We start from the raw sequence: 288,358 nt of genomic DNA, 5'->3' as shown, positions 1-288,358 counted from the left end.
TGGGGGAACTAGCGTTGGACATGACGGACTGAGAAGGGGTTGGTGAGGGTGTTGATGGCCTAGATTCAGTGTTTCCTCTCGAAAATATTGTGATTTCCTAACTGCTTTGGCCTAGCGACGACACCTCAACATTTCTTGATGGTGGTGTGCTTAGCGGTGGCCTTACAGTGGGGGAAGCGATGGAGCGTTGCCGGCTAACTTCAGTCGGAGCAGGTGCACATGTGCTACCTGAGCTTTTGTAGTCCGCCCACGCTTGCAAGTGCATGTTGGTTAAATGTCTAAGCATGCAACTGGTATTCAAATTTCGTAGATTTTTCCCTCTGCTAAAGGTCCTTCGGCACTTCTTACAGATAACCTTTGCGCCATCAGTAGGATTTTGTTCAAAAAGTGCCACACTGCACTCTTCCTACTATGGTACAAATTTTCAGGGCATGCACGCTGTGCTAATTTGACCGTTTGGCCAAGCTGTCCTGCAACTCTTTTAGTTTTCTTACCAAGCTTTTTGACAGCTACGGGCCTGCCGGATAACCGTTGCTGTGATGACGATGCCTGCTGCGGATCCTTCTCCTGTTCTGACCTATTGTCACCGGCACCCTCTTCCCCCAATGGATGCCAATCCGGGGCAAAAACTGGGTCATCCATGACCTCTTCTTCAATGTCATCTGCACCTTCCTCTGTACCTTCCTGTGTGTCACCATGTAAGGTGGTATAGTATGCCGGAAGGGGCACCTGAGTTTTATCAGGGTCTGATTCGGGCTCAGTAGACTGCGAGGGTAATGTATTGCTGTGGGTGAATGTACCAGCAGAATCATCTAGCAGTGGCTGTGCATCAGTGCACTCCATGTCAGATTCATCTTGGACTGGGGAATTCAGGATTTGACTTGATAACCCAGGAATGGTATGTGAAAAGAGCTCCATGGAGTAATCTGAAGTGTGTGCTGCAGCATCCTTCACTTTTGGTGTGGGTGAAGGACACAAGGAAAGGTGTTGTTCCTGACCAGAAGCCTGCACTGACGACTCTGTGCTTGCAACTTTTGTAAATTCAGAAGAGGAGGCAATAGAGCTGGAGGCTGTTTCTGCAATGTAAGCCAAAACCTGTTCCTGATGCTCTGGCTTTAAAAGCGGTTTACATACTCCCAGAAAAGGGAACCTTAAAGGCCTTCTTGTGCCAGACGATGATGCAGGCTCAACACCTCCTGCCTTAGCTGCTATTGTGCTTTTGCCAGAACCAGCCGGTGCACCACCACCACCATCAGTACCAGCTGCACCCCCCCGCCCACGTCCGTGGCCTCTTCCACCATACTTCCTCATGTTTAGGAAAATGTACTAAAAATACCAGCAGAGAAATGGTACTGTATGAGGAGCATACAGCTGTGTAAGGTGTATATAAAAAGTGAAATCTCCTAATATATTTTGTGAGTCACATGCGCTCACCCAGTATGTTTTTCACCGTAGTCCAACAAGCAGATATACGGTACTGTATCAGAAGTGTACAGCTGTATACGTTGTTGGTGAAACTGTCAATCTCTGTATATGTATTTACGGAGTGTCACACACACACATACGCTGACTCTGTATAGATGTGACCGTAATAAGAACAGCAGATATACAATACTGTTTGAGAATCAGACAGCTCAATACGGTGTATGGAAAAGTGGAAATGTCTGTATATGTATTTACGGAGTGTCACACACACACGCTGACTCTGTGTAGATGTGACCATAACAAAAACACCAGATATCCGATACTGCTTGAGAATTGGGCAGCTCAATATGGTGTATGGAGAAATGGAAATGTCCGTATATGTATTTACAGAGTCGCGCACACACACACACTGACTCTGCGTAGATGTGACAGTAATATGAACAGCAGATATACAATACTGTTTGAGAATCGGACACCTCTATATGGTGTATGTATGGAAAAATGTTAATCTCCGTGTATTTTTTTACGGAGTCACACACATATAGCATGTATTTGTCCGTGATACCAGCCGGTACACGGTAGTGTGTGAGGAGCGTACACCTCTATATGGTGTGTACAAAAATTTACGCTCAGTAACTACTGTGCAGAAAAAAGGAATAAAAGTATTTTTGCTTTGAAAAAAGCAGTCTGCACAGCAGTGTGCACACAGCAGTGCAACTATCAGGTTGTTAAGGCTGGCGGAACACACCAAATAATAAAGATGGTAATAATGTGCATTCGCAGCCCGGGGTCCACCGTGCAGGGGTGGTAACCTGCTGCTCAGTAATGGCGGATACTATATGGTGGTATACTATAAGAAACACATGTGTGTTATCGCCACCCGGTGTGTACCAGGGCGGACTCTGTTGCTTCACAGAGTCGCACTACCGCTGAACATAAACGCCGGAGCCTGTTAGTGCTCACAGAGCTCGGCTCAAAGAGCGCACAGTGTACGGCCACAGAACGCTACCCCAAGGACACGGGGTTAGAGTCCCTCTAGACCCACTGAGTGCGCGGCGTCGCTGCTACGAGCGCCGCTAAAAACGCTGGCAGTGGAGTGTGGAGCACGTGCACTGAGGCGTGCTGGATCACTGGTGAGGACCAATGTCTGACTCAAACCCCGAGTTACCTACACCTAAGCCTGGGCGCTAGCAGGCTAGGCTGCACAACACATGCTTACCAAGGGTAGGGGTTTCATAATGAGTCAGTCACCAGATACATTCATACGTGCATACATCTCTCATGCCTTATAGTCTGTAAATACAGTCTATCCTAGCGCATGGGCGAGTGGCCATGCGAACCTTTTATAGCCACGGGCGTCAGGGACCTTCCTGGCTTCTCGGATGGGCCAATCCGAACACGAGCAGGACCTGAACACGTGACTCTCGATCTCCAATGGGAGATCACTCCACGGGCATGCTCAGTGGCCCGACATGAGGACTTAGTCCCTGGAGAATCTCGCTGCTGAGCAGCCTGCATTTTCATAGCTGTGCCAGAGGTGGCAGCAGCAAGCAAACCCATGGACTTGGCCTGGGCAGAGCACCGGGACCGACGAATCTGCTGAGCAGGCTTGACTGCGGCTGAAGAAGAATGGGAGACCGCTGGGTGCAAGGCTCTGGATTCCTGCTGTGCAGGAACCTGACACCTAACACAGGTAGCCTTATAAGGCAGCCTAATAACCACCAGTGCTGCTGCACACAAAAGTGTGAAAAAATGAATGCTTGGTAACTGTGCAGAGAAAAGGAATAAAAGTATTTTTGCTTTTAAAAAAAGCAGTTTGCACAGCAGTGTGCAAACAGCAATGCAGCTATCAGGGAGCCTTATAAGGCAGCCTAATAACCACCAGAGCTGCTGCACACAAATATATCCTCCCCTGTCACTGCACACTGTACTGTTGTGTTGTACAGTGAAAATCGCTATCAGCAGAAGCACTCTCCCTATTGAGAACAAGCACTAAGATCGGCAGAAGTAAGATTGCGGTCAGCGGTCACGACCTTTTACAGCCCCTGTGACCCCACACAAAGCCAGCCAATCACTTGAATGCCCTTCTCTAAGATGATGGGGGCCACTGCCTATGTAATCGCATTGCCCACAGTGTGCGTCCTTGCTGATTGACAGAAATGTTGAAGTCCAAGAGCGGAGCATATTCAAACACATATTGTATTAAACACAATTTGTTAGCCCTTTACTAAATGATGGACCCATCTCTGAGTTCACATAGAATTAAATATATCCAAAAGAAACATATGAACACACATTAGCAAAAAAACAACAATCTTTATTCAATAGAAAAAAGACATACATCACAGAACTTTAAAAGGTGGGAAACCCAAATAAGGACACCCCCCCACATACCTGCTAATAAGAGGTTGCACAGGCTAAAGGAACCCCACTAATTGCTTTACAACAACAAATTGTGATAACAAACAGACATCCAGACTCCAAAATACAGTATCAGTAAAATCGCCGGTCACATGTAAACAATACCATGTGCAAGATCAACTTTACCTCCTGTGGGTGGTGATATCAGCCCCTACGCATGTTTCGGCATTCAGCCTTCTTCCGGGGGTCCTTGCTGATTGGCTGAGAAAAGGCGCTGGAAGCATTGTGGGAAACGCGACTTTGGCGCTCAAGTCGGCGACCTCATAGCCGGCCTCATGCTATGGTTGGGTTTCGATCGGCGAAACCTGACTTTAGCCAAAGTCGGTGAATTCTGAATTTGGCCGACTCGTTTCGCTCAACTCTACTGGTGATATAATATTTTCTCATCAAACCCCCTTTTATGAATATAATGGCATTAAAACATAGAAAAATCAATGATAAAAGTTTCCAATTTATAGTCTTGTGATAAAAACCTCAGCTTTTCATATATTTTATGTGAAAAAGCTATAATTCCAGCATGTAAGTGAATGTCACTGGCACCCAAGCAACAGCTGCCACCATCCAAAACAACTTCTGCAGCTTCCAGACAATGGTTTACGGATTTACAATAACCTTCGACTTAGTCTCCCGGTTGTTCTTGTGCAGTTAGCCTGTCACTTTCAACAAGAAAATCACAAACTTGTATCTTGGGGATAACTCACTTGTTAAAACTTCTAAAACAGATTTGTCCTCTGTAAAAATTGACATCAATTAGAAGACCCCATGTCATCTGAGTGCAGTCAGATGTTTTCTATGCACCCATAGACTTGAATGGGTGAGTGTTGCCAAATTTGTGCAGCAGCTCGCAGCATGATGGAATTTTTTTTCTCATGCCGAATCGGAAGACGCTGATCAGCTCTGCCCATAGAATAATACTGGATTGAGTGCTCTCCAACAAAACACCGCATAGCACTTATCCGAGTTATACGCTTGTGTGAGCGAGCCTTAACGGTGATTCCCATGACTATAGAAACAGCTTAACTGCAGTTTTAGTCACAACCCATGGACAAGCGTGATGCTGCTTTTGGAAGAAGGCATCCATGTTTTTTCTTACTTCTGTTATCTTCATCTTAGACTTGTCATCTTGACATCACAGGCTTCAGTTGAGTTACAGCCAAAGTTCCTACTTCATTCGCCCTTAGGCAAATGCCTTCATTAGACTGACTTGTACAGAAATTAGGCATCTTTGTTTGTTAAGTAAGACTTCCATAATGCAACATCTAGAACTCTGATATCTTCAAGAGAAACATCACCCTCTGATCTACCGCGATATATTAAATTATATTAAATTGCTCTTCTAAAGGTCAAGTGCACACTACATATCTATTTACTAAAAGATCATTTGACTTGCAGCTACCTCTCCTAACTTGTCATACACAGGAGAGCATGGCTCACCCGAATTCTCCTGTCTTCTCTATCAGAGAGCCGCTACCATCCTCAGACATTGATCTACCACCCTTCTGATCAAAGAATATCAATAGCCATCAGACTGTTGACCGATTCCACTGATATCACCTTTAGCCTAATGTGTTTAGTGACCAAAAAGGCTAGTTTCACGCATCCTGGCTTTACAATCCTGTCATGGTTTGGTTTGGTGATTTGATCTGGTGACTTGTTTCTGCGTGGTTGGTTCCTCTGTCTACTGAGCTATTGCCCTGTTCCTCCCTGCCCAAATGCTGATGGTTTCTATAGTTTTTGTTTTCCATTGTTGGTTGCTCCTCTCCAGGTGTTTTCCATTTTCCTATTTTGGTCTGTCCCATTGCATTCTGGGTGGGGTTTTATAAGTCCACTCTTCTCTGCACTTCCTTGCTGGCTATTTCTCTTGGTGGATGTGTGTTCAGGAGTTCCAGTCCTCAGCTAAAGGGTTTGCCTTGTTTGGTAAACTCCAGTTGTATTCCTGCAGTGAGTCTGTTTGCTCTCCTTCCCTCACCATTTCCTTTTCTACTGTTAAGTTTCTGAAAAATTACTTGTTCCTTTTATTTTGGTTCTCCTCAGTTTACCCTCACTACCCAATATGAACATGTTTTAGTTTCTCATCATGGGTTTTCATATTTTACTTCACACTTTCCTCTTCCCTTGTTTGCAATGTGCTGTGGCCTCCCCTCTGGTTCCCCTCTGGTTCCTCAAGAGGTACGAGAAACCCCTCAACGACTTTTAGGGAGTTAGGTTTGAGGTAGTGTTTTTAGTTGTGTGGATAGGGCCTTTCTAGTATGTACAGGGAACAGTTGGGTGTAGGTGCAGCATCTTGTTGTGGTTGAACTTCCCTTTTTCTGTTACCAGTGTGTGTTCATAAAACATCCAAGAGAAGCAGAACAAATTTTCAATCGTCATCCTAGTTGCATCCCACCTGCTTCCATTCTTTTCTCTTCCTTTTTTTCATTGAAGAGATGTGTTCACTTTCAAGCCAATAAAAAACCCTTCTGTATTTTTATTCAGGTTTACCATTAAGCAACGGATCTGCGAGACATGGATGCAAAATGGAAGCAAATTTGAAGCTTTATGATTTCTATCAACGTCTCATGGATCTCTGAGGAATTGCCGAGTCTGATCTGCAAATCGGATGACATTAGGACATGCTCAGAGTCTCAAGTGTGAATGCATCCATTCTACTCTATGGGACCAAGCGCTCTCTGAGAAAAAATTAGAGTACTCAGATGTGTCACGCAGATGTGTGTATGTGGCCTTAGTGAAAGCAATATAAGTAGTAATGGAAACAAAGGCTTCATCATGGCAGGTGGTGGACTCTGGCTAAAAAATGATGTTAGGGTTCTCTTTACCAGTAAGTTTCAGATTTTGTATGATGTATTAATGGAATTATCTTGGAAAAAAAAACAACTTATCACTTATTATACAGCAGACCCTGTATATGTATTTGGCTTCCATTGTGAACCCAATCAACAGTACAGCTAGTAATAGAGCTACAATAAAAAAAAGTATATAGACATAACTCGCAGATCATAAGATCATCAGCATACAGAGAGGACATTCTTCACGGCTTTACAACCAAATTGACTCATTTGCACGGGGTCAGGTATAGCCAAAGGATTTGCTATTGATGTTAAAAATGGAAAAACTCTAAAATAATGGGGCCTTCATAAGAATAATTCTTCCCCGGCCTCAGCCTCAAAATGTAATTAAAGGGAACCTATCACCTCTTTTTGATGCTATAAGATGCAGCCATCGCCTTTCAGGGCTTACCTACACCATTCTATAATGCTGTAGATAAGCCCCCGGTCCGACCAGCAAGATAAGAAAAATAAGTTTTATTATACTCACCCCGGAGAGGGTCCTGTGCGGTCCAGTCTGATGGGTGTCGCAGGTCCGGGTCTGGCGTCTCCCATCTTCATGCGATGTCGTCCCCCTGCTTTCTTTGTGTACTGCAGTGCTTATTTTTCTTATCTTGCAGGTCGGACCGGGGCTTATCTACAGCATTATAGAATGCTGTAGATAAGCCCTGAATGGCAGTGGCTGCATCTTATAGCGACAAAAAGAGGTGACAGGTTCCCTTTAAGTATGGGTCTCTCATAATTTTCTGATCATGTGCAGAGGAGTGCAGGGCCTAAAGGTTCCCAAACACCTACAGTGGGGAAAATAAACATAACTTAATTTTTATTACAGAAACCTTTGTTTGCAATCACAGAAGTCAGCCGTTTCCTGTAGTTCTTTACCAAGTCTGCACGCACCGCAGCAGGGATTTTGGCCCATTCCTCCATACAGATCTTCTTCAGATCTTTCCGGATTTTGGGCTGTCGCTGGGCAACATTGAGGTTCAGCTAACACCAAAGATTTTCTATTGGGTTCAGATGTGGAGACTGGCTAGGCCACTCCAGGACCTTGAAATGCTTCATGCTGAGCCACTCCTTAGTTGCCCTGGCTGTGTTTTTTGGGACATTGTCATTTTGGAAGACCCAGCCATGACCCATCTTCAATGCTCGTACTGAGGTAAGGAGGTTGTTGGCCAAAATCTCCTGATTTGTAAGAGGAAGAACAAGATTGGGTATACCTCTCTCCCACCGGTTCTGGAACTTCCGGGACTGTCACCAATGTTGCAGGGGTCAAGACTTTCAGACAAGGACCGACCCTTCCATATGACTATGGTAGGCAGAGCCGTGCTAAAAAGCGCTGTGCATGGGAAAAGGGGGGAGTCCAGGCGGGAAAGCTAAGCGGGCAGTCGGGCGCAGTGTCAGCTGTGAAATCAGAGCATCCATTGAGCGCAGGCTGACTTGACAGATCCCCTGTGTATCGGTCCATTGTGGGTGGACGACAGACTGCCAGCTCCCCGCTTTCCTCCAAGTCTGGAGATGACTCACATTGGCAACCAGAGACTGTAATGTGCGTGCAGCGCAGTGAGAAGCAGCTGACTTGGCCAGAGCTCCTTAGCCAGGTACCTGCATACACCGCGGAGCAAAGTCTCATTCTGGTGGTCCCTCTTACTGGACTGAGCACAGCGTGTGGCGTTCGTGAGTGTGGGAACGGCCCACAACCTTCAAGGACTCTTCACCCTCTCCATGGACTGCAACTCCATCCTCTACAGACACCTCTGAAATGTCACATGCTGCTGTTGTCAGTGCCACGGTTGGAGAACCGAGACGCTGCAATCAAGAAGACTACAGACTGATAAGTTTGTCCTTTTCCTTTCTATCGAACTCTCGTTCGTTCCTTCTCTTCCCGGTCCAAACTCCCAGTCCTGCCCTTCCTCCTAACATACCCCCGTGTCATGCCACTCCCTGCACGGAGTATACTTGTTGTTAATAAAACCCTGTTAACTCTTGATCTGCCTCCTGTCCGTGACGACATCCCACGTTCCTGCGATTATCTACAGATACATGACCCCATCCATCTTCCCTACACTATGGTGCAGTTGTCCGGTCCCATTTGCAAAAAAGAACCCCCAAAGTATGATGTCTCCCCCACCATGCTTCACGGTGTTTTTGGGGTTGTACTCATCATTCTTCTTCCTCCAAACACGGCGAATGGAGTTGATAAGAAAAAAGTTCCATTTTAGTGTCATCTGACTCTCCCATGCCTTTTCCGGATCATCCAGATGGTCATTGGCGAACTGTAAATGGACCTGCACATGTCCTTGTGATGCTAGTCACTTCTCGCGGCCAAGCCGTGAGTCAGAATTGTCAGGGAGTCCAAGGTCAGAAGCCAGGAGAGTACGCCATAAACAGAAGGTAGAGACAAAGCATTGTCAGGTAACGTTCTGAGGTCAAAATAACAGGAGGATAACGGATCACAGCCGAAGGGGTTGAACAGTTGAATGGTCCAATGTCAGGCAGCAACAGATCAAGCATACAGAACTCAAGGCACAGGGAGCACAAACCTTACTTGTTAAATGTACATCTGGCAGAGGTCTGGGAGAAGCAGCAGAGTTACGTAGCTTAGCAATCAGCCAGGTTAGTGAATACTTGGAGACAGCCGATGCCTCCCAGTCACAGATTGGATAGTTGAGCTGTCAATCAACACACTGACAGGTCAACACGCCCCTGTAACAGACTGGATGGCCAAGCTGTCAAAGTACTGACAGCTTCAGCATGCATCTGTACCAGACTGGATGGTTAAGCTGTCAATCAAAGTACTGACAGCTTCAGCACGCCCCTGTACCGGAATGGACAGCCGAGCTGTTAGTAACTGCATCCTAGACACACTGAGGGGCAGAATCGTGGCAGTTCTGGTGTGAGCAGGGGGACCTTGCGTGGCCTGCAGGATTTTAATCCACGACAGTGTAGTGTATTACTAACAGTAATGTTTTAGACTATGGTCCCAGCTCTCTTCAGGTGATTGACCAAGTCCTCCTATGTAGTTCTGGGCTGATCCCTGACCTTTCTCAGAATCATCCTCACGAGGTGAGATTTTGCATGGAGCCTCAGGCTGATGAAGATTGTGTCACGATTTCTCTGCTTCTGAGTGAACTCTATGCTGTATTATTGAAACTAGGTCATGCTGAGTTGTCAGTGCGTTTTGAATGATAGTTCGGCTATCCAATCTTGTGATGAGCTTGCTGAGCTGTCGACACTTTGATTGATAGCTCGGCTGTCCAATTTGTGACTGGGAGGTGCGGGACTTCCTCCATGTGTTCTGTGTCTTGGAGATTGCCCAACCTATTTAACTGAGCTGTCTGCCCCTTGTCCTTGCCAGACATTGTTTGTGCTTCCTGGTGAGAGTTTACCTGATTCTGTTGCCTGGCCCTTGGGCTATGTTCTGACCATCCCTTTGTCTTGTCCTATTTGCTTTGATCCGCTATCTCCTGGTATTTTGAAGCTGGACCGTGATCTCACTTATGCCTTTGACTTTTACCTTGGTTATCTATGTGCTCCCTTGGTATTGACATTGGAACATCTGACTTTTCTTTCTCATGACCAGCCTGTAAGTAGTGATTAGCGTCACATTACATCTGGCCATATACTTTTTTTTCTCACCAATGGATCCAGTTTTTGCACACTGTGACCAGGTGATGAATCTGACTCAGATGACTCAGGATCTGGCCAAGCAACACGAGAGGCTAAAGTAATCACAGTCCCAGTTACAGGGTTAGTTTCGTACTCTGGGTGCCTTCTAAAGCTCTCCGTTGTAGAGAGTAGCCATGAGTTCAGATATCCAGTTGACTACCTCCGAACCAGTTGTGGCACTTCCTGACAGATTTTCAGGTGAGCGGAATCAGTTTAGTGTATTCAGGAAAAGCTGTAAATTATTTTTTTACTTAATTATGACCCAAGCCTTCTGGGGATAAATTCCAGCAGGTGGGTAAAATCTTGTCCCTATTGTGTAAGGGTCATCAGACTTGGCCATCCTCTTTGTCACCACTAGCCCCAAAACAGTCTTCTTTTTTCATGCGTTAGGGATAATTTATGATGAACCTTACTAGATCCAGATCGCATAGGCTAAGATCATGAACCTGACACAGGGGGGGCTGCACCGCTGAGGATTATAGTTCAGAGTTCCGGCAATTGTCCTGGAATAGACGATGCCATACAGAAACTTGGTGATGGCTTGTAGGAGGTTCATAAGACCAGGGCCACCATCAGGGCATTACTGCCCTGACTGGCTTATGGGGCCCGGTGGGCAGAGGGGGCCCGCATCAGGCTCCGTCTCATCTGCTCACCAGGCCCCTACCGGCATGCTAAATCAGGCCTGTAGCGGCGCTGAGGCAGCTGAATGCTATTGACATGCGGGCCCGTCGACCCGCATGTCAATAGTTAACAGCCGCCAGCCAATCGGAGGCTGGCAGCTGATGTCAGCCGCAGCATGCCTGTCGCCGGCATCTGACATCACGTTCAGTCTCCGGCGAGTGCGCGCTTCAGCAGCGTTGAGGGAGCGTGAGCATCGCCGCTGGAGCATGGCCAGGTAAGGAAGAACTTTTTTTTAATTTTTTTTTTATTGAAAGCGGCGATCCGGGGGGCCCGGGGCAGATTGCTGGATATGATGGGGCAGAATGCTGGACATGATGGGGGCAGAATACTGGACATGATGGGGGCAGAATACTGGACATGATGGGGGCAGAATACTGGACATGATGGGGGCAGAATGCTGGACATGATGGGGGCAGAATGCTGGACATGATGGGGGCAGAATGCTGGACATGATGGGGGCAGAATGCTGGACATGATGGGGGCAGAATGCTGGACATGATGGGGGCAGAATGCTGGACATGATGGGGCAGAATGCTGGACATGATGGGGCAGAGTGCTGGACATGATGGGGCAGAATGCTGGACATGATGGGGCAGAATGCTGGACATGATGAGGGCAGATTGCTGGACATGATGGGGCAGATTGCTGGACATGATGGGGGCAGATTGCTGGACATGATGGGGGCAGATTGCTGAACATGATGGGGGCAGATTGCTGAACATGATGGGGGCAGATTACTGGACTTGATGGGGGCATATTGCTGGACATGATGGGAGCAGAATGCTGGACATGATGGGGGCAGATTTCTGGAAATGATGGGGGCAGATTTCTGGACATGATGGGGGCAGATTGCTGGACATGATGGGGGCACAATGCTGGACATGATGGGGGCACAATGCTGGACATGATGGGGGCACAATGCTGGACATGATGGGGGCACATTGCTGGACATGATGGGGGCACATTGCTGGACATGATGGGGCAGATTGCTGGACATGATGGGGGCAGATTGCTGGACATGGTGGGGGCAGAATGCTGGACATGGTGGGGGCAGAATGCTGGACATGATGGGGGCAGAATGCAAGACATGATGGGGCAGAATGTGACAGTGAGACACAGGAGGGGGCAGAATGGACACGGGGCAGAATGTGACAGTGAGACACAGGAGGTGGCAGAATGTGAGGCACTGGGGCAGAATGTGGCAGTAAGACACAGGAGGGGTCAGAATGTGGCAGTAAGACACAGGAAGGGTGCAGGATCATGGGGCAGGATGGATATGATGGAGACAGATGGGTAGATCATATGGGGCACAATGGATACTCATGAGGGCGGGATGGGAGAACATATGGCTGAAGCCAGGAATGAGACACACGGGAGCCAGGATGGGGAATATTATTACCATAGGGGCTAAGTAAGGGATATTATTACTGCAGTGATGTCTTTATTTTATTTTTTGAGTATACTGTGTTATGAATGAGTCACCGAAAGAGGAAAAAACAAAAATACAAGCTAAGTCCAGAAAACCGGAGAGGTTGGTAGCTATCGGATTGCAGACCCCTGATCCTATCAGAGGGGGCCCGCATCAGGCTCCATCTCATCTGCTCACCGGGCCCCTACCGGCATGCTAAATCGGGCCCGTAGCGGCGCTGAGGCAGCTGAACGCTATTGACATGCGGGCCCGTCGACCCGCACGTCAATAGTTAACAGCCGCCAGCCAATCGGAGGCTGGCAGCTGATGTCAGCCGCAGCATGCCCGTCGCCGGCATCTGACATCACGTTCAGTCTCCGGCGAGTGCGCGCTTCAGCAGCGTTGAGGGAGCGCGAGCATCGCCGCTGGTGCACAGCCAGGTAAGGAAGAACTTTTTTTAAAATTTTTTTTAATTGAAAGCGGCGATCCGGGGGGCCCGGGGCAGATTGCTGTACATGATGGGGGCAGAATACTGGACATGATGGGGGCAGAATGCTGGACATGATGGGGGCAGAATGCTGGACATGATGGGGGCAGAATGCTGGACATGATGGGGGCAGAATGCTGGACATGATGGGGGCAGATTGCTGGACATGATGGGGGCAGATTGCTGAACATGATGGGGGCAGATTGCTGGACATGATGGGGGCAGATTGCTGGACATGATGGGGGCAGATTACTGGACATGATGGGGGCAGAATGCTGGACATGATGGGGGCAGAATGCTGGACATGATGGGGGCAGAATGCTGGACATGATGGGGGCAGAATGCTGGACATGATGGGGGCAGAATGCTGGACATGATGGGGGCAGAATGCTGGACATGATGGGGCAGAATGCTGGACATGATGGGGCAGAGTGCTGGACATGATGGGGCAGAATGCTGGACATGATGGGGCAGAATGCTGGACATGATGAGGGCAGATTGCTGGACATGATGGGGCAGATTGCTGGACATGATGGGGGCAGATTGCTGGACATGATGGGGGCAGATTGCTGAACATGATGGGGGCAGATTGCTGAACATGATGGGGGCAGATTACTGGACTTGATGGGGGCATATTGCTGGACATGATGGGAGCAGAATGCTGGACATGATGGGGGCAGATTTCTGGAAATGATGGGGGCAGATTTCTGGACATGATGGGGGCAGATTGCTGGACATGATGGGGGCACAATGCTGGACATGATGGGGGCACAATGCTGGACATGATGGGGGCACAATGCTGGACATGATGGGGGCACATTGCTGGACATGATGGGGGCACATTGCTGGACATGATGGGGCAGATTGCTGGACATGATGGGGGCAGATTGCTGGACATGGTGGGGGCAGAATGCTGGACATGGTGGGGGCAGAATGCTGGACATGATGGGGGCAGAATGCAAGACATGATGGGGCAGAATGTGACAGTGAGACACAGGAGGGGGCAGAATGGACACGGGGCAGAATGTGACAGTGAGACACAGGAGGTGGCAGAATGTGAGGCACTGGGGCAGAATGTGGCAGTAAGACACAGGAGGGGTCAGAATGTGGCAGTAAGACACAGGAAGGGTGCAGGATCATGGGGCAGGATGGATATGATGGAGACAGATGGGTAGATCATATGGGGCACAATGGATACTCATGAGGGCGGGATGGGAGAACATATGGCTGAAGCCAGGAATGAGACACACGGGAGCCAGGATGGGGAATATTATTACCATAGGGGCTAAGTAAGGGATATTATTACTGCAGTGATGTCTTTATTTTATTTTTTGAGTATACTGTGTTATGAATGAGTCACCGAAAGAGGAAAAAACAAAAATACAAGCTAAGTCCAGAAAACCGGAGAGGTTGGTAGCTATCGGATTGCAGACCCCTGATCCTATCAGAGGGGGCCCGCATCAGGCTCCATCTCATCTGCTCACCGGGCCCCTACCGGCATGCTAAATCGGGCCCGTAGCGGCGCTGAGGCAGCTGAACGCTATTGACATGCGGGCCCGTCGACCCGCACGTCAATAGTTAACAGCCGCCAGCCAATCGGAGGCTGGCAGCTGATGTCAGCCGCAGCATGCCCGTCGCCGGCATCTGACATCACGTTCAGTCTCCGGCGAGTGCGCGCTTCAGCAGCGTTGAGGGAGCGCGAGCATCGCCGCTGGTGCACAGCCAGGTAAGGAAGAACTTTTTTTAAAATTTTTTTTAATTGAAAGCGGCGATCCGGGGGGCCCGGGGCAGATTGCTGTACATGATGGGGGCAGAATACTGGACATGATGGGGGCAGAATGCTGGACATGATGGGGGCAGAATGCTGGACATGATGGGGGCAGAATGCTGGACATGATGGGGGCAGAATGCTGGACATGATGGGGGCAGATTGCTGGACATGATGGGGGCAGATTGCTGAACATGATGGGGGCAGATTGCTGGACATGATGGGGGCAGATTGCTGGACATGATGGGGGCAGATTACTGGACTCATGATGGGAGCAGAATGCTGGACATGATGGGGGCAGATTTCTGGAAATGATGGGGGCAGATTTCTGGACATGATGGGGGCAGATTGCTGGACATGATGGGGGCAGATTGCTGGACATGATGGGGGCACAATGCTGGACATGATGGGGGCACAATGCTGGACATGATGGGGGCACAATGCTGGACATGATGGGGGCACAATGCTGGACATGATGGGGGCACATTGCTGGTCATGATGGGGGCACATTGCTGGACATGATGGGGCAGATTGCTGGACATGATGGGGGCAGATTGCTGGACATGGTGGGGGCAGATTGCTAGACATGATGGGGGCAGAATGCTGGACATGATGGGGGCAGAATGCAAGACATGATGGGGCAGAATGTGACAGTGAGACACAGGAGGGGGCAGAATGGACACGGGGCAGAATGTGACAGTGAGACACAGGAGGTGGCAGAATGTGAGGCACTGGGGCAGAATGTGGCAGTAAGACACAGGAGGGGGCAGAATGTGGCAGTAAGACACAGGAAGGGTGCAGGATCATGGGGCAGGATGGATATGATGGAAACAGATGGGTAGATCATATGGGGCACAATGGATACTCATGAGGGCGGGATGGGAGAACATATGGCAGAAGCCAGGAATGAGACACACGGGAGCCAGGATGGGGAATATTATTACCATAGGGGCTAAGTAAGGGATATTATTACTGCAGTGATGTCTTTATTTTATTTTTTGAGTATACTGTGTTATGAATGAGTCACCGAAGGAGGAAAAAACAAAAATACAAGCTAAGTCCAGAAAACCGGAGAGGTTGGTAGCTATCGGATTGCAGACCCCTGATCCTATCCACAACAACTACCAGTAGCCGTGGGGGGTTCCTACGATGCCCTAGACCCCTCGATCACAGCCGGAGAACTAAATAGGCCTAAAGAAAGAAAGGGGAAATCTAAACTGCCCCAGAGCAGACCCCAAAGCAAAAGGCAGCCCCCAACATATAATGACGGTGAAGCAAGATGAAAACACTAACACAGATAGAAAGATAGGTTGAGCAAACGATGGGGCCCAAGCTAACTAAAAAGGACAGGATAGAAAAGCTGCTGTCTGCAATCTGTAAAAAACCCTACCAAAAAATGTCCCAACCGTCTGATAGGAAAAACAGGCCCTGAAGTCGCTAGGACTTCAAAAAGACTATATCAGCACTCAGGTAAATTCTGAAGACAGAGCAAAGAGACAAACTGATCAGAGACAAAAATGGAACTCAGCACACCCCAGACCGGGAATGGCTGAACTCCAAAAAACAAGGTAAACAAAACCAAAACTAATAAGTTCAAAAGCAGAGCAAAAACTTATCTTTGGGAAGCAGGAATCAGACTGGTCTCCAAGAATCCAGCAGAGAAATCACCAGCGACTCAGAAGGGCGTCGGCTGCCTTATATCCAGTCAGAAGTTCCTGTTACCCAGTTATCATCTACAAGATCAGGTGTTTGGTAATCAGCCTCACTACCTTCCTTCACCAGTAGAGGGAGTTCATCAGACATCGACGGTGAAGGGGAAAATGAACTCACAACAGTACCTCCCCCTTGAGGAGGGGTCACCGAACCCTCATCCATTTGAAAAAAACGGATCCGCAATTTTCTTTTGAGGATCCGTTTTTTTCCCCATTGACTTCCATTATTGGCGGATTGTGACGGATTGCCGTCCGTTGCATCCATTTTTTTTGCGGATCCGCCAAAAGTTCCTGTGCGTCACCATCCTCAAAGATTTCAAAACAGAGCTTGCAACGTTTTTTTCTGTGGCGGATCCTCCAGACACTCATTTAACCCGAAATTCTTTCTGGGTGCCGGACAAAAAAATTCTCTCTCTCTCTCTCTCCTTTTCCAGGCTGCGATTCCTTTAAAATTCTTAATTTGTCGGATCCGTCAAAAAAACGGACGGGTGCCATCCGTTGTCATCAGTACTAAAACGGATCCTCCATCCGTCCTTTTGGCGGATCTTGACTGATGCAAAAAACTGAAGTGTGAAAGAGGCCTTACCTGTACACAGACACTGCATACTAAGTACAGATCTCCTGTGTATAATGGCACTTATGGTGATGGTATTGTCTTTTTATTACCGATCAGCATTGTAGTGTTAAGTCACCATGTGGTGGTAATATGTGGTCTGGACATGGTGTTGTGGTATTTGTCCCTTGTATATGCTATTATTTGGTCACTTTGTGGTGGTAATATATGGTCTGGTCATGGTGTGGTGGTATGTGTTCTTTGTATGTGATATTATTCAGTCACTATGGTAGTAATATGTGGTCTGGTCATGGTGCGGTGGTATTCGTTCCTTGTATGTGATATTATTCGGTCACTATGGTAGTAATATGTGGTCTGGTCATGGTGCGATGGTATTTGTCCCTTGTATGTTATATTATTGGACATTTAAAAATTGAAAAATAAATAAAAATATACTGTACCTAAATTGTATTGCATATTTTAACAAATATTTAATAGGTTACAGTAGAGTAGGACTCGGCTAAAAGAGTCTACAGTGTTGTGATGGCGGCTTAGAAAATCTTTTGTCCAAAGCAAAAGCTGCTGGCTATATGTGTGATCTGGTGATGGGAACTGTTAGGCTATGTGCGCGAAAACGCTTAAAAATCGTGTACAGAACGCACCCCATGCATTCCTATGGCATTCCGCACATGCTTTGCTAATGCTGCACTTTTTTCCACGGCGGAATCGCATCGTGGAAAAAATCGCAGCATGCTCATTCTTTTGTGCGGAATCGCAAAGAATTGCCGCGATTCCGCACCCATAGGAATGCATGAGAATCGCTTACTTCCCGCATGTGGCTATGCCCACCATGCGGGAAGTTAAGCGTCTCATGTGCGGTTGGTACCCACGGTGTGGAGGAGAGGAGACTGTCCTCCAGGCCCTGGGTACCATACCCCTGTAAAAAAAGAATAAAAAATAAAAAATCGGGGTATATTTACCTTCCGATGTCCCGCGCTGCCATCCCGGCCTAAGCGTTCCCAGTAATACCTTGCGGCAAGGCCCTGTAATGACGTAGTCTCGCGTGACTCTAGCGGTCTCGCGAGATCGCTATAGCAACGCGAGACTACGTCATCACAGGTCTCGCAAGGCATTACTGGGAACGCTGAGGCCCGGGAATGCAACGTGGGACGCCGGAAGGTAAATATACCCCGATTTTTTATTTTTTTTTAGCATTTTAACATCCTATCTTTTACTATTGATGCCGCATAGGCGGCCTCAATAGTAAAAACCTGGTCACACTTGTCAAACACTATGTTTGACGAGTGTGACCAACCTGTCAATCACTTTCCAAGCGATGCTTCAAATCGCTTGGAAAGTGCTTGAATATCACACGCGAAAATCGCGGCAAAATCGCAGAAAAAACCACGCGATTTCTGGGAAGGAGTCCGGTTTTTAGTAAGCGTTTTAAAACGCTACGTGGGCCCACAGCCTCAGGCTATGTGCCCACGTAGCGATTCTGAAGCAGAATAAACCTGAGCAGAATCACACACCCTGCTCCCAGGAAAACGCATGCGGTTTTTGACCTGCTTTTGTAAGCGTTTGTCAAGCGTTTTTGCATGCGTTTTCCTAAGCGTTTTTACCCATATAATTGATGGTATGTGGAATCGCATGTGATTCCGCAAAATTAATGAACATGCTGCGTTTTTAATCGCAGCGGTTAAAAACGCATCACTGGCACAACATGTGCGTTTTACATTAAAAATCAATTGGATGTTTTTCTTAAGCGTTTCTGCAGCAGAATCGCTTGTCAAAAAGCACTGCAGAAACACTTAAAAAACGCTACATGGGCACACAGCCATAATGTGTTATTTGTGAGAAGTGGAGTTTTTCCAAGAGAGCGGTGGGACTGTGGACAGTTTGAGGAGTGGAGGCGGGGCTGGGGTGGAGCCTGGGCGGAGTCTAAAGGGGGCCCTGAAAATTTTGCCAGTATGGGGCCCCGAAATTCCTAGTGGCAGCCCTGCATAAGACTATTGGGGTGTCTCAGTGTCACCAGAAACGGAAGGCCAATAGGAAACATTCAGTGGTCCCATATTATAGGTGGATGATAAGGTATGGATGTCTTCCAAAATTATTAAATTGAAAGTGCCTCAGCGAAGTTGGGTCCTAAGTTTACTGGTCCATATGAGATTTTGGAGGTAGTCAACCTAGTGGCTTTCAGATTAAAACTCCCTCCATCTTTTGACATTCCAAATGTACTCCATAAATTACTGCTGAAAGAGTTTGTCCCTAAGGTTTTGTCTCCTTCATCTCCACCTCCTTCAATTTCTGCCAATGATAGTTTGGAGTTTGAAATGCAAAAGATTGTTGAAAGTCAAAGTCCATAATTCCTTCCAGTACCTCATTCATTGGAGAGGTTAAGAACCGAATGAGAGAGCCTGGGTCTCTGCTTGAGCTGTAAACGGCAATCGCCTGGTCAGGGCCTTTCATCGTAGGTTTCCTGGGAAACCTGGGGGTCTAGTGGTGCCCCCTAGAAGACAGGTACTGTCACAATTTCTCTACTCAGTGAAAAATTGCTAAACTTTTCTATGGAAACTAGGTCATGCTGAGTTGTCAGTGTGTTTTGATTGACAGTTCAGCTGTCCAATATGTGACGGGGAGGAGCAGGACTTTCTCCAGGTGTTCTGGAGATTTTATCTAGACATCCTTGTGGTTAGTTCACAAAACTACAAGTGAGATTTTAATTATTGCACTATATCACTTTTTCCCTAGGGTAGCTTTTTTATTAACATTTGATTACAAGTTATGTTTTAATACTTTCTCTTTGCTGGTATCCGTTCTGGAGATTGCCCAAGACATTTAACTGAGCTGTCTGCCCCTGATTCCTTCCAGACTTAAGCCCCTGTCACACACAGCGAGATCGCTGCTGAGTCACAAGTTTTGTGACGCAACAGCGATCTCACCAGCGATCTCGCTGTGTGTGACAGATATCAGCAACCGGCCCCCCCGCCCTGGACATTTTTTTGATCGTTGGTCTCCCGCTGGTCAGCATGCATCGCTGCGTGTGGGAGGCGGGAGACCAGCGATCAGCAAGCTGGAATCCAAGGTAAACCGCGGGCTTCAAAGCGCCGCGCGGTGCTTAGAAACCCGCTGTGTACCTTAGATACCAGTGCGCTGGTGCAGGGAGCTGGTAACCAAGGTAAACAGCGAGTTTCTAAGCGCCGCGCACCAGCACGCTGGTATCTAAGGTACACTGTGGGTAACTAAGCGAAGTGCGCGCTTGTAACCCGCGTTGTCGCTGTCCTGATCGAGGCTGAGATCTGCCTGTTTGGCAGCTCACCAGCGATCATGCAGCGACACACCAGCGATCCTGACAAGGTCATATCGTTGTCGGGATCGCTGGTGCGTCGCTATGTGTGACGGGGGCCTTAGTTTGTGCTTACTGGTAAATGTTTCCCTGATTGTGTTTTGAGTTCTGATGTTCTGATGACTGACTCTTGGATCATGTTCTTGTGGGGAGGTGACCTGACGGACGGACTTGTCAGCAAGAAGAAGGGATGGTTTGTGCACTGAAGGCGTATGTTTGTAAATACACTAGGAAAACAGCTGGGAAAAGTGTAGATTGAGTACAGTATCTTGGGTTGACCACAAGATGGCAGGGGAGAGTGTGAGTTCGGGACTTGACAGCAGCTTTTGGCTAGCGAAACCGTTGGTCATGGGGGGTGGAGTTATAGGGAATCGGGAAACTTATAAATAGGACTGGAGGGTTCCAGAAAGTTCCAGTCCCGGGAGGAGCTCTGAGGAGAGGAGTCAGTGAAGGAGTACGTGCTGTGAGGGGAGCTCAACTAGGGGACTGAGGAGAAAGGAAGACAGGGGGTGGCCCCGACATGAAGAACTGCAGAACAGACGAGGCCCCGGGGGAAACATACCAAATTGACGATGACCTCTGACCAGTAAAGTGCTGTTGGTGAACAGGCCTAAGGCGGCCACAGTGACCGAGCTGTGAGGAACGTTACTACGCTAAAAGTACGGTGTATGTACCCGGGCCTGGAAACGGAAGGCCATGGAAGAATTGCGGTGTACTGCTGAGATCGTCAGGCAGACGGCTAAATAAACTTGGACCTGTTGTACCCGAAATCTGCCTCCATCTTGTGTCTGTGACGTCTGTGCGCGGTAAATGAGGGACCACCCCCCAGTCTGACCCACCCTACTACATTCTGATGATCCTTTTGTCTTGCCCTCTTTGCTTTGATCTGCTATCTCCTGGTATTTTGACCTGGACTGCGACCTTAGTTACGTCTTTGTCTTTTCCCTTGGTTATCTACAAGCTGTCTTGGTATTGACCCCGGAACGTCTGACTTCTCTGCCTTCTGGCCTGTCCGTGAGTAGTGACTAGCATCACAGATTGATTTGACAGTCATCCAGTGTTTCTTCTGCTTTCTAATAATTATGCCAACAGTTGTTGCGTTCTTACCAAGCTGCTTGCCTATTTTCCTGTAGCCCATTCCAGACTTAATAACAATAATAATAAATTTTATTTCTATAGCACCGACATATTCCGCAGCACTTTACATTTCAGAGGGGATTTGTACAGACAATAGACATTACAGCATAACAGTAATCACATAGATTATAACAAATACCAAGAGGAATGAGGGCCCTGCTTGCAAGCTTACAGTCTATGAGACTTGTGCAGGTGTACAATTTTGTCCATGGTGTACTTAGACAGCTCTTTGGTCTTTGTCATGGTGGAGAGGTTTGAGTGTGATTGATTGTTATAGTGTGTGGGGACAGGTTTCTTTTATACAGGTAACGAGTTCAAACAGGTGCAATTAATACAGGTAATGAGTGCAGAGTAGGAGGGCTTCTTAGGCCTCTTTCACACATCAGTTTTTTGCCGTCAGGCGCGATCCGGCTTTTTTTTGTAAAACCGGATCCGGCAAAATGCAATGCCGGATCCAGTTTTTCCCCATTGACTTGCATTAGCGCCGGATCGCGCCGGATGGCATTGCGTTTCATCCGTTTTTTGCCGGATCCGGCTACTTGTCTCATTCCGGCGTCTGGAAAAAACGGCTACTGTAACGTTTTTTGTCTCCGGCAAAAAAGCCGGAAGCGCCGGATCCGGCGCTTCCAGCTTTTTGCTACAATGAAAGTCTATGGGCGCCGGAATGCGCCGGATCCAGAAAAAGACGGATCCAGCCTCCGGATCCGTTTTTTTAAGTCTGCGCATGCTCAGATCCAATTGGCCAGCCCCCAGAAACAGATATAACCTGCTAGATAGATCCAGCAAAAAAACAGGATCCGTTTCTACAGTTCTCCAAAATTTATGCCGGATCCGTTTTTTCTAAAAATAGCCGGATCCTGCCTGACGGCAAAAAACTGATGTGTGAAAGTAGCCTTAAAGAAAAACTAAGGTTAGTGAAAACCATAATTCTTGCTACTTGGTAGGTGATCAAATACTTATTTCATGCAATAAAATGCATTATTTAATAATCATACAATGTGATTTTCTGTTTATTATTTTCAGATTCTGTGTCTCACAGTTGGTGTGTACCTACGATAAAAATTACAGACCTCTCCATTCTTTGTAGGTGGAGAAACTTGCAAAATCGTCATTGTAGCAAATACTTTTTTTCCCCTCTCTAAGATAGTGGTAGGACAAACAAGACGGCTATCTCTCTCGACAGAGGGCTGTGCAAAGGCTTGTTTTTTGTGCGGCAAACAGATATTTATATTGGCGCCATTTTCAGCTACTTACGACTTTTTAATCGTTTTTATTGCATTTTTTGGGAAGGTGCAGTACAAAAAAACAGCAATTCTGGTGTTTCAATTTAAAAAATAAAAAGTTTCTGCAGGCAGGTGCCGGCCGAGACACCTGCGCTGCAGCTTAATCGCATGGTTACTGTGCACTTAATCCCTTTTGCTGACTTAATTGAGCCAGGAAAAAAAGTCAATTTCAAAATGGCACCCTCTGGGCTTGCGCAATAACAGATATCGGTTTGTATTGAGATCCGATAGCTGTTCTTGCGCGTGCGCCAGCAGTACCCTCTTGCTAGAGAAGAAAAAAAGTCCTCCTCCAAGATGGCGCAGCCCGCACCTGCGCAATTAGCAGCTATCGCCGATGTCTGAGAGATGCTACTATGCAGGCGCAGGTGGCGCCATCTTGGAGGAGAGCATATTTTTTCTTCTACAGCAAGATGGCGACGGCGGAGCCTGCGCAACAGCATCTATCGGATCTCTATATAAGCCGAAAGCTACTCCAGCGTAGGCCCCCCCGGCGCCATTTAGACTTTTTTTTGTTTGCTCAATTAAATCAGCAAAAGTTATTAAGTGCACAGTAACCATGCGATTATGCTGCAGCACAGGTGCCATGGCCGCCACCTGCCTGCAGAAGCGTGTTTTTTTTAAATTTAGTATGTGATGGTATTCATTATGCAAACTAGGGGGCAGGTCAGTGAGGGAACAGTGACCTGTCAACAGTTTGCATTATGAATACCTAATCAGAGCTCCACATGCTGATCCAGCCAACCCCGCCTTAGGGCCCGAGCATATCATAAGGCCTGTTTCACACTTCCGTTTTTGTGTCCGCCAAACGGATCCGTTTCCGTTTTTTTGACGGAAACTGATGCAAACGGATCCGTTTTTAAAAAACGGATCCGTTTTTTTGACGGATCCGCGGTAACCGTAATGGAAGTCTATGGGACAAAAAAAACGGATCCTGCAAAAAATGGCGGATCCGTTTTTTTACGGAAAACAACGGATTTTGACGGATTTGAAAAAACGGAAGTGTGAAACAGGCCTAACTGCAAGCTAAAAATAAAGATTAAAGGGAATCTGTCACCCTATTTTTCGCCTATCAGCTGCAGCCACCGCCATTAGGGGCTTATCTACAACATTCTGTAATGCTGTAGATAAGCCCCCAATGCACCCTGAAAGAGAAGAAAAATAAGTTATATTATACTCACCGGGGTGCGGTCCGGGTCCGGAGGGAGTCGCGGTCCATCTTGCAGCGATGACGTCCTCTTCATTCTTGCCCATCGCGGATCCGGCGCAGGCGCACTGCTCTGCCCTGTTGAGGCAGACATGATTACTGCAGTGCGCAGGTGCCGGAAGAGGTCCAGCGCCTGCGCACTGCAGTAATCTGCTCTGCCCTCAACAGGGCAGAGCAGTGCGCTGGAGCAGCGACGGGCAAGGATGTAGTAATGAAGAGGACGTCATCGCTGCAAGATGGGAGGCGCCGGATCGGACCACGACTCCCTCCGGACCTGAACTTGACCCGGACCGCTCCCTTTAAGAAACAGCCCAAAGACGGCTTTCATCAACCAAGGTATCATTTTATTCTGCATAACAGTGCCGACCTGACAGTGTCTATAGGTTACTATGCACAATCCTGCTGACAGGTTCCCTTTAATAAAAAAAATTTAAACACCAGAATTGCTGTTTTTTTTGTACCGCACCTTCCCAAAAAATGCAATTAAAAGCGATTAAAATGTCATAAGTAGCTGAAAATTGCACCAGTAAAAACATCTGCTTGCCATGCAAAAACAGCCCTTGTACAGCTCCATGGAAGGAAAAATAAAGCTGACAATATGGAGACACAAACCATTTTTGTTTTGTTTTCAAGGTTCACCACTTTTTGTTTTCACCACTAAAATATTAAAGAAATTTATACGCATTTGATAACGACGCACTCGTACTGACCTGACTCCACCGCACTTGGATGTTTTTCCATTTTTCAGTACATTGTATAATAAACTGTATGTTGTCATTAAAAACTACAACTTGTCCCACAAGAAACAAGCCCTCGCTGTGGATGCATGCAACTTATTTTACTTAGTGGGTGCAGAAATGGTGCAGAAAATCTGCAACATTAAAAACTCACTGAAAGCTCATTGTGGGAATGTTGCCTTATTTGTTTTCACCCGACAACCCCTATAAGCTACGGTCATACCATCAGTTTTTGGTCAGTGGTTTATATCAGTATCTGTAAGCCAAGACCAGGACTGGAACAATCAGAGGAAAAGTATAATAGAAACACGTCACCGCTTCTGTATTTATCACCCCCTCCTGGTTTTGGCTTACAAATACTGATGGAAAATACTGAGCAAATACTCAACATGTGAACATGGCCTTAAGTCTGTGCTCGGATAATGATGAAAACACTGGAGTTGTAGCTGCTCCTCTATTTCCAAGGCACAAGGAAATCCCAGTGATATCAGCAGGCTCTCCAGAGTCTCTCTGCACAATTGGATCAGGTGTCCCCACCACTAGTGTTAGAACACGTGTTAACATGCCCTGGCGTTACCTGAGGCTATGTGCACACGCTGCGGATTGATCTGCGGATTTTTCCGCGCGGATTTGATAAAATCCGCAGGTAAATCCGCTGGACAAAAGTCCTGCGGTTTATCTGCGGATTAGCCAGCGGTTTTGCCCTGCGGTTTCACACCTCATAAGGATAAGGTGTGAAACTGCTGCGGATACCGCACAAACAATTGACATGCTGCGAATTGTAATCCGTGGCAAAACCGCGCGGAAAAATCCGCAGCATCTGCACAGCGGTTTTTGTTTTGCATAGGCTAACATGGTACTGTACACCGCTGCAGGGCCAAATCCGCTGCGGATCCGCAGCAGAATCCGCAACATGTGCACATAGCCGAGATGCTAGTGATATGGGTTCTTGTGTTTGCACATTATATAAGGGAAACTTATTTTTGGTACCAATATATAAATATACATCTAATATACATATAAAAGATATATAATCGTCTTATCATGTCTGTCTGTCTGTAACCGAAATCCCGGGGCGCTGATTCGTCCAATCAGCGACAGGCACAGCTGTTTGTAACGGTAAGCTGCGCCTGCAGCTGATTGGTCGCGGCCACTAGGCCGCGACCAATCAGCGGAAGGTCCAGTCGGGCGCATCGCTCAATAGGGTGCAGTGCATCTGTAAAAAATAGAATTAAAATAAACAAGGTTATATCCACCTTCCAATGGCCTGCGATCTCAGACCGGAGATGACGTCACTCTCGCGAGAGCGCGACGTCATCAGCGGTGTACGTCACTCTTGCGAGAGCGTGACGTCATCAGCTGTGTTTTGTGCAAGGCATTACTGGGACCGAGAGGCCGGGCGCGTGCAATGGAGATCGCGGGCCGTCGGTAGGTGAGTATAACCTTTTTTTATTTTACCAGAAACCATGCATACCAGGAAAGGGGGGTGAGGGTGACCATACATACCAGCAATGGGGGGGAGAGGACCATGCATACCAGCAATGGGGGGTGAGGGTGACCATGCATACCAGGATAGGGGGGGTGAGGGTGACCAACCATGCATACCAGCAAAGGGGGGTGAGGGTGACCATGCATACCAGGATTGGGGGGTGAGGGCACCATGCATACCAGGATAGGGGGGTGAGGGTGACCATGCATATCAGGATTGGGGGGTGAGGGTGACCATGCATACCATGATTGGGGGGTGAGGGTGACCATGCATACCAGGATTGGGGGGTGAGGGGACCATGAATACCAGGATGGGGGGGAGGGTGACCATGCATACCAGAATTGGGGGGTGAGGGTGACCATACATACCAGGATTGGGGGGTGAGGGTGACCATGCATACCAGGATTGGGGGGTGAGGTTACTATGCATACCAGGATAGGGGGGAGGGTGACTGTGCATACCAGGATTGGGGGGTGAGGGTGACCATGCATACCAGGATTGGGGGGTGAGGGGACTATGCATACCAGGATAGGGGGGAGGGTGACCATGCATATCAGGATTGGGGGGTGAGGGTGACCATGCATACCAAGATTGGGGGGTGAGGGTGACCATGCATACCAGGATTGGGGGGTGAGGGGACCATGAATACCAGGATGGGGGGGAGGGTGACCATGCATACCAGGATTGGGGGGTGAGGGTGACCATGCATACCAGGATTGGGGGGTGAGGGTGACCATGCATACCAGGATTGGGGGGTGAGGTTACTATGCATACCAGGATAGGGGGGAGGGTGACTGTGCATACCAGGATTGGGGGGTGAGGGTGACCATGCATACCAGGATTGGGGGGTGAGGGGACTATGCATACCAGGATAGGGGGGAGGGTGACCATGCATACCAGGATTGGGGGGTGAGGGTGACCATGCATACCAGGATTGGGGGGTGAGAGGACCATGCAAACCAGGAAAGAGGGGTGAGAGTGACAATGCATACCAGGATTGGGGTGTGAGGGGACCATGCATACCAGGATAGGGGGGTGAGGGTGACCATGCATACCAGGATAGGGAGGATGAGGGTGACCATGCATACCAGGATAGGGGGGTGAGGGTGACCATGTATACCAGGATAGGGTGGTGAGGGTGACCATGTATACCAGGAAAGAAAGGTGAGGGGACCATGCATACGAGGAAAGGGGGGTGACGGGACCATGCATACCAGGAAAGGGTGATGAGGGAACCATGCTTACCAGGAAAGAGGGGTGAGAGGACCATGCATACCAGGATTGGGGGGTGAGAGAACCATGCATTCCAGGATTGGATGGTGAGGGGACCATGCTTACCAGGATTGGGGGGTGAGGGGACCATGCATATCAGGATTGGGGGGGTGAGGGGACCATGCATACCAGGATAGGGGGGAAGGGTACCATGCATATCAGGATTGGGGGGTAAGAGGACCATGCATATCAGGATTGGGAGGTGCATTATTCCATTATTATTAAAACTTCATAAATAAACTACATGCATATTCTAGAATACCCGATGCGTTAGAATCGGGCCACCATCTAGTTTATTAAATTCTGGAAAAATATATTCGAAATATAGAATACCTCGACCGCCTAGAAAAAGGGCACAGCAAAATACACATGTAAAAGTATGGGGTGCCTCATATGCTAGCCATTTGCTGAAAATGTGCCATTCCAAACAATTTGGGCAATTTGTCCAATTTTTGGCATTTTAAGGTTGCATCGACAAATATAAATCATCCCTAACATGCATCTTTTCAAGTTCCTTTTCTCCTCTTGAACCTTTACACTTTTGAAATGGTGACTTTAGCCAAATTCCAGATGGATAATAAAGGTTGGAGAAGTATAAATATTCACATTTGTCGCCTTCTTCATAAACCCCTGTCAGGAAAATATGAGTCATTTCCAAATATCCTAGGTACACATCCTAAGCTGCCAGTTGCCCTTCCCCCATTGATTTGTGAAAGACCAAGCTCACAAGCGATCCCCCTCGCAGCTGCTGCCCCATGTGTCTGCCTCTGTGAAATTTTAACCACTCCCCCCTCCCTTCAGCAGATGGTCACTTTTACTACTCTGGCCAGTTAAGTGCAGATTTTCTTTTCCCTCCAAAACTTTCTTTGTCTATTCCAGGTCGAATTTAATAATTCCCGTTAAACCTAGCAACAGGAAGAGTAGATTGGTCTCAAAAGAATGGTCACATCACAGGGGAAAATGTAATGCCCCTATCATCGCCCTGTGAGCCCCCAGCCAAAGATATGGAAGATAGGAGTTTTTAATAATTTTTCTAAAGGGTGTACATCCTCTAACACAGCCCACCAAGTGAGGTTAGCAAGGGAGGAGTCCCTAGGCTTAGGGGTAAAGCATAAAACTGAAACGCTCAATTGGGGAGGTGTCAGATGCCCGGAGAGCCAGCTAAACAACATGCTGTGCTGATGAGCCATTTTTACTTGGGAAAGCTCTCCTCTCCTCCCCTTTATTGACACGTCATACCTGTGACAGAAATAGAGTAAGTTTCTTATTTTAATCCCTTCTATTTTCTAAATGTCTGTACATACTGTATTTTGCCTCATTTTGTAATATCTTTTGTATTTTTGGAAACACTGCCTATATTTTCTGGAGTAAACTTATAAATTTATTACTTTCATTCTCCTTGCTCTATGACCGAACCGACATGTACTCCGCACCTAATCAAGCTAACTGTGAGTTGGTTCCTAACTCGATATAGGCTTTAGTATCAAACAAGGAACTGGTGGCAGCATAGCATCCTGATGGTATTGAGGAACCCTGGCAGTGACGGATCGAAGGTTTATGTGTGTATTCCCTGCCTGGGACTGGTGATATACTTAACGCCCTCACTGCAGAGTGCTTGATAGCCAGTACGCGACAAGGCAGCCTTTTTGGTGACTACTTATGCTGGGTGCAGTGCCCTGACTGACCAGAGGATAAGGGGGGTGCCAGAAAGCTTCAAGTTCCTATTTGGAACAGAAAGTGGAAACAAAAGTTGTTGGGTTATATCCATGACACCCCCTCTATAACGGATGCTGTATGATTAAGTCAAAGGCTAGCCAATTTTTGTTGATAGTTGTTTAGGACACCCATTGAGTTGTCATTTTCTTCCTCATTTTTCAGCCCACACGTAGCCAAGCCCCATCACATCCAGTTACCCTGCTCCTCATTGTACATTTGGACACTGTGGCCCTGTCTAATGATGGAGCACCTGGGAAGCACAAAAAAACCCATGGGAAAGCACTGTTTTCGGTAGACGTTGATCTCACCTTGGAAATTTGCTAACTCTTTGTGGAAGTATGGGATGTCCCCCTAGAAACAATATGGTATATATGGAGGCACCACATGGAAGTACATGCAATGCTTACGAGTAAAGATGAGCAATTTTATTTGTTTGCCCTAGTTCTGTGTCGAATCAGATCCTCCGAAGCAGGCGTTCTTCATAACTGTTCTTAGCATTCTTATTCCTACACTTCTGAGGCTTACTAGGCACCGCCATGTCATAATGTAGCGTTGCGATGCACATCAAGGCCATTGCATTAGGCCTAGTGATCTCATGCAGTGTCATGACTAGTAGAAATCAAAAGTACTCAGTACCGAGGATGCTGGGCACAGAAGTGACGACCAGCTGCCACAGTGGATCAGAATGGACACTGGACTATTTCAGCACAATGTCAGTGACGTAACAGCAGTGACGCTGGCAGCAATAGTTCAGAGATACAGACAGAGGTTTAGGGAATGGAGGGGTAATGTTAACTCACCCAGAGGCATGATGGGCCGTGGGTTAGTCGCCCGGGACAAGCGCAGTTAGCCGGTGTGGGAGGAATGGCCCCCGTCGAGTGTCCGGCCCAGCAACTACTACGCCGAAAGACCACCAACCCAAATGGCGAGGGACGTCTGGACAGCAGCTAAGTTGACTTTTCAATTAAGGACCCGTAGTCGGCCAAACCACGGCCCTATAGTGACAGGCTATTGCCGGAAGTAGTCGTGTTCTACTCATTGGTGTTAGCTTGTCTAGAGCCCCTGTGAGGGCAACACGTGTTACCCCTTTTTGTTTTCAAGCCGTGACTGAGGAAAGTTCCCCCAGTCTTATAAAAGTTATTTTAGAAAGCACCAGATTGTCTCGCGACTCGTCACTGCATCCTGCGTACCTGCAAATACCACACCAGAGCCAAGGAGGAGAGAGACGCTGTGGAGTGTAGCACGCCGGCAGGACCTGCAGCATGTGACTGTGCGTCAGCAAGGGGGCGGAGCTACCGCAAGGCGCCACTGGGAGCCGGCAGCAGTGCAAGTATGCGGCGTGGGTATGAGAAAGAAATACCAGGTCAGACTAGGCAAAGGGTCATACATGGAAACAGTGGCGCAGTACAGAGGGAATAATCAAATAATAGTCAGGACGTAGCCAATAAGTTAGAAAACCGAGCCGAGCAAACAACAGTACAAGGACAGCAGACAGAAAACCTCAACAGGAATGGAGCCAGATCAAAACCAGACAGACACACGATAATTCAGGCACCAAGCACAAGCACAACAGGGTCAGACACACTCAGCCAAGGGTCAGAGTATAAACGACAAAGGATGGCCTCAAAATGAGGCTATAAGAAGCCTCCCAGGACCCAAAAAGAGGCCATCCGAGTTAACCCTAAAATTCCCTAACCCGAGAACCCAGAGAACCATGACACACAACTCTGATTGCATCTTTCTTCTTATGACTTCATAATACAAAACTGAGGAGATTAAGTTTGAACATGGATGTCATTATTGTGTGTGCAGTCACACCTGGGACCTGGAGCACAAAAGGTCCTTTCAGCCTATATTAGAAGACTAGGGATGAGTGGACCCGTGTAAGTTTGGATTCGTAAGGTTCAGCTACACTTTACTCCAAAGTTCTGTTCAAGTACCAGAACTTGACTCGAACTTGACCTTGAACCCTATATAAATCAATGGGAACTCGACCTTTGGTGCTGTGAGATATGACCTAGTAAGGGCTAAAGAAATGAAAAAGTATGCAAAATATGGGTAAGAACAGGATAATTGCCCTGCAAACAAATGTGGATAGGGAAATTACTTAAGATATCATAGATTTTAAACATAAAAAACAATAATCTTGAACCAGGAGGTGAAAGTCTAAATGGAGGAGCGGAGCAGTATCTTGCCTGTGTAGTTTACTGTACTGGTTAATAAAAAAAATTTAAAAAAAAGACGAGTGGTCCCCTTTATTTTTAATAAACACCTAAGGGAAAGCAGACAGCTGTGAGCTGGTCTTATTATGCTGGGAAAGGGCAAATATCCATTGAGGTTCCCAGCCCAAAAGGGCAAATATCCATTGAGGTTCCCAGCCCACAGCTGTCTGCTTTGCTGGTTATTAAAAATGGGGGGGGGGGCAAAAAAATGATGTGTGGTCACTCCAATTTTTAATAATCTGCTAAGACAAAGCAAACTGCTAAGAGCCGATATTAATAGGCTGACAAGGTCCTTGTATATTGCCTCCATCCCAGCCTCGAGAACGAGACTCCATATATCATTCTCGGTTATTTCCCATTGTTAATGACCCTACAGATCCCAATGATTGTGAGACATGACCACAAGTAACCTATGAAAAGTCGTTCTCAGAAGAACGCTCCATAAGTTGTAGGAGAGAATCGCTGGACGTTGTGGGAACCACAATGGATTACGTCAGAGCAGCAAGGATTATTTTTTAATAATAAATGGGTAAACCAGGGAATGTGTGGTGGAATTTTTATTCAAATAAACATTTTTTTCCTGTGTGTGTGCATATTTGGCGCCCCTGAGGCTTCAGTCGCCACAGAGGTACTGCACCTTCTCCTAAGGTGTAGTGCCCCACCATCCAGGTAAGGTGGGAACTCCTGACCACACTCCACACCTGCATTCCACACACAGGATAGTTCAGTGGGGCCACCTAACAGCTTCAGGCTGGGGGTTAGCGGAGCACCCCTCGTGGAACCCTGCTTCGTAACACGAGATGTGCTGGGAGGCGGGTGGAGAGAGATGATACAAAAGAGTGGGAAGAGTGAGAGTTAGTTGGTTAGTTGGAGAGAGGGAGAGAAGAGAGAAGATGGGTGTCTGAAGGACGTGCTGCAGCAGGTCCCAGTGATCTGGGCTGCTGGCACGAGAAAGACAGAGAAAGAGACTGATAAGATTGATAACCTAACCTTCCATAATAGAGATAGAACAGATCGGAATGAAGGAGAATAGAAGGACAGTGGGAAGCTGGTTGAAGAAAGATAGAGAACCCTTTCAGTCCAGAGCGCAAAGGCCGGGGCCCTTGTCCCCGAGGTTGATTGGATCTTTATGTCCGGCAACAGACACCGGAGGAGTAGGGAGCCACTAACGCCTTGCTCCCCTCATAGACTTGGGACACAACAGCACTTGGATAGAGAGCCGGGACGCATAGAGGAGTCCCCGAAGCAGGCTACAGCTGTCTGTCATACAAGTAGAGACTAGTAACACCTAGAGAGAGGCATTCCAGGGTAACTAAGTACTGGAGTGCTTCGCACCTAAAGGCGCATTGTAGGAGTCGTTCAGTGAAGGTACATATTGGCGGAGTGTGGAAGGGAGAATCCTATCCTGCCTGGAGGTTGGCTGGAGCCCTGACCTGGAGAACACAGTACGGAGGCAGGCGTGTGTGTGAACTGCAAACAGTGAGTAAAGCTTTGGAACCGCATACTCTGGTGTCCTCCAGTTATTTCAGCACCGCTACATCTGGGTAACAACCTCTATACCATTCTGCACTTCTCCTCATCCATTGCACCTACACTGCCCTGGGACTACAGCTCCACCTGTGGGGAGCTACACCATCTTTGCTGCACCACACCATCAGTCCCAGCGGATCTGCATGCAGCGTTGGCTCAACATCTTACTTGCCAAATACCTCGGGTGGCATCACAAACTATCCATATAACCAGCCAAGGGGAAGTAGACAGCTATGAGCTGGTCTTGCTATGCTGGGAAAGGGCCAATATCCATGGAGCTTCCCAGCCTATTAATATCAGCCCCAGCTTTGCCTTTTTGGTAATTAAAAATAAGGGACCCCCAAAAAATGTTGTAGGGTCACCCCTATATTTAATAACGAGCTAAAGCAAAGCCGACAGCTGTGGGCTGATATTAATAAGCTGGGAAGGTCCATGGATATTGACCCCTTCCCAGCATAATAAGACCAGCCCTCAGCTGCCCCAGAAATGGAGCATCCGTTAGATGGCATCAAGCCCAGAGGATAGTAATGGAGAGGAATTACAACATCACCGCCATTGATATTGGGCGCCCAGGGCCACGGACCAGGTCACTGCTGCTGTGACACGCATCCCCCTGACACCGGCCCAGTACCGAGTACCCCGCTGCCCTGGGTGAGACGGGGCGACCCACATGTGTCTTTTATTTTTAAATACGGGTTAGCAATGGGGTTGTCTTACAGATTCCTCTCCATTACTATCCTCTGGCCTTGATGCCATCTAATGGATACTCCATTTCTGGGGCAGCTGAGGGCTGGTCTTATTATGCTGGGAAGGGGTCAATATCCATGGACCTTCCCAGCCTATTAATACCAGCCCACAGCTGTCGGCTTTGCTTTAGCTCGTTATTAAATATAGGGGTGACCCTACAACATTTTTTGGGGGTCCCTTATTTTTAATTACCAATAAAGGCAAAGCTGGGGCTAGTATAAATAGGCTGGGAAGCTCCATGGATATTGGCCCTTTCCCAGCATAGTAAGACCAGCTCATAGCTGTCTACTTCCCCTTGGCTGGTTATTAAAAATATGGGGGACCCCACATAGTTTTTTTTAATTATTTATTTATTTTACACTGTCCCTACGCTAATCAGAGCACAATGGTGGCACCACCCATGATCTGGCGATTATACAGGCCGGGTCATGTATTGCGCCAGCCCATCAATACTTGGCATGGCTGTGATGGCTTCGGAAGTGCCCAAAGCCTGAAAGCTTGTTGTATTGTGCAGTTCAACCTTTCAATAAACTTTATTTTGCACCTGGCCCAAACAGTAAAACAGACTTCCAGGAAAAAGCCTGTGTTCGGGGTTCAGTACCGGACACTAGGTGTCCGGTACGAACCCTGAAATTTACAGTTCGAGTTTGCTCATTCATAGCGAAGACAAATACCATTAATGTTGGAGATATTGCACTGGTCCCCAAAGCTTCATTGTATGCCATTGGGTTTGAGGCTTAAAAGTTAAATTATCTCTATAAATAAAAAATCCTTAAAGGGGCCTGACAGGGGTTAGAGTGATTGTTGGGGTCACAGTAGTGGAGCCCTCATCTATTCTGATAATTGTGAAATGGTGGAATACCTCTTTAACCTTGCACCAGTACATGTGTAATGAGGAACATATAATTATAATTAACAAGGAGTAATTGAGTGGAAGGAATTGGGGCACTCCTATTTCTTCCATGTGACTGGACACCTTGGCGATGAAAAGCCAACTAATTACACCAACATACACGGAAGTGAAAATAGAAAAGATAAAAGGCATTTGCTGCTGTAGTAACAGGAACCACGGCCTACAGGCTGTTTGTAGACAAGGAATAGAAGACTTCCCCCTATGTCTCTCTCTGTTTGTTCAACCCTTCTGTCCTTATCCTAACAAGTCATTTATGTCACATCCCTCCTGCATCCATTCTTATAGGCATTATACCAGGTAATGGCAGAAACACACCAAAGGCTGTCATTTACTTGCCAGCAATCTCTCTAGAGAAATGAGCGGGGAAGACTACGGTGGGATCGTGAGCTGACAATTCTTACACCCGTTTAGTCCTAGATCTGCTTAGTTTTCTCTACCTTTTTCATTAATCCAGTTGATGACCTGCAATTTAAATGGCACTCAAATACAAATTACAAAAGCAGTAAGCCCTGATCCTTTCATGTGATAGTTGGTGCCCATTATGTTCTATGGAGAACTGAAACTATCGTTACAGGAGAACTTGCAGGTGAAGGTTTGTCAGCTCCTCGCTCGTCCATAGATTCTTACAAGCACCAACTGTCATCTTCTATCTTAGCAATACGACAGATTTTACCCATAAATTGAGAATGAATGAGCAGTCCAGGGAAAAAAAGAAGCTGATTACTCTGATATGATCTATTACAAAGTTTCTTATTTTGATGCGAACTATAGATTTTTTAATTAAAAATAAACACAACTCTTAATCTTTAAGCCACCCAGGTTCATCTAAAACGGGATGGGAAGCCCAATTTTAGGACTTTTAGGACTATTACATGTGCTACTCCAATGGGATCATTTCAAGAAAGTCTTGACAGTCCCAATCAGTGTCGGACCAGAGTATTATGGGCCCACCAGTGAAATTGCCTATTATTCATCTACAGCTCTGGAAAAAATTAAGAGACCACCACACACTAACTCACCTCTTCCTCTCTCTGACCACAACTTTCTCACATTCTCATCCCTCTCCACTCCATGCAGCGTCGGACTGGAACACCTTGGGCCCACCAGAGAAAATCATTCTTGGGGCCCACTATGTAGCTGAATAGATAAAAAATACCAGACCACCAATTGTGCGGTAAAACACACTAATATCCGGGTATAATATAAGGTTGTACATGTCTTAATTATGTAGCAGGAGTTGGGGTAGCCCACTCATAGAATATAAAGCAGCCCCCTCATAGAATATAATGTAGACCCCTCATAGAATATAATGCAGCCATCTCATAGAATATAATGCAGCCATCTCATAGAATATAATACTGCCCCCCTCATAGGGTATGTTAGGGTATAATGCACCCCCTCATAGGGTATAATACTGCCCCCCTCATAGGGTATAATGATAGGGTATAATGCACCCCCTCATAGGGTATAATACTGCCCCCCTCATAGGGTATAATACTGCCCCCCTCATAGGGTATAATGATAGGGTATAATGCACCCCCTCATAGGGTATAATACTGCCCCCCTCATAGGGTATAATACTGCCCCCCTCATAGGGTATAATGATAGGGTATAATGCACCCCCTCATAGGGTATAATGCACCCCCTCATAGGGTATAATACTGCCCCCCTCATAGGGTATAATACTGCCCCCCTCATAGGGTATAATACTGCCCCCCTCATAGGGTATAATGATAGGGTATAATGCACCCCCTCATAGGGTATAATGCACCCCCTCATAGGGTATAATACTGCCCCCTCATAGGGTATAATACTGCCCCCCTCATAGGGTATAATGATAGGGTATAATGCACCCCCTCATAGGGTATAATACTGCCCCCCTCATAGGGTATAATACTGCCCCCCTCATAGGGTATAATGATAGGGTATAATGCACCCCCTCATAGGGTATAATGCACCCCCTCATAGGGTATAATGCACCCCCTCATAGGGTATAATACTGCCCCCCTCATAGGGTATAATACTGCCCCCCTCATAGGGAATAATGCACCCCCTCATAGGGTATAATGCACCCCCTCATAGGGTATAATACTGCCCCCCTCATAGGGTATAATACTGCCCCCCTCATAGGGTATAATACTGCCCCCCTCATAGGGTATAATGATAGGGTATAATGCACCCCCTCATAGGGTATAATACTGCCCCCCTCATAGGGTATAATACTGCCCCCCTCATAGGGTATAATGATAGGGTATAATGCACCCCCTCATAGGGTATAATGCACCCCCTCATAGGGTATAATGCACCCCCTCATAGGGTATAATACTGCCCCCCTCATAGGGTATAATACTGCCCCCCTCATAGGGAATAATGCACCCCCTCATAGGGTATAATGCACCCCCTCATAGGGTATAATACTGCCCCCCTCATAAGGTATAATACTGCCCCCCTCATAGGGTATAATACTGCCCCCCTCATAGGGTATAATGATAGGGTATAATGCACCCCCTCATAGGGTATAATACTGCCCCCCTCATAGGGTATAATACTGCCCCCCTCATAGGGTATAATGATAGGGTATAATGCACCCCCTCATAGGGTATAATGCACCCCCTCATAGGGTATAATGCACCCCCTCATAGGGTATAATACTGCCCCCCTCATAGGGTATAATACTGCCCCCCTCATAGGGAATAATGCACCCCCTCATAGGGTATAATGCACCCCCTCATAGGGTATAATGCACCCCCTCATAGGGTATAATACTGCCCCCCTCATAGGGTATAATAATGCCCCCCTCATAGGGAATAATGCACCCCCTCATAGGGTATAATGCTGCCCCCTCATAGGGTATAATACTGCCCCCCTCATAGGGTATAATACTGCCCCCCTCATAGGGAATAATGCACCCCGTCATAGGGAATAATGCTGCCCTCCTCATAGGGTATAATGCTGCCTCCTCATAGGGTATAATGCTGCCTCCTCATAGGGTATAATGTTGCCCCCTCATAGGGTATAATACTGCCCCCCTCATAGGGAATAATGCACCCCCTCATAGGGTATAATGCTATATAGATATATAGAGTTAGATAGATATAGATAGAAAGACAGATGTAGAAATAGATAGATATAGAGATAGATAGTAGATAATGGATAGAAAGTAGATAATGGATAGATATAGATAGAAAGATTCATAGAGATAGATAGAGATAGATATAAAGATAGATATAGAAAGAAATATAGATAGATAGATCGATAGGTAGATAGATATAGAGATAGATAGAAAATAGATAATGGATAGATAGATAGATAGATAGATAGATAGATAGATAGATAGATAGCTATAGATAGAAAGATATAGAGATATATAGATAGAGATAGATAATAGATAGAGATAGATAATAGACAGAGATATACAGATATAACAATAATAATAATAATAATAATAATAATATAGACATATATAGATAGATATAGAGATAAATATATATAGATAGATGGCTATAAATAAAAATAGATATAGATATATATATATAGATAGATAGATATAGAGATAATAGATATAGAGATAGATATAGAGACAGATAGATATAGAAAGATAGATATAGAGATATATATAGAGATAATAGCTAGATATAGAGATATGTATAGAGATAGATAGATATAGAGTTAGAAAGATAGATATAGAGATAGATAGAGATAGCTAGATAGATAGATGGATAGATAGATATAGATAATAGAGATAATAGATATAATAGATAGATACAGAGATAGATATAGAGATAGATGGATAGATCAATAGATAGATAGATAAAGAGAGAGAGATAGAGATAGATAATGAGATATAGTGATAGATATAGAGATATGGTGTTAGATAGAAAGATAGATATAGAGATAGATAGATATAGAGATAGATATGGATATAGAGATAGATATGGATATAGAGATAACAGATAGATATAGAGATAGATAGATATAGAGATAATATATAGATAGATAGATATAGAGATAATATATAGATAGCTATAGAGAGAGAGATGTAGAGATATATATAGAGAGAAACAGATATAGAGATAGATATAGAGATAGATAGGTAGATAGATATAGAGATAATAGATATAGAGATAGATGTAGAGATAGAAAGATAGATATAGAGATAGAGCGATAGATAGATAGAGATAGATATAGATAATAGATAGAGATAAATAGATAGATAGATAGATAGATTGAGAAAGATAGATATAGAGATAGAAAGATAGATAGATATACAGAGAGATAGATATAGAGATAGAGATAAATAGATAGATATAGAGAGAGATATAGAGAGAAATAGATATAGATATAGAGATAATAGATATATATAGAGATAGATAGATATAGATATAGAGAGAGATAGATACAGAGAAAAGATATAGAGATAAATAGAGAAAGATAGATAGATATATAGATATAGAGATAGAAAGATAGATATAGAGATAGATAGATATACAGAGAGATATATATAGAGATAGATAGATATAGATAGATAGCTATAGAGAGAGATATAGAGATAGATATAGAGAGAAATAGATATAGATATAGAGATAGATATATAGATATAGATATAGAGATAGATATAGAGATAGATATAGAGATAGAGCGATAGATAGCGAGAGAAATAGATATAGAGATAGATGCAGAGAAAAGATATAGAGATAGATAACGGATAGATAAATAGATAGATAGGTATAGAGATAGATAGATATAGATATTAGATAGAGATATATATAGATAAAGATAGATAGATAGATATAGATGGTAGCTAGATAGATAATATAGAGATAATAGATATAGAGATAATAGATATAGAGATAGATAGAGTAAGATAGATAGATATAGAGATAGACAGATAGACATAATAGATAGATATAGAGATATATATAGAAAGATATAGAGATAGATAGATAGATAGATAGATGTAGAGATAGAAAGATAGATATAAAGATAGAGCGATAGATAGAGATAGATATAGAAATAGATAGATATAGATAATAGATAGAGATAGATATAGAGATAGATATAGATAATAGATAGAGATAGAAAGATAGATAGATATAAGAGAGATAGAGAGAGAGATATATAGAGATATAGAGATAGATAGATAGAGAGAGAGACAGATAGAGAGAGCGAGAGAGATATTAAAAAAAAAACAAAACACAATACTCACCTCTCCTCCTCGCTCCCACGCTGATCCCGGCTTCAGTGTCAGGAGCTGCCCCCTCTGCCAGACACACAGCGGGTGCGCGATGTAGTGACGTCATCGCGCACTGGCTGTGAGCCAGGAGCAGAGAGGACTGAGGGCGGCGCCGGCCCTGATTTACAGCTGTAGTCTGCAGAGCAGCTTACTGGGCTGGGGGCGGGGCCTCTGGGGGTGGAGTCCTGAAATGATATTCACTGCTTCGCAGTGAATATTCATTTCTCTTTAGCAGCGGGGACAGGGGCTCCTGCCTCCTGACACCCGCTGCTGCTCCGCTGGCAGGGGCCCCCATAGCAGCTGCATGGTGTGCGACACACCACTGGCTGGGGGCCCCTGGAGCAGCGGGGGCCCTAGGCAACTGCTGGCCCTGTATGCCAGCAGGTGCCAGGGCCCACCAGATGCCAGGGCCCACCGGAGAATCCACCGGTTCTCCGGTGGGCCAGTCCGACGCTGACTCCATGTCTACAATCCCCACCCCACAAACTTTCACACCCTCGCAGAAATCTTAAACACCTTGACCTACACTCATTCTCTGAATCCCTCCTCCCTCTCACAGATATAAGTTCCTTACACAATGCGGATGACACTGCTGCTCTATATAACACCACAATAGCTGTAGCTTTGGAAGCTGCTGCCCCACTTACACATACCAAAGCTCGCAAAATCAACAGACAGCCCTGGCACACCAGCCTGACCAAAGAACTGAGGCGAGCTTCCAGGGCTGCTGAGCGCAGATGGAAAAGATCCCACTCCACCGAGCACTTCATCGCATTCAAACAGTCCCTCACTACTTTCAAGACCTCACTCGCCACAGCTAAACAAACCTACTTCTCATCTCTCATATCCTCCCTGTCTCACAACCCTAAACAGTTATTCAACACCTTCAATTCTCTCCTCCGTCCCCCAGCACCTCCTCCCTCCCCACTCATCTCAGCTGAAGACTTTGCCTCATTTTCAAGCAGAAGATTGATAACATCAGAGACAGTTTTGGTCAACAACCCCCAGAGCCTCTCCTCCCGACTTCCCAGCCCTCCACCTCCAAAACCAACTTCTCCACCATTACAGAAGATCGACTCTCCACTCTACTCTCAATATCACATCTCACCACTTGTGCACTTGACCCGATCCCTTCCCACTTCATCCCAAACCTCACCACAGTCTTCATCCCAACCCTAACCCATCTCTTCAACCTATCACTAACAACTGGTGTTTCCCCCTCAAGCTTTAAACATACCTCCATCACACCTATCCTCAAAAATCCCTCTCTTGACCCATCCTCTGTATCTAGCTATCGCCCTATATCACTTCTCCCCTATGCCTCCAAGCTACTGGAACAACACGTCTACCTTGAACTGTCCTCCCATCTCTCTTCTTGCTCCCTCTTCGACCGCTTACAATCTGGCTTCCGGTCACACCACTCCACTGAAACTGCCCTTACTAAGGTCACCAATGACCTCTTAACCACCAAAAGCAAGCGACACTACTTTGTCCTCCTCCTCCTGGACCTGTCGGCTGCCTTTGACACAGTGGACCATTCCCTATTATTACAGACCCTCTCATCCCTTGGCATCACAGACTTGGCCCTATCCTGGATCTCATCATACCTAACAGACCGGACATTCAGCGTCTCCCACTCACACACCACCTCCTTACCTCGCCGCCTATCTGTCGGAGTCCCACAAGGTTCAGTCCTAGGACCCCTGCTCTTCTCCATTTTCACCTTTGGCCTGGGACGGCTCATAGAATCTCATGGATTTCAGTATCATCTCTATGCTGATGACACACAGATCTACATCTCTGGGCCAGATATCACCTCCCTACTAACCAGAATCCCTCAATGTCTGTCCACTATTTCATCCTTCTTCTCTGCTAGATTTCTGAAACTTAACATGGACAAAACAGAATTCATCATCTTTCCCCCATCTCACGTGACCCCCCCAACAAACCTATCCATTACAGTAAATGGCTGCCCACTCTCCCCAGTCCCACAAGCTCGCTGCCTCGGGGTAATCCTTGACGCTGATCTCTCCTTCAAACCACATATCCAAGCCCTTTCCACTTCCTGCCGACTTCAACTCAAAAATATTTCACGAATCCGTTCATTCCTCAACCAAAAATCTGCAAAAACCCTAGTCCATGCCCTCATAATCTCTCGCCTTGACTACTGCAACCTCCTGCTCTGTGGCCTCCGATCGAACACTCTCGCACCCCTCCAATCTATTCTAAACTCTGCTGCCCGACTAATCCACCTGTCCCCCCGCTATTCCCCAGCTTCTCCCCTCTGTCAATCCCTTCACTGGCTCCCCATTGCCCAGAGACTCCAGTACAAAACCCTAACCATGACATGCAAAGCAATCCACAACCTGTCTCCTCCATACATCTATGACCTCGTCTCCCGGTACTTTCCTGCACGCAACCTCCGATCCTCACAAGATCTCCTTCTCTACTCCCCTCTTATCTCCTCTTCCCACAATCGCATACAAGATTTCTCTCGCGCATCACCCCTACTCTGGAACTCTCTACCACAACATATCAGACTCTCACCTACCATCGAAACCTTCAAAAAGAGCCTGAAGACCCACCTCTTCCGACAAGCCTATAACTTGCAGTAACCACTGATCGACCAAACCGCTGCATGACCAGCTCTACCCTCGCCTACTGTATTTTCACCCATCCCTTGTAGATTGTGAGCCTTCGCGGGCAGGGTCCTCTCTCCTCCTGTACCAGTTATGACTTGTATTGTTTAACATTATTGTACTTGTTTTTATGTATACCCCTCCTTACATGTGAAGTGCCATGGAATAAATGGCGCTATAACAATAAATAATAATAATAATAATAATAACATCAGAACCCTGTCATGGGCAGCCCATTCTCCAGACCTGAACCCCATTGAAAACCTCTGGAATGTGATCAAGAGGAAGATGGATAGTCACAAGCAATCAAACAAAGAAGAACTGCTTAAATATTTGTGCCAGAAGCAATGTGAAAGACTGGTGGAAAGCATGCCAAGACGCATGAAAGGTGTGATTAAAAATCATGGTTATTCCACAAAATATTGATTTCAGAACTCTTCCTGAGTTAAAACATTAGTATTGTTGTTTCTATATGATTATGAACTTGGTTTCTTTGCGTTATTTGAGGTTTGAAAGCAGGTTTTTTTTTATTTTGACCATTTTCTCTGTCAGAAAAAAAAAACAACAAAATTTAGTGCTTTGGAATTCGGAGACATGTTGTCAGTAGTTTATAGAATAAAAGAACAATTTACATTTTACTCAAAAATATACCTATAAAGAGAAAAATCAGACAAACTGAACATCTGAAAGTGGTCTCCTAATTTTTGCCAGAGCTGTATATGCATTATTACCTGAACCTTGTTCACAAATTTACCTATGCTTCTACAAAATAATAAACTGGGTAGCTTGTTACATAAATGATGAAATCCTACTCTTTTGTTGACATGTAGCATTAAGTGTACTGTGCCAAAAACAGCTTATGTAGAAATTTGAGGGGGCCCGCCGGGGAATTCATCTGTTCACCTGTGAGCCAGTCCGACCTGTAATTACGGGAAATTTCGGGACTTTTGGCATTTATGTATCCGATTGGGATGTGGGGTGTTCTTAAAGGGTTAGTCCTATTATACGAAAATATCACCTATCCACAGGATAAGTGATACCTTGCGGATTGTAGGGTTTGAACGCTGGGACTCTGAGAACGTGGCTCTGAAATGCTCCATGTTTGCTATCACCCCGCTCATTGTCTCTGGGCAGCTGGAGATAGCCAAGTTCATTCTGACGTTGTGGAGCCATGCTGTATCTCTGGTTTGATAGAAAGGCACAAATCTGCAAAATCATAAAAGGAACTATCACAATCAATATTTTGCTAATGTTGTTCCCTAGCAGTATTGCTAATAGATGAGGATACGGTGCCTCACAATTGCTATATGGTGGTGTGCAAAATGACTACATAATATACTACCAGCCAGGCTCCGCATGCAAAGCCATGTGCTCTAACCTGACGTAACATCAGGGAGTCACTTGTAGACTTCTGTAAATTGATGCGCCACAGCCTATTGATAATTCCCCCTAGAGCTGAATGAATCCTTCATACAACATATGTTGTGGGCAAATTATAGGTTTCAGGAACATACAGTATATGCTCATGCACTTCCCCCAACCAGACCTTATGGCCCTGTTTTTTTCATAGGTTACCCAAGACATCATTCATTATCCATATGCAGCAAGTATCACCTATACATAAGGCAAAGCTGGGAGATACAATTGAGTATTTCCACTTTAGGGCCATGATAGACCCTTAGCAAGTTCCTGAGCATCGAATATTCAGAAACTAATTCAGTAAGATGATTGCCAGAGCAAGACTGACGCTGTTGGACGTTTCTAACAATATCATTCAGTTCGGTAGAGTTTAATCAGCTATAAATGGTGGCGTTTAAAGTTTAAATATTTTTAGGATAGATCAGGTCCTACACCCGGCACCCCCAATGATCAGCTGTTTTTAAAAAATGTGATGGTAAAAACACTTTCATGAATTGGGGGCCGTAGACTTCCAGTTTTTAAATGACCAAGGGAGCTAATTTTTGAAGCCATCAGTCAATATCCAAGCTTCCCGGGTTAATGCTCCTAGACCTGTGGATCTAAAGAAGATCAGTGCTCTGTTAAGGAATTACTGTCTTGCTATGTACTGTACAAATTTGGCCTTATATTGGATCGAGTCATCTCATCAGCTGCCACCCCGGCCTCTGCCTTTCTATGGTTGCCGACCTCTCTGCTTGTCGACACCCTTGTTCCATGTGACTACTCTTTTTGACAGTCAGACTTGTGCCCAAATATTCAAGGACTTGTCCTAATGGAAAATGTCTTAGAGGTAGTGACCTGGTGATTCTCTTCTTAAAAGTCAAGATCCAGTAGAACCACAACCTGCCTCGACAAATGGACTATAAGACAAGTTGCTATTCAGAATCCGTATTAGATAAATAACACAATGTTTCCAAAATTAGTCACTTTTTATATTAATTTTGTCTATAAGAAATTGTTAACATACTGTTTTTAGGTGAAAATGCGCTTGGCGTACTTGCAGTTGGTTGCAACGCACGATTTGGCACCTCGAGTGACAGCTTGTCTCAGAGAAACCAATAGTAAATTAGCAACTGCATATAAAATACCATCTCCTCCAATCTATTATTAATCTGAACTTGTCACCAAAGGTGGCACTCATACATGACTGTCACCTGATCAGGGACTATACATCTAAGTATATAGCTTCAGGCAAGGGCTGCATGGTGAGTCGATGTTTCTCCAACAATGTGACATCATGCTGAGGCTTTGTGCCGTTCTGTTGACCTAATCACATGGGTGCATTGCATTTCATAAATGTCTATGAGCTAACTTCAGTATGATACTCTAATTTTGACATGAGTGAGGAACGAGCTTTAAAGGGAACCTGTCACCTGTTTTGGCTGCTATAAGATGCGGCCACCGCCTTTCAGGGTTTATCTACAGCATTCTATAATGCTGTAGATAAGCCCCCGGTCTGACCTAAAAGATAACAAAAATTTTATTGTACTCACCGCGGGGGGCGGTCCGAAGTGGTCCGGTCCGATGGGTGTCACAGGTCCTGGTCCGGGGCCTCTCTCCTTCTTGCTTTTTTGCTCCCGGCATCTCACTTCTGCGCAGGCGTACTTCTCTGCCCTGTTGAGGGCAGAGCAAAGGACTGCAGTGCGCAGGCACCGGGAAAGGTCAGAGAGACCCAGTGTCTGTACACTGCAGTACTTTGCACTGCCCTCAACAGGGCAGAGAAGTACTCCTGCGCAGAAGTGTGATGCTGGGAGCGATGAAGCCAGCAGGAGCATGGCATTGCAAGAAGATGGGAGGCGCCGGACCCGGACCAGCAACACCTATCAGACCGGACTGCATCGGACCGCCTCACTGGGTGAGTATAATAAAACATATTTTTCTTATCTTGCACTTCGGACCGAGGGCTTATCTACAGCATTATAGAATGCTATAGATAAGCCCTGAAAGGCAGTGGCCACATCTTAAAGCGGCCAAAACAGGTGACAGGTGCACTTTGAAATATAAAGTAAGCCTTGTTTTTATTTTTCACCTGGTGAGATGGATCCTTGTAACTCCCGAGATGGATCCTCTGATGTATTCAAAGGGAATTCGCAGTTATATTCCGCGCTGCCGCTGGGCAAATTCCAGGAGATTGTTGTAGAATTGCAGTGGTTTTATTCAACGCGTTTCACGGGTCTCATGCCCCCTTCATCAGGAAATATTGTGGTATTTCCTGATGAGGGGGGATTGAGACCCCTGAAACGCGTTGAATAAAACCCACTGCAATTCTACAACAATCTCCTGGAATTTGTCCCAGCGGCAGAGTGGAATATAACTACCAATTCCCTTTGAATACATCATTTCTTCTGGTCATGGAAGACTTGTGGATCTGCAGCAGCCGCTACCTACATGCTCCTATCTCACCCTAACCAGGTGAGCAAATTTTATGATATACTCTATCCATTGTAACGTGGATAAGACCCTATTGCGCTTTTTGTCTCCCCCCCTTTTTTTTTTGCAAGAGATGGATTCTCGTAACTCCTGGTCCGGATGAGTAGATGAAATGCACCACAGAGAGATGACAATGTCGAAGGTCAGGTTTCAGCAACGGAGGATACCAGAGACTCCAATAGGGGTTTGGCATCAAGAGCGGGAAAATAGCTTCGGACAGAAGTGTTACATCTCAAAAAGCAGCAAATTTACCAGACATTGTTCAAAATTTTGGTCAACTTGGAGCAAATAACGAGAATGTAGCAGCAAATTAACTCCTCTCCTTATAAATGTAACTGGGCAAAATGTGATCACACAAAGTAGTAACCTGCCATCCATAATTAACCGATTGCACCAGTCAAAAGGGTTGGAAGTGGTCGTTCGGGACGACCATTATCTGGCTCTGCGCACATGTACGCTGAAGGACTGGGATGGGGGTACCTTTCTTGCGCCGGGTCAGAACTGTTGGATCTGTCTCCACTGTTGTCCTGGGGAAAGCTTAAGGAACAGGACCGACCTTTGGACTCAGTAGTGGGGGCGTGGTTAGCTCAGGCAGAAAAGAGCGTGCGCAAAAGTGATCAGACTTGGCAGGAACAGACAGCGAGCGGCAAGGAGAAGTTGAATCCAGCACCTGGACGTAGCCTGACCGGATAAGTTATCCTTTAGAAACAATTACACCTGATTACCGGTGTTGCTCCATTCACCTTATTTCCTTGTTGTTTTCCCTCATTACTGTAATAACTCTACAAAACTGCTTAACTCCCTGCTTGGAGTATACCCCTGTTCAAGTTAATACGTTAACCCTTGATCTTTCTCTCGTCTTTCACTGCATCCAGCAACCTGCTCACACTTGGCGTAGTCGGCAGGATGCAGTCTTCCAGCATGCAGGAGGCAGATCAAGCGGTGGGGGGTGCTCCGAGGACCAGCATATCCTTGGGAGCAATGCTAAGTAACCTTCCGAAATTCACCGGAAGCAACACTCTGTTCTGGGACTGGACTGAGCGGGTCAGGAGTATGTTGAGAATGCACCCCATGACCCCGGCATTAGAGGCAGAGGTTGCTGTGATGGCTTTAGACGGGGAGGTGAGGAGTTACATCTTGCACCAGCCCCTCCATGAACGAGATACTTTTGATAAGGTGTTGCAAATACATGGAGGAGATGCACGGTGACCCTACTGACGGAGGAGAACAGCGCATGCGCCTATTTAGTCATGTACAAAGGGAGGGGGAGACCATGGCCCAGTACATGAACACATTACAAGAGATCCATACTGTATTTGTTAAAGGGAATCTGTCACCTTTTTTTGGCTTTGCAGCTGCTGGCATAGACATCGGGGGCTTATCTACAGCATTCTGTAATGCTGTAGATAAGCCTCCGATGTAACCTGAAAGAGAAGAAAAACACGTTATATTATACTCACGGAGGTGGGCGGTCTGGTCCGATGGGTGTCACCGTCCCGTCCGGCGCCTCCCTTCTTCATGCGATGACGTCCTCTTCTCCCGTCCTGTAATGGCTCCGGCGCAGGCGCACTGCTCTGCCCTGTTGAGGGCAGAGCAGAGTCCTGCAGTGCGCAGGCGTCGGGAGAGGTCTGGCGCCTGCGCACTGCAGAATTCTGCTCTGCCCTCAACAGGGCAGAGCAAAGTGCCTGCGCCGGAGCCATTTCAGGACGGGAGAAGAGGACGTCATCGCATGAAGAAGGGAGGCGCCGGACCGGACCATGACACCCATCGGACCGGACCGCCCACCTCCATGAGTATAATATAACGTGTTTTTCTTCTCTTTCAGGTTACATCAGAGGCTTATCTACAGCATTACAGAATGCTGTAGATAAGCCCCCGATGTCTATGCCGGCAGCTAATAGGGGAAAAAAAGGGTGACAGATTCCCTTTAAGCATGACGGCATAGGTGTAGGGGGCCCTCTGATATAGTACTGCGAGATCAGTTAGTGGCAGGCTTGAGAGACACGATGTTGAAACAGGCCTTGCAGGAGCTTCTACGGGTAAATCCACGCATGACCTTTCTAGAAGTTGGGGCTGAGGCGTGTGTATGTGAGTAAGAGCAGGGGGTGAGAGTCCCGGCAGGGAAGGTCCGGAGTGGGGAGGTATCTCTTGCACTGGCAGCCGAACCGAGTTGGGTGAGAGAGCTACCAAAAGGACTTCAAGACAACCGGGAAGAAATATCCATCTCCAGGACAAAATCTTCGGTACCACCACACCCCACTGAAGGTAGAACTGGACCAGAGCCGTGGCGTGAAATGAGACCTACTCGCAGAGAAGCTCAATCCACCTGTTACAACTGTACAGAACCTGGACACTTGGCCCGAGGATGTGTCCGGCGGGGCTGATCTCTTCAACGTCGTCCGTTAAACTAGGGGACTCTGTGACTGGGGGACGCCTCCAGGAGCCTGAACAGTCAAGAAAGAGAGCAAAAGGTTCCACAAGCTTAGCATCCTTGTATCCTCTTGTATGGGCCGAAATGAACGGACGGGCCGTTCGCCGCTTAGCTGACACCGGCTCCCAAGTAACCACGATACTGGAGTCATATTTCAGAAGACATTTCTCTGAGACAATGGGGTCCAGTGATCAAGTTGACAGCTGCAAAACAGTTGCCCTTCCCAGTCGCAGGGGTGGTTTGGATGCAAATTACCGTATGTGGTAAAAACGTGAGTAGAAAAGGAGTCGTGTTAACCGTGGGGGACCCTGGCACTGGCCCCACTGTGACTTTAGGGATGAACATGCTAAAAGAACTTGGAAATCTTCTAATCAGTGAGTCGTCAGATGTGTTCTTGAAGCAGTGGAGCCCTCACACTCCCCAAAGGAGGGTGTTTCAACAGAATCCAGGTGGTGCTTGCCTAAGAAACTTTGAGCGACGGAAAAACCTTAGGGAAAGTGGTAGTCCCAGCTGCAGCCAACCTTGTCTTGTCACCAGGTCAAACGGTGCTTACTCTGCCCATCCGAGCCTGTACTCCCCTGGAAGGGGTTGAAGTTCAAATATAGCCAACTTATATGGAGCAGCTACCTCCAGGGCTCCTTGTTGCATGGGTGCTGGCCACTGTCCACAACAGTAATGTACTAGTGCAGTGTGTCAATCTCGGAGAGGACAATATCATGCTTCCACCTTAAAACAAAGTAGCACAGATCTTTGGCATGCCTGAAGAGCTGATACCACTGAAGGCTGTCCAGTTGACAGTTAAACAGAGAGATCCTTGGACAGTGGCCGTGAATGTGACTTCTGAACCCAAACCCCAACACCTACAGGAAGGACGCCGAATTCTAGAACAGATGTGGGCCGAACTAACGTAGCTCTCGCCGCAACAAGTGCTACAGGTGGAAGCTCTGTTCGGGCGATTCCAGGACGTTTTTACCCTTCATGATGAAAATTTTGGGTGCACCACGGCAATCACCCATGAAATTTCGACTGGTAATGCTGCATCTATCCGTGAACGCTACCGTCAGATCCCATGACAAATGTATCAAGAAGTGAAGGGAATGTTAACACAAATGTTACAGAGTGGAGTAATTAGAGAAAGCCAAAGCCCATGGGCAGCCCCCATAGTACTTGTGCGGAAAAAGGACGGGACTCTGCGTTTCTGCGTGGACTATCGGAAGTTGAACGCCTGTACCGTGCAGGATTCGTATCCCCTACCCCGAATCGAGGAATCATTGTCCACTCTGGGAAATGCGAGGAAAAGTGAAATACTTCACGTTGTTGGATTTGGCCAGCGGATATTGGCAAGTCCCCATGTCCGAGCAAAACCGAGCAAAGACAGCCTTCATATTGCCTATGGGGTTGTTTGAATTTAACCAGATGCCGTTTGGCCTGGCCAATGCCCCTGGGACCTTCCAACGATTGATGTAAAGATGTCTGGGAGACTTAAACTTCGAAGCCACTCTCATCTATCTGGACCACATTGTTGTTTATGCAGCCACTTTTGAGGAACATCTGCAGAGACTGGAACAATTATTGAGTCGTCTACAGAAATATGGCTTGAAGGTGAAGCCTCTGAAGTGCCATCTTTTTCGCACCCAAATTGAATACTTGGGACATGTCGTGTCCACAGAAGGGGTGAGACTGTCATAGGGAAAAATCGCAGCAGTAAAGGATTGGCCCACCCCGAAGACTGTAAAAGATGTTTCGGCTTTCCTGGGGCTCACAGGATACTACCTGCAATTTGTGAAGAATTTCACCCACATTGTCAACCCTTTAGTGGAATTGCTGAAAGGAGTACCATCAGGTGCAAAGAACTGGACCATTTCGTGGGGAGGCCGTCAAGAGCAGGCGTTTCAAGCTTTGAAGATGGCATTAACCAAGGCATCTGTACTAGCGTTTGCAGATTTCTCCAAACCGTTTATTCTCCACACCACTGGAAGTCTACATGGGCTAGGAGCGGTGCTGTCCCAAATACAGGATGGAAGACAGGGAGTGATCGCCTTGCAAGCCGGTCTCTCCACGACTCTGACCAGGCCATCTGTAGGGATTTCATCCAGGTTTATGGCTGTCCAAAGAGAATTCACTCTGATCAAGGTGCCTGTTTCCAGGGGCGAGTGATGGAAGAACTGCATCACCTGTATCAGATCGAGAAATCTCAGACAACGCCTTACCACCCTCAAGGGAATGGGGCCTGTGAATGGTTCAATCGGACCTTGATCCAGATGCTCAGGATGTTAGAGGAAGACAGGAAAGTGCACTGGCCTGAATTTGTGGCTTAGCTAGTTTGGGTGTACAATAACCAAGTACATCGCACCACTGGATACACGCCCTACACCTTGCTATTTGGCCAACCGGGACGAGAGATCACTGAGCTAGAGTTGGATCCAGAGGAGGACTACCCATGGATGGAGAACATTGTCACCGTTTGCAAACGCTCCATCAGTTAGTGCAGACCAAGTTTTGGGAACTCGAAAACGCAGAGACAGTTCCTCTACGAGGGACAACTCTCAAGGTCGGAGATCAGGTGTAAGTCCAAGACAAACATCCTCGAGTCAAAGTGGAGTATCAGTGGAAATGTACCCCATTGTGATGAGGTCAGCTTACGCTGAGTCAACTTTTTCTTTAGAGTGGACCCTCTGGGTCGTAGCACCCACCCACCTAGGGCGAGCTGACCTTGTGAGGAACCACCCCCTATACAGGGAGTGTCAGGGGCAAGACCAAGGGGGTGATCCACCACGACTGCTGGCACCAGGCTGCCCACTCAGGTAGACACTAGGTTCGAGTGTCTGATGACCAGGATGAGCAGGAAGCAAGACAAGACAAGACGTAAGTTCAAGGTATCTTCATTAAGACAACTTCAGGAAAACATTCAGTGCAAAAACGTGATAACAAGCAAACACGGCAAGGTGCGTGCATGGCACGCCAAGTTCCATGGCATTGTATGTGCCAGGTGGCACGCCTGGGTACAGGTAAGGGCTTAATGGCATCAACCTCCGGACAGCAGGCAACGATCAACGGGGTCATCAGGTTCCGGAGCTCTGATAGCGATCGGCAGGATCCGGGCATCCGACAGGCAAACCAGGGTTCAAAGCAAGGTGCAAGGCAAGGTGCGTGTGTAGGGGACACGCCAGGGTTCAAAGTTCAACAAACAAGACAGGGTGCGTGTGTAGAGACACGCCAAGGCACAAGGTACAAGGCAGAGTCCTGCGTGTGTAGAGAGACACGCCAGGGTCAGGGTTCAAGACAGAGTCCTGTGCATGCAGAGGGCACACCAGGGTCAGGGTTCAAGGCAGAGTCCTGCGCGTGCTTTTACAGAAGCACGGGGAGGTATGCCACGGGGCAGGCGAGGGCCTGCGCATGCTAAGAGAAGCACGGAGATCACAGTGCAGAGACAGCGTAGGTGCAAGGAAGCACAAAGAGCACGGCTGGGCACTGGCTAGCTGGACGGGCTGCCGCACAAACAGGCGGGTAAGACTCCAGCGAACCCGGCTGGGGCATAGCAGGCGAAACAGCTGTCACTGACCGACGAGCACGGCTGAGGCACAAGCAGGCGGGCACGGCTAGGGCGGGCACGGCTGAGGCACAAGCAGAAGGCTAGGAAGGCCAGGCGCATGCAAAGGGCACATGAAGAAACAAGGCAAGGCAAAGCAAGGAACAAGGCAAGGCTATGCGAGAAACAAGGCAAGCCAGGATACGGAACATGGAGCAGAACATAGGCAGAAACACAGAGCCAGGTCAGAGCGAGAACAGAGCTAGCAGCGGAGCGTAGGCCGAAGCCCAGAGCTGGGTCAAGGAAGAACCTTGAGACTAGACATCATGGATATGTGCAAGAGAGCACCATAGGGCAGACTACGGAAAACCAGACAGAGGCAAAAAACATGAGAAGTACTACAAGGCTCAGAATAGCAAAGACTAGACATGGCGAAACAGGCTATGGCAGAGAACAGCGGAAGTACTACAAGGCAAAGCAAGGCAAGGACAAACATGGCACGAGAGACAACACAAGACATGGCAGACATGGAGACAAGAGGCAGAGTACAAGCACAGAGCGTGTGCAGAAACGCACTACAGAGCAGAGTGCAGGGGCACAGAATACAGGGAGTGACCAAGCAGACCAAGCAGCCATGCAGGGAAGCAACACGATACTCAGGCCCCGACCATAGGAAGGGGCAGTCTGATATAGCACCATAGCACCTGCACTTCCAGGTGAGGATCAGGGAAGGACTTCCGGTTCAGATCCTCCAGGATCATAGAGAGCGTTGCTAGATCAGACTGGGCTGAACCATAGAGAAGGTCACATGATCAGGGGTTCCAGGAATACATAGAGGATTGCAGAACCAGAGAGTGCTGGAAGATAGGAAAGGTCACATGATCAGGGGTTCCAGGAATACAGAGGATTGCAGAATCAGAGCAGAGACGGATGGTTACCTAACAACGGCGTGCAGCCATGAGCACACCGCTCCAGGGGTCATGCGGCATAACAGACATGGCGGGCATGACAGGCATAATGGACATGACAAGCATAACGGACATGGCGGGCATGACACCCATATTGGGTAAAGCAAAGGATCAGCTCTGAAGGTCCCGTCTATGAAGTTCAACTTGAAGATGAAAAAGACGCTCCCACTCGGGTGGTCCATCGGAATATGTTACGTTCTTGCCTCTGAAAGGACCCTAATCAAACAGAAGAAACACAAAGTGCACCTGAAGTACTTATTTCTGCAGCTGTTGCTCTGATGGAGAAGAATTCCTTGACTCGCCCCATGCTAGCCCAGAAGAGGAAAAGATTCTTGAAGCTCCGGAGATGGCTGTTCCACTGGATCTGGATGCATCTCCATCCTCGCCCATTCCACCTTACTCTACTACTCAACCTGACTCTACTACTCACCCTGACTCTACTTCACAATCTGACTTACGCCACACCAAATGGACAACAGCTGGAAGACCCCCCAACAGATACAATCAAGACCAATTTATTTGGTAGAGAATCATGCAGGAAATGGAGGAAATGGAAGTATGTCAATGGTTGCTACAAGAACTCTCGCCTGTGGAATGGCGAGCAAAAGGAGAGTGGGAGAGTAAGCAGAAGGACTGGGCTGGGGGTACCTTTCTTGTGCCGGGTCCGGAACTGTCGGTGCTGTCTTCTCTGTTGTCCGGGGGAAAGCTTAAGGAACTGGACCCACCTTTGGAGTCAGTAGTGGGGGCGTGGTTAGTTCAGGCAGAGCGTAGCATGCGCAAATGCGATCAGACTTGTCAGGAACAGACAGCGCAGCAGGGAGAAGTTTGTGCTTCATTCCTGCAGCACCACAGAAGCACAGGCCCGCGCCTGGGATTCTTCTCGGCTGCCCACAGAGACTGTGGACACAGACTTGGAGTGCCTCCGCTGGCTCTCACAAACCTGGATGCCGAACACTGTGGGCCTGCTTGTGTCATGCTCGTACCGCTTCAGAGAGACCGGGTACGTGACTGTGAACTGTGCCCTGACTCCCAGGTCCATATCTGCGGAGCCATAGCGGGCTTGAACTATATTGCGGCCCACACTTTACCCACAACCCTCGGATTAAGAACCCTGCGTAGGGTATTAAAGACGAATTATCGCCGTCAAGACTCCACTGGGTCCTCACTTACCCCAGGACTCCACCGGAACAAGCCTTCGCTGACTGCTGTTGGCGTCACCCCTCCACATCGTTGAATCCAGCACCTGGACATCGCCTGACAAGATAAGTTATCCTTTAGAAACTCGTTTACACCTGATCACCGGTGTTGCTCCATTCACCTTATTTCCTTGTTGTTTTCCCCCATTACTGTAATAACCCTGCAAAACTGCTTAACTCCCTGCATGGAGTATATCCCTGTTCAAGTAAATACATTAACCCTTGATCTGTTTCCCGTCTATCACTGCATCCCACAACCTGCTCACACACACAGCAGTAATATATGTCCGTAGAAGAGCCATATTTTTAGCTTCAAAGAAGGGATTCAATTTCTTTCTGGAATATTAGGATCTTGCAGGAACTGTTTTGGGAAAAGCTTTTAGAATCTTCCAGGTTGTGCACATTTTATTAAATGGCACATACCAGAATCAAATAACACATCACATTTAGTGATGAGTGAACGTACTGGGATAAGGTGTTATCACATGCTCGTGTGCTGAATGTCTTCAATGTGCTCAAAAAAATGTTCGAGTCCTTGCGGCTGCATGTCTCTCAGCTGTTCGACAGTCGCAATACATGCAGGGATTAGCAGCCTGTTAGGCAATCCCTGAATGCGTTGTGGCTGTCAAATAGCCATGAGACATGCATCTGCGGGGACGCGAACATATTTTTCGAGCACGCCAAAGTCACTCGGTTAGCACCCGATCATGTGATAACACCATATCCAAGGACGTTCATTCATCACTAATCCCTTTCCATTGGCCATAACACAGAAGCTGCTCGTACTTACCCTCATCCCCAAGTTATCTTTCGATTAGCCTACCTGACTCAGCACCACCACGATGACGTCGCACCAAGCTGGCCAATTAAAAGAAGAATCGGGGATGTTGGCAGGTACAAACTGCTTCTCCCGCTCCCCCACTGTGATCACAGACCACTGTTGTAGCCGATGGCATGGAACGCAAGAATAAATTTGCACCAACTTTCGAGTTTTCAGCGGGCCACTACTGAAATGTCTTATTTTACTTTTTTTTAACTTATTTATGTGTTTGTTTATTTAGTTATTGTTTTTATGTTTCTTCTTTCAAGAGTTGTAAAAATAAATCAACCTATGATAGCCGAACAGTAAAACATGATGCAGCTATGGATTACCAGCCCCAAGTGTGATACCTGCTGGGGTAGTACAAGAAAAGGATTTGTTGACTGTTTTTACATCCCTATGTGGTTGTGGAAAGCAAAACAATCCAACACACACATAAAAAAAATGAACAGTCCAATCACTAAGTGTCTATTCCAGTACTTTCGGGTTGGCCAGGTATATTGGTCTGCTTTTGTTGGATGGTGACTTCCAACTGGTTTATCGGGCAGAGATATCAGAAAGGTGAATAGAGAGGTGGTAGATCTGTTTCCCATCAGGATCAATGATTGTGAATCATTTTCCTTCTTTGGATTGTAGGTTGTAGGTTTTCCAACAGCTTAAAAAAGAAAAACAAACTAAAGCTATGTTCACACGCAGCATTTTTTTTGGCAAAAAAAGTCGCATTTTACAGTGTAACCACAAGCTATGAGATGTCAAAAGTCTCATGTACACAGTTGTTTTTTTCCTGCCTGAATTTGAGCACTGCATTGTCTTTTAAATCTGCTGTACGTCAATTCTATCAACATTTTTGCAATTTTTTGTGAGAAAATGCCAAAAGAAGCAGAAAACAGGTTTGCTGAATCTTTTTTTATGCATTTTTGGTGAATAAAACTAACTTTATTAAACATGTACTGAAGACAAATCCCACATGTAATCCGCACCAAAAAATGCCGCAAAATTGCACCAAAAACTGCTGCAAAAGTGCACCAAAGTCTATGCTTTTAATGCAGCATTTTTACTGCTAAGAGACCATATTTTGGCTGCAGAATAAAATGCTGCCAGAACAATATGTGTGAACTTAGCCCAATACTACATCATGGGCACCACAGGCTCAGCATTGCTCCAAAAGTAGTGAGAAGTCTAATTAATCATAGTTAACTAGCTTTTCATTACAGCATACAGTCTGGTACTGTTGGAATATGTTTGGTGCAACAACTCCATTCCTGTACATGAGTGTTTAGTTGCTAGATTTGTATGCTGTTTACAAAGTTAGAACAAAATAAAACTCCCAGAGGCTCACACAGGGAGAGCATGTGACTGTATTTTCCTGTGTCTGTGTATGAGAGAAGCAGCCAGCTGTAGATGCTGCACAGATAGAGACACACAATTGATTTATTCCTGATCTATTAAGCTTATCATATATTATTCCTGAATAAAGAAGCTCTCTTGTCACATGCTTGGAGAGTATTGTGAATAATCCTCTGCCAACAAGCATTGAAGCGCTCCATTCCCATTTTACCATGCACTTTAATGAGCAGGTTCAGCGAAGCCTGCACAATACTCCCTATGGAAATAACACTTATCTTGCTGGTAAATTGGCCAGGAAAAGCAAATGTATTCAGCTTACATCCTCCCCTCCTCTAATTGTGGTGAACACCAGAGTGAGGAGCATTGCACCGAAACACCATAAAGTCACCAACAGTAGTCTAATCCTTGGCAATATTATTGTTAGTACACTCTATATCTGCTTTCATTGTGATGATGCATGAGCCCTTATAATCATATTAAATTAACCATACTTGCTTTTTCCTACCGTGTTTTTTTCAGCGTCACATTCTGTTGCTCATGTTGTCTCCCTGGTGGCGCTAGCAGTGTGCACATTAGTAACTGGATGCTACAGAGTGTATTGTCTTTCCATGATCCCCTTTTGCCACTGTAACCATCCACATTCATAAAAGAGTCTTTTTTTTAATGATTTGACATTAGCAAAAAAAAATTACAATTTTTTCATGATGTCCATAACGGAGATACCACACAATTGCAGAATAACATGAAAGAAAACCGTCAAAAGAACTGTAGGAGGAAGCTAAAAGATAGCAAAAAAACTGTTACAAAGCAAAGAGCGGCTCTCACTCAGGCGACTCTGGACATTCCATATTCATATTTTATATAGTTATTTACTTAGATGGATTGAAAACTAATTTCCCCTATTGATATGTTTGGTCCTTGGGACTGAATACAAAAATGTGTCGCGCAGCTGATGATTTGAAAGGTTACACTTCAGAATTCTGAGTGATCGTATGTAATTGATTGATGGCGCCATACATGTGGCTTATCATCATTTTGGAAAATTTTAAAGCAAAGAATATTAAAATGGTCATTTCTGACAACTGTTGTCTGGAAAGTCTGCAAGTTTAGAGTTGTTTTGTTGGTAAGATATAGTAAGATAATTCCTTAAATAATAAAAATTAACTGTACTTTTTTGTTTTAATTAATAATCAACCTTTGCAAAGTTCTACATTTTTATGATATACTTTATTACCTTTATTTCCCTTCCTTCTCTCCCTGGTGCAGTGCTGTTTCTCATTTCCAGTTCACGCTCTTTTAGAAGCTGCTTTCAACTGCGGCTCAGCAAGAATCCATCCTCTATTTGCAGGTAGAGTATGGGATTTTCCCTGTCTCGTTCACTCCTATAAAATTCATATGGGTAAAGTCTCTAAAACAGATTGCTAGCAAATAAAGTATAGATTCTTGATGTCCATCAGTTGAAAGCAGAGACTGAGCTGAAAGGTATTTTTCTATATTCTAATTAGGAATTCATTTAACAGAAGGTTGTGAAACATTTTCTGGATTTGGAAAACATCAGTTGTAGTGTTTTAAAAAAACCCATCAATTTGAGCTTTTTTCACCCTACCCGGGTCCAGCACCAGCTGCTGCTCCCAATGTATATTATTGACCGCAGTGCTAATCAGTGAGCCCAGTGGAACAAGATGATGGCACAAGTTGCTCAGAGCACTGAACTCACTGATTGTTTGAAACGCTGTCAATTTTGAGACACAATGCCGGGCCTGGGGAGGGTGAGTAAAGCAGAGTTTGATTTTTCAAACAAAATGCAGCTGGGAAACAGGTATTTTCTGAAACTAGAAAACCCCTTGAACACAAAGTGAATTTTTCACCAACTTGGCCAATACAAATTATTGACCATTGTTAACATATAAGAACCATTTGGAAATGTTTTTCCGTGGACATGCAAATCGCTACATAGTTTTTGTACCATGTGATATAGGTCTGGCAAGAAATAATTCTTTTTGTTCTTGCCAGAACGGAGGATATATGTTGGTCCTCATATAAACAGCCTCTAATACAATATGTCGTTATTGAGATACCTTGTATCAGTGGTGAGAATATGAATAAATTTGCGAATGCTTATCAGCCCAAGTGGAGAAAGTGAGACGGTCTGGTACAGAAGTGCAGGGGTTAACACGTCTGACAAGACTCTCATTGCTCATAAACCTTATCCCACCCATGTACATGTCTCTAGGGAGTATGGAGGGGGAAGGGGGTTAAGCAGTTGATCAAATCCCTCAACAGACAGAATGGTAAGATAACAGGTGACTGTGGCTCTTTGGGACACACCTTTGTTTCACTAGGCCCATAATTATGGCACAGGCCTAATAAAAAAAAGCCATGTAATTTTCCTTCCCCCATATGTTGTGTTTCCATCCACTTCCTTACCAACATGCTGTTATGTTTGGTCAGTTAGCCGTAGATTGGTGAATGGACTCAGAGGCTAAAGAGAATGGAGCACATGTCTGAAAAATTGGAACTCATTTTACTGGATCTCAAAAAGGTAGATATGGATGAGAAGATGTCTGCCTAAAAAATGGATAAGGACTACCATGAGATGCAGAAAGAGCATGAAAAGAAGAAAAATGGTGGATACCACTGGTTGCAAATTCGGGCTACTCTCCCGCGATGAGCTTGTGGTGAGTTTTTGATGTTGCAGATTTTCTGCACCATTAAGGTAAATAGGTTATTTGCAGTTTTTTTCAAAATACGCAGCTTAAGAAACTCACCAAAAATGTATCGTGGGAACATAGCTTTATAGTCTAGGACCGCTTCCCAACTACCATAGCTGTGAAATAAAACACTTGTATTTACCAGATTAGACCCTTTTTAGTTCTGCACCAATGGCCAAATAATCAGTCCACCATCAAGAACATGGATATGTGGCGCTTCTACTCCACATTACCCTAATATACAGGCCATGGCCATTTCTTTTTACAATGAGGACATAATATAAATACAGTTTATTGGGATCGTTTTAAAAAAGAGTCCTGTAAAAACGACATCTATAGAGGCTTCCATGTTTGCAATTTATCAACTTCATTGGGGGGGGGTAATGCACCCGGTTGCTGAGCTCTGATCATCCCATGATAGTAAGCATCCAGGGGCATAACTACAATAGGTGCGAGGGTTGCAGTCACATCTGAGTCCTGAAACTTTTGGGGGCCCAAAAGATCCCTTTTGCCCCATATGAGGTAATCAGTACTATTAGCAATCCATGACAGTTGGGGGCCCAACTGGAGATTTTGCAATGGGGCCCCCGCACTGCAGGTTACAGCACTGTTAGTGTCTATTTCCACAGAGTGCAAAAAATGTACAGTGTTATTGATACTGCAAACTCTACATGTATGTCTTTTTTTGTAGGTACTCCTGCTTTCACTGCAGTAACCTGTGTGCCTCCTCAGCGCTGCCCGTCATCACATTGCTTGATGAGTTTTTCACCTGCGCAGAAGATTCCTGAATGCAGCGCCCACAGGAGGGAGGAAAAGGTACTTAATGTGGAGGGAGTGCAGGGCACAGGAGCGGGATTCCGGGGTAGTAATTGGCATTGATGGGAGGGGGGGTAGCACACCCCAGAGCCTGGAAGAAATCATTAACATAAAGACAGAATATAACATTTCTCAGCAACAAGACCGTTAATATGAGGCATACAGGTAGGAATAGTGTAACATTTCTATCACCTATATGCCCATATTACTAGATCATATACGTCCCGGGGGCGACAGATTCCCTTTAAGTCTCATCGTAACCTTCTTTTTTGCAAGCTAAACATTCCCAGATCCTTTAAACATTCCTCGTAGGACCTACTTTGCAGTCTGCTCACCTTCCTGATAGCTCATGGTGTGCCTGCAGCCTTAAGGGGCCTCTGCTAACTGTTCCCGATGTCCTGTCCACTTGTGCTCTCCAGCACCTCTGCTACCTGTTCCCGGTCTCCTGTCCATCTTTGTTGACCAGGACCTCTGCTACCTGTTCCCAGTCTCCTGTCCACCTGTGGTCTCCAGGACTTCTGTTACCTGTTCCTGGTCCCCTGTATGCCTGCAATCACCAGGACCTCTGCTACCAGTTCCTGGTCTCCTGTCTGCCTACAGTCTCCAGTATCTCTGCTATAATAATAATAAAATAATAATACATTTTATTTCTATAGCGCCAACATATTCCGCAGCACTTTACATTTCAGAGGAGACTTGTACAGACGATAGACATTACAGCATAACAATAATCACATAGATCATAACAGATACCAAGAGGAATGAGGGCCCTGCTCGTAAGCTTACAATCTATGAGGGAAAAAGGGGAGACACGAAAGGTGGGTGGTAACAGTTGCCCTGATTGTATGGACCAGCCATAATGTTAAGTGTGTAACAGTACAAACACAGAGGGCTAATGGATGCATAAAGCATGTGGGAACATGATGCAGGGAACCTGGTTATGGTAAAACTTTTGGCTGTGCCACACAGGGATAGATTAGGTTAATGTGTTGAGGTGGAAGGCCAGTCTGAATAAATGAGTTTTAAGGGCACGCTTAAAATTGTGGGGATTGGGGACTAATCGTATTGACCTGGGAAGTACATTCCAAAGAATTGGCGCGGCACGTGTAAAGTCTTGGAGACGGGAGTGGGAGGTTCTGACTATTGAGGATGCTAACCTCAGGTCATCAGCAGAACGGAGGGCGCGTGTAGGGTGGTATATTGAAACAAGGGAGGAGATGTAGGGTGGTGCTGAGCCATGGAGGGCTTTGTGGGTGAGGGTAATAAGTTTATACTGAATTCTGGAGTGGATGGGTAGCCAGTGTTATGACTGGCACAAGGTAGAGGCATCGGTGTAACGATTGGTGAGGAATATGATCCTGGCTGCAGCATTCATGACAGATTGGAGAGGGGAGAGTTTGGTAAGAGGGAGACCGATTAGAAGAGAGTTACAATAGTCGAGACGAGAATGAATAAGAGAAACAGTAAGAGTTTTTGCAGAGTCAAAAGTAAGAAAAGGTTGAATTCTAGAAATATTTTTGAGGTGCAGATGACAAGAGCGAGCCAGTGATCGTATGTGGGGGACAAAGGAAAGCTCAGAATCAAGTATGACCCCAAGACAGCGGGCCTGTTGCTGGGGAGTAATAGTGGAACCACACACAGAAATGGCAATGTCGGGTATAAGTACATTAGTAGAGGGAGGAAACACCAGGAATTCAGTCTTTGACAGGTTCAGTTTCAGATATAGTGAGGACATGATATTAGACACAGCGTTTAGACAATCGCCGGTGTTTTCTAGAAAGGCTGGCGTGATGTCAGGAGAAGAAGCGTATAATTTGGTGTCATCAGCATAGAGATGGTACTGGAAACCAAATCTACTGATTGTTTGACCAATAGGGGCAGTGTACAAGGAGAAGAGGAGGGGGCCTAGAACCGATCCTTGAGGGACCCCAACAGTAAGGGGAAGGTGAGAGGAGGAGGAACCGGCAAAAGATACAGTAAAGGAGCGGTTGGAGAGATAGGAGGAGAACCATGAGAGAACGGTGTCCTTGAGGCCAATGGAACGGAGCATAGTGAGGAGGACCTGATGATCCACAGTGTCGAATGCTGCAGAGAGATCCAAGAGAATTAGCATGGAGTAATGACCATTTGATTTAGCTGTTAGCAGATCATTAGACTTTAGTGAGGGCAGTTTCAGTGGAGTGTAAAGATCGGAAACCGGATTGGAGAGGGTCGAGAACAGAGTTTTCTGAGAGATCTGCTACCTGTTTACTGCTTGCTTCACCTACTTACTGCACCGACGCCCACCTGGATCTTGGTCTTGGAGGACCAACTGACCAGGTGATCCCAAAAATATGTTTTCTGACTAAAAAAAAGATGGGCATTGGCATGCAATATTGGGGATGTAGTTCTTCATTTTTACAAAGCCGAAGTCCAAAAATAAATAGGTAAGCGATCCAAATCTTATAATAAGGCCTGCACAATCAATAGCACCGTCGTGCTTGTGCTACAGTGGAAAAAGTAATACGGTATGTTTTCATTGTGGAACTAATTATTGCCCTATGGGTTCAGCATTGACCTTATTATGAGATTGCTACTATGTTAAGGTTGGGTTTACATGCTTCAATTTGGGAATCATATGATGAATTTTCATTGCTTTTATCTATAATTGCTGCATGTAAATAACCATACAAAATCATTTTCAATTCACCATAGTTGTTGCCATCGTGAAAGAGTTTTCCAAGAAAACTCCTGACCCATCTATCATTAAGCTAATTTTCAGAATGAAGGGGCCAGCAATCTCCACCAAGTTTCTTGTCTCTAATTTGGTTTATGCAGGCTCATTCATACAGGGGACTACAGTTTAGTCCTATTAAAATGAATGAGATTGAGCTGCAAGTACAATCATATATGTGCATGATTGAAAAGAGAATACAGTGCTTTTATCAGTCCTGCAAAACATATTTTATTGATGCTGGCACCATTATGGTCATCACCAGTTGTAAGCAGAAGACTTTACTATTCCGTCAGTCTATAAAGACTGGTCTTCAGAATGCAATTAAGGTCACCAAAGAATCACTTGCAACATATCAAAAAACTGGATCTTTGCAGCATGCAAAATGGTAAAAATATCAATATTGCTATGACATTCGGGCTAAACCGTAATGATAGAGCTAAAGTAAGCTGCAAAATTAAAATTCAAGCACACATAGAGGTAGTCACACCACAGCCAATAATAAATGTGTTTTCTGAACCTCGTTGGCTCGAGGACTGCTTTGAGTGATGTAACGTGAATTCACACATTGCATACGGTTCAGGACACATACTGGCTAAGATAAATGAGTGTGTAAGGTAGATAATATTCAGAGCTTACCATTGGGATTGAGAAAACTCCCATTTTCACAACTAAAGTTTTTGTTTTGAATTTCTAAAATCTTTAAAGGGTTTGTCCGGGACATTTACATTGATGGCCTATCTATAGGGATGAGTCAGACGTCCGTATAATTCAGATGGGAATCGCAAAGCAATGCTCAGACTGTCCGTCATCTCTCGTGACCCAATCATGACAGCATGTATTTCTACGCAACTGACACGGGTCGGGAGAGTCAACGACCAGTACGAGCATTGCATTGCGATCCCCCTCCAAGTTATACAGATGTCTGACTCTTACCTTTAGATAAGTCATCAATATAAGATTGGTGGGGGTGCAAAACTCAGTACCCCCACCCATTAACTGTTCCCGATGCTGATGACAGAAGTGCTCTACTGCAGTCAGGGCCGGACTGGCCATCTGGCAAATCTGGCAAATGCCAGAAGGGCCTGACTGGTCGTGGGCTGCCTTGTCTGCTACATTGTTAACAGAATCAGTGTTCTCAAGACATCCATACCGTTAAGAGTTTTGACGGAGCACAAAGTCGCTGACTCCCTTACCCCAGCAGGCCATGGGTATCATTAGAAATATTGGTCTTGTAGTAAATCTTGATTTCCTCCATCCAGGGTAATTTTAGTAATATATCCAACGGTGCTTGGGGACAGTGACAGCATGGGCCTGTGTGATTTCAAATGCCAGGGCTGTACCTGGTTGCAGTGCTGCACAGTACAGCTCCGTCAACTGCATAGTGGCCGCAGCTAGGTACTGCACCTCTGCCACCTATTCCAATCAATAGGATGTAGCTGTGCAGTACCTGGCTGTGGCAACTAAACTATTGATAGGGCTGTGCTATGCAAATTTGCCGGCACCGGGTTCTGGGTGTTGCACCCTTACCGATCAGATATTGATGACCTATCCTAAAGAAAGGCCATAAGAATAAAAGTCCCCTTTAATTCTGGCTCAATTAAGAGTAATTTTTTTAATCATTTTTTATATTTATTTATCTAAAATAGTAAAGATTTATGAATATTAAAGGCCATAATATTGTGATTACTTCTCCCACCATCCCCATTGCCAAACTTGTATGTATAGTTACAGAGGTTTGAGAAAGACACTGATCGATCAAGTTGGACCCTCTTTGACAGTCTTCGGTCAAGTAGGATGTATATTTTATGTGCAGTACTTAATCTATTTTTTAGGTGCATTTAATGACCTGATAACTTTTGATCTATAGGCTTAGAAAAGCATGGTTAATTTTCTCCACAGACAGTGCTCCTCTTGTCCATGGGTGGTATTACAGCTCATTCCTCTTTATTTAATTCCATACCCAGCCAATGAACCAAAGTGGCGCTATTCACTTATAACATTATTACTCCTTTAATAAAATTGAAGGAAGACAATGTGATTTTCTTGCACAATTTCTCATCTAATCGCCTCATTCAGCAATGTAGCCATGTTATACATGCAGCTATGGCATACATTTACTACTTGATTTACATATTTTACATATTTTTTTTGCTATCCTGATATTAATAGGCAGAAAAAGAAGAACAATGGAACTTTGTGTCCTAGAAGAAGGTTCGCCTTTGTAGCTGAAGGGTTAATCTGGCCTGTACTCATTTTCCTTCCTGAGGGATTTATGATAGGAGAATAACCGGGGCGTGTTCACTAGTCAAACCAGATACTGCAGGGCACATTGTAAATACTGTTTGCTTTTATGATGGTTTTTTTTTGGTCACTGCTCATAGTTAACGTTAATGATAACAAGGTCGTAGGAGCTCAAAAAATACAAAAATGTAACACTTGGATGAGGTTCTGCTATGTAGAGTTGCCCCTTACTTCCTGTTCCATTCACCAAATTAACATTGTCGTTCATACGCCCTCTAATCTGAAAATTCACGCTGGATAACAATTACATTGCATGGTTTTCTGGGGTCAAATACCCCCCGCTAATTCTTATATTTAATATTATGAAGGTAATATTTATCCCATAGGAATCCTAAATATAAAGATGGCTGTAAAAATATCCCAAGGTGTTATAAGACTTTGTCTGGAACCAAGCATCGGACAATTCTGCAATATCATTCTGTTGATTTTGTAAATTTAGGAGTAACTAATCTCTTGGGTTGGATTTAATTTATGGCCTTGTAGGGGTATTCTCAAGTTTAGAAGTCATCTTTTATTCACTGAATAGGAGATATATTCCCAATTGCTGGGGTCTGACAAATGGGGCACCCCCCAATCCCAAGATCCCCATGTGAATGAAGCAGTGGTCGATCATGTGCACATCTGGAGACTAGCTGAGCATATATTAAGAGCACACTTTGAGTTTGGAAACGGTTGGATATCTCCGAGGGTTCCATAGAGATTGAATGGAGTGGAGGTGTGCATCATGGATCTTCACTTTATCTTTAGAGCCCTAGTTGTGAAGATCAGTGGGGACCCTAGCAGTTGGATATCCAGCGATTGGATGCGCACATTATCGACCTCTACTTCATTCACACGGAGATCTTCAAAACCTCAGTTATATAAGTTATAGGTGGTCGATTATGTGTACATCTGAAGACCAGCTGAGCACCACGTTTGGTTATCTCCTGAGGTCCCATAAAGAATGAATGGAGTTGAGGTGTGCATGGATGACCACCACTTATTCTTCAGAGCCCTAGTTCTGAAGATCAGGGGGAACCCTAGCAATTTGACCTCCAGTGATTGGATGTGTGCATTATCGACCTCCACTTCATTCACACAGAGATATTCAAAACCTAAATTATAAATGGTCAATCATGTGCACATTCGAAGACCAACTGAGTGCTGCTTTTGGCCATCTCTGGCCTTCCCATAGAGAATGAATGGAGCAGATGTGCATACCACATCATTCACACAGAGATTTTCAGAGCCCCAGTTATATAAGTTATAAGTGGTTGATCATCTGCACATCTGAAGACCAGCCAAGTGCCATACTTAACTATCTCCAGCGGTCCCACAAAGAATGAATGGAGTGGAGGTGTGCATGAATGACCATAACTTTATGTTCAGAGCATCAGTTCTCATTAGTTCTCAAGATCAGTGTGGACCCCAGCATTCAGACCTACAGAGATCAGGAAGTTAACCCCTAGTTTCAAACTTGAAAATACCCCTTTAAATTTGAAGTCAAGATATTAAAATGGATTGCTCATATCATGGAGTTTACATTTTATACAAAATACTGATATTAATAATGATAACTGGAAAATTTAGTTCTGGAAACAATTTTTGTTGTAAAATGGTGAACAACCCCTACAATTAAAATGGGCTTCAAAAATTGATAGCTATTGGGCTCCTCCACTGCATGTGAGGCTAGGGTCAAATTATCGTATATTCTCTCATCTGAGAGAATCAGGCCAATTATGATAACAACACTCTGATCAGAGTTTAATCAGAGTGTGACCACAATGTGATCCGATTTTCTTGGATGAGGAGAAGATAGAAAAAAAAATTCTCCATCTTCTCTATTTCGTCAGTATGTGAATATTGGACAGCACTTTGATATCATCTTCTCCATTCCGTCAGTCAGTGAATATTGGACAGCACTTTGATATCATTCGAGTGCAGTCCGATGTTTTCCACGCACTCTTTGACTTGCATGGCCAAGTGATATCCGAATATTGGATGTAAATCGTGCATGCTGCATTTTTTTTCCTTGGACAGACTCGTATAAAAAACATCATTCACCACTTCACAATGAGAACAATATGTGGTGAAGGCCCTGTAGTAGGAAGTTGAATGGAAGTTAAGCAGAATATGAATTATTTTTTGTGTTTTCAATTAGGCTGAGGTTTATTTTTAATATTTGTAAAACCCCCTTTAAGTATTTTGTGAACCACACAATGGGCATAATATTGCCTACTGAAACAAAAAATTCAAACTTTTGTTCTCAAGTTAATCGAAATTCAATTTGCAAAAATGAACTGGAGTTCCAAAAAGACATCTTTAGTTAGACCTTAACTTCAAAACGTCCATTTTTCTAATTTTTTTTTTTTACAAAACAAGAAAAACAGCTCAAAAGTCATCTGAGATGATCTGAAACTCCGAACACACTAATTAGATCCAATACGGAAATAGCAAAAGTTGGATTAAAATTTAATGTCAACTGGGCATTAAAAACCTTCCTCCCTTGGATTCAGTAATGCAGCCTAGGTCATCTACCATTAGTAATTAGATAAGATATAATGGCCCCGATCAGTCAGATGTCAGTTTGTTGATATTAGTCGAGTGAGTTAAGGTGGATGCAAACCACCGGTGTTTGCCCTACCCCACTCCACTCATGGAGACACCTGTCTATGCCACCTGTTTGTCTACATTCCCATGTATCACACAGCATATATTAAGAGCAAACTTTGAGCTTGGAAACGGTTGGATATCTCATTGAGCCTGATTTGGCAGGTTTTTTTTTTCCTGTCACCTACACTTTGCTTTCTTCTTGACGTAGCCAGTGGAAAAGGTGTGGGGGCTGGAATGCCAGTAACGGAGAGGTGGGGTTGAAGGGACGAATGGGCGGGAGGTAATTCTCACGAAATATCTTCTGTAATACGCAAGTCAGCTCTATGTTGGCCTATCCCATTTGAGAAAGACACACCTGTTGAGACTTTGAACACAGAGATTGGTTTGTTGGAAAGAATGCACCTGTATTGGGAGGGGTGAGGACCTACATGTAAGCCAAGCCCTTAGCCTCCTCATTCTCTTCTTGTTTCTCAGCTTAAACAAGCAGCATTGCTCCAGGGCTCTCAAGAAGAACATCTTTCACCACTTGAAGACTTTTTAAGACGTCCTTAATTGTCCTTTGTTATATTTTCCATTTTAGTTGAATGTTTTTGGTTTTTTCTTTTCTTTTTTTTTTAGCTTTTTTATATCTTTTTTTTCCATGTGTCACCTGGTAGAAAAAGACGGTAGACATTACCGATCAAGACATCTGATGGATGCAACTGGACAAAGAGGACAGAGACCCCTTTGTTGTGTTTGTTCTCTTTTTTTATTGCTCCGGCCTCGATGGTTTCTGGTCCTGAAGAACAAGGCTCATCTTCCTTGGTGAAGTAACGTTACTACAAATTTGTTTTCTGATGTCAAGATGTTATCATTGTGTGCCATAGTGAGGACTGTGCCCGGTGTCCCGTCCTAAAAGGGGAAAAAAGTAGAACTGAATGTCCTCTATTTTTGGGGTTTAAAGGTTTCTTTTTAGATGGTTTGCCAGAATTGCTGTTTTTTTTTCTTTTTTCAATATCAGGTTTCATTTTGTTCTGTAATGCGTAGAGTAAAGAATATGAATTCAAACTCTTTAGCCCTCAACCAGCCCAACCAGTTAGGGCAGGTACTCACACGCAGCCGCAAGGCATTCAGCATTGGGTACAAAGACAGAGCAGACGTTACATGAGATTTATAGTGGGGGGAAGTGAGAGGATTCTGGCTCTAGAAATGCACACGTATGAATGTGAGAGGCCAGAAAAAAAACATACCGAAAAAAAGAAATATTTACCATATCTTCTTTCTAGATCTTCATCCATCAAGGTTTAGATTAGATTAGATTTAGGATTAGAACAGCATGAATTTAACAGGAAAAAAAAAAAATCACTTTTTTTTTTCCTGAGGATTAAGCATGTACTAATATGGCCGCGATGCTCATGAAGAGATAACTATTGTTCCCAACTAGTCGTGCATTAGATCTTGAGTTTCATTGTAAGTCACTGACACTGTGTCTATCCAGCTTTTTATCAGTTGTCCCATCTCTTCCTTTAATAACATTCTTACAAATCGTCTCAAGCTGAGACTGGAGTTTGACCCCTGTTGGTAGCATGGACCTGCTCTTACCTACAGGTGTCACAATATAAAGTAGTCAACTGGTTCAAAACTAAACAATCCAAGTAATTTTTAATGTTTTAGGCCTGGAGATAGTATTCGATAGAGTCTGGTGGGTAGTGTTCTTTGATTTATTGGTGTTGTTGAGATGGTAGATAAAGGAAATTTTCATGGCCTTACTAGTGAGTACTATGGGTTTATTATAATTTGATTATTCTTTTTATTGTGTTCCTTCGCATAGATTTGTGGCATTAAGAAATATTCTCAAACTTTTGGATTTCTAAAGTTAAGGTAGATTGTGAGATATTCAACCGTCAAATCTACTGTCAATATAGTAGAAGGTGCTAAAGTAGCATTTTATTACTATGCCTTCACGTTAGATTTTTTCATGGCATTATACACATATATAGTAGTGACGCCTATTTGCTATGACCACCAAAGTCTGGTTTACTTATGGGTTGGCCCCTTTGATTAAACTGAACTAATATACAGAAAATTTAAGGGAAAAATGGATCAAAAATTGGATCTAATTTTCTCGAAGAGTTGGTCTTTTGCAAGCTTCCATATATATAGATATACTATATATATTTATTACCGATTATTTATGCATCCTATATATTATAACAAATATACAATAATTAATGTTTTTACTGAATTACTGTTGTCCTATACAACTACATTTCCAGTTCATATGGTTAAAAGTGTTTGCAACGTCATTGATAACGCTCATTCATTCATAAAGAGATATGAAAAGTCACATTATTTCTTCAAAATGGCTTCTCATCTCTTCCTTTCAACTTGCCTCCCTCATCGTTGCGAAAGCTCTTGTGTTTGGTATGATCCTCAGCTCTGATATAAGATGGACATTAACGTGAGACGTCTTAAGTTATTCTATACGACGTGCTACATTTTTCCTTAAAGGATATAGTCCCCTTTACTGGTTCCCGCCATAATGTGGCAGGAAATGGTTAACCCCTTGGAAGCAAGTCAAGTCTTAATTTTTTTTTACAAAATTGTTGTTGGATAGTCATCATTGTGGGTAAGATGTTAGAATTTTTGCTATTGATGGGATTCAGGTTGCAATTTTTTTTGTTTAGAATAAAGGTGAGAGGTATAAAATGTGAGCCAGGGCTTTCAGATCTTGGCGGTTGTGGCCAGACTCTGCATGTCTTATCTGTTCGAGCAGTAGATAAAGGTATAGGTTTACAGGGCTTTGTTGAACACACAGTCTCTTTACTATTGATTAAGATTTGACACTAGGGGTTAACCAGCAGGTTAGTTTTTTCGCACTGGAGTCGCATTCCTATCCCAGGTAAGAGCTACCTTAAGCAAGGTATGAAAGTTTTTACAGGCCTTTTATTTGATACATGATACTATGCAAAAGGCCAGGACATAGCAGCTTGGAAATAACATGGGTAAAGAATTAGCAGGAGAAGAAGGAGGGGGGAGAAGTTGGGCGGGAGAAGAGCGGCGGGCGGGGAGGACATAGGTAAACCAGGTAAAGGAAGATAATTACTGGCTTCAGAGGTGGAGCTGGCTTAGTTCAGTTTCTTGTTTTGTTCTACGCTTTCTGCATTTTCTGTCGCTTTGCCCAAGGCCTGGTCACTGCTAATAACGGTGATGATTAACTAAGTGGTAACTGTAACCTGGGAGACCACGAGGTGGGTTTTAGATTTCAAGAGGACCCGAAGCTTGAATGAAGCCGAGCTCCAAGCACCTGTGGAAGCGTGAGATTTTCAACTCTTTCTACTAATTCTTCTTCCTGTGCTTTCATCGTATTTGGTCATGAATTCCAGGCACATTTTTTTGTCTCCTACTTGAGTTCCTTCCTCTTTACCTACCTCCCTTTTTTTTTCCTTTGCTCTCTGTTCCGGTTGTTTGCAAGGAAGCCATTCTTCTTCTTCTTGGCTGGTAGGCTGTGAGATATGTCTACGTGTATATTGTAACAAGACGCCTTCTTTCTTTCCTTTGGCCTGATGCATTGTGAACTTACGGCTGTAGTGGTTGAGTTACACATGGAGGATTAAGTAGTTAAAGATGGTCATAGTTTTCCAGCAGGTTGCATATGTGGTTTTGTGCGGTGGAGCAGAGAGGAAATGCAGAAGAGAGCAACGTATTAACAATAAGACGTCTGCCATATTTGTCACCTGGAAATAAGGCCTCATTGTTTAGCTGGGAGAGTCCTATGTCAGCTCTGTATGGAGAGCTAAAACATGTCATGTCACCAGGTGATCTATTTGTAGAGGTCAACAACGCTGCTTGCTTTGTGTAGTTTAGAAGGGAATGATCCTCACTCCATTATTACTATTTATATGCAATGCTCAAGAAATTCTTAATTTTTGGATATATTTTTGCTATCCCTTACAGCATAGGACAATTTTATGGATTCATGTTTGTATAATAGTTAATGATAGAACAAAAAGGGCTAAAATATGGGAGAATGGATCCGAAACAACCCATATTAAAATCGGACTTTGAAGTCATAGCAGGTGGTGCTTAATGTGCGTATTGATGGCTGTCTGGCACACCCAGAGATGGTCGTATACTTATTTTTCTTACTGTTCCTTTCCAATGGTTATAACTAGAATCCAAGCATAAGGGATAGGTCAAGGATTGAGCAGAATAGTCCCGTGGCTTATCAATGTTCAATGTTTATCAATCGATGAATTAATAATTAAAATATTTTATTGTTATCCAGTTTACTATCATTGGGCCAGGGCTTGCATATATAGTAATATATATATATATATATATATATAGTAATATATATATATATATATACATAATATATTATATATATATATATATTACTATATAATATATATATACTATATATATATAGTATATATTACATATATAATATGCGTATGCACAATGGGATCAAAACAATTTTTTTCATGCATATACATTTATAGCTATAATATATATATATTCACACACACGTGTGTGTGCATGTGAATATACTGTGTATATGTATATATACTAATAATAATAATCTTTATTTAGCGCTAACATATTCCGCAGCGCTTTACAGTTTGCACACATTATCATCGCTGTCCCCAATGGGGCTCACAATCTAAATTTCCTATCTTTGTCTTTGGAATGTGGGAGGAAACCGGAGTGCCCGGCGGAAACCCACGCAAACATGGGGAGAACATACAAACTCCTTGCAGATGTTGTCCTTGGTGGGATTTGAACCCAGGACCCCAGTACTGCAAGGCTGCTGCGCTAACCACTGAGCCACTCATATATGTATGAAAAAATAGTAATCAGTAAGAACTGATGTTAACCTGGCATCACCTATATATAAATATATACACATATCAATCTATATTTACTTTATATACCGTACATGTATATATACATGTACGTTGTATATATACATGCATCATATACAGTATATACACATGTGTAAATATATACTTTTGATCCCATGATATAAAGCAGGCAAACACCCTTATTTACAAAATAGTGCACCACCAGTTATAGATAGGTAAGGTTAGGTTAACATCTTATTGATTCTTGTTTGCTGTTACAGCTTTTCCAGCTTTGCACAATGTAATAGTAACATAATGGAGATTTTTGCAACCTGCAATGTCTTGTCATACTAAAAGTGCAAAAAAAAAGTTGAATGAAAATTTTCTACTAATCAATCTACCGTAATTAGAAATATATAATACTAATACCTTAATGAACATCATACTGGAGCAGAATGGCTTCCCTCAGTTATGTCAACAACGACTCAAGTCGTGGGAACATGACTCTTCTGGGCCTCAGTGCAAAATTTCCAACATGGCCCCAACTATCACAGGCCTTTAATAGTATTGGTCTTCTATATGGGATAAAGGGACCTGTTGGACCTCTTCTTGGTTCCAGGACCCTGGTGCAACTGTAGTTATGCCCATGTATATAAGGTTTTACTACATGTGTTAAAAAAATTTTGCCAGATAAGTCTTTACCCTCTTAAATTATTTTTGTAGTGCAAGTAACATTTGTTTCCAGCTTGTAAATTAGAATTAGAGGCCCATTTTAATTAGAAAAATATTAAAAAAATGGTTGGATTCAGGGCCCTGATGCTGGAAGCCAACAAGTCACCTCTTTACCCATCATATTTGAATAAAGGACTGAACTGAATCTTTGCCCCAAACTCAAGAAAGGTGTAGTTTTTGTCTAATACATGTGGCCTAAAAAATAACCACAGGACACATTGCATATTCCTAGGGGATCCTGGGTGTGATGTCATCAACTGGCCCATCCCATTCGATGTCAAATGTCACCATTACTTGGGCCATGATGTATATCCTGCATGGCACAATGCCAGTGACCAATCAGATAACAGCTATTTTTTGTCTACACCCTATTGGAAAAGTACTTTTACATATTCCTAGAATTTTTAATTTTTTTTAGTTTTTAGAATTTTTACTTCTCCTTCATAAAGGGTCACACTGGAGATGAGTTTTATTAGAAATTGTCATCCATTGCTATCATTTCTATGGGGTTACATAATATGACATTTGAAGCCTTCTAACGGGAAAAAAGACACCATGAGCGGTTTGATACAACACAAGTCGTTGACATTGCGCAAATAAATGGCCGTCCAACTTTTCTAATTCAATCACTAGTGTCCTGTTTGGCCTTCCCCTTCGCCATGACATCCTAGTCGGTCCTTGATAGTTGCTTAGCTTCTCTGTCCATTAAGCTCTGGTACCACTCATGTTAAGCTCGATGTAATACGAAGATGATTGAGATAATGTAAAATACATTACTCACCTCTTTTCTGCCTCTCAGTACGAGCTGCTGGATTTTTACCGCAGCTTCCCAGCACCAGCACATTTTATTCGTTTGAATCTGTTTTCTTGCTCTATCACGATAGCTGACTTGTTCCAACCTTCCCGCCTGTAAATGTACCATGCAGCATACTGACTCACAAAATCCAACTCGCTATTTTTTTTTTTCGTGTGGGTGTTCTGAAGCAGCTGCAAATCCACATTCTCCGGATTTGAACCTGGAGGCCATTTTGCAGTTTCTTCTTTTGCTTTTCTCTCCACAAGACAAAATGGTTACATTGATGGTGGAAACAATGCCTGTCCACGTCCACATCCACATTCACAAAAAAATGAAAAACCTGATTTGACAATTATACATATGTATTTTAAAAATGAAAGTCGACCAACTATGCTCATTATATGCCAATCACGGCGAAAAATGTGGTCTCTTTCGGAAATTATTCTATTACTTTAGGACGTCTGCAGTTCTTTTTTTTGGTGTAATGCCAAAGATTTTACAGGTAAATTTGTGATTTTAAAAAAAACTCCATTAGGAAGGAATGACCGTGTAAATTGTGGATGAGGTAACAAGACTGAACAAGTAGCTGCCAAATACCTGAGGGTTAACTACAACCCCCTTTAAAATTCTTTTAAATTCTTCTCAAGTTGTCCAGTTAAACTTGGTATTTCTATGAATGTTTACACGGCTGGTAACCTTATTACGATGTTGACCTCTTCTTCTTTCTTCCGTCACATCATTACCTCTTCATGAGATTTCCAGAAAACAGGAACCTTAAATTTCCTCTCTTCGTACGGTAAGTGAGAGGTAAAGTGACCCCATCTTCTTAATTTCTCTTCCTTTATCTTACTGTCGTCTTGTTCTTCATGCCCACTTCATTCAGATGCTTCCCCCGCCCCCGCATATTATGTGACACTATTGCCATCTTACTGGGCAGCATTGGATGTTATCTCTGTTTCTAATACTGCCTGGTAATGATGATTATGGTGTCCCACACACAACGTGAGTTAAGAGTTGCCAAAGGGTATGAAATATATGCAATTTTCGTTTTTTGGTACTGATTAGATTTAACCTTTGCCCAATCATAAGTGGCAATTTACATCCGCCTATTCAAAAAATGTTTAGAAAATCAGGATTCAAATAAATTTATTGTCAACATCTTTCAATTTTTTTACCTTAATTTTTTTTAGATTAAAATGATTATTTTCACGAGCAATAAACATTTCTTAACATACATTGGATGAGTAGGCCCAATTTTTTGAGGATTGGAGCTGTCTACCAATGTTGGAGATGTTGACCAATTTTAGTTGTGACTCACCTCTGGTGGAAATAATTTGTAGAAGGTGAAAAACTTTATTTAACCGAGACACCAGTCACTGCTTCCTTCCAATTTTATATCTTCTTCCAATGTCACTAGCAGAGATAAACCACCTCAATAATTAGGTTGGTCTATTTTGAATAATCTGTATTAGTTCTGCACATTTCCTGATGTAGTTTCTTCGACTTTTAGATATGTTTGACTTTAGGTGATCGTTGACCTCCCCTGGTGTTTCCCTAGTGATGAATACCAATGTGGTCCTCTATGGACATCTTACTAGACAGTGCTGGATTTATTTTACTTTTTCTAACACTGTCTGGTAACGATGTTTAAAGAGTGAACCAATATACTACGTGCACCAAAAGACCCATGGGTGAGCCTTTGGAGATGTGAAGGACAGTATGAGGTATGAGCTTACATCAAAAATTTTATTCCAAATGTTTTTATTTTTGCTGTTGTCAAGTCAATTGAGAGCACGCTATCATAATTTCATGGTGTAAAAACCCTAATGGCAATATTGTGTAGGCATCCACTAGATGCAAAGGTCAATGAGTCGACGACTAAACTCTAACCGTTGGATCATTGCTTAGTGACATTACAAAAGATCAAATTGATGATAACTGTCTTCTTATGGTTTTATGCAACCTTACACTTTTTATGCAAGTCATAGACTTTATAATTAATGGCATGATTCAAGCAGCATATAGTCATGGCTGATCCCTTGCTTTGGAGTCCATTTCCATGGGTATACTTTTCCAAGAAAGAAAAATGATTATTCTTGATGAATACATTGGAATTGCCTGAATGTGACCATGAGAAGTTTTAGATACAGTTTGAAAAGTTCTCCCCTATGGAAATGGCAAACCCAAGATTACACCATAACCTTTGCTCCTCTTGGCTTAAGGGTAAAAATCCAGAGAACAACTTTAATTGTAACCTTAGAAAAAACTATTTTGTCTTAAGCCAACAAAGTGACATTGTTCTTCTGTCACCTGCTGTTTGCCCAGCTTACGTTACACTTAGGACATGCAATGGAAAAAAAATATCAGAGAGATCCTGGAAAACAGACCAAGTCCTAGCAATGGCTACTCTGCCTAAAGTTTATTCTTATCTGCTCAGATGTAGTGAAGATCTGTACATTGCCATATGTTGACACAACTTGTTGAAGATAAGAGGTCGATGAAATGTCGGAACTTTTTTGTCCATAGTATATCCCCTATTACGATCAGTTGATAAGAATGTAGGCAAAGGATTTGGTAAAGGTAAGCATTACATTTTCCCAGAGACAGAGTCATTATTTTTCCCTACACTTATAGTATTTTCAATATATTTATCAGACATATTTCAATAGTTCACCTATTGGGTGCAGCAATCCGAAAAGTCAATATTCACCTCAAACGAACCTTGCAATATGATTTAGGATAAAAAGCCAAACTAAACTAACCATTTGCAGACACCTTTAGGGGTGTTTGACCATCATTTTTAAAAAGCCAAAGGTCTGATTTTGTTGTTTGAGAAGCCTTTGAAAAGGGTCTATTGGGAAACATTTCTCCTTATGGAGGGTGCCAAATCAGCATAAGGAAACTTATAGGCCATGCAGTGTTTCTCTGGGAATTTCAATATACAAATAGTTCTTGAGAGAGGAAGAGAACTATAACTCTATTCCTACCTATTGGAAAGAGTTCTAGTCCTCTTCCTCTCTGGAGACAATTCCTGGAGGAGCATTCTATGGCCTACAAGTATCCTTACAGACTTGACACTCTCAAGGAAAAATGTACCCCCTTAGGGTCCCGTTACACTAAACTACGCACCAGCGATCCCGATAATGATATGACCTGGTCAGGATCGCTGGTGGGCTGTCAAACAGGCAGACTCACCAGCGATCAGGACCAGCTTAGTTACCCGCTGTTTACCTTGGATACCAGCTCCCAGCGTGAGCACGCTGGTATCCAGGATAAACAGCGGGTAACTAAGTGACGTGCACGCTTAGTTACCCGCTATGTACCCTGGATACCAGCTCCTAGCGTCTGCTTACAGTGCTGGGAGCTCGCTGATCTTTGGTCTCCCACTGCCACACGCATGCTGGCCAGCGGGAGACCAACGATCATAAAATGGCCCCGGACATTCCTGCACGATCAGCGATACCGGTGGGGGGGGGCGGTCGCTGATGCGTGCCACACACAGCGAGACCGCTGATGCGTCACAAAATCGATGACGCATCAGCGATCTCGCTAGCGATCTCACTTAGTGTGAAGTACCCCTTAGACCCAACATCGATTAATTAAAGAATTGCTCTGGCACCACTCACTTCTGCATCAGGAGATTAGCGGCACTGATGACATCACAACAGATATCTGCCAGGGTGTGTGCTTGACACCTGACAGGCATCTGTCAAGGGGAAATCATCAGTGCAGGTCCCCTCATAATGTTGTAAGTGGTGCCAAAGCAACCCTCATCAACAGTGGTCATGCCACTGGTCTAGAAAAATCATATTTGTAGTGATGTTAGTCAGTGGACGATATAAATGCATCCCTGTAGGCCATAGGTATGTATGAGGTTGGCAACATCTCCTGTGCAACTTCATTGGCATTCACAAGTCTTTAAACACCTCTATTAACCTTATCATGTTACTTGACATGGAAAAAGGATATTACAAGCCATTTATACAACCCACTTTGAGCTCTCCAGGGAGAATGTTCTCTGGGCAGATATTTCCGATGAATGGTTATCCATGTATCGAGTCCACCATGAATATCGACAAGGTTTATGTTAATGAAATGAATCTTAACATATCCATATCTGTGCATAACTGCTAAAATCAAATATGTGCAAAATGCCAGTCTTATTGTAGGAAGTGCGCCCAATTTATCAAGAGGCTCATGCCACCTAATGAAATAGGTGTATCTTTCAACTTGCAAATGCTTCCCCCAGAAATCTTACTGCAGTCAGAAACTGGAGTATATTTCTAGTATAATTTCCAAAAGTTGTCACGCCTCCCCCACACCTTGTCGCTCCCCATCTCCGCCTACTTTGGAGAAGTTTTTTGAGACTAGAGTTAAATTGCCAAAAAATCGCAACTTTGAAGTGTGCAAAAAATTTACATAATCTCAAGGCGTTTTATGCCATAATTCATAAATACCTTGATGAATTGAGCTCTTAAAGTGTTACTATTTAGTGGGAGACAGAAAGTTGCAATAATTGACCTATATATGAAGAAATATCATGTTCTTCTGAAGATATCACTTAAGATTCAGATTTTAAAATATTTTATGACTCATGGAGACATTTCAACATTTGGAAAGTGACCACTGATAATATCAGGCATTACACTGCCAGAGGCCAAGATAGATGACTTGAACTGCAGCTACAGTAATTTGTTCTTCAAGCTGATGGTCACGTCAGGTGTTTCAGAACAAGCAGCATAATCTGCATGTTTATGACCTGATGATCACTTCTGCAACTTGATAAGACAAATGATTGATGGTCATGTAGATAAATATATATTTTAAAAATTATTTTTTTATCTCATTTTGTTCAAACTTTTTATAAATTGAATTCTCTAAAAATATTATCATTAACATTCTGGTGATCCTTGGCTAAGAAGCCATGCTCAGTTCTGTAAAAGGATAATGTAGATACTTACGAGAATTTAATATATCTTCATAAATTGAAATTTCAAGAATTAAAATGAAGCTTCCTAAAAACTTTTAAGAAACCTAAAAAAAATGTTTACATTAAGGATCAATACAGTCTGAATTTTTTTCCTGCTGGAAATTGTTCACTTTGATGTTTCTGATCTATCAGAAGTGGGATCTACTTTTTTTTTTTGTAAAATTTCCACGTAAAATTTCCACAATGAAAGAAATATTTAAACTTTTTGGGGGGGCGAATTAAATAAAGGAATTTGATAATTGAGGATTTCTTTCTTTATATAAGGGGTCTTGAAAAATAAGAGCTGAGGTTTAAAATATGTTAAATATTAGCTGTGTTGGGTCTGGATTTGTCCTTTATTTTCCACCCCCACAAAAAAGAAAAAAAGTGATGCCTTCCTTTATTTACTAAGAGGGATGAAACTGATTAGCTTGGTCCAGGAATAAAGCCGGCTTTTGTTAAGCATTTATTTATCCAAGCCTAACGTAGATACACTGATCTGACATACAATGCGGCCCAGGAGAGGGCAGGACCTGGCAAATGGCAGGCTCGGTACACAACTTCACATCTAGTATTGTTTCTTCATCTCATTCCACTGGGAAAAGTATCCTCAACTTGTTCCCTTCAAGCTCATAAGTTCTTCCTACATCGTTGTTCTGATTATTCTTCCTTGGTCTTCTTTTAGAAAGAACTATGCAAGTTGACTTAAGTCTTCTGAACCTTACAACTGAAACCTAGACCAAAAATATTTTTCTATCTATATTCTCCAAAAGTTGACCCAAAGTCTTCGATCCTAAGACAATTCTAAAGTCTATGCTTCAACTTCTAACCTGTAAAAAGGTTTCCAAAGTGAAATGTGTGTAGCCTTGAGCTACTGATGCAGATGCCTACACTATGTTGGTGTTACATGTTTTCTATGAAAAAAATAAGAAAAAAAAATCAAGGAAATTTTTCTGGACAAACTCATGAAATGCAATCAAGATGACAACAACAGAAACAAAAATGTCTTGTGTGCTAACAAAACTGTGAACTTTGCATGCGACGTCCTACGAGATGAGCATAATTGTTGGTCGTTGTGTTTCCTAATTTGCTTGTAATTGTCGATAAGTGTTTAATAGACTAAATTTTATTTTCCTGAGCGGTCTGTATCCAGAACAATTGCCTGTTGACCGATGTCTTACCAGACAAGGTTAGATCTACGTATCCTTGTCTAATACTGTCTGGTAATGCCGTTGGTCACAGTTGGCCAAGTCTACAGCTTGAATCCTTCTCTTATTCTACCCAATCCGTTCTTTGCTTGTTTTGTAGCCTTCTAGGCTTGGAGGACATACAGTGGAGTGATGGTAAGTTGAAAAATTACAATTCTAAACTAAAGTCCAAGGAAGGAGATCAAAGTCCGTCTTATCTCAGTGGTCATAAAGACGCAATAAGCTGAAGATATACAATGGCCATGTATCAGGATACTTGATGAATCATATCTGTGTATTTAATGTGCCGAGGTCATACAATTATGATGAACAGACCTAGAAGAAATAAGTTTACAACTGAGTGCATATGTTTCATAGAAGTACAATACATTATTGCCAATAAATATAGATTCATGTGTATTACTTATAGATTAATAAAAAAATAAATAAAATTTATTCACGTGTTCCTGGCTCATTTTTTGCTCATTTATTATGACCCGCACATTCAAAAAGGGTCATCAACTTTCATCTTTTAGTAAGTGGACCCCAAGTGTTCTAAAATAAACAGGTACTGACAAACGGCAGACATCACCACTGCAGCCAGTGACTGAGCTCAGCAGCTGTGCTGAGATAGCTGGCACGAGCTGCCAAGCTTAGTGATTGACTGCACCCACCACAGTTACGCTCTTGCACATATTTAAAGATTATTTTCCCTGCAACATGCATAAGAAGAATCAAAAGTAAGGCTAAGTTTAAGTTCATGCCAGGCATTTTTGCTGTGTTTTTTTGTAATTTTTTATGCTAATTTTCGGCCGCATTTTACATTACCAACAAAGCCTATGAGATTTCAGAAATCTCATGTACACACACTGGTTTTTTTTTTATCATCAGTATTTTATGCTTTGCATTTTTTTTTGGACATAGAGCAGGTCACATCTTTCAGCGTGTTTTTCCGTGTTTTTCACCCATTGACTTGAATGGGTGGTGAAAAAACGCTGAAAAATGCACCAAAAACGCAAGTATCAAGTTTTGCTGTGTTTTTTTTTGTGCCAAAACCTTATTCTATGGAATAGCACTTTTTTCAACATTTATCTTTATTGGCATGAACAAGAGACAAATCTAGCATGCTAAAAGCACCGCCATCCCCCCACGCACACACACACCAAAAACGCAAGAAAAAACAAGGAAAACGTGCTTTTTTCCAGCAGCTTCTTTCCTGGAAATAGATCAGGTTTTGCTGCAAAAAAAAAGCTGAAAAAGAGCCCAAAACCTCACTGTCTCCTGGTACTCGCTGTTCCTCATAGGATGGAGCTTTGGTAAAGGAACCTGATGGTTTTCTCCTTGATGATGTATTAGGTACCTTGCATAGTTATTACAGAGACATAGGTAAAACAACTTGTTATCTGAGGGTACTATGTGGCGCACCATGGTTTTCTGTGTGGCCCTCAACTTCTAGGACAAAGGAATGTATGTATGTATCCTGACGGCTCCGAAAAACATATCCTGATTGTTCAGAAATCCTGTTGATTCATGCAAGACAGATTGCCATCTTCTCTTCTCCGGAGTGCAAGAGAACTGGGCCCCATTTTCTACAGAGACCCTAGGGCACACCCACCGCTAAAGTATGTACACCATGAAGAAAACTGATGCCACTCGGCCGAAGATCACTCTGTACCACTGCTACATCGCAGCATAATGCAAGTGAATGGGCTAGCAAGTCTTAAAAAGATAGACCAGATTGGATTTTTTTTATAGCGGGTTGCAATGTGACCTCATTCAGTTGCATTATGTTGTGATATAGCCTTGGCATAGAGTGATCTGTGGCCATACTTGCTACCAAAATGGCTGTGTAGCCTCAACCTTATACTGCCACACAAGTCTTCGATATTATGACAACCTGCTCCATGAATCACATGTATATAGGTCCAAGGGAGATGAGGACAGCTACACTTGGTTTATCGGCCCTATACACATTAGATGACTGTCGGCTGAATAATGCTTCGGCTCGATCATTCGGCCATCAGCCATCTCGGCTGACTCTCCAATAAACAGGCCGACACTAGTCTAAAGTGTATAGGGGCTTATCAGTTGAGTCTAGTCATTTTTAAAGGGGACTTCCACTACTATAATATTGAGGACCTATCCTGAAGGCTGGTTTCACACTTGCGTTTTTTTTTGCGGGATTTTAGCGCTAAAAAACGCATGCGATTTTTTTTCCTATACTTTGCATGGGATGCGCTTATGTGTGCATACTCATGCGTTTGTATGCGTTTTTCCGCGCATGCGTTTTTTTGCGGTATGCGCTCGGGCGCACAAAATGCATCCTGTTGCATTTTTTGAGCGTCCGACTTGCCTCAAAAAAACGCATGCGCACGCAATGCGTTTTTTTACAGCAAGACACCCATTATAAGTCTATGGGTGCGCATTGGCATGCTTATGTATGCATTTTTTTGCGCATGCGTTTTTTTTTTACCATTAGTTGGACAATGGAATTTAGGGGTTTGGGTTAGAGTTAGGGTTAGTTAAGGGGGTTTAGGGCTAGGGTTAGCTAGGGTTTAGGGTTAGGGTCAGGGTTAGGGTTAGGGTCAGGGTCAGGGTCAGGGTCAGGGTCAGGGTTAGGGTCAGGGTCAGGGTTAGGGTTAGTAAAGTCATGGTTTGGGTTAGTGTGAGGGGCCACCTAATGTTGGAAAAAACGCAAACGCGGTAAAAACGCACTAAAAACGCATACAAACGCTGCGTTTTTTTCATGCATGCTCATAAAAATGCTTGAAAAAAACGCAGCATTTGTATGCGTTTGTATGCGTTTTTTCAATGCGTTTTTTGCGGGAAAAACGCGCTGGAAAAAAAAGCAAGTGTGAAATTAGCCTAAGATAGTGGGTGGAGGTCCATCACCTGGTACACCCACAGATCACCTCTTTTCAACTGTCTCACCAATGTGATTTGAACATTGTATGGAGTAGAATAGTACAGCCCCTTATACTGTTCAGTGGCTTTTGCCATTATTCAAATAATAGGAGCTGATCTGTAGTACCCCACATCGGTCACTAAACAGTGTGAGGTCCTGTGGTGTTCCGCTCCATATGTCTACATCTGGCCACTACTAGAACCTGTACCTGTTGATCAGCGGGGTCTTAGGTGCCATACTCCTTCTGATCTGACATTGATGACCCATTCTAAGGACAGTTCATCAATAATATAGTAGTGAGCATCCCCTAAGTGTTACTTAGCTTTGAAGATAAATGCCATATTAAAGTCTACGGTAGGCTGGAAAATGTGGCGCCCTGTATGCAAATTTGTCCTACTCTTTATTTAGATAATTTTCCTCTAATTTACATATCGGGAGGGTTTTTTTCCTTTACCCGAATGATTTTACAAAACTAAATGACCCTTTCTGAACTTGTGATCAGATGCGATTTTTGATGTTTTAAGGGATTAAAAAATAATAATGCAATAATATGCTTAAAAAAAAGTAACTAATCAGTTGTGCCAGATTCCATGATTATTATTGGTCCTCTCCCAACCTGGATTTGGCTGCTCCTCTTACAGAAGTGTGGTCAGTGCTGTGCGTGAAGAGGGTTACCTGATTGGCTCATTTGAATAGTTAAGCCAGCCCTCTTTATTTGTCTCTGCTTATATTGGTCATGACAGAGAAAGGGGCTGGCTTATCTATGTAAATGAGCAACCAGCCAGCCCCTTACAAGTGTTCAAACAGAAAATGCTCTGCCATGCCCAGAACCAGGAATAAAACTATAGAACATGGGACCAGAGCAGATACCAGAAAATCAGGGCACCTGGCATAAATGAAGTATATTAGTAATTTATATACCTTAGTCTTTTGAACACATTTATGCATAATTTACTTTTTAACTGGACAACCCCTATTTACCCAATACTGAAATGTCCACCTCTAAAGTTTCTGCTATTTGTCTTTTTTCCAAAGACGACCTGTAATTTTTCCTAAAATATCTATTAAAATAAATAATTTTATTCCTCTAAATAAATATTAATTCTGGAGCTTCTGTTCTAACCATCTTGTCTTCTTATATCCTCTGTGTATTCCTCCTGGCAATTCCATTTATATCCATGTGGAAAGACCTGACATAATCTGGCCCTGTCCAATCAGTGCTTCAAGTGTGTAAGAATGCACCCATAAATTGCCATGTCACACATTTTCAGGAGGAACAGCAGAAGAGTGGAATTATACTTAAAGGGATTTTCCCATCTACAAAATCCAATCCCAATATGTACTAGGTGTAATAATAATAATATTAGCAAATACCTCCAATTATAAATGTAGTATAGTTCTTCTGATTAGCCATGTTGCTTTCCCCATGTGCAGGACATTGCAATACCTTAGGGATCCATGGTTAGGGACACTCACCTAGTTAGTTAGCTGTTAGTGGCTGTAACCATGGATATCTAAGCTACTGCAATGTCCTGCACATGAGACAAGAGACATAGCTAATCAGAAGAACTATTTACATTTCTAATTGGAGATATTTGCTCATATTATTATCATTACAGCTAGTACATATTGAGATAGGATCTTGGAGATGAGAATGCCCCTTTAAGTTCTAAAAAAAAAAAAGAATTGTTATTTTATGCTTTTTATACTGCACATTTAACAAAAAATAAAAAAAAATCTAAAAATATTTAATTATTTAGTTTGATCTAATGATTCAGTCTAACTTTTTTTTTTGGGGGGGAGCAATTTACATTAATTAGAAGAAATCCTAATTGACAATAGAGTCCTTGTGTACCACAGAGATGTGTAATGTAACTGCGACTCCGCCACAGCCGTAATCACTTTATATTACAACACCGCAATTGTCTTTAGTGTGGATCATTCACTCGATGGGAGCTGAAAGAGCTGCTGTGTTTCATCCCTGCTCAGATCCATCTACAAATGAACACCGAGCACATTCTTCCAGTCTAGCCTCCAGTCTATTATACTTTGCTTTGCCCGAAATGCACGATGAAATGAAACAATGTGTGCATTGACTCTAAACGCTGCCTTCTTTGCCCGAATTAAAAAAAAAAATAATTAATAATGTTACAGCTAGATATAACAAACTACACGTTACTTGGCTTCTTCTAATTGTACCATCTGCCTATGAAGGGTTAAGCCAAAGGGAAACCTACAAGGGTAAATGAGCTTTGCCATTATGCATGGCTTCCTCACATTCAAAGTGGACTTCCACACAATTGAGCAGATGACATTTCAACAAGCTACCTGGAAGGTCATGGTAAGTGCAGACTGTCTGTCCATAGGAGCTACATCTGTATCAGAATTGTCCTCCTCCCCCATTATCTTAGCCAGGAAAAAAAAAGGCCTAAAATTTGTACATAGCCAGTGTGGAATGTAGAGTACTGTGGACCCTCCAAAGAGAAAAATTTGAAGATCCACCCTTGAAGTTTACCAAAGATGAGTATATCTAACAATATTTGCAGTGTATTCTTTGCTGCACAAACTGGACATAATATCAATAAAGACCCCCAAACACAATTGATAGACAATTAATGAGTTGGCCAACAACTATCTCTCCTGAGTCTGTAAAACACAGGAATGCTAGACTCGGACGAGCGTTCCTCTGTTCTCTATGAAAGAGCCATTTCCAGATTCCTCTTATTTCCTGGAGATAAAATTATCAGCTGCCGGATCCTTCTCGTCCCCAGTATCATCTGTCAAGATCTAATAAAGCCAACCATGCACATTAGATGATAGTCAGCTGATTTTGGAAGGGCCAGTCAAACATCAGATGGGACCTCTTAACTACCATAACAGATGACGTCAGGGAGAAGTATCCAGCAGATGGAACTTCAAAGCCCAATCTTTTGGTTTTCAGGTGAGAGGTGTATGGCAGTGACTTTCTCCATTAATTTAATTGAAGACGTATATGTGGCGCCCCTGAAGGTTCAGTCACCACAGAGGTACTGCGTCTCCTCCTGAGGTGTGGTACCCCACTATCCAGGTAAGGTGGAGACACCTGACCACACTCCAACACTTGCATCCCACACGCACACCAGTAGTGTGTAGCAGAGCAACCTTTGTGGCTCCCTGCTTGAAACACGAAGAGTGCTGGGCGGTGGGTGGAGCTTAGACTGCACATGAGAGCGGGAGAATATTAGGAAAAGGTCAGTCTGTGAGAGAAAATCCCCTGAGAGGGATGGAGTGAAGGAAGTGCTGCAGCAGACTCCTGTGACCTGGAGCTGCTGGCACAGGAAAGAGCCATAGAAAGCCTGATTCTTCAGAAGGAAGATAGTTTAGTACGGAACGTAAGGAGAAGAAGAGAACTAAGGACTAGGGTCAGAGCAGAGCCCTTCCTCAAGTGTGAAGCGCATGGTCGAGGTCCGGTTCCCGAGGTTGTATGGATACTGATGTTCCTACAGCAGAAACCGGAGGAATAGAAGTCATCATCACTTTATTCCCATCTAAGACTTGGGGGCAAAACAGCAACGTGGGTGAGCCGGGATATGATAGTAAGAAGTCCCCAAAGCAGGCTACAGCTGTCTGCCGTACAAGTAGAGTTGTAAGTAACATCAAGAAGGAGGAACTTGAGTTTAATACGCAGCAACAAGTACTTCAGATTAGGCGCTAGTGTGGAGACGTTCAGAGAAGGCACATGTTGGAGGAGTGCTGGAAAGGTGTACTTTACCTTGCCTGGGAGTTGGCTGAACTCCTGACCTGGAGGACACGGCACCGAAGCGGGCATCTGTGTGCACCAGACTGTGAGTAAAGCCTTGGAACTACATGGCTTTGTGTCCTCCAATTATTCTTGCACCTTACACCAGGCTCTGCTACATCTACTTCTTTACACCATCTCTCCACTTGCCAACCTCATCTACTTTGCCCTGGGACTACAGCTCCACCTGTGGGGGGCTTCAACATCATTGCTGCACCACATCATCTGTCCCAGAGAAGCAATCCTGCAGCGCTGGTCAAACTGACCAGAAACCACAGGTGGCGTCACGAATAGTGTTGAGCGATACCATCCGATACTGAGAAATATCGGATCGGATTGGATCGGACCGATACCCAAAAAGTATCGGGTATCGCTGATTCCGATACCGGAAGTCCCATGCAAGTCTATGGGACAGAAATATCGGAAGTAAAAAAAACCCTTTCTTTCCTTGTACATCCAGTTCGGGAGGGGGAAGAGTGTGGGCGGTGCGTGGGCGGACACTGTGCGTGTCTGTGTGTGCGGGAGGGGTCTGTACGGGCCTCTCGGGGGTCTACACGGGCCTCTTGGGGGTCGGTGCGGGCCTGCCAGGGCCTGTACGGGCCTCTCGGGGGTCTGTGCGGGCCTGCCGGGGGTCTATGCGGGCCTGCCGGGGCCTGTACGGGTCTCTCGTGTGTCTATGCGGGCCAGCCGGGGGTCTGTGCGGGCCTGCCGGGGGTTGTGTGTGTGTGCAGGCATCGTCCGATGGGACTACAAGTCCCATCGGGCGATGCCTGCTACAATGACAGTGATTGACACATTAGCCAATGATGGGACAGTAGTAGTCCCATCATCCGGCTAATGTGCTGAATGCAAAAAACAAAACAAAAAAAAAAAAACATACATACTACATAATACATACATACTACATATATATTACATTCATACAACATACATACATACTACATACATACTTCATATATACTACATTCATACAACATACATACATACATATTACATATATACTGCATTGATACAACATACATACATACTAAATACTACATACATACTACATATATACAACATTCATACAACATACATACATACTACATATATACTACATTCATACAACATACATACTACATACATACTTCATATATACTACATTCATACAACATACATACAACATACATACAACATACATACAACATACATACATACATACTACATTCATACAACATACATACATACTACATATATACAACATTCATACAACATACATACATACTACATATATACTACATTCATACAACATACATACATACTACATACATACTTCATATATACTACATTCATACAACATACATTCATACAACATTCATACAACATACATACATACTACATTCATACAACATACATACATACTACATACTACATACATACTATATATATATATATATACTACATTCATACAACTTACATACATACTACATATATGCTACATTCATAGAATCATAGAATCATAGAATCGTAGAGTTGGAAGGGACCTCCTGGGCCATCTGGTCCAACCCCCTGCTCAAAGCAGGATTCGCTAAATCATCCCAGTCAGATGTCTGTCCAGCCTCTGTTTGAAGACTTCCATTGAAGGAGAACTCACCACTTCTCATGGCAGCCTGTTCCACTCATTGATCACTCTAACTGTCAAAAAGTTTTTTCTAATATCTAATCTGTGTCTCCTCCCATTCAGTTTCATCCCATTGCTTCTAGTCTTTCCTTGTGCAAATGAGACTAAAGTTGTTCCTTCTACAATGTGACAGCCCTTTAGATATTTGTAGACAGCTATTAAGTCTCCTCTCAGTCTTCTCTTTTGCAAACTAAACATTCCCAAATCCTGCAACCTTTCCTCATAAGACAGGGTTTGCAGACCGGTCACCATTCTGGTCGCTCTTTTCTGAACTTGCTCCAGTTTGTTGATGTCTTTTTTAAAATGTGGTGCCCAAAACTGGACACAATATTCCAGATGAGGTCTGACCAAAGAGGAGTAGAGGGAAATAATGACTTCACGTGATCTAGACTGTATGCTTCTGTTAATACATCCTAGAATTGCATTTGCCTTTTTTGCTGCTGCATCACACTGTTGACTCATATTCAGTCTGTGATCTATTAGTATACCCAAGTCTTTTTCACATGTGCTGTCACTTAACCCTATTCCTCCCATTCTATATATGCTTTTTTCATTTTTATTGCCCAGATGTAGTACTTTGCATTTCTCCCTGTTAAAAACCATTGTGTTAGTTGCTGCCCACTTCTCCAGTTTATTTACATCTTTTTGAATCCTCTCTCTCTCTTCTCTAGTATTAGCTATCCCTCCTAGCTTTGTGTCATCAGCAAATTTAATCAGTTTACCCTCAATTCCTTCATCTAAATCGTTGATAAAGATGTTGAACAATACAGGGCCCAGGACAGAGCCCTGTGGTACCCCACTTGAGACATTCTTCCAACTGGATGTGCAGCCATTTACGACCACTCTTTGGGTCCGATCACTAAGCCAGTTATGAATCCACCTAACAGTTGCCTTGTCCATTCCATACTTAGTCATTTTTTCAATAAGGATTGTATGAGAGACTTTGTCAAATGCTTTGCTGAAGTCAAGATATACTATATCTACAGCATTTCCTTGATCCACCCAATCAGTGATACCGTCATAGAAGGAAATTAAGTTAGTCTGACATGACTTATTAGTTACAAACCCATGCTGACTCTGTTTAATCACTTCATTCTTATCCAGGTATTGACATACATGTTGTTTAATAATTTGTTCAAAGATCTTTCCTGGTATAGAAGTCAGACTCACCGGCCTATAGTTCCCTGGGTCCACCTTCTTCCCCTTTTTGAAGATAGGAACAACATTTGCTCTTCTCCAGTCTTCTGGCACTTCTCCTGTTCTCCAGGAATTTTCAAAGATTATGGAGAGGGGTTCAAAAATTTCTTCTGCTATCTCCTTCAGTACTCTGGGGTGTAATTCATCTGGACCTGGAGACTTGAATTCATTTAGGTTAGCTAAGTGTTTCCTCACTATCTTTCTGTTTATAGATATCCTGGATTCTTCTATTCCCTTAATAGGACAGTGAAGAACAGTTGATGTTACATTTCCTTTCTGAGAGATAACAGATGCAAAATAGGAATTTAAAAGTTCAGCCTTCTCAACATCCTGTCTTACCATTTCATCATTTTCATCCTGTAAAAATCCTATAGCATCTTTGACTTTTCTTTTACTTTTGACATATCCCCAAAATCCTTTATTATTGTTTTTGACATCTCTTGCAAGCCTCAATTCATTTTCAGCTTTAGTTAATCTGATTTGTGCCCTGCAGGTTCTGCAGACAGCATTATATTCTTCTTTAGATATGCCTCCCTCTTTCCATTTTATAAACATTTTTTTCTTCCTTTTTAGCATGTGCTTAAGTTCTGTGTTCATCCATCCTGGTTTCCTTAAATGCTTCCTATTCTTCCCTCTTTTCGGAATTGTTAACAACTGTGCTTTGAGAATTTCATTTTTCAAGATTTCCCATCCCTCCTGGACATTTTTGTCTTTTAGGATATCCAGCCATTGGATCCCTCCAATTCTCTTTCTGAATCCCTTAAAATCTGCCTTTCTGAAATCTAACCTTGACGTCTGAGTCTTCACAGGTCTTCCGCCTCTAGTTATCCAAAATTCTAAAATAGCATGGTCGCTACCTCCTAGGGTCCCAGCCACTTTTACCTCCTCAACCATTTCCTCCCTGTTTATAAGGATTAGATCCAAGGTAGCAGTTCCCCTTGTTTTCTCCCCTACCTTTTGGAAGATAAAGTTGTCAGCAAGAGAGGATAAGAATTTCCTTGACCTGTTAGTTTTGCCTGAGAGAGATTCCCAACAAATGTCTGGATAGTTGAAATCTCCCATGACAACTATGTCATATTTTTTGGAGAACTTGGCCATTTGATGCATAAAGAGTTCATCCATATCTTCAGCTTGCACAGGCGGCCTGTAGTAAATGCCTACAATGGTGTCCTTTCCATTGTTCTGTCCTTGTATTCTTACCCAAACAGTTTCCACAGAACTCCCAGTCTCTGAAGCTTCAATCTCTGTGCAGATATACGTGTTTCTAACATACAATGCGACACCCCCTCCTCGTTTATCAAGTCTGTTTCTTGCAAATAAGTTGTATCCTTCTAGTCTTGTATTCCAATCATGTGTATCGTCCCACCAAGTTTCAGTGATTCCAATGACATCATATTTCTTTTCCTGTGTTAGTAGTTCCAATTCTCCTTGTTTGTTGCCCATGCTTTGTGCATTAGTATAGAAGCATTTTAGTTTGTGATTGGTTTCTCTTTCTCCAATATTTTTATTAATTAGATTCTTTTGTCTTTGTTCTTCCTTTCCACTTCTAATAGCAGAGTTCTCAATAGCATTTGTCAGGTGTATGGCTTTTTCTGGTCTTTTGCTTCCCTTCCCATGTTGTTCTAGTTTAAAGCTCTCCTTACAAGTGTAGCAAGGCGACTTCCAAATACCTGCTTTCCAGTCTTCGTAAGGTGCACCCCATCTCTAGCAAGTAGTCCATCGTATAAGTAGTTCACTCCATGATCCAGAAATCCAAATCGTTGCTGACGGCACCATCGACGTAGCCAGTTGTTCACCTGCAGAATCTTATTCCACCTCCTTGTTCCATGGCCATCCACTGGGAGGATGGAAGAGAAGACCACCTGCGCTCCCAGTTCTTTCACTTTCTTGCCTAAGTCTTCAAAGTCTCTGCAGATGGTTTCCAGGTCGTTTCTTGCGGTGTCATTTGTCCCCACATGTAGTAGCAGGAATGGGTAGTCATCTGTAGGTCTGAAGAGTCCTGATATCCTGTCAGACACATCTTTAATTTTTGCACCTGGAAGACAGCACATTTCTCTTGAAGTTATATCCGGTCTGCAGATAGCGGCCTCTGTTCCTCTCAACAGGGAATCCCCCATGACCACCACTCTCCGTTTCTTCTTCACAACATTTTTCTTTCTCCATCCAGGAGGACTCTGAAGGCGTACAAGGTCGCTGTTTGTGGGTAAAGTCTTATCCTGATGTATTTCTTCATCGTTCTCCTGCGCAAGAGCCTGGTACTGGTTTCTGAGCAGTATGGGTGCTGACTGCCTCCTGATCCTCCTGCTTCTCTGGGTCACATGTCTCCATTCCTCTGTTTCTTCAGGTGCACTTCGAATTTCTTCTCTTTCTGTAACATGAAGAGATAATTCTGCTCTGTCCAAGAACTCTTCACCTTCCTTAATGATCTTCAACGTAGCTAACCTCTCTTCGAGATTTTGCAACTTTTCCTCCAACAGGGACACAAGCTTGCATTTGTGGCATGTGAAGTTTGGCTTTTCCACTGGTAAATCTGTGAACATGTAGCAAGAAATGCAGCTCACCAAATGGCTCCTGGGCTCTTCCATCTTGAGATTTCTTAAAAACGATGAAAGATGAGCCAAAATTTCCGATTTCCTCTTTTCAGCTGCAACGGCCAAAACCCAGTGATCGTTGAGCTCGCGGAGACTCTTCACTTATCCCAGAAGGCACTGGGAATATGCAAATGATCTCCTCAAGACTCTTCCCCTGGTTTTCCGATTTCCTCTTTTCAGCTGCAACGGCCAAAACCCAGTGATCGTTGAGCTCGCGGAGACTCTTCACTTATCCCAGAAGGCACTGGGAATATGCAAATGATCTCCTCAAGACTCTTCCCCTGGATACATACTACATACTACATATACCCTACATATATACTACATTCATACAACATACATACATACTACATACATACTACATATATGCAACATTCATACAACATACATACATACATACTACAGACATACTACATATATACAACATACATACTACATACTACATATATAATACATTCATACAACATACATTCATACTACATACATACTACATATCTACTACATTCATACAACATACATACATACTACATACTACATACATACCACATTCATACAACATACATACTACATACAACATACATACTACATACATACTACATTCATACTACACATTACATACATACTACATATATACTACATTCATACAACATACATACATACTACATACATACTACATATATACTACATTCATACAGCATACATACATACATACTACATATATACTACATTCATACAACATACATACTACATACATACTACATATATACTACATTCATACAGCATACATACATACATACTACATATATACTACATTCATATAACATACATACTACATACATGCTACATACATACAACATACATAATACATACATACTACATACAATACATTCATATATTAATACAATACATACATATGGCAAAAGCTGCGTGGGAACTTTCTCACACAGCAATGCCAAAAGTGAGACTAGGGACTTTTTTTTTACAGTGGCGGAGGAATACAGTGCGGAAGGATACCTACCTCCCGTCATTGTATTCCTGGGGCCCGTAGAGAGCAATGGCATCAGCTGATGCTGCTGTTCTCCACGGGAGATCGTCGTGGGACACTCGTGGATTTCTGCAAATCAGGGAGTATATCGCTTGTTTGTTATTTTAATATTTTTTTAAAGATGACACTGGCTTCGGGGAACAAAGTGACAAGTGATGGTGAGTATGTACTCTATGTTATATGTACTGTATGTCTATATGTATGTATTGTATGAATGTATGAATGTATTGTATGTAGTATGTATGTAGTATGTATGTTGTATGTATGTAGCATGTTGTGTGTATGTTGCATGAATGTAGTATATATGAAGTATGTATGTAGTATGTATGTATGTTGTATGAATGTAGTATATATGTTGTATGTATGTAGAATGTATGTTGTATGAATGTAGTATATATGTATGAATGTAGTATATATGTTGTATGTATGTAGTATGTATGTTGTATGAATGTAGTATATATGTATGTATGTAGTATATATGTAGTATGTATGTAGTATGTATGTTGTATGAATGTAGTATATATGTTGTATGTATGTAGTATGTATGTATGTTGTATGAATGTAGTATATATGAAGTATGTATGTAGTATGTAGTATGTATGTTGTATGAATGTAGTATGTATGTAGTATGTATATAGCATGTATGTATGTTGTATGAATGTAGTATATATGAAGTATGTATGAAGTGTGTATGTATGTTGTATGACTGTAGTATATATGTAGTATGTATGTATGTATGTTGTATAAATGTAGTGTATATGAAGTATGTATATAGTATGTATGTATGTTGTATGAATGTAGTATGTATGTAGTATGTATGTTGTATGTAGTATGTAGTATGTATGTATGTTTTATGAATGTAGTATATATGTTGTATGTAGTATGTATGTATGTTGTATGAATGTAGTATATATGAAGTATGTATGTAGTATGTATGTATGTTGTATGAATGTAGTATGTATGTAGTATGTATATAGTATGTATGTTGTATGAATGTAGTATATATGAAGTATGTATGTAGTATGTATGTATGTTGTATGAATGTAGTATGTATATAGTATGTATGTTATATGAATGTAGTATATATGAAGTATGTATGTAGTAAGTATGTATGTTGTATGAATGTAGTATGTATGTAGTATGTATATAGTATGTATGTATGTTGTATGAATGTAGTATGTATGTAGTATGTATGTAGTATGTATTTTGTATGAATGTAGTATATATGAAGTATGTATATAGTATGTATGTATGTTGTATGAATGTAGTATATATGACGTATATATGTAGTATGTATGTAGTATGTAGGTATGTTGTATGAATGTAGTATGTATGTAGTATGTAGTATCTATGTATGTTGTATGAATGTAGTATGTATATAGTATATATATAGTATGTTGTATGAATGTAGTATATATGAAGCATGTATGTAGTATTTATGTATGTTGTATGAATGTAGTATGTATATAGTATGTATGTATGTTGTATGAATTTAGTATGTATGTAGTATGTATGTAGTATGTATGTATGTTGTATGAATGTAGTATGTATGTAGTATGTATGTAGTATGTATGTTTTTTTGTTTTTTTCATTCAACACATTAGCCGGATGAAGGGACAACTACTGTCCGATCATTGGCTAATGTATCAATCACTACCATTGTAGCAGGCATAGCCCAATGGGACTTGTAGTCCCATCGGACGATGCCTGCATACACACAAGACCCCCGGTAGGCCCGTACAGACCCCCGGCAGCCTACACAGGCCCCCAGCAGGCCCGTACTGACCCCAGCAGCCGGCACAGGCCCCCGGCAGGCCCGTACAGACCCCCGACAGCCGGCACAGGCCCCCGGCAGGCGGCACAGGCCCCCGGCAGGCCCGTACAGACCCCCCGCAGTCGGCACAGACCGCGCATCATGATGCGCACAGACCGCGCATCATGATGACATCATTTCAGCAGCCAATCACAGCCACAACAGTGGCTCATTGCATTATGGGGACGTCCGATTCCGGTATCCGATATTGAAAAAATATCGGTACTCGGTATCGGAATTCCGATACAGCGAATATCGGCTGATACCCGATATTTGCAGTATCGGAATGCTCAACACTAGTCATGAATCATCTCAACAACTTTATTCCCATCACTCTACCCCCTTCTACATTGATCGCCTGAGGCCATGGGCCGGGTCACTGCCACTGTGACATCTCCCATTGAAGTCAACAGACCCGGCACCGAGTGCCCAACTGCCCTGGGGTGAGTCAATTTTGGCGTCACAAACAGGATGACGAAGCCCGGTACCACCGGGTCCTGTGTGCTGAAGATTTATTACATTGGATACTGCTGAAAATGTGCAAAACAGCCAAAATGATAGACTGTAAAATGGACTCTCAAAATGGCCGCCGCCACGGTGCAGAAGGGTGTGACAACATGGGTGGCCCTAAGAAAAGAGCACGAACTGTCCTGGGCGTCCCCTGCCTGAACTTCTATGCAACAGCAACATGGCCCACCCCCAGAGGGGTTCATATACTGGCCTGGTATGGAGGAAGAGGAAGAAGGCGCTGCCCCAGGAAGGAGGAGCAAAGCCCTGTGGAGGGAAGGGAGCCCAGAGAGAAGCTAGAACGCCAGGATGCCCTGATGGAAGAAGGACGGAGGCCTGAAGAGCGTGAGTAAGAGGAGCTTGCCTTCCCCGGCGCAGTAGTCGAAGGCTCCGGCCCTACTTCTGTGATGGACCATCAGCAGCTGGAGGAAGAAATCGCCATGCTGAACCACAGCCTGCGGCTGAAGCAGGAAGCGCTGCGGACCTTGGACTGGCAGCACACCCAGGAGGGGCCTGCAGAAATGGTACCTCCACCACCGGCACCCGCCGCCGCTGCACCAGTTCTCCCCCAGGCAGCATCTGTGAAACCTGCGGCCGCTGCTATCCCATCGGCAGCGCCTGTCACCACTTTCACGCTGCTGCCGCCGCTGGGTGCTGCCTGCCAGGAGGAGTTACCTGAGGACCCGGGAGCTGAATGTGAGGCAGAGACTGTGTTCCTGCCTGGACCTGGCGTGGCCGCGCAGGTCCCACCCGAGGCCTCAGCAGACCCTGAACCAGCACCTGCTCCATTTCAGCCGCCGCCCACTGACCAGGCAGCTCCATCAACCACCGCTGCCACCGGCTTCCATCCAGTGCCTGCACCGGAGCCAAAACACCGTCAGGAAGCATCAGGTATGACTGCCGCCCCTGCAGCTGGGGAGACCTCAGAGTTCCCGTCCGCTCGCTCCAACGTCTGGGCAGGTCGTGCTGGACCTAGTCTGGGACCGGGATACTAGTCCCTGGGGGGAAACACCCGAACCCCTGGCAGTGGTGCCCCTGTCCGCTGTGGGCAGAGGCCGGTCCCGAGAGGAGGAGGAGAAGGAAGCCCGCTGCCAGCAGACTATCTGCCAGCTGGCCGCTGAGCAGCAGGAGCGGGAACAGCGGAGACTGGCAGTGTTGGGCCCTGAACTCGACAGGAAGCAAAAGGCCCGCGCCGGACACTATAGGCCCCGGGACTCAGCTGGATGGGGTCAGGTCCTGAACTTTAGTTTGGAAAGAGGGTTTGGTTTCATCTCGGACCCCCAGGGGATCTCCGACCTCTTCGTCAACCGCAGGGATGTAGAGTCCCACTTCCGGAGGGGACACCCCACTCGTGATCTATACCCGGGAGATTACATCACCTTCACCCGTCACGAGGGGCTAAGCGGCTGGTATGCTCTGAATGTGCGCCGCATCCCGGAGGAGTTCATAGCGGCATACAAAAAGGACAAGGCTTATGTTCCACCAGCAGAGGCAGTTCCCACCGTGGTATTTGTACCCACCAAGGCCAAGCAGGCCACATCCACGAAAGTAAAGCACCCCCTGGTACAAGTTGCTATACCGGCTGTGCCACAGACAGCAGTTCCACCAGCTGTCAGGCCAAAGACCAGAGCAGCTACCACACCACCAACAGCTGCTGTGCTACCCCCCGCAGGTAGCTACTGCTCAAAGACCAGCTGCCATCCCATCAGCACGGGCAGCCACCAATCTAACTACTTGGGAGGAAGAGTACCTGCAATTTGTTAATCTGCCAGGAGGTGGACACCCAGACATTCTTCCCTGGAGGCAGAAGAAGAAGCCCGCTTCCACCACCCCAGGGGGAGAAAAGCATTGAAAATGATTGCAACTAACTGAACTGTTACCCAGGAGGGTATGGGCACCGTTGTTCCTTCATTTTCTGTGTTTTCCCAGTTCGCCCAGTTGGCACCCATTTTATTGAACTGAGCGATCATGAACTTGGAGTGATCCAAAAACTTTGTTGTAAATAGTTTGCGCCTCTTAAGGTGCTCTCTCTTGGTTTTGCATGAACAATCTTCAACAAGGACTACCTCAGACCCGAGTTCTACTTCAGCTACAGAGACACTGCATGAAATCCCAGCTGGGAGCGAGCGGTGTCCAGCCCTTGCAAGAATTATTGCTGTCTTACTGTGAAGTATTTTATAATGTGCCTTTTGAAAATGTTGGTAGCAATGTTGGTAGCAATGTTTAGCTGCAGTATTAGAATTGGATGTTTTGCAGAAAGTAGTTTAGAAGTAATCTTTAATAAAAATGTGAAATTTTGAATAAAAATTTTAATCCTGGTGACGAACCAGGAGTTAGCGGTTGTCACCTATGGGTCTAGAAGAAACAGCAGAATGTGAAAATGTGAATGATAAAGGAAAATATGTTGCAGCGGGGATAGTAGGCCCTGAACTGGCAGTGAATTTCTTAGCACCTTAAATTAGGTAAAATGTTAAATTATAGGTAGTCTGTTAACTTGTTCTGCAACGTTTAAGAATCAGTGTCTCCCATATTGGGAAGTTTAGTTAAAAAATTGTTCACCTGTTAAAATGCATTTTAAAAATTTTGTATGTTCCTTATGTAACATCCTTTGTTTCACCTGCAGCCCGTGGACGAGCTGTGTTTCACGGGGGGGTATGTGGCGCCCCTGAGAGTTCAGTCTCCACAGAGGTACTGCACCTCCTCCTGAGGTGTGGTACCCCACTATCCAGGTAAGGTGGAGACACCTGACCACACTCCAACACTTACATCCCACATGCACACCAGTAGTGTAGCAGAGCAACCTTTGTGGCTCCCTGCTTGGAAAACGAAGAGTGCTGGGAGGTGCGTGGAGCTTAGACTGCACATGAGAGCGGGAGAATATTAGGAAAAGGTCAGTCTGTGAGAGAAGATCCCCTGAGAGGGATGGAGTGAAGGAAGTGCTGCAGCAGACTCCTGTGACCTGGAGCTGCTGGCACAGGAAAGAGCCATAGAAAGCCTGATTCTTCAGAAGGAAGATAGTTTAGTACGGAATGTAAGGAGAAGAAGAGAACTAAGGACTAGGGTCAGAGCAGAGCCCTTCCTCAAGTGTGAAGCGCATGGCCGGGGTCTGGTCCCTGAGATTGTATGGATACTGATGTTCCTACAGCAGAAACCAGAGGAATAGAAGTCGTCACCACTTTATTCCCATCTAAGACTTGTGGGCACAACAGCAACGTGGGTGAGCTGGGACATGATAGCAAGAAGTCCCCGAAGCAAGCTACAGCTGTCTGCCGTACAAGTAGAGTTCTAAGTAACATCAAGAAGGAGGAACTTGAGTTTAATACGCAACTACAAGTACTTCAGATTAGGCGCTAGTGTGGAGACGTTCAGAGAAGGCACATGTTGGAGGAGTGCTGGAAAGGTGTACTTTACCTTGCCTGGGAGTTGGCTGAGCCCCTGACCGGGAGGACACGGCACCGAAGCGGGCATCTGTGTGCACTAGACTGAGTAAAGCCTTGGAACTACATGCCCTTGTGTCATCCACTTATTCATGCGCCTTACACCCAGCTCTGCTACGTCTACTTCTTTACACCATCACCCCACTTGCCAACCTCATCTACTCTGTCCTGGGACTACAGCTCCACCTGTGGGGAGCTTCAACATCATTCCTGCACCACACCGTCTGTCCCAGAGAAGCAACCCTGCAGCGCTGGTCAAACTGACCAGAATCCACAGGTGGCATCACGAATCATCTCAACAACTTTATCCCCATCACTCTAACCCCTTGTACATTGACCGCCTGAGGTCACGGGCCGGGTCACTGCCACTGTGACATCTCCCATTGAAGTCAATGGGCCCGGCACTGAGTGCCCCACGGCCTCTGGGGCGAGTCATATGAACGCTTGGCTTTGCCGTGCTCATGTTTAGGTAGGAGTCGAGAGAGAAGTTTGACCACCAGTTATCTCAAGTCTCATGTTTGGCAAGCTTAAGGCAACAATCACACGCCAATTTTTACTTGGGGTGTACCTATAATAAAGAATGAGGCTGTTCACATGTCCGCCATTTTTCCGTTCCATGTAAAAATTGCGGAGACATGTCCAATTTTGATCAGAGTGTTGAATCAAAATCGGCAATGCACGTCTACGGGTCCATGAAAAAAATCAGACAGTACTTGGATGACATTTTTCAAGGAGAGAGAAACTTTTTTTTGGTTTCGCATTCGAGAAATATTTATGAAACTTTGACCAAACTCTGACAAAATACTGATGAAACACTGATAAAGAAACCCACACTCATGAAATTCTTATTAGAACATCACCAATGTGTGAATGGGGTCTAATTCTTTTGTAATCATCCCAAAATAAGAAATAGACTTTAGAGACAAGTGATTTCCTCCAAAGTCAGCCTATTGTCTTCTGCTGGACCTTTGGAGCCTAATATGTGTCTGAGCCCAAACCCAATGGAAGATCCTCTAATGGGCCACATCTGCATGTTGGGATGTATGACAGCAAAGGGGAGAAGGCTATACACTGACACAATGGGCAGGTGCTCGTCGTCTACACCATGTGTAAGGATTTGGATGACAGTCATCATTTCTATTGTAATCCATAGGATCGAGTGTCTGATGACTGGGAGTCCCATCATTGGGAACCCCATAATAGAAAGGACTTTATGTCTTTATGGACTTTATGTCTGTGGGACTGATGGAGATTGCTGAGTACAGTGGTGACCCATGGTCAACTGAGACAATATCACTTAATCGAAGCCTGCCCCTTCTGGCATGATTGGTATTCCCCGGTAGCTCTATTTTGCTACCAGCCTTCTCCAAAGCTTACACATGTGCTATATATTCATTGAGGTGTTCTGTACCTAGCTTCACATCTGGGAGTACTGACACTCCGAGTGAATGCTACAGTTGTGGCCAAAAGTATTGACACCCCTGCAATTCTGTCAGATAATACTCAGTTTCTTCCTGAAAATGATTGCAAACACAAATTCTTTGGTATTATTATCTTCATTTAATTTGTCTTAAATGAAAAAACACAAAAAGAATTGTCCTAAAGCCAAATTGGATATCATTCCACACCAAACATAAAAAGAGGGTGGACAAAAGTATTGGCTCTGTTCGAAAAATCATGTGATGCTTCTCTAATTTGTGTAATTAACAGCACCTGTAACTTAGCTGTGGCACCTAACAGGTGTTGGGAATAACTAAAACACACTTGCAGCCAGTTGACATGGATTAAAGTTGAGTCAACCTCTGTCCTGTGTCCTTGTGTGTACCACATTGAGCATGGAGAAAAGAAAGAAGACCAAAGAACTGTCTGAGGACTTGAGAAACCAAATTGTGAGGAAGCATGAGCAATCTCAAGGCTACAAGTCCATCTCCAAAGACCTGAATGTTCCTGTGTCTACCGTGCCCAGTGTCATCAAGAAGTTTAAAGCCCATGGCACTGTGGCTAACCTCCCTAGATGTGGATGGAAAAGAAAAATTGACAAGAGATTTCAACGCAAGATTGTGCGGATGTTGGATAAAGAACCTCGACTAACATCCAAACAAGTTCAAGCTGCCCTGCAGTCCAAGGGTACAACAGTGTCAACCCATACTATCCGTCGGCGTTTGAATGAAAAGGGAGTGTATGGTAGGAGACCCAGGAAGACCCCACTTCTTACCCCGAGACATAAAAAAGCCAGGCTGGAGTTTGCCAAAACTTACCTGAAAAAGCCTAAAACGTTTTGGAAGAATGTTCTCTGGTCAGATGAGACAAAAGTAGAGCTTTTTGGGCAAAGGCATCAACATAGAGTTTACAGGAGAAAAAAGAGGCATTCAAAGAAAAGAACAAGGTCGATACAGTCAAACATGGCAGAGGTTCCCTGATGTTTTGGGGTTGCTTTGCTGCCTCTGGCACTGGACTGCTTGACCGTGTGCATGGCATTATGAAGTCTGAAGACTACCAACAAATTTTGCAGCATAATGTAGGGCCCAGTGTGAGAAAGCTGGGTCTCCCTCAGAGGTCATGGGTCTTCCTGCAGGACAATGACCCAAAACACACTTCAAAAAGCACTAGAAAATGGTTTGAGAGAAAGCACTGGAGACTTCTAAGGTGGCCAGCAATTCCAGACCTGAATCCCGTAGAACACCTGTGGAGAGATCTAAAAATGGCAGTTTGGAGAAGGCACCCTTCAAATATCAGGGACCTGGAGCAGTTTGCCAAAGAAGAATGGTCTAAAATTCCAGCAGAGCATTGCAAGAAACTCATTGATGTTTACCGGAAGCGGTTGGTCGCAGTTATTTTGGCTAAAGGTTGTGCAACCAAGTATTAGGCTGAGGGTGCCAATACTTTTGTCTGGCCCATTTTTGGAGTTTTTTGTGAAATGATCAATGTTTTTGCTTTTTGCTTCATTCTCTTTTGTGTTTTTTCATTTAAGACAAATTAAATGAAGATAATAATACCCAAGAATTTGTGTTTGCAATCATTTTCAGGAAGTATTATCTGACAGAATTGCAGGGGTGTCAATACTTTTGGCCACAACTGTATATCGCCACGAATAGTAGATCTCGCTGCACTGAGCATGCAGCGGAGTACAGGGTAACAGAGCATAGGCTGATATTTAGAGTGGATGAGGGGTGTCAGTCAGGATTGGAGCACCATACAGTATGTCACTTGTCCTTATAGTGTCACCACCCAGATGACTCTTCTATGGTCATTTACCAGTTCAAAAAGTGATTTTTCTGATTTGGTTGCATTAGATTTGATATACAAGGACATGTTTAAAAACATTGTAATTCTTGTAATAAAACACAATGAGGGTGGCAATAGTTTAGTTGGCAAACACTACTTGATAATCTCCCTTTAAAAGGGGCATTTGCTTTATAGATGTGGTTACATCTGATTTTTTGTTAAAAGTTTATTCCCACCTCAATTGATGAGTATTTTAACGCAACACTTGAAAAAAAAGCTATTTTGAATTTTATTGCTTATTAAAATTTGCAGCTGAGATATTGACACTTTTCTTTTATTTACAGCTCGTTAGCAAGGAGACCGACCACTGCTGCTTATCTTGTAAGCACTATGCTGAAGCTGGCCAGGATCAGGAGGTAACAGTGTCCTCCACCTATCCTGTCTAGTTGCAAAGCAGCGCTTGCAAGCTCAACTGCAAAAAGTTTGAAAGCACTATTCATGTTCGTCTGTCCAGCAGCGGCGGTCGGTCTCCAAGGCAATGAGCTGTAAATAAAGGAAAAGAAAATGTTAGTATTTTAAAAAAACCAATGAAAATTTTAATAAAAAATAAATAGCAAAATTGCTTGCTTTTAAAAGCACGGTCTAACAGTACCCAATTATGAAGAACAAAATAACCCTTGTCTGGTTCAGAAACCCAAAATTAGTAAACAGTAAAAGTGGTTACAATAAGTTTGTCTAGTTGAATTCTGAACAGTTCAGAGGGGGAACACTAGCTCTCATTGTACCCTGTTCAGGACTGATGGAGGGAAACGAACCCCAAAACTGTGTTATCTACAGATAAATCGCTCATCATTTTAGACAAATCTCTAGTTTGGCTGTTATGTTATATCGCATGAATGTAAAAAGTGTAATGCTTCATTCGTCCTGTGGTAGCGCTGTAAGGATACCAAACCATTAGCTGCCAGGTACCCACACAGATGAAATCTGAAATTAGGGCTTGTGGCAAAGAAATACCCTGTGATTATCTTATCATTAAGGAACCCTTTTAACAAGGAGGAATAGTTCAATAGAAGTCCACCGCTTTAACATGGGATGAAACTGAATGGGAGGAGACACAGATTAGATATTAGAAAAAACTTTTTGACAGAGTGATCAATGAGTGGAACAAGCTGCCACGAGAAGTGGTGAGTTCTCCTTCAATGGAAGTCTTCAAACAGAGGCTGGACAGACATCTGACTGGGATGATTTAGCAAATCCTGCTTTGAGCAGGGGGTTGGACCAGATGGCCCAGGAGGTCCCTTCCAACTCTACGATTCTATGATTCTATGATTCTAACATCTTCACACCATAGAATGTAGTAGCAAATGCCAACATCTAGGGCAGTTTTTATGGAGCGGGCACTGGAGCTGAACCTGCTGTATGCAGGCGAAGTGCGAGTTGTGGTACACAGCAGGAATCTGCCTCAAATAGCTTGGCTTCATGGGAGATCATAATTTTAGCACAGGAGCTGAAGATGTAAAGTAGACCGCTGCAGAATAATGCAAAAAAAGTCTAGATAATATATTATGCTTACAGCAGATGAAGGGTTAAACAGCAAGTCTGAACCTGGATATAAATGGAGGTTGAAGAAATCACAGGAGTTTGGACAGAATATTTGAGTGTAATGTAAACAGTCTCTAGATAACAGTTTGTAAAGCTTACAACAGGTGATGGGCAGCACGATGGCTCAGTGGTTAGCACTGCAGCCTTGCAGTGCTGGGGTCCTGGTTTCAAATCCCACCAAGGGACAACATCTTAAACATTTTTGTATGTTTGCGTGGGTTTCCTCCGGGTTCTCTGGTTTCCTCCCACATTCCAAAGACATACTGATAGGGATTCTAGATTGTGAGCCCGAATGGGGACAGTGCCAGTAATGTTTGTAAAGTGCTGTGGATTTAATGGGGAGAGTAAAGTAAATAAACAAAATGATGGATTAATCAGTAGGTTTGAGAAGAAGTAGAGGCTAGTTGTAGAAACCAAAAGAGTTTGCAGAGATGATTGCAGCTTAATGTGAACAGACTCTAGATAAGAGATTTTGTAATGCTTACAGCAGATGATAGGTTAATCAGGTCTGATGGGTAAATATAAAATTAAGTAATCTGTACAGTAAACAGCCTAAAAATTAAAATTTGAAACACCAGAATTAAGGGGCCTTTACACATAGCAATATCGCTAAAGCGTCACCGATTTTGTGACGCAGCAGCGATATCGCTAGCGATATCGCTATGTGTGATACTTACCGCCGACCGGCTCCCCCGCTGTCTGTCGCTGATTGTGCGAGATTGTGCAGCTCCATTTCTCGTCGGGCGCTTACTGCTGGGCTTCCTGCTGGCGCCGACGAGTGACGCGTGGACGCGGGCGGGAGGACGTCAGGATCGCCGCGTCTGAAAGGTAAGTAATGACCGCTGCTGCGTCGCTACATTGCTGTGAGATCTGCCTGTGTGGCAGCTCACTAGCGACCATTTAGCGATGCACCAGCGATCCTGACCGGGTCGTATCATTGTCGGGATAACTGGTGCATCGCTAAATGTAAAGGGGCCTTAACTGTTACATAACCTCTCGTTTAAAATGCAATGACCCAAAAATTGATTGTACCTCAAAAATGGTCCCAATAAAACGTTTTCTATTTTAGGGCCTTGAGCTGAAAAATAAAGGTTATGGGTCTCGGAAAATGGTGGCACAAAATTTTTTTTTTGCAAGTTCTGAAGTTTTAGCAACCAATCGCAGAGCAGCTTTTATTTTTCAAGAGCAGATTAGAGACTGAAAGCTAAGCTGTGATAGGCTGACATGAGATAGATGTAATCTACTTTTTATTCATATGGCAGCCGCCGGCCGTGAGTCATGAGGCTTTCTGCATTTCAGGCGCCATTAACAATTGTGAATTATTTGGTGGAGGGGTTCAGGGAGAGCTGAACAAACATGTAAGAGATACATAATGGGACGTGGACGTTCAGCTGCCTAATTTTATTTACACATCTAACATTGAGCTTGTAGACACCCCTTTCTTCTACCTCGCGGCTCATTATCCCGCTCTCGTCGTGGTTCTGCATGGGGACGCCTTTGTCTTCTTTTGTTAATGATAGATAAACACATCACAAACAGCCGGGGATTAAATGACGGTTAAAAAGGTAACCTGAGGGTTTGCAGTCAGGGTAGGGGGAGCGGTACTGAAATCTAAAGGCTTTTACTCAGTGCACAAAGGTCTAGGTGATCTGTTCCATCCAGCAGCATCTAGCTGACATTTCCGCTTTTTTTGCAGTAATTGCAATATAATTTGCATGTAAAGAAATGAGCATTCTGCGCTGGATAAACAGTCCGGCTAGAAAAAACAGCATTAAGCAAATCCGGCTGTCAGATGTTCACAAACATGTGCGCCAACATGTATCAAGACTGAGTAAATTTTTCGCGTACAAGCATGATCCATATTTTATCTTAAACATATTGATTATAGTCTATGGCGCTGTTCACACATCCGCGGTTTTTTTTACTGTACTGTGTGTTCGCTAAACAATCACGGAGACATGTCTGCGTTTGATCCGAGGTGAGGAACAAAATTACCCTTACAAGTCTACATGTTCGAGAAAATCATGGACAGCTTAAGGACTCGGTTGTCCGGTGGTGCACAGACTCTTAAAGTGGAATCCTTGACGGCCTCACCTTTTAATAAAACGCCTTGGTGCTGATGATTCATTTAAAAATAAATTATGATTAACCAAACAGTGTCTGTAGATAAAGTTGGGATGGTTTATTTGCTCAAAGGGATGGTTCTAAGATGCTAAAGGTAGGAGTTGTGTACAATGGATTCCATCTGACTTCTTCAAGTTATTCTTTGTTGGTTCTTTGTGAGACGAGTTCCCATTGCAGAATCTTTAGCATTTCCCTCCATTTATTGGCTATTATCAGAAGTGAAGCCTTTTTCAGTCCAATATTATTATTAATAATAATAATAATAATAATAATAATCATAATGCACCCTTTATATGGTGCTTCAGAGGCAGAAGTTGGCCCCCTTACCATTTGGAGGCTGCACAGGTTGCACTATTGGTATGTCCATCCCTGGAGCATTTAGATTTAGGTACTCTAATACTTCTTCAGTGTTTACAGCTGTCCCCCTGGAAATGCAAAAAGAATGAAAAAGAGTCCACAATTAGGGATGTGCGAAGCCGTGGAAGTTCAGGTTCTGGTACCCACCCTGAATTTTACCAGAACCCAAACCCCATTGAAATCAATGGAGACTTTGGATCTGGAAGAAAATTCTCTCTCTCTTTTTCTCTCTCTGTAATGGATTTCCCCCGGAACCCTGAACATTGCAATGAACTTCAGAGAGAAGTCCATGTTTGGAGTTTAACACCGGACACTAACTCTCAGCAGGTTTGGGTTTGCTCATCTCGGTCCATAATATATTTGCCAGATAATCCTGACCTAATATACATCATATATATCAGAATTTTCTTCCATTCCCTTGTAACAAGTACTTGTGTATGGGTGAGAGGCATTATATTGCCCTGAGATGCAGACCACCCTACAAGATAAACACATGGTAGCGCTATTGGTGGTCAGTTGTGCAAACACTTTAGACAAGTCCACATCTATAACTATAATATCAAAAAAGAAAAAATGTATGCAAGAACCAACAGAAATAAAGAAATACAATTTTTTCACAAAAAAAGCAAACAAACAAAAAACAGATAATGTTGCTCCAGAAGAAGGCAGCAGCCAAAACGTGCGTTGGGGCAGGCACCATCCCCCAAAAGAAGTAACCTTTGAATCACTTTGAATACTTGTCCTTTGGATTTTTCTTGGACTTCCTTATGAGAGTAGGATTTTTTCCTGTGTACATTACCTTGGGAAGTGTGGTTCTACTATATAAACTTCTGTGTGCAACCTCTATTTAGCATATGGTGGGTGTATGGTGCTATCTTTGTGGTTTCCCACTTTTTGACCACCTTATCTGTTTTTTGTTTGTTTTTTTGTGAACAAAATTAGCATTTCTTTATTGCAATTGGCTCTTGCGTACATATTTTATTTTCTGATATTATCTCATTGTACTGAACTCTTTATATGTCCATTTCTATTTCGGCACATTATTAGTATTTCTTACCATTTAAATTTGGTTTGTTTTGATAAGATGCCATAATCATTGACCCATCCCGCCTATTTCTTTTTTTCTATTTTTTAGCGAGTGTAGGGGCTGCAGTCGCACCAAGGCATTAGAGTTCCCTTTGGCCCATATGAGAAGATGATTGCTATGAATATTTGGGGCCTGGTTGAAGATTTTGCATTAAAGCCCATAGGCCTCTTCCTCCTCTATCTATTCTCTTTTGAAGACTTTTCGAAGACGATGTTCACATGTCATCAGTTAGAACGAATCCAGCAGCAATCCGTTAACAAAAAAAAGTTGTGCAGACATAACTTTTTTGTCCGGCTAGAAAAAACTGATTTCAACTGGATCCGTTTTTTTTAATATTGAAATCTATGGAAAAAACGGACACTTTATTTAGCCAGCAGTTTTTCTTTGCTTTGAAAAGGATCATTTTTTGCTTAACGCTTCAGACTTCTGAAAGCAATCTGGTAACATAGAGATCAGAAAATCATCGCAAATAGGACTTTGTTGCAATAACACACGTAACCTATGGACAAGAGTGGCGCTGTTTCAGGGAGGCATGCTTTTCTTTGGGACAATGATTTAAAAATGACCAGCCCATAGTTTATTGTCATCCTAAGAAGTATTTTAGGGTAAGATTTCTGTGATCTTTAAAAGGTTAAAACTTGTGTGACCTTAGTACGAATTATCTCATTTCGCACAAGGAAACAAGGAAGTGAAGCTGAGGATAGAAACCACTCCTCTTTAAGAGACAGCGAGAGGTTAATGATTTCTCTCTGACACAGTTATTGATTTTATATGCAGTGAAAGATGTCGCCATGTGACAAGTTATACTTGACATTACAAATAGTCTAGGTATCAGGATTTATGGATGAACTTCCTTACCTGGACTGATCCCACAGGAGAGCAACTGGATCATAAATTCCTAAAAAGTTACTGCTGGCTACGATAGAAAGGACTCCGATCACACATTGCACTGCATCTCGCTGTATATAGGGCAGCGTAGCCACAGACCAGTCAGAATATCACACACAAAAAAAGATCAAGAATGATTTGAGGAACATAACATAGAATTCAAGATGTTTACTTGGCCTCCTAGCTCCTCATATCTCTATCTGATCTATGGAGGTCACACCACATAACTTAAGGCTCCCATAGACATTATGTTAATGTTTGCCAAATTCACCAATATCAATGAGGTTGACTGGCGGTCTAATGTGGGACGTTGGCCGGAGTGATATTGATCAAGAATGTCAAATTCGGACTGCCGATTGCACTGTTCTCCCAGGGATAAGCCACCAGACGACTTTTCAGTTGGTTGCTTTTGCATAGAGAGCACAGAGGCACATATTTGAATGAGTCCTCCTGCATATGGGAGTTTTGGCTGAGATGGCTATTGGACAAACAATCTACCGGCAACCATCTAATGTCTATGAAAGAACTAAAGGCAGCCATTAACATTAGATAGGCTTGGTTCAGTTGAGTGCTTCTGTATTCTCTATAAGAGAGACGGAGAGATGCTGCCGGACACATTTAGCTCATCTCTGTGCCGAACAAATAAAAATTCCAGCAATTGGATCCTTCTCTCACCTGACGTTATCTGTTAGGAGGCAAGTCGGAGGTCAGCCAATCCTATCAATATTGACTTCTTCTGCTGACTTTATTCTAATATGTATGGGGCCTTATGGAATCACCTGCTAATGTAAAATTCAAAACTCCACCAAAATGTTCAGGAGGCACTTGGAAAAAGGGGAGACCTCCCAACTATTTTTAGAGGTGGCAAATCTGGACACTGAAGGAGTGCCCTGGGGAGCAGCTCTGCCTGATTGTTTTCTGTGAGTAATTTTGGGGTGCAGCCTCATTAGACTTAGCCCCTAAATCCAGATGCACATTCATGGGTGGAAAGAGAGAATGAAAATGGCTTTGCTCTGCAAAATGTGGGTATGTTTATGCTTCGCAAACCAATCCTATTGATTAGACTAGATAAAATTATCTAAGAATTGACAAGTACAATATCTGCTAATGTCTTGATGTACGCTACCAAATGACACCTTCAGAGGTCTTGTAGATTTTAGATCTCCTTGGGTCAGAGCTGTTCTTGAAGATTGAGAAGAACCTATATAATATTTGACAGATCATTTTATTGGCATGACTGATCAGTGTACTGTATTTTGTAAAAATCCATGGCCATTTATTGTAGTCATGTACAGTATTCATCTGCTAGGGAGTGTAGGAGTCAGACGCCATTCCCTGAATCAAGAGTTTCTGACTCCAGAACATCTCCTCATCAAGACCGATGTGAGCAGTGCCAACCTTGAGGTATCAGGCCCATTGACCTTATATCTTTAAATGGAACCTGTCACCAGTTTTGTGACATAGCAGCTAAAAATATCACCTTATTCAGCATCTGCAATGCATTCCCTAAATCCTTATATAACCCCCTGACTCCCCTTGTATACTCCCGAGAAACCTTTTTAATTTCTCCCGCGCTGTATGGTAATCTTCTCAGTCTAGTCTAATTGGCGTGGTTTCGGGCATCTACATCACTCCTATCGGCTGTTGCTCACCGTCCTACTTCATGGATGACACCTCTTGCGCCGTGCAACATCTCGCGCCTTCTCAGAAATATTGCGTTTTGCGTCTATGCAGTATGCTTTGTCCAACTGCGGGCAAAGCCAAAAAACAGAAGTGTCATGTGCCGACACACGTACTTCCAGCTCATGTACCGGAACTTCGTTTGCCAGTGCATGCGCACTTCTGTTTTTCAACTTTGCCCGCAGTTGGGAAAAGCATACTGCGCAGGCGAAAAAGGCAATATTTCTGAGCAGGTGCAAGATGTGGCATGGCAATATGGATCGTTATCCATGTCAGGAGGACGGCGAGCAGAAGCCAGGGGGAGGGATGCAGAGGCCAGAAACCATGCCCATCGGACTGGACTGAGAAGATTGCCATACAGCGCATGAGAAATTAAAGGTTTTCGGGAATATACAAGGCGAGTCAGGGGATATATAAGGATTTAGGGAATGCACAGCAGACATTGAAGAAGGTGATATTTTTAGCTGCTATTTCACAAAACTGGTGACAGGTTCCCTTTAAGGTCTCCAAAAACTCCAAATTGAACACAAATAACTATACAGGAGTGGTCCTCAAAGCCCACAGATTTCTACCATTCTCCAACCTTTATGTACACAAGATGCTTGAAATGCTGTTATGTTTGTGTAAAGGCCCCGTCACACTAAGCGACTTACCAGCGATCCCGACACCGATATCAAGGTGTCAGGATCGCTAGTAAGTCGCTATGTGATCGCTGGTGAGCTGTCACACAGACAGCTTCACCAGCGATCAGCACAGCGATGCCAAGCGCCCGGCATCGCTTGCCATCCTGTAAAAAATAGAATCAAAATAAAAAATATAGTTATTCTCACCTTCCGATGTCCCGTTCAGCCATCCCGCCTCTCTCCACGCTCCGGTCCCAGTGATCCTTTGCACGAATGACCGCGAGATGTCACAGTCTCGCGGGATAACAAAGTCTCGCGGTCATTCGTGCAAAGGATCACTGGGACCGGAGCGTGGAGAGAGGCGGGATGGCTGAACGCGACGTCGGAAGGTGAGAATAACTATATTTTTTATTTTTTTTATTATTTTTTACACCTGATCGCTGGTCTCCCGCCTGTCACACACAGCGATGCGTGCTGGCCAGTGGGAGACCAGCGACCAAAGAAATGTCCAGAGGTTTCTTCCAGCGATCAGCGATACCGGCAGGGGGGCCGCTCGCTGATCGCTGTCACACACAGCAATCTCGCTGGTGAGATCGCTGTTACGTCACAAAAGTTGTGACTCAGCAGCGATCTCGCTACCGAGATTGCTTAGTGAGACGGGGCCTTAAGTTTAAAGTGCCTGACTTGCTGCACTAAGTGATCACTGGTCAGCTGATTGTTTTCAGATTTTTAGTCATTTAATAGCCTGCTCAGACAGCCAAATCACATTACCATTTTCAAAGAAGGATCAGTAATAGATTGTTCAGTGCGTATTGATTGCCATTGTTCTCGACAGCATAGGTTCTCTTTATACTGAATGATGTGTGTAACGCCGGCATCTTTGCACCCCCTTCCCCTGATGAGATGCTGACTCTCTCACCACTGCGGACCTGCACATCCCTCTTCTTTTCCTGCTGCTGCTATGACGCCGGCGCCTCTGCACTCTGCCTCCCTCCTCCACCAGAGACACATGCATACTCATCATCATGGTCCCACGCTTATTCCTCATCCTCTGCAGCTGTCCGGGGTCTGTGCATGGCTTGCAGATCCACGAGCACTGTTCTTAGGGCCTAAGATATCCCCAGCCAATGTCTGTGAGACACTAAATATTTAAGCCAACTCCACCAGGTGGGATGTGAAACGTTGTAAACTGTGTCTAACACGTTTGCTAGTTCTCAGGTCCAAGTGTTCATATTCCTGTATACCTGCCTGCCTATCAGCCGTGCCTGCCTGCCTATCTACCATTCTGGATCCTTCCTGCCTTGGAGGATATCTGCCATCTACCCAAGGTCAGTCCTGGTGTAGCACCTGGACCCGCTTAGCTCGTCCCTCCTCAGATCACGGTATCATCTGCCTGCCGCTGAGTAGCCGAGGGCAGACTTGGAGAGCCTCCTAGTCACGCCACTCCAGGCTCTCTTTGGATCACAGCACAGTGGTTCCACCACCCAGCCCGTTACAATATGCTGCTGAGAATGATGATCTAGTAAGAAAGCCAAAAGATTGATTCACCTGACAAACAAGCATTTGCTCATTCGTTGAGTAATCAGCATTGTATTTACAACAATAGCACCCCTACCATATATCGCCCCCAATATGTTTCACTTTCTTATCGGCTTCATCAGGAGATGGAACACTAGTGTGAATCAGTGAGGGGCTGATATCTAGTGGGGCATCTGCCCTATTAGACTTTATTTGTATATTGCTTGACATATCTGAAATGTGTTTGGAGTAATTGCTGAACGTATGAAAGCTCTTTAGACCATTTTCATCTTAATATTTATGGGGACACCACTACAGCTAGCCAAAAACCATTAATCCATCTGAATAATGGAATTAGATAGACATTACGGTAATCATTTTTGGTTAGCTGTATCATTGTTTCTATCACAACTCCGAGGATCTACTACTACTCTAACCTGATAAATCTGATTTTATTCCCAACCTTATTAATTTTATTAATACCAAACAAAATTAACAACCTAACTTTATAAATATAAATGAGGCAGGACAAGTGGAAGGTTCTCTCTCTTCCGTCTGGTGAGACAGAATGGCACCTTAGGCCTCTTTCACACATCAGTTTTTTGCCTTCAGGCGCGATCCGGCTTTTTTTTGTAAAACCGGATCCGGCAAAATGCAATGCCGGATCCAGTTTTTCCCCATTGACTTGCATTAGCGCCGGATCGTGCCGGATGGCATTGCGCTTCATCCGTTTTTTGCCGGATCCGGCAACTTGTCTCATTCCGGCGTCTGGAAAAAACGGCTACTGTAACGTTTTTTGTCTCCGGTGAAAAAGCTGGAAGCGCCGGATCCGGCGCTTCCAGCTTTTTGCTACAATGAAAGTCTATGGGCGCCGGAATGCGCCGGATCCAGAAAAAGACGGATCCAGCCACCGGATCCGGTTTTTTTAAGTCTGCGCATGCTCAGATCCAATTGGCCAGCCCCCAGGAACAGATATAACCTGCTAGACGGATCCAGCAAAAAACCGGATCCGTTTCTACAGTTCTCCAAAATTTATGCCGGATCCGTTTTTTCTAAAAATAGCCGGATCCTGCCTGACGGCAAAAAACTGATGTGTGAAAGTAGCCTAACTCTTCAGGACCCTTTTATATTGCCCTTTACTATGGTTTGATTTGAACCCTGCCAAATTGAGTGCATGGACCATCTTAACTTCCCCTTTCCACAAATCCAGTAATGTAGACCTAAGTTTAACCTATGCTTTGTCATTAGTCCAGCTTAACTTCATAAAATAATCTGTTGAGACAGTGATGTCCTCTCCTGGAGCTTTCAATGGTAGCCAAATATTATTACTCATAATTATGTCCTGGAAATCTGGAGTGGTCAGAGTATTGAGGATCTAGTGGAGAAATGTTAATAGGTAACTTTTAAAGATAATATCTCATCTTACTCATGATAAACAGAAGTCACATACATGTAGACACAAAACAAATGGCAACATCTAGAAAAGTAACTCTAGATCTAGTATTAATTAACTAAAAATGAATAAAACTTTCACAAAGAAACAATTAACAGGGTCGTAGAAGATTAGAAAAATATGGCTGCTTCCTCTCATTGTGTTAGATGTTTTTTTCTAATCCCAAGCAAACTCTTCATTGAATGTTTTTAGTCGTGTTGAAAAACGTCTTATGATAAATGTTTCTTGATTATTTTAAATTATGTATCAAAAATAAGCTGATTAAATAAATTAGTATACATGCCAAATATAATGCCACATGAGATCTTCTGTGCCAGTACTAATGCCTGGTGACAAGTAATAAATAAGCCAGACGTGAGAGTTAATGAGATTTGATGTGCCAATAATTAGGACTATCAAGAAGAAATGTAAAAGTAATTACCAGTGCTACAAAAATTCCAAAGACAAATATTAACATCAGCATTTTATTCCATCAGCACATTCTTAATATGTAACGTGTAAGTGGTGTATGGTCTTGTGATGGAGCTGGTTCAATTCTGATGATTATATATATATATATATATATATATATATATATATATATATATATATATTAACTTTTGCAGAATTTACCCCTAATTAAACTATGCAATGAAGGGCTCAAAAGTAATTTCCTACATTCTATAGAATTTGTTCTGATCTTTTTTCTTTTCCTTTCTAACAGGTTACGCTGCCCTGAGCTATTCTTTTGTACTAAGAGGAGGCAGTATTTCTGGTACCTGATCTGGCTTGTCTCCATCTGAATAAGCCTAAACTTTGCTCACCATAACCCCAGGCATTGATTGAACATTTTTTTTTAGCTGTCCCTCTGCTTCTGACCTTTTGGCCTGTCTACGGATTAGGTCTCACTCTAGAGACTTTGTGCCCTGCCTGCAACCTTTCTCCCTAGATGGAAGCTACATCATAAGGTCACTGAGCAGCAGCAGTAAAATGTTCTTTAAGGAATTGGACATTATCTGACTAATCGGACCCTCAGACTATACATTGCAGGATAATAATAAAAAAAAATATTATTATTATAATTATTATAATAATTATATATAATTATTATAATAATATTATAATTATTATTATTATTATTGATGCGCATACCTTATTTACGCCTTAACTTTTACGTTTTTGCTACCCATGGAAACTTTTTGAAAACTGAGTGAAACTTTGCTCCAGTGGCATAGCACATATACTAAATTGTATACATGAAGGATTGCTTTAAAATTAGTGCACAAATCTCTGCCAGGCCATATAAGTTGATGGATAAGTTGATGTAGTCTTATATCTTCTACTATTTACGTATATATTTAAATTTTATCACAGTTATGATTTTGGTAACTGATAGTCAAAAATAGCCATACCCTTGGACAGAAACAACACAATAAACCTTTAGAGCAGCAATAACTTGTTCTACACCAATGTTGGCCCATCCTAGAATTTACAGGCAATGTTCAATGAATAACTTGTTTCCAGCGAAAGTTTCTTTTTTTGAATGCTGCTTTGAGGATATATAGGTCACATTCTTCCAATGAATGCAGTCAAACCAGTCATTTTTGGCCGTAAGATGTTTACAGGTCACCTTGAGACCCCGGGGGATTTTCTAAAGACGTTCTGTTTGCTGTTTGACTTGTCTACATACCAAACATTTTCAAAAATTGTTCATGTTTCTCTAACTTTTCCTTTGACCAAGGGATTTGAAAGCCATACATATGGTAATCTGGTGATTACACAGCCAACATGAAATTCTATAAAATTGTGTAGGTGTTTTGTTTGGTGAGGCAGCACAATCAAAATATTGAGAAGCTCTAAAATATAACAGAATGCCAAGACATTAAAATAAAAAAAAAACAATATATTGTTTCATGCCATGGACATACCTTCATTTTAGAAGCTACACCCCTCTATGCTTATTTTACCTTGCACAGTGGACACATTTTATGCCTACTTGCCAACTTGTCTGGGAGGCTCCTAGAAAAAAAGGGAAAACTCCTGAAACCGCTGAAACATTTCTTTTTATCTGGGAGCCTCCCAAATTTTCCAGTGGAGATGGTAAGTAGGTGTGAAATATATTCCGTTTGGCTCAGTTCACTGCTGCAACTACTGGTCAGAAATGTCAATCTTTAAGAGCACACCATCCCCAGGAAGAAGAAAGCTTGGAGGCAGAGGTGAGGTGAAAACTTGAACACAAAAGACGAGCATACTACTTTAACAACATGGTTGTTGGTTATATTAGAGACATTTAGGTTCTGCCCTCCATCCAGACCAGGAATGCTGCCAAACCCAATGAGCAGCAACCCAAGTCTTTTTTTAGCCTCAGGACATCCATAATTTCCCAGGATTGTTTCTGAAGCTTCTGGACTATTGGCAATTAGAAATTCACATTAGATGTTCTGTTTATTGACCAAACCTATAGTCCAATCAACGAACATCAGGGCAGGTAAAGACTGAGCATCTGGATTTAAACCAACTGATTCTTTTGGTCTTGAGCAGATACTTTATGGCATTGCAAGAAGAGTCAGGCAGCGACTCACGTCCTACTTCTAAAGCAGAACACTTGCATCCTCTGGATGTTTATAGGGGCACTGAGATAGATCACAATGAGCAATCTGTATGCTTAGCCTAAAAGACCCTTTTACATAGACCAACCGGCGGCACTAAATGACTGCAATCAACTGCTTGTTTGCTAGTTGGCGGTCATTTAATAGCATGTGTACACATGCAGACCCTTCTCTCAATGTGCACTGTATGATTTGTAATAGATCACGGCCATTTTTAGCAGAAGCGCACGACATTGTGCTGCGGAGAACAATAATCTTTTGAGCACATGTAGGGGGGTGACTGCAGACGTTGTGTCAAGAAGGAGTTAATGTGAATAGTGTTATATGATAATGTGCCACGTTATAAGTTTGATAAAGAGTGTTGCATTTTATACTTATGGCCGGTTTGTGTCTCCGTTTTCCTGGGGGTTTTATCCTCAAGGCCGTCTCTGGGAATGGGGAGCTCTGTCCACCAAGGGAACCATTACAAAGGACAGGGATATAGTTTGCATTACAAAGGGTAGTCTACAGTTAACACAAGGGATTAGCCCACTAACTGGGAGGGTTTAGATCAGTTAAGAAAGGAAACACTTCCTAGTTTTTAGAGTGTAGTGTCTAGGAGAGTCAAGGTCAGAGTCAAGTGTGTGAGTGCAGTTCTTAGAAAGTGCTAGATATGGACAGTGATCAATGGGTTGCAACACAGCATATGCATCAGAGGCAAAAGTGTTCTGATAGTGCCAAATCTTCAAAGAGTATGAGGATACATCTGAAGCCTTGTGGGGACAATGAGGTAGTTTTGCGCCTTGGGCCCATAAGAGGCATTGAGCGTCACGTCTCTGTCTCCCTTGTGTGTAAAATGTCGGCTGTGGAGAGGGAAAGGTGATGGCTCTCATGGAAGCTGTTATGCCAAATAGAAGGTCCCTGGTACCACCAGAGGAAGTTGACCCGGGGACAGGTCGGGCAGAATGAAGACAAGTAATGATAGTACACTGGACAAAGGGAACTCTCTGCGGATAGACCCCTGCTCTAGAGGATGTAGAAGCCAAACAGTCCAAAATATTAAACCTTATTACAAAACAATGGTTTAAGCCAAGTATACATGCACATTAAAAATTGGCATTTTTTTCCATGAAATGTTGTATAAAATATAAGGGTAAATAATAATAGTAAAATAATGATGATAATAATAAACATAAAATAAAAAATAAATAATACAAAATAATCATAATATAACAAAGAAATCATCCAAATCCAATAAGTATTTTCGCTCCAATTATCATTGAGCAGATCAGACAGCAAATCTATGTAGGTAATTAGAACCTCATTAATAGGCTTGTTTTATTAGACCCTGTGTCAGCATGTTGTGTCTTTATTGCACTTATGTGACATGTTTTGAACACAAGATGTATAGGTAGTGCTATAAGACATAAAATTAGCAGAGAAAGCACAAGTATGAACAATAGGACCCAAGGAGGAGACATCATGACAAGGAATAATAATTGTATGTTACAGAATTACAACTCACAGGGCTGCCACTAGCATTTCGTGGCCCCATACTGGCTAAATTTTCGGGGCCCCTTTAGACTCCACCCAGCCTCCACCTCAGCCCTGCCTCAACCCCTCAAACTGGCCACAGTCCCACCGCCCTCTCTTGGAAAAACTCCACTTCTCACCAATCACACATTAACAGTTCCCATCAGCAGATCACACATATAGCCGGCAGATTTTGTCTTGGCCAAAAGATTTCTTAAGCCGCCATCACAACACTGTACACAATTTTGGCCGAGCTCTACTCTACGCTAACCTATTAAATATTTGTTAAAATATGCAATACAATTTAGGTATATTTTTACATTTTTAAAATGACCAATAATATCACGTACAAGGGACAAATACCATTGCACCATGTCCAGACCACATATTACCACCACATAGTGACTTAATATTACAATACTGATCAGTAATAAAAAAATATAATATTATCACCATAAGTGCCATTATAGACAGGAGATCTGCACTTAGTATGAAGTGTCTGTGTACAGGTAACACAGTGATCAATGACATTATACACAGGAGCTCTGTATATAATGTACCGGTAACGCAGTGATCACTGGTGACATTATACACAGGACCTCTGTATATAATATACAGTGTATAGTGTCAGTGTACAGGTAACACACTGACTCACCAGTGATGTCTCTAGGTGAAGTCCTTCATCCTTGCTTTTCATCTTTCATCCAACACAGATCGCCATCACTTCTTCCAGCAAGGGCTGGTCTCTGCAGGAAATAACAGTTATCTAGAGCTCCGCTTGCAGAACACATTACTTATTTTTTCCCAACTTCTACAATACATCACATGAAGAAAAAATGGCAACATAGCATCACTCTACACAATAACAGGACCTTCCCCCATTTAAAACCGTATACTCAAAAAATAAAATAAATAAATCACTGCAGTAATAATATATTTTAAGGGATTCAGAAAGAGAATTGGAGGGATCCAATGGCTGGATATCCTTAAGGACAAAAATGTCCAGGAAGGATGGGAAATCTTGAAAAATGAAATTCTCAAAGCACAATTGTTAACAATTCCGAAAAGAAGGAAGAATGGTACGCATTTAAGGAAACCAGGATGGATGAACACAGAACTTAAGCACATGCTAAAAAGGAAGAAAAAAATGTTTATAAAATGGAAAGAGGAAAGCATGTTTAAAGAAGAATATAATGCTGTCTGCAGAACTTGCAGGGCACAAATCAGATTAGCTAAAGCTGACAATAAATTGAGGCTTGCAAGAGACGTCAAAAGCAATAATAAAGGATTTTGGGGATATGTCAAAAGTAAAAGAAAAGTCAAAGATGCTATAGGATTTTTACAGGATGAAAATGATGAAATGGTAAGACAGGATGTTGAGAAAGCCGAACTTTTAAATTCCTATTTTGCATCTGCTTTCTATCAGAAAGGAAATGTAACATCAACTGTTCTTCACTGTCCTATTAAGGGAATAGAAGAATCCAGGATATCTATAATCGGAAAGATAGTGAGGAAACACTTAGCTAACCTAAATGAATTCAAGTCTCTAGGTCCAGATGAATTACATCCCAGAGTACTGAAGGAGATAGCAGAAGAAATTTTTGAACCCCTCTCCATAATCTTTGATAATTCTTGGAGAACAGGAGAAGTCCCAGAAGCCTGGAGAAGAGCAAATGTTGTTCCTATCTTCAAAAAGGGGAAGAAAGTGGACCCAGGCAACTATAGGCCGGTGAGTCTGACTTCTATACCATAAACGATCTTTGAACAAATTATTAAACAACATGTATGTAAGTACCTGGATAAGAATGAAGTGATTAAACAGAGTCAGCATGAGTTTGTAACTAATAAGTCATGTCAGACTAACTTAATTTCCTTCTATGACAGAATCACTGATTGGGTGGATCAGGGAAATGCTGTAGATATAGTATATCTTGACTTCAACAAAACATTTGACAAAGTATCTCACACAATCCTTATTGAAAAAATGGCTAAGTATGGAATGGACAAGGCAACTGTTAGGTGGATTCATAACTGGCTTAGTGATCGGACCCAAAGAGTGGTCGTAAATGGCTGCACATCCAGTTGGAAGAATGTCTCAAGTGGGGTACCACAGGGCTCTGTCCTGAGCCCTGTATTGTTCAACATCTTTATCAACGATTTAGATGAAGGAATTGAGGGTAAACTGATTAAATTTGCTGATGACACAAAGCTAGGAGGGATAGCTAATACTAGAGAAGAGAGAGGATTCAAAAAGATGTAAATAAACTGGAGCAGTGGACAGCAACTAACAGAATGGTTTTTAACAGGGAAAAATGCAAAGTACTACATCTGGGTAATAAAAATGAAAAAAGCACATACAGAATGGGAGGAATAGGGCTAAGCAACAGCACATGTGAAAAAGACTTGAGTATACTAATAGATCACAGACTGAATATGAGTGTTACGGGTATGCTGTTTCGGAGTGGAGATGTGACTACAACCCGGGAGTGGACCCTCTGGGTCACGGCCCCAGAGCCCCCGAGGGCGAGCAGACCAGGTGTGGCCACCCCCTTTACAGGGAGTGTTAGGTGCAGGCCCACGGAGGATGGAACCGCGACAGCCGAAGCCAAAGGGGCGACTGGGGCTAAACACCGGAAAGAAGGCACAGAAGAATCCGAGCTGCTAGGGCACAGAAGAACACAGGGACCACGGAGCAAGGGCAGCGCACAGAACCAGGGGCACAGAGGATGGCGGAGACTGGAGGCTGCAAGAGAGAGCAAGGTACAGGTAATACAATGAATGGGAGACTGAGGTGGACGACAGGTGTACACAGGGAATAGGAGGGACCAGGCAGGTAGACGGGAGAGGCAGGACAGGGAGAGAAACAGGAGCTAGGATGGACTCAGAGCTAGGCAGGAGGTACAGAGAAGCAGCTACCAGCGGTAGCGAAAACAGGGACAGAGGATGGAGGACAGGGCCTGAGACAAAGCAAGCGCTGAGAGGGAAGGCAGCGTCACTGCATGTGATAGTCAGGCATCTTACCTGGCTTGACGCCGAGTAGAAGTAGTCAGTGGGCGCCGCCATGTTGGGGGCGGCGCCACCATGTCACAGCTCCTAGAGGCCTGACTGTCAGGAGCGACGTCGTGCGCAGGCCCGCAGGGCCGGCGCCGGGGTACCCGGAGGTCAGGCGCGGGGATGCACTGAGAAGCAGGAGCACGCCGGGAGACGCGCAGGAGGGGAGTCGGAGCGCGCTCGGACACGGAACCGCGCCGGTAAAAAGCCACGGCAGGGACCGTGACAGTACCCCCCCTTTACTCCCCCTCTTCCTAATGCTGGTGAGAAATTGTCTCATAATAAGAGGAGCATTAATATTCTCTCGGGCTTCCCAAGATCTCTCCTCAGGACTGAAACCTTTCCAATCGACCAAAAACAAAGTTCTTCCTCTAACTGTCTTCATAACTAGTATATCCTGCACCTCAAAGATATTATCTGAACTACTAGGTTTGGGAGTTTGAGAAGAAGTCGAGTGAAAGTGGTTAAATACCGCAGGTTTGAGGAGTGATACATGAAAGGTATTGGGGATTCTGAGCGAAGCGGGCAATTTCAACTTGTAGGCCACGTCATTGACACGACTCAAGATCTCAAAGGGACCAATGTAACGTGGACCCAACTTATAGGAGGGAATCTTTAACCTGATATACCATGAGGATAGCCAAACCCTATCTCTTGGGAGATACGGAGGGGCGTCCAACCGTTTTTTGTCGGCATACCTCTTCATCTTGAGACAGGCTCTCTCAAGGGCTGCTTTGGTCTCCCTCCAAATCTGAGAGAAGTCCACAGACAAGGAGTCCGCTGCCGGTACACCCGAGGTGGGGAAAACAGGAAGGGGGATGCCGGGATGTTGTCCAAAAACCACAAAAAAGGGAGACTTAGAGGATGCTTCACTTGGATGATTGTTGTAGGTGAATTCTGCCCAAGGAAGAAGAGAGACCCAGGCATCTTGGTGAGCATTGGAGAAATGCCGGTGGTAGGATGTTAGAGCCTGGTTGACTCGCTCTACTTGACCATTTGACTGGGGATAATAGACTGAGGAAATATCCAGAGTTATCTTCAACAATCCGCAGAGAGCTCGCCAAAAACGGGAGGTAAACTGGACCCCTCAATCCGAGACAATATGCTGAGGGAAGCCATGGAGTCGGAAGACGTGGAGTAAGAAAATCTTCGCCAACTTGGAAGCAGTAGGCAGGCTAGGCAATGGAATGAAGTGGGCAATTTTGGAAAACTGGTCAACGACCACTAATATAACAGCACATCTTGAGGAAGGAGGCAAGTCGGTGACGACGTCCATAGCAATATGGATCCATGGATTCGCAGGCACAGGTAACGGATGTAGGAGTCCCGCAAGAGGGTGTCGAGGGACTTTGTTCCTGGCACAAGAGGGACAGGAGGTGAGGAAATCCAGGACTTCCTTGCGAAGCGAAGGCCACCAATAATGGCGGGAGACGAGAGAGTTTTTTTTAACTCCTGCATGTCCAGAAAACTTAGATGAATGGCTCCAACATAGGACCTTCAGTCTGTCTCCACTTCAAACAAGGGTTTTACCAGCAGGTGGGAAAAACCAGGCTCAGTGGGGCCACGGTAAGGATTTTGGCAGGGTCAATGAGATGTGCCGGTCCATCTTCCTTATCCACTGACAAAAATGACCGTGATAGGGCGTCAGCCTTGATGTTCTTATTCCCGGGTCGAAAGTGGAGTTCAAAATCAAAATGCCGGAAAAACAAAGACCATCCGTCCTGCAGTGGGTTGAGCCTTTGAGCGGACTGAATGTAGGCCAAATTCTTATGATCCGTGAATATGATGAACGGATGGACGGCTCCCTTGAGAAGATTGCACCACTCTTCGAGGGCCATTTTTATGGCCAGCAGCTCTCTGTCTCCAATGGAATAATTTCGTTCAGGAGCGGAGAAGGCCTTAGAAAAAAAACGCAGGTGAGAAAACGGCCAGAGGAGGATTTTTGCAGAAGGACTGCAACTGCTCCAACTGAGGATGCGTCAACCTCAAGAATGAATGGCCTATTGGTATCCGGGCGATGGAGCACAGGAGACTTTGCAAATTCTTGTTTCAGAGCCTCAAAGGCGGCTTCCGCATCATTGGGGTTGGCTCCTTTGCGGACGAGAGCAGAAATAGGCTTAGTCAGAGAAGAAAAGTGGGGGATAAATTGCCTATAATAATTGGCAAATCCCAAAAAACGCTGGATTGGTTTTACTACAAGGGGGCGTGGCCAATTGAGGACAGCCGAGACTTTCTCAGGATCCATCTCTAACCCCGAGCTTGAGACGATATAACCAAGAAAAGGCAACGAAGCTTGCTCAAAGATGCACTTCTCCAACTTGGCAAACAGGTGGTTCTCCCTGAGGCATTGGAGGACTTGGCGGACATCTCGACGATGTGTGCACAGATTGGGGGAGAAGACTAAGATGTCATCTAAGTAGACCACTACACAGGAGTAGAGGAGATCTCGAAAGATGTCATTAACGAGTTCCTGGAATACTGCATGTGCGTTGCAGAGACCAAACGGCATAACCAAATACTCATAGTGGCCATCTCGTGTGTTGAATGCAGTCTTCCACTCATCCCCGGAACTTATGCGAACAAGATTATAGGCTCCTCGTAGATCGAGCTTGGTAAATACTCGTGCCCCCTCAGGCGATCAAAGAGCTCAGAGATGAGTGGCAGTGGGTATTTGTTCTTCACCGTGATGCGATTTAGGCCACGATAGTCAATGCATGGGCGAAGAGACCCATCCTTCTTCACAAAAAAGAAGCCTGCTCCTGCAGGGGACGAAGATTTCCGAATGAAGCTTCTGGCCAGATTGTCCTGGATGTACTCCGACATGGCTTGGGTCTCTGCCGAGGAGAGGGGATAAATCCTTCCACGAGGAGGAGTGGTACCCGGGATGAGCTCGATGGGGCAGTCGTAGGGACGGTGCAGAGGAAGAGTCTCAGCTTCTTTCTTGTCAAAAACATCCGAAAATGCACTGTATGCGAAAGGCAATCCAGAAGGAACAGATGGATGACAGGTTATAACTACAGGACGAAGCGTCAGGAGACACCGAGCCCGAAAGGACTCCCCCCAGCACAAGACATTACCGTTATGCCAATCTAAGGTGGGCTCGTGGAGCCGCAGCCAAGGAAGACCGAGTAGGATAGGATGAGAGATACCTGCTAAGACATAAAACGTAATTTTGTCTTTGTGCAGGGCCCCTACTTGCAGCTCCACTTCTTGGGTAACAAGCGTAACAGTCTCTTGCAAGGGTCGACCATCTACGGACGCGAGAACCTGGGGATTTTCCAAGGTCCTCACGGGGACAGAAAATTTGTTGACCTCCTAAAGCCTAAAATTTCTGGCGGTGCCCGAGTCCACATAGGCCACCAGAGAAGCCCGCTTACCACCGACATGCAAGAGGACAGACAAAGTGAGGGGTTGAGAGGTATCACATACACCTAGGGAGGCCTCTCTTACCTGGCCTAGGCAGAGAAGTTTTCCGGATGATCAGGACAAGTTCAGAGCAAATGGGAACTGCTGCCGCAATAAAAAGAAAGACCTTGGAGACTCCTCTCCCTACGACGCTGGTTGGAAAGCTTAAGGCGGTCCAGCTGCATTGGTTCGGGCGCAGAGGCAGGTGTGAGGGTCCTGGGTCAGGGACTGGGTGGTCTGCGAGCTGAAGGCAACAGACGAGAAAGCCTTCTCTCACAAGCCCGTTCCTGAAACCGGAGATCAATCCGGGTGGCTAGAGAAATGAGATCCTCTAGGGCTATGAGAGTGTCACGATCAGCAATGTCATCCTTCATATGGCCCTGCCAAAAAGCACCCAACAATGCTTCGTTGTTCCAGCCCAAATCGGAGGACAAGGTCCAAAACTGGATGGTGTACTGGCACACGGTTTGAGAACCTTGGCAAAGATTAAACAGAGCCTCTGTGGTGGATGCTAGACGACCCGGTTTGTCAAACACCCGAAGAAAGGTGTCCATAAAAACAGATAACTGGGTGACTACAGGGTCATCACACTCTCAGAGGGGATTCACCCAAGCCAAGGCGTCCCCTTCCAGATGGGAGATGATGAAGGCCACCTTGGCTCCGTCCGTGGGGTATTGCTGGGGCAGAAGTTCAAAATGGAGGCGGCATTGGTTAAGAAAACCCCAGCACAATTTAGCGTCCCCGTTATACCGGGGTGGTTTGGCCAACCATGGAGGGTGAGAAACCGTGGCTGGAGGGGGAGCAGAGGCAGCTGACTGCAAGGAAAGCAATTGACCATCCACCGAAGCCATGTAACTGAGGATATGTGTCTAAGGCCTGTTTCACACTTGCTTTTTTTTGCAGCGCGTTTTTCCCGCAAAAAAACGCATTGAAAAACGCATACAAAAGCATACAACTGCTGCGTTTTTTTCAAGCATTTTTATGAGCATGCATGAAAAAAACGCAGCGTTTTTAAGCGTTTGTATGCGTTTTTAGTGCGTTTTTACCGCGTTTGCGTTTTTTCCAACATTAGGTGGCCACTCACACTAACCCAAACCATGACTTTACTAACCCTAACCCTGACCCTAACCCTAACCCTAACCCTAACCCTAACCCTTAACCAAACCATACTTAACCCTAACCCTGACCCTAACCCTAACCCTGACCCTAACCCTAACCCTAACCCTGACCCTAACCCTTAACCAAACCATACTTAACCTTAACCCTAACCCTAACCCTGACCCTAACCCTAACCCTAACCCTAACCCTGACCCTAACCCTTAACCAAACCATACTTAACCTTAACCCTAACCCTAACCCTGACCCTAACCCTAACCCTAACCCTGACCCTAACCCTGACCCTAACCCTAACCCTGACCCTAACCCTTAACCAAACCATACTTAACCTTAACCCTAACCCTAACCCTAACCCTGACCCTAACCCTGACCCTAACCCTAACCCTAACCCTTAACCAAACCATACTTAACCCTAACCCTGACCCTAACCCTTAACCAAACCATACTTAACCTTAACCCTAACCCTAACCCTGACCCTAACCCTAACCCTAACCCTGACCCTAACCCTTAACCAAACCATACTTAACCCTAACCCTGACCCTAACCCTGACCCTAACCCTAACCCTGACCCTAACCCTTAACCAAACCATACTTAACCTTAACCCTAACCCTGACCCTAACCCTAACCCTAACCCTGACCCTGACCCTGACCCTAACCCTAACCCTAACCCTTAACCAAACCATACTTAACCCTAACCCTGACCCTAACCCTTAACCAAACCATACTTAACCTTAACCCTAACCCTGACCCTAACCCTAACCCTAACCCTAACCCTGACCCTAACCCTAACCCTAACCCTAACCCTTAACCAAACCATACTTAACCCTAACCCTGACCCTAACCCTAACCCTAACCCTGACCCTAACCCTAACCCTAAACCCCCTTAACTAACCCTAACTTTACCCAAACCCCTAAATTCCATTGTCTAAACTAATGGTAAAAAAAAAACGCATGTGCAAAAAAACGCATACATAAGCATGCCAATGCGCACATATGCTCACCATAGACTTATAATGGGTGTCTTGCTGTAAAAAAACGCATTGCGCCCGCATGCGTTTTTTTGAGGCAAATCGGACGCACAAAAAATGCAACAAGTTGCATTTTGTGCGCCCGAGCGCATACCGCAAAAAAACGCATGCGCGGTAAAACGCGTACAAACGCATGTGTATGCGCACATAAGCGCATCCCATGCAAAGTATAGGAAAAAAAAACGCATGCGCTATTTAGCGCTAAATTACCGCGAAAAAAACGCAAATGTGAAACCAGCCTGAGTGTCACGCTGCTGGGCCAACTCTTGTTGCCAGCCAGCCAGCTGGGCGGCGTTACCCGGGTCAGAGGATTGGAGAGACGTGAGTCCATAGTTTTCATAAAGGACATTATGCACGTTTAATTCTCCCGGAGGAAAACTAACTCTTTTTGCGCAGCCGCGGCTCCAGCGTGCTCCATGGCCTGACTATGCTGTTACGGGTATGCTGTTTCGGAGTGGAGATGTGACGACAACCTGGGAGTGGACCCTCTGGGGCACGGCCCCAGTGCCCCCGAGGGCGAGCAGACCAGGTGTGGCCACCCCCTATACAGGGAGTGTTAGGGGCAGGCCCACGGAGGATGGAACCGCGACAGCTGGAGCCAAAGGGGCGACTGGGGCTAAACACCGGAAAGAAGGCACAGAAGAATCCGAGCTGCTAGGGCACAGAAGACACGGGGACCATGGAGCAAGGGCAGCACACAGAACCAGTGGCACAGAGGATGGCGGAGACTGGAGGCTGCAAGAGAGAGAGCAAGGTTCAGGTAATGCAATGAATGGGAGACTAAGGTGGATGACAGGTGTACACGGGGAATAGGAGGGACCAGGCAGGTAGATGGGAGAGGCAGGACAGGGAGAGAAACAGGAGCTAGGACGGACTCAGAACAAGGCAGGAGGTACAGAGAGGGAGCTACCAGCGGTAGTGAAAACAGGGACAGAGTGTTAAGAACGGCGGAACGCACTAAATATAAAATAACGTAAAGTGCGTTCGCCGCCCGGGGTCCACCATGCAGAAGATGTAAACACTGCTGCTAGATAATGGCGGACATACAATATGGCGGTATGACGTACGCGGGTTGAACATCACCCGGGTGCGCTTAGCGATCTCTGTTAATTCACAGAGACGCCTATGTGTTAAACACAAAAGGCTGAGCCTGTTAACGCCACAGGTCTCAGAGAAGTGCACGCATGGTATCTGGTCTCAGGAGCTGAACCCTAGGCAGAGGGTCAGCGTCTGTCTAGACCTACCATGCGTGCGGCGTCGCTACTGCAGACGCCAAGGGGAGCTGCAGACTGCAGTGCGGCAACAGACACTGCCGCTAATCGACAATGCCCGGTAGCAGGTGCACTGTCGGACGCTAGCAATGTTGATGATGCTGCTGTGGCTTGCCACTGGCTGGCACTGACTCTAAGCCTAAGTCCCTGTACACACTCATAATATCAGAGGGAGGGGATCTTAATGAGTCATTCGCAGGTTCATGCATCCATCATCATTCACACAGTAGGCAACTAGAGACTATACTAGCGCATGGCCGAGCGGCCATGCGGACCTTTTCTAGCCGTGCGTTTCTGGGACCTTCCAGATCTCTGAGATGGACCAATGAGATCAGGAGAAGGACCTGAGCATGTAACGCCCAATTTCCAATGGGAGATCGTCTCGTGAGCATGCCCAGAAGCACGACGAGAGGACTTAACCTCTGGAGCGTTTTGCTGCACAGCAGCCTGCATTGCTATTGCTGACCCAAAGGTGGCAGCAACAGCTAGACCCACAGAGCAGGTCTGGGCATAGCGTCTGGGTCGCTGAGACTGCTGAGCAATCTCCTCTGCGGTCGATAGACAATGAGAGACCGCAGAATGTGAGGCTCTGGATTCCTGCTGAGCAGCTGCAGGAACCCGATGCCTAACACAGAGGATGGAGGACAGGGCCTGACACAAACCGAGCGCTGACAGGGAAGGCAGCGTCACCGCCTGTGATAGTCAGGCATTTTACCTGGCCTGACGCCGAGTAGAAGTAGTCGGTGGGTGCCGCCATGATGGGGGCGGCGCCACCGCATCACAGCTCCTAGAGGCCTGAGTGTCAGGAGCGACGTAGTGCGCAGGCGTGCAGGGCCGGCGTCGGGGTACCCGGACGTCAGGCGCAGGGACGCGCCAAGAAGCAGGAGCGCTCCGGGAGACGTGCAGGAGGGGAGTCGGAGCGCGCTCGGACACGGGACCGTGCCGGTAAGAAGCCACGGCAGGGACCGCGACAATGAGTCAACAGTGTGATGCAGCAGCAAAAAAGGCAAATGCAATTCTAGGATGTATTAACAGAAGCATACAGTCTGGAACACGTGAAGTCATTATTGCCCTCTACTCCTCTTTGGTCAGACCTCATCTGGAATACTGTGTCCAGTTTTGGGCGCCACGTTTTAAAAAAGACATCAACAAACTGGAGCAAGTTCAGAAAAGAGTGACCAGAATGGTGACCGGTCTGCAAACCCTGTCTTATAAGGAAATGTTGCAGGATTTGGGAATGTTTAGCTTGCAGAAGAGAAGACAGAGAGGAGACTTAATAGCTGTCTACAAATATCTCAAGGGCTGTCACATCGTAGAAGGATCATCTTTATTCTCATTTGCACAAGGAAAGACTAGAAGCAATGGAATGAAACTGAATGGGAGGAGACACAAATTAGAAAAAACTTTTTGACAGTTAGAGTGATCAATGAGTGGAACAGGCTGCCACGAGAAGTGGTGAGTTTTCCTTCAATAGAAGTCTTCAAACAGAGGCTGGACAGACATCTGTCTGGGATGATTTAGCGAATCCTGCTTTGAGCAGGGAGTTGGACAAGATGGCCCAAGAGGTCCCTTCCAACTCTACGATTCTATGATTCTATCCCTTAATTAGCCCCTATGCTAATAATATTCCCCATCCTGGCCCCCCGTGTGTCTCATTCCTGGCTTCAGCCATATGTTCTCCCATCCCACCCTCATGAGTATCCATTGTGCCCCATATGATCTCCCCATCTGTCTCCATCGTATCCATCCTACCCCATGATCCTGCACCATGTGTCTCCCATCCTGCCCCCTCCTGTGTCTCACATTCTGCCCCCTCCTGTGTCTCACTGTCACATTCTGCCTCTTCCTGTGTCTTACTGTTACATTCTGCCCCCTGTGCCTCACATTCTGCCCCCTCCTGTGTCTCACTATCACATTCTGCCCATGTCTTGCATTCTGCCCCGTGTCTCGCATTCTGCCCCGTGTCTCGCATTCTGCCCCATCATGTCTTGTATTCTGCCCCATCATGTCCTGCATTCTGCCCCATCATGTCCTGCATTCTGCCCCATGTCTGCATTCTGCCCTCATCATTTCTGCATTCTGCCCCATGTCTTGCAAAACTGCCACCATGTCTTGCAATCTGCCCCCATGTCTGCAATCTGCCCCATCATGTCTTGCAATCTGCCCCGGTGTCTCGCATTCTGCCCCCATATCTCGCAATCTACCCCCATATCTTGCAATCTGCCCCCATGTCTGCCTTTTGCCCCATGTCTTCATTCTTCCCCCCATGTCTGCATTCTGCCCCCATGTCTTGCAAACTGCCCCAATGTCTTGAAATCTGCCCCCATGTCTGCAATCTGCCCCATCATGTCTTTCAATCTGCCCCCATGTCTTTCAATCTGCCCCCATGTCTTGCATTCTGCCCCATCATGTCTTACATTCTGCCCCATGTCTTGCAATCTGCCCCCATGTCTGCATTCTGCCCCATCATGTCTTGCAATCTGCCCCATGTCTGAATTCTGCCCCGTGTCTCGCATTCTGCCCACATCATGTCTTGCAATCTGCCCCCATGTCTTGCAATCTGCCCCCATGTCTGCATTCTGCCCCCCCTTGTCTGCATTCTGCCCCCCCTTGTCTGCATTCTGCCCCCCTTGTCTGCATTCTGCCCCATGTCTGCATTCTGCCCCCCCTGTCTGCATTCTGCCCCATGTCTTGCAATCTGCCCCATGTCTTGCAATCTGCCCCATGTCTTGCAATCTGCCCCGATCATGTCTTGCAATCGTCCCCATGTCTGCATTCTGTCCCCATGTCTTGCAATCTGCCCCATGTCCTGTATTCTGCCCCCATGTCCTGCATCCTGCCCCATCATGTCTTGCATTCTGCCCCATCATGTTTTGCATTCTGCCCCCATGTCTTGCCTTCTGCCCCATCATGTTTTGCATTCTGCCCCCATGTCTTGCCTTCTGCCCCATCATGTCTTGCATTCTGCCCCCATGTCCTGCATTCTGCCCCCATGTCCTGCTTTCTTCCCCATGTCTGCATTCTGCCCCCATGTCCAGCATTCTGCCCCCATGTCCAGCATTCTGCCCCCATGTCCTGCATTCTGCCCCCATGTCCTGCATTCTGCCCCCATGTCCTGCATTCTGCCCCCTTGTCTTCCATTCTGCCCCCATGTCTCACAGTCTGCCCTGGGCCCTCTGGATCGCCGCTTTCAATAAAAATAAAAAAAACAAGTTCTTCTTACCTGGTCACGCTCCAGCGGCAAAGCTCCCTCCAAGCAGCTGAAGCGCGCACTCGCCGGTGACTGACAGTGACGTCAGACGCCGGCGACATTCACGCTGCGGCTGATATCAGCTGCCAGTGTGGCACCCCTGAGGGTAAGGTGGAGACACCTGACCACGCTCCAACACCTGCATCCCACACAACACAGTAGTGTAGCAAAGCTCCCTGCTTGGAAAATGAAGCGTGCTGGGAGGCGGGTGGAGTTAGTTGGCATCAAAAGAGCGGGAAGAGTTTAGGATTTAGTCAGTCTGATAGAGTCAGTGGAGGAGTGAAGATCCCCTGAGTGGGATGGATGAAGGAAGTGTTGCAGCCGACCTCAGTGACCTGCGTCCGCTGGCACAGGAAAGAGACATTGATGGAAAGCTTGACTCTCTCCATAAGAAGGAACGATTAGTACAGAACGTAAGGAGAGGAGGACTAAGGATTAGGGTTAGAGCAGAACCCTTCCCAAGTTCACAGCGCAAGGCCGGGGTTCGGTCCCTGAGGTTGTATGGATACTAATGGTCCTGCAGCAGACACCGGAGGAATAGAAGTTGTCACCACTTTATTCCCACACAAGACTTGGGGGCACAACAGCAACGAGAGTGAGCAAGGAGTCCCCGAAGCAGGCTACAGCTGTCTGCCGTACAAGTAGAGTTCATAGGAACATCTGACAGGAGGAACTCCAGTGTAATTCAGTACTGAGAGAACTTCACTATAGACGCAAAAGGGAGACGTTCAGAAAAGGCACATATGTTGGCGGAGTGTTGGAAGGGAATACTTCATCTTGCCTGGAAGTTGGCTGAGCCCCTGACCTGGAGGACACGGCACCGAGGCGGGCACCTGTATGCTCAATAGAAGACTGAGTAAAGCTTTGGAACTACATGCCCTGGTGTCTTCCGCTTATTACTGCGCCAACCCACTCAACACTGCTACATCTCGGTGCCAGACACTACACTCTCTCCCTTAACACCTATCTTCTTCATCAACTCTGCCCTGGGACTACAGCCCTACCTGTGGAGGGCTACACCATCATTGCTGCACCACTCCATCTGTCCCAGAGGATCTGTCTGCAGCGTTGGCTTAACATCTTCATTGCCGAACACAACAGGTGGCGTCACGAATCATTCACTAATAAACTTTAATCATCATCCACACACTCAACATTCCCCTTTTACAATGGAAGCCCAGGGCCACGGACCGGGTCACAGCTACCGTGACATCTCCCATTGAAATCCACCGAGCCCGACTTCGAGCACTCCACGGCACTGGCACTGGGCGATCCACCAGCCTCCGATTGGCTGGCGGCTGTTAACTATTGACGTGCGGGCATATCAATAGCGTTCAACTGCCGCACCGCAGTGCCGCTAAGGGCCCAGTTTTGCTTGCCGGTAGGGGCCTGGTGAGCAGATGAGATGGGGCCCGATGAGGGCCCCCTCTGCCCACCGGGCCCCATACGCCAGTCAGGCAGTAATGCCCTGATGGCAGCCCTGACAACGCAAACTGTAAATTCAGCAATCACATCGTATTCACCAACTAATTATCCAACTGCGAAAGGGGAAATATCAGAATTGCTAAGTAAAAAATGTAATTTTTTATGTCACAACCACAACTTATACAACCTCAGTTCTTTCGACCTGTGACAGAATAGGGTAAAAAAAAAAATAAGATTGAGCAAAAAGATTTGCAGGATCATCGTTGGTAATGTCATCATGAAATCATGCTGCAACAATGACATTGGTCCGGGTCTACTAATCAGGAGAAGTGCTAGGGATGCTGGCAGGTAGGAGAAGGTTTACAGGGCTCCAGTCTGGTGATTATGGACTAATGACATGGCCTTTGGAGCAGGGTCCTGCATATTTTTTTTTGTGAACTCCACAATTAGCATTTGCTTATAAAAAAGTATTGCTAACATTTCTGCTGGTTCAGGTAAGCTGCAGTGGATATGATCACTATATAAAAAGAAGCTTAAGGAGCAAACACAGATTCTCCTTCTTGTTGAGACTACTACATAGCATAAGGAGAGTTAGGCTATGTGCACACGCTGCGGATTCACCCGCGGATTTGTATCTGCGGGTCCGCAGGTAAAACCGCAGGTAAAATGACCTGCGGTTTTACCTGTGGATTGGCCTGCGGTTTGACACCTGGACAATGGAATAGGTGGCAAACCGCAAAGGAATCCGCAGAAAGAATTGAGATGTCAATTCTTTCTGCGGATTCAAAACCGCAGCTTTTCCGCAGTTGAAAATCCGCAGCATGTGCACAGCGGATTGTAAATCCCATAGTCTTACATTGTACTGTACACTGTCTGCAGAACTGCTGCGGATCCTCAGAGGCCAAAACCGCAGCGGATCCACAGCAGAATCCGCAGCGTGTGCACATAGTCTTATGGTCTCCACAATGCACCCTGGGAAAAATAAAGATAACTCTTTACTGCCACCTGTTGGAGGAAAGCGAACGACCCCTCTACTAAGCCTTAGAACATGAATAGAGTTCTAGAGCATCTGTCATCTCCTACCTGAGTAATGTAACACTCTGTCTTCACCAAATACAGATTTTATCGATAAATTGATGATTTTGAGAGTGAAAGTTCTGTCCAGGAGGCGAAAGAAGCAGGACTCCCTGATAAGATATACAGTACTCACAAAAAGGTTGGCTTCCAGGCAAAATTTATGGAAAACTTATCTCAAACAATTTATTGAAACATAAGCCAACAGTCGTGGTATACTGATATAAAAAGGTTTGTAAATACTTGTGGGGTGTGTGCTCGCTCTAAAAGCTCTCAGGTCCGGCCGGCCGGGGAATTGGTGCCTTTGCCAATTCCGGATAAACCATGGACACTCCTGTCCATGGACTTTATCACTAATCTTCCATCATCCAAGGGCAACTCAGTGGTATGGGTAGTGGTTGATAGATTTTCTAAACGAGCCCACTTTGTGCCATTACCTGCGTTACCATCTGCTGAAACCTTGGCCCGCTTGTTTATACAGCACATTGTTCGGTTGAATGGAGTGCCTGTGAACGTGGTGTCAGACAGGGGTGTGCAATTTGTGGCCAGGTTTTGGAGAGCGTTTTGTATGAAGTTGGGGGTCACGTTGTCATTCTCCTCTGCCTATCACCCGGAATCCAACAGACAGACTGAAAAAGCACCAACCAGTCGTTGGAGCAGATTCTGAGGTGCCTGGCCTCCTCCAGACAGGAAGACTGGTGTGAGGTATTACCCATGGCAGAATTTCCAACAAAAAATGTCAGTGTCTCAATAATTTGTCATGTGGCCTTGAGCATCAATTATAGCTTGACAATGACATCTCCTGCTCCTCACAAGTGGAGTTATTGTCTGCTGAGGCATGGCGTCCCACTCTATTTGAAGGGCGACCCTCAGGTCACTGAGGTTCTGAGGTACAGTGTTACGAGACTCTATATGGTGACTCAGCTGATCCCATGATTTTTCTATGGTATTCAGGCCTGGAGAAAGTGCAGGCGGTTCCATTTAAGGTACCCCAATCTCCAGCAGCCATTCCCTAATGATGTGACCTCGATGAGCTGATGCATTGTCATCCATAAAGATGAAATTAAGCCTGTGTTGTTTGTGGAGAGGCACATTGACTGGATTAATGATGTTATCCAAGTAGTAGTGGCTTGTCACTGTACCGTTTACAATGGTGGTGTCAGGAACACCGCACTGCACTTGCTCACTGAGCCAGTGCGCATGTCCTGAGTACAAAAACAGTGCTCAAAGATATCTGTGGAGCGGGACAGCAGCGGTGACAATGTCTGCTTCAGACTATCAGGACCTGAAGCATGTGATTGCTGGGAGCGTGACCTAAGCTCCACAGAGCTAGGAGCTGCAGGGAAACTCCTAGAATGGTAACTACGGGACAAGTTACTAAGGGGCATAGACAGGGACGGAAACCAGATCAAGCCGGGGTCAAAGCACGAGATAGCAGGACAGTACCAAAGGGTAAACCAGAGCGGATAGTCAGGACGTAGCAATAGATCAGAAAACCAGAACGGGCAATAGACGGTACAAAAGGGGCAAACGGTAACGGAGTAACAATAGCCAAGCCAGGAGGTCAGAACCAGAGAAGACAATAGTGCCAAAACGTGAGACAGAGAACAGAGTGAGGGGACAGACCGGGTTATACATGGGAATCAAACAAGCAATGCAGTTTACCAGCACACCAGGGGGGTCAGTCACACAGCCAGAATAACAGTATAGCTGACAGGGAATCCTAGTCTGGAGTGAGTATAAATACCCCTCCCAGATCCAAAGAGAGGCTGGCAAAATTAACCCTGAGAAACCAGGACATTAACCATGTCCTAACCATGACAGGTGGGCACTGTACTGAATAAGGAGAGTGCCACTGACTGTGGTTCCTTTCTTCCCCTCCCCTTCCCCTTATGGGTTATGGAGCTTGCCCACCCACGTCTTGGTGGGACGGGGATTTGAAATTATGGGGCCAATGGGATCAGGAAGGGGTTAGCACAACCCCTTCCTGGTAGAGATATATCATTGGTTCTGAGGCCGCCCTCCCCCTTTCCTCCGGACATCGTGATCCTGGAAGTGCTTGTCACAAGCACTGTCTGGCGATAGTTATGGCAGATCCGCTTATTGAGGCTCTGCGCTTGCGGGTACAGCAGGAGGGGGAGCCCAAGCATCATAGATTAGTTGCGGGGATCGGTGCTCACCTGGCGGCCTCGCAGGTTCCCGCTTCCTTAGGGGTGCCCGGCCTGGTCGCAGCTTCCTCATGGTCTGGTCTGGCTGCCACCATGGTGGTACATCAGGAACAGCCGGCGGCGGCGGAGCTGCAGGGAGGTAGGCAGTCTGCGCGGCGATCCCGCCCTCCTTTGCGGCTGTGTGATGCCTCTCCAGTGGCAGCTGCAGTTTCTCGGCGGCGCGCCGCGAGACGGAAGTCCCCGCCCCCGACTTCCAGTCCTGCAGCTCTGAGCGAGCGGTGGCGTCTGCACGTGGCTTCAGAGCGTGCCGGTCTATTGAGGCACCGCTGCAAGGTCCTAGGCTGACCGGGGGGTCTGCGCAGGTGCCCAGTATATCGGCGGTAGTGGGGAGCGATTTGGGTCCAGGGAGGGTTAACCCCATAGGTGCAGTGGGGCCCAGGATGGGTGACAGGCACAGCACATCTTCCTCTGGATCAGCAGAGGAGCAGAGCACTGATCAGCCCATTGTGTCCAGGGGGGGAGCAGACTCCAGACATGGAATCACAGGCACCTGTGCCAGGGGCTGTCCAGCCACCATCACCCCCGCAGGGCTGGTCTCACCGAGTACTACTGTGCTTGTTTCTGCCCCATATGTTGGTGGCGTACAGGGGGTTTTCGTCCAGAGCCCGGCTCCGGCTCCTGCCGTAGCTGTTGGTAGCAGGGAAGCTTCCGTGTCTGCTGCTGTAGTTGATTACCCCCCGAGGGAGAGGCGGGACAGGCGTAGACGCCAGAGATCCTCCTCCTCTTCCTCTTATTCTTCATCCCCGCAGTCGCGTCATCACGGGCGCTACTCATCGCAGCGATGGCATAAGAAATCTAGGCACTCAGGCAGCGGAGCGCCCTCTCGTGGTCATCGCCGCCCCCGGTCCTCGAGACGTGGCTCTCCATCTTCGGTGTCAGAGGTGTCAAGCGCGTCTGTGAGTCCCGAGCATGCCTGTAGTCCTCCTCCTGAACGTCGGGAGTCGAGGGCTCGATCTAGGACTTCCAGCCTGGTTGAGACGAGCGCACCTCCCGAGGCTACAAGTCACCGCATCAACATTTAGGCGGGTTATCCGGGAGTCGCAGTTCCTCCATCTATGGGAGTCCCTCCTCCAACGGTGAATCCGGGTGAGTGCTTCCTGTTGGGTTCTCCAAATGTGGATAATGCAGCTGTTATATCTGTTTTGAGAGTATTGGTGGGGCAATTGCCCCCACAGCTGGTATGGGAAAGGAGTGTAATAAGGTTAATTCCCCACTTGCGGGGGTGTACAAGGATACCATGTATTGCGGGGTCAGTGCGCTAGGGTCGCACATAGATGAAGATATTAAAAAGAAGATTTGGAACAATGATTATATAGATATTTGGTCGCTGATTTCGGTGGACCAGCACACCGTGGACAAGGAAAGGAGGCCTGTTGAGAGGTTTTCCGAGAGAGTGCGCCAGAAGGTGGCGAAAACAATGAATAATTGGTTGCAAGCTTTTGCTGTACTCGGTTGCATTATGGGGCAGAAGCATCCGGGCCGATGCTCCGAGTTGTTCATCTGCCAGGATATGATTTACAACTTATACAAGGCTCATGGGGGGGGTCAGCGTGGTGGAGGTATGATGAGGAATTCAGGAGGCGGTTAGCTCTCCACCCGGAAATTGGTTGGGGGGTAAAGGCGAACGAGGTTTGGTTGCGTCTTATGATGACACAAAAGTAATATCCCTTTCCATCAGTGGCTGCTGGACAAGGCTCAACAGGTTCCAGTTCATTGGTCATGTGGAGACCCAGTACCTGTTGGTTGTTCAATGAGGGACACTGTTGGTTTTACGGTCTCTGCAAATTCAGGCATGAGTGTTCGGCATGTGGAGGTTCCCACCCGGCGTCTAGTTGTTTCCGCCCTGCGGGAAAGCTGCCTGCCAAGCCGCAGCAAACTGAGAGGAAGGACACCGGTGAACGTGGTCGCTATGGAACCGTGGTTAGACTGGTATCCTAACAAGGAGGCAGCAGGTCAGCTGCGTTTTGGGCTTTCAGAAGGTTTTTTCATCCCGTTTAAATTGCATTTTTCGGCAAATTTGAAATCTGCTCGTGAACATCCAGATGTTCTTCTGGCAAAAGTGCAAAAGGAGGTAGCACTTGGTAGGATGTCCGGTCCATTTTTATCCCCGCCTTTTCAGGATTTCAGAGTGTCACCTTTGGGAGTGGTTCCGAAGAAAGACCCGGGTTCCTTTAGTTTGATTCACCATTTATCGCACCCAAAGGGGCTTTCAGTGAATGATGATATTTCGCCCGATGATGCGTCAGTATCTTACGCATCTTTCGACAGGGCTGTGGCTTTGATCAGGAGTGCGGGGGAAGGGGCCTGGCTAGCGAAGTCTGATATCGATTTGGCTTTTCGTTTGTTGCCGGTGCATCCGGATTGTTTTCATTTGTTGGGTTGTCAGGTAGAAGGGGAGTTTTATTTTGACATGTGTCTCCCCATGGGATGTTCTATTTCCTGCTATTATTTTGAACTTTTTAGTTCCTTTTTGGAGTGGGTGGTGAGATGGGAAGCGGGAAGCAGGTCAGTCACTCACTACCTGGATGATTTCCTTTTTGTTGGCCCAAATGACTCAGATGTATGTGTCAGGTTGCTTTCAACGCTCACGTCAGTTGCGCAAAAATTTGGTGTGCCGCTGTCACCGGAGAAGACCATTGGTCCGGTTCACATTTTGTTATTTCTAGGCATCGAAACTGATACAGTAGCGATGGTGTATCGATTACCCGGCGAAAAGATTCAGAAGTTGGTCTCGTTGATTGAGGGTTTCCTGTCAGTTCGGAAGGTTACCCTTTTGCAGATGCAATCACTGTTGGGTTTGTTGGTTTTTGCGAGTAGAGTCATGCCGGTAGGTAGGGTGTTCTCACAACGGCTGTCGTTGGCTACGAAAGGTGCATCCAGCCCACAGCACAGGGTGCGGGTCACAAGGGCCATGAAGGCGGATTTGGAGGTGTGGCTTTCTTTTTTGCAAACATTCAACGGTCACACTTGCTTTATGTTACCGTGCCGGACGGCACAGGACTTGAATTTGTTTTCAGCAGGGGATGGGGCTGTGGGTTTCGTGACGGGATTTGGGAATCAACGGTGTCGGGAGAATTGGCCGGATTTTTGGTTCAGATCGGGTTGGGGTCATGACAGGACCTTATGCGAGATTTTTCCAATCGTCGTCTCGATTGAGTTGTGGGGTGATTTGTTGTGCAATCAGGAAATTCATTTGAAGACTGTTAATCGGGGGGTGTCCCGCTGTATCAATCACATGTCGTCCAGGTCTCTGCCGGTGTTGGGCCTTCTGCATAGACTGGCTTTGCTATGTTTGAAGTTCAACATTTGGCTTCGGGCTCAACTGGTACAGTACCTTGACAGTTTGCCGCCTAACTTTTCTGATTTTTCTGATTTGCAGGTTTCCACGGATCCTGGTCCCAATGCCCTTCCGGAGGTTTTCAGTTGCCCGCCACTTCTGTGGGATGTGGTTGGGAACATTTGATGTCTCTCGTCCGTTCCTCTGTGTCCCAGTCGATGTGGCAAGCATATGGTAAGACATGGACGGAATAGTGCCAGTTGGCTGATCACAGACCGGTTCAGGCATGTGAGAATTCGAGATTGCAAGTTACGATTGAGTACATGTGTCAGCTGAAGAGTAAGGGTTTATCGGGTACGTTAGCACAGCAGCGCTTATCAGGTGTTGCTTTTCATTTTCAGTTATTAGGATGGACTGATGTTACAAAAAATGTTATTGTTAGGCAGGCTATGAAGGGTTGGAGGAGGGTCCAGCCCAGTAATGAGTGTCGGCGTCCGGTGTCCCTAGCTCTCCTTAGTCGACTCATAGCTATTGCAGATAAGGTGTGCTGTTCCACGTTTGAAGCAGCTCTTGTGTCCGCTGCTTTTGGGTTAGCATTCTTCGGGGCTCTAAGGGTTGGTGAATTGGTTCCGCGCTCGAAGCTCGATTTGGGGTGTGGTTTGCTGTGTGAGGATGTGGTTTTTTGGAGGGGTCGGTGCGTGTGAGGATACGTAAATCGAAGACTGATCCTTTGGGTGGGGGTTCCTGGGTTTTGCTGCATGCTGCTGTGGCGCCCCTGAGGCTCAGTCGCCACAGAGGTACTGCACCTTCTCCTAAGGTGTGGTGCCCCACCATACAGGTAAGTTGGAGGCTCCTGACCACGCTCCAACACTCGCACCCCACACAATAGAGTAGTTCAGCATAACCACATTGCGGTTCCTTGCTTAGAGAGTAGCAGAGCACCTTTGGTGGTTCCCTGCTTGGAACACTAGACGTGCTGGGAGACGGGTGGAGTTTAGGATACATAAAAGAGTGGGATGGTTTAGGATTACAGGTCAGTCTGACAGGAGGTCAGTGATGAAGGAAGCCACTCGGGAGGAGTGGGGATCCATGAAAGAAGGGATGGAGGAAGGAGTGCTGCAGCTGCCTCAGTGACCTGAGCCAGCTGGCACGGGAAAGGAAAGGAAAGAAGGAGAAGGACATTGACCTGAAGCCTGAGCTTCCATAGAAGGGAAAGACAAGTACGGAACGTAGGAGAAAAAGGGAACACAGAGGACGTGGGTTAGAAGAGGAACCCTGCCTAGAAGTTCTAAGCGCAAGGTCGGGGCCCGGTCACCGAGGTTGTATGAACACTAATGGTTCTGCAGCAGACACCGGTGGAGAAGTGGGCTGTAAATGCACTACTTCCATCTAAGACTTGAGGGTACAACAGCAATACGGATAGAGAGCCGGGACTTAGGAGTAGAGAGTCCCCGAAGCAGGCTACAGCTGTCTGCCGTTCAAGTAGAGTTCTTGGGAACATCTGTCAGGAGGAACTCCAGTGTAACTCAGTACTAGGAGATCTTCACACTTAAAGGCGCTATAGAGGAGACTTTCAGAAAAGGCACATAAGTTGGCGGAGTGTGGAAGCGAGCATTCCATCTTGCCTGGAGGTTGACTGAGTCCCTGACCCGGAGGCCACGGCACAGAAGCGGGCACTACAGACTGCGCAGGTGCCCAGGATATCGGCAGTAGTGGGGAGCGATTTGGGTCCAGGGAGGGTTAACCCCATAGGTGCAGTGGGGCCCAGGATGGGTGGCAGACAGTGTGCATCTTCCTCTGGATCAGCAGAGGAGCAGAGCACTGATCAGCCCATTGTGTGCAGGGGGGGAGCAGACTCCAGACATGGAATCACAGGCAACTGTGCCAGGGACTGTCCAGCCATCATCACCCCCGCAGGGCTGGTCTCGCCGAGTACTACTGTGCTTGGTTCTGCCCCATATGTTGGTGGCGTACAGGTGGTTTTCGTCCAGAGCCCGGCTCCGGCTCCTGCCGTAGCTGTTGGTAGCAGGGAAGCTTCCGTGTCTGCTGCTGTAGTTGATTACCCCCCGAGGGAGAGGCGGGACAGGCGTAGACGCCAGAGATCCTCCTCCTCTTCCTCTTATTCTTCATCCCCGCAGTCGCGTCATCACGGGCGCCACTCATCGCAGCGACGGCATAAGAAATCTAGGCACTTAGGCAGCGGAGCATCCTCTCGTGGTCATCGCCACCCCCGGTTCTCGAGACGTGGCTCTCCATCTTCGGTGTCAGAGGTGTCAAGCGCGTCTGAGTCCCGAGCATGCCTGTAGTCCTCCTCCCGAACGTTGGGAGTCGAGGGCTCGATCTAGGACTTCCAGCCTGGTTGAGACGAGCACACCTCCCGAGGCTACAGGTCACCGCATCAACATTTAGGCGGGTTATCCGGGAGTCGGAGTTCCTCCATCTATGGGAGTCCCTCCTCCAGCAGTGAATCCGGGTGAGTGTTTCCTGTTGGGTTCTCCAAACGTGGATAATGCAGCTGTTATATCTGTTTTGAGAGCATTGGTGGGGCAATTGCCCCCACAGCTGGTACGGGAAAGGAGTGTAATAAGGTTGATTCCCCGCTTGCAGGGGTGTACAAGGATACCATGTATTGCGGGGTCAGTGCGCTAGGGTCGCACATAGATGAAGATATTAAAAAGAAGATTTGGAACAATGATTATATAGATATTTGGTCGCTGATTTCGGTGGACCAGCACACCGTGGACAAGGAAAGGAGGCCTGTTGAGAGGTTTTCCGAGAGAGTGCGCCAGAAGGTGGCGAAAACTATGAATAATTGGTTGCAAGCTTTTGCTGTACTGGGTTGCATTATGGGGCAGAAGCATCCGGGCCGATGCTCTGAGTTGTTCATCTACCAGGATATGATTTACAACTTATACAAGGCTCATGGGGGGGGTCAGTGTGGTGGAGGTATGATGAGGAATTCAGGAGGCGGTTAGCTCTCCTCCTGGAAATTGGTTGGGGGGTAAGGGCGACCGAGGTTTGGTTGCGCCTTATGATGACACAAAAGCAATATCCCTTTCCATCAGCGGCTGCTGGACAAGGCTCAACAGGTTCCAGATCAGTGGTCATGCGGAGACCCTGTACCTGTTGGTTGTTCAATGAGGGACTCATTTACGGTCTCTGCAAATTCAGGCATGAGTGTTCGGCACGTGGAGGTTCCCACCCGGTGTCTAGGTGTTCCCGCCCCATGGGAAAACTGCCTGCCAAGCCGCAGCAAACTGAGAGGAATGACACTGGTGAACGTGGTCGCGATGGAACCGTGGTTAGACCGGTATCCTAACAAGGAGGCAGCAGGTCAGCTGCGTTTTGGGTTTTCAGAAGGTTTTTTCATCCCGTTTAAATTGCATAGGTAAATTGGAAGGCACCTTGGATTTCGTGATGTAGCTTTCATATGGAGAGGCATTAGGGGCTTGCAATGGCCACAAGTTTTACCGGAGGTCGTATCGATCGCAAGAGGAGCTCGGGGGCCGATCATTTTGGTCTTACACGCTGGGGGAAATGATCTGTGCTCGTACAAGGTGGCGGAGCTTTTAACTATGATGCGGGCTGATATGGAACGCTTTCATAGTTTTTTCCCGGAATTGGTGCTTGTCTGGTCTGAGATTGTCCCAAGGGCGGTGTGGCAAGGGGTTCGTGATGGCATGGCAGTCGAACGCACAAGGAGGTCAATTAATGCCCGTATCTCTAAGTTTGTGCGCGAGAGGTTCAGTGTGGTCATTCGTCACAGGCAACTGGAGGGGGATAATAGTGCGCTTCTAAGGCCTGACGGGGTGCATTTGAATGATATCGGGCTCGATATCTTCTTATCTGGTATGCAGGATGGTGTAGAGCAAGCTTTGCTATTGATGGGTGGGGGTTAGAGTCCTGTTTGAAAACAGGATCCTCTGTGGCGGTGAAAGAAGGAATGGCACAAAGTTACGGCTTGCTGGCTGACTTGCCAGCGAATACGGAGCAGGGCATTTGGCGGCGAGCGCGTTTTAAGTAAAGTTAAGTGCCTCTAAAATGGTTGTTTAAGAAAGCATTCAATAAAGCTGTGACTGACTTTCAACCATCATTTTGGTTTCTGAGTCTGATTTGTTATGGTTAGGTGGGGCAGAGGAAATGCGCCGTGGGGGTTTTTTAACCCTGGGTCGCCACAGTCTGGTGGGCACTGTACTGAATAGGGAGAGTGCCACTGAAGGTGGTTCCTTTCCTCCCCTCCCCTTCCCCTTATGGGTTATGGAGCTTGCCCACCCACGTCTTGGTGGGGCGGGGATTTGAAATTATGGGGCCAATGGGATCAGGAAGGGGTTAGCACAGCCCCTTCCTGGTAGATATATATCATCGGTTCTGAGGCCGCCCTCCCTCTTTCCTCCGGACATCGTGATCATGGAAGTGCTTGTCCCACCCTCCCTCCCCTTTTGTTATGTATGTTTAATAATGTTTATTATGTTCTGTTTATTGTAGTTTTCAAGTCACAGCGGTGAAAGAAGGAATGGCACAAAGTTACGACTTGCTGGCTGTCTTGCCTGCGAATGCGGAGCAGGGCATTTGGCGGCAAGCACGTTTTAAGAAAAGTGCCTCTAAAATGGTTGTTTAAGAAAGCATTCAATAAAGCTGTGACCGACTTTCACCCATCATTTTGGTTTCTGAGTCTGATTTGTTATGGTTAGGTGGGGCAGAGGAAATGCGCCGTGGGTTTTTTTTAACCCTGGTTCGCCACAGTCAGTGTTGGGCAGTTCTGTATTCACACCTGCCTACACTGTAACATTATAACCACCAAAGGCTCGTCTGGTGACAACAGTGTATGTTGCATAGCGCTCTCTTTGATATTTCCTACATCGTTGACAGCCATCATTTCTGCTCAGCATGAAACTACTCTCATCAATGAATAGTACTGAGGCCCACTGGTCCCTCGTCCAGTGTAAATGGTGTCTGGCCCATGCAGGGACTGTTTTAGACAAAGTAGGGCCCTGGACAAAAGTTTAAAGTGGGGTCCCAAATGCTAATATATTGCACCATCACACAGAAACATTTTGGTTGCATTTAGATGCGCTGAGTTCAGTCCGCTAAACAAGCGTGATCAACAATATTGAAGATGTTCAACACTTGTTTCCCGGCCTCTTTACACAGGCTGAGGAAGAATGATAGAAACAGAACAATCACAAATAGATCAATCTGTCCCCATACAGCATCATGTTATTAGCAGCATATCTGCAATTTTCACCCGATGATGTTCTGCTGAGAATAATGATTTCTGTTCCATCATAAACAATCCAATCTCTCAATGAATAGGCAGCATTTTGCTCATTTAGTATAATACACCCCACAGTCCTCCATATAGTATAACGCACTCCATAGTCCTCCATATGGTTTAATTCAACCGATAGTCCTCCATATAGTATAATGAACACCCTATAGTCCTCCATATAGTATAATGCAAACCCCATAGTCTTCTTTATAGTATAATGCTCCCCATAGTCCTCCTCATAGTATAATTTACCCCATAGTCCTACATATAGTATAATATTCTCCCCATAGTCCTCCATATTATAATGCACCCCATAGCCCTTCATATAGTATAATGCATTCTCCATAGACCTTCATACAGTATAATGCACTCCCCATAGTCCTTGATAGAGTATAATGCAGCCCCCAAATAGTACACATAGTATAATGCACATACCATAGTCAGTCCTTCATAGAGTATAATGCAAGTCCATATAGCACATATAGTATACAAATGGTATAGCGCAGCCCCCATATGGTACAATGCAGCTCCATATTGTATAATATAGCCCCATATGGTATAATGCAGCCTCATAGAGCATAATGCAGCCCCATAGAGTATAATGCAGCCCCATAGAGCATAATGCAGCTCCATATAGTATAATATAGCCCCTGTGGTACAGCAAAGGGTGTTTAACTGGATGGGAGATACATTTCTCCCAGCAGATTAATGTTTGCCTGGTATTTTCCCTAAAGACAAGGACCTGCGATGATGTCATGGTCACGTGATCAACCCATGTGATGTCTACCTCACCTGTGGGAGGGGTTATGGGCTATGTAATGAAGGTTGGTATTTGGCACATGGTGAGTGTTAGGGACAGCGGAACGCACTAAATATAAATAATAGAAAGTGTGTTCGCCGCCCGGGGTCCACCGTGCAGTAGGTGTAACAACCGCTGCTAGACAATGGCAGATGCGCTATATGGCGGTACAACACACACGGGTTAATTGCCACCCGATGTGCGCTGAGCGGACTCTGTTAACACATAGGGGCGCTGTAGGGAAAATGAAACATAAGCGCCAAGCCTGTTAGCTTCACAGGTCTCAGCTGGATTGCACGCACGGTATACGGTCACAGGACACGGCCCAAGACTGAGGTCGGTGTCCGTCTAGACCTACCGTGCGTGCGGGGTCGCTACCATGGATGCCGGTAAGTGCTGCTAACTGCAGTGCGGCGGTAACTACTGCCGCTATTCTATAGTGCCGTGAGGCGTGACACCATCAGACGCTAGTGTAGAGGTGCGGTATGCACTGTGGCCTATAGCTTGCCACTGACTGGCGCTGACCATCTCTCTAGTTCCCTATCCACATATGTAATATCAGAGGGAGGGGAATCTTAATGAGTCAGTCACCAGAATCATACATCCATCACCATTCACACATAGCAAGTATAGTCTATACAAGCGCATGGTGGAACGGCCATGCATAATTTTTATAGCCTTGCGGGACCTTCCAGATCTCCGAGATGGACCAATGAGATCTGGAACAGGACCTGGTCACATGACTTCCGATCTCCAATGGGCGATCGTCTCGTGAGCATGACCAGTAGGAGCACAGAGGGACTTAGTCTCTGGAGCGGTCTGCTGCAAAGTAATCCCCTCTGCAGTAGAAAGACAGCAGGAGACCGCAGAATGTGAGGCTCTGGATTCCTGCAGAGCAGACGCAGAAACCTGATGCCTAACAGTGAGTGTGTCTGGAAGATACAAGAACTTGGCTGGAAGTAGCCTGAATCTGTTTGTTGGACTGCACGTACTGCAGAGCTATAGCAGCAAGACTCCAAACAAACCCTGGGAATGGCACCTGGCGGATGGTGCTGACCTGGCAGCCGCTTAGTTAAGCCCGTCCCATTCAAGGGTGAGTCTGGGACCAGTGGTTCTCCAAGCTGGAGTATATTTGTGTTTTTCCGTTACTTTCTGTTAACCGGCTGTCTTAAAGTGACATTAAACCACTGAAGTTGGACTTTAAGCCTGTGTGTTGCCTCATCACTGCATCCCTGCCATTGCCTACGAGAGCAAATCCCTACAATTGGTGTAGAATGCGGGCATACGCAGTGAGGCCGGGCTGTTTTTTGCTCATTTTTTGCTCTATACTCCAGCTTACGTCCTGGGTGAAAAGAGTGCCACAGACCCAGGTGGAGAACTTTCTAGAAAGGGAGACCACAGTGAGAATGCTTAAGGAGGCCATGCGACAGCAGCAGCAGGCTATGTAGCAGCAGCAGGAGGCCATGCGGCAGCAGCAGCAGGAGGCCATGCGACAGCAGCAAGAGGCTACACAGCAGCAGCTGATATTTAATCAGCAGCAGCAGGAAAACAATCGGCTGTTGATACAGCATATCACGACAGCACAGACAACAGGAAATCCGTGGGGAATCCATGATGACAGAAAAGCAATTCGTACAGCGGTTCCCAAAATGGAGAAGTCTGACGATGTTGAGACATACCTGGAGATGTTCAAAGGAGTGGCGGAGAGGTAGAAACTTCCCCGTGACCAGTGGGCAGAAATCATCACTCCGTTTCTGGCCCCAGGACCGTTGAAAGCATATCAGGACCTACCCACTAAGCAAAGGGCGGACTACACGATCGTAAAGGGTGAGATACTGGAACATCTTGGGGTAAATGTGTTAGTTCGGGCCCAGCAGGTAAACCAGTGGGAGTTTACCCCCTCCAAGCCGACTCAGTCCCAGTATTATGACCAGGTGCACTTGTTACAAAAGTGGTTGCAGCCTGAGGTATTGTCTCCCAAGGCCATGCTGGACCGCATAGTGACTGATACATTTTGGAGGGCTTTGCCCCACTCCCTCCAAACATGGGTCGGACAGGCATCCCCTACTAATGCCCTCCAGATGATAGACCTCATAGAAAGATATGGGGCTACCAAAGAGATACAGGGAGCGACTCCCTGGAAGGTGACAGGAAGGTTCCCTAAGTTCCCACCCCTGGTTCGGCGAGCAGAGACCAGGAAGGCTGCTCAGGACTTATCTGGGGAAGAAAGGAGCCCCATAATCTTCTGGCATGTGAGAGCTGATTGCCCCCACCTGGATGAGCCCATGGATACAAACTTTGGGTACAGCCAGTCCCACTATGCCGAACCGATGTGTGCAATGGGCACCCCGAAGGGCCCCCATATGGAACATTTGTGTAAGGTTGATGTGGAGAGCTGTGGTCCTACTGGACTCAGGGAGTCTCGTAACCCTGGTATGAGTCAGCCGGGTACAAACCAGCGAGTATACTGGTCGGAAAATCGGGGTGTTGTGTATACATGGGACTTAAAAGACTATCCTACCGCACTAGTGGTGATAAACACACCAGCGGGAAGGCAGTGCCACGATGTGGAGGTTGTGATTAATTTGCATTATGAAGTGATAATTGGAAGAGACTTTCCGTTATTTTCTATGCTTTGGCCAACTGTTGTCCCACCCACTGAGCAACTGCCAGCACCAGAGGCAACCAGGTTACATTCTCCAGACGTAGGGCATTAACCTGGTGGCCCAGAGGAAGAAGTGCTGGCTGTTGGGGTAACCTTCCCTTCGGTGGAGGAGGGGAAGAAGTCTCCCATAGAAGTATTGGCTGGAGAGGTGGAAGACTTGCCGCCGGGACCTGAATTGTCCGACTTAAATGTATCAGGTGACAATTTTGGTACGGCGCAACTCCGAGACCCTACTTTGGCACGAGCCAGGGAAAATGTACTATTTGTTAATGGCGAACCCCAACAACTTGGGGCAGCTACAGTGTTGCCACGCTTTGAGCTGAACCAAGATTTGTTGTATCGAGTAGAGAAAATACGGGGGGGAAATGGTAGAACAATTGCTGGTACCTCAGGCATATCGTAGGTTGGTAATGGACTTAGCGCATGCGCATGTACTCTGTGGGCATTTGGGCCAAAAGAAAACCCTAGAATGAATTCTGCAGCGGTTTTACTGGCTAGGTGTCTATGAAGAAGTTAAACGATACTATAATTCCTGTCTAGTGTGCCAGGTAACCAGTCCCCAGCCTCACTTTTGGAGTCCTTTAATGCCGTTACCAATTATACTGTAGAGGTACCTTTCTAAAGAGTGGCAATGGATCTGGTTAGGCCTGTCAATAAGTCAGCAAGGGGACACCAACACATCCTCGTAGTTCTAGATTATGCTACCTGGTATCCTGAGGCCATTCCACTGCCTACACATCAGCTAAGCTTATAGCAAAGGAACTCATGGGTTTGTTTTCGCGAGTGAGAATTCCTCAGGAGATTTTAACAGACCAGGGAACCCCCTTTATGTCAAAAATTATGAAGGAACTCTGCCGCTTGTTAAATGTTAAACAATTGCGCACGTCGGTCTGTCATCCCCAAACAGATGGTCTGGTAGAAAGGTTCAATAAGACGCTGAAGAGCATGTTAAAAAAAGTAGTTTCCAAAGATGGGAAGGACTGGGATCTCTTATTGCCATATTTGTTGTTTGCAGTGCGGGAGGTGCCCCAGGCATCTACGGGGTTCTCGCCCTTTGAACTATTGTACGGCAGACATCCACGGGGCTTACTCGATATAGCCAAAGAGGCCTGGGAGAACCAACCTACCCCCTACAAAAGTGTGATAGAACATGTTGCAAAAAATGCAAGAAAGAATGGAGACAGTCCTTCCATTAGTCCGGGAACATATGGAGGCAGCACAACGGTCACAGAGTCAGGTCTATAACCGGGAAGCTTGGGTAAGAACCTTTAGCCCTGGGGATCGAGTGTTGGTACTTGTGCCTACCATAGATAGCAAATTTCTTGCAAGGTGGCAGGGGCCCTACGAGATCATGGAGAAGGCGAGGCTAGTAGACAACAAGGTACACAAACCCGGAAGGAGAAAGCCAGAACAGGTTTACCATGTTGATTTGCTTAAACCATGGAAAGATAGAGACCACCTTGGTGGGAATAATCCGCTGCCTCCATTTCAGATGGAGAAGGCTCCAATACCTCTGGGGGAGTCAGGAGAAACCCACTCCGTAGTCAAAATAGCAGATACTTTGTCTCCTAGACAGGTTCAGGAGGTCCGGGAGTTTGCTAGCTGAAATATAGATGTTTTTTCGGAGTTCCCTGGACGCACTTCCCTAATCCAACATGACATTGTCACAGACCCACAGGCCAAAGTCCGACTAAAGCTATATTGGGTGCCTGAGGCCTGGTGACAAGCCATCTCAGAAGAGGTAAAAACTATGCTACAGTTAGGGGTCATTGAAGAGTCCCAAAGTGAGTGGGCCAGCCCAATAGTCCTAATACCCAAGCATGATGGGACTCTAAGGTTCTGTAGTGATTTTAGAAAACTTAATGAAATTTCAAAATTTGACGCCTACCCGATGCCCCGGGTTGATGAGTTGATAGAGCGGTTTGGGAAGGCACGGTATTTTTCAACTCTGGACCTCACCAAAGGATATTGGCAGGTACCCCTAACAGAGGCGGCGAGGGAAAAATGGCTTTTGTAACACCTGAGGGGCTGTTCCAGTATAAGGTGTTACCCTTTGCGTTGCATGGTGCGCCAGCGACATTCCAGCGGTTAATGGATATTGTTCTCCGTCCCCATCACCGCTATCCCTCAGCCTAGCTAGACGATATTGTGGTGTACAGTACAGACTGGGAAAGTCACTTACCAAAAGTAAAGGCAGTGATAGATTCTCTGCGACAAGCAGGGCTAACTGCCAACCCAAAGAAGTGTTCCATAGGGTTGGAGGAAGCTCGGTACTTGGGTTACGTAATTGGGAGAGGAGTCCTCAAACCCCAAGTAAACAAAGTGGAGGCAATCCAGAACTGGCCCCGTCCCCTCACAACAAAACAGGTAAAAGCCTTTTTAAGTTTAGTGGGATATTACAGGCGGTTTATTCCCAACTTTGCAACCCTGTCCGCGCCTTTAACAGACTGCTTAAAGGGGAGGAAGTCTGTGATGGTCTGCTGGAATGATCAGATAGAGGAGGCTTTTGTAAACTTAAAATGGTATTGTGTGGTACACCAGTTCTGATCACACCCGATTTCAAAAGAGAGTTCATTGTGCAGACTGATGCCTCTGAGATAGGGCTCATTGCCATGTTGTCTCAGGAGGTTAACGGGGAAGAGCATCCCATTGGTTTCCTAAGCTGGAAGCTTACCCCAGCTGAAACCAGGTACAGTATTGTGGAGAGAGAGTGCCTGGCCATTAAGTGGGCACTTGAGTCATTGTGCTATTATTTGCTGGGGAGAATGTTTCGTTTGGTGACAGATCACTCCCCTCTTACGTGGATGAGTCAAGCTAAAGAGAGGAATTCACGAGTCACCAGGTGGTTCCTGTCCCTGCAAGTTTTAAATTTTCAGTAGAACATCGTGCAGGCAGACTACAGGGGAATGCAGATGCCCTGTCCAGAGTTCACTGTATGTCATGTGTCCACCCCCCTACGGTTGAACATAGGAGGGAGGTATGTGGTACAGCAAAGGGTGTTTTACTGGATGGGAGATACATTTCTCCCAGCAGATTAATGTTTGGCCTGGATTTTCCCTAAAGACAAGGAACTGCGATGATGTCATGGTCATGTGATCAGCTCATGTGATGTCTACCACACCTGTGGGAGGGGTTATGGGCTATGTAATGGAGGTTGGTATTTGGCACATGGTGAGTGTGTCTGGAAGATACAGGAACTTGGCTGGAGGTAGCCTGAATCTGTTTGTTTGTCTGCACGTGCTGCAGAGCTATAGCAGCAAGACTCCAAACAAACCCTGGGAATGGCACCTGGCGGATGTCGCTGACCTGGCAGCCGCTTAGTTAAGCCCGTCCCATGCAAGGGTGAGTCTGGAACCAGTGGTTCTCCAAGCTTGAGTATATTTGTGTTTTTCCGTTACTTTCTGTTAACCTGCTGTCTTAAAGTGACATTAAACCACTGAAGTTGGACTCTAAGCCTGTGTGTTGCCTCATCACTGCGTCCCTGCCATTGCCTACCAGAGCAAATCCCTACACCCCATACAGTATAATATAGCCCCATATAGTATAATATAGTCCCATATAGTATAATGCAGCCCCATACAGTATAATCTATCCCCATATGGTATAATGCAGCATCATATAGTATAATTCAGTCCCATATGGTATAATAAAGATGGATCAGCAACAACAGGGGTAGCATTATCAGTAAATGAATATATGGAGTATAGTTAATCATGTTATTATGGCATATATATTCACAGGTGAAGGAAAGAGAAAAAGTGCATATGTGTGTGGGGAGGAGGATTCCCGTAAAGTGTCTGGACCGGAACCAAGGGGATCGCCATCTTGGTTCCTGAGGAAACGGTACCAGGGGGCCAACGAAGGAAAGCGGGCGGCTAGAGGTAACAGGGCAGCAGGGGGCGGGGCTAGGAAAAGAGGAGCAGGGAGCGCGCGGGGAGTTCAGTTGGCAGAGAGGCTGACAGGACTAGAGGGACCGTGGCAGGTAGAGAGAGCGGTCTTGTCAGATGTTGATCAGCGGGGAGATCGTCAGTGGTCTGTGGAGGGTAAGCGGCGAACTGCCCGACAAGAGGCTTGTGCTTCACCCCAACCCTGGGCGACTCTCCGTCCACAGTTGGCCGCAGCCGTTACCGCTGTCCTTCGCTCTGGTGCGGCTGGTCCGTGATCCCTAGCCGCCGCTGTCATGACACACCAGCCCACTGCGGTGACCTGCACACTGCCACCCTGCCTCAGCCCGTGGCTGCGGCCCCTTCATCACCAGCCACAGCGGGCGCTATCTCGCCACAGTCGGCAGTTGAGGCCTACTCCCTGCCTACAGAGGGACCCTTAGCATACGCCTGCCAACGGTCACTATTGCAAACTGCGTCACAACCCTGCTTTGGGGAGGGGAGCCTGACAAGACTTTCTGAGAGGCCGACCCTGCCGTGTTGACAGGGGATTATCTCTACAAAGGATCACCCAGGGCCTGTTGTGCCCCGACAGCCAAGATCTTTCAGGGCCTGTTGTGCCCCCAGCTTCTGGATTACTCCAGGGCCTGTTGTGCCCCGACAGCCAAGATCCTTCAGGGCCTGTTGTGCCCCGACAGCCAAGATACTTCAGGGCCTGTTGTGCTCCCAGCTTCAGGATTACTACTGGGTTGTTGTGCCCCAACAGTGACACCGAAGGACGACCGGAAGGATAAGTTGACTTTAGGAAATAAGTACTCAAAGTTGGCCGTACGTGGCCTATATTAGCCGGCCCTGCCGGGTTAGACGTAGTCTCGATAAGAAAACTATTGTTATTGTTGTTGAGTCCCTGCGTGGACAAATAAGTGTTATTCCTTTTTGGTTGCTCAGCATAGCCCTAGCGGCTCCAGTTCATAAAAGTTGTTTTCCAAAATCATACTCAGTCTCGTGTCTCGTCACTGCATCCTAAGAACCTGTTGGTACCTACATGTGCGGTAAAGTACATGGGACACATGAACAGGAGCTGAATGACATTTTTGCATAAAGATGAATAGTGGTCAGTGACTGCCCTCTGGAAACTACGGTAGTAATCACAAAATTAAATATTTTCATTTTAGCTCGAAGATGAAGCGTCCGCCCCGAGCGCGTTTCTGACCTACCTTCGTCAGGGGGCCATTTATACAGTCCTTGCACTCTAAGCTCAGTGGCCACTTCCGTCTGAGAACATCCTGCTTGAAGCCTCGAAATGGCGCGTACTGCTGATCAAATATTAGGTGTCATCTCGATCTCATGATGTCTGAATGTGAGCAGCGTGATGAGGAGGACGGTTTAATACCAATTCTAATTGAACCCTGAAATTTATTGGCCAATTCATAGATCAATCTCCTGTTTTGAATTTTGTCATTAAGCTCCTTGTTAGAGGACAGCAAATTTTGCAAAAAGTACTGCAACATTGAACAGTTGGATGTGTGAATCCTAAAGTTTAGAGATGTTCACATTAAGTTCACCTGAAAAGATTAGATGGCATCTTAGGATCATCTTGAAATTTCACCCGAAAGCCAAATATCCCTATTTTTTGTTGTACAGTAGAGCAGTGTATTTTAAAGTTGCTTTTTTTCTTGTGTTCTATTGATTTATGGCATCAAAAATAAAATGCCGGTACACTTTGAAACCAGAAAGCTCCTTATAGAAGACCTGGCACTTGCAATAAATACCGTAGATCTTTTTCTAACCTGGTGTAAATGCGGCTGTTCTCCTGAATCCGGCGATGTTCTTCTTTTGTTCCTGCGCTTCTCCGTTCCTGAGTTATAGACCTCTCTTGGCTGTATGTAAATCTAGTCTTTATACCTAAGGGGGTGTGGTCCTGAGGAAAGCACCCACAGTAAGCAGTAGTGGACCACGCCCACTTGGCTAAAAAGACTAGATTTGCATACAGGGAAGAACTGGTCATATCTCAGGATCAGAGAAGTGCGGGAACAAAAGAAAAACAGCGCCGGATTCAGGAGAATGGCAGTGTTTACACCAGGTTTAAGAAAAACAAACATATTTATGGCAAGTGATGGGTCCTCTGTAAGGAGTGCCCACTTCATAGCTGCATCCAATGTAAATACTGTAACAATAATGGGCATTTACCACCATAAATGATTCCATGACGTATACGGGACTCAACCTGGTAGTTAAGTACTTGGAGCCTGAGATAAATAGTAAGCAACGTTTTTGAAGTGGCGCTTAGAGACAGCACACATGTATCTAGCAACAGGATTATAGAATGCAATCTTCATGCCTTTGTAGAAGTCTGCCCAGAACACAGTATTTACATTCCATCAAAGACTTAAAGGGTTTATCCAAGACTATATATTTTTTACTATGGGCCTAAAAACTAACCGGCAGATAGTTGCTTCCTATCTGCCTGTTGTGTATGGTGCCGATCTCTGCCGGCACAGGGCTTGGATCGCTCCTTCTGGCATTTCTGTGTCTTCAGCTTACATCACATGGACAGAAAAGCAACTTCTTTTCCCCTGTGCTCTGTTGGTGTGGCGTGAGTGCCGATGTCATTCTGATTGACAACTGGCTCCCTGCTGACTCACTGCGGGAAGCCAAAAGTAAATTAGCATGATTTCGACAGTAACGCCCTTTCGACAGAGCAGCCTGAAAGAGGAAGAGCTTCTCTGTTGAAGTGGATCAGCAGACTTGCCAGCAGGAGTGGTTGGTGCCTGCTCTGTGCCGGCACCGGGTAGAACAGGACTAAAACTCCAAAGTTCAGTAGCCACTTTGTGAGATACCACACAAGCAGGTAGTTAGCAACTACTTGCCTGTTTTTTTTTTACTATGGGATTAAAAACTAAGTCCTAACCATAGTTTTAAATAGAAAGTCATTGTATGTGTTAAATGTTATGTACCACAAAGGGGTAAAAAAAAAGTCCTGCTGGTCTTTGTCCTTATAAGTTATGTATAATACTATATGTCTCTATTATCATGGAACATTGCCAACAGTGAAACAAAAGGAGTTCCGCAAACATGGTGAAAACCCTTGGGTCCAGGCCATCTCTGAAGATGAGGGATAATTTGGGAATAATCTGTTAAAGAAAAACAATCTAATGTGCAGAACTAAGTGTAGCAATTTAATCTGTTTATCAAAGCAAAAACTCGTAATCTGCCTTTTTTATCTTCGATATTTTCCATTGTGTCTTACATTTGGCAGCTATGGTGTCCCTGTGGAGTCATTCTCTATCACAGACACTGCAGCCGTTGTGCTGGTGTGATGTAATATGTGTTTATGGACAGTGTCGGTTTAATATTATGTGTCAGTTATCATTTTTTCTTCTCTTCTCATTCTTCCCACTTTATCATTTCAGGCTGTGCTTGGCGCCACCTGTTGGTTAAATAGTGAATAGCAGGAATTCTGGACTTTTCTGTAGTGCTGCAATACTTGTAGCACTACAACTGGATGTTGGTAATCACCTGGACTGTGTCTCGTTTTCTCTCTTTACATGAATTTACCAAGCAAATACTGACATGCTGCATCGATCGGAGTTTACTCTTTTTCTGTCCTTGCCATACTGTGACCAAGAAAGAGAGCAGTGACATATTATGTGCTCACTAAAGATTTCCCCATTGTCTGGACCCTGTAGAAATCAGCTTTCATACATGGGGGTATGCAGCCGCTAGCAAGATCTAAAACATGAGGTGCTCAGCAAATTACAAAACTAAGTTCTGAAACAGATAGTCTCTTTAAAGGGAATCTGTCACCAGGTTTTAATTGCCTCATCTGAGAGCAGCATAATGTAGGAAAAGAGACCCTGATTCCAGCAATCTGTCACTTACTGGACTGTCTGCTGCAATTTTGATAAAACCACTTTGTTATCTGCTTCAGATCTACTCATTCTCTGAGTGTACACTGTGCATAGGCAGAAAGCTCTGTGTCAATGGTGGGGGCAGAGTTATACAGAGTTCCTGAATATGGAGGACTACATGGCAACAGTTACTGCTGTTAAAACAGTGATTTTAGAAAAACTACAGCAAGCAGCCCAGTAAGTGACACATTATTGGAGTCAGGGTCTCTATCTCTACATTGTGCTGCTCTCAGATTAGGTGGCAAAAATTTGATGACAGATTTCCTTTAAGCAGTCAAATACAAGTATCTTACAATAGTAAAATCATGACAACTTATACAACATGGCTAAAGAAAAGCTTCTACTGCGAGTCAAGCGCCCTCCTTGGAAAGATTGTGGATGAGGTGAAGACCCATTCATTTGTGCAGCATGCTATTTGCACCGATGAATGGTCCTCTGTCCAAGAGCGTAGCAATAATGGGTACAAGCTTTGCAGTTTTGCCCCGGATGCGGAGCCCAGGGCAACCAAAAAGGTCATTTTGGCCTATATTTGAAGACCATTTCTATATAAAAAACTGTGATAGTTGGGGGTCCTGTAGGATATTTTGCATTGAGGCCCATATGCTTCATCTCAGAGGCCAACACTGACAATGACAGGACAATGTGCAAGACTTATGTCTGAGTCCTCTCATCCGTCAGGCCTGGGTAACCACATGCACATTTACATGCATATTCACATTAGGCACACATACAAAATATGCACATGCCAACACATAACACACACTTACACATTATGCACCATAAATATAGTTCAAACACGCACACAAGCACATCTAAACACGCACACAAGCATATCTAAAGCATATCTAAACATGCACATCTAAACACACACATTTAAACATGCACACAAGCATATCTAAACATGTACATCTAAACACGCACACAATCACATCTAAACACGCACACAAGCACATCTGAACACGCACACAAGCACAAAACACGCACACAAGCACAAAACACGCACACAAGCACAAAACATACACACAAGCACATCTAAACACGCACAAAAGCAAATCTAAACATGCACACAAGCACAAAACACGCACACAAGCACAAAACACGCACACAAGCACATTTAAACAAGCACATCTAAACACTAACAAGCACATCTAAATACGCACACAAGCACATCTAAACATGCACATCTAAACAAGCACACAAGCATATCTAAACATGCACATCTAAACATGCACACAAGCACATCTAAACATGCACACAAGCACATCTAAACATGCACACAAGCACATCTAAACACGTACACAAGCACATCTAAACACGTACACAAGCGCATCTAAACATGCACCCAAGCACATCTAAACACGTACACAAGCATATCACATGCATATACATCATGATATTTTTTTGATGCACTTATATACAGACCCAAATGATTTTCTTTTTAACGCATTCACTCATAATTGTAGCGGCTATCATTTTATTAAAATGTAAGCTAACTATGAAAAGTAATTTTTTTGCGAGATGAAGTGTAGTTTTGTAAGTGCCAATTTGTGAAACACATATGTAAGCCTTATATTTATCTTTTTTTACATGTTTAAAAATGTTAAAACTTTTAAATGACCACACATCGGCTTTAGACAAGCAGATTGGTGGTCATTTAATGGCCTATTTAGGTGATTAAAGGGGTTTTTAGGTCCAAATCGTTAGTCTGTAGTCACTCTGTGTGACTGTATGGAGCAATGGCTTTTATGGTGCACTGCTAATTGTTAAATAGTTATCTTTCAGCACTATGATTTCTTTCTTGCCTGTGGCTCCGCTTCATAGGAGATCAGTAATTTTATCATACACTGCAATATTACAATATTGCAGTGTATTGTGCATGCGATCCCAGGTTCAAGTCCCCTAAGGGGACGAATAAAGAAATGCAAACAGAAAAATATACAGGCCTCGCTGTATTCATTCTGTGGGTGGCTCTGGTCATGGAGGAGATGTCAGGAATTGACACCCTGAGCAGCGGAGGCTTTGACCAGTCAATGAGATTAGTGTGGCTGGGACCTGTAGTGCTGTCCCATCTGGCAGTATGGGTGGGGGTGCTGTCCAGCTGAAATAATAATAGATCTTCTGTTTTGCTGCTGATTGTCAGCTCCTGAATTGTCTATAGGTTTCTTGTTCTGACATTGTTCCATTTTCAGACTATTCTTCTGTCTTCTGATTTTGTGCTTTGTCTGCCCTTCTGGTTCTGACTCAGTGACCTAATTATTCCTGCCAGCCTGCACCACAGACCAGAAGCCTACTCCATGGACCCAACCCAGGGACCCCCCTGTAAGGCCAGATCCCTGTTCAGCAGTTAAAGGATGAAGGCCGGGGCAACTCCTTGTATCTGGTAAACTGAGTGGCTAGTTATAAGCCTGTCCATAATAAACATTTTGAGAGCTGCCAGATGACCAAAGACAGAGCCCCATTATAATATCATTGTGTACTTAATTGTCCAAACAAATAAAATATCAGAATATTTTTCCCATTTGGAGAAAGAAACTCAAAAAAGAAATAAGAAAATTCCCTAAGGCAGAATCGCTTTTTGGTCACTTCAATTTTCAAAAAATTAGAATAAAAAGAGATCACAAAATGGTAAGGACCCCAAAAGGGTGGTGATAAAAACTGTAGTTCATGAATATTAAAAATATAAGCCCAGATACAACTTTGTTGACTAAAAAATAAAATTGTTATAGTTCTTGGTAGGTGAAAAAGAAAAACTGAACACAAATTGGGGCTCAGTGGGACTTGCATTGCCCAAGGGCATAAACCTGGAGCTGGCACTACTACCAGATACCGCCAGTGGTGATGAGAACATCAAAGGCGAATCCCATGTTTGAATGGTGCAGTCTATGGGGCTCATGGAGATAGCAGAGCACAGATGTATAGAATGCATCTATAATATAACGGACTGTGTCACTCTGTCTGAAGCCTTCATAGACTGTGCAAGCGCGACGCGCCTGCGCAGTTGGGCTCCAGACAGAATGAGGCATCCAGAGGTGAGGAGTGTGTATGGCGTCGGAGATGGTGGTACGCGTACACACTGCATACGGTGATCTCGGGCGCCATACTTACATACTTACCTGACCGGGAGGAGCGTTGCTGCGGCGCTTCTCTTCGGCTGGATACCGGGGCAGGAGTGCGGCCGGAATCGCGCATGCGCTTAGCGCGATCCGGTGCCATTTTACTGAAGACACATTTTCAGTGTGTCTTCTGCAATATGGAGCCAGACAGCGCTATGGGCATGCGCGTACTCCGGCGCCGCACTCCTCTCCCGGTCTCCGGCAGAAAGTGACAGTGCTGGAGCACCGGAAAGAAGGGTGAGTATAAATGTTTTTTTTGTATGTGTGTAGTTTAATAGGGGTGAGGGGGACCATGCATACCAGGAAAGGGGGGAGAGGGGACTATGCATACCAGTATTGGGGAGTGAGGGAACCATGCATACCACGAAAGGGGAGTGAGGGGACCATGCATACCACGAAAGGGGGGTGAGGGGACCATGCATACCACGAAAGGGGGGTGAGGGGACCATGCAAACCACAAAAGGGGAGTGAGGACCATGCATACCAGGAAAGGGGGGTGAGGGGACCATGCATACCACGAAAGGAGGGTGAGGGGACCATGCATACCATCAAAGGGGGGTGAGGAGACCATGCGTACCACGAAAGGGGGGGTGATGGGGACCACGCATACCAGAAAAGGAGGGTGAGGGGACCATGCATATCAGGAAAGAGGAGTGAGGGGGCCATGCATATCAGGAAAGGGGGGGTGAGAGGACCATGCATACCAGGAAAGGGGGGGGTGAGGGGACGATACATACCAGGTAAGGGGGGTGAGGGGACCATGCATACCAGGATTGGGGGGTAAGAAGACCATGCATAACAGGATAGGTGGGTGAGAGGACTATGCATACCAGGATGGGGGGGTGAGAGGACCATGCATACCAAGATGGGGGGAGAGAGGACCATACATAGCAGGATATGGGAGTGAGAGGACCATGCATATCAGGATAGGGGGGGGTGAGGGGAACATGCATACCAGGATAGGGGGTGAGGGGACCATGCATACCAGGATAGGGGGGTGAGGGGACCATGCATACCAGGATTGGGTGGGTGAGGGTACCATGCATACCAGGATAGGGATGAGGGGTACCATGCATACAGGATAGGGATGAGGGGTGCCATGTACACCAGGATAGCAGGGGGGCAGCACATACCAGGATGGGAGACCATATACCAATAAAAATGCTCGCCACCCGGGCGTAGGACAGGTTCATAGCTAGTACATACTGTATATAATGGCTTAAGATAGGCTCATTATTTTGTGATCTGAATAGTCACCACATAAGGGCAGATAAAATCCACTATTTTGGAAATAGTTTCTGGAGTGCTGTCGTTTCTTGGCTTCTTCATATTGGAGCCAGTAGTTCGATGATATGAGAAGTGAAAAAGTATGGTGTTACAACTCTGTTGGGTGTCCTGGGACCAGGGGCTCCTTCCCTGTCTCTAACACTAGGGGCACCCTAGCTCACCCTGTTCCCTGTTACTTGTGATGGTGAACATGCCTGGGCCATGTACTTTGCCGTAGCTCCTGAATCCGCCCTCAGTCTGTACCCTTCCCCCACCAAGGGAAGGGGTCAGTAGTGTACCATAATACATCAACCGGACTAACAAGGTGATACGCACAAGGATAAAGGAAAACACCAATCATACAAATATTCTCACACAAACAACAGATGTAAATACCTGGGAGTGGAGGATGGGGTAAAACCAAAGTAGAAGAAGGAGGGAAAATAGCAAACACTCAAAACCAAGCAACAGTCTCAGATAAATACACCAAATGTCATCTAAATCAACAACCACAAACCACCATCTCCTAGCTTATGCAGTATGAGGCTACTCTGGCAATGAGTGCTAGCCAGGGCCCAGTGTTGTGAGTTCTCTCTGGCTTCCCTCTGGTGATTACTGAAGATAGTGGAGCTGGTCAGATTGAGAGTTCTCTTTCTGGGCTCCCTCTGGTGGTTACTGGAGCTGATCTGATTGACAGAGGCTTGCCACCTGATAATGAGGAAGATGGTTGGAGATCTGGGGTTTCTGATTGGGATTTAAGACAGCTGACTCGCTCTATCCCTGCTGGTGATTTTCTTCTTGTGCTTCCTGAGGTCTGATGTTTCCTGCTCTTTCCCTGCATGTTCAGCTAAGTGGTTCATTTGCTATTCTGTTTGCATTTGATCTGGTTTTGTTTATCTCTGCTTTGTGAGGGTCAGCTAGCTCCGGCTGGGGCTGTTCTGAATCACCGCCCATATGTTACTGCATGTGCCAGTTTGTTTTGTCCCCTTTTATATTGGTCTCTTTTTGCTTTGCTTTCAGAATATATACCTAGTGGGGGTGAAGTCGTGCGACTTCAGTGTTTATGTGCATCTGACGTGTTGGACTTTTTGCAGGGTTTTTTGCGGGATTGCAGACAGTGTTTTTCCTTTCCTGTCCTGTCTAGTCAGTGTCGGCCCAATCGTTTGCTCAGTCTATTTTTCTGCCTGAGTTTGTGTTTTCATCTTGTCTCACCTACAATATATGTTTGGGGGCTATCTAATCCTTTGGGGTCTGCTCCAGGGCAGTTTAGCTTTCCCCTTTCTTGCTTTAGGCTTAGTTAGCTCTCCGGCTGTGCCGAGGCATCTAAGATAATCGTAGGTACGCTCAATAGCTACTGTTAGTTGTGTGGACAGGATCAGGGGTCTGCAATCCGCTTAGTTACCAACCTCTCTGGTTGTCTGTGGCATAGCCTGGTCCTGCTATCATCCTCGGTGACCCATTCATAACAGCCCAGATTATATAGGAGATGGGAGTGGCTAACAGTGCACAGCTGAGAGCCTTAATGCAATACTACTTCCAGGAGCTCTCAACTGAGCAGATTAACCCCTGCACTGCTAAAAGAAAACTGCACCATTTCATATGAAGGTGAAGTGCTTTTATCAGAGCAGGAGTAGGAGAAATCAGACGCTGCAGTATTCTGGCTTCTCTCAGTTGTTGTAAACCTGTGACATATGGATCATATATTTGTACATCTTGGCTTACTCGCCAATGTATATGTGCGTGTGCATATGTATATACACAGAAGTCAAGCCTCATCTGGAATACTGTGTCCAGTTCTGGGCACCACATTTTAAAAAAGACATTGAAAAACTAGAGCAAGTTCAGAGAAGATCTACCAAGATGGTGAGCGGACTGCAAACTATGTCCTACGAGGAATGGTTAAAAGATCTGGGAATGTTTAGCTTGCAAAAAAGATGGCTAAGAGGAGACTAAATTGCCAAATATCTGAAGGGATGTCACAGTGTAAAGGGATCATCTGTTATGATTGAGTCACCGTAGGAGGCAGACACAAAAATAGAAGCTACGTCCAGAAAACCAGAGAAGTTGGCAACTATCAGATTGCACACCCCTGAACCTATCAACACAACTAGCAGTAGCCGTGGGGGGTTCCTATGATGCCCTAGACCCCTTGATCACAGCCGGAGCGCTAAATCTAAACTGCCCCAGAGCAGACCCCACAGTAAAAGGCAGCCCCCAACATATAATGACGGTGACGCAAGATGAAAAAACACTCACACAGATAGAAAGATAGGCTGAGCAAATGATGGGGCCCAAGCTAGCTAAACAGAACAGGAAAGGAAGGTTGCTGTCTGCAATCTGCCAAAACCCTATCAAAGACATAAGCCAACAAGCTGATATGAAAAAGACCCTGAAGCAGCTAGGCTTCAAAAACTAAATCAGCACTCAGGTATTTTCAGAAGACAGAGCTAAAGGAATTCAGCACACCCCAGCAGGGAATGGCAGAAATCCAGAAAAACAAAGCAAAACAAAGTCTAAGCACAAATGCAAAAGGCCGAGCAGAAAACTTAGCTTTAGAGGAGCAGGAATTCAGACTGGTCTCCAAGGATCCCACAGAGAAATCACCCGCAGGGCAGAAGGGCGTCGGCAGCCTTATATCCAGTCAGTAACTCCACTCAGCCAGTCATCATGATCAGACTCAGGTGTTTGATAATCAGGCTCACTACCTTTCTTTACCAGAAGAGGGAGTTCCTCGGGCCTCAGTAGTGAAGGGGAAAATGAACTCACAACAATCATCCTTATTCTCACTTGCACATGGAAACACGAGACATAATGGAATGACACTGAAAGGGAGATGATACAGATTAGATATTAGAAAAAACCTTTTTGACAGTGAGGGTGATCAATAAGGTTAAGTTCACACGTAGCGGAACTCTCGCGAAAATTACCGCGAGAGTTCCAGAATTCCATTCCGCGGGAAAATCGCATTTTAAATTCCCGCGATTTACCCGCGGAAAAACTAGCATTTTGCAAGCTTAATTAGCTTGCAAAATGCTAGCGTTTTCCAAGCGATCTGTAGCATCGCTTGGAGAGCTGATTGACAGGTTGGTCACACTTGTCAAACATAGTGTTTGACGAGTGTGACCAACTTTTTACTACTGAGGCCGCCTATGCAGCATCAGTAGTAAAAGATAAAATGTAAAAAATAATAAAAAAAAAAAATGGTGTTATTCTTACCTTCCGACGTCCCGCGCAGCCTTCCCATCTCTCTCCACGCTCTCATTCCCAGTAATCCTTTGCGAAAATACCCGCGATGACGTCCGTTCTCGCGGGATCGCAACGTCTCGCGGTAATTCGCAAAGACGTTGCGCGAATGACTGCGAGACTTCGCGATCCCGCGAGAACGGACGTCATCGCGGGCATTTTCGCAAAGGATTACTGGGAACGAGAGCGTGGAGAGAGGCAGGAAGGCTGCGCGGATCGTCGGACGGTAAGAACAACAATTTTTTTTATTTTAAATTCTATTTTTTACAGGGATATGGTAACCAGAGCCCGGAGGACAGTCTCCTCTCCTCCGGACTGTGGGTATCATCCGCAATTGTTCTGCTTACTTTCCGCATGGTGTGCACAGCCACATGCGGGAAGTAAGCGGAACAATGCATTCCTATGGATGCGGGATCGCCGCGAATCCGCAAAATTAATGAGCATGCTGCGCTTTTTTCCGCGAAGCGATTCCACCCTGAAAAAAAAGCAGCATTAGCACAGCATTGCGGAATCCCATAGGAATGCATGGGATGCTTATTTTTCGCGTTTTCGCGGCAAAATCGCGCGGTTAAAACCGCCGCGGAAACGCGAAAAAAAGCCACATGTGAACTCAGCCTTACAGGAACATGCTGCCACGAGAGGTGGGGAGTTCTCCATCACTGAAAGTCTTCAAGCAGAGGCTGGACAGACATCTGTCTGAGATGGTTTAGTGAATCCTGCTTTGAGCAGGGGGTTGGACACAATGACCCTGGAGGTCCCTTCCAATGCTAACATTCTATGATTCTATGATAATATTTGCTGCTGTTTTTTGTAAAGTTGACATAAGTTTGTTTTCCGTCACAGCAGGATGTATCAGACAATGGAGCTTGTGTTATAGTGGAAGATGCCCTATACAATATGGTCTCCAGCCAAGAGTTGCTAGGGAACAGGCTGCATAGAAGGCAGAAGGGGGGTGCTTTTGTAGGCAGTGCTACACTTTGACAAGCCAGAGTTGTGGAACACCCTTCGGTGTCCCAGCAACAAGAGAAGCAGCTTCTGCAAGAAAAAAAAAAATAATGACTTCCTGCAGTGAGTGGATCTGTCACTATCACACAGGTGAAGCCAGGTTAGTGCTTGTGGGGACGTAGTGCTAAACATAAAAAAAATAAAAAAGCAAACCAAATAGGAGGGGTGACACTGAAAATCCAGGAATGCTGCAAAGTAGTGAAGGAATCAGCGTAAAAACAAGCAGAATTGCACATTTTATCTTGATGCCAGCTACATGTTATTAAATTGGATGTGAAAGGTTACAGAACTGATTGAGGGCAGATAAGACCTGAACAATGTGGAGTCTTATTCCACTGGCTATGGAGCGAGCATTGCGGGGAACAAAAGCTACAACATTAGAAACAAAGCAGAAAACAAAATAATAAATAAGAAGAAAAAGAATTATAAGCAAAACAGTTTCCATTATTCCCTGCACATATTGCACTAATAGCAAAAGATGGCAGGAAACACAGTGACAGGATACAAGATTGTAACATTGTATTGTATTTTGCCTCAATCTCTGTGCCCCTAATAAGTATACAAGAAGCTGTGCAGTTTATAGAGATGAAGGTGTCGGACGTCACAGTGTGACCCTCCCTGGATTTATAAAAACCTGATGTGTTGGGGTAAGTTCACACTAGGCGGTTTTTTCTATTTGCAGCAGGAAAGTAGTTGCAGAAAAAAAGCAGGTTGTGCTTGCTTTGCTTTTTTTGCTGCTTTTTTTGTGTGCACTTTTTGCCGCAGTTTTGGCATGCTGGATTTGTCTCTTGTGCATGCTGATAAAGTTTAGAGCAAAAAAAAAAAGTCCTATTCTATACTATCAGGTTTTGGGGTTTTGGCACCAAAAACTCAGCAAAACCTGATACCTGTGGTTTGGCTGCGGATTTTCATTCTTTAATCACTATCCATTGATGTCAATGGGTGAAAAACGCTGCAAAAACACTGAAAAAAAACATGAAAGAAGTGACATGTTCTACTGTGCGAGAAACCAGGCAAAGCACAAAATGCTCAGGACAAGAAAAACAATGTATGTGCATGAGATTTCTGAAATCTCACAGGCTTTGCTGGTTCTGTAAGACGCCGCTGAAAATTTGCATAAAAAATGCATAAAAAAATGCCTAGTGTGAACTTAGCCTAATAAATGCAGAAATTATTCAGAAAATCTGCAGTATAAAAACTGACCAAATAGCTCACTGTGGGAACGTAGCCATTAAAAAAGGATACTGAAAATTAAATGCTCGCTAAATTTTTAGCAAACTTTGCATAAATCAATTGTACAAGCAAAAACATTTCTAATGTATCTTATTGGAAAAGTATACTACTTTCTCCATTTATATATCGCTTTTTCTGTTCATTGAAAACTTTGGAGAGGGAAGTGGGACACAATTCGGACGAGGATAGCAACACAATGCTTGGACTGGCCACCGACTCTCCCAACAGGAGTCTTACAGCATGTACAGTGGGTGCGGAAAGAATTCAGACCCCTTTAAATTTTCCACTCTTTGTTTCATTGCAGCCATTTGGTAAATTCAACAAAGTTAATTTCTTTTCTCATTAATGTACACACTGCACCCCATCTTGACTGAAAAAAAAAACAGAAATGTAGAAATGTTTGCAAATTTATTAAAAAAGATAAACTGAAATATCACATGGCCATAAGTATTCAGACTCTTTGCTCAGTATTGAGTAGAAGTATCCTTTTGAGCTAGTACAGCCATGAGTAGTGTTGAGCGATACCTTCCGATATCGTGAAATATCGGATTGGATCGGACCGATACCCAAAAAGTATTGGGTATCGCCGATTCCGATACCGGAAACCAATGCAAGTCAATGGGACAGAAATATCGGAATTAAAATAAACCCTTTCTTTCCTTGTAGGTTAATTCTACATGAAGGAAAACAACTAAGAATAATGTAGAATGTATTGGGGGAGGTGGAGGAGACATTAAAGGCATAGAGGTTTAGCCCAATCAAATGGAATAGCAGGAATACATTTTTTTTTTTAAGACGTTCGGAGTTACAAAGATATTGACTATGTTAATCTTTTTTATATTTTGTCAGATATGTATGTTTCGCCACCCCCATACACTGCTTAGTCTTCTTCTGCTTATAATTTAGATAATATCTTTTGCTCTGATTTTTAGTCTTATGCTTAATGTTCTTCTGCTTTTTGTTCTTCTGCTTCTTGGTCTTCTGCTTCTTGGTCTTCTATCTCTGGTTGTTCTGTATCTTGGTGGTTGTCTTCATGTTCTTTGTCCTCTTGGTCATCTTCTTCAGGGTCATCTTTTTAGTCTTCTTCGGGGTGGTCTTCCGGGTCATCGTCTTCAGGGTCATCGTTTTCGTGGTTGTCGTCTTCTTCGGGGTGGTCTTCAGGGTCGTCGTCTTCAGGGTCGTCGTCAGGGAGATCCAGAGTGATAACCAAAAACCATTTCCAAAAGCTTGAACTTGGAAATGTAGCAGAAGGTACAAAAAGGCTGAGGAACTGCCGAGAACCACCGGACGGTAATGGAACCCAGATGGGCAGCAGAAGGAAAAAGAGCCAATGGCACTACCGAGGAACAGCTGATGGTACTGGAACCTGGTTACTAAGCAGGAGGTAACTGTGCTAGAAAGCACTACCAAGGACCAGCAGACGTTGCTGGAACTCGGATACCGAGAAGGAGGCACCTAAGCCAAAGGCACTGCCGATAACCAGCTGACTGTGCTGGAACCCGGATGGTTAGCAGAAGCTGCAAGAGCCAATGAAACGAGCGAGGACCAGCTGATGGTGCTGGAACCCGGAGGGGCAGCAGAAGGAACAAGAACCAATGGCACTACTGAGGACCAGCTGATGGTCCTGGAACCTGGTTACTAAGCAGGAGGTACCTTTGCTAGAAAGAACTAATAAGGACCAGCAGACTTTGCTGGAACTCGGATACCGAGAAGGAGGCACCTAAGCCAAAGGCACTGCCGAGAACTGGCTGACGGTACTGGAACCCAGATGGGTAGCAGAAGGTACTCATGAAAAATAAAGTTGCAAGGCCACAAGCCGGCCGCAGTTACCGAAACCCACAGTCCTACAGGGGGTGCTTGGCACTACGGAAACAGCCTTTGTTGCCAGATCCCACAGCCCACATAGGAAGCCCATAACTGCAGGCACCATACACTCGGCTAACCTGACCGCAACAGGACAGGACAACGTATTGGTGGCAAAGTGACACTGACACTACCCGGAAACAGCAGGCGTGCTGGAACCAGGCAGGGCAGGAGGGAGTACCCGTGCCAAAGACACTGCCAAGAACCAGCTGACGGTGCTGGAACCCGGATGGGTAGCAGAAGCTACAAGAGTCAATAGAACTACCGAGGACCAGCTGATGGCGCTGGAACCCGGAGGGGCAGCAAAAGGAACAAGAGCCAAGGGCACTACTGAGGACCAGCTGACGGTGCTGAAACCTGGTTACTAAGCAGGAGGCACGTCTGCTAGAAAGCACTACCAAGGACCAGCAGACGTTGCTGGAACTCGGATACCGAGAAGAAGGCACCTAAGCCAAAGGCACTGCAGAGAACCAGCTGACGGTACTGAAACCCGGATGGGTAGCAGAAGGTACCCATGAAAAACAAAGTTGCAAGGCCGCGAGCCGGCCGCAGTTACCGAAACCCACAGTCCTGCAGGGGGTGCTTGTCCTATTGGCACAACGGAACCAGCCTTTGTTGCCAGATCTCGCAGCCCACATAGGAAGCCCATAAACTGCAGGCACCATAGACTCAGCTTACACGACCGCAACGCGACAGGACAACGTATTGGTTGCAAAGTGGCATTGACACTACCCGGAAACAGCAAGCGTGCTGGAACCAGGCTGGGCAGGAGGGAGTACCTGTGCCAAAGACAATGACAGGAAACAGCTGGCGGTGCTGGAACCCAGGGAAAATACTACAAACAGAGAGGAGACAGAGGCCTAATTAGAGCAAGTTTAAAATCTGTAGTTGTGTGAGTGTGGACAGAGCAGGAGAAATTGCCGGACACACAGCTGGGGATCAGATGACATTTCTGAACCCCAATAACACTGGAGCATATGCTGACTGTGCAGACGGCACTTCTGAGCAGCAACTGGCAATGTTGGAGCCCAGGGTCAATCAGGGTGTAGGCTGAGGCCTAATTGGAGCAAGTTTTATATCTGATGTAGTTTGAATGTGGAGGCAGCAGGAGACTTTGCCGGACACACAGCAGGGGAGCAGCTGGCGTTACTGAACCCCACTAACACTGGAGCATGTGTTTTTCTCTGTGCAGACGGCACTTCTGAGCAACAACTGGCGGTGTTGGAGCCCAGGTTCAATCAGGGTTTAGGCTGAGGCCTAATTGGAGCGTTTAATATCTGATGTTGAGATGAATGTGGAGGCAGCAGGAGACTTTGCCGGACACACAGCAGGGGAGCAGCTGGCATTACTGAACCCCACTAACACAGGAGCTAGTGTTTTTCTCTGTGCAGACGGCACTTCTGAGCAACAGCTGGAGGTGTTGGAGCCCAGGGTCATTCATGGAGTAGGCTAAGGCCGAATATCGAGCAAGTTTAATATCTGATGTTGGGATGAATGTGGAGGCAGCAGGAGACTTTGCCGGACACACAGCAGGGGAGCAGCTGGCGTTACTGAACTCCACTAACACAGGAGCTAGTGTTTTTCTTTGTGCAGATGGCACTTCTGAGCAACAACTGGCGGTGTTGGAGCCCAGGGTCATTCATGGAGTAGGCTAAGGCTGAATTGGAGCAAGTTTAATATCTGATGTTGGGATGAATGTGGAGGCAGCAGGAGACTTTGCCGGACACACAGCAGGGGAGCAGCTGGCGTTACTGAACCCCACTAACACAGGAGCTAGTGTTTTTCTCTGTGCAGACGGCTCTTCTGAGCAACAACTGGCAGTGTTGGAGCCCAGGGTCATTTGTGGAGTAGACTAAGGCCGAATTGGAGCAAGTTTAATATCTGATGTTGGAATGAATGTGGAGGCAGCAGGAGACTTTGCCGGACACACAGCAGGGGAGCAGCTGGCGTTACTGAACCCCACTAACACAGGAGCTAGTGTTTTTCTCTGTGCTGACGGCACTTCTGAGCAACAACTGGCAGTGTTGGAGCCCAGGGATTACAGTTCAGGTGGTAGAAACATGAACACAACAGGAGACCTGGATACTGTTGCCAACCAATTATTTATTCTGGAAGAGGACTGGCAAATTCCAGCGAGATCCAGGCCTTGTTCATTTTCAGAAAAGTAAGCCGGTCAACGTTATCGGAGGATAGTCGCGTGCGACGGTCTGTTAGTACACCACCTGCGGCACTAAAGACGCGTTCCGATAATACACTAGCAGCAGGGCAAGCCAGCACCTCCAATGCATACTGGCTAAGCTCTGGCCATGTATCCAGCTTAGAGACCCAAAACTTGAAGAGGAAAGAGCCGTCTTGGAGTACACTGAGAGGGCAAGACATGTGGTCTGTCACCATCTGACGGAAATGTTGCCTCCTGCTGACTGGAGCCATCTGTGATGGTGTAGACATTTGTGGCAGGCACACCAAACTTTGCCACATTTGGGCCATACTGGTCTTGCCTTGTGCTGAGCCGCTGCCTCTGCTCCCTCTTTGTGCAGAGCTTCCTCCACTGCCTCGAAGCACAGAGCTGCTTTGTAAAGCACTAGCAGCACTGCTCTCAGGTGGAATGGAGAACATGATGGAATGCACCAGTGTGTCTTGGTACTCCCGCATTTTATGCTCCCGGTTCAACGGTGTTATGAGGCTTTGTAAGTTGTCCCGGTAGCGAGGATCTAGGAGGGTGTACACCCAATAATCAGCCATGTTGAGAATGTGGGCGATGCGGCGGTCGTTTCTTAGGCACTGCAGCATGAAATCAACCATGTGCTGCAGACTCCCAACTGCCCAAGAAACTGTCCCCTGCTTGAGGTGTCATCTCTGCCTGCTCTGCATCACCCCACCCTCGCTCTACATACTAACTACGAGAGCATTGTGTACCTCCCTCCTCTGGAGAGATGTCTTCCTCCTCCATTGTCTCCTCCTCTTCCTCCTCACAAAGTGTCCCCTGCCTAGGCCTTTGTGAGGAACCACGTTGCGCAGACTGTCCAGAAGCAGATGGCATTTGTGACTCCTCATCCTCCACCTCTTCCAAAACCTCCTCTCTTAGTGCTTGCAGTGTTTTTTGAAGCAGGCAGATAAGGGAGTCATGCTGACTAGTGCATCATCTGCACTTGCCATCCGCGTGGAATCATCGAAGGCACGCAAAACGTGGCAGATGTCCTTCATAGAGGCCCACTCAGTGGTGCTGAAGTGTGACCGGCGCACAGTGCGACTGTGACTTGTTTGTGCCTGATGCAGCTGGTACTCCATTACTGCTGCCTGCTGCTCACACAACCGCTCCAACATTTGTAACGTTGAATTCCACCTGGTGGGTAGGTCACATATGATGCGATGTTCTGGAAGGCGGAATCGGAGCTGCAGAGCTGCAATGTGCGATCTTGCCATGCTGGAACGCCGCAAGTGAGCGCTCTCTATGCGGACCTTGTGCAGTAGTGCATCAAGATCCGGATAGTCCCTCAGAAAGCTCTGCACGACCAAATTGAGCCCATGTGCCAGACATGGGATGTGAGTGAGGTTACCTAGGCCCAGAGCTGTCACCAGATTTTGGCCATTGTCACATACTACCAAGCCTGGCTGGAGATTCGCTGGCACAAACAACACGTCGCTCTCCTGCTTGATGGCATTCCAGAGCTCCTGCGCTGTGTGGCTTCGATTTCCTAAAGAAATTAATTTCAGTACGGACATCTTGACGTTTGGCCACGGCTGTGCTCATATCGGTTAAGCGTTAACGGGTCCATGTGGAGGTAGACCGTGACGGCTCCTGCAGCGCTGATTCTGAGGAACTGGAGTATGAGGAGGAGTCAATGTGTACAGACTGGATTCCTGCAATCCTTGGAGTTGGCAGAACACGTACAGCGCCACTCTCAAGATCTGTACCTGGCTCCACAACATTGACCCAATGGGCAGTGAGGGAAAGGTATCGTCCCTGTCCATGGTTACTGGTCCATGCATCGGTGGTCAGGTGGACCTTGCTACTGACGGCGTTTAGTAGCGCATGTTTAATTTTTCCCTCCACATGCTTTTGCAGGGCAGGGACGGCTTGCCTGCTCAAATAAAAGCGGCTGGGCACGGTGTATTGTGGGACTGCCAATGCCATGAAGTTACGGAAGGTGTCAGTCTCCACCAGCCTGAATGAGAGCATTTCAAGGGCCAGTAGTTTTGCAATGTCAGCATTCAGAGCCTGTGCTCGGGGATGGTTTGCCGAGTATGGCCACCTTTTCTAACATGTCTGTGCTACCGATGGCTGTAGAGTGGCCTGGGAGTGTGAGGATGACAGGGAACGTGGTGCTGTGGGTGGAATGTCACTGGGTCTCTGGACAACAGTGCCAGAGATTCTTCCATGGCGATCCTGTGAGGAAACCAAACCAGCTGTGTGTGAGCTGGAGGAAGAGGCTACAACACGAGCTGAAGAGGTGGTAGGTGGTGCTGTAGGTTGGCCTACGTCTTCAGTGTGTCTTTGTAACTCCACCACGTGCTTGGTATGCACATGTTTCCACATATTTGTGGTATTGAGGTTGCTGACACTTTTCCCTCTTTTGACTTTATGATTACACAGCTTGCGTTTGACAAAGCAAATGTCATCTACAACTGTGTCAAAAAAGGACCACACACTGCACGTCCTGGGAGTGCCCGTTTTGGGTTTTGGAAGAGGAATGCTCCTAACAGTGCCGAAGTGGAGGCTACAGGCAACCAAGTCTGCCCCCTCCCTCTCCCTCCTGTTTTGGCCATTTGGGGAATCTCTTCCTCAGAGCTGCTCCCACCACCTTCCTGTTCCTCACGCCATGATGGTACACTCCCCTCTTCAAACACCTGCTTCTCCTGGGTAGTCTCGCCAGCACAGTACGCACCAGAAAGTGGCACCTGAGTCTCATCATCTGATGCGTACTGAGGTGTGCTGACCATAGGCACTGGCCCACCCGTCTCTTCAGATTCAGAGGGACAAAGCAGTTGCGCATCACTGCATACTCCCTCTTCTTCACATTCTAGAATGCTGCTTGGCTGGTCCCCTGTTTCCAAGCCAAGAGATTCAGAAAACAGAAGTAGAGATGGCTCCTGTCCAGGGCTCTCTGACTGCCTGGGCAATTTGGCAGGTGGTGAAGAGAAAGATGGTTGCTCTTAAGTGCTCTGGCCCTGAGAGGATGTGGAAGTCATTGAAGTCGATGCGTTAGCTGCCATCTATCCGACAACGGCTTCAATTTGTTCGTCCCGCAGCAGTGGGGTATGGCGAGGTCCTACAAAGCTGCGCATAAAGGACTGTTGCCTGGTAAAACTGGGGGATGCTGAGTCACTGGTGCCTGCAGCAGGCACAGAATCCCCAAGTCCTCTCCCTGCTGAAACTCCATGCCCACGGCCACGTGCCTTACTCCCTGCCTTCTTCATCTTGGTAGACTGATAAAGATAGACAGAAAAGTATGAAGGAGGGGCTTAGTGTGCTTATTCCTGAACAGCTGCTAACAGGTATAAGAAACACTAATTTTATAAAGTGTATGGACTACACTTTAATATGAGCTAATGTGGCCTACACAACTGTCAAGTGGAGTGTTTGGTGAACTTTGTTTACGTGTTTTTTTTTCAAAAAAACAAAAAGGATGTGACCAAAGATGTGAAAATGATAGTATCACAAACATTTTGGAGCTATTACAATGCAGGAAGGTAACCTACAATGCAATATATGAGGCTCCCAAAAATAGGCTAATACTAATCTGGCTGCGGCTGCAGGGCACAAGCCAAAAAAAAGGCTCCTCTATCTACTCCTATATAGTGTTTGCAACCAACCAATGTAGATGGATACAGATGGAAGCACACTAATAGGAGAAAAAAATCAGGAAAAATGAGCTGCAATAAAACAAAAAATGGACAATGTATGAGGCAGTGACGCACGCTGAGCAGACTACAACCAGAGGTGGCTGCAGAACACACTACAACGTGAGCTGGATTCACACACAGAGACCTCACAGACAGCCGTGAACAGTGCAGAGAACTGGGCACTAGCACTGAAAGGCTGCAGAAAGGCTCCGCTGTCTACTCCTATAGTGTTTGCAACCAATGTAGATGGATACCGATGGATGCACACTAATAGGAGAATTAATGAAAAATGAGCAGCAATAAAGCAAAACTAAATATGTATGAGGCAGTGACGCACGCTGAGCGGCCTACAACCAGAGGTGGTGTAGGACACACTACAGCGTGAGCTGCACTCACACAGACCTTGCAGACAGCTGTGAACAGCAAGACAAAAGAAAGCTACAGTGATTGATAATGTAGCCTGGGTAAAGCACAATATTATATAGCAAATCGCTATCTCTAACTGTCCCTCAGAGTCTTGAACAGCAGCCTGTCCCTAACTGAATTCACAGCAGAGTGAACCCTAAATGGCGGCGGCGGCTTTTATAGTGCATCATGACATCATTTCAGCAGCCAATCACAGCCATGCCATTAGTTAACATGCCTAACAGGATGTGCCCACACTTCTGAGGATTCCTCATTGGCTGAATCAAATCAAACTGGTTCATAGCATTATGGGAACTTCCGATTCCTGTATTCAATATGCAAAAAGTATCGGAATTCCAATACCACGAATATCGGCCGATACCCGATATTTGCGGTGTCGGAATGCTCAACACTAGCCATGAGTCTTCTTGGGAATGAAGCAACAAGCTTTTCACACCTGGATTTTGGGATCCTCTGCCATTCTTCCTTGTAGATCCTCTCCAGTTCCGTCAGGTTGGATGGTGAACATTGGTCGACACCCATTTTCAGGTCTCTCCAGAGATGCTCAACTGGGTTTAGGTCAGGGCTCTGGCTGAGCCAGTCAAGAATGGTCACAGAGTTGTTCTGAAGCCACTCTTTGGTTATTTTAGCTGTGTGCTTAGGGTCATTGTCTTTTTGGAAGGTGAACCTTTGGCCAAGTCTAATGTCCAGAGCACTCTGAAAGAGGTTTTCATCCAGGATATCTGTGTACTTGGTCGCATTCATGTTTCCTTCAATTACAACCAGTCGTTTTGTCCCTGCAGCTGAAAACCACCCTCATAGCATGATGCTACCACCACCATGTTTCACTGTTGGGATTGTACTGGGCAGGTGATGAGCAGTGCCTGGTTTTCTCCACACATACCGCTTAGAATTATCACCAAAATGTTTTATCTTCGTCTCATCAGACCAGAGAATCTTATTTCTCATAGTCTGGGAGTCCTTCATGTGTTTTTTTTTAGCAAACTCTATGCTGGCTTTCATACGTCTGGCACTGAGGAGAGGCTTTCGTTGGGCCACTCTGCCATAAAGGCCTGACTGGTGGAGTTCTGCAGTGATAGTTGACTTTGTGGAACTTTCTCCCATCTCCCAACTGCATCTGTAGAGCTCAGCCACAGTGATCTTGGGGTTCTTCTTTACCTCTCTCACCAAGGCTCTTCTCCCATGATTGCTCAGTTTGGCTTGGACGGCCAGGTCTAGGAAGACTTCTGGTGGTCCCAAACTTCTTCCATTTAAGGATTATGGAGGCCACTGTGCTCTTAGGAACCATAAGTACTGCAGAAATTCTTTTGTACCCTTGGCCAGATCTGTGCCTTGCCACAATCCTGTCTATGAGCTCCTTGGCCAGTTCCTTTGACCTCATGATTCTCATTTGGTCTGACATGTACTGTGAGCTGTGAGGTTGTAAGGGAGTGAGATATAATGTCCTTCTTGGGGGTTGCCCTCCCAGGGCTGTGGGGTACTCGGTACCGGGCCGGTGTCAGGGGGATGTGTCACAGCAGTGGTGACCCGGTCCGTGGCCCTGGGCGCCCAACTAATAGGGGAGATTGAATGGTGGAATGTAGTTAATGAATACTTCGTGATGCCACCTGTGGTGCTCGGCCTGGGAGATGTTAAGCCGACGCTGCATGCAGATCCTCTGGGGCTGGTGGTGTGTTGCAGCCAAGATGGTGAAGCTCCCCACAGGTGAAGCTGTAGCCCCAGGGCAGTGTAGATGTGGGGGAAGAGGAGAGGCACAAGCGGTGTAGAAGCTGGTACCCAGATGTAGTGGGGTTGGATGCATTGGCGCAAGAATGAATGGAGGACAACAGGGCTTGTAGTTCCAAAGCTTTACTCACAGTCTGTAGTACACACAGGTGCCTGCCTCCGTGCCGTGTCCTCCGGGTCAGGGACTCAGTCAACCTCCAGGCAAGATGGAATGCTCCCTTCCAACGCTCCTGCAACATGTGCCTTTCTGAACGTCTCCTCTATAGCACCTTTAAGTGTGAAGTACTCCCAGTACTGAGTTACACTGGAGTGCCTCCTGACAGATGTTCCCAAGAACTTTACTTGTACGGCAGACAGCTGTAGCCTGCTTCGGGGACTCTCTACTCCTGAGTCCCGGCTCACTATCCTAGTTGCTGTTGTGCCCCCAAGTCTTAGATGGGAGTAGTGCATATACAGCCCACTACTCCACCGGTGTCTGCTGCAGAACCATTAGTGTCCATACAACCTTGGGAACCGGGCCCCGGCCTTGCACTTAGAACTTCTAGGCAGGGTTCTTCCTTTAACCCACGTCCTCTCTGTTCCCTTTTACTCCTACGTTCCGTACTTGTCTTTCTTTCTTATGGAAGCTCAGGCTTCAGTTCAGTCTTTCTCCTTCTTTCCTTTCCCGTGCCAGCAGACCCAGGTCACTGAGGTCTGCTGCAGCACCTCCTTCCTCCATCCCTCTTCCAGGGATCTTCTTTCCTCACTCCTCTCCGAGTGGCTTCCTCTCTCAGACTGACCTCGAACTGACTGAAATTCTAAACCTTCCCGCTCTTTTATGTATTCTAACTCCACCCGCCTTCCAGCACGTTTTGTGTTCCAAGCAGGGAAACATCAAAGGTGCTCTGCTACTCTCTAAGCAAGGAGCCGCAATGTGGCTTTGCTGAACTACCTTGTTGTGTGGGGTGCGATTGTTGGAGCGTGGTCAGGAGCCTCCAACTTACCTGGATGGTGGGACACCACACCTCAGGAGGAGGTGCAGTACCTCTGTGGCGACTGAGCCTCAGGGGCGCCACACTTGCTTCTCTTCCTCTGATTGCCCCTTGATTGTTAATGTTTACATATTGTTGATTGATAAAATCTATGATAAATGTCTGCAGTACTGCTACATAGAAATATGTATTATCGCTCATCTTTTATGGTATTGCCACATGTATGTGCTACCATTGTATAGAAAAACTGTATTATAATGTTTGGTGTTCCTTTAGTATACTACTGCATAATACAATGTGTCAGATGTTCATGTACAGTTAGTGTAAGTTAGTGCATCCTTCTTGGCAGCCACGCAATGTTAAAGTGCTGCAGCCCATGTTACCCATGGCCACTGTGTGTCATAGCAGTGTGCCAGAAGAGAAAAGGAAAGATGTGGTGACTTATCGCCTGGGCAGATGCTTTTAGGGCAGGAGTCGGTTGGACTGAGGAGATGAAGGAAGTTGGAGCTTCAACGAGATCGGTACAGACAGACCGGATGCTTTACCAGAGGCAACCAAACCTGGTGACTTATGATTTCGAGTCTGGGGCAAAACATGCAGAAGGAATTGTGATCATGGCGAGGTCAGGCCAGGAAGGAACTGGGGAGCAGTCTAGCACGGTCTGGTCTGGGCGTGTACAGCACAGAAGCGACAGTCAGAAAGGGAAAGACGAGGAAACAAGTAAATGTAATGATGTACAAACTGTGGATGTAACCTGTGAATTACTCAGTAAAGAAAGTGTTAAAGTTAACTTGGACTATGTCTCCATTGCTGGGAGTCGCCTGAAAGAGGGACCTTCGATGCCTGGGAAGTGTCCAGAGGAAGCTGAAGCTGGAGATGCAGGTATGCTGAAGAGCACTGTTTTCTGTAGGGGAAGGACTGGACATAAAAATTGCAGTTATTCAAATCACCACTACAGTCCTGTCCCTCCCTTACAAGGTTTTATATAGACAGGTGTGTGCCTTTACAAATCAAGTCCTATCAGTTTAATTAAACGCAGCTGGACTACAATGAAGGAGTAGAACCATCTCAAGGAGGATCACAAGGAAATGGACAGCATGTGACTTATATATGAGTGTCTGAGCAAAGGGTCTGAATACTTATGACCATGTGATATTTCAGTTTTTAATAAATTTGCAAAAATTTCTATATTTCTGTTTTTTTCCTGTCAAGATGAGTATACAATAAATAGAAAAAAATGAACTTTTTGAATTTACCAAATGGCTGCAATGAAACAAGTGAAAAATTTAAAGGTGTCTGAATACTTTCCATACCCACTGTATTTCTATGCAGCTGTCACATTTGGGTGGGGAGAGCCGAAGCTTTGTGTTGGGATCCTCATCTGAGTTATACGGTCGCCCCTTATGTTCAGTTTCCATGTATGCAGCGGGTTCAAAAGCTGAGCCTGCACTCTACCCAGGTGTGTAACAACCCAATTGCTGCTGTCAGTCACTGACAATGGCATTTCAATAGCACAATCGTGGGCTCAATGGCTCCCTTACAACAAGACACAGGGTGCTGATGCATTTCCATAGTTGGCAGCAGCATCCTGACAGCCCCTTTGTCCAGCTGTGAAGCCCAGACACAGGATGGGCTTCATAAGGAGATGTCAAATACACTTGTACTTTGTTTTTTAAAACAGGTTCAAGTCCGCTAGACAGGCCCAAAAAAAGTGAAAAGAGAGTTTTTTTTAAATGAAAAAAATAAAAGGTAAAAAAAAGAAATATGGAAAAAGAAGTATAAAGATTCAAGTCACCTATTCCCCCCATTAAAGGTAGGTAAAAAAGACATCATAACAGTCTGATCTATCAAAATGTAAAACTAACTAACCCAAATGCTAAATACCCAAAGAAGGAAAAAAAATCAGAACTCCAGCCTTATTCGTTGTCACAATACCCTACAGAATACAATAAAAAAGGTTTCAAACATTGTGTGTAACCCAGAACAGTATCAATAGCCCTTTCACAGCTCCATCAATGGAAAAATAAAAATGTTACAGGTTTCTAAAAATGAAATAAACCCCATTTTCTTTAAGATGTCAGTGTTGCGGAGGAAAGAATGACAGTTTCAAAGGAACCAGTCACATATGGAAGTAGTGCTATGGCTGTATAGCTGCTCATCCCTCAATAAAGATGATACCTTTTTTTGTAGAGATGCAATTTGAGAAATCTAATGTAGAAATCATATGCAAATCAGGCTGAAAGTGCAATGGGGCGTGTCAGTGCTCTTGGAAGAATCAGTCCTAATACAGTGAACCGCCCCAAGTGCACTTCAGCCTGATTTTCATATGGCTTTCACCTTAGATTCTCATGATTTCCACACTGTATTGGTGCTTGTCCTACAATAGACATAATCCCTGGTTTGTAGACATCGAGCCATAATGATAATTCCATAAGCAAAAATGAACTTGCAGGTTCCCTTTAAGGGCACAATTGTCGCCTAAGTACTTTTGCTCCTTGTTGTAGAGATTGGTGGAGGATCAAGACCACCACAACTTCTGACCTATTTTTGCTGGATCCCATACTGATTAAACACATTGATGGCATATCTAATTGTTATATGACCCTTTAACACATTTATGTCGCAGAGAATTTCCAATTTTTCGTGAACGTTTTTTTCCTCTCCTTCTTTCAAGAGCCACAATATTTTCATTTTTCCGTCCACATGAGGGCTTTTTTTTTTTCAGGACAAGTTTTCCTTTTGAATGACACTTTTCATTTTATCATGTGATGTATGGGAAAGTGGGAAAAAAAAATTCCAAGTGCATTGAAATTGCAAAAGAAAATACAATTCCACAATAGTTTTTTGGGTTGTCTAGTTGCCATGTTCCCTATATGGTAACCCTGACCTAGAAATATGATTCCCCAGGTCAGTACGACTACGCAGATACCAAACATGTATGTTTTTTTTATTTCAGTGGTGAAAAAAAACGTGGAAATTTGTGTAATAAAATTTTTGCCTGTGTCTCCATTTTCCTTTTTCCGAGACTCGTAACGTTTTAACATTTCAGGTTCTCGGTGAGGGCTTATTTCTTTTGCCCCAAGCTGAAGTTTTTACAGTTAGCATTTTGGGGTAGATACAATGTTTTGATCGCTGCTTATTTCAATATCGCGGAAGCCAAAAGAAAACATACTTCTGGGTTATTGATTTTTTTTCTCATTACTTCGTTTAACTATTGGAATAATTAATTTTATATTTTGATAGATCGAACCAGTATGGAAACAGCGTTTCTAAATATGTGTATTTTTTGTGTTATTTTTAACAGGGCAAAGGGGGTGTGATTTTGAACTTTTATTTTTTTTTCCACCTTTTACTCCATTTTTTAGTCCCCTTGGGGACTTGAACCTACGATCATCTGATTGCTTGTACTATACATAACAGTGCAGTGCAGACTTCATCTGCCGGGCAAGATGCACATCAGGGATCCGACATGTGATGTAAATATTTGACATATGTCGAGAAGGGATAAAGATGAAGAACACAAGTACAGAATATGCAAGAGTCTATCAGTGGCCTAAACTATGTCTTATTGGACACCACATCCACTTCTGTCCTCACAAAAAATCTTAAATTTAGTTTATGTTTATTTCTCTTCTGTCTTAAAGGGAATCTGTCACCCCTTTTTTGAGATTTCATATAATGATGATATTCAATTGTGTGTCACATAAGGATTCTCTTAGTACTTTTGCTTCCCCCTGACCCCGCACCCTTCATGCATAAATACCTTGTTTATATCGGTTCAGATGTATGTAAACTGCCGTGGTCCGGTCCGCTGGGCGGGGCTTATTCACCTGCTCCCCCCCCCGTCTTGCTCTACGCATTTCTTGTTGTGTAGAGCAAGACAGGGAGGGGGGAGCAGTTGAATAAGCCACGCCCATCGGACCGGACCGTGGCAGTTTACATACATCTGAACCGATATAAACAAGGTATTTATGCATGAAAGATGCGGGGTCAGGGGGAAGCAAAAGTACTAAGAGAATCCTTATGTGACACACAATTGAATATCATCATTATATGAAATCTCAAAAAAGGGGTGACAGATTCCCATTAACAGGGCAGTCCATTTTCAGAAAACCTTCTTCTCTAAGAAGAAATAGTTATAAAAAAAACTTACCCTCATTGGGTACAGCACTGGCTTTCCATAGCTTCTAAGATCGTGGACCTCACAGACATCAGGTCAAAAGCTCTGTAGCCAATCATTGAGTTCAGTGGCACGGCCACCGATCTGTGTCGTTTGTCTGCAGCGCTGACATCATATCAATGGAGCTGCAGCCAGTCAATGGGTTAAGCAGCTCTTGCTTTTGAGATGACAGAGCCCTGAGCTTTAGGTTTCTCGAATTTTGAGGTCCACCTCTTGATGATGAGGAGACATCTGCATTTCCTTTGTTGTCCTATAATATCTCTTATATAAAGAGAATTCTAGTGGAACAAAAGGATGACCCCCGAAGCCTGCTCCATTCTTGGCTTCTATTAATAGTCCCTGAAAAAGAAATCTGATTTGTGTGAGAAAACAGGAGTATTGTATGTCTCAGTCTGCTGGAGAAGCTTAGGGTGTGGATGTGATCCGAGGAAACGGCTCAGCCTCCTCTTTCCTGTGATCGTATGACACCTTTATTAGGGCCATTGTAACCCGCACTTCTTAAGTTTTGGAGTTTATTATGGAGCCAGAGTCTATTCTTACAGATATTAAGCTTCAGATACGGACAATGATGGATTTAATCAACTCAATTTCAGCTGAGACTCTTCGAAGAATCACTCAGAAATGGAGATTCCCTTAACGCTAACGTGTCCCTCTCAGTGGGTCTATCATAACTGCCAGCAAGGACAATTTGGACAAAGCAATCTCTGATCTAAGGCTTGAAGAGAAGCTATAACAGAAAATAATCAGGTTCTTGTGTTATATGTATTTTTTCTAAATATCGCAATGTGGCATTTTTGCTATATCTTGATTTTTATAAAGAAAAACAATCGGTAATCTTGTAATTCTTCCACTGGCCACTTGCTTTTTCAAAAATAAACTTAATATATAGCTTGCCCTATTCGCTGGGATACTTCTGAAGGTGAAGATGCTGGTGCCGCCACCATTGCCTTATCTCCTGAATCAGCCCTCTGTCTGCTCTCTTCCCCCACCCAGGGAAGAGGGGAGCTGCCGTGCACCGCAGTACACCAACTCAACGAACAAGGCAACATGAACAAGGGTAACTGAAAATACCAGGCATACAAATATTCACTCATCTATAACAGAGGAATGCACCAGGGAGTGAAGGACGGGGGGGGGGGGGGGGGGGGGGAACCAAAGTAAGAAGAGGGAAGGGAATTATCACACTTACAAACCCACGCAACAGTCACAGATAACTCCTCCAAACTCTTTATCACAATAAGCACCAAACACCTCTCCTCCAAGCCATGCAGCATAAGCTAGCTCTGACAATGTGTTTAAATCGGGACCCAGATTATAAAGGGGATAGGAGTGGTTAACCAAGCTCAGCTGAGAGCTCAGACTCCCAGAACTCCCAACATGACCGATTAACCCCTGTACTGCCAAAGGAAATTAACACAATTTAAAAAGAAGGTGAAGTGCTTATTTTCAGTGCAGGAGTAGGAGCAATCAGACTCTGTGGTCTTCTGGCTCTTCTCTGTTGCGGTAACCCCGAGACAGTAACATCTCTAAATACCTTAGATAATAATAGATCCACCAATCACAATAGGTGATGTCACAGCTCAACTCCTTCTTCTCCAATGGCTGATAGCTCCTCTATAAACAATATATAACACAGGATGCACTATTTACAATATGTGATGTCACAGCTCATCTCTTCCTCCTGTACAATGACTGTTAACACCTCTGTATACTGTAGAAAACACATGATCCACCATTCACAATAGATGATGTCACAGCTCACCTCCTCCCCTTCCTGTACACTGACTGATAACACCTCTGTATAAAGTATGTAACACATTATCCACAGTGGTTAACCAATCACAAAAGGCGATGTCACAGCTGACTCTGCCCCCCCCCCCTTCATAATGATCTTTGCACAAACTCATAAAATACTTCCATACAAATGATAGGGTCGGAGTCTGCTCATTGAGACTATGTACATGTGTTGTTTCCTGAAATAATAGGGAATTGCAGTTTATAAAAGCCCCAGTGGTCAATGTTAAAATTGAAATATTTTCTAATTTTTATTTTTAATACAGATTGTGATTTGAAAGAAAAAAACCAACATGTTTAAAACAATGCACTTAACACAAAAACCTATCTTAAGCAATAGTCATTTTCTGACGATAGCTTCCCTTTAAGCCCCCCATACACAATATATATGGTAGCTGTTGGTTGAACGATCATTCAGCCATCATGCAGCCAAGGGCTCTCTCTCCAGAGTCCCCCACACACAGGGATTGGTAGTTGGAAATCCGACATGCCCATTCAAATGTTTGAGGGCAAGACCGGGGTGGAGAGGAGCTTTGTAGTTGGACAAGTGAGGCGCTGGGGATAGGCAAGTATAATTCTTTCCCCGGTCCTTAAGGCTTTGTGCACACTTTGTGTTTTTGCTGCATTTTTTCAGTGCAGATTTGTCACAAAACCTGAAGGTTTCCTGATGCCAGCAAACTGAATAAGAATCCTGAAGTTTCATGCGCATGTTGCTTATTTATTCCTGCAGATTTATATCTGCAACATGTCAATTCTTTCAGTATTTCTGCTTCAGATTTCACCTATAGTAATGAGTGTGAAAAATCTGCCCCAAAAACAAGAGGAAAAAACGCTGCAAAAACGTGTGTTTTTGCCGTGCACTTTTCCTGCCAGGAGATGAAGAAAATTCTGCACCAAATACTTACTGTGTTTTTTCTTGAATCCTTAAATATTAGTAAATTCTAAGCAAATTTGATTTGTTTAGAATGAATTTGCTTTTCTCTAGAATAAATGTGGAATTCAGTTTCATTAAAAATTTTGCTCCATTTTGCTTTTGCCGACATTTTTTTTTCCCAGCACATTAAACTTTTATGTAGTCTGTGGTCACAAATCAGCCAAGGGGAGCTGAGAAAAAGTCAATGAACAGCTTCAAACTCTCCCAATGCAGCTCACTGACCGATCCTCGGTTGGCTCATTCTGCATCTCGCAATAAACAGTGCAATTCACAAGCAAACGGTGCAAAATTTTTAATGGAAGGCCAATTTCAAAAATTATTTTTTTTAGCTAAAAATACATGCATTTAATAAAATAAGAAACAAAAGGGTTTGTGCCCTATTACTAAAAAAATGTTCTGAAATTCATTTTTTTTTAGACAAGAAAAAAATGACTTTTTTTATCAGTGTTCTGGATCTGATTTAAAAAAAATAAATTGCAAAAATACTCAACAACACTCCATAGGCTGTAAGGGGTATGTAAATCACGAATGTAAAAAACGGATGTCTGAATTGGGTCTTAGGCTGGTTTCACATTAGCGCTTTTGTGCGCAGCGCATCGTGCGCACCCGTGCGCATGCGCACTGCGCACCTATGTTTAACATGACGTGCGCATGGTCTTGCGCACACTTGCGTTTTCATGCGCATGCGTTTTTTTGTCTTTCGCGCCAGGTGCGCCAGACGCAACATGTTGCATTTTTTGGTCCGCCCTATCTCGTCAAAAAACGCATGCACACGCATGCGCACGGAATGCGCAAAAACAACACATTAAAGTCTATGGGAACGCATGCGTGCGCATGGTCTTGCGCACGCTTGCGTTTTTTTGCGCATGCGTTTTTGAGGTAAACAAGTCTGGAATGTGGTCTAGACAATGGAAAAAGTGTCACACCTAAAAACGCATGCGCATAAAAAACGCAAACGCATGCAAAAACGCATGTAAAACGCAAGCAACGCTGCGTTTTTTTGACGCATCAGCCTACGCATGACACTAAAAAAACGCGTTTGTTTTGCGTTTTTCTTTGCTTTTTTTATGCGCACGATGCGCTGTGCAAAAAAACGCTAATGTGAAACTAGCCTTAGAGATTGATCAATGGAGGTTTCAACAGCCTGATGTGAACTGATCGTTTGATAGCTGGAAGACTTCCTTATGACCCTGTGAAGCGCCTAATTTTTCGCAGTGAATTGGCCGCGACTTGTCATCATTCAGGGCAGTTTCACACGTCCAGCTAATTCCAGTACCGGAAAAACCGGTAACGGAGCTATCCGTGTCCGTGTGCATACGGAGGTCATTCGTGTGACATCCGTGTGCTATCCGTATGTCCGTGTGTACCATCCGTGTGCTGTCCATATGCTGTCCGTGTGTCCGTGTCCGTGTTTTTGAAAAATTATTTTTAATGTGAACCCTTTGACTTTTAAAAATGCACACGGATCGCACACGGACAGCATCCGTGTGCGGTGCGTGTTTACACGGACCCATTGACTTGTATTGGTCCGTGTGATCCGTGCTGTTGCACAAAAACGGACATGTCAGCGTGTTTGCACATGGACACACGGTCCGTGAAAACACGCTGACATCTGCATAGACACATTCCTGAGAATGTGTCTACGTGTGTCAGTGTCTCCGGTACGTGAGAAAACTGTCACTACACGTACCGGAGACACTGACGTGTGAAACTGCCCTCATGTAGAGCGTAGAGCATAATAATCAGTAGTGACAGAATAGAAATTAGCACTGGAGTCCCGGCCAAGTCGTTCTTCACATCCCTTCACTGTCATAAGACATATGAGGTCATTTCAGAACCTAAGCGCCATATGAAATTTCATCCAAGAAAGTAACTCAACTACTTCTAGCTGCTCGGTTTATGGGCAGGAGATCAGGTTTTGGCAAGCGCAAAATGTTCCTTTAGATTAGAAAGTTATGAGCCATCGTCTGTTTTTCATTTTCATTCATGCCAGCAGACTTTTTTCTTTTTTTTTTTTTAATAAGTAACTTGGCATGTCAGGTCTCTAGTTTCCAGTATAGGTAGATTGGATTTCATCCAGGTCATTGTCTTTTCTGTTGAATTCACACTTTGCCCTTTTTTCCGGGTATACAATGACCTGCAAAAGGGGCAGAAGAAGAAAGCAACTAAATCTGAGATCCTTGCATCAGGCGGAACACACAACGATTCTGTCAAAACCAACATGTGAAAAACTACCTGTAGGTAGCGCTGGAGGAGGGTTTGGTGACTCGTGCTTCGCCATCTGGTGTGCAGCCAACTGTTTAAAGAGAATCTGTCAGCAGCATTTTGCTTCCTCTCTGGGAGCAGCATACTGTAGGCAAAAAGAAGCTGAAGCCAACGATGTATCACTTAGTTTACTGGGTGCAGCCGTTCTGACACAAGCAGAGCTTTTAGACACAGAATGAAGCAGCGCTGAGAAAGCTAACTCTGCCCACACCAGGCTCTCTGTCCATAAAAAGGAGGTGCTTATCACAGGAGGGGGCGTTGCTAGACTAGTCCTCCAATACTAATCTCTTAGGCCTGTTTCACACTTCTGTTTTTGACAATCAGTCACGATCCGCCGAATTGGAAAAAAACGGATCCGCCATTTTTCTTTGCGGAGCCGTTTTATTCCCCCATTGACTTTCATTATCGGCGGATTTTGACTGATGTTGGTCCGTTGCGTCTGTATTTTTACGGATCCGCCAAAATTTGGGCATCCGCAAAGATTTCAGAACGGACCATGCAACTTTTTTTGGCCTACGGATCCGACAGACACTGATTTAACCCGCAATTATCTCTGGGTGCCGGATGAAAAATCTCTCTCTCTCGTTCTCTCTCTCGTCGCCATATCACCTGAGTCGGTAACTGCTCTGCTGCTCCCGCCTGCATCATCGCCCGATCTGCTGCTCCCGCCTGCATCATCGCCCGATCTGCTGCTCCCGCCTGCATCATCGCCCGATCTGCTGCTCCCGCCTGCATCATCGCCCGATCTGCTGCTCCCGCCTGCATCATCGCCCGATCTGCTGCTCCCGCCTGCATCATCGCCCGATCTGCTGCTCCCGCCTGATCTGCTCCCGCGAGATATGCTGCTTCTCCCGTGATTCGCCCCATCTGCTCCCGCGCCGATTTCGTCATGCTGATCCAGGACGCGGTATGTCTCTTTCACCATCGGCGGATCTGTACATCCGCCGATCCGCTCACACACGTTCCTGTCAGTCCGCCTGCGGATCCATTTTCTGCTATTTTGGCGGATCTGGACTGACAGGAAAAACTGAAGTGTGAAACAGGCCTTAATGATAAATCCATCAGAGTTAGTAAGCAACAGTGACAAGTGACATCTCTGAATTCTGTGTTTCATCCTCTATCTCCCAATGTCTTCAGATTACATAGCAAAAACCTGCTGACAGATTCCCTTTAAGCCTTATTGCAAAGTATTTCCACTCTTAAAGGGGTTGCGCAGTGTAGAAAAGAGAATGCTAATAATTTATTTATTACTTGAACTCATTCAATTGGAGCGAAATAAATTTTTTGCAATTGGGTTTCATTAAAAATGTTTGCCTTTTGTAATCTCTGTGTTGCACTGTATATTGCTGGCTGCAGAATGAGTCAACTGAGTATCCATCAGTAAGCTCGAAATGAATGTCTGATGAAGAGAATTTGTAATTCTTTTATTTATCTTTTCTAAGCTGATTTATGAACACAAACTACTTTAAGGAGGAACGTAGGAAACAAAAAGCTTGGAAAAGCCAAATGATGCAACATTTTTAATGAAACTCAAATGTCAAAATGATTTTTAGCCCCAAATACATGTAAGGGGGAAAAAAATTGTCCTCAATAGAGGACAGTCCCTTTAACACCTTCATGCATTGGCAAGTTTTTGTCTTTTGCATTTTCACTTTTTCCTTCCCTTCTTCCAGGAGCTATCTTTTTTTTAGTTTTCTATCCACATGACATAGCCATACGAGGCCTTGTGTTTAACATAACGAGTTGTAGCTTTAAATGACATCTTTCATTTTACCATACAATATACTGAAAAAAAAGGAAATTTGCTGTGAAATGTGAAAAAAAGCAATTTCAACTTTTTTTGTGTTTTCATTTTATGGCTTTTACCATGCAGTAAGAATGACCTGACAGTGTGATTCTTCAGCTCAGTACGATTTCGGCGATATCAAACTTGTATGTTTTTTTACTCTATTTTAGCTTGTATTTTGCCTGTTGAGTTGTGGTGAGTTAATTGGTATCACTTGGGGGTACATAATACATTTTTATTGCATATTAGGGGAGGCGCGGAACTAAAAAAAACAGCAATTCTGAAGTTTTGATTTTTTTTTTACTATGGGTTAAATATTTTTATATTTTGATAGACTGAACTTGGACAGACATGATGGATTAAATTATTAACTTCTTTATTTTTTTATTGAAAATAGGGGGGGATTTTTTTTTTTTAAATCTTTAACTTTTCTTTAAAACTTTCTATTTATTTTTTAGGCCCCCTTAGGGGACCCAAACCTTCAATTCTTGGACCCCTTACACTATGTAATGCAAGACTTTGTTTTTTCTGTACATTTTGAAATCCACAGTCTCTTATAAAGCCTGTGGCCAGGCTTCACAGGAGTACCAATATGGCAGCCACTGGATGCCATGGCAACCCATTATGTCAAAAGGGGACTTGACCGAACAGACACCCCAAGAAGTTTGTGCTACTTAAATGCCTCAGCTGTAGAATGACAGCACCATTTAATTGGTTACACAGCAGCGATAGGAGCTAGCTCTGATCGCTGACGCCCCCCATGGGAGGAATGGGCTCTTGACATACATATTTGGAACAACAACTTATGGTTACCATTCCCCTTGTCTACGTCCCTAGACCCTGACATGACAGGTTGTGGTGAAACAAGCTGTTGACAATGGGAGTGATAAGGCCCAAAGCCCAATTGATCGGCACCCTATAACTGTTTCTGTTGCCCATAGCAACCAATCCAAGCCCAGCTTTCTTTTTTTAAACGGCTCTGGTAAAATGAAAGCTGTGCTGTGATTGGTTGCTATGGGCAACAAAGAACTTGTTTACTGACAGTAGTCAGTCCAATATTTAGGCCTCAAACAAGGCTTTCTCGAGCAAGTATTTCCCTAATGGCATCTACACTAGGCCGAAAAAATTTCTAATACTGTTCTATGTATCACCTGTCCCGCCTTTGCCATTGTGATTTTTGTCGTAGTTTTTATTTCTATAGTCAGCCAATAAAATAGTGCAGTGACCCCATGGCTGTACTTATACCTAGGCAAACAATTAGAAGTGGAAATTATGGGAAGGTTATAGTCATAGCCTATGTGAACACTGAGGTTTGTTTTTTTTAGGAGGTTTTGGAGCTAAAATTGAACAGGAACTCTCCAAATCTCAAAACTCCTCAAAAACGTGAAGTTTCTGCTCAGATTTTGCTCCGAAAATTCAGCAAAAAGACTTTGTGTGCACATAGCCGTACAGAGTTTCTTGAGACGGTCAAAAACGTCTCGTTTTTCAAGCGAAAACCACTTCAGGGAATTTTGGAAGAGTTTTTCTTTTTCTGAAGAGATTATGAAGAGTTTGGGATGTGTTTGAGGTGGGTTTTTTCAGTCTTTTGATTGGACAGTACTTCGTTTGGAGCAGATCAGAAGGCCCATCAAAGACGTGACATGTTTTTTATTTTTTACCCACCAGACATTTTTCAGAATCTTTAAGTAAAAAAAACACCTCTCAAAAACTTCTCATATGAACAACTTTGTGAATATTCCCTATAAATGAAAAGAAAGAGTTTCCCAAACAATTTAGAAGTAGTTTTGGAGGATGATTTTGGACCAAATCCACTCCCAAAAAGTCCTAACAAAATATAGTTTAATGGTATGTGCACACGACGCTTTTTTTTCTATCAAATTTTCCTAGGCAAAGCTACGTTAGGAAGACACATACACTGAATGGATTCACTGCTGGCTGTGTTGTCGTGTTTTCGTCAGTGGTTCTGCTAAAAATTCATCCAAAAAAGAGCGTTTCCTGAAGAAGCGTCCACTAGAAAATCTCTTAATTTTTGACTGCTATGTGCACATGGAGTCCTTTTGGAGCGGAAACTGAGCAGAAACTGGGTAGAAACTCTCGAAATCCACCTCAATAACTCAAAACTCCTCAAAAACGTGGAGTTTCTGCTTCAAAAATTTCTAGAAGACCTCTTTGTGCACATAGCAGAAACTTTCCAAATGCTCCTCAAATGCTCTGAACTCCTCAGCAAAAAGACTGCATGCGCACATATCCGTAATGTTTATTTGTTTTCAATGTTTCTAAAGTTTTTTTACATTTTATTCCCCACCCACCCTCAAATAAACTAGTAAAATGGCTTAGGTTCACTACTCAGACCTGGAGTCTCCCGATATGCAGCTGAAGAGCAATCCACCTGAGCCAAAGGAGGAAACCTCACATCAACGATTGTCCGATACATCAAAACTTCATTCAGCGCCAGTGGGAGTCAAAAAACATGAAAGGCAAAATAATACAAAGGACTCTATAAAAGAAGCAACAGCATCTGCAGTCAGCAGTGACAAAGACAAGTGGACGGAAAATAATCCTTCACAGGAAAAAAGCCATCATCGGTCTACAAGCCAAACCGTGAAGGTTCCAAGGTGTTCAAGAAAAGCGCCTTCCACGGCAAAAAAGAAAAGGAGGAGTCAGCTTTGCTCAGACTCAAGGATTTTACCAGGTATGTTCAGAGACGTACCGTATGTGGTTAGTTAAATTATTTCAAAAAGTTGTGTTATCTTGGTTTTAAATGAAGATTTCACCAATTTTTTGATGAGGCCCTCACAATCAGTGCAGATTTTATTAAGTTGTTGGTCGGTTTTTGGAGCAGAAACTGAAAACTCCTCAAAAACTTCATCTGCTCAGTTTTTACTCCAAATACTCAGCAAAAAAAAAGTTTTTTTGTTCAGTCTTTGGAGCAGAAATTGAGCAGAAACTCTGCAAATCTAAAACCTCGTCAAAAAATGTGAGTTGCTCCAAAACCTAAGCAAGAAGACTCTTATGTGTTTTATAACACTTTGCAGCTAAGATCCATTTGCCCAGGGGGTTGTAATAACAAAACAATACAAACTGCACTTATCTTTCTCCTGTGTTCTCCGTTACACTGATTGGCTGCAGAGTTCCCATTCTATATGAACAGGAAACCAGCACAGATGTCCTGCTCCTATGGATTAATGAATCTGCAGCCAAGAGTAAGGCCATGCGCACACATTGAGTATTTGGTGAGTTTTTTTACCTCAGTATTTGTAAGCTAAAACCAGGAGTGGAACGGTCAGAGGAAAAGCATAATAGAAACATTTGCACCACTTCTGCATTTATCACCCACTCCTGGTTTTGGCTCCCAGGTACTGGGGTAACAAACTCACCAAATACTGGATGTGTGCATGTGGCCTAAGAGTGGTCTTAAGTGCAAATATATTCAAACCACTTCCACCCAACCTGACTGACAGCTTCAGATTGGACTGAGCAGTGTGAGATTTAACAGCAGCAGGGAGGAGGGACACTGAGGAGCTATCAATGAAACTAGGTGGGCGGAGATTTAACAGCAGCAGAGAGGAGGGACACTGAGGAGCTATCAATTAGACTAGGTAGGTGGAGATTTAACAGCAGCAGGGAGGAATGACCCTGAGGAGCTAGCAATTAGCCTAGGTGGGTGGAGATTTAACAGCAGCAGGGAGGAGGGACACTGAGGAGTAGAGTTGAGCGACTTTGGTCGGATCGGGTTTCATGTAACAAAATTGTTTCAGATGAAACTGGTCCGACTAGGGCAAAAAAAGTCGGCGTTTCGTCCGAAACCCGACTTTGATTGCCCTAGTCGGACCAGTTTAATCTGAAACAAATTTTGTTTCATGAAACCCGATCCGACCAAGGTCGCTCAACTCTACTGAGGAGCTGTCAGTCAGGCCAGGTTGGAGGAGATTTCAGCCATCCTAACATGGATTATCAAAGCAAATACACTGGCTGCATCAGGTCTAAAAGAGCTACCTATTAATGAATGGAGCTTGTGTTGTGAAATCTGGTGGCAAATCTCTCCAAAGCCACGTAGGAAATAATGTGACTTTACTTTCACTCCAGAGTGGTGCAGAAACATTGGGTAGCTATAAGTATGTGAACCCACCCACCCTTGGATAGTTAATAAAGTTTCTGTTCACTTTTTACTTATTGCTCTGATTATACTTATTTAAAGCCTGGGATTATAATCTGGCCTTCATCATACCATGAAGTGTTAAAGGAAAAGAAACTCTCTAATCAGCTTTTCAGCAAGTAAAGCTCGTTATTACTAAGTCCCCTGATTAAACAGAGAGAGAAGCGCGAAGCGCGTTGTGCTTGCTCATTACGCGGCAGGGTGAGTCATCACCGGCACTACTGGAGCTAGCTATGTAATGCCCTAGATACATCTATTTTTAACTGCTGCCGCTTGACATTTCCGGATTGGCATTCAGCCTTATTACATCTGGTTCTACTAAACGAAATATGATTTGAGAGATATGAGCGCTACTCACACTCCCTATAAATATCCATAAGATACACATTTGTGGTAGAATTTTCTCCAGACCATGTGATAATATCTGGGTGAGGAATCCTCTACGGTCATCCATGGTCAGAGTAGGTTTTCAGAAATTTCGGATTCTGTTGCATACAAAAGTTTCAGGACCGAGCAAAATGGCGGCCACTATTGTGTTGTCTTCTTTTAAAGATATGGTCAAAATGATACAATACATTATTCACGCCTCTCCTAAGGCCTCACCTGTCCTTACACTGTCTGCACCGCAGCTCTATGTTTCTTTCAGCTTTCCTCGCTTCGGATTTTCCACCACTCTTTTCCAATGTTGAGGCCACTGAATGGTAGTAATGTTAGGTTAGATTATGCAGTATTTTTATGTAGCTATAAGGTGACGTTGGTCACTTACCACATGGAGGTATTATTCAGGCCCGCTTTGGTGGTTTTATTTGGTCATGATTTTGCGGTATTATTTAGTCACTGCATAGTGGTATTGCTCATCAGCTGTATGGTAGAATGAATACAATATTCAGTGGTGGTATTATTTAGCCACTGTATGGTGGCATTACTCAGTCATGGCATGGCAATATTATTTGGTCACTGTATGTTGGCATTATAGGGTCACTATATGACAGTAATAATCTGTATTCTGTGGCAGTATTATTCTGTCACTATATGGTGATATTAGTCGGCGATATTATTCAGTCACTGTATAGCGATATTATTCAGCTATTATAAAGTTCTTTTATTGAGTCACTTTATGGTGCTGTGATTGAGTGATGGTTTGGTGGTGTCATTTAGGCACTGTATGGTATTAACACTACATTTCTCTATGACGGTAATTTTATTTAGTCACTATGCAATGACAATACCCAGTCACTGTTCGGCGGTATTATTCACTCATGGTTTGGTGATAATCTGTTATGGTATAGTGGTAATATTTAGTCACTCCATAGTAGCATTATTTACCCGTGTGGGGGAATTATTTAGTCACTCAATAGTAGTAGTTTTTAGCTACTGTTTGGTGATAATACTTGGTGACAGTATAATAACATTTGGTCACAGTATGGTAATATTATCCAGTTGCATTGTGGTATTGTTGAGTCAGTGTATATTGGTATTGGTTAGTCAGTGTATGGTGCCATTATTTATTCCGGGTATGGTGATCACTAGAGTTGAGCGAAACGGGTCGAAAAAATTCAAAAGTCGCCGACTTTTGGCAAAGTCGGGTTTCATGAAACGAAACCCGACCCTAGGATGAGGTCGGCCACGAGGTCGACGACTTACGCACCAAAGTCGCGTTTCAAAAGTTTGTTTTGCGCTCTTTTTCAGCCAATCAGGATCCACGGACACTGTGGGCAACGTGATGACCTAGGCACGGGTCACCACCATCTTTCAGAAGGGCATGCAAGTGATTGGCTTGCTTTGGTGGGCGTCACAGGGGGTATAAAAGGGCGTGCACGCCGACCGCCATCTTACTTCTGCCGATCTTAGTATAGGGAGAGGTTGCTGCTGATTCTGTAGGGAGAGCGTTAGGCAGGGAAGAAGACAAAAAAACTGCTTCTGCTGCTAGCGATTTGGCCTGCACAACACACAAGTCACTGTGTGTGCAGTGCAAGGGGAGGCTATATTGTGGTGTATCAGTGATGTTGGTTGTTGGGCTGCCTTTTAAGGCTTCCTGACACGCTGGCATTGCTGTTTACCCACTGCTCCGCAAACTGCTTTTTTAAAAGCAATCCAATCTCCCTTATCCTCTCGTCACTTTGGTCACAGGCAGCTGTGCCATCGAGCGTGTCACATAGCGCTCAGATATCAGTGGGCCTCACACAATCCACAAGTGTCCAGTGTCCAAAAGTGTACGCAGAGATTCAAAATCTCCATTATCCTCTCGTCACTTTGGTCACAGGCAGCTGTGCCATCGAGCGTGTCACATAGCGCTCAGATATCAGTGGGCCTCACACAATCCACAAGTGTCCAGTGTCCAAAAGTGTACGCAGAGATTCAAAATCTCCATTATCCTCTCGTCACTTTGGTCACAGGCAGCTGTGCCATCGAGCGTGTCACATAGCGCTCAGATATCAGTGGGCCTCACACAATCTACAAGTGTCCAGTGTCCAAAAGTGTACGCAGAGATTCAAAATCTCCATTATCCTCTCGTCACTTTGGTCACAGGCAGCTGTGCCATCGAGCGTGTCACATAGCGCTCAGATATCAGTGGGCCTCACACAATCCACAAGTGTCCAGTGTCCAAAAGTGTACGCAGAGATTCAAAATCTCCATTATCCTCTCGTCACTTTGGTCACAGGCAGCTGTGCCATCGAGCGTGTCACATAGCACTCAGATATCAGTGGGCCTCACACAATCCACAAGTGTCCAGTGTCCAAAAGTGTACGCAGAGATTCAAAATCTCCATTATCCTCTCGTCACTTTGGTCACAGGCAGCTGTGCCATCGAGCGTGTCACATAGCGCTCAGATATCAGTGGGCCTCACACAATCCAAAAGTGTCCACTGTCCACAAGTGTGTGCAGAAATTCTAAATCTCCCCTGTCCTATAGACACCTTGTACCTTGTTTTACATTACTATATAGTTTGTTGGACTTTGTCTACATTTCTACCAAAAATGAGGAAGGCTGGTGGAAGAGGCCATGGAATTGGGCGGGGGTTGGCAGCTGGTAATGATGGTGTTGGTGGTGGATCTGATGGTAGTGGCAAGAGCAAAATAGGACCGAATGCAGGAGGTGCTGACCCTGCGTCATCGTCTGGCTACATAAGGCCTCGAACGCTTAGTTTTCTAGGAGTTGGCAAACCGCTTTTAAAGGCAGAGCATCAGGAAAAAGTTTTGTCTTACATTGCTGACTCAGCCTCCAGCTCTATCGCCTCCTCTTCTTCAGTTGTAAAAAGTAAAAGCACTGAGTCGTCATTGGAGGCTCATGTTCATGAACCACACCTTTCCTTGTGTCCTTCACCCCAACCAAGATTGAAGGATGACGCAGGCCATACTACTGATTACTCCATGGAGCTGTTTTCACATACCATGCCTGGATTATCAAGTCAAATGGTGAATTACCCAGGCCAAGATGAATCTGACATGGAGTGCACTGATGCACAGCCGCTGATGGATGATTCTGCTGGTACATTCACTCAGAGCACTACATTGTCCTCGCAGTGTACAGAGCCAGATTTTGACCCTGATGAGACTCAGGTGCCCCTTCCCGCACACTATACCACCATACACGGTGACACAGAGAAAGGTGCACATGACATAGAAGAGGAGGTGATGGATGACCCAGTTGTTGACCCAGATTGGCATCCATTGGGGGAAGAGGGTGCTGCTTCCAATAGCTCAGATGAGGAGCATCCACAGCAGACATCGACATCGCAACAGCTGTTATCTGGCAGGCCCGGAGCACTCCAAAGACAGGTTCCAAACATCAAAAGAGTTGCTGGACAGCTTGTCCAGAGGGTCAAAAGATCACAGCGTGCTAGGCCGCAAAATGTCTGCCAAAGTAGGAAGAGTGCAGTGTGGCACTTTTTTGAACAAAATCCTCATGATCAGGCCAAGGTTATCTGTAAGAAGTGCGCAAAGACCTTTAGCCGAGGGAAAAATCTGAAAAATTTGAATACCAGTTGCATGCTTAGACATTTAACCAGCATGCACTTGCAAGCGTGGACACAACACCAAACCTCAAGTGCCACATGTGCAACTGATCACAACGAAGGTAGTCAGCAACGCTACATTGTTTCCCCCACTGTAAGCCCACCGGTTAGCACAGCAGCAAATGTTGAGGTGTCGTTGCAAGGCCACAGCAGTCAGGGAATTCCACTGTTATATCAACGAAAGACTGATTCTAGGCCATCAGAAAGAACACCAACTCCATCACCATCATCAACCCTCTCTCAGTCCGCCCTGTCCACCGCTACTTCCACCATATGCAGCTCTCAAGTCCAGCTCACCCTCCCAGACACTATGAGTAGGTCAAGAAAGTACTCAGTCTCTCATCCGCGTACACTGGGTTTGAACGCCCACATTGCCAAACTAATCTCGTTTGAGATGATGCCCCTTCGGTTGGTGGAAAGCGCAGCTTTCCGCGAACTCATGGCCTATGCAGTACCACGCTATGACCTACCCAGTCGCCACTTCTTCTCTCGCAAAGCCATCCCAGCCCTCCACCATCATGTGAAAGACCGCATTGTCCATGCACTCAAGCAGTCAGTGAGCGGAAAGGTGCACCTCACAACTGATGCATGGTCCAGTCGGCATGGCCAGGGCCGTTACGTGTCCATCACTGCGCACTGGGTTAATGTGGTGGATGCAGGGTCCACAGGGGACAGCGGTGGTGGGACAGTGCTGCCTAGCCCACGGTATAGGAAACAGTTGGCTGTAGGCGTTCGACCCTCCTCCTCCTCCTCCTCCAGAAGCGAAAGCTCGTCCACAGAGCGCAGTCGTACGAGCACTCCATCTGCAGCTGCCACTGTTGCACACGATGTGTCCCCCTATCGAGCAGCTAGTGGAAAGCGTCAGCAGGCTGTGTTGCAGATGATGTGTTTGGGCGACAGACACACCGCCGAGGTGCTGGCCGAGTACTTGAAGCGACAAACTGAGTCATGGCTGGGCAGTGTACATCTTGAGGCAGGCAAGGTAGTTAGTGATAACGGCCGTAATTTTGTGGCAGCCATAGCCCTTTCAAAACTCAGCCACATACCTTGCTTGGCTCACACCTTGAACCTGGTGGTGCAGTGCTTCCTCAAAAATTATCCGGAGTTAACAGCCCTGCTCCAGAAGGTGCGAAGACTGTGCGCGCACATCCGCCGGTCGCCTGTACACTCCGTTCGTATGCAGAAGCTGCAGCGATTGCTCCACCTTCCCAACCACCGCCTCATTATCGACATTGCAACAAGGTGGAACTCCACCCTGCACATGGTGGAGCGGCTGTGCGAGCAGAGGCAGGCCATAATGCATTTGTGGGAGGATACACGGCCAGGCACTTTGTGAGCAGACATAGAGTTGACAGGTGTGCAGTGGTCGAAGCTGAAAGACCTCTGTAAAGTCCTTCAGTGTTTTGAGGAATGCACACGGCTGGTAAGCGCAGACGACGCCATCCTAAGCATGAGCATCCCACTTATGCGTCTGCACATGCAAACTTTGACGCACCTTAAGGAGCAGGCGTCTGCAGCCAATGTTGACGAGGAGGGAATCCTTGATGACATTCAGCCATTGTCTGCTCAGGGACCTCTCCTGGACGAGGTGGAGGAAGAAGAGGAGGAGGAGGAGGAGGAGGATGATGGGGATGATTACTTAGGGGAGGAGGATGCATCTCGTGGGGCAAGTGAAAATGTTGGCGTGGCAAGGTCTGGTACAGGGTTTGTGCGTGACTGGAGGGATGTGGATTTGCCAGAAAGTGCTCCTCCACCCAGCACTCGCAGTGCATCATTGACACCGGGAACATTGGCCCACATGTCAGATTATGCCTTGCGGATCCTAAAAAGGGACCCCCGCATTGCCAAAATGATGAACGATGACGACTACTGGTTGGCCAGCATCCTGGATCCACGCTATAAAGGCAAATTACAAAACATCATGCCACAGGAGAACCTTGACCTAATATTGGCTAATAAACAAGCAACTCTGGTAAATCGGTTGCTTGAGGCATTCCCAGCACACAGCAGCGGTGATGGTTCTCACACGAGCCGTACGGGCCGGGGGCAGCTTGGCAGAGGTGTTCGTGGTGCACACAGCAGAAGTGGCGTTGGAGACAGGGGTTTCATGACAATGTTGTGGACTGATTTTTCAAATACCGCTCACACAACTGGTAATACTGCATCGATGGAAAGTGACAGGAGACAGCAGTTGTCAACTATGGTTACAAACTACTTTTCCTCCCATATCGATGTTCTCCCACACAGGTCATTCCCCTTTGACTATTGGGCCGCTAAACTGGACACCTGGCCTGAATTGGCCCAATATGCCTTACAGGAGCTCGCTTGCCCAGCTGCAAGTGTGCTATCGGAAAGAGTCTTCAGTGCAGCTGGATCAATCCTGACAGAAAAAAGGACCCGTCTGTCAACCCAAAATGTGGATGATCTAACCTTCATTAAAATGAACCACGCATGGGTTTCCAAGGATTTTGTCCCACCTTCCCCTGATGACACATAGGGTGACAGAAAAATGGCTTGCTTTGGTCCACCTCTTCCTGGTACTTCACCTATTTCGCCTTTTGCATCAGCTGAATGTCCAACATCAACATATGCCACTTTCTAAAACTCCCTAACTGTGCTGCCTCCCCCCCCATGGCCGGGGTAACCACCTAGCGCACGACACCGTGCGAGTGCCGTTGCCCTGGACAGGTGGGTAGGCCGACTCTTGGGCGCGGGCACTGGCACAGGGTCCCTCATAGTGCAATCAAGTGTCTCTGACGGTGGTGGTGCACACCCGCCGTCAGACACACCGCTGTACTATGAGGGGCCCAGTGCCAGTACCGACGCCCAAGAGTGGGCCCCCCTTGCTTGGGCAGGGCCCCAGCATTTGCAATCTTTACCTCTCCCTGCTCCTCCGCTGTGTAATCTGGGCCGTCAAATCCATACTGTGCCTGACACCGTCTGAGCCTGCCTCCTGAGACATATATTTTGAATGTGTACGCTATCCATACATGTTATCCAGGGATACGGTACCCTTTCTAACCTTTGTGCAATGACGTGCAATCCATACTGGGCCTAACACCGTCTGAGCCTGCCTCATGCTGTATAGACATATATTTTGAATGTGTACGCTATCCATACATGTTATCCGGGGATACGGTACCCTTTCTAACCTTTGTGCAATGACGTGCAATCCATACTGGGCCTAACACCGTCTGAGCCTGCCTCATGCTGTATAGACATATATTTTGAATGTGTACGCTATCCATACATGTTATCCAGGGATACGGTACCCTTTCTAACCTTTGTGCAATGACGTGCAATCCATACTGGGCCTAACACCGTCTGAGCCTGCCTCATGCTGTATAGACATATATTTTGAATGTGTACGCTATCCATACATGTTATCCAGGGATACGGTACCCTTTCTAACCTTTGTGCAATGACGTGCAATCCATACTGGGCCTAACACCGTCTGAGCCTGCCTCATGCTGTATAGACATATATTTTGAATGTGTACGCTCTCCATACATGTTATCCGGGGATACGGTACCCTTTCTAACCTTTGTGCAATGACGTGCAATCCATACTGGGCCTAACACCGTCTGAGCCTGCCTCATGCTGTATAGACATATATTTTGAATGTGTACGCTATCCATACATGTTATCCGGGGATACGGTACCCTTTCTAACCTTTGTGCAATGACGTGCAATCCATACTGGGCCTAACACCGTCTGAGCCTGCCTCATGCTGTATAGACATATATTTTGAATGTGTACGCTATCCATACATGTTATCCGGGGATACGGTACCCTTTCTAACCTTTGTGCAATGACGTGCAATCCATACTGGGCCTAACACCGTCTGAGCCTGCCTCATGCTGTATAGACATATATTTTGAATGTGTACGCTATCCATACATGTTATCCGGGGATACGGTACCCTTTCTAACCTTTGTGCAATGACGTGCCATCCATACTGGGCCTAACACCGTCTGAGCCTGCCTCATGCTGTATAGACATATATTTTGAATGTGTACGCTATCCATACATGTTATCCGGGGATACGGTACCCTTTCTAACCTTTGTGCAATGACGTGCAATCCATACTGGGCCTAACACCGTCTGAGCCTGCCTCATGCTGTATAGACATATATTTTGAATGTGTACGCTATCCATACATGTTATCCGGGGATACGGTACCCTTTCTAACCTTTGTGCAATGACGTGCAATCCATACTGGGCCTAACACCGTCTGAGCCTGCCTCATGCTGTATAGACATATATTTTGAATGTGTACGCTATCCATACATGTTATCCAGGGATACGGTACCCTTTCTAACCTTTGTGCAATGACGTGCAATCCATACTGGGCCTAACACCGTCTGAGCCTGCCTCATGCTGTATAGACATATATTTTGAATGTGTACGCTATCCATACATGTTATCCGGGGATACGGTACCCTTTCTAACCTTTGTGCAATGACGTGCAATCCATACTGGGCCTAACACCGTCTGAGCCTGCCTCATGCTGTATAGACATATATTTTGAATGTGTACGCTATCCATACATGTTATCCGGGGATACGGTACCCTTTCTAACCTTTGTGCAATGACGTGCAATCCATACTGGGCCTAACACCGTCTGAGCCTGCCTCATGCTGTATAGACATATATTTTGAATGTGTACGCTATCCATACATGTTATCCGGGGATACGGTACCCTTTCTAACCTTTGTGCAATGACGTGCAATCCATACTGGGCCTAACACCGTCTGAGCCTGCCTCATGCTGTATAGACATATATTTTGAATGTGTACGCTATCCATACATGTTATCCGGGGATACGGTACCCTTTCTAACCTTTGTGCAATGACGTGCAATCCATACTGGGCCTAACACCGTCTGAGCCTGCCTCATGCTGTATAGACATATATTTTGAATGTGTACGCTATCCATACATGTTATTCGGGGATACGGTACCCTTTCTAACCTTTGTGCAATGACGTGCAATCCATACTGGGCCTAACACCGTCTGAGCCTGCCTCATGCTGTATAGACATATATTTTGAATGTGTACGCTATCCATACATGTTATCCGGGGATACGGTACCCTTTCTAACCTTTGTGCAATGACGTGCAATCCATACTGGGCCTAACACCGTCTGAGCCTGCCTCATGCTGTATAGACATATATTTTGAATGTGTACGCTATCCATACATGTTATCCAGGGATACGGTACCCTTTCTAACCTTTGTGCAATGACGTGCAATCCATACTGGGCCTAACACCGTCTGAGCCTGCCTCATGCTGTATAGACATATATTTTGAATGTGTACGCTATCCATACATGTTATCCAGGGATACGGTACCCTTTCTAACCTTTGTGCAATGACGTGCAATCCATACTGGGCCTAACACCGTCTGAGCCTGCCTCATGCTGTATAGACATATATTTTGAATGTGTACGCTATCCATACATGTTATCCGGGGATACGGTACCCTTTCTAACCTTTGTGCAATGACGTGCAATCCATACTGGGCCTAACACCGTCTGAGCCTGCCTCATGCTGTATAGACATATATTTTGAATGTGTACGCTATCCATACATGTTATCCGGGGATACGGTACCCTTTCTAACCTTTGTGCAATGACGTGCAATCCATACTGGGCCTAACACCGTCTGAGCCTGCCTCATGCTGTATAGACATATATTTTGAATGTGTACGCTATCCATACATGTTATCCGGGGATACGGTACCCTTTCTAACCTTTGTGCAATGACGTGCCATCCATACTGGGCCTAACACCGTCTGAGCCTGCCTCATGCTGTATAGACATATATTTTGAATGTGTACGCTATCCATACATGTTATCCGGGGATACGGTACCCTTTCTAACCTTTGTGCAATGACGTGCAATCCATACTGGGCCTAACACCGTCTGAGCCTGCCTCATGCTGTATAGACATATATTTTGAATGTGTACGCTATCCATACATGTTATCCGGGGATACGGTACCCTTTCTAACCTTTGTGCAATGACGTGCAATCCATACTGGGCCTAACACCGTCTGAGCCTGCCTCATGCTGTATAGACATATATTTTGAATGTGTACGCTATCCATACATGTTATCCAGGGATACGGTACCCTTTCTAACCTTTGTGCAATGACGTGCAATCCATACTGGGCCTAACACCGTCTGAGCCTGCCTCATGCTGTATAGACATATATTTTGAATGTGTACGCTATCCATACATGTTATCCGGGGATACGGTACCCTTTCTAACCTTTGTGCAATGACGTGCAATCCATACTGGGCCTAACACCGTCTGAGCCTGCCTCATGCTGTATAGACATATATTTTGAATGTGTACGCTATCCATACATGTTATCCGGGGATACGGTACCCTTTCTAACCTTTGTGCAATGACGTGCAATCCATACTGGGCCTAACACCGTCTGAGCCTGCCTCATGCTGTATAGACATATATTTTGAATGTGTACGCTATCCATACATGTTATCCGGGGATACGGTACCCTTTCTAACCTTTGTGCAATGACGTGCAATCCATACTGGGCCTAACACCGTCTGAGCCTGCCTCATGCTGTATAGACATATATTTTGAATGTGTACGCTATCCATACATGTTATCCGGGGATACGGTACCCTTTCTAACCTTTGTGCAATGACGTGCAATCCATACTGGGCCTAACACCGTCTGAGCCTGCCTCATGCTGTATAGACATATATTTTGAATGTGTACGCTATCCATACATGTTATTCGGGGATACGGTACCCTTTCTAACCTTTGTGCAATGACGTGCAATCCATACTGGGCCTAACACCGTCTGAGCCTGCCTCATGCTGTATAGACATATATTTTGAATGTGTACGCTATCCATACATGTTATCCGGGGATACGGTACCCTTTCTAACCTTTGTGCAATGACGTGCAATCCATACTGGGCCTAACACCGTCTGAGCCTGCCTCATGCTGTATAGACATATATTTTGAATGTGTACGCTATCCATACATGTTATCCAGGGATACGGTACCCTTTCTAACCTTTGTGCAATGACGTGCAATCCATACTGGGCCTAACACCGTCTGAGCCTGCCTCATGCTGTATAGACATATATTTTGAATGTGTACGCTATCCATACATGTTATCCAGGGATACGGTACCCTTTCTAACCTTTGTGCAATGACGTGCAATCCATACTGGGCCTAACACCGTCTGAGCCTGCCTCATGCTGTATAGACATATATTTTGAATGTGTACGCTATCCATACATGTTATCCGGGGATACGGTACCCTTTCTAACCTTTGTGCAATGACGTGCAATCCATACTGGGCCTAACACCGTCTGAGCCTGCCTCATGCTGTATAGACATATATTTTGAATGTGTACGCTATCCATACATGTTATCCGGGGATACGGTACCCTTTCTAACCTTTGTGCAATGACGTGCAATCCATACTGGGCCTAACACCGTCTGAGCCTGCCTCATGCTGTATAGACATATATTTTGAATGTGTACGCTATCCATACATGTTATCCGGGGATACGGTACCCTTTCTAACCTTTGTGCAATGACGTGCAATCCATACTGGGCCTAATACCGTCTGAGCCTGCCTCATGCTGTATAGACATTTATTTTGAATGTGTATGTTATCCGGGGATACGGTACCCTTTCTAACCTTTGTGCAATGACGTGCAATCCATACTGGGCCTAACACCGTCTGAGCCTGCCTCATGCTGTATAGACATATATTTTGAATGTGTACACTATCCATACATGTTATCCGGGGATACGGTACCCTTTCTAACCTTTGTGCAATGACGTGCAATCCATACTGGGCCTAACACCGTCTGAGCCTGCCTCATGCTGTATAGACATATATTTTGAATGTGTACGCTATCCATACATGTTATCCGGGGATACGGTACCCTTTCTAACCTTTGTGCAATGACGTGCAATCCATACTGGGCCTAACACCGTCTGAGCCTGCCTCATGCTGTATAGACATATATTTTGAATGTGTACGCTATCCATACATGTTATCCGGGGATACGGTACCCTTTCTAACCTTTGTGCAATGACGTGCAATCCATACTGGGCCTAACACCATCTGAGCCTGCCTCATGCTGTATAGACATATATTTTGAATGTGTACGCTATCCATACATGTTATCCAGGGATACGGTACCCTTTCTAACCTTTGTGCAATCACGTGCAATCCATACTGGGCGTGAGAACGGCTGGCGAGCTGTTAAGCAAGCTACAGCACCTGTCCAGACAAGTACAGGGATTCCCTAGTGAGGAGACTTATTTGATTGTTTTCAATGTTGGGACAGCAATTTTTGGGGAGCACTATACTCTGGAGAATGATAGATGGGGCCCACCATACACTGGAACATTCCAAAGGTGGACATCAGACACTGGAGCAGCATTTACAGGGCCCATTATACACTAGAGCATTAGAAATGGGGCCCATTATGTTTGGAGCATTATTTGGGCCCATAAGACAGTGGAGCTTCATCCATGGGGACCAACATATACTGTAGCATTATGCGGAGCTCATCATATACTGTTTCAAACATTATATGGGACCAATGATTCTGTATGGAGAAATAGATGGGCCTCGTCATGAGATGTAAAAAGTGAGGTATTTTTCATTGTACTATACCGCTATTTATCTGCCGTATCGGAGCATGATGAGTTGTGGTATGTGTTAAAGGGGCGCTCTTTCGCCCAGGGCACATGAAAACCTGCAGCCAGCCCTCCCCCCCCACAACTTTAGCCAAATAACACCTATTTTTCAGTGCGTAACTTATATTATGAAGTTAATTAAGGTTGACAAGCTTAAGTAAGAAGAATTGATGCTTTTGGCATTCAAATGAGCACTGTAGGTGTGTTTCCTGTCCTCCTCTCACTGCCGACTTTTATTCCCCATTGACTTACATTGGGTTTCGTGTTTCGGGACGACCCCGACTTTTCCCTATAATCGGACGATCTTGCTCGACCCGACTTTTGGAAAAGTCGGGTTTCACGAAACGAAACGCGACCCTAAAAAACCAAAAGTCGCTCAACTCTAGTGATCACTAGTGATGAGTGTACGTACTCGGATAAGGAGTTAATCTGAGCATGCTCATGTCCTGATCGAGTACTTTCGGCGTGCTCGAAAAATATGCTCAAGTCGCAGTGGCTGCACGTCTCACGACTGTTCAACAGCTGCAACACGTGCAGGGATTGTCTGTCGAACAGCCGCGAGACATGCAACCTCGGAGACTCAAGCATATTTTTCAAGCACGCCGAAAATACTCGATTAGGACATGAGCATGCTCAGATAACACCTTATCTGAGCATGCTCGCTCATCACTAGTAGTGATCATAGTCAGTCATGGTATGATGGTAATATTTAGTCACTGTATAATGGTATTATTTATTTACTATATGGTAGTCATACTCGCTCACTATGGTAATATTAGTTAGTGACTGTGGTATTATTTGGTATTAATAAGTATTATTTGGTCATGCTATGGTATTATTGTTTTGTTGCTGTATAGCAGTATTCCATTACTGTGTGTTGGTATTATTTAGTCACTGTATGATAGTATTGTTAGGAGACTTTATAGTGTTATTACTCAGTCCTGGTATGGTGATCGCATTAAGTACTGGAATGTTGGTAATATTGAGTCACTATTTGGGATAATATCTACTGTATGATGGCATTTCTCAGTTACTCAGTAGTAGTATAATTCTCTTGTTGTATAGTGGTACTACCTGGTCCCTTTGTGGCGATATTATTTGGCTATTCTGTGATGGCATACTTTGGTTATGGCATGGTGGTATTTGATCAATGTACGGTGATAATTTTATTCTGTTACTTTATAGTGTTATTATATAGTCATTTTATGGCGGTATTAGCCTCTGATGGTCACTGTATGATAGTAATGTCCAGTTCCTATGTAGTTATGTAGTAGCATTATTTAGCAGATATTTGGTGGTCACTCGACAGAGTTATAATGCATTCATTGTATGGTAGTAATAACTACTTCATATCTGCAGAATGATAGTAAACATTATTCATTTATATTATACAGTTAATCAATTTAGTTGCAATGTGATTATATTATTTAGTCACTGTACGCTGGTAATATTTAGTCACGGTATGGTAGTATTATTCAGTCCGTGAATGGTAGTATTATTCAGACATTGTATGGTGGCATTATTCAATCATTGTATAATGGTATTATTCAGTCAGTGTATGGTAGTATTATTCAGTCAGTGTATGGTGGTACTATTCAGTCAGTGTATGGTGGTACTATTCAGTCAGTGTATGGTGGTAATATTCAGTCATAGTATGGTAGTATTATTCAGTCCATGTATGGTGGTATTATTCAGTTTGTGTATGGTGGTATTATTCAGTCTGTGTATGGTGGTATTATTCAGTCATATGGTGGTATTCAGTCACTATATGGTTGTAATATTCAGTCACAGTATGGTAGTATTATTCAGTCTGTGTATCGTGGTATTCATTCTGTGTGTGGTGGTATTAATTAGTCAGTGTATGATGGTATTATTCAGTCATTATTTGGTGGTATTATTCAGTGGCTATATGGCGGTTTTATTCAATCACTATATGGTGGTAATATTCAGTCACAGTATGGTGGTATTATTCAGTCCAAGTGTGGTAGTATTATTCAGTCCATGTATGGTGGTATTATTCAGTCATTGTATGGTTGTAGTATTCAGTCACTATATGGTGGTATTATACAATCATTATATGGTGGTTATATTAATATAGTATTGAGTCATTTTAGGATAGTGCTATTACTGTATTGTATTATTCAATCACTGTATGGTGGTATTATTGAGTCACTGTATGGTAGTTTCACTCAGTCAGTCTATGGTGATATTATTGAGTCAATGTATGATAGTATTTAGTTACCCTATGGTAGTATTACTCAGTTATTGTAAGGTGGTAATATTCAGTCTTTGTATGAAGGAATTATTCAGTTACTGTATCATTGAATTATTACTGTGTTGCGGTATTAGTCAATCACTAAATAGTAGTATCATTTAGTCTTTGTGTGATGGCATTAAGTCACTGACAATATTATTGAGTCACTGTATGGTAGTATTAGTCAGTAACACTACAGTAGTATTCAATTACTGTACGGTAGTACTGAGTCATTATATGGTAGTATTATTCAGCTACTCTATGGTGGTATTATTCAGTTGCTATATAGTAGTATTTACCATAGTTATTGTGTGGTAGCATTATTTAGTCACTTTATGCTGGTAATATTGAGCAAATGTATGGTAGTATTCAGTCAAGGTATGATGGTATTATTCAGTCACTATATGGCGGTGATAAGACGACAAATAGGCACATTGCACTGAATAACCAAAATGATTTTGTATTACTTCTGTTACTTTGCTTTTGTGGCCAGCATCAGCAGCTATAGACTTGGCGTACAGTATGAGGCTACTACTATGAATACTTTGCATGGCATCCTTTCCCCACAGTAACATCCTCAGATTCATTTTCCCAATGTGGGATGAACTCATCATTGGCATCCTTTTGCCATAGCCGGCGTTTGTCTGCTGTTGACATGAGATTCAGGTCTGAGATTGAATAAATATATGTGTGTTAACAAGCTGGCGCAGACAGATATGGCGCTGGATAAATGACTCTTCCCTACAGATAAATGTCGTGTACAACTTGGCATTTACCCTATCACTTATCTTCTCCTAAAAAGCCAGATTGGAGACAGCCGTGGCAGAACCCTTAGAGGCATCGAAAATGGAAACATCCACAGCTCAACACAAGCCATCCCATCTCCCAGAGAAGAGGCCAGAAGAGCCACGGGGTCCAGGACCTTTCTTTTACTTTGGTGGCGGTAACGGGGCACAATTGTGAGTAACCTATCTTTCATGTACTGTATAATTGAGAGTGAACAGTATTGTACACTCATGGTATAGAAGTCAGCCATGGGCGGTTGTATTTTCTGGTTACTGTGTGGCGGTATTATTTAGTCACATATAGCACACAGTTTTTCAGAACATACATTTGTAACATAGGCATAGCTATAAATTGAATATGGAATTACATTAACAATAGCCAAGAAAAGAGAACCATATTTAGATAAAACAATGTATAAAGCTTTGTTAAGGTAATTTAAAATACAGAACAAGGCACAAAAACAATTTATGGCAAAGTGTCCAGCAGGGGAGGGGGGGAGGTTGATCCTATCACAGTATGCTCCTAAAAGTAATTTATATGTATACGCAAAGATTTTTTTGTGTGCAGATTTGTTTCAAAACGTGAAGGATTTTTCTGTTGCAAAGTGAATGAGAATCCGGAAGTCTCATGTTCATGTTGCTTATTTGTGACTTGCAGATTTGGTGCACAATTAAATCTGCTGCATGTCAATTTTTTCAATGCTTTTTGCTGCAGATTTCACACTCTGATGAGTGTGGAAAAAAATCTGCACCAAAAAATGCATTTTTGCGTTTTTCCTGCCAAGTGATGAAGAAATGGTGCAAAAGTTTATGCACCAAATATTTACCGTCTGCATATACCCTATTGTAGCTATTCCAGAAGTAGCAGTCACATGAAAGCATTACACATTTATTTGTGTCCTTCCATGTGCACTGCAGCACTTCCTCCCTAGTTCTTCCTGATTCTCATGCATTGCTCATATACAGTATAGGCCATTCAAGGTCTCTGGAAAGTTATATATACTGCTATATACATTTGTGCTCAAAAGTTTACATGCCTCGGCAGAAATTTTGCCTTCTTGGCCTTTTTTTCAGAGAATATGAATGATAACTCAAAAAATTTTTTCTCCATTCATGGTTAGTGGTTGGATGAAGTCATTTATTGTCAAACTGTTTATTGAACAATCGTGGGCTGAAATGTAGCAACTGGTGGGGCGGGCTGCGTGTGTCTGTCCGGCACCCAGCTTTCTTTCTTTGGCTCGTGCACGGTATTCACAGTCACGGAGCGCATAGCACCGTGCTCTGCTACAGTCACTGGGCACACGGAGCCTCTCTCCCCAACAGTCCCGCTGAAGATGGCGGGAGCTGACAATCATGACTGGTCGCAGGGTCGGTGCTCAGGGGACGGAGCACGCTGCTCACTATGTTGCACGCTACTGGTTCATGCCAAACTCCCCACCGCTGTGTGCGCTTTTTCTTTTATCTTGCCCCTCCTACCCGCGTCATGAGGTTGGTCCGGTCAGTCATTTCTTCCCCCAGGCAACATGGGAGGCAGCCTCAACAGTTCCGAACCTGGCTCAGTACAGGTACTTGCAGTCCGGTGCACCTCCTTACACTCTCCCTCTCATTTAGCTCACCATTCCACGGGCGAGAGTTCTTGCAATAGATGTTGACACTCCTCCATTTCTCGAATGATCTGCTGCCATTTAAATTGGTCTTGTTCATAATGATTAGGGAGTCTTCCAGCGGTCGTTCGTTTTGTGCGGTGTAGGTCAGGTTGAGTGGCCGAGTTTTATAATCCAGAGCGTCTTATAATCAAAAAAATATGGCATATACTGTTAATACACTTCTCAAAAAAATAAATGGAACACGAATACCACATCCTAGATATCACTAACTGAAACATTCCAGTTGCAAATTTTATTAATTACATAGTGGAATGCGCTGAGAAAAATAAAACATAAAAATGGTCAAAGTAAATCAAAATTAATATCCCAGGGAGGTCTGGATTTGGAATTATACTCAAAATCAAAGTGGAAAATCAAATTACAGGCTGATCCAACTTGAGTGGAAATGCAAGAAAAGGAAATGATGCTCAGTAATGTGTGTGGCCTCCACATGCCTGTATGACCTCTCTACAACACCTGGGCATGCTCCTGATGAGGGATCTCCTCCCAGACCTGGATTAAACCATCAGTTAACTCCTGGACAGTCTGTTGTGCAACGTGGCAGATGGAACCAGACATGTTGTCCCAGATATGCTCGATTGAATTCAGGTCTGGGGAACGAGCAGGCCAGTCCATAGCATCAATGACTTATTAATTATGCATTGGTTATACAGCGCTATCATATTCCGCAGTGCTTTATATACATTATCGATGCTATCCCCATTGGGGCTCACAATCTAGATTCCCTACCAGTATGTCTTTGGAATGTGGAAGGAAACCCGAGTGTCTGGAGGAAACCCATGGAAACACGGGGAGACTATACGAACTCTTTGCAGATGTTGTCCTTGACTTCATCATGCAGGAACTGCTGACACACTTCAGACACATAAGGCCTAGCATTGTCATGCAGCTAAAGGAACCTAGGGACTACTGCAACTGGATACGGTCACATAACGGGTCTAAGTATCTCATCCCAGAAGCTAATGGCAGTCAGGATACCTCAGGCTAGCACATGGAGGGCTGTGCGGCCCCCCAAAGAAATGCCTACCCACACCATTACTGACTTACTGCTAAACTGCCCATGCTGGAGGAAGTTGCAGGCAGCAGAACATTCTCCATGGTGTCTCCAGACTCTGTCACGTCTGTCACATGTGCGCTGTTATGAATGAGTCACCGTAGGAGGCAAAAGCAGAAATACAATCTAAGTCCAGAAAACCAGAGAAGTTGGCAACTATCAGATTGCAGACCCCTGAACCTATCAACACAACTAGCAGTAGCCGTGGGGGGTTCCTATGATGCTCTAGACCCCTCGATCACAGCCGGAGAAATACATAGGCCTAAAGAAAGAAAGGGGAAATCTAAACTGCCCCAGAGCAGACCCCAAAGCAATAGGCAGCCCCCAACATATAATGACGGTGAAGCAAGATGAAAATACTAACACAGACAGAAAGATAGACTGAGCAAAGACGGGGCCCCAAAACTACCTAGATAGGAAAGGACAGGAAGGCTGCTGTCTGCAATCTGCCAAAACCCTATCAAAGACATAAGCCAACCAGCTGATATGAAAAAGGCCCTGAAGCAGCTAGGCTTCAACAACTGAATCAGCACTCAGGTATTTTCAGAAGACAGAGCTAAAGGAATTCAGCACACCCCAGCAGGGAATGGCAGAAATCCAGAAAAACAAAGCAAAAACAAAGTCAAAGCACAAAAGCAAAAGGCCGAGCAGCAAACTTAGCTTTGGAGGAGCAGGAATTCAGACTGGTCTCCAAGGATCCCACAGAGAAATCATCCGCAGGGCAGAAGGGCGTCGGCAGCATTATATCCAGTCCGTAACTCCACTCAGCCAGTCACAATCATCAGCCTCAGGTGTTTGACAATCAGGCTCACTACCTTTCTTTACCAGAAGAGGGAGTTCCTCGGGCCTCAGTAATGAAGGGGAAAATGAACTCCCAACAGTGCGCAGTGTGAACCTGCTCTCATCTGTGAAGAGCACAGGGTGCCAATGTTGAATCTGCAAATGTTGGTGTTTGGTAAATGCAAATAGCCCTGCATGGTCTTGGGCTGTAAGCTCAACACCCACTTGTGCATGTTAGGCCCTCATAACACTCTCATGGAGTATGTTTCTGACAGTTTAAGAAGACACATGGATGTTAGGGTCCTGCTGCAAGGCTCTTGCCCTAATATGACCCCCTCCACGTCTCCTGGTGTAATGGCCTGTCTCGTGGTATCAGCTCGATGCTATGGACACTGTGCTGACAGACAGAGCTACCCTTCTTGCCACAGCTTGCATTGATGTGCCATCCTGGATGACCTGCACTACTTGAGCAACTTCCGTGGGTTGTAGACACTGCCTCATGCTACTGTACAGTACCTCTATTGGTGAGAGCAATGACAAAATGCAAAAGTACTAAAACAACAGCCAAAAAAGATGAGAACAAATAAATGGTCTGTAGTCACCCTCTGCAGAACAATTCCTTTATGGGGGTTGTCTTGCTAATTTCCTATCATTTCTATCTGTTGTCTGTTCCATTTGCACAACAGCAGGAGAAATTGATTCACAATCAGTGTTGCTTCATAACTGACAGGGGTGGATTTCACAGAAGTGTGATTGACTTGGAGCTACACTATGCTGTTTAAGTGTTCCCTTTATTTTTTTGAGCAGTGTATATATAGTGAATATATATTTGCTAGGACCTGCTGCTTCATTTGTTGAGATCCCAGGAAGAGACTTGAATGGGTCAATCATAATGATGGGGACATAGGACTGCTGGCTGCTTCCTGTTTCGGGGACTGCACCCTGCTGTGCAGTCAGTAGGCCCCTCCACCTCCTCCTCCCTCTCAACTTCTGACCCAACACTGCCAGGGGAGAGAGGGGGAGATAAACACCAAATTACAGAGGATGTACATAAGGGTTCACTCATACCTGCATTAAAAAAAATAGGCCCCTTTCTCTTCCGGGAGAGCGGGACGATTTTTTTCTCACTTGTCATCCGTGTGCAATCCAAGCTATTAATTATTTACAGGACCATTTACAGTTTCCCATCTTATAAGCATTGTAATGTGGCCGTAAAAATCAGGGGCTATACTGATGGTCTGTACGGCATGCAATCTTTTTTCTCGCACTGTCCGATTTCGGAGTGAAATGCAGAATGCCGAATACAGCTGAGAATTCAAATAAGGAATATATTCTTGGACTTTGAGTGCGCTGCTAGACGAATTCAATAACCACACAAGGTTAAAAAAGTTAACCCTTTAATCCCTACGCGTTTCGAAGCATAACGCTTCTTCTTCAGGGATGTATCTACCCCTGAAGAAGAAGCGTTATGCTTCGAAACGCGTAGGGATTAAAGGGTTAACTTTTTTAACCTTGTGTGGTTATTGAATTCGTCTAGCAGCGCACTCAAAGTCCAAGAATATATTCCTTATTTGAATTGTGGTACGGTTCCGTTGTGGACCGCTGGACGTGCAGCAGGCTGACTCACTATATAAGCTTTATTTTATCTTTGAGAAGGTGAGTTTAACACATTCAGTAATTGAATATTTTACCCGGATAAGACCCTATTGCGCTTTTGTTTCAACCTTCTAGTGAAAATAAACCTTGAATACAGCTGAGAAAAAATACGCAGATCTGCATGGCCCCATTGTATTACATTGGTCACTCATCTGATTTATACGCTAGTGGGAGCAAACCCTTGCACTGATGTAATCCGCTGTTCACTGCATGGAGGGGATGCAGGAGCAGGGGATCTCCTTTGTGAATAGGGGCCCTGAGCTTTTGCCCAGTTTTCACCCCCATAACATCACTGGTCCTTAGAGATTTAGAATTTGTGCAGTCCCACATGGCACATCAGTGGTATCATATCTTTGCATCATGACCACCGGGGACCACCAGAGTGGTGGTACTAGAGTTGCAGAGGATTTAATTTTCATTTATAACATTTTCTTAACCCCTTCATGATATGGCGATTTCCCTTTTTTTTTTTTTTTTTTCGTTTTTGTGTTTTCCTATGGTATGAGGGCTTACTTTTTGAGGGAAAAGTTGTACTTTTGTTTGACACCATTCATTCTACCATATAGTGTAATGGAAAGCAGAAAAAAAAATTACAAGTGCATTGAAATTGCAAAAAAGTACAGTTCCACTATTGTTTTTGGTGTTTTTTGTTTACCATGTTCACTATATGCTAAAACTACGGTGTTTTGATCGCCTGTTATTGATTGCAATGTTGCAGTGGCCAAAAAAACATAATTTGGGCATTTTGAGCTACTCCATTTACCGATGGGATTAATTTACGTTATATTTTGCTAGATCAGACCTTTGCGAATGCAGAGATACCAAATATATGTATTTTGGATTTTTTATGATTAATAGGGCAAAAAGGGAGCGATATGACCTCTTGTGAGTTTTTTTTCATTTTTTTATCTTTTACTGCATTTAATAGTCCCTCTGGGGACTTAAAGGTGCGATTGATCACTTGTGCTATACATAGCGGTGCATCCTCTATTTTTTCTTTGCTCTATGTAGAAACAGGAAGTCGCTCTTCCTGCTTTTTTCATTCCCCTCTTCACCTCCTACCCCAGCTGCTCCCCCCCTGCCAGGGACTTTTGCAGTGACTCATGACTCATGTAGGGAAAATTGACCTCCTGTTTCTACACAGAGCTTAGAAGGATTCGGCTAGTCAATTTATCATGTGAGGCATAGACCCAGAGGAAAAGAGAATAATTAACTGGGTAGAAAGGCAAAATGAGTAATTGTAAGTACACAGTGCCATATAATATGATGGCTGCAATATATTAAGGCTATGTGCACACGATGCGTTTTTGATGCGTTTTCACTGCATTTTTTTCTGCACAGAAATGGTCCAAAAATGCAATGGAATCCTTATGTAAGCTATTTCTATGACATTCCTGAAGTGTTGGGCACATGATGAGTAATTTTCCTTTAGTATTTGCAGTACGTTTTTATTCTGCAGCATGTTAATTCTTTTTGCGTTTCTGCAGAGTTTCTGAACCCAATGACTTCATCTGAGTCTGTCAAATCCTCAGCAAAAACAGGTATAAAAATGTTTGTGGATTTGCTGAGTTTTTGATTTGCGTTTTACCGTCTTCCTATCGTGTTTCCCACACTGTCATCTGTGTGACAGTGTTGGAAACACCGATGCAGATGTTCTTATCGACAGTAACACTACAGCCAGTAAAACAGTCGGTCAGAGCGCTGCGGGAGTGATTGCTCTCAAAGTGATCAGGATCGTCGTGAGACATTATGGAATATCTTCTCTGTGGACAGGTGAGGAATATTGTGGTTTATTATTTTATTTTTGTTGCAGGATATGTTGGCTTTGATGGATAAGGCATTCAGTAAGTATGGTTTAATTAAGATTCAGTAAAGGAGTCTGTGTCATTATTTCAAATAAAGGACTTTTTTCTGTGTGTGTTTTTATACAATATCACTATGGGGTTAGTAATGGGGTTGTCTTATAGATGCCTCTCCATTACTAACCTGTGGGCTTGATGTCACCTGACAATACAGAGGTGACACCAACCCCACAAATATAAACCCCACGTGCCACCACTACAGGGCAATTGGGAAGAGCGAGGCTAAGCACCAGATTTGGCACATCTTATAGATGCGCCTCTTCTGGGGCAGATGAGAGCTGATGTTTTTAGTCTGGGAGGGCCAATATCCATGGCCCCTTCCTAGGCTGTTAATATCAGCCTGCAGCTGTCTGCATAGCCTTTGCAGGTTAATAATTATAGGGGTACCCCACGTCATTTTTTGGAGGGGTCCCACATTTTAATAGCCAGTAAAGGCTAAGTATACAGCTGTGAGCTGATATTAATGTCCTGGGAAGCTCCATGGGTATTACCCCCTGCCCAGGCTATAAACATCTGCCCCCAGCCATCGGCTTTCCCTCTGCTGGTCATTAAAATTACCCACAAGCAGTTGCTGACTAGTTACAGCCTATGTACTTTTGTTCTGTTAATGCTCCTACTTAAGCTGGTGACAATGTGTATGTAGGTTTGTGTTTATTTGTGTGTGTGTTAGTGTGTGTTTGTGTTTACTTATCGGCTTTGTAATGAGGGTGTCGGGCTGACACCTTTTCATTACTAAGCCTTGAGCTAGATGTCAATGACAGCTGCTGACACCAAGCCCTATTACTGCATCAGCATGAAAAATGTGGTGTTGAACCAAGAAAATACAGCACAAAACTTTTTTTTAATACAGTGGGGAAAAAAGTATTTAGTCAACCACCAATTGTGCAAGTTCTCTCACTTAAAAAGATGAGAGAGACCTGTAATTGACATCATAGGTAGACCACAACTATGAGAGACAAAATGAGAAAACAAATCCAGAAAATCACCTTGTCTGATTTGGCAAGATTCATTTTGCAAATTATGGTGGAAAATAAGTATTTGGTCATTAACAAAAGTTCATCTCGATACTTTGTTATATATCCTTTGTTGGCAATGACAGAGGTCAAACATTTTCTGTAAGTCTTCACAAGGTTGGCACACGCTGTTGGTGGTATGTTGGCCCATTCCTCCATGTCGCTGGGCAACACGGACTTTCAAATCCCTGCAAAGGTTTTTCTATGGGATTGAGATCTGGAGACTGGCTAGGCCACTCCAGGACCTTCATATGCTTCTTACAAAAACAATCCTTCGTTGCCCTGGCGGTGTGCATGGGATCATTATCATGCTGAAAGACCCATCCACATTTCATCTTCAATGCCCTTGCTGATGGAAGGAGGTTTGCACTCAAAATCTCATGATGCATGGCCCCATTCATTCTTTCATGACAAATGGATCAGTTGTCCTGGTCCCTTTGCAGAAAAACAGCCACAAAGCATGATGTTGCCGCCCCCATGCTTCACAGTAGGTATGGTGTTCTTTGGATGCAACAGCATTCCGTCTCCTCCAAACACGACAAGTTTTGTTTCTACCAAACAGTTCTACTTTGTTTTCATCAGGCCATATGACATTGTCTCCATACTCTTCTGGATAATCCAAATGCTCTCTATCAAACTTCAGATGGGCCCGGACATGTACTGGCTTAAGCAGCAGGATACCTCCTGGCATTGCAGGATCTGAGTCCCTGGCGTTATAGTGTGTTACTGATGGTAGCCTTTGTTACAGTGGACCCAGCTCTCTGCAGGCCATTCACTAGGTCCCACCTTGTCTTTCTGGTATATTTGCTCACCGTTATTATGATCATTTTGACCCAACGAGGTGAGATCTTGCGTGGAGCCCCAGATCGAGGGAGATTATCAGTAGTCTTGTATGACTTCCATTTTTTTTATTATTGCTCCCATAGTTGATTTCATCACACCAAGCTACTTGCCTATTACAGATTTAGTCTCCCCAGCTTGGTGTAGGGCTACAATTTTGTTTCTGGTGTCCTTTGACAGCTCTTTGTTCTTCACCATAGTGGAGATTGGAGTGTGACTGTTTGAGGTTGTGGATAGGTGTCTTTTATGCTGATAACAAGCTCAAACAATTGCCATTACTACAGGTAATGAGTGGAGGACAGAGGAGCCTCTTAAAGAAGAAGTTACAGGTCTGCGAGCGCCAGAAATCTTGCATGTTTGGCACCTGTTTGAACTTGTTATCAGTATAAAAGACTCCTGTCCACAACCTCAAACAGTAACACTCCAAACTCCACTGTGATGAACACCAAAGACCTGTCGAAGGACGCCAGAAACAAAATTGCACCAGGCTGGGAAGACTGAATCGGCAATAGGCAAGCAGCTTGGTGTGATGAAACAACTGTGGGAGCAATAATAAGAAAATGGAAGACATACAAGACCACTGATAATCTCCCTTGATTTGAGGCTCCACGAAAGATCTCACCCCGTGAGGTCAAAATGATCACAAGAACGGTGAGCAAAAATCCCAGAAACACATGGGGGACCTAGTGGCCTGCATAGAGCTGGGACCATTGTAACAAAATCTACCAATCCCTCAGTAACACACTATAACGCCAGGGACTCAGATCCTGCAGTGCCAGAGGTATCCCGCTGCTTAAGCCAGTACATGTCCGGGCCCATCTGAAGTTTGCTAGAGAGCATTTGGATTATCCAGAAGAGTATTGGGAGAATGTCATATGGTCTGATGAAACCAAAGTAGATATATAATACACACAGTATAAAGTATATATAAAATGTGTATGTGTGTATGTACAGTGTATATATTTTTTTTTGTTGCATATATAGTTCTATAATTTATTATTTATTTTAAGCGGGAGTCACACACAGCAATCTCGCTAGCGAGATCGCTGCTGAGTCACAACTTTTGTGACGTAACAGCGATCTCACCAGCGAGATAGCTGTGTGTGACAGCGATCAGCGAGCGCCCCCCCTGTCGGTATCGCTGATCGCTGTAAGAAACCTCTGGACATATTTTTCGTCGCTGGTCTCCCGCTGGCCAGCACGCATCGCTGCGTGTGACAGGCGGGAGACCAGCGATCAGCTGTAAAAAATAGAATTAAAATAAAAAATATTGTTATTCTCACCTTCCGACGTCCCGCGCAGCATTCCTCTCTCCACGCTCCGGTCCCAGTAATCCTTTGCACGAATGACCGCGAGACCGAGACTCTCGCGGTCATTCTCGCAAAGGATCACTGGGACCGGAGCGTGGAGAGAGGAATGCTGCGCGGGACGTCGGAAGGCGAGAATAACAATATTTTTTATTTTAATTGTATTTTTTACAGGGATGGCAAGCGATGCCGGGCGCTCGGCATCGCTGTGCTGATCGCTGGTGAAGCTGTCTGTGTGACAGCTCACCAGCGATCACATAGTGACTTACCAGCGATCCTGACACCTTGATATCGGTGTCGGTATCGCTGGTAAGTCGCTATGTGTGACTCCAGCCTTACTCACTTATATAGCACCATTAATTCCATAGCACATGTTCAGGCATCCTACAGGCAAAACGTGTCCCAATGTGCTATTAGGTGTAGGAGGCATCGTACTCACATGTGGGCACTAGGCAACCGATGGCTCCAGGCTTCCATCTTACAGAACTGCTGCACACAATCCATGAGGCACCAAGTGCTTTTCAACAGTGAAATATTTACTGAACAGTTCACGGTTCTTATAGTGGAGCTTGTGGGATAGGGCACAACAGGGTACAGTCTTTCCCTCAAGAACTAGACATAACTTCATCCCTAGCACTCGATCTGCATGGAACATCACTTCCCTTGCTGCCTTGCTGACTCCACTAAAGCTAGGGATTCCTCTCCACCGATGGCAGTGCACCCAGATTCCATTACCTTCCGCTTTAAGTCTGTGTCCATCTTTCCCCACAATCCTTGTGTGCCTGATGTCCTCGACGCCAGTCTTGAATTCCCGGGCCCGACAGACTGATCAGCATGGAATGGTGATATGGCAATCTACTGCTGAGTCATAGGCCCATGTTGACCCTAGCAGCCCACTGCATGTGACCTCCACAGTCAACCAACTTATATTTTCATCTCCTCCTATCTTTGTCCAATCAGGAAGTCCTTCCCCTTTTATTAACACTATTGGCTCACCCATCAGTGGGCTTTTACCTAACATTAACTAATCTATTTGCTATCCTTTCAGTATATTACTAATAACTTTTCTGCTTTTATCACTTATTCTTATGCACTGTCATGGGGTTCCAACATTAACCCCGCTATTCTTCACATTGCATAGGAATTGTACACATACACATTAAATGCATAGAAACGCATAACACTGTTCACATCACACTTTTGCATATGACAGTTGTCTCCAGGGTAGGAATGGAGCTAGACAGTCCACATCCTCACAACTGAACCTACCGTTATAGCTGAAAAGTGAATAATGACCATCAGGTACCACCGGAGCTTCGGCACTGAATTCAGAGAGGATTTAGCAGGGAAGTTTGGGGGGGCATTAATTTTTTTTTTAAATAACTTTTTATTCTGCTGCTTGTTAGGACGGTTGTACATAAAGACGGCATTGTGTTAATGTTTTCTATTCTTTGACTCTTAGGGTTAAGGATTCACATGACTGTAGTTTCGGTCCGGGAGGTGACCGTGAAAAAAATATTTTTGGGGTCTAAAAGCTATTCGTTTCCACAGTATCCAATAATACTTTTTTGGGGGAATTTTGTAGTAATAGGTCCAAACATGAATATCTTGTATTTATACATCTGAATAGTTTAGGATTTACTGCTTCGGTAACATGTGGAAGGTCAGAATGAATTCAGTTGTGGCCAAAAGTATTGACACCCCTGCAATTTTGTCAGATAATACTCAGTTTCTTCCTGAAAATTATTGCAAGCACAAATTCTTTGTTATTATTATCTTCATTTAATTTGTCTTAAATGAAAAAACACAAAAAAGAATTGTCCTAAAGCCAAATTGGATATAATTCCACACCAAACATAAAAAAGAGGGTGGACAAAAGTATTGGCACTGTTTGAAAAATCTTGTGATGCTTCTCTAATTTGTGTAATTAACAGCACCTGTAACTTACCTGTGGGACCTAACAGGTGTTGGCAATAACTAAATCACACTTGCAGCCAGTTGACATGGATTAAAGTTGACTCAACCTCTGTCCTGTGTCCTTGCGTGTACCACATTGAGCATGGAGAAAAGAAAGAAGACCAAAGAACTGTCTGAGGACTTGAGAAACCAAATTGTGAGGAAGCATGAGCAATCTCAAGGCTACTAGTCCATCTCCAAAGACCTGAATGTTCCTGTGTCTACCGTGCACAGTGTCATCAAGAAGTTTAAAGCCCATGGCACTGTGGTGAACCTCCCTAGATGTGGACGGAGAAGAAAAATTGACAAGAGATTTCAATGCAAGATTGTGCGGATGTTGGATAAAGAACCTCGACTAACATCCAAACAAGTTCAAGCTGCCCTGCAATCCAAGGGTACAACAGTGCCAACCCGTACTATCCGTCGGCGTCTGAATGAAAAGGGACTGTATGGTAGGAGACCCAGGAAGACCCCACTTCTTACCCCGAGACATAAAAAAGGCAGGCTGGAGTTTGCCAAGACTTACCTGAAAAAGCCTAAAACGTTTTGGAAAAATGTTCTCTGGTCAGATGAGACAAAAGTGGAGCTTTTTGGGCAAAGGCATCAACATAGAGTTTACAGGAGAAAAAATGAGGCATTCAAAGAAAAAAACACTGTCCCTACAGTCAAACATGGAGGTTCCCTGATGTTTTGGGGTTGCTTTGCTGCCTCTGGCACTGGACTGCTTGACTGTGTGCATGGCATTATGAAGTCTGAAGACTACCAACAAATTTTGCAGCATAATGTAGGGCCCAGTGTGAGATAGCTGGGTCTCCCTCAGAGGTCATGGGTCTTCCAGCAGGACAATGACCCAAAACACACTTCAAAAAGCACTAGAACATGGTTTGAGAGAAAGCACTGGAGACTTCTAAGGTGGCCAGCAATGAGTCCAGACCTGAATCCCATAGAACACCTGTGGAGAGACCTAAAAATGGCAGTTTGGAGAAGGCACCCTTCAAATATCAGGGACCTGGAGCAGTTTGCCAAAGAAGAATGGTCTAAAATTCCAGCAGAGTTTTATAAGAAACTCATTGATGGTTACCGGAAGCGGTTGGTCGCAGTTATTTTGGCTAAAGGTTGTGCAACCAAGTATTAGGCTGAGGGTGCCAATACTTTTGTCTGGCCCATTTTTGGAGTTTTGTGTGAAATGATCAATGTTTTGCTTTTTGCTTCATTCTCTTTTGTGTTTTTTCATTTAAGACAAATTAAATGAAGATAATAATACCAAAGAATTTGTGATTGCAATCATTTTCAGGAAGAAACTGAGTATTATCTCACTGAATTGCAAGGGCGTCAATACTTTTGGCCACAACTGTAAGTCTATTCCCCAAAAAATCACATTCATCTTACATGTCCTATTTTCTTAACTTTCAATCACATTTGCCACAAAACACACTGTATTAGGTAACTGATCATGTTTTCAGGATTTCCTTAGTATTGCTCAGGTGATAATTGCATCACCTGTGCAATACAAAGGAAATCCTGAAAACATGATCAGTTGGTGGGCCTTGAGGACTGAAGTTGGGGAACCCTGGGATAGATATTGTATGGCAGATAAAGCCCCGTTACACATAGCGATATCGCTAGCAATATCGCTGTAATGTCACCGATTTTGCGACATAGCAGCGATATTGCTAGCGATATCGCTATGTCTGATACTTACCTCCGACCGGCTCCCCCGCTGCTCATCGCTGGTCGCGCGAGAACGTCCTGGACCGTTTCTTGTCGTCAGCTTCCTGCTGGGCTTCCTGTGGCGCCGATGAGCGACGTGTGGACGCGGGCGTGAGGAAGTCAGGATCGCCGCGTCTGACAGGTAAGTAGCGACCCCTGCTATGTCACTGGTGAGATCTGCCTGTGTGGCAGCTCACTAGCGACCACTTAGCGATGCACCAGCGATCCATATCGTTGTTGGGATCGCTTGTGCATCGCTAAGTGTAACGGTACCCTAAGACGCTGAATGAGATATCTAAAGTGTCCAGGGTCGGAGACCGAAAACGTATCAGGGCAGGCATTAGAAAAGTTCTACCTGTGCTGCTACCAAGAGTGTATTGGCCACCCCAGCTAGATGGGTTATCTGGTTCCCAATGCTTGTTATTACGGGTGATATTAAGTGTATAGGTGAAGGCAGATCTTATAGAAACAATGTGGCACTTCTACTTAGACAACGTATAGTTTACTAGTTGCGCAGTACCTGGTGGAGGAGGCACTGATTACAATTGTTATTTGGGGCATTGGATGGAAACGTTGGTAGGCTGTAGATGGGCACAGTTATTTGGGAAATATTGTGTGGCAAATATGATTGATATGGTTATTTGTAGATTGTGCGATAGTATTCCATATGGTAGGGAGAGCCTCATCTGGTCAAAGGGCATTTTCCACAATTAGGCCGCCCTTACGGGGTGTGATATTATTCAGTGCTCCAGACTCGAGACTCCACACCTACCGTGCTTTCACCTAATCTGAGATTCAGCTCAGCTGAGTCACAGTTGGACTCCTCAGGGTAAATGAGTGCCATGGCTCCATGATGTAAGCTTCTATATTTATAGTAAACCCAAGACGCACTTAGGGACTCAGCAAAGTAAATAACAAAAGGTATAATTCTAGATTCTCCATTTTGCTTGGTCATCAGGGCGTATTTTCTTTGGGTGGAATGGAAATATGATAGATTAGAAGTGTATATTTTTATCTGCTGGGATTTATTAGGTCTTCGAGCATCATTCTTGTACCTAGTATGGATTACACGATGTAGCACAGCATAGGTATTTGGATGACCACGAATTGAAACACATGAGTAGAAGTCAAATGTTGACCCTCTGTTAACTTCTTTGTACTTCACGATGTCTAATCCTGGAAGGTGAGGGTGTGAGCTGCGTCCAGAATGTTGGATGGGTGCAGTTTCCTGGAAAACATATAATGGATAATGCCTAAGGACAGTGGCGTAACTTGAAGCTCATGGGCCCCAATGCAAAAGGTCCAATTATTGCAAGACTTTAATAGTATTGGCCTTTTCATACAGACAAAAGGGACTTTTTTGGCCTCCTAAGGCTCCGGTGTGATTGCAGCCCCTGCACCTATTGTATTTACACCCCTGCCTAAGAAGAGCAGAAGTACAGAAATGCATGGCCAACACTAAATTCTAGTAGGGCATTTCAGTGCCCCATTCTCAGGATCAGTGGGACCCCCAGTGATTATTAAGTCATCTCATACCCTACAGATAGGTGATAACTTGCTGGGTAGGGTCAACGCCTTTAAGGAATAATTTGAATAACATTGCCATTATTGAGCCATAATTTCAACGGCATCTTCAGCTAATTTGGTATTTTTTACCACCTATCCCAGTCATCAACAATTCAGCAATATGGTGACTGTCTGACATTTTGCTGGATTCGCAAGAAGCAAGTCACAAAAAATTTGGATTTGGGTGAATCCAATTTTTAAGGGAAATTTTGAGGCAAATTCGATTTGCTTACAACCAAATTGGGTAATCTCTAGTCAATAATAACTTATAGGACTGCTACTTCCAATATGTGCCATTTTCCTGTGTGAAGAGACAATTGACATATTTATTTCCAAGGGAGGAAAGCATGGCCTATAAGTCTCCCTACTCCAACTGAGTGATCTGACCTCCTTAAAGTGATATTCAGAAAATCACCAATTGTTGAAATCTGTTTTTAAAAATAAACATGTTTTTTTTTCATTTCCATTTCATAATCTACATTAAAAATAAAATCTAGAAATCTTGCAACTCTCACACTGGCCAGATTTGTTAGACTGTAACTTCCTGTTGTTTCACAAAACGCACATGAACATTAGAGGCATTTGTGTGGAAGTGTCTAATAAGCGGGCGCAAAGTTCACTGTGAAGGAAGGGGGAATTAAATCGGCTCTAATGTGATTGCCTATTGTGATTGATGAATCCCGTGTGTATGAAAGTTTTACCTGTTAAATTATTTTTCAGACCAAGCGTTTTTCAAAACCTGAAGCAGAAAAAAATGCTGAAAAGCAACATATGAACAGCAAAGATGTCTTACAATAGAAAGAGTCTTTCAAGCATTTTTTAAGTGATTTTTTGTAGCTTTTTTTTAGCTAACCTGCTCTTAAACTACTCATCAAAAAAATTCTGTCTCCCTTCTCCAGTTTGATGGCGTTCCCTATAACTCATGCAGCCACTCCAGCTTAGTCTGCTAGCAGAATGCAGCCATACTGCCCCATAACACTGCCGATTACAGTTCCCAAATAGTGTAGCCAGCCACTGCGACCAAAATTATCTAATTACATTGCAAGTCACCGCACCTTAAAAAAAAGCTACACGGAATGAAATTAGTTTTCGGGTAGCTGATATACGTTTCTTGTAGGGTAAGTGCTTATTGCCTGAGCAAAGGATGGCAACGAATCTACGACAACAAGAGGGATGATTACAAGCTGAAGTGGTGTGAGACCAAGAGTTCTACAATGTACTATGCCTTCCGAGAAGGTAAGTGATCAGTAAGATTCAAAAAAGAGAGAGAAATGAAAATGGGCCCCTTATTAGTGACCAAAGTTCCTCCACCCAGAATATAAAGGTTGGTGTTTGTTTCCATCTTCATGCCCTTTCTAGAACTCTTACACCACTTCCCCACATATTGGTTGGCATAGAATACATTTCCTCTGTAGAACAGAACCAAGAACCAACACTGATGAACAGGAAAAGGAGTCAACCAGGGATGTTCTCCACCTTAGTATACTATGGAAGGATGGGAGTATGGAGGTCAACTCTACTTATACCTGAATTTTTGGTTTTGAGTAGAGGTAATAATAATATAATAATAAATTTTATTTTTATAGCGCCGACATATTCCGCAGCACTTTACATTTCAGAGGGGATTTGTACAGACAATAGACATTACAGCATAACAATAATCACATACAGTAGATTATAACAAATACCAAGAGGAGTGAGGGCCCTGCTCGCAAGCTTACAGTCTATGAGGAAAGAGGTAGACACGAAAGATGAGTGGTAACAGTTGCCCTGATTGTATGGACCAGCCATAATGTTAAGTGTGTAACAGTACAGACACAGAGGGCTAATGAATGCATAAAGCATGTGGGAACATGATGCTGGGAACCTGGTTATGGTAAAACTTTTGGCTCTGCCACACAGGGATAGGTTAGGTTAATGTGTTGAGGCGATAGGCCAGTCTGAATAATGTGTTTTCAGGGCACGCTTAAAATTGTGGGGATTGGGGACTAATCGTATTGACCTGGGAAGTGCATTCCAAAGAATTGGCGCGGCACGTGTAAAGTCTTGGAGACGGGAGTGGGAGGTTCTGACTATTGAGGATACTAACCTCAGGTCATCAGCAGAACGGAGGGCGCGGGTAGGGTGGTATACTGAAACAAGGGAGGAGATGTAGGGTGGTGCTGAGCCATGGAGGGCTTTGTGGGTGAGGGTAATAAGTTTATACTGAATTCTGGAGTGGATGGGTAGCCAGTGTAATGACTGGCACAAGGTAGAGGCATCGGTGTAACGATTGGTGAGGAATATGATCCTGGCTGCAGCATTCAAGACAGATTGGAGAGGGGAGAGTTTTGTAAGAGGGAGACCGATTGGAAGAGAGTTACAATAGTCGAGACGAGAATGAATAAGAGAAACAGTAAGAGTTATTGCAGAGTCAAAAGTAAGAAAAGGTCGAATTCTAGAAATGTTTTTGAGGTGCAGATGACAAGAGCGAGCCAGTGATCGAATGTGGGGGGCAAAGGAAAGCTCGGAATCAAGTATGACCCCAAGACAGCGGGCATGTTGCTGGGGAGTAATAGTGGAACCACAGACGGAAATGGCAATGTCGGGTGTAGGTACATTAGTAGTGGGAGGAAACACAAGGAGTTCAGTCTTTGACAGGTTCAGTTTCAGATATAGTGAGGACATGATATTAGACACAGCGTTTAGACAATCGCCAGTGTTTTCTAGAAAGGCTGGCGTGATGTCAGGAGAAGAAGCGTATAATTGGGTGTCATCAGCATAGAGATGGTAATGGAATCCAAATCTACTGATTGTTTGACCAATAGGGGCAGTGGTAGGATTTTGGCAGGAGGTTTTGGTGATTGCTTATGTAATTACTTGTTTTTTTTTTGCCAGGAGAACAACTTCTGTATCAAATACCCAACAATAAAGTACTCACCACCAAAATTGGACTCCTAAACAGCCTAAGAGAATACGAAAGAGTCATGCAGAAAATCAACAAAGCCAGGTAAGAGACAAATATTAGATCTTCACAAATGTATAAGTATGGCAACTTCAAAACCTAATAAGAACAAGTAAGAAAGCATTGATAAAGGGAGCGTGACAGCAAATTCTTGCCGGCCAAACCATTGGAAGCATGAATCAGACACTGGTAGAGTTATTACAGCCGTGCGTGTTTTACTCTGAAATGTGCTGAAAAAAACCCATAACTTGAAAAGCCGATGAGGCGTCATGCTTCTCAAATAACTAATCCAAAGTGAGTCCTTGGCGGCACATCCCAGCCACACTCCCCTTGATGGACAGGTCTCTCCTCCACCATGCTCCCCTAGATGGACGGGTCTTTCCTCCACACCTCCACAAAGCTCCCCTAGAAGGACAGGTCTTTTCTCCAACATGTTCCCATAGATGGACAGGTTTCTCCTCCACCATGCACCCCTAGATGAACAGAAGTCCCCTCCACCATGCTCCCCTAGATGGACAGGTCTTTGCTCCACCATGCACCCCTAGATGGACAGGTTTCTCCTCCACCAAGCTCCCATAGATGAACAGGTTTCTCCTCCACCATGCTCCCATAGATGGACAGATGTCCCCTCCACCTTGCTCCTGGGTCGCCCTCCCAGGCTTCACCCAGGGCTGTGGGGTACTCGGTACCGGGCCGGTGTCTGGGGGATGAGGTGTCACAGCAGCGGCGACCCGGTCCGTGGCCCTGGGCGCCCAATATCAATGGTGGTTGTTTTTGTGGTTTAATGTAATAGTAGTTCGTGGCGCCACCCGTGGTGTTTGGCAAGTAAGATGGTAAGCCAACGCTGCTTGCAGATCCACTGGGACTGATGGTGTGATGCAGCAAAGATGGTGTAGCTCCCCACAGGAGGAGCTGTAGTCCCAGGGCAGTGTAGGTGCAATGGATGAGGAGAGGCCCAGGATGGTGTAGACGCGGATACCCAGATGTAGTGGTGCTGATGCGGGAATGAATGGAGAACACCAGGGTTTGCAGTTTCAAAGCTTTTCTCACAGTTCGTAGTGCACACAGGTGCCCGCTTCAGTACCGTGTCCTCCGGGGCAGAGGCCCAGCCAAACTCCAAGCGAGATAGGACTCTCCCTGCCAGCACCCCGCCAACATGTGCCTTCCTGAACGACTCCGCCAATGCGCCTTGTAGTGTGGAGAGCTCCAGTACCGTGGTTCCCTGAAGTTCCTCCTGTCAGATGTTCCTAACAACTCTACTTGTATGACAGACAGCTGTAGCCTGCTTCGGGGACTCCCTTCTCCTGAATCCTGGCTCTCTATTAGTTTGCTGTTGTGTCCCAAGTCTTTGATGGGAGTAGTGCATTTACAGCCAACTACTCCACCGGTGTCTGCTGCAGAGCCATAAGTGTCCATACAACCTCGGGGACCGGGTCCCAGCCTTGCGCTGAGAACCTATAGGCAGGGTTCCTATCCAACCCACTCCTCCTCTCTGTTCTGTCTCCTCTTCGTTCCGTACTTGTCTTTCTCTCTCTTATGGAAATGCAGGTTACAGTTCTATGTCTCTCCTTCTCTTTCCTTTCCCGTGCCAGCTGGCTCAGGTCACTGAGGCAGCTGCAGCACTCCTTCCTCCATCCCTTCTTCCAGGGATCCCCCACTCCTCACTGAGTGGCTTCCTTCCCGACTGACCTCCTGTCAGACTGAACTAAGACTGAACTGAACTCTACTCAACCCCCTGAATCCTATCTTTCCCCTTCTTTTATACTAACTCCACCCACCTCCCAGCACATCTCTTGTTACGAAGCAAGGATCCACGAAAGGTGCTCTGCTATACCCTGAGCAATGTGGTCCTGCTGAACTATCCTGTGTGTGGGAAGCAGGTGTTGGAGTGTGGCAAGGAGTTACCACCTTACCTGGATGGTGGGGCACAACACCTTAGGAGAAGGTGCAGTACCTCTGTGGCGACTGAGCCTCAGGGGGGCCACACTCCCCTAGATGGACAGGACTTTGCTCCACCATGCACCCCTAGATGGACAGGTTTCTCCTCCACCAAGCTCCCATAGATGAACAGGTTTCTCCTCCACCATGCACCCCTAGATGGACAGATGTCCCCTCCACCATGCTCCCCTAGATGGACAGGTCTTTGCTCCACTATGCACCCCTAGATGGACAGGTTTCTCCTCCACCAAGCTCCCATAGATGAACAGGTTCTCCATGCTCCCCTAGATGGACATGTTTCTCCTTCACTATGCTGCCCTAAATGGATAGGTCTCTCCTCATAAACACACATAGTGAGAGAGTCACCATTGACTGGCCTTGGACTGGTCCCCGGCTGAATTTACGAGCTTTGTTTTCTCTCAACGTCTCAGAATAAAACAAACTCAGCTGCAATAATAACGACAATCCCTGAGTCATGCTGCCTGTGCTCTGATGCAAAATTTATTTTCTGTCTTTGACCTCCCACTCTCGTTGTAATCTGGTTGAATTTGTGTCAAGATCCAAAGCTGAATTATTACTACAAACTTTTGAACTCTCCCTTCGAAAACTCTTAGTCATATACTCTTTTTTTTTTAAATTCGATGGAGTTTTTTTTTTTGAGGGAGCTCATTTCTTGGCTAGAGTGAAAATTGGTGGCAAAGAGCGTCTCTTGCACTGGAGGACTTGTCGAGTCCTGTATTACACCAACAATTCCATTGATTTGAATGGGACATCGTGTTATGCCTCCTTTTTCCAGTGGTGGTGTTGTAGAAAAACTTACATTGTCAAAGAACCCTTCCAACAAGTAGAGATTTCTCAATGAACCTACACAATGGAGGAAATATATGACTGCCACCATTCCTAAATTATAGAACGCTGGACTTTTATCCCAGTAGAGGGAAACAAATCTATGAGTTTCAAATCCATGAGGCCAAGTTCGCACGTTCAGTATTTGGTCAGTATTTCATATCAGTATTTGTAGCCAAAACCAGGAGTGGGTAATAAATACAGAAGTGGTGACGGGTTTATTATACGTCAACTCTGAGTGTTCCCTACCTAGTTTTGGCTTACAAATCCTGATGTAAAATACTGAACAAATACTGAGCGTGTGAACATGCCCTAAAACAGTTAGGGAACCATATAGTGTGACAATTGTGTGATTATTTGGCTTTCTTAATAGGGTGCTGAAAATGGCTGAATTTTTTCCTGAGACTGTCCGCTTGGACATGAAGGATGAAGCAGAAGTCTTCTTTTCTACATATGAAGGTAACAATACATAGTTTCTAGTACTCAGTGACCTTAACTTTTCTACATATTTTTGCTTCACTTGGAGCGATTAGTTTTGTGCTTAAAATGTACATACAGTGGGGCAAAAAAGTATTTAGTCAGTCAGCAATAGTGCAAGTTCCACCACTTAAAAAGATGAGAGGCGTCTGTAATTTACATCATAGGTAGACCTCAACTATGGGAGACAAACTGAGAAAAAAAAATCCAGAAAATCACATTGTCTGTTTTTTTTTCCTTTTATTTGCATATTATGGTGGAAAATAAGTATTTGGTCAGAAACAAAATTTCATCTCAATACTTTGTGATATATCCTTTGTTGGCAATGACAGAGGTCAAACGTTTTCTGTAAGTCTTCACAAGGTTGCCACACACTGTTGTTGGTATGTTGGCCCATTCCTCCATGCAGATCTCCTCTAGAGCAGTGATGTTTTTGGCTTTTCGCTTGGCAACACGGACTTTCAACTCCCTCCAAAGGTTTTCTATAGGGTTGAGATCTGGAGACTGGCTAGGCCACTCCAGGACCTTGAAATGCTTCTTACGAAGCCACTCCTTCGTTGCCCTGGCGGTGTGCTTTGGATCATTGTCATGTTGAAAGACCCAGCCACGTTTCATCATCAATGCCCTTGCTGATGGAAGGAGGTTTGCACTCAAAATCTCACGATACATGGCCCCATTCATTCTTTCATGTACCCGGATCAGTCGTCCTGGCCCCTTTGCAGAGAAACAGCCCCAAAGCATGATGTTTCCACCACCATGCTTTACAGTAGGTATGGTGTTTGATGGATGCAACTCAGTATTCTTTTTCCTCCAAACACGACAAGTTGTGTTTCTACCAAACAGTTCCAGTTTGGTTTCATCAGACCATAGGACATTCTCCCAAAACTCCTCTGGATCATCCAAATGCTCTCTAGCAAACTTCAGACGGGCCCGGACATGTACAGGCTTAAGCAGTGGGACACGTCTGGCACTGCAGGATCTGAGTCCATGGTGGCGTAGTGTGTTACTTATGGTAGGCCTTGTTACATTGGTCCCAGCTCTCTGCAGTTCATTCACTAGGTCCCCCCGCGTAGTTCTGGGATTTTTGCTCACCGTTCTTGTGATCATTCTGACCCCACGGGGTGGGATTTTGCGTGGAGCACCAGATCGAGGGAGATTATCAGTGGTCTTGTATGTCTTCCATTTTCTAATTATTGCTCCCACAGTTGATTTCTTCACTCCAAGCTGGTTGGCTATTGCAGATTCAGTCTTCCCAGCCTGGTGCAGGGCTACAATTTTGTTTCTGGTGTCCTTTGACAGCTCTTTGGTCTTCACCATAGTGGAGTTTGGAGTCAGACTGTTTGAGGGTGTGCACAGGTGTCTTTTCATACTGATAACAAGTTTAAACAGGTGCCATTACTACAGGTAATGAGTGGAGGAAAGAGGAGACTCTTAAAGAAGAAGTTACAGGTCTGTGAGAGCCAGAAATCTTGATTGCTTGTTTCTGACCAAATACTTATTTTCCACCATAATATGCAAATAAAAGGAAAAAAAAACAGACAATGTGATTTTCTGGATTTTTTTTTTCTCAGTTTGTCTCCCATAGTTGAGGTCTACCTATGATGTAAATTACAGACGCCTCTCATCTTTTTAAGTGGTGGAACTTGCACTATTGCTGACTGACTAAATACTTTTTTGCCCCACTGTATACAATAGTTTCCTGAGTTATTTAAATGGAATGTACCATCGGATAAATGAACTATTGTTTAAATCAGGCTTTGATATTACATTTTTTTCTTGCATGTGATAATGCTTTTTTATTCAATTTTCCATATCACTGTATATTTTTCCCACTAGGCTTCATACTAATTTCACACATCACATTATGTACAGAAAACTTTTCAAAGTTCTCCTCCTCCAACTCCTATACAATGACTGAAAACACCTCTACATACAGTAGATAGCACAGGATCCACCATTCACAATAGATGATATCACAGCTCACCTCCTCCTCCTGTACAATGACTGAAAACACCTCTATATACAGTAGATAACATAGGATCCACCATTCACAATAGGTGATGTCACAGCTCACCTCCTCCTGTATAATGACTGATAACACCTCTATATACCGTTGATAACACAGGATCCACCATTCACAATAGATTATGTCACAGCTCGCCTTCTCCTCCTGTGTAATGACTGATAACACCTCTGTATACAGTAGATGACACAGGATCCACCATTCACAATAGGTGATGTCACAGCTCACCTCCTCCTGCATAATGACTAATAACATCTCTATATACAGTAGGGAACACTGAATCCACCATTCACAATAGGTGATGTCACAACTCACCTCCTCCGCACAATAAGCATTTATTAAGTGCCTGTTCTATGACAGGTACAATTACATACTGAAGTCATATCACATATCCGGGACATGTTTTCTTCTGAAAGTAACACACTACATGAGCAAGGGCAAAATCAGGAATCACACTTCCAGGCTCCATGGTTTTAGTAAAGGACTTGGTTTTCTTGTAATGATATGACCCGTGCCATATTAATTCTTTATTCAGATGGGCAAATGTGGATTTGCAAACCCACTGGGCTGAATCAGGGGCGCGGTATTTATTTGCTGAAAAACCAAGAACAGATCATTGCCCTTCGCTGCCAAACGCTTAGTATAATGGAAGATTCTAGGAAACCTCCATCAAAAGGTCCACAGGCCCGAATAGTGCAAAGGTAGGTGTCCTGCTGGATGAAGTTTACAACAGTAGGAATTTATGAAAACATATTGTGAAAAACTGGTTTATCTTGGCATCAATAGGTTTAGAGTTGCTGTCCTCCAAGGATAGAGTTTATCCTCCAAGGAGAATAGGCTCTGACACAATCATGGGTCCTAAAGGTCGAACAGAAAGAAAATTCCATTTGGAGCAGACTTTTGAGTCATTCACTTCCCAGTAGAAACTATAAAGTCTAGCAAACAATAATGCTTGGATGCATCATATATCACCTATATTGATGTACCTATGTGCTCCACAATCGGTTCAGTTACATAATACAATTTACAAATGGGAAATATACAAATGTCACAACCTTTTCATGGCTCAGACCATTAGAGGGTCACTTTTTTATTTAGTTATCCTCCATGCAAAGTTACAAAGTTATGCATTTTTTGTAATTTATTTAATTACCTTATTTTTATGCTGTCTCGTATGACCAGTTCATGCTCCTTTAAAAACTGCTTTCAACTGCTGCTCAACCAAAATGCTTAGTTTACTTACAAACTGTCAGGGCAGAAAAATTCCCATCTATGAGCCCTCTGTTCTCCACTCTCATTCTCAAAAAAGTGAGTTTTATAGTAAATGAAGCACTGAGTTTGTCTTATGGCAGTTGAAAACTTCTTCTAAAGAAGCATGAGTTGGTCATGTGAAACAAGACTTCAGCATAGTATTTGAGAGACAAGTACATTTTCTATTCATCCTCTAGGAATTGCAAACTTCTGAATTTTTGCAATATATTTCATTACCTTAATATTGCTTCCTTCTTTGTCAAGAGCCATATTAAAGTGAAGCTTCATATGGAGATCAATTCATGTTTCTTTAGAAGCAGCATTCACCTGCTGCTCACCCAAAATCTGTACTCTATTTACAGAGTGTATGAATTCCTCTGTCTGAATACAAGAGTGAAAAATGCAGAGGCTCAGAGATGGAATTCTCCTACATTGTTAAAAGCTGCTTCTAAAGAACACCTTACTTCAGTGCTGTTTCACATGGTCAGTTAATGCTTCTTTAGAAGCAGCTTTCAACTCCCAACTGCTGCTCAGCCAAAATCTGTAGTCTACTTACTGAAAGAGTAGGAAAATTCCCATGTATGAGCCTCAGTATTTTTCACTCTTGTACTCAGACAGGGGAATTATAACATTCTGTAAATAGGGTGCAGATTTTGGATGAGCAGCAGCCAAAAGCTGCTTCTAAAGAAGCATGCATTGGCTGTGATAAAATTCACTGCAATATGGTTTTTGGGAGAGAAGGAAGCAAGTTAAGGTTATGAAGTATGTTACAGATATTCATAACCTTTCAATGCCGGGAGGATTAGAAATGCCCTTTAAGCAAGTGCGATGTATTGGGAGGAGATGAAGGAAGACTAGTTCGCACAGGATTCCTGCTTTCATTTGCTAATGTAAAGGCCCCCATATACATTAGATTAAGGTTAGACATCACGATATCATGAGGATCAACTGATCATTTGATGTGTGTGAGCAGCTCCTGACTCACAACTTTAAGTTCAAATGCCCTGGCCTTTAGCTCTCCAGCTAGATAAGCTGCCTCCAGAGATTTCTAACATTGGCTTGCTTTCCGGAGTATTCATGGATATGGGATTTGAGAGATGTAGCTATAAGTCCACATTTACCGAAGGCCTGGCTAGCATTCTTCTTGTGCTCTACGATGAGCATTGTGTTGGGGTTTCCTTCTAAATTTCTGAAAAATGTGTTCCAGATCAAAATCCATATGGAGCCCAAAACAGAGCTTGGGTGGAAAAATCAGACACAGTTGTATGTAGTATAATGGGAATGTAATCACCATGAACTTGCTCATATTATTATTTTGCACCTGGGATCATCCCAGTGGGATGTCGTAGAGCCCATGTAGGTACCGAACAAAGTTATTATCCTTCCTGTAGGGTAGAAAGCTTGGATGCCTCACACTGTGCAGTAGAGAAGTCCTGGTCATTGTCAAATATTTCTTTACTCGACACTTCACTTGATACTCTCCACCAATAACCCTTTAGGCCCTAGCCCACCTAAACCCGTCACAACCTGTCACTTATCCCAAGCAGCCTATGGCCTTTTTCCTTATGCCATTAATGAACAAGCTTTAACCAAAACCTGCGGTCATCTCTCATGTGTCTCAAATGTGAAGATGAACATTTGCATACTGATTTGCATAATTTAGTTTTCTCAACGATTTGCTTCTTGTTGTAAAGAGGGTTTTAAAACATCACCTGCTTTATGTAGGGGACGCGAAATATGCATTTACAAAAACAGTAGATCTACATATTTTGGCCTAGGTTGGTCTTAAAAATATAATAGATGAAGGTCGCACCTATGAGGCTCCATGAAAGGCCCACAGTTAGGCTACTTTCACACATCAGTTTTTCGCCGTCAGGCGCGATCCGGCATCGAGCCGGAGCGCCGGATCCGTCAAATGTTATGTAAAACCGGATGTGACGGATCCGGTTTTCTGACGGATCCGCCTTGCGCATCTGACCAAAAACCGGATCCGTCTCATCCATTTCATCCATTTTTCCATCCATTTTTCGACGGATCCGGTTTTTTAAACGCCCCTTGGGGGCTTCCAAACGTGATTGGCTACTGAAAACCTATATATACAGTGTTTCTACAGCCCATCTTTGCAGGTTGGAGAGAAGAGCAAGTGACTGGCAAAGATGGATGTTGTGATAGGAAACATTTTGAAGAATTTGGTGGATTTTACAGTGGAGGTGAATCGTTTGAGGGTAATTGTTCTGGAGAAGGAGAGAGCGAGACAGCAGCGCATCATGCGTCAGCGACGTCGACGCCGTTTGTGGATCCACCCCATCACAGCCAAGAGAATGACGCGTGGGGTCTATTCTACACTCTGCATGGACCTTAGACGAAACCCGGAGAAATTTTTCACATATGTTTGGATGAAAATGGAGAATTTTGATTACTTGGTGGAGTGCATTGCACACCTCTTAAGAAGATCGGACACCTATTGACGCTTCTCCATTTCACCGACAGAGTGTCTGATGGTGACTCTAAGGTAAGCCACATTCATTGGATCTGCTCGCTTCAGAGCACACTTTCACTGGAATGTTGTTGGTGGTAGTTTGTATTTCCAAGTGTTATAGCTAACTTTTGGTATGTAATGCTGTGATTTTGAACTAATTTGTTTTTTTTAATTCCCCCCAGATTCCTTGCAACTGGAGAATCCCTTAGGTCACTCCATTTCCAGCACAGACTTGGGATTTCCACCATATCTGGAATTGTGAAGTACACATGCCGTGCACTGTGGGACTCTTTAGTTGATGAGTTTGTACCAGAGCCCACAACAGAGAGGTGGATTGAAATTGCTGACAAGTTTCTACAGATATGTCAGTTTTCGAATTGCTTGGGCGCTGTGGACGGGAAACATATCCGCATTGTAAAGCCAGCAGGATCGGGATCAGAATATTTCAATTACAAGAAATATTTTTCCATTGTCCTCATGGCCATCGCTGACGCGGAATACAAATTTATTGCTGTCGATATTGGGGCCTATGGCGGCTCTAATGACGCTCAAGTTTTCAAACTGTCTGCCATAGGCCGTAGACTGTATGGAAACACCTTCCAGTTCCCACCCCCTAAACCGCTGCCTCAAACATCTGGCCCACCTATGCCTTTTGTATGTGTAGGGGATGAAGCCTTCCAGCTGTCAGAACACCTTTTGAAACCGTACTCTAGCAGAGGATTGACAAGAACAAAACGCATTTTTAATTACCGCCTCACAAGAGCAAGAAGAATGGTGGAGTGCGCTTTTGGTATTCTGACAGCCAAATGGCGTGTCCTTTTGACTGCGATCAACCTCAAGACTGAAACTGTGGACTAGGTGATCAAAGCTTGCGTGGTCCTGCACAATTTTGTTATCTGCAAGGAACCCATTTCCATTGAGGACCACTCTGAAGAAACCACCTTGCAAGATTACCATAACATTACCAATAGAAGTTTCACGAGTGAGGGACAATTTTGCCCAATACTTTGTCACCTCAAGGAAGAATAGACTGGCAGGATGACAGAGTTTGATAAATTTCTGCCCTTACCCAAAGTCATGTACCTTCTGTACCAACAGTATACCTTTGCCAACCAAAGTTGTCTATCTTGTTGTGGTTTATCAAATTTTTTTTACCTTTTGGCCACAGTTTTGCCTTGGTTGTGTTTTAGCCAAAATATTTCACCTTTTAAGAAAAGTTGTGTACATTGTTAGGTAATCCCCAACAAGATACACAACTTTGACTAAAAGGTAAAATACTTTGCCTAAAACACAACCAGGGACACAACTATGGCCAAAAGGTAAAATTTATTTACCTTTTACCCAAAGTTTTGTACCTTGTTTAGTATACCCAATAATTTTTACCTTTTCTATACCCAGTATTTTACCTTTGGTTTAAACATATTTAGCCGCAGAAATAAATGACAGACAACAATTGTAATCCAACAATTTAACTTTTATTGAACCATTTTTTTTTAAATAAATTGTTTGTAAATTTCAATAGAAAAATTTTTAATAAAGCTTTAAACCAGAAAACGTGTATTTTTATTGTCGACACACAATCATAAATTAGTGTAGTGTGGGGTGGAAATACTGCTGGAGGGGCTGCGGGACACTTCGACACTGGGAGTGTGGAGAGAGGACTGGGATGGTGGTGGGGAAGGAACAGTTAGAGGTGAAAGGGTGGAAAAAGAAATAGAATGGGTGGACATGTGGGAGGCAGAACAGGTGGTGGAGTGGAGGGTTGAGCAGGGACTGGAGTAGCAGATAATGTGGTTGAGAAGTGGTATGGGGCAGGAGTTTGGTACGGGGCAGGAGTTTGGTACGGGGCAGGTTGCTGGAAGTGGGGAGGTTGCTGGTACTGGGGAGATTGCTGTTACTGGGGTGGTTGCTGGTACTGAATAGGAGGGGGAGGAGGGACAGTGGCTGGAGGGGGTGCAGGTGGAGGAACTACTGGGGTGGGAGGAGGAGGTTGGGAGGTAACCTGCAGTAGAGCAGCGTGGCACGAATGCATTACATGCATCTGCTGGGTAGGAGATAGCGTTTCCATGCGCTCCACTACAGACCTGAAAAACGTGTGGTTTGGCGAACTTCCTGCTTCTGAATGCATGATTTGCAGAAGTGTCTTCAACTCCAGAATGGCGGAGTTGAGCTGCTGAAAGCCTGCGGCAATGTGCTCTGACAAGATTTTAAGACAGTTCTGGAAAGATGCATTCAGATGCAAGAACTCGGGCGCATAGGTCTTTTCCTGACCCCTCTGCCGCTGCCGCCCAGTGTCCGCAGGTGTACTAGAGGTGGCAGCGGCAGAAGGGTGGGGTAAAGGGAAAATTCTTGGAGAACAGGAGAAGTGCCAGAAGACTGGAGAAGAGCAAATGTTGTTCCTATCTTCAAAAAGGGGAAGAAGGTGGACCCAGGCAACTATAGGCCGGTGAGTCTGACTTCTATACCAGGAAAGATCTTTGAACAAATTATTAAACAACATGTATGTCAGTACCTGGATAAGAATGAAGTGATTAAACAGAGTCAGCATGGGTTTGTAACTAATAAGTCATGTCAGACTAACTTAATTTCCTTCTATGACAGAATCACTGATTGGGTGGATCAAGGAAATGCTGTAGATATAGTATATCTTGACTTCAGCAAAGCATTTGACAAAGTCTCTCATACAATTGAAAAAATGACTAAGTATGGAATGGATAAGGCAACTGTTAGGTGGATTCATAACTGGCTTAGTGATCGGACCCAAAGAGTGGTCGTAAATGGCTGCACATCCAGTTGGAAGAATGTCTCAAGTGGGGTACCACAGGGCTCTGTCCTGGGCCCTGTATTGTTCAACATCTTTATCAATGATTTAGATGAAGGAATTGAGGGTAAACTGATTAAATTTGTTGATGACACAAAGCTAGGAGGGATAGCTAATACTAGAGAAGAGAGAGAGAGGATTCAAAAAGATATAAATAAACTGGAGAAGTGGATAGCAACTAACAGAATGGTTTTTAGCAGGGAGAAATGCAAAGTACTACATCTGGGCAATAGAAATGAAAAAAGCATATACAGAATGGGAGGAATAGGCCTAAGCAACAGCACATGTGAAAAAGACTTGGATATACTAATAGATCACAGACTGAATATGAGTCAACAGTGTGATGCAGCAGCAAAAAAGGCAAATGCAATTCTAGGATGTATTAACAGAAGCATACAGTCTAGATCACGTGAAGTCATTATTTCCCTCTACTCCTCTTTGGTCAGACCTCATCTGGAATATTGTGTCCAGTTTTGGGCACCACATTTTAAAAAAGACATCAACAAACTGGAGCAAGTTCAGAAAAGAGTGACCAGAATGGTGACTGGTCTGCAAACCCTGTCTTATGAGGAAAGGTTGCAGGATTTGGGAATGTTTAGTTTGCAAAAGAGAAGACTGAGAGGAGACTTAATAGCTGTCTACAAATATCTAAAGGGCTGTCACACTGTAGAAGGATCAACTTTATTCTCATTTGCACAAGGAAAGACTAAAAGCAATGGGATGAAACTGAATGGGAGGAGACACAGATTAGATATTAGAAAAAACTTTTTGACAGAGTGATCAATGAGTGGAACAGGCTGCCATGAGAAGTGGTGAGTTCTCCTTCAATGGAAGTCTTCAAACAGAGGTTTGACAGACATCTGACTGGGATGATTTAGCGAATCCTGCTTTGAGCAGGGGGTTGGACCAGATGGCCCAGGAGGTCCCTTCCAACTCTATGATTCTGTGATTCTATGATCTCCTCACCAGCGGATTCATGTAATGTAGGCGGCCACGATGCTCCAGCGCTGGTGGATGGGAGAGATCGATCGAATGTGAGGGAAGGCTGGGAAGGTGCAGATGGGCCGGGGTGGTCGAAGTGTCCATCGGTGCCGGTCTCCTCAGGCATCGCCCCAGAAGGGTCCAACCGTGCAGGCTCCCGAGTGCTGGTCACCGTGCTGTGGAATAAAGAGAAAAAAATACAATTAATATAGTGACATGGCATGGCCCTGGCTGAAAAAAAAATTAGACATGTAAACAATTTATTTTTAAATGGGGTGTGTAATATTTACCTTCTGGTGACCATTGTTGCCCGGAGGAACGACAGGGCTCGTGCGTACTTGTACTTGCTCTTGCGTCCTCCAGATCCACTCGGGGCCTGCATCTCTTTGTTGAACTCCTTCTTGAAACGATTCCTCACAGACCGCCACTGCTTCACAATTCTCTCCCCTGAACCGAGAAAGCACAAAGTGGTTAGTATACAACATCAGTGCTTCCCAAACTCCACTCCTCATGCCCCCCACGGGTCATGTTTCCAGGATTTCCATAGTGTTGCTGAAAAGGAAATTCTGAAAACATGACCCGTGTGGACCACAAGGACTGGAGTTTGGGAAACACTGCTTTACATCCAGCAACCGGAACTGTATATACTTACGCTCTTGAATCTGGGCCCGAGCATCGAGGTCCTCCCAGCGGTCCACGAGGAGCGAACAGATTTCCCCCCAGAGCCGACGGGTCACAATAAGATCGGCATGGCGGCGGTCCCCCATATTCCACAGCGGCTCCCTTTCTCTGACCAGATCGATGAGGAGGTCCATGTTAATCCCCCCTCCACACCGTCAGAGTCGGGAGCACGCTATGAAGCCTGTTAAAGAAAAAGAGAAAAAAAAACATTAGCCTCCACACTACAAAGAAATGTAAAAAAAAAAAAAAAATATATACATACTTACACGATGGTGACCGCCGCGTCGCTCACGCCGACAACCCTGGGAGGCACTGCGAGGACCTCTTGGCCGAGCACCAGATTCAGAAGACTAAAAATAAAAATAAATAAATTATGTGCTTGGATGTAGGCATATGTGTTGTTTGCTGTGTGATGTCTGCACTAAATTGTTTTCTATGTGTTGTGTGTCGTGTGATGTTGTGTTTCTGTGATTGATGCAGGAAACTTACCAATTGCGAGTCCACTCTAGGTGTCTGTCCACCCCTTCGTTCTTCTTCTGGGAGATCCTCTTTAGCTCGTGATTCCTGTTTTGAAATAAAAGCCAATGAATAGACATATATTCCAAAGATGATGGATTGTGGAAATAAAAAATTACCGTTAAATGCAGACGATGCGAGGGAAGGCTTCCAGAAGAAGAAGATGTGGTGTCCTGCTGCCGGCCAGACTCCGTTCCTGTTGCTGCCGCTGGTGCTGCTGGTGCTGCTGCTTCTATAGGGCGGCTTCTGCTGGGGAATAAAGAGAAACAAAGGGACAATGAATATATTGATATTCCATGGCACTGGCTGAAAGACAAAAAATTGGTTACATTTTTGAGGAATGGGGGATGTGATAATTACCACCTGTCATCTGCTGGTGGACTCTCCTCTGCCTGTTCAGCAATGTCCCTTGACTCCATTTGGGGTGGTGCTGGTGGTGCGGTACTCTCCTGCCTTCTCCTGCGGTTGGGTCCTCTCTTGGCTGGCATATTGGCTGTGGCTGAGGGTCCCACTGTCATTGTTTATATATGTTTGCTGTGGGCAGGGCTACTGAGCATGCTCAGACCAAAAAAAAAATGGATCCGGCGCATTGCTGCGCTCATAGACTTTCATTGTGTTAGAAAGCCGGAAGCGCCGGATCCAGCACTTCCGGCTTTTTCGCCGGAGACAAAAAACGTTACAGTTGCTGTTTTTTCCACACGCCGGATTGAGACATATTGCCGGATCCGGTAAAAACCGGACGAACCGCATGGCCATCCGGCGCAATCCGGCGCTAATACAAGTCAATGGGGGAAAAAACGGATCCGGCATTGCATTTCACCGGATCCGGTTTTACTAAAAATAGCCGGAACTCGCCTGACGGCGAAAAACAGATGTGTGAAAGAGGCCTTACTGTTCTTGGCGAGAGAATCAGTCTCATTGATTTCTAAGGGTAGTGCCTGGGTCAGTTTATGAAAGAAAAAGTGAGAAAAAAAGTATTTGCTTTTCATATATCTTATCATTACAAACATTGTTCAATCCCAACCCAAAACTCCCACTTGTAAGTAGGTTTTGTGTTAACCACACTCCTTTAATTTTCTTGGGGAACCACAAATTTGCTGCTACTGTTCCTGAGAAATTAGGAAAGTCCATGTCAAGTTCAGGCTAGGGTTTTATAATGCATCATTCTTTTATCTGTCTTTTCACAAGCTCTCCTTAGCTGATTTATGACCACAAATCACATCAAAGTTGACTGTACTGTGAAACAAGGCACCTGTAAAACAGTGCAAACTTTTTAATGAAACCCAATTGCAAACATATTTTCATCCCTAAATACATAAATTTATGTAAAATAAAAATGTCCCCTAAGGTGGATAACCCCTCAAACTTTAGGCCTTGTTATACATATGATATATCACACAATATCTGTATATAGGAGGTGTCTCCCCTACTATAATTTCAAGAATTGGCAAGATACATCTCAGCAAATCCAGTTTTTATTAGCAGGATGGCTCATGTGACCTTAAGGTCCTGGCTGGGACATCAAACTTCTCATAACCTACTAGATTTGGTGAAAGACCTATGGCATATGAGAGTGATGAAGCATAGTGTCATGGGTTTACAGAGACAGAGAGGAGCCAGAAGACCGCAACATCTGATTTTTCCTACTCCTGGCAATGATTAGAAGCACTTCTTCATATTAAATGGTGTGAGTTTCTTTTAGCAGTACAGAGGTTAACCTGCTCAGTTGATGGCTCCTGGAAGCTTTCCTGCATTAAGGCTCAGCTGTGCACTGTTAGCCACTCCTATTTCCTATATCATCTGGGCCCTGGCTAGAACTCATTGTCAGAGTTAGCTTTTGCTGCATGGCTGTTGGTTGTTGATGGTTGTTATTGGAGAAGGCATTTGGTGGATTTATCTGTGACTGTTATTAGGTTTTAAGTGTGTGATCATTCCCTTTCTTCTACTACTTTGGTTTAACCCCATCTTCCTCTCCCCGATGTATTACTCTGTTATATGTATGTGTAGATTTGTATGATTGGTATTTTACTTTACTGGGGTATTATGGTACACTACTACTCCCTACTCCGCTGGATGGGGGGAAGGGTATAGACTGAAGACGGATTCAGGAGCTAAGGCAAGGTATGTGGCCCTGGCATCTTCACAATCAGAAGTAATTCAGGGAACAGGACGAGCTAGGGTGCCCCCTAGCGGTAGGGACAGGGAAGGAACCCCTGGTCCCGGGACATCCGACAACAGAGTTGTGACACATAAGTTGCCAGCTATCTAGGTAAGGCACGAATTGTGCCTGCTAGCACAGTGATAATGTCCCCTGATTTTGTGTGTGCCTTTGCACATAGACTGGGCTGGGACTGACAGCACAAAGCAGTGTCATTATTATGCCGACACGCTGACATCTTATAGACTGTTGGCTCGCTGCTCTGCCACATGATTCAGTTGAATCGGCGATTTACTGATGCCAGTATATTTCAACGTGGCGCTCGCTGATAGATCCGGAAGTCTGGAACCAGTGCACTACATCTAATAGTGACACCACGGCTGCTTTCATTTTTTTTCTGCTGAAATTTTGCAGCTCTGAGATTTTTGCAGCCGCCTCTGTGATTCCCCCCACCCTATGACACTGTGAGATGCTAGCTTACAGAGGAGACTGAAGAGGATTCAGATGGTTGGCTATTAATGATGAACAAATGAGCTTGGATAAGGTGTTCTCCGCGCATGCCCAGGTGCTAAATATTTGAGTCCCTATAGAACATCCGCGAGACATGCAGGCGCGGGGAATCATACACGTTGAAGTCACTCGGTTAGCATCCGACCATGCTCAGTTAACACCTGATCCGAGCACTCTCGCTCATCACTTTTGGCTATGTAAAAAAAAATGGTTTATCCGCTACATTACGGTGACATCATTCTCTTCCTTCATGCAGATATTTTCTGTGCAGCACTGCAGTAGTTACATCACAAACGTTACAGGGCAGAGGCAAAATCACACTGTAACACTGCACAATCAGGTTTATTTATACAGTGTGCATTTACTAAAAAATAAAAAGAAGAAATCTCATTTGGATATTTAAGGTGACCACGCTGCACTGAGGTCAGAATCATGTTTCCTTTTATAAGAGCTCCCCCTGGTGTCCATCTATAGGGCAGGATTTGGCTTGTCAGAGCCGCAAATTCAAGGAAATGATCAACAAAGCTGATGTGATGTGACCAATGTTTTCTATTGTGGTCCATTTCATATGCCTATACTGCATGCAATTGCTCTCTTTGTCTGACTTGTAATATATGTGCAACATTTTTGTCTGAATTTTGCAGTGGCTTTATTCTGCAACTAACAAAAAAAAGACACTAATATTATTTGACTATGAAATTCCTGTTTTAAAAAGGCTCTCCACTTTGATCATTCCCTACAGTGCCATGTAAGAGTTTGGGCACCCCTAGTCAAAATTACTATTACTATTAGGCTATGTGCATATGTTGCGGGTTTGCTTGCAGAAATTTCTGCAAGGCTTCTGCATGTCTTGGCAGAAAAACTCAGTGGAAAATAAGAGCGTTTTGTATGCATTTTTGCATGTGTTTTTGTAAATCCATAGAGCTAAATAAAGATATATTGTTTTCTCCTTCGCCTCATTGGGGGACACAGATACTGTGGGTGTATGCTTCTGCCGCTAGGAGGCTGACACTAAGTGAAAAAAAGAGGTTAGCTCCTCCTCCGCCATATACACCCTCGCCCCCATTGCGGGCGGAACTCAGTTTTTTGCTTAGTGTCCATGGAGGCACACGTCTGTTTTTTTTCTCCAGACTTTTTTCTTTTTCCCATGAAGATTACACAGGGGCAACGGATCCTATTGAAAGGATCCAATTTCCCCAAACCAACAACGGGCGAGCACGTGCGAGTGTTGCCTCCACGTATCCTCTCCCGCGTCATGGATAACAAGTTCCTCTCTGACCCAGGGGAAACCCTTCCCCCCAGACCATTGGTTGGTGATAACAACTGACGCCAGTCTCCTCGGCTGGGGAGCGGTTTTTCGCCACCACACGACCCAGGGACGGTGGTCGCCACAGGAGGCACGCCTCCCGATCAACCTATTGGAGATACGAGCAATTCGGCTGGCTCTGCAGCAGTTTCATCACTTCTCCATCCGGATCCAATCGGACAACACCACGGCGGTGGCTTACATAAATCACCAAGGGGGCACCCGCAGCAGAGCAACTATGCCTGAGGTGGGGCACGTTCTTCAGTGGGCCGAGGCAAACCACTCGGTGATTTTGGCAGTCCACATCCCGGGCGTGGAAAACTGGGCGGCAGACTTTCTCAGCCGGCAGGGTCTTGCGTCTGGAGAGTGGTCACTACATCCCGAGGTCTTCCAGCAGATTTGTCAGCTGTGGGGAACTCCGGATGTGGACCTGATGGCATCCAGAGTGAACGCCAAGGTGCCCACATATGTCGGTTGGGCCAGGGACCCGCAAGCAAATGCTGTGGATGCATTGGTTCTGCCATGGAACCAGTTCTGCCTTCCATATCTATTTCCCCCGCTGCCACTACTCCCAAGAGTCATCAAGAGGATCAAGATGGAAGGGGTTCTGACGATTCTGCTGGCCCCGTCGAGCGTGGTACGCAGATCTAATGCGGCTACTCACCGACGTTCCTTGGCGGCTGCCAGAGCGCCCAGATTTGCTTTCTCAAGGGCCGATTTGCCACCCAAACTCAGGGGCCCTGTGCTTGACGGCATGGCTGTTGAATCTTGGATTCTAACCCAGGCAGGGTTTGGGAGCAAGGTGGCTGCTACAATGGTTAGCGCCCAGAAGCCTGCTTCAGCACGAATTTACCAACACACCTGGAAGTTCTTTGCTTTGTGCCGAGGCCAGAGTGTTTCTCCGCTAAGATTCTCGATTTCTAACATCTTGGCCTTTCTCCAGTCGGGCCTAGACTCGGGCTTGGTCCCAAGTTCCCTCAGGAGACAAATATCGGCCTTATCAGTACTGTTCCAGTGCAGAATTGCTACCAATTTGCAGGTGAAGACTTTCATCCAGGGAGTCTCCCATTTGGTACCTCCCTATAAGGCGCCTATGAACGCCTGGGACCTTAACCTGGTCCTAAGTGTTCTGCAGGAAGTTCCATTTGAACCACTTCAGGATGTCTCTTTGAGGTACCTTTCCTGGAAAGTGGTGTTCCTAGTGGCCATCACTTCTATCAGGCGGGTTTCAGAGCTGGCGGCCCTATCCTGCCGAGCTCCGTTCCTCACTTTCCATAGGGATAAGGTGATGCTCAGACCAGCCCCTCCTTTTCTGCCGAAGGTCGTGTCCTCTTTTCACATTAATGAAGATGTTGTTTTGCCTTCTTTTTGTCCAGCACCGGTGCACCGTGTGGAAAAGGCTCTTCACACGTTAGACCTGGTAAGAGCCCTCCGGAGGTACGTGTCGAGGACGGCGCCCTTTCGTCAGACGGACACGCTGTTCGTGCTCCCCGAAGGGCGCAGGAAGGGACTCGCTGCCTCAAAATCGACCATAGCCAGATGGATTCGTTTGACTATTCAGGAGTCCTACCAAATTAGAGGCGCGCCGATTCCAGCAGGCATCAGAGCGCACTCTACTCGGGCAATGGGTGCCTCTTGGGCGCTTCGGCACCAGGCTTCGATGGAACAGGTTTGCAAGGTAGCATCCTGGTCCAGCCTGCACACATTTACCAAACATTATAATATCCACACTCAGGTCTCGGCGGATGCGAGCCTGGGTAGAAGGATTCTCCAAGCAGCGGTGGTGCACCTTTAAACAAGAGGTGCATGTAGCTTGGATCGGTCAGTCAATCTCCCACCCAGGGACTGCTTTAGGACGTCCCACAGTATCTGTGTCCCCCAATGAGGCGAAGGAGAAACATGGATTTTTGTGATAAACTCACCGTAAAATCCTTTTCTCTGAGACGCTCATTGGGGGACACAGCACCCACCCTATTAGCCAGTTGGCTCTTGTTTTATTTAATTAATATGCATTTACTTATTTGATATAAGGGTGGTGTTTTTTTTACATGTTTTACCTGTATTAAGGCTGATTTTGCTGTCCTCCTACTGCTTTGGCACCAAACTGAGTTCCGCCCGCAATGGGGGCGAGGGTGTATACGGCGGCGGAGGAGCTAACTTCTTTTTTTATTAGTGTCAGCCTCCTAGCGGCAGAAGCATACACCCACAATATCTGTGTCCCCCAATGAGCGTCTCGGAGAAAAGTATTTTAGGTTGAGTTCATCACAAAAATCCATGTTTTTTTTTTTTAAAAAAAGAATTGTGATGTCATTTCCTTGTTCAACCTCCTCTTTTTCATTCTCCATTGAAGATCATATATATTACCAAGCCCGAGATTTAGTAATGAACAGGTGTCAGCCAGATACCCTCATTAATAGAGGGAAAGCTGATGGCTGAGGCCTGATGTTAACATCCTGGGAAGGAGCCAATAGCCATAAAGGATCCCAGGCTATTAATATCAGCTCACAGCTGTTTGCTTAGTCTTTACTGGCTAGTTTACATGGGAACCCTATAAAAAAATTGACATGGTGTCCCCCTATAAAATTGAATCCGCAAAGGCTAGGCAGACAGCTGTGGGCTGATATTAAAAGCCTGGCAAGGGGCCATGGATATTGGCACCCCCCACAGGCTAAAAATATCAGCTCTCAGCCGCCCCAGAAATGGCGCATCTTATAGATGCACCAGTTCTGGCACTTAGCCTCACTCTTCCCACTTGCCCTTTAGCGGTGGCAAGTGGAGTTCAGATTTGTGGGGTTGATGTCTCCTTTGTATTGCCAGGTGACATCAAGTCCATAGGTTAGTAATGGAGAGATGTCTATAAGACACCTGTCAATTATTAATCCTATAGTTACATGGTAAATAAAGACACAGCAAGAATAAAGTCCTTTATTTGAAATAATGACACAGACTCCTTTTATTGAATCTAAATTTACCATACTAACTGAACGCCTAATCCATGACGCCTTCATCTCCTGCAAACAATCAAAAAATAATAAACCAACATATAATACAATCCTGTCTGACATAGTCCATTTAATACCGAGTGTCTCATGGCAACTGCTCTACCTAGCCTCCGGCGATATCTAAGGAGGTCAGGGCTTCGCCCTGTAAATATTGACGTTATTGTGTATTATTTGTATTCCTGACATGTCTGTGTGCTGTATGTCATGGTGTGTGTGTTTGCGGCCACATGACAATAGTTAGTTAGAGATTTTGAGTTAGTTGTAATACCAGAAAAGGGACACTAGATGGGGGCACTGAGCACAACTGGAGGAAACCGTTAGAAGGGTTAATTTAGAGGAGTGGCTAGCCAGGAGCAAAAAGAAGTTAGTTTTCCTCCTTGAGTTAGTTGAGCCGGGGTAGCCATACTGGACAGTGGAGTACAGCAGATGTCTACAGCAGCAGCCAGTGAGGAAAGGTCACTGAAGGTCCTACAGTTAGAGACTGGGGACTGGAGGACTAGGGAGACTAACGGAGAAGTCTCAGCAGTCAAGTCACCTAGAAACGAAGAGCTGAAGTGACAATCAAGCCAGTCTGTGGAAATCAGCCCGTGTCTGGAATTGTGCAAGCCAGGGAAGTCAGTGGGTGAGCCCCCTGTGGAGTTACAGCTGGAGTGCGAGAGCTGTATGAAGAATCTAGTGAGCCACAAGCCGAAAGAGAGCTGCAGGAGCAACAGTGCCGTAAAGGGGTGAGCTATACCAGAGTAGACAGGTACCTTCATGGGCTGAGGTCGGTCTCAGGAAGAAGGGTCTAAGTGCCGTGTTCACCGTGGTCCATGTGGCGTGCTCGCTTGCTTGCGTGTGTTCGCATCGTGTGTAACGGAGGAGAAGAAGTAACGTGCTGCTGTAGATGAAGATGTATTGCTGGTACCGAGTAAAGAGTCCTGTAACTGTAGTTGATATTCTGTGCCCTGAAGAGAATAAAGTTGATCTGTTTAAGATGTTTCCAGCCTCTGTCTGCAGTCATTTGAGTCTCAAAGATGAACAGCATACTGGAGATGGAACAACCTACAGCACAGAGGGTACTGGAGCGACCGAAGAGGCTACCCCCCGGCGGCCTTGGTAGTACAGATACACTGACAGGAGGTAATCGCAGTGTATCACTGCGCTGCCGTGAGAATTCACCGGAGTTCATCAGCTCTCACTTACATCAACGCTGCGTGAGAACCCGGAGCTGATCAGCTGATGAACTCCGGTGAACTCTTACAGCAGTGCAGTGGTACACTGTGAGAGCGTTCACCTTCTGTCCGTGTATCTCTGGAGGCTGGGTAGAGCAGTCACATCTCCCGATGTGACTGTTCTACACATGAGATCGCTGTGTGACACTTGGTATTAAATGAACTACGGTGGACAGGGAGTATATCCCTGGGATTAGGTGTTCGGTGAGTGTGTATTTTGTATGTAATTATGTAAATGTTTTGATTTTTTTTACCATTGAGCTCAGATGCTGGGTGATGAGACTATTCTCCCATCATCGGCTCATGCGGTCTCTGTTATATATCTCAGCAGACGTAGCCGGATGGAAGTAGTAGTCCCATCAGACGATGCCTAAGTACAATCACTATGGGCTGTTCATCGCATTGGTACACAGATGGTACACAGACACCCGCAGACAGATGTAGACACTCGCAGACACACACAGACACCCGCAGACAGACACTGACAGACACATACAGACACACACACATGGACACTCGCAGACACAGACACGTGCATATACTCTCCGCTCACACACATATTCTCCGCCCACACACTCTTCCTCCTTCTGACATCGTTTCCTTTGACAATTTGCAGCGTTTTTGGCAGCAAATACGCAGCAAATATTATTATTATTATTATTATTATTATTATTATTATTATTAAATACGCAAACCTTTTTACACCTGCGTTTTTGCTGCAGATTTGACTGACTCAGTCAAAAGCACTGCAGAAATGCAAAAAGAATTGACATGTTGCAAATACAGATGGAAATTTACTGATCATGTGCACAACAATTCAGGATTGTCATTGCATTACCTTGCATAAGTATTCCATCCATTGCGTTTTTGGACCATTTCCGCGTGTAAAAAAATGCAGCGAAAACGCATCAAAAACCAATCGTGTGCACATAGCCTTAGGGCTCATTCCCACTTGCAATTAAATCGGATGAATGCAATCCGATTAAAAATCGGACTGAATTCAGACGAATGTTATTCTAGCATTGAGTGTTCATCTGCATTTTTTTTTCCAGCTCGGATCGGATCACGATCAGACTGGAAAAAAATTGCAGCATGCTGCGATTGTAATCATAAATCGGATTGCATCCCGCAATAGAAGTCAATGGGTGCAAGAAAAAAATCACACAGCACTCAGACCATGCGAGTCCTGTCCGATTTTTACACACCGATCGCATTTGAAAAGCTGGCAGTTCATCTGCCACTTTACAGTAAAATCACACTGACATGTTAGAATAGAATAGATATATACACATAGGATAGATAAATATATAGATGTCAGTGACACACACGCATATATATGTATATACACTGCTCAAAAAATAAAGGGAACACCTAAACAACAGAATATAACTCCAAGTAAATCAAACTTCTGTGAAATCAAACTGTCCACTTAGGAAGCAACACTGACAATCAATTTCACATGCTATTGTGCAAATTGAATAGACAACAGATGAAAATTATTGGCAATTATCAAGACACACTCAATAAAGGAGTGGTTCTGCAGGTGGGGACCACAGACCACATCTCAGTACCAATGTTTTCTGGCTGATGTTTTGGTCACTTTTAAATGTTGATTGTGCTTTCACACTCGTGATAGCATGAGACGGACTCTACAACTCACACAAGTTGCTCAGGTAGTGCAGCTCATCCAGGATGGCACATCAATGCGAGCTGTGGCAAGAAGGTTTGCTGTGTCTGTCAGCGTAATCTCCATAGGCTGGAAGCGCTACCAGGAGACAGGTCAGTACACCAGGAGATGTGGAGGAGGCCATAGGAGGGCAACAACCCAGCAGCAAGATGGCTACCTCAGCCTTTGTGCAGTAGGAACAGGAGGAGCACTGCCAGAGCCCTGCAAAATGACCTCCAGCAGGCCACAAATGTGCATGTGTCTGCACAAATGGTTAGAAACCGACTCCATGAGGATTGTCTGAGGGCATGACGTCCACTGATGGGGGTTGTGCTCACAGCTTAACAACGTGCAGGATGCTTGGCATTTGCCACAGAACACCAGGATTGGCAAATTCGCCACTGGCGCCCTGTGCTCTTCACCGATGAAAGCAGGTTCACACTGAGCAAATGTGAGAGACGTCAGAGTCTGGAGACGCCGTGGAGAGCGATCTGCTGCCTGCAACATCCTTCAGCATGACTTGTTTGGCAGTGGGTCAGTAATGGTGTGGGGTGGCATTTCTTTGGAGGGCCGCATGTTGCTGGGCTGTGAGCACAACCCCCATCTGTGGACGTTGGGCACTCAGACCATCCTCATGGAGTTGGTTTCTAACTGCTTGTGCAGACACATGCATATTTGAGGCCTGCTGGAGGTAATTTTGCAAGGCTCTGGCAGTGCTCCTCCTGTTCCTACTTGCACAAAGGCTGAGGTAGCCGTCCTGCTGCTGGGTTGCTGCCCTCCTACAGCCCCCTCCACGTCTCCTGGTGTACTGGCCTGTCTCCTGGTAGCGCCTGCAGCCTCTGGACACTACGCTGACAGACATAGCAAACCTTCTTGCCACAGCTCGCATTGATGTGCCATACTGGATGAGCTGCAGTACCTGAGCCCCTTGTGTGGGTTGTAGAGTCCATCTCATGGTACCACGAGTGTGAAAGCACAACCAACACTCAAAAGTGACCAAAACATCAGCCAGAAAGCATTGGTACTGAGATGTGGTCTGTGGTCCCCACCTGCAGAACCACTCCTTTATTGAGGGTGTCTTGATAATTGCCAATAATTTCCATCTGTTGTCTATTCCATTTGCACAACAGCATGTGAAACTGATTGTCAATCAGTGTTGCTTCCTAAGTGGACAGTTTAATTTTGCAGAAGTTTGATTCACTTGGAGTTATATTCTGTTGTTTAAGTGTTCCCTTTATTTTTTTGAGCAGTGTATATTACATAGACAGAATAAAAGCCGGCAATTCACCTGAAGTGTACTGTAAAATCACAGCGTGACATGTTAGAATAGAATAGATATATAGATGTCAGTGACACACATACCGTATATATCATGAAAATTAGAGAGTTATTTCTGGCACCAATTATGGTATTCAGTGTGTTAACACAACCTACTCCTCATGAATCTCCTTACCAGATCTCTTCAGGGTGGTGCAGACACATAGAGTGAATTAAGTGGAATATCAAAAGAATTATGAAAAAGAATTGCATCACTCACCCGATCCTTATTCAACTCGTGAATTTATTGCATTACAGAGACAGCATAGTTACTTGAGGAGCTGCAGGTGTCAGGGGAATTCTTCATGTGAATTAGATGACCGGACGGACTACGTTCTTTTCTCGCCTTCCTGTCACATCTATGGGTCCATAATCCATAATTAAAGGACTTGGGTGTTTGTCTGTTTTTATACAATATGACTGGGGTTAGTAATGGGAGCGTCTTATTGATGCCTCTTCATTACTAACCTTGGGGCTTCATGTCACCTGGCAATACAAAGGTGACTTCAACCCCCCAGCTTCAGGGCAAGTGGGAAGGGCGAAGCTAAGTGCCAGAATTGGCGCATCTTAGAGATGCTCCTTTTCTGGGGTGGCTGAGAGCTGATGTTTTTAGCCTGGGGGGGCATATCCATGGCCCCTTCCTAGGCTATTAATATCAGCCCGCAGCTGTCTGCATAGCCTTTGCTGGTTATTAATTACAGGGGGACCGTATGTCATTTTTTTGGAGGGTCCTCCATTTTAATAGCCAGTAAAGGCTAAGTATACAGCTGTGAGCTGATGTTTATAGCCTGGGAAGGTCCATGGGTATTACCCCCTTCCCAGGCTATAAACATTGGCCCCCAGCCATCAGCTTTCCCTCTGCTGGTTAAGAAAATTAGATAGGGGCCCTCAACATTTTTTTCCGAAAAATAATCTTTTAATAATTAAATACATGTTCACTAAGATGCGCACACACTGTACTATATGTCACTGATATCTACAGTTTTGCTCAAAAGTTTACATACTCTGGCAGAATGTTTTATTTCTTGGCCTTTTTTCAGAAAATATGAATGATAACACCAAAACTTTTTCTCCACTCATGGTTATTAATTGGGAGAAGCCGTTTATTGTCAAACTACAGTGTTTTCTCTTTTTAAATCATAATGACAACTCAAAATATCCAAATGACCCTGATCAAAAGTTCACATACCCCATTTCTTAATACCGTATATTGCCCTCTCTAACATCAATAACAGCTTAAAGTCTTGTGGTAGTTGTGGATGAGGTTCTTTATTTTCTCAGATAGTAAAGATGCCCACTGTTTTTTGCAAAGAGCCTCAAGTTCCTGTAAATTCCTGGACTGTCTAGCATGAACTGTGCACTTGAGATCTCCTCAGAGTGGCTCAATGATATTGAAGTCAGGAGACTGAGATGGCCACTCCAGAACCTTCACTTTGTTCTGCTGTAGCCAATGACAGGCTGACAGTACGTTCCATGCGCAGCTTCCGGGCTGATGATTGTAAATTTGCCTCCAGTATTTGCTGATAATGTGTTGCATTCATCTTTCCTTCAACTTTGACCTAGTTTCTTGTGCTTTTATAGCTCACACATCCCCAAAACATCAGAGATCCACCTCTGTGCTTTACAGTAGGAATGGTGTTCCTTTCATCATAGGCCTTGTTGACCTCTCTCCAAATGTAATGTTTATGGTTGTGGCCAAAAAGTACAATTTTGGTCTCATCACTCCAAATTACCTTGTTCCAGAAGTTTTGAGGCTTGTCTCTGTACTGTTTTGCATATTGTAAGCGAGATACCATATATACTCGTGTATAAGCTGAGATTTTCAGACCATTTTTGGGGGCTGAAAGTCCCCCTCTCGGCTTATACACGAGTCATATACCTGGGGTCAGCAGGGGAGGGGGAGCGGGGGTGTCAGAGATCATACTTGCCTCCCCTGGCACGGTCTCTGCAGCCCCCCTGCGGTCTCCCTTCCTGCCTTCAGTGGTCACATGGTACCGCTCATTAAACTCATGAATATGCACATATTCATGAGTGTAATGAGCGGTACCACGTGACCGCTGAAGGCAGGAAGGGAGACCGTGGAGAAGCGGTGCTGCCGCTGCAGAGACTGCGCCAGGGGAGGTAAGTATAGCAATATTCACCTGTCCCCCGGTCCATCGCTGCTCACCGCTGTCTGCTGCATCCTCTGTCTGTGATGTTTAGGCAGCAGGGGGCGCGTTGACGTGGTTAGTGTGCGCCGTGCCCTCTGCTGCCTGAACGTCACTGACAGACTGTTAGGGACGGTGGAACGCACTAAATATTAAATAATAGAAAGTGCGTTCGCCGCCCAGGGTCCACTGTGCAGTAGGTGTTAAAACCGCTGCTAGACAATGGCAGACGCACCATATGGCGGTATAGCACACGCGGGTTATAACGTCACCCAATGTGCGCTGGGCGTACTCTGTTGATTCACAGAGTCGCTAAAGGCATGAACATAAATGCCGAGCCTGTTGACCTCACAGGACTCAGCGGAGTGCACGCACGGTATGTGGTCACAGGACTAAACCCAAGACTCAGGTCGAAGTCCATCTAGACCTACCATGCGTGCGGCGTTGCTACCGCGGATGCCAACTGCTGCTACAGTAGTGCAGCGACTGAGCCAGCCGCAATGCGACAGTGCCCAAGAGGGGCGCACTGTCGGACGCTAGTACTGTGGAGGATGTGCCGTGTGGCCAGTAACTTGCCACTGATTGGTGCTGACTCTACAACTAGATCCCTTTACGCACTCGTAATATCAGAGGGAGGGGAATCTTAATGAGTCATTTGCAGTCCATACATCCATCACCATTCACACAGTAGCAATTAGAGTCTATACTAGCACATGGCTGAGCGGCCATGCGGAACTTTTATAGCCGTGCGCTTCCGGGACCTTTCAGCTCTCTGAGATGGACCAATCAGATCACTAGAAGGACCTGAGCACGTGACTCCCGATCTCCAATGGGAGAGCTTCTCGTGAACATGCCCAGTAGCGTGACGAGAGGACTTAGCCTCTGGGGTGGCTTGCTGCAGGACAGCCTGCGCTGCTATTGCTGACCCAGAGGTGGCAGCAACAATCATTCCTACAGAGCTGGTCTGAGTAGAGCGTCTGGGACGCCGAGATTGCTGTGCAGGCTCCTGAGCGATCGGTGGAGAATGGGAGACTGCTGGATGCAAGGCTCTGGATTCCCGCTGTGCAGCTGCAGGAACCCGACACCTAACATTACCCCCCATCCTAGGGCCCCCCTCCCCTCTGAGCCTCGTTACGCTCAAGCGGTGCGATCAGGAGTGGGGCGTGGATGTTCTCCACTGGCTCCCAGGTCCGTGCTTCAGGACCATGACTCTTCCAGTCCACCAAATAAAATTTTTTGCCACGCACAATCCTGTGTCCCACAATGGCGTTGACCGCAAACTCATACGAGGACAGGTCTGATGTCCCGGCAGATGACTCGGAAAACCGAGCCATGTGAACAGGCTTGAGAAGGGACACGTGGAAGACGTCAGAGATGGCCAAGTGTGGTTGAAGAGCCAGACGGTAGACCACTGAGCTGATGCGCTTGAGGACTTTGAAGGGACCAATGTATCGCGGAGCGAACTTGGAGGACTCGGCCCGCAGCTTAATATTACGGGCAGAGAGCCACACCAAGTCGCCAGGGGCAAAAGTTGGAGCAGGACGCCGATGTGTGTCGGCGGACGCTCTCATTCTCTCTTTAGAGGCTCGAATAGCATCCTGAGTGCGATCCCAAATGTTGCGAGCCTCCACTGCCCAGTCTGCTACCCTGGAGTCAGTGGAAGACACTGGCATCGGGACGGGGACGCGTGGATGCTGACCGTAATTAAGAAGAAACGGCGTCTAACCAGTGGAATCAGCCACTGCATTATTCAGGGCAAATTCAGCCCACGGTAGTAAGGATGCCCAGTCATCCTGCCTGGTAGAGACAAAATGTTGCAGGTACGTGACCAGAGTTTGATTGGCTCTCTCAACCAACCCGTTCGTCTCGGGGTGATAGGCGAAGGACAAGTTTAGCTCAATATTGAGTAGGCTGCAGAGCTCCCTCCAAAACTGAGATGCAAATTGGGGACCTTGGTCACTGACTATTTTGTCTGGCATACCGTGCAAACGAAAAACATGCTTTATGAACAGTGCGGCGAGACCGAGAGCGGAAGGCAGCCGCGCGAGTGCACCAGATGCACCATTTTAGAAAAATGATCGGTAACCACCCAGATGACCGTGCTGCCTCCGGACTTGGGCAGGCCAACCACAAAGTTCATGCCGACCATCTCCCAGGGTCTGTCTGCCACCGGCAAGGGGTACAGCAACCCAGCCGGCCTTTGCCTAGAGGACCTGTTCCGAGCACAAGAGACACATGCTTGAATGTACTCTTTTGTGTCCCGAGCCATGTGCGGCCACCAATAAGACCTTGCCAGGAGTTCTGTGGTCCGCTTAATGCCAAAGTGATCACCCACCCTGGACACGTGTGCCCACACGAGGACCTCCGGCCGCAGGCGAGGAGGGACAAAGGTCTTGCCCGGTGGAACAGCCTCAAGAGCGACCAGAGCCGCGGTCCTCAGGCTCTCCGTGGGGTCGATTAGCCGAGGCTCAGCCTCCTCTTCCTCCGCTGAGACCACTGAGCAAGAGAGAGCATCCGCACGGACGTTCTTCTCTCCAGACAGATAGTGCAAGGTGAAGCGGAAGCGGGAGAAGAGCGACCACCTAGCTTGATGAGAGTTCAAGCGCTGAGCCATTTGCAAATAGACCAGGTTTTTATGGTCAGTGTACACCTGGAAGGGAAACCGGGCTCCCTCCAGGAGATGTCTCCTCTCAGAAAAGGCCAGTTTCATGGCCAGCAACTCCCTGTCCCCGATGGAGTAATTCCTCTCCGCCGGTGAGAAGGTCTTTGAGAAAAAGAAGCAGAGATGCTTCCGACCTTGAGCATCCTTCTGGAAAAGGATTGCTCCTGCACCGACGGATGATGCATCCACCTTTAGGATAAAGGGTTTATCCACATTGGGACAGTGGAGGATAGGAGCGCCAGCAAAATGGGACTTCAGAGAAGAAAAAGGCGTGGAGACCTGCTCTGACCAAACCTTAGGATTGGCTCCTGTCTTGGTGAGAGCGACCAAAGGAGCGACCAGTGTGGAGAAATGGGGAATGAACTGACGATAATAATTAACGAACCTCAAAAAGCGCTGCACCGCTTTCAAAGAATGGGGCTCCTGCCAGTCCATTACTGCTTGCAATTTGGCAGGATCCATAGCCAGCCCCCTGGGCCGAGATGATGTAGCCCAGGAATGACAAGGACTCCTGCTCAAACTGGCATTTCTCCAGCTTGGCGAAGAGAGAATTCGCCCGCAAACGGTCGAAGACCTTGCAGACGTCTCTCCGGTGAGAGGTCAAATCTAGAGAAAAGATGAGAATGTCATGCAGATAGACCACCACCGAGGTGGAAAGTATATCACGAAATACGGCATTTACGAAGTCCTGGAAGACAGCGGGCACATTACAGAGGCCGAAGGGCATGACCAAATACTCGTAGTGGCCATCCCTGGTATTAAAGGCTGTCTTCCACTCCTCTCCTTCGCGTATGCGGATCAGGTTGTACGCCCCCCGTAGATCCAATTTCGTAAAGATCCGGGCCCCTCGCAACCTGTCAAACAGCTCAGAGATCAAAGGAAGAGGGTATTTGTTTTTTACAGTAATGGCGTTGAGACCTCTGTAGTCAATGCAGGGGCGCAACTCTCCAGTCTTCTTCTGCACGAAGAAAAACTCTGCACCAGCCGGTGACACCGATTTTCTGATAAAACCTCCTGCCAGGTTCTCCCGGATATATTGTGACATAGCCTCCGTCTCGGGGAGACATAGAGTATATACACGGCCTCTAGGAGGTTCCGCGCCTGGCAATAGGTCTATCGGGCAATCGCATGGATGGTGCGGCAGAAGCGTCTCCACAGACTTTTTGGAGAAAACGTCCGCGTACTGCCGGTAGTGTGTAGGAAGCGTGGAAAGGTCCACGGGCACTTCTGTGGAGGCTACTTGGACATTGCCCCTCATACACCTCCCCTCACAGTTCTTGCTCCAACCCAGTATATTCCCCGAAGACCAATCAATATGAGGGGAATGGTAACGGAGCCAGGGAACTCCGAGAAGCACCTGGTCAATGCCATCTGGCAAAATGAACAGGGACATGGTCTCGTGGTGAGATGGTGAGATAGAGAGAGACCAAGAGGTGCTGTCTGGTGGGTGACCTGAGATGGTAAAGGCACACCATTAACCGCCCTGATAGTCTTGGGATGGGGCAGTAGCACCAGCAGAATAGTGTGCTTTTGGGCGAAGGACGAAGACATGAAATTTCCTTCTGCCCCGGAGTCCACCGTGACCTCTACCTCCCAGGTGGAAGCACCGCTATCTAACGTCCCTCGGAATACCGGTTTGGGAGAAAAGGGTTTCATATCAGATAGACCCCCTCCTACGACCACGGGGCGTGGTCGTTTTTTTGACCGCTGTGGACACGTGTTAGCCGAGTGACCAAACTGCCGGCACTGATAACAGCGTGCGGAGCTTCGCACTGGACATGGCTTAGAGCCGGTGCGAGACACCTCCGTGGGTTCAAGAGGTACAGAAAAGGCAGAAGCCAACCTAACCCTCTGTCTGGATTGAGCTCGCTCCAACCCGCGCTCAATATAACGGAGATCAATGCGGGTGGAGATAGTAATCAGCTCCTTCAGAGTTACAGGAACCTCCCTGGTAGCTAAAGCATCTTTGACATGCTCCGCCAAACCCCTCCAGAACACAGGGATGAGCGCCTTATCGGGCCACTCCAACTCGGAAGCCAGTGTCCGAAAACGAACGGCATAGTGGCTGACCGAGAGGGAGCCCTGTGTTAAAGCTAATAGCTGGAGAGAGGTGTTGTGAGTGACCCGTGGTCCCAAAAAGACCTGTTTTAGAGAGGTGAGGAACTGAGCAGCACTCAGAACCACAGGGTCACCACGCTCCCACAGTGGCGTGGCCCATTCTAACGCCCTGCCCGACAAGAGGGAGACGATAAACCCCACCTTAGCCGGCTTTGTAGGGAATCGCACGGCCAGTAACTCAAGTTGGATAAAGCACTGGCTCACGAAACCCCTGCAGGCGGCGCTGTCGCCAGAAAATTTATCGGGCAACGGGAGGCAGGACATTGTCGACACTGGCGTGGGTGTAGGCACACGGGAGACTGCCTCTGCGACTGCCTGGGCAGCGGCCACTGTAGCATTCGCAGCTGAGGTGGAGCTCTCAATAGCCGCCAACCTGCTCTCCAGCTGCCGAATGTACTGCCGTAGCTGCTGCAGGTCCGCCATTACTAGCCAGACCCTGGCGCTAGTATAATGTTAGGGACGTCGGAACGCTCTAAATATTAAATAATAGAAAGTGGTCCACCGTGCAGTAGGTGTTAAAACCGCTGCTAGACAATGGCAGACGCGCTATATGGCGGTATAGCACACGTGGGTTATAACGTCACCCGATGTGCGCTGGGTCTGTCTGGGTCCCAAACACTCACTCCACTTTTATGCACACTGATTACAAGCAAACAGGTCACAGGTCTTGAGGATATTACCTTTAGTAGCCATTAAAATCCATTTGTGTCAACTTTCTGTCAATTTGTGATCAGGGTCATTTGGATGTTTTGGGTTGTCATGATTTAGAAAGAGAAAACACAGTAGTTTGACAATAAATAGCTTCACCCAACCACTAGCAAGATAAAGTTTTGGTGTTATTATTATTTTTATTTATTATTATATCGCCATTTATTCCATGGCGCTTTACATGTGAGGAGGGGTATACATAATAAATACAAGTACAGTAAGCTTAAACAATACAAGTCACAACTGGTACAGGAGGAGAGAGAACCCTGCCCACGAGGGCTGACAATCTACAAGGGATGAGTGAGGATACAGTAGGTGAGGGTAGAGCTGGTTGTGCAGCGGTTTGTTGGATCTGTGGTTACTGCAGGTTGTAAGCTTGTCGGAAGAGGTAGGTCTTCAGGTTCTTTTTGAAGGTTTCCATGGTAGGCGAGAGTCTGATATGTTGTGGTAGAGAGTTGCAGAGTAGGGTGGATGCATGGAAGATATCCTGTATGCCATTGTGGGAAGAGGAGATAAGAGGGGACTAGAGAAGGAGATCTTGGGAGGATCGGAGGTTGCGTGCATTTAAATACCGGGAGACGAGGTCACAGATGTACGGAAGACACCGGTTGTGGATGACTTTTTGGGTCGCCCTCGCACACCCAGGGCAGTGGGATACTTGGTACCGGGCCGGTGTCAAGGCGGGAATGTGTCACAGCAGCGGTGACCCGGTCCGTGGCCCTGGGCGCCCAATATCAATGGCGGTGATGTTAATGGTGTTAAAGTTTATTAGAATAGTTCGTGACGCCACCCGTGGTGTTTGGCAAGTAAGATGGTAAGCCAACGCTGCATACAGATCTGCTGGGACTGATGGTTTGGTGCAGCAGAGTTGGTATAGCTCCCCACAGGTGGAGCTGTAGTCCCAGGGCAGTGTAGGAGCAATGGATGAGGAGAGGCTTTACTCACTGTTTGCAGTTCACTCAACTGCCTGCCTTCGTACCGTGTTCTCCAGGTCAGGGCTCCAGCCAACCTCCAGGCAGGATAGGATTCTCCCTTCCACACTCCGCCAACATGTACCTTACTGAACGACTCCTCCAATGCGCCTTTAGATGCGAAGCAATCCAGTACTTAGTTACCCTGGAATGCCTCTCTCTAGGTGTTCCTAGTCTTTACTTGTATGACATACAGCTGTAGCCTGCTTCGGGGACTCCTCACTGCGTTCCGGCTCTCTATTCAGTTGCTGTTGTGTCCCAAGTCTATGATGGGAGCAAGGCGTTAGCGGCTCACTAATCCTCCGGTGTCTGTTGCCAGACATAAAGATCCAAACAACCTCGGGGACCGGGCCCCGGCCTTTGCGCTCTCTGGACTGGAAGGGTTCTCTATCATTCTTCAACCAGCTTCCCACCGTCCTTCTATTCGCCTTCGTTCCGATCTGTTCTCTCTCTCTTATGGAATCTGTAGTCTCCAGTCTACGTCTCTTTCTCCTTCTCTTCCTTCCCTAGGGAGCTCGTTCCACTAAGACCAGTCCTCAGCCTCTCCTGACTGACTGCCTTCCTCCGCCTTGAGCTCCTCTCAGGCTGACCTTCTGACAGCCTGCTCTCTCTCTCTCTCAGACCCTTGTCTGACTTGAAATCCTACACCTTCCCTCTCTTTTATAGCTATCTCCACCCGCCTCCCCAGCACATCTCGTGTTACGAAGCCAGGGACCACAAAAGGCACCCTATGACCTTTCCAGCATAAAGCATGGATGGGTCCCTTGTTGTGAGTTCATTTTCCCCTTCATCACTGAGGTCTGGTGAACTCCCTATTCTGGTAAAGGAAGGTAATGAGCCTGATTATCAGGCACCTGAGCCTAATGAGGATGACTGGCTGAGTGGAGTCACTGACTGGATATAAGGCTGCCGACGCCCTTCTGCCCTGCGGGTGATTTCTCTGTGGGCTTCTAGGACACCAGTCTGATTCCTGCCTCCCTAAAGCTAAGTTTTCTGCTTTGCCTGTTTGCATTTATGTTTTGTTTTTGTTTTCCTTGCTTTTCTGGATTCTGCCATTCCCTGCTGGGATGAGCTGAATCTCCTTTTGCCGGTTGCTCTGTCTTCAGAATATTCCTGAGTACTGACATAGCTTTTTTTGAAGCCTAGCGTCTTCAGGGCCTTTTTCACTGTCAGTCTGTTGGCTCTTATTTTCATAGGGTTTTTCACGGTTTGCAGACAGCAGCCTTCCTGTCCTTTCCTATCTAGGTAGTTTGGGCCCCGTCTTTGCTCAGTCTATCTTTCTGTCTGTTAGTGTTTTCATCTTGCTTCACTGTCATTATATGTTGGGGGCTGCCTTTTGCTTTGGGGTCTGCTCTGGGGCAGTTTAGATTTCCCCTTTCTTTCTTTAGGCCTATTTAATTCTCCGGCTGTGATCGAGGGGTCTAGGGCATCGTAGGAACCCCCCACGGCTACTGTTAGTTGTTGTGATAGGATCAGGGGTCTGCAATCCGATAGCTGCCAACCTCTCTGGTTTTCTGGACTTAGCTAGCATTTCTGTTTTTGCCTCCTACGGTGACTCAATCATAACAATCCCTGCTGAACTATCCTGTGTGTGGGGTGCAGGTGTTGGAATGCGGAAAGAAGTTCCCAGCCTACCTGGATGGTGGGGCACTACACCTTAGGAGAAGGTACAGTACCTCTGTGGTGACTGTAGCCTCGGGGGCGCCACATTTGTATGTCATGGTTAGGGTTTTGAACTGGAGTCTTTGGGTAATGGGGAGCCAGTGCAGGGATTGACAGAGGGGAGAGGCTGGGGAATATCGGGGGGGACAGGTGGATTAGTCAGGCAGCAGAGTTTAGAATAGATTGGAGTTGTGCGAGAGTGTTAGAGGGGAGGCCACAGAGCAAGAGGTTGCAGTAGTCAAGGCGGGAGATGATGAGGGCATGGACTAGGGTTTTTGAAGATTCTTGGTTGAGGAATGTACGAATCCGTGAAATATTTCTGAGCTGAAGTCGGCAGGAAGTGGAAAGGGCTTGTATACAGTATGTGGTTTGAAAGAGAGATCAGTGTCAAGGATAACCCCAAGGCAGCGAACTTGTGGGACTGGGGAAAGTGGGCAGCCGTTTACTTTAATGTATAGGTCCGTTGGGGGGGGTCGCGTGAGATGGGGGGAAGATGATGAATTCTGTTTTGTCCATATTAAGTTTTAGAAATCTAACGGAGAAGAAGGATGAAGTAACGGACAAACATTGAGGGAATCTGATTAGTAGGGAGGTGATATCTGGTCCAGAGAGGTAGATCTGTGTGTCATCAGCATAGAGGTGATACTGAAAGCTGTGAGATTCTATAAGCTGCACGGTGGCTCAGTGGTTAGCGCTGCAGCCTTGCAGCGCTGGGGTCCTGGGTTCGAATCCCACCAAGGACAACATCTGCAAGGAGTTTGTATGTTCTCCCAGTGTTTGCGTGGGTTTCCTCCGGGTACTCCGGTTTCCTCCCACACTCCAAAGACATACTGATAGGGAATTTAGATTGTGAGCCCCATCGGGGACAGTGATGAAAAATGTGTGCAAAATGTAAAGCGCTGCGGAATATGTTAGCGCTATATAAAAATAAAGATTATTATTATTATGAGCTGTCCGAGGCTGAAGGGGTAAATGGAGAAGAGCAGGGACTAAACATTGCGGGACTCCGACAAATAGGGAGTGTGTGAGTGGGAGATGCTGGATGTCCGGTCTGTTAGGTATGATGTGATCCAAGATAGGGCCAAGTCTGTGATACCAAGAAATGAGAGGGTCTGTAGTAATAGGGAATGGTCTACTGTGTCAAAGGCAGAGGACAGGTCCAGGAGGAGGAGGACAGAGTAGTGTTGCTTAGCCTTGGCAGTTAATAGGTCATTGGTGACCTTAGTTAGGGCAGTTTCAGTGGAGTGGTGTGGCCGGAAGACAGATTGTAAGCGGTCTAAGAGGGAGCAATGATAACAATGTGTTATCATTCATATTCTCTGCAAAAATTCTGCAGGGGTATGTAAACTTTTGAGTACAACTCTATGTATCAATCTATTCCAGGTGTATATACTGTATGTGATCCATCTATTCTATCCTGTCGGCTCCTCTTGTAATTTTACAGTATGCGGCTGCTGACTTACCGTTTTTTCTTCTATCTATCTACTGTATATACTCGTGTATAAGCCAAGATTTTCAGCACTTTTTTGTGTTGAAAACACCCCTCTTGGCTTATACATGAGTCATTGCCGGCGGGGGGAGGGGGGTTGGGGGAGCAGAAGACATCATACTCGCTCTCCTGGCGTAATCCTGCATATCAGTCCCTGCATCTCGGGCACCGGCATCTCTCTTCCTGTCTTCCTTCCAGTGCTGAGGGATCACGTGGTACCGCTCATTAAAGTAATGAATATGCATGCGTCTCCTCTCCCATTAGCGTGGAGCGCATATTCATTACTTTAATGAGTGGTACCACGTGACCGCTCAGCACTGGAAGGAAGATGAAGAGAGATGCCGGCGCCCACCCTGGATGGAGATGCAGGGACTGAGATGTAGCAACGCCAGGAGGGTGAGTAGGACTGGGAGAGGGTGAGCCATGCAATATTCATTTGTCCCTGTTCCACTGCCGCGCTGTGTCTTCTGGGTCCTCTGGCTGTGATGTTCAGATCAGAGGGTGTGATGATGTGTTTAGTGCACGCCCTCTGCCTGAACAGTCACTGCAGAGAGATGGTAGACACAGCATCGTGCTGTGGTGAAACGGGGACAGGTAAATATCGCAAGTGTCGGGGGCCAGAGGCAGCGGCGACACCGGCACCTGGCCCCCATAGCGTGTCGGTGTCCCCACCTGCTCAGGACACCAGCACCTGGCCCCCAGCAATGAGAGATAAGTATGCAATTTTTTTTAAATTGCAGCAGCATTATATGGGGCTTATTTTAATATGGAGCATTTTATGGGGCCATCATTAACCTTTATGCATCATTATATGGGGCATATTTTAGTATGGAACATCTTATGGGGCCATCATTAACCTTTGTGCAGCATTATATGGGGCATATTTTTCTATGGAGCATCTTATGGGGGCATCATCAACCTTTGTGCAGGATTATTTGGGGCATATTTTTGTATGGAGCATCTTATGGGGCCCATCATGAACTTTATGGATGATCTTATGGAGTTCATCATGGATTTATGGAGCATTATATGGGGTGTATTTTGTATGGAGCATTTTATGGGGCCATCATGAACTGTATGGAGCATTATATGGGGCTCCTGATTCAATATGGATATTCAGAAACATTTAACCTACTGATGTCTCAAATAATTTTAATTTTATTGGTATCTATTTTTATTTTTGAAATGTACCAGTAGCTGCTGCTTTTCCCACCCTAGGCTTATAATAGAGTCAATAAGTTTTCCCAGTTGTTCGTGGCAAAATTACGGGCCTCGGCTTATACTCAGGTCGGAAGACAAAAAACTGACTGGCACATCCAGACTAGTGTGAATAGATGCATACCAGGAGGAGCTACCTCCATATACAATATAGAAAATAAGGTTGCACTCTATCATCCTAAAGCATGTCAATGTGGAATATATGAAATTTGAATAGCAATACGGCTATGGAGTATTAGGAAAAAATATGAGATGCTTAGCATATAACTTGGCCAAATTATATCTGCCCATCAACCATCGTCAAGGTGGCCTCAAAGTCTGATGGGTACCTACACTGTGTGAAGACCTCTCTAAGGCTGATGTCTGAATTCCTGGGTGAATATGGACAGCTCTGTCAGCAATGCCTGCATTTATGGGTAAGTAGGGACCTGCTGTAATTAAAATCACCACCTTATTATTATTATTGTCCTACCACCTTTTTCACCAGCATTTTATGTATTTTTGCATGTAATATTATGGATCAGTATAACAGATTTGGATATATGAGATTTATTATTTAATTATCTCATTGTTGCCTTAGCACCTTATATATTTTTGTATTTAATATTTTTTTCTTCATGTGCTCTTTTATGCGTCATACCTGATGTGTATATTTTCTTACCAGCTACCTATTTTTTCACCCAGTGTGTGTGTTTTTTGCTATTCCATTTCTGTATGGTTTGCCATTTCTGTATGGTTTGCCGTTTCTGTTTTATCTTGTATTATGTCTCTCATTAAATAAAATACATTTTTAACCTTTTTTTGGAGGACCTTTCTCTTTATGGTGTTTGTACTTGGACCTTATGATATTGGTATATTTATTTTGAATATACATGTCAAAATGACTGTATAATCATATTTGAATGTTTATAGAGGTTGTCCACTACTATTTCATCAATGACTGATCGGTCAGGGTCCAACACCTTGCACCCCCGCCGATCAGCTGTTATCAGCGTTGGAAGAAATCACTTGCAGAGCTGGCCGTCTTCTGTGGTCACCACAGGGTACTGCTCATCGGCTTCCCATTGAAATGAATAGGAGGCGGATATATAGTACCAAGCCCGGCCACTGCCAGAAGATGGAGCAGCTTGGCATGCGAGTACTTCCTCCCAGTTGCCGCTGCCACAGACACCGATAACAGCTGATCAGCGAGGGGTGTCAAATGTCGAACTCTGACCAATTAGATATTGGTGACCATCCTAAGGATAGGTTATCAATCAAGTAGTGGACAACCTCTTTAAACTGAATCTTCACCCATCAATCATGATTGACTGCTCATCAATGTCTGTCCTTCCTTCTGATGAATCTGTGTGTGTTTATGTACCAGTCCTGTGTGCATGTGGGGAGCATCAGATCGTGTGGGTGGCTGTCTATGGTGGGCATCAAACTGTGTAAGGGGATTGTGTACTGTGGGAGTATTATACGGTCTATGGGGCTATGTGGGTGGGGTCTAATTGGGGCATCACTCTGTAGGGGATATATTGTGGGGCATCATACTGTGTGTGGGACTGACGGGAATAATGCTGTGTGTAGGGGAGAATGTACTGTATGGATATCATAACGTATGGGGGGCATTGTAAGGTGCCATGAAATGGGTACCATACTGTGTGGAACCCTAATATGCTTCACTAGGAAGCCATTTCTTTGTGGATTCATATAACAGACTGGACGAGGTTAGACTACTGACTTAGCATAAAATTAAAATTATGGCGGTTTGCTACGAGTGCTGCAGTATGTGTCCCTCTTCCTCAATCTTCAAAGTTAGGAGGTTTCCTCTTATATTGTTACGTACAGTGCATAGCTTATTAAATGCTTCTTTACTTTGCTCCTTTTTGGATAAACGCCTAATAAATGTAGAAAAGAAAGGAATGTAAGACACAAAAGACTCCTAAAGATGAAACATCAATATTCACATAATTTGTAGGTCTGAAAGAAAAATTTACATTTGTAGGTTAAAAAACAGCAATGAAACCATAGATATGTATAGAAGGATCTACCGTGAAATTCATGGCCATCTTCAGTTCGCGCTGTTCTTTTTATCAATTTCATAAATAAGACTGAAAAGGTCACTAAAAATTCCAATAGCTGCTTTCAAACATTTCTTCTGCCTTCATTAAGGGATTAATAAAAAGACTATTTTGTCCTTGTTCTTTGCTATGGGAATAAAATGGCAGAAATGGCCTGACATCTAAGAACAATACTCTAAGCAATATAATGGACCCATACAAATAAATGTCATATAAAACCTCAGCAAATAATAGCAGCAATAGTAGCACAATAACCAGAGCTGTCTGCTCCCAGGACTAAAGCTGGAGTCACACATAGCAACTCACCAGCGATCCCGACAATGATATCAACGTGTCAGGATCGCTGGTGACCTGTCACACAGACAGCTTCACCAGCGATCAGCACCAGTGATGCCGAGCGCCCGGCGTCGCTGTGTTCGTTAGTTACCAGCGCGCTGATGTAGGGAGCTGGTAACTAACGTACACATCGGGTATCTAAGGGACGCACGTCCCTTGGATACCCAATGTGTACGTTAGTTACCAGCAGATCGCTGGTCTCCCGCCTGTCACACGCAGCGATGCGTGCTGGCCAGCGGGAGACCAGCGACAAAAGAAATGTCCAGCGGTTTCCTACAGCGATCAGCGATACCGGCAGGGGAGCCGGTCGCTGATCTCTGTCACACACAGCGATCTCGCTGGTGAGATCGCTGTTGTGTCGCAAAACTTGTGACTCAGCAGCGAGATCGCTATGTGTGATGGGGCCCTTAGGTACAGGGAAGGAGCCCCTGGTCCTGAGTCATCTGACAGCTGAGTCGTGACAAGTTGTTCCTGGTTTCTATGTTCAGCCCAGTCTATCCTCTTCATCTGAGGCCCTAGTGAAGATCCAGTAGACACTTATGTAGTCACAACCCCACAAGGTAAGCCCGGCCCATGGCGCAGTGGGTGCATTATAGGAAAGCCTGCATGGTCATGCCTTAGATCATGTGAGCCTTCTCTTCCTCATGCATCTACAACGTGGAAATGGTAGAAGCCTTTTTAGGTGATTCGATCAGCACTTAAAGGTCCCCGAACCCGCATCTTTTTGACATGTATGGCATATTCTGTGGATATGCCATAATGTACCAGATGGGAATAACTCTTTACATCGACCACTACTTGGACAACCGCTTTTTAAATTAAACAGGGCCTCATTGAATATAAGAACAGACTATATTCACCTCCCAGACCCAGATCAGACACATCAGCCTGGAACACAGGTGAAAACTTTTGTTCCTTTAGTCTTGATTTAGACATGGCACTGCTCCCTGCCCAGTTCTTCTCACACAATACCCTTTTCATTAAAAACAACCAGGGTGAATCTGGACTTTATTGTAGTCCTGCCATCATCTATTACTCCATGGTTGTTACAGAGCCTTAGCTCCTACCTTGCCTTATCTCCTGAATTAGCCCTCCGTCTGTTCCCTTCCCCCACCCAGGGAAGAGGGGAGTTGGCGTGCATGCGAGGAACAGGAGGTTGAGACAGAAGTATAGTCAGACGGTCGGGGCAGACAACACGGGTTCAAAATAGAAAGCCGGAGTCAGCGATGGAGAAGTCAAACTGAGTGGATACACATGCTGGGTCGAGAGCGGGAGACAGAATATGGAGATATGCATGTGCTAGCAGGTTAGGAACCAACGCACACTCGAGAGCTAGTGGGAGAAGCTGCCTAATATTGACCCTGCTAGCATGGGATAGTCCAGAGAACCTAATCTCTGAAGGACACAGCAGGGTTAAATTCCTGCAGAAACCAGCCATGCCCCTAAAGCCAAATAGAAACAACATGCAGATGCAATAGTGCTGAGGAGTGCTACAAGAGGCATACTCAGCTAGCTGGCCTGACATTAGGAGAATCCGTGCGGTGACCACAGTGAGTAGAGCGGCTCTGAGGAGAAATGCGAGTTACTGCTGTGACAGCAGCTATAACATCTCATGGTCATGGTATATCGCAGACAATCAGGAGGGATTATCATAGCTTTTGTAAAAGCAAAAGATGGTAATTCAGCAACCACTTTGGGGTGAATATGAACATTGAGAGGACATCACTACTCAGTTTTGTCATAGAGACACCAAGACTAATCCAAAAATTGCAGATAAATTGACAACTAGTTGAGAATTCCCTTATACACGTTCACTGAAAATATGTTCTTATTGCATTATTAAACCATTTTATCGCACATCAATATAGCTAATAAAGTTGTCTATATTATCACACCATGACTGCTTTGTGCGCTGCAGGTATATACCAAACCCTTTGCTCCTCGAAGGGAAGAAGTTCGACATTCGCTCCTACCTGCTGATTGCTTCTACTGTGCCCTACTTTGTATTCTTCCGCCATGGTTATGTTCGTCTTACCTGCAACCCTTATGATCCGGAGTCTGATGACCTCACAGGTCACCTAACCAATCAGGTACGTGGCATTTTCTAAATATTGCTTAACTCACCACAAAATTGACTTTTTTTCCTTAGTAACAGGGTCAAGCAATCTGTTAAGGGATTTGTCACTACTTAGACATTGATGGCGTATTAATAAGTGATCAATATCAGATTATTTGGGATTCCACAACCTCACCCCAATATGAGTAGCAGGATGTGAACAGTGAATTGATCTTAAGCAGCAGAGCTCCATAGACCGTTTAGTTGCCATTGTCAGGTACTGCAGCTCAGCTCCTAATAAAGTGAATAGTAACTGAGCTGCAGTACTTGAGAATGGCCACTACTCAGTGAATGGAACTGTCCTGTTCTGACTCATTGTTTACTTCCAGCTAATTTATAGGGGTGCCGGGTCTTCGACCCTCATGGATCTCGTGTATATAGAGAGAATAGGACATCTATTTCATTGTAGTGGCCAACCTTTTTTTAAAGGGGTTGTTCAGACCAAACCAATAAGACTGGAGTAACTATATAACTGCAGACTTCTGAATCCCCCCCCAACAAACGTGCTGTGTGCTGCGGCGATTCAGACCTAGGGCTGGATGGTATGTATAAGTAATACAGTGGGGAAAAAAGTATTTATTCAGGCACCAGTTGTGCTGGTTCTCCCACTTAAAAAGATGAGAGAGGCCTGTAATTGATATCATAGGTAGACCACAACTATGAGAGTCAAAATGAGAAAACAAATCCAGAAAATCACATAGTCTGGGCAAGATTTATTTTGCAAATCATGGTGGAAAATAAGTACTGTATTTTGCAGATTATAAGATGCACCCCAAATTTTGAGGAGAAAAATAGGAAAAAAACTTTTTTTTAATAAAATGGTGGTGCTTCTTATAATCCATGCGTCTTATTGCTTACCGGGGTGATGGCTGCAGTGAAGTGGGGTGTCAGGGTTGCTGCTGGAGGAGGCAAGAGTGGAGCATTGCTGAGATCTCATCTCCCGAAATCTTGGTGCCGAGATCTCCATCTGCACATGCCCCAGCAACCATTTTCCCAGAGTTCTCCGTACAGTAAACCATGTAAGTGCGGGGGGCTCTGGGCTTTCACCAAATGTTGGCAGAGCCCCTGCACCACCAAACACCCGCAGCGGTGCACATCGGAACACCCCCATTTTCCCCAAAAAATTTTGGGGAAAAAAATGTGTCTTATAATCTGAAAAATACGGTTTTTGGTCACCTAAAAACATGCAAGATTTCTGGCTCTCACAGACCTGTAACTTCTTCTTTAACAGGCTCCTCTGTCCTCCATTCCTTACCTACAGTAATGGCACCTGTTTGAACTTGTTATCAGTATAAAAGACACCTGTCCACAACCTCAAACAGTCACACTCCAAACTCCACTATGGTGAAGACCAAAGAGCTGTCGAAGGACACCAGAAACAAAATTGTAGCCCTGCACCAGGCTAGGAAGACTGAATCTGCAATAGGCAAGCAGCTTGGTGTGATGAAATCAATTGTTGGAGCAATAATAACAAAATGGAAGACATACAAGGCCACTGATAATCTCCCTCGATCTGGGGCTCCATGCAAGATCTCACCCCGTGTGGACAAAATAATCACAAGAACGGTGAGCAAAAATCCCCGAACTACACAGGGGGACCTAGTGAATGACCTGCATAGAGCTGGGACCACCGTAACAAAGGTTACCATCAGTAACACACTACTCTGCCAGGGACTCAGATCCTGCAGTGCCAGACATGTCCCCCTGCTTAAGCTAGTACATGTCCAGCCCATCTGAAGTTTGTTAGAGAGCATTTGGATTATTCAGAAGTATATTGGTAGAATGTCATATGGTTTGATGAAACCAAAGTAGAACTGTTTGGTAGAAACAAAACTTGTCGTGTTTGCAGGAGACAGAATGCTGAGTTGCATCCAAAGAACACCATACCTACTGTAAAGCATGGGGTGGCAATATCATGCTTTGGGGCTGTTTCTCTGCAAAGGGACCAGGACAACTGATCCATGTACATGAAAGAATGAATGGGGTGATGTATCGTGAGATTTTGAGTGTAGACCTCCATCCATCAGCGAGGGCATTGAAGATGAAATGTGGATGGGTCTTTCAGCATGATAATGATCCCAAGCACACCGCCAGGGCAACGAAGGAATGGCTTCATAAGAAGCATATGAAGGTCTTGGAGTGGCCTATCCAGTCTCCAGATCTCAACCCCATAGAAAACCTTTGGAGGGATTTGAAAGTCCGTGTTGCCCAGTGACAGGCCCAATACATCACTGCTCTAGAGGAGATCTGCATGGAGGAATGGGCCAACATACCACCAACAGTGTGTGCCAACCTTGTGAAGACTTACAGAAAACGTTTGACCTCTGTCATTGCCAACAAAGGATATATCACAAAATAATAATGAGATGAACTTTTGTTAATGACCAAACTTATTTTCCACCATAATTTGCAAAATAAATCTTGACAAATCAGACAAGGTGATTTTCTGGATTTGTTTTCTCATTTTGACTCTCATAGTTGTGGTCTACCTATGATGTCTATCACAGGCCTCTCTCATCTTTTTAAGTGGGAGAACTTGCACAATTGGTGGCTGACTAAATACTTTTTTTCCCCACTGTTCATACTCCCGGCCAGTGGGAGCGGCTTCCCTATCTATACACTTATATTGAGTGAGGCTGCACCCTGTCTAGTGAAGCAGAGGTGCAGTGGGCGTGGCTGGCTAGACAGGGCGACCACGCTCCATTTAAGTGTATGGAAGTGAGGCTACTCCCACTGGCCAGGAGTATGTATAACTCATACATACCCTCCAGTCCTGGGTCATAAACCAGTGAATCCCTACAACACACAGCGCGTGGGCTAGGGGGATTCATAAGTCTGCAGTCAAACAGCGGGACCACAGACTTATCAGTTTGGTCTGGACAACCCCATTAAAGGAAAACTTTGTTTTTAAATTAACAATTATTCTGTAAAAAAAATATTATTTTTTTGACTATTATATTTTTTATTTAATTTCTCTACAATACTTTGTTTTACCTATCTTGATTTTGAGCAACATTAATAGCAAAAGCCATGAAGTCACGAAGCTCTGAAGACCCAGATATTCGGCCCAGGTGTCTTAATTTAGTGTGACAACTGTTGTGGGGGGTTGAAATGGTGCCATTTTGGTTGACAAACATATTTTGCAAAAAAGCAAAACGACAATGGCTCAAGGATGTAAATATTTACTGTGAGTTTATATTTCTCATGTAAAAGGCTCCTTACATGTTTGATGCATCCATACCTCCGGAGAACTCACTACTGCGACTCTGACTAAAGTAATGGAAGCTCTGTATGATAAGCTGACAGCTGTGTCCTGTTTAGGTTCCTGGTATGTCTTTGCTGACGTCTTGACTTTTCCAAGTTCAAGGGAATGTTATATGCTGCCTTCAACCGTGCAGGTGTTACTGTGCCACACATCAGTGAAATAAGAACTGCTGGTCTAACTGGCAGCTGAAAGGAGGTTCTGGAAAATAAATCTGAACAGTAGCTGCAAAAGTGTTGGCTGCATTATAACAAGGTGCAGCATTCTTTCATCAAAGGGTTTTGCCAAATGTTCAAGTTGTTCATAGGATAAGTTTTCACCTAAAGGCCCCGTCACACATAGCGATCTCGCTAGCGAGATCGCTGCTGAGTCACAAAGTTTTGTGACACAACAGCGATCTCACCAGCAAGATCGCTGTGTGTGACAGTGATCAGCGACCGGCCCCCCGCCGGTATCGCTGATCGCTGCAGGAAAGGCCAGGACTTTTCTTTGGTCGCTGGTCTCCCGCTGGCCAGCACGCATCGCTGCGTGTGACAGGCGGGAGACCAGCGATCAGCTGGTAGCTAACGTACACATCGGGTATCCAAGGGACGCACGTCCCTTAGATACCCGATGTGTACGTTAGCTACCAGCTGATCGCTGGTGTCCCGCCTGTCACACGCAGCGCATCAGCGCGCTGGTAACTAACGAATACAGCGACGCCGCGTGCTCGGCGTCGCTGTGCTGATCACTGGTGAAGCTGTCTGTTTGACAGCTCACCAGCGATCACATGGTGACTTACCAGCGATCCTGACACGTTGATATCGTTGTCGGGATCGCTGGTGAGTCGTTATGTGTGACGGGGCCTTAAGCTATTTGTATCCATAAGATAAGTTATCTCTCCTAGTTTATCTTCTGGACAGAAATAACTTATCACCTAAGTTATCCCTATCCATAGAATATTCTAGCTCCTAGGTTATCCCTATCCATAGGATAAGTTCTCCCCTAGGTTTTCCCCTATCCATAGATTGTTTATCAGCTCTAATGCAAATTAACTATCCGGGTTCCCATCTACCATGTGACTTTAAGTATACTGGCGCATTTTGGGCTTTTCTCAAGATTCCGTGACCACTGTTACCGCTGTACCCCTGCCTCTTACTGGAGATCAGCTAGCATTATATATGTAATTTCAGTATATTCAGTTAACATCTGACTGATGTGCTTTTGGACTGTTTTTCCTTATGTGTCATTAATTCCTGTCCTTCCCTTCTTAATAAAAAAATAATAATAATAGTAGTGTGATTGTGTCACTATTTATAGTTTATGCATCTTAAATACAATCACAGTAATATAAATCTCTCAGAGTTATGAGCTATTTGTACATCTTACTTGTAATACCATGCCTATCCACATGGGTTGCTGTTCAAAGTCCACATGATTTTCATTTAGACATGTCTACTACAAAGCTATGCCACCTACTGGTAGAAATACTATATTTTTGTTCAGTCATTACTATATTCTCATTTTCAAATGCCAATGATACATTTTTGAGAATCAACAAAGTTCCCGATGCCTGTTTGGTGCAGATCTTCAATGGACAATTTGAAGACTTAAACATCTCTCTGATGAGTATCCTATTTTTTTTATTTGTTTCCTAGTACATGCAGAAGAAGAACCCCCTTTACAATGAGCTGAAAGAAGAGACAGTATGGGCAGTGGAAAGATTCAACAGCTACGTCAATGAGAAGTTTGCAGAAAGCAAAGGTCTACCTAAAGACTGGGTCCTGAATACCTTTACGGTGAGACAACAGGGATGACCGACCAGAGATATAAGAAGAAGCAATACTGTTTTTTTGCATTTTTTCTGTCTACAAGTCCTTTCCAGGAACCCTCATCATCGTGTATAACGGAACATCTAACGTTTGGGGATACTTCATGTCCTAGGGCATCCATGGTTGGGCTGTAGACCTTTTGCCGAAAGATTTTCTGACGAGCTGGTCATCTCAAATATAGGAAGCAGCGTTCTGCAGGAATGTTGGCTCTTGTTTTCATCTTATGTCATTTTCTTCCTGTCACTGATAGAAAAGGATGCAGCAGATAATGATCCACTGTTTCCTGAGCGTGAAATCAAAGTTGGAGTGCCGCCGGGGATTCTTTGACCTTATTGGCTGTGACTTCCTGATCGATGACGATTTTAAGGTATTAAATGCATGCTTAGGAAATCAGTCGTTATTGGTTGAAATACAGAGTAGGAAAATAAAGACACTCACCAATAGTAAAATTACATCTTTATTGAATAATGATATTCAAAAAGACAAAAGGTCGGGTTTTTTAAAGGCACAGTACATAGACAGAGTCCACTGAGCAAACGGTTAGCGAGCACCCCCGGTCCCTTGCACATAGATAGACGGGACCGACAGAGCTTTTCCCCACAGATTACCTTCTCTTCCTCTGGTCACAGTAGTCCAGGCAATTAAGGGTCCGAGAATGCAGCTGTACTCCAACAGGGAAAAATAACTTTTATTGAACAACGATGAAGGATGGACAAAAAAGACAATTTCAACACTGGCTTCCTGCTCTCTCCCTGACACTGGCTGCGGTTGTACCCACAACAGTAGCCAAAATTCGCAGTAGTCCAATCGCTTGAATCTGAGCACCTGAGACCCCTTCAGCGAAAGCCCTTCTAAAGTCCTGGGGGCCTGTTTGTAATCCTTCAGTCTGTAGAAGTCTTTGGTCTGGGGCAACAGATCTCTCCCATCTGGGAGTCTGGCAGTGCCCCTTCTGCAGTACACATCTTCCCTGGTCAACATACCCGGGCTCACTGAGCTCGAAGCAGCAGTTTCCTGTTCCCGCTCTGCTGCTGGCCCAGCCCATAATATTAACTGTTGCCTGTCCCTACTCTATAACAGTGACACATAAGCATCGCCGTAACATGTACATACTACCAACAGTAGTTAAAGGGGAGGTCCCCACATTACACCATACATTACAGCTGTATCATATGACGGTACATAGAATATCACAAAAGCACATTACCATAATAAACATATAACATATGTATATAAAGTGCACGGTGGGGTTATACGGAAGGAGAAGAGGGCGCAACTGAGGGGACCTGCCACCCCCTTACAGGTAAGTGCTTGAGCGTTACCGGCAACACCAATTTGCATATACTCACATTTCTGTGGGTTAGAAGGTATACCATTTTTATTCTTTTTTTGGACAACATTATTGTTATTGTTAGAGGCAAATGTGAAAAAGGGTCAGGAAACATTCCACTTAGCTGAACAATGGGCCCTTAGAATCGATGCCACTGGTTGCCCCTTGGCACCTCAGTCCTACTCTGGTATATACTGTATATGTCCCAGGGCTTTGGAGCAAGTTATACTTTTGTGTGCTACTGTTGACTATAGTATTCCCATGTTGTAAAGACACTTTGAGTCCTAAGACTCATGCTCTATGAGATGCTGCCATCTTGACACCTTAAACCTTGAACTTTCAATAAAAATGATAATTATTAATGACATAAAGTGGCAAATTTTGTAACTGAACCCACCATATTATGTGCCATTTACAATATTGGTACTTTATCAGTTGGCAGCAGGGCTCTCAAAAGGAGCTCACCAGGGGATTATAGTGGGTGCAGGGGTTGCAGTCTCACATGGGTCATGGAGCCTAAGGGGGTGGGGGGCAAAAGTTTCCTTTGGCCCATATGAAAAGACCAATGCTGTTAGAGACCTGTGATAGTTTGGGGATGGAGTCTGTTGGAAATTCTGCATTGCAGTCCACAAGCTTCAAGTTATACCCCTGGAACCCATACACATTAGAGTTGAAAGTAATAGCCGGTTTCGACTACAATGAACGATCACTGGCTGTGTCAATGAAATAATCGATCATTTTGACCTCCAAACAACCGCCGATAATATTCATCATTGTTCAAAACATAAGTGAGACATGTTGGATTTTTTCTTGACGATGATCGGCAATGGCTGTTTCATCAGCCAAAAATATTCAATTTGATGTATCATGGGCCATCGATTGTTCGTTGATTAATTTTAATCCAATATGTATCGAGGTGTTAAGTCCCCAGTTTATGGCTGGAGCTGATACCTCCGAGTTGTTCTCCTACAATTAGGCTTCTATGGGGGCAAATCTGAGACCATTGCTCAGTAAAGTGAAGGCTTTCAGTTTGGGGTTTGACTTCAATCTGTAACTTTCTATAACTTTGTAAATGTTTGTGCATGAAAGAAACGTCCCCATTTTGATCTTCCAGGTGTGGCTGCTGGAAATGAACTGTAACCCTGCCCTGCACACCAACTGCGAGGTATTGAAAGACGTCATCCCCAGTGTCGTCAATGAGACTCTTGGTTAGTTGCGCATATCTGGCCTTGACATCTGAAAATAGATGTGCATTTGTAATATGTTGGTCTTACAGAGGGCAGCCTAATCAAATGATGGATCTGCTTTAAAGAACAGTCAAAAATTGAAAGTGTCCTTTCACACAAAACCTGTACATAAACATAGTGTTGAGTGAAAAAATAGAAGTCGCGGACGGCACCGCTATTACCATATATCAGCTGATGGTATGCATCTGGCAGCAAGCTGTCATCCAATGCTCCTGGGTGCTTGACCTCGCAGTGATCAAATAATTGAATCCATATGAAGAAAAAGGTCGCACTCGACAGGATGAAATATAGCTCCTTTATTGACACGTAGTTACATGTCAGGTCAGAGTAGAGTGGCAAGAGTGTTCACAAGCTGACAACGGCCGTTTCGCGCTGTTCTAGCGCTTCCACGGGTCTTGCCACTCTACTCTGACCTGACATGTAACTACGTGTCAATAAAGGAGCTATATTTCATCCTGTCGAGTGTGACCTTTTTCTTCATATGGATTCAAACATAGTGTTGATGCTCTCATACCTGCAACAAGTTGAAACTGCGATTAGGGCACATACCAGTTTAATATGCCCAGGAACTGATTCTCATCAGCCTTCTGCAAACTTTAATCAGTCTTCAGCCAGCACTATAGGAGCTGGAACTTCTTTTCTCCAGTATGCATTGCACCTGCCATTGTCCAATAGATTGCCTCTGTTATGTTTATGTACAGTTTGGCAGACAGGAGCTCAGGAGCAGAAAGACAAAGAGGACATTAAAGCAACACAAAAGGGAGTCAGCTAGGGGACAGCACTTGGTAGTGATATTTTTGGTGGTAAGACAACATGATTTCTGAATACAGTGATTAGGAGATTGTCAATTTTTATTACAATATCTGTCATATGCTCTGGGATTTTAGACATGAGATTGTTTTTAACCTGACTTACTTTTTTTTTTTTTTAGCCCTGCTTCACAGAACATTCTCCTATTTTTCTTTTACAGACTTGGCCCTCGAAATCTTCAACAAAAGCAGAAAAGGCCTTTGCATTTTACCCCTGAATACTCAGAGCAAATTCATACTATTATATAATGGAGATACAAATGAGCAGACCATAAAATTTAACTGGCCCAGGAGCAGCAGTCCCGTGAAGCCCGAGAAGTCCGTGCCAACAGAAAACCTTAATAGACCTGTGAAACAATTCGAAAAGCCTCAAAGACCATTAAAAGCCTCCACAGAGAACAGTAACCACATTATAACTAAAAGACCCATCTCGAGGTCTCCTCAGAGGGCAACGTTGGCGATGACTCCCGTTAACATGACAGGACTTTACGATAACTTCACTCTTTATACAAGAAGCTATAAAAGCAAGCATGAAAGCCCCCCAAATATCTGCGTAACCGAAGAGAGCCAAAAACAAGGAAAAACTGAACAACAGACCACGATAGGCAAAATATCCTTTACGTGTCCACAAAGGTTTCGAGTCATCCGCAGAAAAACACCCCAATATATGAAGAGGAGCACACCTGAGGAAATGATAACCACCAGCACCGTCATGAGCCAAGGACAAAAACCTCAATGTTCCAGTGCAGGTTCCTGTCAGCAGCGTGAAGATTCCAGGGGGCTCACTACCAGCAGTGACCATATAACCTTAGAATCCTTGAAGAACTGAATCCAAAAAATGCAATAAAATCAGTGTGAAGTAGGGGAAATGCCTTTCTGTGTTGTTAAAACGAACACTAAAAAACAAAAATTGTGTTCTCCTTGTCTTTGATTCCATTTTGTCTCATATAACAGTTAATCGGAATCTGTCAGAAGGATTTTGCTGCCCCATCTAAGAACAGCATGATGTAGGCGCAGAGACCCTGATTCCAGCAATGTGTCACTTACTGGGCTGCTTGCTGTAGTTTTGATAAAATCACTAATTTATCTGCTGAAGATTTGCCAGTTCTCTCAATGCTGAGCTCTGAATGCCGATCATACACCACCGATTGGCAGCTTTCTGTGTGCTATGCATAAAATGCCAATCAGTAGGGAGGGCGGGTTACAGAGCTGAGAAATATGGAGGTCTACTTGGCAGCAGGTTTACCAGTCTTAGGATTCGCTCACGTCTGCATTTAAAAAGTAGCTGTGATTCTCAGCCAGAAAAGATGAAGAGTGTCAGGCGAGTGTCATGCGGTTTTTCCTCACCTAGCATTCGTATGACATGCATATTTAACATTAGCTTTACCATACAGTAATTCTGTCAATTCAAGGTAGCTTTCTAACTAGTAAAACAATCTTATATACAGATATAGATAGATATACAGTGAGGAGCAAAAGGGTAACAATGTTTTGAACTTTTGACTTTCAGGCTCCATATCTCATCATCCACTACAGCTTAGAACGTGAAACTACCATTATTTTATAGACAATCATCTTGGCTATCTCATACATAAATATGACTTGCAGCTATTTAGCATATGATTAGTCATGCAGATTCTTGTCATGTCACTGCATTGTTACTGTTCTGCTCCTGGTGGTTAAAAAATCTTTTTCTTCCTGAATACTACAAATTACAACTAGTGATGAGCAAGTATGCTCGTTACTCAAGAATTCCGAGCATGCTCGGTTGCTCTCCAAGTAGTTTGGGTGTGCTCTAGGAGATTTCTTTTGCGTCGCCGCAGCTACATGATTTGCGGCTTGCTCGGAATTCTCGCATAACGAGCATACTCGCTCATCACTAATTACAACCTGTTCTCACGTTCCCTAATAGCTCAGTGTGTTATTAGGTTGATTATCAAGTGAAAAGTGATTGGTTCAAATCGAGGAGCAGCCATGAAGAAGATTTCCCAATAAAAGAGAAACAGCATCATCCAGCTCATTGATAGCGGCCTCTTTGCCAAGAAAATTGCCAAACTGCATCATGTGCATCAACTGAAAAAGACCTGGGTGTATGGGTGGACGACAAACTCACATTTAGTGGCCAGAGTCAAGCAGCTGCTGCAAAGGCAAATAAAATAATGGGATGCATTAAAAGAGGCATAGATGCTCATGAGGAGAACATAATTTTACCTCTATATAAGTCACTAGTGCGACCACACTTAGAATACTGTGTACAGTTCTGGTCACCGGTGTATAAGAAAGACATAGCTGAACTGGAGCGGGTGCAGAGAAGAGCGACCAAGGTTATTAGGGAACTAGGGGGTCTGCAATACCAAGACAGGTTATTACACTTGGGGTTATTTAGTTTGGAGAATCGAAGGCTTAGGGGTGATCTTATTACAATGTATAAATATATGTGGGGACAATACAAAGACCTTTCTAATGATCTTTTTACTCTTAGACCTGTGACGGGGACAAGGGGGCATCCTCTACGTCTGGAGGAAAGAAGGTTTAAGCATACTCACAGATGCAGATTCTTTACTGTAAGAGCAGTGAGACTATGGAACTCTCTGCCATATGATGTTGTAATGAGTGATTCCCTACTAAAATTTAAGAAGGGACTGGATGCCTTTCTTGAAAAGTATAATATTACAGGGTATATACACTAGTCTCCTTAATATTGCGTTGATCCAGGGAGCTAGTCTGATTGCCGTATGTGGAGTCGGGAAGGAATTTTTTTCCCCAATGTGAAGCTTACTGTTGCCACATGGGTTTTTTTTGCCTTCCTCTGGATCAACATGTTAGGGCAAGTTAGGATAGGATATGGGTTGAACTAGATGGACTTAAAGTCTCCCTTCAACCTTAATAACTATGTTACTATGTTACTATGTTACTATGTGAGTGCCATGACAGTTGCAAGAATTCAAAATGAAGTCCATCCATTCAGAAGCAAAGAGTTGGACATTAAGGCAAAATATCGGAGTCAACAAGTCGGCTCATCCCAAAGTCTATCAGTTCTGGTGTGACAAACATAGCAGTGAAGGTGGCTCGTATGCTTAATAATACTGAGATCAGAGACGTCCATACAAGCATCGTGTGACGCAAGTTACACAAGTCTAGAATGATGACCCGAAAAAACGTGAAGAAGCCTCAACCTCAATATCCTCATAAGAAGCGTCAGCTCGAGTTTGCAAAAAAGTACTAAAAGTGAACAGTAGATGATTGGAAATGGGTGATTTGGAGTGATGAGTTGAAAATTAATAGACTAGGCTCTGATGGGTCTGGAAGAAACAAGGGAAAAGGGGCTAACAGATGGAGAAATTGAAGGAACTGTCAAGTTCAATGGAGAATCCCTGATGATACGGGGTTGTTTCACAATCAAAGGTATTGGATACTTGACCAAGATCAATGGTGGTCTCATTGATGAGCTATATATGAGTATCCTACAAGACAAGTTACTTCGCACACTCGATTACAATGGGTATGAAAAGGACGACATAGTGTTCCAGCAGGACAATGACCTGAAGCATGTATCGAGATTGGATAAAAAATGGTTAAATGACAATGAAGTAGAGGTGTTGGATTGGCCCCCACAGTCCCCAGACCTCATCCCAATCAAACACTTGTGAGTATAGTGGAAGATAAGCTATATGCAGACCAGTAGCGTAGCTACCAGGGAGGCAGAGGGTGTGGTTGTCCCAGGCCCATGGCTCTGAGGGGGCCCACCCAGAGCTCCTGCCACTGTTAACTAAGTCAGCGTGCACAGCTCACCGATGTAGTTAAGCTCCACTGTAGTGCAGAGAGACCATACCTTTAAGCTGCCTCCAGCAAACTGCAGACATCCCCACATTTCACCCTGTGTCTCTGCAGGAGAGACCACCACACAGCACCAGCTTCTTCCTGCTGGAGAGGAGCAAGACAAGGCAGTGCTGTGTGTATGAACTCAGGGGCCCTAAGGTGTCTGTGCAGTGAGGAGGGGGCAGGACACTGCTCCCCTCCTTTCAAGTCCTTGATATTTTATTTTCTTGTGTTTGCTATCTTGTATCTGAGGCACAGTAGATTTATAGCTGCTACTTGAACTTTTAAGCAGCTCAGAAAGTGTCTGTCAATGCAAATCAGCTGCTATAAATCTCATTGTGCCTCAGATAAAGAAATGGCCGGAGTGAGCCTCCCAACCCCCTGGAGGAGGTGTGGACGGTGGCCAACATGACGGGGGGTTGGAAGTTAGTGAGGGAAGGGTTAAAGGGGAGGGGGAGCTAAGGGGTATTTAAGACAGGGTCTGGGGGGTGCCCGCCCTCTGTTCCTGTTTTCCCAGCTCCAGAACAGTCCCACAACTTACCGGGATGTCGGGAGTGGACCAGGCCCTGGACAGTCTGCGGGCGGCAGCGGCAGGGCAGCCTCCTGGCTGGCTGGAGGCGCAGGTGGCTGGCCTGCTTCAACGAGCGCCGGGGCAGGCCGAGGATAGGGAACGGAGGTCCAGGCGGGCGCGGCCTCCAGAGCGGCTATCCCCCGTCACCGCTCCCCGGGCCTCGCGTCGCCGTCGGAGCCCCTCCCGGGCTGGGAGGAATCCTCACATGCGGCGAGGCCCTGCGGCAGCGTCCGGACCTTCGCCCCGGGGCAGGAAGGGGGCGGGGTCGGCGCGCGCCCGACATCCGGCAGCACCAGGTCCTTTGGGGGGCCGCGGCGGTGGTGGACGTGCCAAGCGGCCTGCCTCAGTGGGCGCTTCGGCCGCCGACAGAGTGACGGCCTGCCAGGCGGCAGGGCCGGGTCGCGTCGCGTCCCCCAGCGGTGGGGGGGAACTAGTTGGAATGGGGGGGCGCTGCTGCGGTGCCCCTGCAGCGGCGCTTGCCTCTGACCCCCCGAGGATGTGCCACAGCCCAATGGCTGCAGCGGGACCGGAGGGCAGCCCGGCAGAGTCGGGGCCGGCTGCCAGAAGATTGGAGTGGAAGACACTGTCGGGCTCCCAGTTGCCGTGGGGGGCCCCGAGCGACCGGGTGCCTCGTGATGGCTTGGCTGAAATGACTCTCGGCGGGGGGGGCAGGAACGCGGCCCAGTTCCGTCAGGGGGTTCAGGCCTCCTACCCCGGCTCAGTCTGCAGGGCCGCAACAACGAGGCGGTGAGTTCGCCGCCGGGAGTCGCGAGGTCCATGAGGCGTCTGGGGATCCAGGATTTCCGGCTGGAGGGCACACAGCCCCCCTGCAGCCCGGTGAGTATGCGTCTATGTCCCCTTTTTGTCACCCGCTTTTGTCTTCGTCAGTGGTGGTAGGGGGCCCCTTAGCAGAGTCCGGGGGCGGTGGGGTTGAGGCTGGGTTGAGCAGTTCAGGGTCGGCCAGGGGAGTATGTGATATGTTGGCGGATGTGCGCAGCTTGCTTTTACGTCTGGAGCAGGGTTTTGTGGGGTCGTCACCGGTAGCAGCGTGGGTTGGGCCACAGGGTGGCGGGTTGGCGAGTCAGGGCGCGGCTGCGTCGGGCCCTTGTGTTGGCACACCGGTGTCAGTGTCGGTGCAAACCGAGAAGGAAAAGGAGTGTCGTGTGCATCTGGATGATCGGGCGCATTGCGAGGTGTATGTGTGTTTTGAAGGTTCGTTGGGGGCCCATCTGAAAAAGGAGGTGAAAGAGCGGATTTGGAAGGATGAATATGTGGAAATATTTTCGCTATTGCCTCTTGAGAAGTTTAATTTGGACAAAAGTAAGAAAGAGGATAGCAAAAAGGAAGAGGAGGAAAAGCGGAGGTGGTGCTTGATTCCTCAGACATTTGTAAATTGGCAGCAGGCGTTTGCCATTTTGGCGAGTGTTATCGGGGAACAGGCCCCTTATAATTGCTCCGCGTTATTTTGTTATTTGGATGCTATCGGGGAGGCTTATAGAGTATATGGTGGTCAGGCGTGGCTGCGGTATGATGAGCAGTTTCGTCAGAGGAAAGCTGTGCGTCCGGCTATCCGCTGGGACCAAAAAGACATTGGTTTGTGGATGCGTGTGATAGCGCAAAATAAGTCTGGGAGCTCCTTTCTTGGGGGGGCTGGAAGCACCAGCCAGAATAGCGGCACTTCCGGCTCTATGAGTGATGGGGGTCAAGGGCAGTCGGGAACGCACAAGGTGGGTGTGTGCTGGCAGTTTAATGACGGCCAGTGTAAGTTTGGGGCCAACTGTAAATTTAAACACCTCTGCTCAAACTGCAATGGTACTTCACACAGGGCATCAAAGTGTTTCAAGAAAGGGAAGTCCAAATCGGGTGGGGGTAATTCGCAAGGGGGAGACTCCAGTGAATCTGGAAAGGATGGTCCCCTATCTAAATAGATACCCTGATAGGGTAAGAGCGGGGCTGTTGTATTCAGGTTTTCAGGAGGGTTTTCGCATTCCGGGTCCTCCGTTTGAAATCCCGTTTGTTTTAAAAAATTTGCGCTCTGCTTTGGAGCATCCATCAGTTGTTTCGGAGAAGATCCGGAAAAAAGTTTCATTGGGGCGCATGGCGGGCCCTTTCGTGTCCCCTCCTTTTCCGAATTTGGTCGTTTCCCCGTTGGGGGTGGTTCCGAAGAAGGAGCCCAATAAGTTTCGGCTCATTCAGCATTTGTCTTACCCACGTGGGAGGTCGGTTAACGACGGTATTGATCCGGAGATTTGTTCAGTGGTATACTCTTCATTTGATGAAGTGGCAAGTTGGGTCCGAAAATGTGGTCGCGGGGCCCTTATGGCTAAGACTGATGTTGAATCCGCTTTTCGTTTGCTTCCGGTCCACCCAGAAAGCGTGAGGTTGTTGGGCTGTTTCTGGGAACACAGGTTTTTTGTAGATAGGTGTTTACCTATAGGTTGTTCCTGGTCTTGTGCGTATTTCGAGGCTTTTAGTTCTTTTCTTGAGTGGGTCGTGTGCGACGTCTCTGGTTGTGATTCGGTAGTTCATTATTTGGACGATTTCTTGTGCATTGGCCCGGCGGATTCTTCACGTTGTCTCAGGATTTTGAAAGCGATTGAGTGGGTGGCGGATCGGTTCGGGGTTCCGCTGGCGCCCGGAAAAACTGAGGGCCCCAGTACGTGTTTGCGTTTTCTGGGGATCGTCATCGATACTGTTGAATGGGAATTTCGGTTGCCGGAGGACAAGCTTGATGATTTGAGGTCTGAGGTGGTTCGTGCACGTCGGTTGAGGAAAATATCTTTGCGGGACCTTCAGTCACTGTTGGGAAAGCTTAACTTCGCTTGTTGGGTGATGCTGATGGGTTGGGTTTTTTCACGTAGGCTGGCTAGCGCTACTTCGGGGGTTCGGGCTCCTCATCATTTTGTGAGATTGTCGGCGGAGCTCAGGGCCGATTTGGTGGTCTGGGAGTCCTTTTTGGAGAAGTACAACGGTCGTTCGTTGGTAATGGCTGATGTGGTTTGTAACGATGCTTTGGATTTGTTTACGGATGCGGCAGGCGGATTCGGTTTTGGTGCCTATTTTGGAGGGCAATGGTGCGCCGCTCAGTGGCCGCTGCTTGGGTTTCGGCGGGGTTGGTGCGTAACATCATGTTGTTGGAGATTTTTCCGATTCTGGTGGCTGTTCATTTGTGGGGTCAGGATTTTCGGAATTGGTGCCTTCGTTTAATTGCGACAACATGGGGGTTGTGAGCGCGATTAATGGTCTTACTGCATCGTCCCCTCCAGTGGTCAGAGTTTTGCAGAAGTTGGTGCTATCATGTTTGTCTTTGAATGCGCATATGACGGCGACGCATGTGCCTGGAGTGAAGAACGAGATAGCTGACTCTCTCTCTCGCTTACAGTGGGATTGTTTTCGTTCCTTGGCCCCGGAGGCAGAGTTCGAGGGTCTGATTTGTCCGGAGGAATTGTGGAGGGTGGCTTACGAGCCGCGGAGTCACTGATCGTATCGTCTTTGGCACCAAAAACCTGGGAGGCCTACCGGAATGTGTGGTGTACGTGGGAAGAAGTCCTTATGGCTGGCCCCACCAGTGGGGTCAGGCTTGAGCAAGAGGGTCTGTTGTTGTCATGGTTATCAAACTAGAGGAACAAAAAAGCGCAATAGGGTCTTATCTGGGTTATTTTTAGAGGAATAAAATAGAGTTTACTCACCCTTTTCAGGAGAGGTTCAGGCATGTAGGATCAGTAGTCTGCTTGCTGCACATCCAAAGGTCAGCTCTGCGACCGCTTAAAGCTTCAGATTTTGGAATAAATTCATGGACTTCTGTGCGCTGCCAGACAAATTCACTAATCCAGATTATGAGAAAGATTAACCGTTTATTTCCCAACGCGTTTCAAAGTGCATACCACTTCTTCTTCAGGGGATGACATGGTTGGGGCAGGGCGCAAACGAAGGTTGGTCTCGTGCAAAGGTGACACGTTTGTTGGCCTGATTGTCTTTCGGTTTTCGGTTGCGCGGGTACAGGGATTTGACGAAAACGTTTTTGGTTAGACAGGCGGTGAAAGGTTTTCACCGTTTTCGGGGGGGGGGGTGATTTAAGGCGGCCCGTGTCATTTAATATGCTTGAGCAATTGGGACTGGTTCTGGGATCGGTATGCGCGGATGGTTATGAGGTTGCGTTGTTTCGTCTGGCTTTTTCCTATGCATTTTTTGGGGCACTGCGGATTGGGGAACTCGTGTCTCACAATAAAGAGTCTGTGGGCAGGTTGTTAGCCAGGGATGTGGCTTTGACTTCTCAGGGCGTCGAGTTTTGGCTACGTAGGTCAAAAACGGACCAGTCTGGAAAAGGCCGTCGAGTTGTGTTGGGTGTTGTGTCTGGTTCCGGAATGTGCCCGGTTCAGTGTTTGCGTAGATTTTGGGACCTTCATCCTAGTCTGGGCGGATCTTTGTTGTGTCACGCAGACGGTGGAAGTCTGTCTCGATATCAGTTTGGCGCAGTGTTTAAGAAGTCAATTCGGTGTTTGGGATCGGATGATTCTAGGTTTGCCTCTCATTCTTTTCGGATTGGTGCGTCGACTGAGGCAGCTGAGCGTGGTTTGGGTCCCTCTTTCATACAGCGCATCGGCGGGTGGAGGTCTAATCGTTATCGTAGTTATGTTCGGCCTTCAGGTGTGCAGGAGGTGGTCCCGGTTGGTGTGGTCCATGGGGTAGATTAAATGTTACAAGTATTGGAGCGTTTTCTTTTGCGATATGTTTCTGTGAGTGTCGTTTTGTGTTTCAGGTACGGAACCGCTGCTGGTCTGGATATTTGGTCACTCCTTTGTTTACTGGGGAGCGGTGAGAGCCGATGTCAGGAACGACGGCAGACAGTTGGGAATTTCCAGAACGGCGGCGGTGGTGCGGTGGATCGGTTTTAGTGGCCTGGTGTGGCGTCGGGTGTTGCCGGAAATTCACGAGTATGTTCATTTGGACCGGGCACCAGATGTTCTCGTTATTCATGCTGGGGGTAATGATCTGGCTGTCCGTCCCTTGATCAAGGATATTAAGCAAGATTGTTTGCGGTTGTGGGTGACTAATCAGGAAGTCACGATTGTGTGGTCGGAGATCGTGCCACGCAGGCGTTGGCGGTCCATGAGATCGTTGGAAAAGGTCAACCGGGCCAGGATCAAGGTCAACAGAGCGGTGTCCGCTTTTATAGTTAAAAACGGGGGAGTTGCCGTGCGACATTTTGATTTGGAGAAGGGTGAGGGCGATTACTGGTTGGCGGACGGGATTCACTTGAATGCAGTGGGTTCCGATATTTGGGCCCTTGCCCTTCAGGAGGGTATAGAGAAGGCTGTCGCTTGGCGGGTTGTGGGGGTCTTGGGTCATTGAGGCGTTCAAAGGCCCCTCGTTGTGGCGGTTTTGGGGGAGGGGGAGTCCTTGAAGTTGGTGGAAATTGGTTTTGGAGACTCTGTGGGTAGGGTCTCCTTCGTTTAAAGGTATGCTGGTCGTGATCTGGTGAAAGGTGGATGGGGAGTTTTCCGTCGGAAGAGGGCGGATCTCCAAGGAGTTTGTGGACAACATCTATTTGTGTGCTGGAGCTCCCGAGCCTGTGGGGTAACGGCTGGGAGCAAATGGTCAGGGGTTGTTCACAATATTTGGACTATTTCACCATGATCTTGTGGCTTCAAGGACTTCTCCTTCCAGGGTTAAATTTATTGTACTCATGTTATTTATGATACAGTGTTTATTGTTTGTTTATTGTTATAATAAAAGGCTGCTGTGGCCATAAAATTCCAAAAGAAATACCGGTGTCTGTGTATTAGTGGGCGCCGAGGTGGGGGTGGTCATTTTATGGTCACGGTGGGGTTTTTGGGGGTAAGTCAAGACGCTTGTTATCCCCTTACGAGGTAAATACTTGACAATACCAACGTCAAGAAATGGCCGGAGTGAGCCTCCCAACCCCCTGGAGGAGGCGTGGGCAGAGGCCAACATGACGGGGGTTGGAAGTTAGTGAGGGAAGGGGAAGGGTTAAAGGGGAGGGTGAGCTAAGGGGTATTTAAGACAGGGTCTGGGGGGTGCCCGCCCTCTGTTCCTGTTTTCCCAGCTCCAGAACAGTCCCACCCTCCCTCCCTTTTTCTTTTGGGTTAGTAGTACGTGATTCTATTTTGGGTCATGGCGGTTTTGGGGGAGGGGGAGTCCTTGAAGTCGGTGGAAATTGGTTGTGGAGACTCTGTGGGTAGGGTCTCCTTCGTTTAAAGGTATGCTGGTCGTGATCTGGTGAAAGGTGGATGGGGAGTTTTCCGTCGGAAGAGGGCGGATCTCCAAGGAGTTTGTGGACAACATCTATTGGTGTGCTGGTGCTCCCGAGCCTGTGGGGTAACGGCTGGGAGCAAATGGTCGGGGGTTGTTCACAATATTTGGACTATTTCACCATGATCTTGTGGCTTCAAGGACGTCTCCTTCCAGGGTTAAATTCATTGTACTCATGTTATTTATGATACAGTGTTTATTGTTTGTTTATTGTTATAATAAAAGGCTGCTGTGGCCATAAAATTCCAAAAGAAATACCGGTGTCTGTGTATTAGTGGGCGCCGAGGTGGGGGTGGTCATTTTATGGTCACGGTGGGGTTTTTGGGGGTAAGTCAAGACGCTTGTTATCCCCTTACGAGGTAAATACTTGACAATACCAACGTCAAGGGACTGACATGAGTAGTCAGTATCATGCTCTGCCCTGATAGAAGTCACCACAGCTGCAGGACAGCACAGATAAGAGTTTGTGACTTTCCCTCTTCATCTATTATATAAAGCTCAAGTGTGTTTATGTATGTATGTATGTCCGAGATTGGCATCCGCACCGTCGCAGCTGCAGCCACAAAATTTGGCACAGTCACACGTCTGGACCCCGAGAGTGTCCTAGGCTATGTTGTGAGGCGAAATTTTAACCCCGCGCGTTCCAATTCACCAAACAATTTTTCCCCTACATAATGGGGAAAAATGTGTGTGTGTCAATCCCCGCCCTTCATTATGATGTCACAATGGTTGCCATGGCGATGCTGATTCATCATAGGTTGCAATGGTGACGGTTATGTCATAACGGTTGCCATGGTGATGATGATGTCATAATGGGTAAATGGGCATGGGACTATGGGATGGAGGATGTGTGATGAGTATATGGGCACTGGACTATGGGATGGAGGATATGTATGATGGGTAGACCAGAATCAAAAGCATGGGAGCTACAGCTACAGTGTTAGAGCTAAATCGGGGGTCATTATACAGCGGATAAACTAATGTGGGGGCCATTATACAGTATGGGAGCTAATGTAGGGGTCATTATGTAAGGGGGTGGCGTTGCTATGGACCATAGAGACAAGCTGCCCTTGGTTAGAGCAGTGGGACTTTCTGTGCTTCCCTGCAGTAAAGACTGTTTTGGTCTCTTCTGCCAGCTCTGGAGAGGGGAGGAGCTGCTTTT

At 45.2% G+C, this 288,358-nt stretch overlaps 1 protein-coding gene across 1 annotated transcript; it reads left to right on the top strand.

Moving 5' to 3' along the window:
• Window positions 1-164,100: 164,100 nt before the first annotated feature.
• On the top strand, window positions 164,101-277,448 carry TTLL10 (tubulin tyrosine ligase like 10). Its single transcript, XM_073585319.1, has 12 exons — window positions 164,101-164,210; window positions 189,456-189,823; window positions 207,061-207,217; window positions 223,572-223,690; window positions 225,332-225,443; window positions 228,556-228,641; window positions 231,218-231,383; window positions 267,880-268,051; window positions 272,977-273,117; window positions 273,401-273,517; window positions 275,592-275,685; window positions 276,695-277,448. Exons 2-12 carry the CDS (start codon window positions 189,499-189,501, stop codon window positions 277,360-277,362), a joined length of 2,157 nt encoding a protein of 718 aa, XP_073441420.1. The 5' UTR covers window positions 164,101-164,210; window positions 189,456-189,498; the 3' UTR covers window positions 277,363-277,448.
• The last annotated feature ends 10,910 nt before the right edge of the window (window positions 277,449-288,358 follow it).

This window comes from Dendrobates tinctorius, unplaced genomic scaffold, assembly GCF_039654945.1.
Source record: "Dendrobates tinctorius isolate UK_male_01 unplaced genomic scaffold, ASM3965494v1 ptg000086l, whole genome shotgun sequence".
In the NCBI taxonomy this organism is placed as follows: Eukaryota; Metazoa; Chordata; class Amphibia; order Anura; family Dendrobatidae; genus Dendrobates; species Dendrobates tinctorius.
The sequence above is the reverse complement of the archived record's forward strand: the minus strand, read 5'-3'. Positions and strand labels throughout refer to the sequence as shown.

Coding starts and splice junctions, on each gene's coding strand:
- TTLL10 (XM_073585319.1), top strand. CDS start 189,499: ATGCAGCTGAAGAGCAATCCACCTGAGCCAAAGGAGGAAACCTCACAT. Junction 189,824..207,060: donor AGACTCAAGGATTTTACCAG/GTATGTTCAGAG, acceptor TCTCCTAAAAAG/CCAGATTGGAGACAGCCGTG. Junction 275,686..276,694: donor TGTCGTCAATGAGACTCTTG/GTTAGTTGCGCA, acceptor TTTCTTTTACAG/ACTTGGCCCTCGAAATCTTC.